This window comes from Erinaceus europaeus, chromosome 19, assembly GCF_950295315.1.
Source record: "Erinaceus europaeus chromosome 19, mEriEur2.1, whole genome shotgun sequence".
Taxonomy (NCBI): domain Eukaryota; kingdom Metazoa; phylum Chordata; class Mammalia; order Eulipotyphla; family Erinaceidae; genus Erinaceus; species Erinaceus europaeus.
Window position 1 is genome coordinate 7447264 of NC_080180.1, and position 222233 is coordinate 7669496.

At 46.5% G+C, this 222233-nt stretch overlaps 3 protein-coding genes and 1 long non-coding RNA gene across 9 annotated transcripts; all 4 read right to left on the reverse strand.

Moving 5' to 3' along the window:
- Nucleotides 1-25857: 25857 nt before the first annotated feature.
- Nucleotides 25858-155435, reverse strand: LOC132534596 (uncharacterized). 3 transcript variants are annotated; one of them, XR_009546303.1, is made up of 4 exons: nucleotides 155369-155435; nucleotides 143162-143328; nucleotides 57262-57493; nucleotides 25858-26675 (listed from the first exon to the last, which is right to left on the reverse strand). It is a non-coding gene; the product is annotated as an uncharacterized LOC132534596 (long non-coding RNA). The 3 variants fall into 3 exon arrangements; XR_009546301.1 differs by lacking the exon at nucleotides 155369-155435 and adding an exon at nucleotides 153619-154142; XR_009546302.1 differs by lacking the exons at nucleotides 25858-26675; nucleotides 155369-155435 and adding exons at nucleotides 35311-35965; nucleotides 153619-154142.
- Nucleotides 83728-86276, reverse strand: LOC103111977 (E3 ubiquitin-protein ligase makorin-1-like). Its single transcript, XM_060179202.1, has one exon. The coding sequence runs from the start codon at nucleotides 86274-86276 to the stop codon at nucleotides 84936-84938; it is 1341 nt and encodes a 446-aa protein (XP_060035185.1). The 3' UTR covers nucleotides 83728-84935.
- Nucleotides 155436-158659: 3224 nt separating the features above from the next.
- Nucleotides 158660-180370, reverse strand: HHIPL2 (HHIP like 2). The gene is made up of 9 exons (XM_016187345.2): nucleotides 180077-180370; nucleotides 174903-175531; nucleotides 170943-171086; nucleotides 169594-169922; nucleotides 168129-168255; nucleotides 164851-164996; nucleotides 162317-162398; nucleotides 160354-160436; nucleotides 158660-159089 (listed from the first exon to the last, which is right to left on the reverse strand). The coding sequence occupies exons 1-9, from the start codon at nucleotides 180368-180370 to the stop codon at nucleotides 158827-158829; spliced, it is 2097 nt and encodes a 698-aa protein (XP_016042831.1). The 3' UTR covers nucleotides 158660-158826.
- A 6410-nt stretch (nucleotides 180371-186780) lies between these two features.
- TAF1A (TATA-box binding protein associated factor, RNA polymerase I subunit A) lies at nucleotides 186781-210862 on the reverse strand. Of its 4 annotated transcripts, XM_060178466.1 has the most exons (12): nucleotides 210764-210851; nucleotides 208868-208907; nucleotides 208659-208778; nucleotides 205758-205927; nucleotides 203502-203615; nucleotides 201177-201375; nucleotides 195213-195343; nucleotides 194036-194194; nucleotides 191800-191866; nucleotides 190700-190823; nucleotides 189151-189305; nucleotides 186781-187148 (listed from the first exon to the last, which is right to left on the reverse strand). In XM_060178466.1, the coding sequence occupies exons 2-12, from the start codon at nucleotides 208872-208874 to the stop codon at nucleotides 187042-187044; spliced, it is 1353 nt and encodes a 450-aa protein (XP_060034449.1). In that variant the 5' UTR covers nucleotides 208875-208907; nucleotides 210764-210851; the 3' UTR covers nucleotides 186781-187041. The 4 variants fall into 4 exon arrangements, with proteins under 4 accessions (XP_060034449.1, XP_016042834.1, XP_060034450.1 ...); XM_016187348.2 differs by lacking the exon at nucleotides 208868-208907 and having other exon boundaries at nucleotides 210764-210862; XM_060178467.1 differs by lacking the exons at nucleotides 208868-208907; nucleotides 210764-210851 and having other exon boundaries at nucleotides 208663-208778.
- Between the last annotated feature and the right edge of the window lie 11371 nt (nucleotides 210863-222233).

Consider the following 222233-nt stretch of genomic DNA (forward strand, 5'->3'; position numbering starts at 1 on the left):
GAGGATGGACATCATGGCCGGTGCCGTGGCTGGAGCTCTGGGGAAGCCAGGCGGTGAGGGGCCAGGCAGGGCCTTCTCTTTGTGAGTCTCTGTTCCCCGCAGCTGCCCAGCGTGTCTCTAGAGGGTAGAAGGAAGGTGACAGGGAGTCAGGAGACCTCCTAGAAGAGGAGGAGCAACACATACTGCTGTCAGATCTGCTCGGTGGTTCTGGAGAGGGGGCACCCGTATCTGAACGTCAGAAGACTCCTCCTCTTCCTCCTCCTCTCCCTCTTCCCCCTCTCCTGCCTCCTCCCCCTCTGGACATAAGCACAATATAGCTGAGTAGCAGAAAGAGATGTGGCCGAGGAGGGAAACTGAGGTAGAAACCTTGTCCTGGACTGGCAGTGACTGGGATCATGCAGGGGGTGTCTTGCTGGGCCCTCAATGCCTGAGGCACCTCTGGCTGCTGCATTTGCATCTTCCTCCCCTTCCATAAAGAAATTCTCTTCTGCTGGCCCCCACAGCCAGAGGTAGGAAAATGGCAGCAATTACTTGTAACAGCTCAAACTTGGAAGCAACCCAGAAGCCCAGCGACAGATGAGTGACTGAAAAAGTTGTGGCAGATATGCACAATGAAATAGGACTCAGTCATTTAGAATGACGAAGTCATCTCCTTTGCTTCAAGGCAGGGTGGAGCTTGAAGGCATCCAGTTCTTCTTCTAGCGTTTGCCCTTCTTCCGTAGCCAGTCAACAGTGTCAGGTTGAGCCTGATGTCAAGTTTTGAGACCTCCTTTGAATCTGGAGAGGTGGCAGTCGTTGACTATGTGGGTCATAGTCTGTCTGGAGCCGCAGGGGCAGTTCGGGTCGTCTCTGGCTCCCCAGCAATGGAATCCAGTGAGGTGAGATAAACCAAACAGAGAAGGATGAAGATGGGATGATCTCATTCATGGGCAGAACTTGAGAGAAAAAAGAACAGGAAGAGGAAACATCAAATAAAACACGGACTGGGGGAGTCGGGTGGTAGCACAGCAGATTAAGCACAGGGGGTGCAAAGCACAAGGACCGGCGTAAGGATCCCATTTGTAGCCCCCACCTGCAGGGGAGTTGCTTCACAGGCAGTGAAGCAGGTCTGCAGGTGTCTATCTTTCTCTCCCCCTCTCTGTCTTCCCCTCCTCTCTCCATTTCTCCCTGTCCTATCTAACAACGACGACTTCAATAACAACAACAACAATAATAACTACAACAATTTAAAAAAAAAAGGGCAACAAAATGGAATAAATACATATTTAAAAAAAAAAACTTGGACTGGGTTTGGTATATTGCACCAAAGGGAAGGACTCTGGGGAAAGGAAGCTGGAGTGGGAGAAAGTTTTTGACGTCCTGGTGTATGATGGTGAAAAAAGACCAAAGTTGGGGGGCAGGGTAAGGGTGTTCTGCAGACACCTGTCAAAAGGGATAAGAAACTGTTAACCCACCCCCCAAAAAAAAAACCAATTTTAAACAAGGAAGAAAGAGAAGAGCTCTCCCAAACATGTGTGTTCCCCACCCCATGCCACTCCAGGAAATCTAGCTGCTGTCCTCAAATGCTACCAGGACTCCACAGGCAGAGGGAGAGAGACCCCCTGGCTTGGTGACATCAAGTGACACTGTACTCCCACTGCCTCCAGAGATAAGGAGACCAGAATGGGAGTCACATCTAACAGGGCTTGAGCTTGGTGGATTAGGGCTTTTATCACGGGCTCAAACACCTGCACTGCTTCACACCAGTGTTTTCCAGGATGCTGAGAGATAGTGCAGTGAAGGCAGATAGGAGTGCCAACACCACCAGCCCTACACCCAACCTCACCCGATTGCAGTGATTCCTTGTTACAAACAGCTTTTGTGGGCATAGTTGTGCCTGCCTTGTGACACAGGAAGCAAGAGAAGCATAAAGGTTTTAAGGGTTTCTCTCTTAGGGTTTATTATTTCCTGCAAACATCCCCCTCAACTCACACCCCCAGCACACACTGTCAGGTCCCTCAGAGAGAGTGGGCCAGAGACTCTTTAGGCTGGAGAGTGGAATGTGAATTCCAGTGACTATAAACACTTGACTGAAATAATGCTCTTTTTTTAAAAAAGCCTCCAGGCTTACTGCTGGGGCTCTGTGTCTGCACTACATAGAATCCACTGCTTCTGGAGGAAATTTTTTTCCATTTTGTTGCCCTTGTTGCCATTGTTGTTGTTGTTGGATAGGACAGAGAGAAATGGAGAGAGGGGGAGAAAAGGTGGACACCTGCAGACCTGCTTCACCACTTGCAAAGTGCCCCCCGGGCAGGTGGGGAGCTTGGGGCTATAATCAGGATCCTTTCACCAGTCCTTGTTTTGTACTATGTGTGCTTAACCCACTGGGCAACCACGAGGCCCAATGTAATGCTTTAATGGGAGGTGGGGACACCATAATGGTTATGCAAACAGGCTCTCTGGCCTGAGGCTTCAAGTTCCCAGGTTCAGTCTTCCCATTCCTTCATAAACCAGAGCTGAACAGTGCTCTGGTCAAACTAAACAAACAAATAAAAAAAAGTAGAGTTTTAGGACTACTTACAGTTCCTGTGAACCCTTCTTCCTTTATGAACCTTACAGAAAAGACAGTATCCATAACACTGGGTGAATAAAGGGAAAAAATGACAAACGATCTTTCTGAGTGCTAACACTCGGACCCAGGGCCACATACTTACAGAGCAGACACTTTGTCACTACACTGCTCACAGACTTCAATTTTTTGTTTTTGCACATCATCTTATTGGGGGAGATAGTGGCTAACAGTATCTTTGTTGCCACATGGGTATGACTTCTCATCTTCCCTTGATAGGTGGGCCGACCACAGGTTTCAAGTGGCAGGCGGTGACACACACATTACAGTGTGCAAAGCCCCAGGTTTAAGCCCCCAGTCCCCACCTGCAGGGGACAGACTTCATAAGTAGTGAAACAGTGCTGCAGGTCTCTCTCTCTTTCTATCTTTCTATTTCTATCCCCCTCTCACTTCTCAACCCCTGTCTCTATCCAAATAAAATAAAATAAAATAAAAATACAGGGGCAGGCAGTCTCTACTCAACAGAAAGGTGGCTTTATAAACAAGCATAACAATACACATGTATATGTCCATCTGTGCTTTCCAACAGTGTCTAATGGGTTATTCCAGGGTGTGTGGTGGAAAAGATAAACAGATGAGCAGAAAGCACGAGAAGGCTTTTGCAAAGTGGAGCAGAGCCTTGGCCCTAAGCCTCTGAGCTCAACCCACAGCTTCACAGCCTATCCCACGAGGTTTCCAGATGTCACGAGTGCAAGAGAGTATCACAAATTCCTGTGCGCGTTGACAAATACTATTAAAAGAAAGATGAGCGTGTGCAGCCATATTGAGTCTGCACAGGAGCTAAGCACAGCCAGGAGGGTTGAGGGTGGGGTCCAGCCACTCCAGGTGCACCCCCTGCCCTGCTGAGAGCCAACTCCTCCCTCCCCCCAGGATAAAACAGTCCGGGCTTGGTGAACTTTCCACCAATGGAATGGTACTGACTAAATACCTTATTTGCATAAACAAGCCCAGCCCAGCCCAGCCCCGTTTGCTCATTCTCTTAGGGCTCCGTTTAGAGCAGGTCTGAATTAGCGTCAAAGCAGCATGATGGAACTGCTGTCAGTCAACCAGACCTTGATGTCTTGGTCAAGAGAGGTCAGCATTTTCAGTAGATGCTGGGGCTTCAAGAGACAATGGTTGTGAGAAGCCTGCCAGCCACAACCATCTTAAAGGCAAAGCCAAATAAGAATCCAGTTGTTTTGTTGTATTGTTATTATTATTACCACCAGAGTACTGCTCAGCTCTGGCTTATGGGAGATTCCATGTGTGGGAGACTGAACCTGGGATTTGGGCATCTCAGGCATTTCTTCTTCCAGCGTTTGCCCTTCTTCCGTAGCCAGTCAACAGCATCAGGTTGAGCCTGATGTCAAGTTTCGAGACCTCCTTTGAATCTGGAGAGGTGGCAGTCGTTGACTACGTGGGTCATAGTCTGTCTGTAGCCGCAGGGGCAGTTCGGGTCGTCTCTGGCTCCCCAGCGATGGAACATAGCGGCGCACCGGCCATGGCCTGTTCGATAGCGATTGAGGAGGACCCAATCATAATGTGCTAGGTCAAAGCCAGGTTGACGCTTGCAGGGGTCTGTGATGAGGTGTTTGTTCTTTACCTCAGCTGACTGCCAACTCTGTTACCAAGAGTCTGGAACAGAGAAGTTCAGTGTAGGCATAGGGGACCACATTGGGTGACAAGACGTCAAGCGTTGGACAGGGTGGGCGAAGATATCCGTGTATATTGGCAGGTGCAGTCGAGCGTAGACGTGGGAAATGAACTTAGATGATGCTGCATCCCGACGAATATCCTGCTTAAACTGGAGGACACAATAAAGACATCCTAAGACATGTTTTGTGGCAGCAGTTTGAATGGTGAACTTCATAAGGATATGCCTTTTTCCTAATGCCTAGAAGCTGTGCCTGTCTGGGGGGGGTGTTTTTTGGAAAAAAAAAATTTTGTTTTGTTTTGTTTTGTTTTAATTGCCACCAGGGTTATCACTGGAGCTTAGTGCCTGTATGCAAATCTTCCACTACTGGGGGCAATTCTCCCCACTCTCCTTTTTTATTTCCTTTTATTATTATTATTTGCTAGGACACAGAAAAATTGAGAGGGTGGGGTTGACAGAGAGACACCTTTACTGCTTCACCATTTGTGAAGCTTCTCCCCCTGTAGGTAGGGAGTGGGGACTCGAACGCTGCTCCTTGCACACAGTAAGTAATGTGTACACTTAGCCAGGTGTACCACTGCCCAGCTTCCTGGAAAAAGGGGTTTGCAAATATATATTTTCAGTTACAGCTCTTGAGATGAGGTCTTCCTGGGTGATCCTGGTGGGCCTTAAGTTCAGTGTCCTTGTAGAACACAGAAGAGGAAACAGGCAGAAAGGGAGAAGTTCAGTGGACAGAGAGATAGAATGTGGGCTTCTGCAAGTCATAGAACAAAGACTGTGTAAGGCCACAGGTTAAGAGGCCAGGCGTTGGCACACCTGGTTAAGTGCACGTCACCATACACAAAGAGCCCAGTTCAATCTCCTGGTCTCCATCTGCAGGGGGGACGGTTCACAAGCAGTGAAGCAGTGCTGCAGGGGTCTCTCTCTGTTCTATCTCTATTTCCCCTCTCAACTTTTCTCTGTCCTAGCAAATTAAATAAATTAAGTTACAGGGGGTCAGGTGGTAGTGCAGCGGGTTAAGCGCACATGGTGGGATGCATTGGATCGACCTTCTCGTGGTGCATCCCGTGAGTACCCATTCATTGGGGAAACTGACGATCCTTCCCAGCCGACTGAATCCACATAGATCCCAGTCACTTTCAAAGCCAGCAACAAGCAGCTCCTGACAGCTTTCAACCTGACGCTGTTGACTGGCTACGGAAGAAGGGCAAACGCTAGAAGAAGAAGCGCACATGGCGCCAAGTGCAAGAACCGGCTTAAGGATCTAGGTTCGAGCTCCTGGCTCCCCACCTTCAAGGGGATCACTTCACAAGCAGTAAAACAGGTCTGCAGGTGTCTATCTTTCTCTCCTTCTCTCTGCCTTCCCCTCCTCTCTTCATTTCTCTCTGTCCTATCCAAGAACAATGACAGCAATAACAACAATAATAATAACCACAACAATAACAAGGGCAACAAGAAGGGAAAAAATAGCCTTCAGGAGCAGTGGAATAAAAAAATTAATTAAGTTTAAAAAAAAAAGGTTACAGGAAAGTGGAGAGGAAAGGAAAGACTCTCCCAGGGGCGTTGAGAGGAAGGCTGAATCTGCCCACACCTCGGCTTTGCATGTCTGATCACTGCAAGTGTGACTGATGAATTCTCTGTCAATTTAAACAATCCACTTGGTGGTGAATCACAGTGGGAGTTACAGGAAACTGCATTTTCCTCGCTGGCCAGTGCTCATCAGAGACCACGAGGATACCTTCACTCTGGTGTACCTCCATCTTCTGACACCTGTGCTCATAACCTTTTCTCGTTTGTCTTGGAGAAGTTGCTGCCTTAGCATCTGTGACCCGCACTTGAACCGTCATTTCCTCCTTACAGGTAAGTGATCCTTTTGAAAACCATTTTCTGTTGATTCCCTTTCACCCATGGACATGCTTGGACCAGCTTATTCCTAGAAAATACAGCTGTTTTCTTTTTTCCTGGTTACCTCTCACAGTGCCCTATGACTGTCCTCAAAAGCACTTTAAAAAGAAACAGGTGTGGCCAGAGGGTGGCGCACACGTCACCACGCACAAGGGCCTGGGTCTGAGCCCTCCGTCCCTCCATTAGACTGGCTCGGAGCTGCACGTGCTTGAGTTTGTGGAAATACCAGATTCCACCCACACCTGCATGGTGCCGACCCCTCACCATCACTTCAGCTGGCAATCTGGCAATCTTTCCCCCGTCTGCCCCAAACACACACACACCCAACGTGAAGCTGCATTCAGTGTCCCAAGCCCCTGGCAGAGCCACCGTCTGGACTCTCATATCATTTATTTTGGCCCTGCCGTGTCTACAGATAAGAGGTGATCTCTGACAATATGTCTTTATGGGCTATTATCTGGCAAGTAATTAAACCGCCTGATTTCACACACTGTCCTACACTGGCACGCGCCACACACAGAACACAGGACTAGAACGCACTGATGTTAATTGATCTCACTAATTGTTACATATGTGAGGTTCAGGCCACTTGAATGTCTTATTCAAATGTATGCAAATAAGTTGGAAATGGCATCATCTCGCCAGGCTCTCAAGCGCAATTATCGCTGGGGAGATGTGCTGGAGACTAAATTAGAATTCTCTGGAAGCCTGCCTTCTATCAACACAGATATAACCTAGACCTTTGGAATTAACCGTTCAACTAATTTCTATGGAACTGCCACAGCTGTGATGGGGATGGCCTCTGTTGTCTTTCTAGTTAGTTCAAAGCTGGAGACACAGACCCCTGACAGCTCCAGGAGAGGGAGAGGGAGGAAAGGGAAAGGGAGAGGGAGAGAGGGAGGAGAAGGAGAGGGAGGAGAGGAGAAGAGAAGGGAGAGGGAGAGGGTGAGGGTGAGGGAGAGGGAAGGCCTTCAGGTAAAGACAAGCTTTCCTGTTTGAGTGAAACACACAGTAACCTAAGCATTCTGCTGCAAGGGGTGCTTTTGGCAGATGTGGTCAATAACATTTCAGTCTCCCTAGAGAGACAGCACAGTGAATAATTGCGCTGATGATTCACTTTACAGAGTGATTCACCATAGGAAACATTTGGTCCCACCTTCCTCAGTAGATTTCAGAAGTGACCACTGTCGGGAAGAAAAATAATTGACAGACCGACTTGGCCGGGAAATTGTTTAAAGACGACTAACAGGAAGTCTGATCCACATGGCATGTTTTATTTACGACTCTTTTGGGATTATGGATCAAAGTAGGCACTGGAATAAAATGAAAGGGGAAGGAAAGGGCAACCCTAGCATTGCCTAGGCAAAAGAGATGAGAAGGGAAGAGGGCTGGCGATTTGATCTCCACAGGGTGCTACCAACAGCGAGAAGAGCCTCTTCAGTCGAGAAGAGAAGGTGCTATGATTCAGTTGGCAGAGAAATGACACTGTGGTGAGACGGGCAGGAGACTCGCTGTGAAGGCAGGTACCCACAAGCCCCACTGCCGGGCTGAGGCAGTGCACATGGGGGTGGAAGTTAAGAGCCCGAGACTGTGTTGGGATTTAACGGACATTCTCCTCAGCTGCTTTGTTTTCCAGCTGGGCAAACTGAGGCTTGGGGAGAGTGTGAAAGGACTGGTGTAGGGTTTGGTCATCAAACTGAAGTCTGGTTCAAATCTCAATGCTCCCAGGTGTTATATTTATATATAGGAAGTTTAAAACAACTAGTTGAGGGGGGCTGGTGGTGGCACACTGGGTTAAGTGCACATAGTACAAAGCGCAAGGACCTGCACAAGGATCCCGGTTCAAGCCCCTGGCTTGCCTCCTGCAGAAGGGTCACTTCACAAGTGGTGACGCAGGTCTGCAGGTGTCTATCTTCCTTTCCCCTTTCTATCTCCCCCTTTCCTCTCAAGTTCTCTGTCCTATACAATAAAAAAAAAAGGAAAAAATGGCCACCAGGAGCAGTGGATTCAGGGTTATTACTGAGCCTCAGTAATAACCCTGGAGGCAAAAACAGAAAAAACAAAATGAGACAAAAAGGCATTTAGCACTTTTTATTAAAAAAAACTCTTTTAAATATTTATGTATATACTTATTTATTAGATAGAGACAAATTGAGAGGGAAGGGGGACATAGAGAGGGAGAGATGGGGCCAGGTGGTAGGTAGCACACCTGGATGTCATGCACAAGGACTGGGTTCAAGTCCCCAGTCCCCACCTGAAGAGAGCAAGTTTCATGAGTGGTGAAGCAAGGCTGCAGGTCTCTCTTTCTGTCTCTTTACCTCTTCCCTTTAAATTCCTCTTTGTCTCTATGAAAGAGAGAGAGAGAGAGAGAGAGAGACCTACAGCACTGCTTCACCACCTGTGAAGCTTCCCCCTGCAGGTGAGGACCAGGGTCCTTACACATGGTAACATGTGCACTCGACTGGGTGGGCCACTGCCCAGTCAGAATTTGGCTCATTTTACTGCTCCATGATCCAGATGCCAATCTGGGTATAAATGGCAGAGTCTTCCCTGCTTCCATGTTTGGGGAGGCAGTGTGGAAGCAATGCCAAAATATTGAAAGTGACTCATTGATCCTGATATGCCAAAGTGCTGTCATAAAAAATGTGCTATTCTATAAAATGAGCATTTTTTAAAATCAAACATTGATGTTGGTGGGAGAACTAGAACACTGATAGGGTGTGTGCTTTGCCAAGTGTTCACCCCAGGTTGAACCCTGGTACCACATGGGAGGAGCAGTGGCACCAGAGGAAGCTCTGATGCTTTGGTGTCATTCTCTCCTTCTGTCTCTTTCTTGCAGCAATATATGCTCCAGTCAGTCACAGCTTAGCTAATAATTCATGTCTGAGTGATAGAGGCAGAGAGCAAGACCATGGCATGGCCATTTTTCTCATGTTTTATTTGCTTTTGCCTTCCTTTGCCAGTAAGTAATGCCAGGGGTTTTATAGAACCCAGAACCTCTTGCAAGGCATGTTCCCTACTGCTGAGTCACCTCCCTAGACTTCATTTATTTTTCCACCTGTGATATGTTTAATACAAAGTCTCAGGGGCCGGGCGGTAGCACAGCGGGTTAAGCGCACATGGCACGAAGTGCAATGACTGGTGTAAGGATCCCAGTTCGAGCCCCCGGCTCCTCACCTGCAGGGAGGTCACTTCACAGGTGATGAAGCAGGTCTACAGGCATCCTTCTCTCCCCTCTCTGCCTCCCTTCCTCTCGATTTCTCTCTGTCCTCTCCAACAACAACAGCAATGACAACAACAATAATAATAATAACAACAAGGGCAACAAAATAGGAAAAAATGGCCTCCAGGAGCAGTGGATTCATAGTGCGGGCACCGAGCACCGGCAATAACCCTGGAGGAAAAAAAAAATCTTCCCAGGCTCTAGAAGTGAAATCAGGCGCAGTTATGTGTCTTGAGAAAATGATTGAAAATAGACCCTGGTCCTACACCCAGACTGGAGAGGCTAGAGGTCTTCTAGAAGCATCTTTCATGGCAGGGAAGCTTTCTCTAGGCGTATCTTCCCGACATCCGCTCACATTTCCCAACACACCAAACGGGAAAGGTCAAGCCCCGTGGACTCCACTCAGCACATCTGCACCCTCTCCCTCTCCTTCTCTCTCCCTCTCTCCAAATATCAGTCTCATAATGGAGTGGTTTGAGTTCATTTTCGGGAACCTGGTCTTCCCGTGACCCCAGTGGTTTTGGATGATCTGCATCACAGAACTGCCATCTCTTTGGGAAATGTTCACTTGGTGGAACCCTCTGGAATGTGGTGTGAAGGGAACACAGGGAACTCAAGGCCACAGGTGCGGATTTCTCTGGAGCTGATGGTTGGAGTGGGTCTCGGGGATCTTGAGTGAGTCACTTCTCTCATCTGACTCACAAAAATCTACAGGATTGTTAGTAACATTTTATAGTGACACTTTTTTTTTTACTTCTTTTTAAATTTTTATTTATAAAATGGAAATATAGACAAGACCATAGGATAAGAGAGGTACAACTCCACACAGTTCCCACCACCAGAACTCCACGTCCCATCCCCTCCCCTGATAGCTTTCCTATTCTTTATCCCTCTGGGAGTATAGACCCAGAATCATTATGGGATGAAGAAGGTGGAAGGTCTGGCTTCTATAATTGCTTCTCTGCTGAACATGGGTGTTGGCAGGTTGATCCATACTCCCGGCTGCCTCTCTCTTTCCCTAGTGGGGAAGGGCTCTGGGGAAGCGGAGCTCCAGGACACATTGGTGGGGTTGTCTGTCCAGGGAAGTCTGGTTGGCATCATGCTGGCATCTGGAACCTGATAGATGGCTCCTCAGCTCAGCACCTGGTATATGTGTGTGTCCTTTCTGTAGCCCACTCCAGCTTATATGTGATTTGCTGCTCTCCTCCTTGGCTCTCCCAGACCCCTGCTGTGTGCTCTCTCAACCACTGACCTGCAAATCCTGTCCTCACTCTGTATTCCCAGCGCTTCAGCCACTGCTTTGCAGAGAGAAAGTCAGAAGTTGTAGTCACACTGCCATCTTGGCTCTGCCCCCCCCCCACACACACATTTTTTTTTCTTTTGCCTCCAGGGTTATTGCTGGGGCTCGGTGCCTGCACCATGAATCCACTGCTCCTGGAGGCCATTTTTTTCCCTTTTGTTGCCCTGGTTGTTTTATCATTATTGTGGTTATTATTATTGTTGTTATTGATGCTGTTGGATAGGACAGAGAGAAATGGAAAGAGGAGGGGAAGACAGAGAGGGGGAGAGAAAGATAGAAGCCTGCAGACCTGCTTCACAGCTTGCTAAGCGACACCTCCCCACACACACACACAGGTGGGGAGCCAGGGGGCTCAAACAAGGATCCTTACACCAGTCCTTGGGCTTTGCGCCATGCGCACTTAACCCACTGTGCTACCATCCAACACCCCTTCTTTTGTATTTATTTATTTATTTCATTTTGTTGCCTTTGTTGTTTATTGTTGTAGTTATTATTGTTGTTGATGTCATCATTGTTGGATAGGACAGAGAGAAATGGAGAGAGGAGAAGACAGAGAGAGGGAGAGAAAGAGAGACACCTGCAGACCTGCTTCACCACCTGTGAAGGGACTCCTCTGCAGGTGGGGAGCCAGGGGCTCAAACCGGAATCCTTAAGCCAGTCCTTGCGCTTTGCACCACCTGCTATTAACCCACTGCGCTAGCGCCCAACTCCCATTTTTTTAAAAGATGTTCATTGCTGTATCCCAACCACTCAGGTACTGGAATTCTCAGGGGCCTTTGGCTCTTCAGAGGAGTCGGCCCCACATGTGGCTTCCCAGCCAGCAGTCCCAGCACTGACACTGGTTGGGGACTGGACCCCCAGCGGGTCCCTTTAGCCCTGCAGGCCTCTGTGAGGGAGACACAGGTCCACCAGTGTGGTGCCATGCTCCCCAAACAAAGCTTTGTAGTTGTTAGGGAAAATAAATAGTGTGAACCCACTGACAACAGGAGAAGGTCAGATTCTGCCCGCTAACCACAGGCGTGCACACATGGAAAAGCAGGGCAAGGGGATGACGCTGTGGGAACATTGGGAACATTGCCCCAGCGCACTGCCGGGCCGATTCCTGGACGCCATTTGGCAATCTGAGCCCACAATGGAGAGACAGAGTCAAACTCTCTCTGAGCGAAACTGGGAAACAGAGCTCTGCCTCCCAATTGAGTCCAGGGGGCTGCATCTGGGGGAGACTTGCTGATTGATGGGGCGTGTGTGTGCACGTGTGCATGTGTGTGTGTGTTTGGGGGGCGGATGGGCTTATCCTAGTCTGTTTTTGTAATTAGCAGCTTCCACACAAATCAGCTCCTGCCAGAGCACCTAGCTCCTCAGAATGCCGTCCTCAGCTGGGACACTGTCCCAAACACAGGGTGCCCCTGTCTCCAGCCACTTGCCAGTTTGAAAACCGCTCCCCAAATATAGACCCATCATGGCTAGCCTTCCCTGAGCTCTGTCTTCAGAAACCACTGGCTTCTCAGTCTATATGCAACACTCTGCATCTTCTTTCTTCTTCTTTTTCTTTGCCTTCAGGGTTATTGCTGGGACTCAGTGCCTGCACCATGAATCCACTGCTCCTGGAGGCCAATTTTTTTCCCCTTTTGTTGCCCTTGTTGTAGCCTTGCTGTAGTTATTATTGTTGTTGTTGATGTCATTCGTTGTTGGATAGGACAGAGAGAAATGGAGAGAGGAGGGGAAGACAGAGAGGGAGAGAAAGACACCTACAGACCTGTTTCACTGCCTGTGAAGAGACTCCCCTACAGGTGGGGAGCCGGGGGCTTGAACCAGGATCCTTATGCCTGTCCTTGCGCTTTGCACCATGTGCGCTTGACCCACTACACTACCGCCTGACCCCCACCTTCCTTCTTCTTAAGCGAACGTGTTTCTAAATTGCCACTGGCTCCCGATGATACACAGATTTCAGGACTGCAGCTTCACACCTAAGTTGTAGTAAGTGCCTGGCCCTCACCATGCCCACCGTTAGAGGTCTAGCGCCTCCCCTCAGTCAGAAAGACCTCAGCTAGCCCACTTCTGCCCCGACACGCCCTCCCCTCTGGTCCCGCCAGTCTTCATGGGAGTCTGTCATTTTGATGTGACTTGGTTTCTTTTTAAAAAATTTTTTTATTTATAAAAAGAAAATATTGACAAAACCATAGGATAAGAGGGGTACAACTTCACACAGTTCCCACCACCAGAACTCCGTATCCCCTCCCCTCCCTTGATAGCTTTCCTATTCTATATCCCTCTGGGAGTATGGACCCAAGGTCATTGTGGGATGCTGAAAGTGGAAGGTCTGGCTTCTGTAATTGCTTCCCTGCTGAACATGGGCGTTGACAGGTGGACCCATACTCCCAGTCTGCCTCTCTCTTTCCTTAGTGGGGCAGGGCTCTGGGGAAGCAGAGCTCCAGGGCACATTGGTGGGGTTGTCTGTCCAGGGAAGTCTGGTTGGCATCATGCTAGCATCTGGACCCTGGAGGTTGACAAGAGAGCTAACATACAAAGCCAAACAAATTGTTGACCAGACTTGTTGGTTTCTTTGCTCTGATTATTTACACAGGAGTCAGAGGAAGAGTTTGAGGCTTCACTTTTTCCCTTACTTCTCCTAGCAGAATCACCTCATGGTTTTCACCTGTGTGCTCACAGAAGACAAGAGCATTATTTATCTTATCAGCACCAGCACCCGGGCCTCGGTGATTTCATTGCTCTTGGGCCCGCGTTTTCATTTCTTCCATTTCAGACTGATGGACAGACAAATGGGGATACACCACAAGTCTGTTTTACCATGCATGGTACTTCCCCACATGCCATGGAGTTCCCATGTGGTGCCAGGCCTCAAACAGGGGACCTTGCACATGGTAAGGTGTGAGCTCTGCCAGCTGAGCTATACTCCACACCCAAAACAGAAAGGTGTTATATTGTGAAGGTGAAGTCGTGGGCCAGGTGGTGGCACACCTGGTTGAGCACACATGTCACAGTGGACACAGATCCAGGTTCAAGCCCTCCTCCCCACCAATGGGAGAAAACTTTATAAGCCATAAAGCAGTGTTGAAGCCCCCCCCCATACACTTACTATCTCTCCCTTTCCTCTCAATTTTTTTATTTTTATTTATTCCCCTTTTTTGCCCTTGTTTTATTGTTGTAGTTATTATTGTTATTGTTATTGATGTCATTGTTGTTGGATAGGACAGAGAGAAATGGAGAGTGAAGGAGAAGACAGAGAAGGGGAGAGAAAGACAGACACCTGCAGACCTGGTTCACCGCCTGTGAAGCGACTCCCCTGCAGGTGGGAAGCCGGGGGCTCGAACCAGGATCCTTACGCCGGTCCTCGCATCATGCCACATGCACTTAAGCCGCTGAGCACGGCCCGACTCCCTCCTCCTCTCAGTTTCTGTCTCTATTGAATAAATAAATAAATAATATGTTTAAAAATATAAGAATGGCATGATCTCACTCACAGGCAGAAGCTGAAAAACAAGATCAGAAGAGAAAACACTAAGCTGAACTTGAAATGGAGTGGCTGTCTTGCACCAAAGTAAAGGATGGGAGGTTGGGGTGGGGGCAAGGATTCAAGTCCTGGAACATGATGGCAGAGAACCTAGTGGGGGTTGTACTGTTATGTGGAAAACTGGAAAATGTTATGCATGTACAAACTTATGTATTTACTATCGACTATAAAACATTAATCCCCAATAAAGAAACTTTTTAAAGGTTAAAATGGTTGGCACTTCAGCTGTTGGGCCGTTCCTTTCAGCTGGCCAGTCCATATATTTGCTTTTTCCACCTCGGAAAGTCATGCTGTCCACAGACCCTGCCTTCAACAGACCCCTCCACTGGGTGACCTGTCAGAAAAAAGAAGCAGTTCATAAAGGAAGTGGTAGAAAGCTTTGCATTTCCTTTGGCCTCCGTGCCCCATTTTCCTTCTGTGACTTCTAGGACTCTGGCTCAAAGGCCAGCCAAGGACCCTACACATAGATGGGGTCAGTTAGACGCAAGAGAGGCCATGTTGGCATCTGGTGCTGGGACTTGACAGAAATCCTCGAAATGCCAGAACGGTGATTTTCAGACACGTTTACACACACAGAGAGGGTAAGATCATTTATCAAAACAATACAGGTTGTCTCAAATATCTTTGTGTTGTTTTGTTTCATTTAAAAATATATTTTTTATTTATTTATTTGGGTAGAGACAGAGAAAAAGTGAGAGGCGAGTGGGGAGATAGAGAGGGAAAGACAGACACCTGCAGCACTGCTTCATCACTTATGAAGCTTCCCCTCTGCAGGTGAGGAACAGAGGTTTGAACCTGGGTCTTTGTGTATTGTAGCATGTGCGCTTAACCAAGTGCACCACCACCTGGTCCCCCTTTTTTAAAATTTTTTAATATTTATTTATTTTCCCTTTTGTTGCCCTTGCTTTTTTTATTGTTGTTGTAGTAGTTGTTGTTGTTGTTGATGTCATAGGACAGAGAGAAATGGAGAGAGGAGGGGAAGACAGAGAGGGGGAGGGAAAGATAGACACCTGCAGACCTGCTTCACCACCTGTGAAGCGACTCCCCTGCAGGTGGGGAGCCGGGGTTCGAACTGGGATCCTTGAGAAGGTTCTTGTGCTTTGTGCCACATGCGCTTAACCCACTGCACTACCGCCCCACTGCCCTGGTCCCCTTTTGTTTTATTTTTTATTAATGGCTTGCCAATGTTTCAGAAAACTATAAGATTTTAGGTGCTTGGAAGGCTGTATGGAATGTCCTTAAACAAATCAAAATAGAATCACCTTATGATCCAGCAATAACACTCTTAGACATTTATGCACAGGACACTGAAACAGCTAAGTCAGAGGGACACATTCACCCCCATGTTCACAGCTGCATTGTTCACACGAGCCAAGGAGTGGAATCAAAGGATGACTGGACAAAGAAGTTATGGTATATATATCAGAAATGATTTTGAGGAAGCTGGACGATAGCACAGCTGGTTAAATGCACTTGGTGCAAAGCACAAGGATCCCAGTTCGAGTCTGCTGGTGTCTATCTTTCTCTCCCCCTCTGTGTTTAACCTCCTCTCTATATATCTCTGTCCTACCCAACAACAGCAATGGCAACAAAATGGGAAAAATGGCCTCCAGGAGCAGTGGATTCATAGTGCAGGCACCAAGTCCCAGCAATGACCCTGGAGGAAAAAATAAATGTGCTTTGAGACAAAATAGAACTTGGGAGTTGGGCAGCAGCGCATACATGGCGCAAAGTGCAAGGACCAGAGTAAGGATCCCAGTTCGAACCTCGGACTCCCCACCTGCAGGGGAGTCGCTTCACAGGCGGTGAAGCAGGTCTGCAGGGGTCTGTCTTTCTTTCCCCCTCTCTGTCTTCCCCTCCTCTCTCCATTTCTCTCTGTCCTATCTAACAAGGACGACATCAACAACAACAATAATAACTACTACAACAATAAAAATAAAATAAGGGCAACAAAAAGGAAAATAAATAAAATATTTTTAAAAATAGAACTTGAGGTGATTATGCTTAGCAAAATAAAGAGACGAAAGACGACTACCCTATGGTTTCACTCATGTGGAATCTGGAGAACTGATACCCACGAACTTGAGGGGAAAAAATAAATAAACAAGCAAACCGTTGCTAAGACTTGTGAGAACTGTGGTGGTTTTCTTTGGGAGGTGAGAGGGTGGGGACCTAGAAATTTGGTGGTTGATTGGTGTGGAACTAGACCCTGTCATCTTATAACCTCGTAACCTGCTACTAATCACAAATGAGAAAATTCATAAAAATATTTTTAAAGATTTCAGGGGCCTAGTTTCATACACACACATAGTGTGTGTGAGTCACCACAGCCTCCCCCAAGTTCTGTTCCCACAGCCCCAAGCTTCTCATAACCACCACGGTTCCCACTAAGGCCGAGAGGCGGTTTGGTTAACTTTTTTTTGCATATTTATATAAATGATTTATAAAATATACATATCCCACACTTGAGCAAAATTGTCTAGTAATTATCCAGTAAAAAAACGTGGGCAAAAGGACTGTTTTGATTTTTCTGTAGAGCTGGGTCCTTTTACATACCTGGTTTCACTGCTTTCAAGCTGCCTTTTCTTTCTTTTTCTAAAATTTATTCAGGAGGCTAGGGACCTGAACTTGGGTCCTTGCTCATGGTAACATATGTACTCAACCAGATATGCCACTGCCTGCCCTGTCCCCCACCCCCATTTGCCTTTTCATACAGAGAGAGAGATGGAGAGAAGCACCATGTATGGGAGCTTCCCCCAGTGCTATGCCTCCTCCCATGCGGTGACAGAACTCAAACCTAGACCACAGGTATGACAAGGCAAGCACCCTACCTGGTGAGCTAGCTCTTGACCCCTCGGTGCAGTTTTATTTTATTTTTTTAGGGAATGATATTCTTTTTGTAAATATTGATTTACTTTATTTGATAGGACAGAGAAATTAAGAGGGGAGAGGGAGATAGACATTTGAAGCATATTTCACTGCTTGTCAAGTTCTTCCCTTGCAGGAGGCTCTCTCTACTATTGATATTTCTCATACACATCACTGGATTTCGGTGTGTCTCCCTATCTGAGTAAGCAGCTAATTAGATACGGAGCGTTAATGCATTAGGGACTCAATTGTGACCTCAAGTAGCTCCCAGGATCACTTGCATCAGTGGTGGGATGGTCGCCTCAAGGTGCCAGATGTTTCCACTTCTCTGCTCCACCCTCCTCCACAGAGCACTTCACCCTTCATCTTACTGCCTCCAGGGCTCAAAGTGGCTGCCTAGGACCAACCACCACTCGCAACCATCTCACACTGACACCATCCCAAGTCAAAAGACCAGGAGAGGAATTGCTCCTCATACCAGCTGTTCTCAAAAAACTCCCTGACAGGCATCTTCTTTTTTATTATTATTATTATCTTTATTTATTGGATAGAGACAGCCAGAAAATCGAGAGGGTATGGGGAGATAGAGAAGGAGAGAGAAGGAGAGATATCTGCAGTCCTGCTTCACCACTTGCAAAGCTGTCCCTCTGCAGGTGGGGACTGGGGGCTTGAACCTGGGTCCTTGAGCACTGTAACATGTGCACTCAACCAGGTGCACCACCACCCAGTCCCAGGCATCTTCTTAGGGCCCATAGGCCAGCATTTGCTTTCATATTTGCTACCAGTTGTGAGGGAACTGGAGAAAGTCAGTCAGTCGTCTCAAATATTTTCATGTTTTGTTTGTTTGTTTTTTAGCAGCAGAAAACTGGCTGAGCACAGAAAGGACATAGAATTCTAAGCTCAATATCACCCCACCAGATTGTGTGTGTGTGTGTGTGTGTGTGTGTGTGTGTGTGTACATGTACATCTAGTGTGTGTGCATATATCGCAATCAAAATCAAAAATCTACTGTTCTAGCTAGTGCCTCTATGTGGTTCAGACTTCAAGGCCTGCACTCTACCTCACCTGAGTTATTTCCCTCTAAATTGAATCTTATTGTTTTTTTTGCTTAAGTGCTTAGATTGAAGGAATATATACTCAGCCTATGGTCCGTGCATTAAAAGGTTTGAGACATTCAATCAGATTAATTATTTAATTGACTCTTAATGAGTTGTATTTTCAGGGCCAGCTGGCAGCACACCTGGTAGAGTACACATGTTAACAATGCGCAAGGATGAGAGTTCAAGCCCCCCGCCCCCACCTGCAGGGAGAAACCTTCACAAGCAGTGAAGCAGGGCTGCAGGTATCTCTCTCTCTCTCTCTCTCTCTCTCTCGCTCCCCTACTCTTTCAATTTCTGGCTGTCTCTACCCAATAAACAAATACAATAACATTTTTCTCTAATGAGTTATATTTTCTTAGATGGGCCCACTTTTTCTTTTTTAAAAAAATATATTGATGATTTAGTAATGATTAACAAACCTGTAAGATAACAGGGGCACAATTCCACACAGTTCCCAACAACAGAGTTCTGTTTCATCTCTCTACTGGAAGCTTCCCTGTTCTCAAATTGGCCCACTTTTAAGACCATCCCTGCTTTCATGTGGGGCCATTGTATGAGACCACCACCAACAACAAAAGGTAATTAGCCCATATCCATATTATCTGTAAAACTGTATGCCTGTGTTTCCGGTGCAAACATAATCACCATTGTCTCTTTCCAATGGTCTTCCTCTCATTTTCAGTTTCCTTACGTATTTATTTCATCACAAGAAGTAGTCAGGCACCAGAGGAATGCAGCACTCTCGCCTAGCCTATGCAGGGCTGAGGACCAAATTTAGGGCCTCACACAGGTCTGTGCTCTACCTGAGAGCCGCTCCCTCAGCTCCTCAGAGACTTACTCTGTTCAGCTGTGCCAACGTCAGCACTTCCTGGTTTCTTTACGCCTTGACATCCTAATCATGATATTTCACTCACCTTCTTCCTCACTCTGAGTACAGTGGAAAATATCCCCTCTGGGGCGAGGGGCAGGCAGTGTCACGCCAGGTTAAGTGCATATAATACAAAGCACAGTGACGGGCACAACTTGAGCCCCCAGATCCCCCACCTGTGGGGGCGAAGCTTCACAAGTGGTGAAGCAGGTCTGCAGGTCTCTCTCTCTCTCTCTCTCTCTCTCTCCCTCTCCCTCTCCACCTCCCCCCTCTCTCTTGATTAAAGCCTTTCAGCCAGAGGAAAAGCTTCATGGAAAATAAAAACAGAGGCCTTCTCTATGGCTTCCCATAAGCATAATGAACCAATATAATTGGATCCCCAGAAGCTGATGGGGTCTTTTTTAATTTTTTTAAATTATCTTTATTTATTGGATAGAGACAGCCAGAAATCGAGAGGAGGTGATAGAGAGAGAGAGAGAGAGACAGAGACAGAGAGACACCTACATCCCTGCTTCACCACTTGCAAAGTTTTCCCCCTGCAGGTGGGGACCAGGGGCTCGAACTCAGGCCCTTACACATTATAACATGTGCATTCAACCAGGTGCATCATCACCCAGCCCTGTGAGCTGAGGGGTCTTGACCAGAAATATTTACAGCAAAGAAAAAAAAAATTTTTTTAAACCTCTACTTTAATGAAAAGCTTTTCTCTATAGAAAAATAACCTCCAGGGCTTAGTGGGAAATTATGGAGATAAAACAGATGCTGCATCTGACTCCTCACAAAAAGGCTTGTTACGTTCTCTCTCCCATTAACTCTCCTTGGGGCTTGTCATGTTCTCTCTTCCATTAACCCTCTCCTTGGGGCTGTTCTGATGTCAGCAAAACATATCAGAGCCATTTCCTGCTCACCAGTTTTGCAAAGGCCATCGCTGAATCACGTCCAGGAGGTGAAGAGGCCAGTGGATGAACACTGGGCTGTCTGAATGAGGGTCTCAGGAAGTCACTGAGGGGAGGGAAAGACAGATCTCAAGCTGGGTCCCAGAAGCAACAGGCCCCAGCTGAGCCCCAGTCTCAGTGGAAACTCTTCAGAGGAATGGCTGGTCATGTCCTACATGAGGCTTTTCTTGAACAGAAATGGGGGCCAGGCGACAGCTCACGCAGCAGCACACACACCTCCCTAAGCTCGAGGCCCCAGGCCCAGTACCACAGGGGAGGTCCACGGATGGTGCAACAGTGCTGTGGTGTCTCTCCTCTCTCCCCTTTCACTGTCAGTCTCTCTATCTCTCTTTATCTCTCTCTCTCTCTAACTAAAAGAAGAACAATCAGCCCGGTGCAGCTCTTCAGTGTTGGTGTCACACATTCACAAGACCCTGTTGTTCATTCCAACAAGGATTTGGCTGTGGGCCTCTAAGACCCTTGCAAGGTCCCAGAGTCAAGGTTACACTCTCCCCACATAGTCACATGTCACCTCAGAGAAGTCCAGGGAGAGAGCAGGATTCTGAGGTGTTACTCCAATCTAACACTGAGCAGCAGTCGCTAGTTGGCCTCACCCTTTGTCCAGAAGGCCCAGAGGGGCCCAGCTGGATGAACAATCCCAGGAAGTTTAGCTTCCTTACAGGAAAAGAGGAGGCTTAGTGTGCCTTCGCACTGCAGAATACCACAGAAGCAAAAACCTCCTACTTCTCTCCCTAAGATCTCAGCATTCACCCCCGCCCCAAGGCCTCAAGCCTTTTTCCATAGTTTTGCTTCTTTCTTTCTTCTGAGGAGAAGATTCCCAGAAGGACTGTAATGAGGTTGAAAGTCTCTTGATCTCTCCTACCAGACGGTTTTCCAAAAGAAAGGCAGCATTTTTCCCCCTCTTCAAAGCCATGTGTGTATGAGAGAAAGCAGCTCTCTTTGTCCTACTTTCCAAGAATTCGGCTACAGTTCCAGGGAAGGAAGTGGACTTGGAGTCAGGGCCAGGGAAACAGACTCCAGGGCAGGCCCATTGAGCTTGAGCTCTGACGTGTAACTGGGACCCTAGTCTGCACAGCTTCTCACCCCAGAAGTGCCTCCCCTAGGGTGTATGAATTTAGCAGGGTTTTTCCACATGGGAGTGGAAGCACTTCAGCCTGTGTCAAGGGCATCTGTGTGAGGATCCAAGAAGGGCATTTCAAAAGCAGTCATCTGCAGTCATCCTTCCCTGGGCAGACGGTCTCACCAATGTGTCCTGGAAGCCCACCTCCCCTAAGCCCTGCCCCACTAGGGAAAGAAAGAGACAGGCTGGGGGTATGGATCAACCTGTCAATGCTCACATCCAGTGGGGAAGCAATTACAGAAGCCAGACCTTGCACCTTCTGCACCCCAAAATGATCCTGGGTCCATGCTCCCAGAGAGATAAAGAACAGGAAAGCATCCCAACAGGGGGGATGGAACGCTGCGGAACTCTGGTGGTGGGAATTGTGTGGAATTGTAGCTCTCTTATCCCACGGTTTTGTCCATTATTATTAAATCAATGAATTTAAAAAAAAAAAAAAAAAACAGCCACCAGCCAGCACCTAGTACATGCTCAGACTATGAACTCCTATGTCCCATTTGTCCTTGTTCCCTCAGGACTAGGTTGAGCACATGGCAAAGCAACACACTATCCAAGTGAGCTGTTTTGCCAGTCCCAACTCTACCCTGGGCCCCCTGGACAAAGGGTGAGGCCAACTAGCGACTGCTGCTCAGTGTTAGATTGGAGTAACACCTCAGAACCCTGCTCTCTCCCTGGACTTCTCTGAGGTGGCACGTGACTCTGTTTTTGTTTGTTTGTTTGTTTCTGTTTTGTTTTTTTGATACTCTTGCCTAAAAATTTTAAATATGCTTAAATCTTTTGGGCTTTCTTTCAGTTTTAAAGCCTGGTTTACTTATTAAAGAGGGAGGGGAGGAAAAAGAGAGAGCTAGAGACTCATTTGGTGCTGGGGATCCACTACATTACCTCCCAGGCTGCAGGCTTAAAGTTTTTTTTTTATTATTATTTAAGAAAGGAGACATTAACAAAACCATAGAATAAGAGGGGTACAGTTCTGCACAATTCCCATAACCCAATCTCCACATCCCACCCCCTCCCCTGACAGCTTTCCCATTCTCTATCTCTCTGGGAGTATGGACCCAGGGTCGTTGTGGGTTGCAGAGGGTGGAAGGTCTGAGTTCTGCAATTGCTTCACCACTGAACATGGGCGTTGACTGGTCGATCCATACTCCCAGTCTCTCTCTCTTTCCCTAGTAGAGTGGGGCTCTGAGGAAGCTGAGCTCCAGGACACATTGGTAGGGTCGTCTGTCCAGGGAAGTCTGGTCAGCATCTTGCTGGCATCCAGAACCTGGTGGCTGAAAGGTGAGTTAACACACAAAGCCAAACAAACTGTTGAACAATCATGGACCTAAAGACTGGAATAGTGCAGATGAGGTGTTGGGGGGGTACTCCCTGCATGCTCTTGTGTACTTCTGCTTTCAGGTATATATTTTTCCCCTAGTTTATGGGCACAGGTGAACCTAAGCTCTATCTCAGGGGACCTGGACTATATCTAGGTTTGGGGACTTTATTGGGGAATGGAACACCTGGAATGGAATTAGAGAATACTATGAAAGGAAAGGTCTCACCCGAGTCATGAAGCTGAAGGGTTGTCATTCCACACCTGAAGTCTCTGGTCACAGTATGAAGTGAAGCATGCTGGGGTGGCACTCTTGCGTTGATTAGGTTGCGATCTGCAGATGCAATATTATCTGATTTGAATTCAGAGCAGTATGCAGAAAAGTGGGCCCCACCCTAAGGTTCCAGGACTGGGGGAAATATAGGCTCTATAGTGGAAATGTGAGGTTCCTGTTGTCTTAGGGTTCAAGAAGACAATGGTTAGTTATTGTTATCATCACATTATTTGGTGATAGGGTTAACTCTGGAAAGTCCCTTTGTTAGGGTTTGGGGTATAGTATCCAGCATCTTGTATATAGCTGTGCTACCGGTTGCTTCTGTTCTCCCTGGAGGCTTAAAGTTTTTTAAAGGAGCTGGGCAGTGCCACACCTTATAAAGTGCACACATTACCATGTGCAAGGACCTGGGTTCAAGCCCCTGATCTGCACCTGCAGGGAGGAAGCTTCACAGGCAGTGCTGCAGGTATGTATCTGTCTCTCTGCCCCTGACTTCAAAATTTCTCTTTGTTTTAACAAATAAAATTTCTTAAAACTTGCAGTTGTTTTACTAGGCTACATAATAATACCCGGGTCTGGGCGGCGGCACACCGGAAGTACACGTAGTATGAAGCAGGGACCCGTAAGGATCCCGGTTCAACCCCCCGGCTCCCCATCTGTAGGGGAGTCGCGTCACAGGCGGTGAAGCAGGTCTGCAGGTGTCTGTCTTTCTCTCCCCCTCTCTGTCTCCCCTTCTCTCTCCATTTCTCTCTGTCCTATCCAAAAAGTCAGAAAAATGGCCACAGGAACAGTGGGTGTGTAGTGTAGGCACGGAGCACCAGCAATAACCCTGGAGGAAGAGAGAGAGAGAAAGAGAGAGAGAGAGAGGGAGAGGGAGGGAGAGAGGAGAGAGAGAGAGAGAAAGAGAAAGAAAGAGGAGAGAGGAGAGAGAAAGAGAGAGAGAGAAAGAGAGAGAGGAGAGAGAAAGAGAGAGAGGACAGAAAGAGAGAGGAGAGAGAGGAGAGAGAGAGAGAGGGAGAGGGAGGGAGAGAGAAGAGAGAGAGAGGAGAGAGAGAAAGAAAGAGGAGAGAGGAGAGAAAGAGAGAGGAGAGAGGGGAAGAGAGAGAGGAGAGAGAGGAGAGAGAGAGGAGAGAGAGATAGAAAGAGAAAGAAAGAGGAGAGAGGAGAGAGAGAGAAAGAGAGAGGAGAGAAAAAGAGAGGAGAGAGAGGACAGAAAGAGAGAGAGGAGAGAGAGAGGACAGAAAGAGAGAGAGGAGAGAGGGGGGAAGAGAGAGGAGAGAGAGAGAAGAGAAAGAGAGAGGAGAGAGTGGAGAGAGAGAGGAGAGAGTGGAGAGAGAGAGGAGAGAGTGGGAGAGGGAGGGAGAAAGAGAGGAGAGAGAGGGGAGAGAAAGAGAGAGGAGAGAGAGAGGACAGAGGGGAGAGAAAGAGAGGAGAGAGAGGAGAGAGGAGAGAGAGGAGAGAGGAGAGAGAGAGGAGAGAAAGAGAGAGGAGAGAAAGAGAGAGAGGAGAGAGAGGAGAGAGAAATAGAGAGAGGAGAGAGAGAGAAAGAGGAGAGAAAGTGGAGAGAGAGGAGAGAGGAGAGAGAGAGGAGAAAGACAGAGAGACAGAGAGACAGAGAGAGAGGAGAGAGACAGAGAGAGGAGAGAGAGAGGAGAGAGACAGAGAGAGAGGAGAGAGACAGAAAGAGACAGAGAGAGAGGAGAGAGACAGAGAGAGAGAGAGAGAGAGAGAGAGAGAGAGAGAGAAAATACTAATTATAGAGAGTGGGATTCCATTAAGTTCTTCATTTGTCTGAGAAAGGTATCGTCATATTCATGCCTGTTTTTCTGTCTATGGTCTGATATTTTTCTTCACTAACACAAAGCTTTGTACTTTAATGGTTATTATCTGTACTCATAGAGAGCCACCTCTCCTCATCAGAATATTTCTTCTGTAATTTCGTTTGAGGATTCCAGCCAACACAGGAAAGAGCATGTAAATTTTAAAGAATTCTGGAAGCTCAGTAGAAAAGACAGATGCTTTCAACTTTGGCCTTGAAAGGCCAACAGAATTTTCACAAAGGAAAGGTGTAGAAGGGAATCCCAGATAAAGGCAAAGGACTTCGTTATTTCTTTTTTAAGTCAGAGAGAAACAAAAGCATAGAATACATGTGTGAAGGGGGTCGGGCGGTGGCGCAGTGGGTTAAGCGCACGTGGCGCAAAGCGCAAGGACCGGCATAAGGATCCAGGTTCAAGCCCCCGGCTCCCCACCTGCAGGGGAGTCGCTTCACAGGCGGTGAAGCAGGTCTGCAGGTGTCTGTCTTTCTCTCTCCCTCTCTGTCTTCCCCTCCTCTCTCCATTTCTCTCTGTTCTACCCAACAATAATGACCACAACAAGGCTACAACAACAAGGGCAACAAAAGGTGGGAAAATAGCCTCCAGGAGCAGTGGATTCATGGTGCAGGCACTGAGCCCCAGCAATAACCCTGGAGCCAAAAAGAAAAAAAAAAAAAAAAGAATACATGTGTGGTAATAAGCCAAGAGCTAGCTGAAGTTACACTCTGGAGCTGAGAGAATATTGGTTGGATTTCTCATTTAGTAGGTTGGAAATAAGATAAATATGTGACTTTCCAAAGTCATTCAACCAAACTGGCAGTGGATCCCAGGAAAGTCAGAGTGCTCTGAACTGAGTCTATAGTTCCTCTTCCTTTTCCTTTTCAATTTCCCAGACTGTAAGCTTCAAAATTCCTGCTTCAGATAATTGCATCTATTTTCAACTACATAAAACATCTACTAAAATTGTATTTATAGCCAAGTGGCTCATCCTCACACAAAATCCTTGCCATGAAACCTGTCCCCCAGACTTGAAATATCTCGAGTCCCCCTTTTTAAAATAATTTGATTTCTTCTTTCATCTGTAAACACGGTTAACAAGAATTGCCACTCTGCCATTAACAGCCTATAAATTGGACAACAGATTTTAAACGACTGTTTTTAGACTTTGGAAAACAGACAGCAGAGGAAATTTTGATCCTCAGGGAAAGAGGAGTAGGTGACCTCAGCCCTGTCATTACTGTACCCCAACTTACTGCCCAAGGCAGTTTCCCATCTGGCTGATAAGGGTCCCACATACCCCAGCTACCAAGTGCCTCAACAAATCTGTGGTTTAATGGATGTTTGAACCATGTTCTGTAAGAGAGAGACATGGGCACTCAGGAGACATGTTCTAGATGTCATTGCTAATCTTGATTGGATATTTGCGTATTCCCTCATAAGCATAGTTTACTAGACTCTACTGGGGAAGAAAGAGAAAGTTTCCATATGTTTTAAGCATTGAAATAATAATGATTTCTCAACCACTCTTTTTCCCCTCAGAAAGTAAAATTGAGTTCAGCAGAGGAGGTGAGGGAGGGGTGTGTGGAATGAAATTGAAAGGTCTGACCTTCAAATCTGACCCACTAATTTTCTTTCTTTTTCTCTTTGTTTCTTTTTTGCCTCTAGGGTTATCAGCAGGGCTCAGTGCCAGTACTACAAATTCACTGCTCCTGCAGGCCACTTTTTCCATTTTTTTTTAATAAGATAGGACAGATAGAAATTGAGAGAGTAGGATAAGATAGAGAGGAAGAGAGAAAGACACCTGCAGGCCAGCTTCACCACCTGTGAAGCAACTCCCCTGCAGGTGGGAGCTGGGGGCTTGAACCAGGATCCCTGAGTGGGTCCTTACACTTTGTATTATGTGCACGTAACCCACCTGGCCCCCAACCCACAAATTTTCTTCCTGCTTTTATTCTTTTGTCTGCCTCTTTTTCTTATTCTGCTTCCTTGAGCATTTCCTCTTTCTGACTTCTCAACCTTCTGTTGAGGCTGAATCTTAATGGTTTTCATTTCGAAGAGCTCACTTGATCATCTTAAAATGCCTGGTTTATTTACTTACTTTGCCATCGGGTCATTGCTGCGCCTTCATGCCTGTAGAGTTCCTCTGCTCTCCAGAGGGCCTGAGGGAGAGAGGGGACACAGAGAAGGTGAGAGAGACAGACGAAGAGAAGAGAGACACCACAGCACTGATTCACTGCTTGTGAAGCTTCCTCCCTGCATATGCTCCCTGTGTGGTGACTGGGGGCTAGAACCTGGATCGTGTATGGTAAAATGTCCATCTATCAAGTGACTCCTCTCATGCCTCCCCTTTAGTGTGATTTTCATAGGCTTACTTGTCCTTGTTTTGTGATGAAACATCTAGCCTTATTTTTTTCATTTTTATTTGTGCTTAATAGCGAGCTACAATGTTTTAAGACTACAATGTATATAGTCCCACACCCACCACCAAAGCTCTGTGTTCCCACCCTCTAATCTCTCAAAGATAAGCACCACAGTTCTCACAAAGTTTTAGAAACAGTTTGCTTGCTTGCTTCTGTATTATTTTTCTTTCTTTTTTCTTTCTTTATTTATTAATGAGAAAGATAGGAGAAGAGAGAGAGAGAAAGAACCAGACATCACTCTGGTACATGTGCTGCTGGGGACAGAACTCAGGACCTCACACTTGAGAGTCTGATGCCCCTTCCACTGTGACACCTCCTGGACCACCTTTTTTCTTTCTTTCACTTTATTCCAGAGCACTTCTCATCTTTGACTTGTGGTATTGCCGGAGATTGAGCCTGGGACCTTGGACCCTCAGGCATGAGAATCTGTTTTGAATAACTATTATACTGTCTCCTCTACCCTAGTTGGTTTAATTTTACTTTGCAAACTTATGTGTATCAGATCTCTAGATTCCACATAGGAGTTAAACCAGAAACCATCCAGTAGTTATCTTTCATGAAACATGTCTTGTCTCTTAAGAAAATACTTTTAAATAAAAGGTGGGGTAAAGTATTTCACTTTGCTAAACTTTCTCTCTCTCTCTCTCTCTCTCTCTCTCTCTCCCTCTCTCTCTATCTTGTTTGAAATAGACATGCCAGAGACTTTCCTCAAACATCTCTCGGATCTAGCTGTGATCCAGCAGGGATCTAATTATTTCCCTGCACATTCCTAAATGGGATTGGTACCTTTCTTTTGGTGTAGACGATTTTCCAGAAAGAAACATTTGGATTTCCTTAGGAAGGTGAAGGTGGGAGATGGGATCAGAGTCTTCTGTGGCAGTTTGGAAGACGCATTCTGATGTCCAGCACACCCACCTTTGTTCAAACCCCTCATTTCCCAGGAGCCCACTAACCCTACCATGCCTTATGCATCCCAGGTTCAGAGGATGACAGGCTTTTTTTTTATATAAATATTTATTTATTCCCTTTTGTTGTCGTTGTTGAATAGGACAGAGAGAAATGGAGAGAGGAGGGGAAGACAGAGAGGGGGAGAGAAAGACAGACGCCTGCAGACCTGCTTCACTGCCTGTGAGAAGGGGACTCCCCTGCAGGCGGGGAGCCGGGGCCCGAACCAGAATCCTTACGGTCCTTGTGCTTTGCGCCACGTGCGCTTAACCCGCTGCACTACCACCCGACTCCCAGGATGACAGACTTAACCTCTTCAGAGAGCTAACCATTGGACTAATGTAAAGTGGTTTCCCCCTTTGCTGTCACTCTTCAGTGAGCTGTGTGGCTACTGACTGAGGTTCCCTTACTACCCAAAACATCCTGGTCTGCTTTCTCATCAGCTCTGCAGTCAGAATGTTTATCCCTCCCTCCTTTCAACACTGCTGTTCTCTCCATCCCTGCTGTCTGCTTCAGGCCAACAGAGCTTGTTACAAACACCTCCCTGGCCCTCCTCTCCTCACTGTCTGTGGCCTCAGCCAATGAGCTGTGTCTCGCCCCTTCTCCACAAGGCCAACTCCCACTTAGCCTTCAGAACTCAACCCACATGGAGTTCTCCTTGAACTTGATAAACTGACAGAGAGAGAGAGAGAGACTCAAGTTATCAACTTCAAGGATAGAAAGAGAAAGAATTCTGTTTAAGGATTGTTCTTAAGCTCCTGTTTGGACTGACCTGTTAAATTTACCTGGCAGGGCTCAGGGGGTAGCACACCTGGCATACACATACACATTATCATACAAAAGGACCCAGGTGCAAGCCCTGGACCCCCACCTGTATGGAAAAGTTTCCCAAAAAGCGCACAGTTACAGGAGTCTTTCCCTTTCCCTCTATATAGTCCCTCAACCTCCCCTCCCAAATTCTTCTCCTTTTTTAAATTATTTTTTCCACTTTATGGGGAAGGGTTTATGATTTACAGTATGCTTGTTGACACATGGGTACTTTCAGCTCCTGTGGTGTCTGTAGGACATTCTCAGTCCCAACTTGGGCTCCTTTCACCATCAAACACCAAGGTTCTCTTTATCTCCTCTTCCACAAAGTCTTTTGCTGTGGTGAAATACACACTACCCAGCCCAAGTTTCACTTTGTATTTCCTTTTTCTGTCCTTGTTCCGTAAGATCCACCTACCGTCTCAACAGCTCTCTGACTCTGTCAAAAAAGAAAAGGAGGGAGCCGGGCAGTAGCACAGTGGGTCAAATGCACATAGAGCAAAGCACAAGGACTGGAGTAAGGATCCCGGTTTGAGCCCCCAGCTACCTATCTGCAGGGGTGTCACTTCACAAATGGTGAAGCAGATCTGCAGGGGTCTATCTTTCTCTCCCCCCTCTGTCTTCCTGTCCTCTCGTAATTTCTCTCTACCCTATCCAACAACAACGATAACAGTAACAGCAATAACAACAATAAACAATAAGGGCAACAAAAGGGGAAAAAAATGGATCCAAGAGCAGTGGGTTTGTACAGCAGGCACCAACCCACAGCAAAAACCCTGGAAAAGAAAAGAAAAAAAGAAAGAAAGAAAAAGAAAAAAGAGCAAAGGAAAAAGGGGAAAATATGGCTACTGGAAACAGTGGGTTTGTTGTGTAAGCCCTGACACTGAGTAATAAGTCTGGTGGCCATAAATCAATAAGTACACTAAAAAAACTCATGAATTAATTGAGCTGAAAATAAGCCTTTTAATGGCCTTTATGCTAACCCTTCCCCTATTTCTCTAACTCCCAGAGGACCTAAGCACACAACACAGCCAGTATTTCCTTACCACCTCTGCCTCTAAGCCTTCTCCCTTTCTGCGTGCTCTTCCCCACATCCCAGCTGTAGAACTTCCATTGATTGCTCTCCCTGAACCAGCTCCTTTTGCTCCTAATTGCCATTAGCATCTAAGCTTCCCCACTGACACACAGCCACCCCAGATCAGGGACATCTCAGCCTCCAGGTGAATCTCCCAGCTGACTCAGCGGGTGGCAGAGCCCTTGGGCCGAACACGTGGGTCCAGCCCTGGAGAGCACTGGCCACCGTGCTGAGAAGTACCAGCTGTAAACCAGATGCCCTAATAAGGTCTCCTTTTCCCTCCCCAGAATCTCCCATCCCAGGCGTGGTGTGCAGAATCCCACTCCAAAATAGATCCACTCTTTCTGAAAGACTGCAAGAGTTTCATTGCACGGCTGATGAGGACAGAAGCCTGGAATTTGGAGAAGTTCAGGTTTAATCACACACTTGACATACCACGATCTGGGTCGCCATAGAAACGAACAGTCGCCAGTCTCTAAGCGCCAGTGACGCCAGCAAGGCCCACTCGCAGGAAGAACACCCCTACATGGGCACTGCAAAGCCACCCTGAAATGCCTATGTCCCCAGAGTCACATCAGAACTTTTCTTTGAGATGGGAGCTTTCTCCCCAACGGGCCAAGGAATCTGTGTGCTGAGGTTGTCCTGTAGGAAAATTTGCTTGAGTGACTTATTTTAAAATGCAAGCACACCGGCTCAGAGGAGTTGCTCCAAGAGCAAAGATGTCAATCACACTGGAAGAGGGGCAGAGTTTTAGCCAACCTTCAGGGCTTTGTCACCATATTTCAAAGGGCACTGACATGGAGTCTGTCTCAGGGAACTCATGCTAAGCTTCAGCAGCCCCGATGCTTGATTATTGAATCTCAAATTATCTTGTTTTTTTTTTATTTTTTTTATTATCTTTATTTATTGGATAGAGACAGTCAGAAATCAAGAGGGCATGAGGAGACAGAGAGGGAACCTGCAGTCCTGTTTCACCACTTGCAAAGCTTCCCCCCCTTCAGGTGGGGACCAGAGGCTCGAACTTGGGTCCTTGCGCATTGTTGTATGTGGCTCATCCAGGTGGGCCACCACCTGGCCCCCTATCTTTTTTTTTTTTTTACCAGCTTTGTTGTTTGGTTTTGTTTTTTTTTTTCCGACTACAATTATTGCTGGGGCTCAATGCCTGCACAATAAATCCGCCTCTCCTGGTGGCCATTTCTCCCTTTAAAAAAAAAATTTTTTTGTCTTTATTTTTATTGGATAGAGACAGCCAGAAATTGAAAGGAATGGGGGAGATAGAGGGCAACAAAAAGGAATAAATGAATAAATATATAAAGTTTTTAAAAATTAATTAATTTTTTAAAACCTGTATAAAAACTTTTTTTTTATTTATCCATTGGCTAGAGACAGAGAAACAGAAATTGCAGGGGAAGATAAAGAGGGAAAGAGAGGGGCAGCCCTAGCACCGTTTCACCAATTGTGAAGCCTTCCCCTTCAGGTGGGAACCAGGGGCTGGAACCCACTTCTTTGCACATGGCAACATACATGCTCAACCAGGTGCACAACCGGGCCCCTACTGTCTGGTCTTCGTGCCCTGAGGTATTGTCTCCGGGGGAGCCAGATTCCGAAAGTGCCTTGTGGGAGCCAGAAGCGAAAAGCACACATGGCCAGATTCCCTCCCCAGTGCTCCGTCATGCCTGGGCCACTCCGCTTCAGGAGCTCTCTGCTTTTTCTGAAGACTTAAATTCTCTCTGTGCCCCTCTTGCAGCTACACACGCCTGGTCTCCAATGACCCCAGTCGTCTCACAGGCACTTGCTTCTCCAAACAAGATATTTCAAAACGAAATTGTTTTTGTTTCTTGACAGGAAAGACAAAAAACCAAAATTTCTGCCTCTTTTTTTTAAATTAATTAATTTGTTTATTTCATTTTTGTTGCCCTTGTTTTTATTGTTGTTTTAGTTATTATTGTTGTTGTTATTGATGTTGTCATTGTTGGATAGGACAGAGAGAAATGGAGAGAGGAGGGGAAGACAGAGAGGGGGAGAGAAAGACAGACACCTGCAGACCTGCTTCACCGCCTGTGAAGCGACTCCCCTGCAGGTGGGGAGCTGGGGTCTCCAACTGGGATCCTCATGCCAGTCCTTGCGCTTTGCGCCACATGCGCTTAACCCACTGCGCTACTGCCTGACTCCTAAATTTCTGCTTCCTATGCTAACTGTATTTGGCTGGATTTTTTTTGGGGGGGGGAGAGGGGGGAGTAATGGTTTATAGTCAACAATAAAATATAGTAACAAAAAATAAAATACAGTAGTTTGTACATGTGTAACATCTCTCAGCTTTCCACATAACAATTCAACCCACTGTAGGTCCTCTATCTGAATCCCCACCCCACCTGCACCACCACCACTACCCAGAGTCCTTTACTTTAGTTCAATATGCCAAGCCCAGTCCAAGTTCTGCTTTGTGTTTTCTTATTTTTCAACTTCTTGTTTATTTATTTATTATTGGTGGTTAATAATGATCAACAAGTGGAGTCAAAGGAACCCTCCTGCACTGCTGGTGGGAATGTTAATTGGTCAGCCTCTGTGGAGAGCAGTCTGGAGAACTCTCAGAAGGCTAGAAATGGACCTACCCTATGACCCTGCAATTCCTCTCCTGGGGATATATCCTAAGGAACCCAACACACCCATCCAAAAAGATGTGTGTACACCTGTGTTCATAGCAGCACAATTTGTAATAGCCAAAACCTGGAAGCAACCCAGGTATCCAGCAACAGATGAGTGGCTGAGCAAGTTGTGGTCTGTATACACAATGAAATACTACTCAGCTATTAAAAACAGTGACTTCACCGTTTTCATCCGATCTTGGATAGACCTTGAAAAGTTCATGTTAAGTGAAATAAGTCAGAAACAGAAGGATAAATATGGGATGATCTCACTCTCAGGCAGTTGAAAAACAAGATCAGAAGAGAAAACACATGTAGAACCTGAACTGGAGTTGGTGTATTGCACCAAAGTAAAAGACTCTGGGGTGGGTGTGGGGAGTACAGGTCCAAAAAGGAAGACAGAGGACCTAGTGGGGGTTGTATTGTTATATGGAAAACTGGGAAATGTTATGCATGTACAAACTATTGTATTTACTGTTGAATGTAAAATATTAATCCCCCAATAAAGAAATTTAAAAAAAAATAATGATCAATAAGATTTTCAGATAAAAAGGGTACAATTCATATAATATCCACCACCAGCGTGCCAAATCCCATTCTCTCCATTGGAAGCTTCCCTATTCTTTATCCCTCTGGTAGTATGGACCAGAGATCTTTATAGGGTGCAGAAAGTAGAAAGTCTGTAATTGCTTCTCTGCAGGACATGGACACTGGCCGGTCGATCCATATCCCCAGCCTGTTTCTGTCTTTCCCCTAGTGGAGTAGGGCTCTGGGAAGGTGGGGTTCCAGGACACATTGGTGAGGTCGTCTGCCCAGCAAAGGGAGGCTGGCATCATGGTAGCATTTATCAACTTCTGTCTATGAGTGAGATCATTCATATTCAGCCTTCTCTTTTTGACTTATCTCAGTTCACACCATTCCGTCAAGCTCCATCTGAGATGGAGTGAAGAAAGTGAAAATTACCATTTTTAACAGCTGAGTAGTATCTTTTAGAAAATTGGTAGAAAGTACTGGGGGATAACAAATTCACAAATAATTAGGCCAATTTTCTCAGCACTTAGTACAACACTGAGATCACATTTCATAGGAAAGTGCCCAGGGGATAGGGAGATGGCTGTCTGTTAGGGCAGCAACTTGCCTGCCTGAGACCCCTGAGGCTGAGGTTTAAATTCTGCCACCACCTTATGCCAGAGCGAAACAGTTCACAGTTCTCACCCCCCTCTCTCTCTTGTTCTCCCTCATAATTAATAAATATTTAGGGAAAAAAACCCTGAAAGAAGTATTTAAAAGATGGTTCAGGGGGTCAGGCGGTGGCACAGTGGGTTAAGCACACATGGCGCAAAGCACAAGGGCCAGAGTAAGGATAGAGACCCCAGCTCAGCCACCTGCAGGGGGGTCGCTTCACAGGTGGTGAAGCAGGTCTGCAGGTGTCTGTCTTTCTCTCCCCCTCTCTGTCTTCCCCTCCTCTCTCCATTTCTCTCTGTCCTATCCAGCAATGGCATCAATAACAACAATAATAAGGAGTCAGGCGGTAGCGCAGTGGGTTAAGCGCACATGGTACAAAGTGCAAGGGCCAGTAGGGATCCCTGTCCGAGCCCCTGGGTCCCCACCTGCAGGAGGTCGCTTCCCAAGCGGTGAAGCAGATCTGCAGGTGTCTTTCTCTCCCCCTCTCTGTCTTCCCCTCCTCTCTCCACTCTCCATTTCTCTCTGTCCTATCCAACAACAACAGTTATGACAACAATAACAACTACAATAAGCACAACAACAAGGGCAAAAAAAAATGGGAAAAAATGGCCTCCAGGAGCAGTGGATTCGTAGTGCAGGCACCGAGCCCCAGCGATAACCCTGGAGACAAAAATAATAATAATAATTGCAACAATAAAAAACAACAAGGGCAACAAAAGGGAAAATAAATAATAATAATAAATTTTTTTAAAAAGATAGTTCAGATGTACTGCCCCACTGGCTGGAGTCATGCCACATGATTCATATCTCGCCTGACGTTTTACAATAAGCAGGGGCCTGGAGTTGTCTGAAACACATTTAAACCACAGCAGCAGAGTTTCCCAGAATCTCTGTCCAGCAGGAGAAGCAGGGGGACCAGACCCTGCCAGGCAAGGCAGCGGCCCCGTTCCTTTAGGCTTTGTCACTCATCGCAAGAGGCCAGCTTGAGTAACAGCAAGAACAAAAGCCATGGCAACTCAGGGTCAAGCTGCAGGAATTCTTTTTTTTTAATACTTATTTATTCCCTTTTGTTGCCCTTTTTTATTGTTGTAGTTATTATTGTTGTTATGGTTGTCATCATTGTTGGATAGGACAGAAAGAAATGGAGAGGGGAGGGGAGACAGAGAGGGAAAGAGAAAGATAGACACCTGTAGACCTGTTTCACCACCTATGAAGCGACTCCCCTGCAGGTGGGGAGTCTGGGGCTCGAACCGGGATCCTTGTGCTTTGCACCACCTGCGCTTAACCCATTGAGCTACCGCCCGACTCCCAAGCTGCAGGAATTCTAACCCTTCTGCCCCAAGCCCTGAAAAATGTACCTCACAAACAAGATGGCGGATGGAGCCTCCTCCAACAGTCCTCCACACCCAATGATATACCCAACTTTGTGTGAGCTGTCATTTGGTCACTATGCTCCCAACTTGTCCTGTTACTAGATGTGTGATACTGACCATGTTACTCATAGACACTGAGTTTCAGTTTTCTCATCAGCAAAACACACAGAATTACAGCACCCACCTGATAATGCTGTTGGGATTGAGTGAGTTCATGTGTAATCAATGCTTAGTCACTAGCTAGCACCCTGTAAGCTTATTATTTGAATTACCTGTCAGCTTTCACATTAGTGTCACCATCCGAGTTCATGGTTTCCTTTTCACAACAAGAAAGAAAAAGGAGGAAAGAAAGAAAGACATCTTCGGACCCAGAGTCAGAGAAGGCTACATGATCCACACTCCCTCCTGCCACCTGAGTGCTTAGAAGAAAAAGACTTGAAAGAAGAAAGAGAAAAATGTTTGACATTGAACCCTCCAAAAATGACAGCCAGACATGACTCCAAGTTAGGGTAAGAGGGCAGGAAAGTAGGACTGGTTCATGAGAGAAATTATGTCTTGATTGAGAACTTAAACTGGCAGCCTTTTAAAAGAGTTTATAGAAACTCTTGAAAGTCCAAGTTGTTCTGTGATTATTCTCCCCTGAGTGCAGGACCAGCCAAGCATAAGAATTTGCTTTCTTTTGTCCTCAGCAGCCCAGCCCAAATGCCTGGGAAGAAGCTAAAATGCAGCCCATGTTATTTCCATGCCATACACCAAGGCATTAAATCAACTGGCTAGGGATCCCTCAGGTCCTGCCATTTTTTTTTTTTTTTTTTTGAGTCTGAACCTCTGGATTTTTGGTAAACATCTGGTAACAGGAAGTGTTAATGGAAGCCCAAACGCTCTTGCTTCTGTGCAGATGCAAGCTGAACTCGACTTCCAAGAGATTTTGAGGAAGTCAAGGCATTTACGAAGGTCAAGAGAAGGCTTCCTCATGAAGAAGTATGACAGCAGCTGTCCCTAGTAAGATGGTCTGAAAAAAGCAAAGAAAAAAAAAGTGTGAAATGTTTTGATTATACTTAGATTAGTCACAGCTTTATTTGGGTGCAAATACAAATTTTAGCTAAAATAATTACCCTAGGCTTAAAACATAAACCCTTAAAGCTGAACCTAGCAGATAACAGGAATTCTCTTTTCTTTTAAAATGGGCTAAATCCTAAACACTTCACGTTTTGTTGTTTCTTTTTAAAAAGTCTCTGGCTAAGCTTCAAATGCTTGTAAGTTATGGATAGAATGTCAACATTACCTCAAGCCTGGCTACTTGGATAGAATTTCCAGAAATCATTTGAAGATGAGATTATATCATTCCGGTAACAAACTGGACCCCCCTTCTCTAAAGCAAGTTATGATTTTCTTAGTAGACATATTGGGAGATTAGTAGACATAAGGAGGTGATTTTTTTTCACCTCCTGCTTTCCATTAGTGTTGCAAGAGATTTCATATTCCTTAGAATCTTACCAGGCAAGAATCAGCAATGCGGGCAGACAGCTAACACCTCTGTGTTACTATTTCAATGGGTATTTTCATGTAGGATATTGTTATGTGTGGATTTTATCACACATAAAGAGATGGACCATGCAGTAACAAAATATGAATAACAAAGAATCTGAAGACGCATGAAGCACCATGAGAGTACGAAGTGTCTTGTATACAAAGTCTAGTAAAGAATTGCCCGAGTGTATGCACTTATATGCAAACACACTGTAAGATTTCAAGGTGGGGGGCAGTGCAGCGGGTTAAGCGCACGTGGCACAAAGCACAAGGACCGGCGTAAGGATCCTGGTTTGAGCCCCCGGCTCCCCAGCTGCAGGGGAGTCGCTTCACAAGCGATGAAGCAGGTCTGCAGGTGTCTATTTCTCCCCCTCTCTGTCTTCCCCTCCTCTCTCCATTTCTCTCTGTCCTATCCAACAACAGCAATAACAGTACCACATGCGTTTAACCCACTGCGCTACCACCCAGCCCCTCAAGAACAATAATAACAACAACAACAATAAACAAGGGCAACAAAAGGGAAAAAATAGCCTCCAGGAGCAGTGGATTCAAAGTACAGGTACCGAGCCCCAGTGATAACCCTGGAGGCAAAAAAAAAAAAAAAGACTTTAAAAAGTCTTAAAAAAAGACTTGAAAAAAAGACTTGAAAAAAGAAAGATACCAGAGAAAAACCAAAGGAAGTAGCACTTATTCTATGTAACATTTAATAAGCACGGGCTACTTGTAGAAGATGGCAGATGGGAGATGCTAGCTGAGAAAGTGTGTCCTGTGCAGCTGGCAGACAGAAAAGGTTCGTACTGCAGGGGCTGGTGACATCTCTTATCATAAGTGTGTATGACATCAGCCCCCTTCCTTCTCTGCACAGAACACTGCAGCTGGGGTCAAAGGAGAGAAGAGAACTTTATTCCAAAGGAAGGGTTTGTCCAGGGGCTACAACTGACACAACTTCTGAGCCCTGTTCAACATCAGACTTCTCATTTGACTTCACATGGAACTCTGCGTGTGCACCAAACAGAAGCAGAGACTTTAACCTGGAGCACATGACACAAGACAGAGGTCAAAGCCCATGTGTGAGACAAACAGATGGGAGGTAAGAAGTTCAAAGATATAGCTACAAAGATGTTTGAGCTACAAGAACTCAGTAGGGTGGAATTCTAACAAGAGAATAAGGGAAAGGAGAGGAGGATGGCAGAGGAGAGGGAGGGGGAGACAGGAGGGAAGGGGAAAGGAAGGAAGGAAGGAAGGAAGGGAGGGAGGGAGGGAGGGAGGGAGGGAGGGAGGAAGAAAGAGGAAAGGGTTGGGGCCAGGAGGTGGCACACCTAGTTAAAGACACACATCACAGTGCACAAGGACACAGGTTCAAGCCCCTGGTCCCCACCTGCAGGGGGAAAGCTTCACAAGTGGTGAAGCAGGACTGCAGGTGTCTCTCTGTCTCTCTCCCTCTCTATCTCCCTTTCCCCTCTCAATTTCTCTCTGTCTCTATCCAATAAATAAATAAATATATGAAAAATGTAAAAAAAAGATTTTTTTAAAAAGACAAAAGGGTAAAAAGAAAAGAAAGAAAGCATCTGGAAGTGAAAGAATGTGAACAAAACCACCGAGATTTCCTGGCACTGTCTAATCCATCTGCTGTTCCCCCGAATATCTGAGCTGTGATGCAAGCTGATAACGCCTGGCACTGTGTGGCTTTTTGTCACATTCACACTCTTTATACAAAGTCTGAGTAATTAGTCCTGGCAGCTGTCCTCTGACGGATGCTGGGTGGGAGCCAGTGAGAAGCATTTCTACATGCTTTTGGGGTAAGTTCTCCACCCATCACTTCCCTGCACCTCTCTTCACCCCCACCCCACCCCCAACTGCAGTTCTCCTGGTGGATTTCAGGCCAAAGACCATCTTCAGCTTGGCTCTCTGTGCTCCCTCCAGGAATAAGCCTCCCCTGAGGGCTGGCAGAGAGACCTGGGTTATGCAAATGTATCCCAGGCTTCTAGCCTGAAAACAAAGGTGTGCTGTGTCTAACACGCTCCTGTGTGAGAAGCACAGCCGTTTGTGTCTGGAGGCTCATGCCTGCAAGTTCCTGCCTTCCAAGACCTTTCCCTTAAATGGGAAAGTGAGAGTCTTACCCAGAGCTGTTAAGCAAGAGAAAAAGAAAAAGTCAAGTCATCCACACCAAATAAAAAAGTAAGAAGAGAGGGTTGGCAGGGGCGCACCCAGTTAAGCACACACAGTACTAAGCACAAGGACCCATGCAAGGATCTGGGTTCAAGCCCCCAACTCCCCACCTACAGGGGGTTCACTTCACAAGTGGTGAAGCAGGTCTGCAGGTGTCTTCCTCTCTCCCTCTTTTCTCAATTTCTCTCTGTTGTATCCAGTAAAATGGGGGGAAGAAATGGCCACCAGGAGCAGTGGATTTGTAGTGCCGGCACAGAGTGCCGGAGATAACCCTGGAGGAAAAAAAAAAAAAAGATTGAAAAATAAAATAAAAAATAAGGTAGAAAGTAAGTCTGTTGTTATTTCCAGAGGATATGATATCATCACAGGACCACTGTGGAGAACTAAGGAGAAGACGCCTGTGATCTGGTCTCTCTCTCTCTCTCTCTCTCTCTCTCTCTCTCTCTCTCTCGGAAAAAAGTTGAGCTGTAAAATAAGCCCAGACAATCACACACACACAAAAAAAAAAACCACCAGAAAGCTAACAGATATAGAGATGAATGACTGTCAGAGGCGAGGGTGGGGGGAGCCGGGGAAGGCAACCCACTGCACACACATGCTTTGGACTATCGTGCAGTGGTCACCGCAGATGATTCTGCACACCGGCGCACTGCTGGGAACGCACATCTCAAACAGCTGTCATCACAAGAAGAAACGCTGTCACCATCTGGTCATCGTTTCACACATAGACAGAGTTGTGATTTAGTGCATCTAAAACGAATGCGATTTTATTTATTGATTGTCCCTGAATTTCAAAAAAGAGAAGCGAAACAAGAACCAAATGTGAAAAGAGGCACTTGCAACCACTTCAAAGGAGATGAAAGGGAGATTCTCAAAAGGAGAATTAAAATCCCACCTCCACCCTCTCGGCACCATTCATCCTTCATAGAAAGCCCTAGACTTACACAAACTGACCATGTTTGTGCAGTCAAACCATCTGTCCATGTTTGGCTGGGTGCTAAATCCAACGTCATGCAAGAGTCCGCAGTGAAAGGGGAGATACATATTGGCATTCAAACATCTGCACTAAGCTGGGGAGACGGCATAATGGCTATGCAAATATTTTCATGCCTGAGGCTCAAGGTCCCAGGTTCAATGCCCAGCACCACCATAAGCCAAGCCGAGCTATGTTCTGCCCTCTCTCTCTCTCTCTCTCTCCCTCTCCCTCTCCCTCTCCCTCTCTCTCTCCCTCTCCCTCTCCCTCCCCCTCTCCCTCTCCCTGCCCCCCTCTCTGTCCCTCTGTATCACTCTCATTGAAATAAAATTATTTAAAAATTATAAAATAAAATGTTTGGACTTTCCTCACCCCTAGTGTACTCTGGCTCTGACAGAAATCTGTATTGGAGTCTGGTGATGGCGCACTGGTTGAATGCACAAGTTCAAATCCCCAGTCCCCCCCTTGCAGGGAGGAAGCAGTAGAATAGTGCTACTGATATCTCTCCTTTTCTCTGCCTATCTTCCCTCTACCTTTCCAATTTTTCTTTATCCTGTCAAATATATGAAAAATAAAGCATGAAGAAGAATCGTCCTAAAAAAAAAAAGAAGAAAAAGAAGTTGAGTGTGTACTGTGACAACTGGAATACCATCTACACCCAAATGAAGACATGTCACCTGACTCAGAGCAGGCTGTGACTCCTGCCACCCGACTCCTGATGGCTCACTTGAATATTCAGTAGCCACTAAATGGAAGATACTCCAAGAGTATCTATAGCGCCCTTACAAAATATCATACACACACACACACACACACACACACACACACTACACAAAGATACGGGGGAAATGTGTCTTCTGAAAAAATAGCAGGCATCCCATTCAACTGCAGCATTACTAATCCATTGATCCTAATCAGTTCTACAAATCATCAGAGTCAAATAAACATAAGGCCGATAAAACCATCAGAGCCAAGATTCTTCAGTGGTAATCCATGGAACAAAGCAAGGAAAGAGGAAATTAAATAGGAGGTTGTTTTTTTTTTTTGCCTCCGGGTTATTGTTGGGGCTCTGTCTGCACTAGGAATCCACGGCTCCTGGAGGCCCTTGTTGTTGTTGTTGTTGTTGTTGATGATGTTGTTATTGTTGGATAGGACAGAGAGAAATCAAGAGAGGAGGGGAGATGGAGAGCGGGAGAGAAAGATGCCTGCAGACCTGCTTCACCACTCGTGAAGCGATCCCCCTGTAAGTGGGAAGCCGGGGGCTCGAAACAGGATCCTTCCGTCCTTGCACTTTGTTTTTTTTTTTTTCCCCTTTTGTTGCCCTTATTGTAGCTTCATTGTGGTCGTTATTATTGCCCTTGTTGACGCAATTCGTTGTTGGATAGGACAGAGAGAAATGGAGAGAGGGAGAAATGGAGAAATGGGTGGGGAGCCGGGGGCTCGAACCGGGATCCTTACGCCGGTCCCTGCGCTTTGCGCCACATGCGCTTAACCCACTGCGCTACCGCCCGACCCCCCTGTCCTTGCACTTTGTGTGCCGTGTGCACTTAACCTGCTGCACTACTGCCCAACCCCCCCCCAGGAAATTAAATAGGGATTTTAATTAAACTCTCCACCAAACCCACTTTTACAACCTCATTCACTCCTCAAATATGGCTTCTGGTTAATAATTTAACCTCGACACTCCCCACTTGCGGGCCTTAGGGATCACAGGTTAATGGTCCATTTACAGTGACTGTAAATTCCTCCAATAAGACAAAGTTTAGTGGCTACCAACCTCTCAGTATGGGAGCTAAAAACTCTCTGAAGCCCCATCGAAGCTTTACAACATGACCACTTGACATTCACTCGTTTTAACAAGACCCTGGCCATCTCTGAAAGCCTCTGGTGGCTCCTCTCCAAGGACAGGCACTCCTTAAGGTACCAAACTCATCCGCAGTCAGACCCATGGCTTCCTGACTTGGGGAAGTTTCAGTCCAGCCTCCCCAGGCCTCCAGCGGCCTTGAGGGGTGGGGTCTCATTAGAAAAGAGTCTGAAGAAAAGATCAGTCACCAAAGAGAGTACCCCAGGTTAGCATCTGTGCTTGTGCGCAATCCTATTTCGCGTAAAAGAAATCTAGAAGGGTGGGGGAAAACCTAGTGGTTATGCAAAGAGATTCTCATTCCTGAGGCTCCAACATACCAGGTTCAGTCTCTTGCACCATCATAAGCCAGAGCTGAGCAGTGCTCTGGTAAAAACAAATAAATGGGGGGTCGGGCGGTGGCGCAGTGGGTTAAGCGCATGTGGCGCAAAGCACAGGGACCGGCGTAAGGATCCCGGTTCGAGCCCCCGGCTCCCCACCTGCAGGGGAGTCCCTTCACAGGCGGTGAGGCAGGTCTGCAGGTGTCTATCTTTCTCTCCCCTTCTCTGTCTTCCCCTCCTCTCTCCATTTCTCTCTGTCCTATCCAACAACGAATTGCGTCAACAAGGGCAATAATAATAGCCACAAGGAAGCTACAACAAGGGCAACAAAAGGGGGAAAAAAATGGCCTCCAGGAGCGGTGGATTCATGGTGCAGGCACCGAGCCCAGCAATAACCCTGGAGGAGGAAAAAAAAAAAAAACAAACAAATAAATGTAGAAGAGGTCAGTAGGTCAGCTGCAAGGGAAAAATGGGAAAGGTGTTGTTCTTCATGTGCGGGGGGGGGGGGGGGGGGGGGGGCAGTTAAGAGGCCCCTAGTCAGTGAGACTGAAGCCCTGGGTGCAGCTTGAAGTTGAATAAGAAGCAAAGTGGCCAGAGAGGTGCTTCAGCAAACAGTGCTGGTTTGATCACCAGTGGTGCTCTGGTCTCTCATAAGTAAAGGAAAGAAGGAAGGGAAGCAAGGATGGGGGAAAGGAGGGAAGGAGGAAGGGACCAGTTCTGCAGAGTGGGACGCAGATTCCAGTAAAGAAGGCTAAAGCATCATGAACAACAATACACACCCACAGTTCACCCCTGGCCACCAGAACCCATGGCAGCAAGATTTCCAAGGCAGAGGCTGGTGGAGTAGACCAAGGGATAGATAAGCAAGCCTCCTCAAGTCCCTGGGAGAGCAAAGGCTTCTGGTGCAAGTCCTCAGCAGTGGCTCCTGGACCTTCCAGCTCCCCAGAGCCAACTAAAGAACAGTCTTCCAGGGAGTCGGCGGTAGCGCAGCAGGTTAAGTGCACGTGGCACAAAGCGCAAGGATTGGTGTAAGGATTCCGGTTCAAGCCCTGGCTCCCCACCTGCAGGGGAGTCGCTTCACAGGCAGTAAAGCAGGTCTGCAGGTGTCTGCCTTTCTCTCCCCCCTCTATCTTCCCCTCCTCTCTCCATTTCTCTCTGTCCTAACAACGATAACATCAATAACAACAATAAAAAAAGCAACAAAAGGGAAAATAAATAAATAAATAGATAATAAAAATTTTTTAAAGAATAGTGTTCTGGGAGTCGGGCGGTAGCGCAGCGGGTTAAGCACACGTGGTGCAAAGCGCAAGGACAGGTGTAAGGATCCCGGCTCGAGCCCTGGCTCCCCACCTGCAGGGGAGTCACTTCACAAGCGGTGAAGCAGGTCTGCAGGTGTCTATCTTTCTCTCCCCCTTTCTGTCTCCCCCTCCTCTCTCCACTTCTCTCTGTTCTATCCAAGAAAGACAACATTAGTAACAACAACAATAATAACTACAACAATAAAAACAACAAGGGCAACAAAAAGGGAAAATGAATAAATGAAATATTTTTTAAAAAGAATAGTCTTTTAACAAGAGGGCCCAACTCCTAACCCTCACAGAATCTCTGAGTGCTGCCTTCAAATTTAATCTCTTCAATTTATAATTTCAAAAATTTAGATTTAATTCTCATCCACAGGGAAGAGTTGACCACTGTCTTCTCACACAGCATCACTGAGTGAGCTCTTACTCAGTCGTTTTCCCAGACATTCTCCTCCAGGCCCTCAGTGTTCCCTGCCATCTAAACAATTACCTCATGAGCAATGATTCAGCTGACCGCAGGAAGAGGCCATGCAGGCAATCACACGTAACTCTGATCCACCCCAATTCCATCTGTGAATGATGGAGAAGGGACTATTTACAGAATTCCAAACAGCTTCCAACTTGAACGTTTGGGACTATATTGGACAAAATGGCGGACGCTACTATAGCCATCCCAGTTACAAACGCTGGTGGAATTTGGCCTTCAGAGTTTCATCCACTCAACCCCCTTGGATGAATGCTGATCTGTTAAGAGGAAACTTTCAGCAACTTCTCAGCCCCAGGGCCAGTGTCAACTGACCGACTCTTACAGAAAGGTCTGGATATAACCAAGGCCTCTGTGGAATCACAAACCAGAGGGGACCAGGTGGTGTCACACCGGGTTAAGAGCAAATAGTATGAAGTGCAAGGATCTGCTCAAGTGTCCCAGTTTGAGCCTCCAGCTCCCCACCATAGGCCAGTGGGGGTAGGGATTGTTCCATAAATGGTGAAGCCGGTCTGCAGGTGTCTATCTTCCTCTCCCCCATCTTCCCCTCCTCTCTCAATTTCTCTCTGTCCTATCCTATTTTTAAAAAATGGTAAAAATGACTTCCAGGAGCAGTGGATTCACAGTGTCAGCACAGAACCCCACCAATAACCCTGGATGAAAAAAAAAAAAAAGAATCACAAAGTAGAACTGGGAGAGGGCCATCGCATTGAATGAGTTGCCCTTGACTCTGTGTTCTCTCAGGACTACTTAGGGATGTTTTTTTTTTTTTTGGGGGGGGGGCTTCCTTATGGAAATATTATACTTTTTGGTTCAGGGGTTCATGACTCCCATGTCTAGAAAAAACCTAGTATAAATGTATAAATGATGGTCTCAGTAAGTATTTGATGAATGATTAATGAATCCACTAACAAAAAGAGAGAAGTAAAAACAGGTTAAATGATTGCACCCAATAATTCATGATTATAGAATGATACTTCATGGTTCATGGACAGCTTGAGCACAAGCCGCCAAGCTTTTTTCCTTCTGGAAGTGGCTACAGCTACAAAAGCACGAGAGAAAGAAATCACAAGACTCTCAGGCACAGGTCTGATGTTGCTGCTAATTTTACATCTCATTGTGTTGGAGGATCAATGCTCATTCTCAACTGCGCTCTAAAGGTTTTTAATTTGTCTGCCTTTGGGATGGCTGAGTCATATCTCCTGCCAGTCTGGAGAAAGTTGTGGCTTCTGCTACTCTCTAGAAAACATCTTCAGACTGAAGCTAACCACAGAGGGTTGCAGTCAGCTGGGTGTGGGGTACAGTAAGCTCACAGTGCTTAGTGGCTTCAGAAAGCTCTCCGTCTGGGACAGGGGGGACTCATGAAGGTAACTAGGAGAGAAAACGAGGTTACTGTCAAGAATACAGAAATAGCACACATCATCCTAGTCACAAAAATATGACTGAGTGTTTTGTTTTGTTCATGCATTATAAATAAAACACAAATCTATTCCCAAAACTTGCAGGTTAACAAATGATATGAAGTCTGTCAAAGAACTTCCTTCATTCCATAGTGAATATAGCCATGTAAACACAGGGGACAAGGGAATAAGGTAGTTGGGGGGGCAGTGGCTCACCTCATTGAGCACAAACATTACAAGTGCACAAGGACCCAGGTTCAAGCATTCAGTCCCCACCTGCAGGAGGAAAAGCTTCACAAGTGGTGAAACAGGGCTGCAAGTGTCTCTCTGCCTCTCTCTATCTTCCCCTCCCCTCCCAATTTCTCTGCCTCTATTCAATAATGAATAAATAAATAAATAGGAAATAGTTCCTAGCATCTGCACCAAGGTCTTCACTGAAAAGTAACCAGTGTTTTAATGGGTCCAAAGTGTTTGCTCTGCGTTTATATTCATATCTTGAGTAACCAAGCTTACTCCTGGGGCTGGTTTATATTTATAAGCAGCTCACAGGAGCAAACTAACTAATAAAAGCCAAATGATGCTGCTGGTGCTAGTTAGTTAGAAAGTTAGTTAGAAAGGGGAGTGGGGGTAGCTCACCCGTGAGAGTGCAGGACTTGTATTCATGAAGTCCCCAGTTCAATCCTTGGCACTGCATTTGCGAGAACAGTGCTCGACCCTCCCCCATCTCTCATTAATAAATAAGCAAAAAAATTTAAAGAGGGAGTCAGGTGGTAGCACAGCGGGTTAAGCGCAGGTGGTGCAAAGTGCAAGGACTGGCATAAGCATCCCGGTTCGAGCCCCCGGCTCCCCACCTGCAGGGGAGTTGCTTCACAGGCAGTGAATCAGGTCTGCAGGTGTCTGTCTTTCTCTCCCCCTCTCTGTCTTCCCCTCCTCTCTCTATTTCTCTCTGTCCTATCCAACAACAACAACAACAATAATAACTACAACAATAAAACAAGGGCAACAAAATGGAATAAATAAATAAATATTTTTTTAAAAATAGAGAAATGAACATTTAAAAGGGGGTTATTAAAACCACAGGAATTCAATACAATTCTTGTGTCTGCCGCCAAAGCCAAGTAAATCATCTGTCTCAAGGTCATTTCTTGTCCTTGATTTTGTGATTTTCTTCATCTCCTTCATATTCGCCTTCTCTGTCTCCAGATTCCTGTGTCCAGGAGCAGACAGAAGGAACCCAGGAAATAAGAGCTTCCATCATCCTTACCATTGCAATCTCCATGAGGCTGATTAGTTAGAATAAATTAGCATTAGTTTAGGGAGAGTTCAAGGTTTCCTGGAGGGTCTGACTGAGTCTTACCCAGAACCTAAGTAGGGGAGATTGTGTTGATCAGCTATTTAAGCACTTCTGTGTGTGACTTTTCCACTTACCTAAAAGTATTACAACAATAAATCTAAGAAACAGCAACCGCAGCTTCTCCTGAACAGCAGTGGGAAGCGTGCTCTCCAGAGGAAACACGCACACTGATATTGATCAGCTGTCAAAAGGTGATTCCTGAACAAAATTAGTCTGCAAATCAGCGGGCACCTAATGAGGGAGTTTTGAGTACAAACAGAAGCATGAGTCATCCTTCTAAAACAGGATGCAACTGGCCAAGGGGGAGAAACCCATGGGGAACTGCTTAATTTTGCTGTTGGATTAAAAAGGAGAAAGGAAGGAAGGAAGGAAGGAAGGAAGGAAGGAAGGAAGGAAGGAAGGAAGGAAGGAAGGAAGGGAGGGAGGGAGGGAGGGAGGGAGGGAGGGAAGAAGGAAGGAAGATAAAAAGAGAGAAAGAAAGAAAGAAAGAAAGAAAGAAAGAAAGAAAGAAAGAAAGAAAGAAAGAGGAAGGGAGGAAGAAAGGAAGGAGAGTAGGAAGGAAGGAAGGGAAGGAGGAAGGAAGGAAGGAGCTTAACTATTACTAAATGGACAGCTTAGTCCTCACCATGGCGTCTGGCTAAGCCAGGCGGGACAAGCAGCAGCTGCTCCTCTCTGGTTACAGTCAGCACTCTTCACCACATCAGCGCCTGTAAGCAGTGCAGCAAAGTTACTCCTCAGGCAGGTGGGACTTGGAAAAAAATCAGTTGGCAGCTCAGGAAACTCAAAAGTTCACGTTGTCAGGTGACTGCAGTCCACCATGTCGCCCAGGCCAGCCATTCCCCTGGCCGCTAAAAATCAGCTACCTGGGAAAACGTCATCATTCTTCACGGCCCTCAGAGCTGCATCATTCATGGTCAGGATCGTTGCCCAGAGGAATAAATACATCAAACTCCCCACCTGTGACTGAAGCTAGACTTGGTGAGGTAGAAACCCTAGCCCAGAGGCCAGGGGTGGGCGCCGGGATAAGCGCACATGTTACATTGCTCAAGGACCCGGGTTCAAGCCCTCCCAGTCCTCACTTGTAGGGGGAAATTTTCATGAGTGGTGAAGCAAGTCTGCAGGTGTCTCTCTGTCTTTCCTCTCTATCTCCCCCTTCCCTCTTGATAACTGGCTGTCTCTATTAAATAAATATAGTTCAAAAAATTTTAAAACTTTTTTTATATTTATTTATTTTCCCTTTTGCTGCCCTTGTTTTTCATTGTTGCTATAGTTATTGTTGTTGCTACTGATGTCGTTGTTGTTGGATAGGACAGAGAGAAATGGAGAGAGGAGGGGAAGGCAGAGAGGGGGAGAGAAAGACAGACACCTGCAGACCTGCTTCATCACTTATGAAGCGACTCCCCTGCAGGTGGGGAGCTGGGGGCTCGAACAGGGATCCTTGAGCAGGTCCTTGCGCTTGGCGCCACGTGCGCTTAACCCACTGTGCTACTGCCCAACTCTCTAGTTTAAAAATGTTAATAAGAAGAAAGGAACACTAGTCCTCTCTCTTTCTCCCCTCAGCTGGTTCTGCTCTCTCGCTGGCCACCTTCTGTTGGAAGTGTGTAGGTGTGAGCTTCCTCCTCTGCCAGCCGAAGCCACTGATCCACACAGCCACTATGGCTATTCTCATCCTTACTGTCTCACCTCACTCATTCTGCAGGGTGCAGCGTGAACCAGAGGGGAATTTAGACAAAATTCATGTGGAACCTCCCCAAAGAATACATCACCCCCACATGGCACCCCAAAGATAATCATTTATAAGTGCTCTGAGACACTCTGATGATAACATATTTATAAAGTGCACACAGATTAAGCCTGCACTCCTTATCTTCATTAATGAAAAACACGAAGTCATTAATTCAAAACTGAACATAGTCAAGACCCCATGACTTGCCTGAGGACGGTTACAGACTGTTTTGGAGGGCGGACAGTGGTGCATGCAGCTGAGCAGTGAAGCAGGTCTGCAGGTGGCTCTCTTTTGCCCTTTCTGTCTCCCTTTCATCTCTCAATTTCTCTCTGTCCTATCAAATAACAGAGAGAGAAAGAGAGAGAGAGAGAGAGGATGGCTGCCAGGAGTGGTGGATTTGTTGTGTAGGCACCAAGCCCCAGTGATAACCCCAGTGCAAGAAAATAAAAAATGTTTGGATTCAACTGTGATTTTCATGCCTGAGACTCTGAGGTCCCAGGTTCAACACCACCATAAGTCAGAGCTGAGCAGTGCTCTGGTGTATTTCTCTCTCATTAGACTAAATACATAAAAATTTAAAAAGTATTGGGGGTTGGGCAGTAGCGCACGAGGTTAGGCGCACATAGTGTGAAGCACAAGGACCGGCGTAAGGATCCTGGTACAAGCTGCCGGCTCCCCACCTGCAGGGGCTTCACATCACAAGCTGTGAAGTAGGTCTGCAGGTGTCTATCTCAACTTCTCTCTGTCCTCTCCAACAACAATAACAGCAACAATGGAAAAAAGATGGCCACCAAGAGCAGTGGATTGAGCCCTAGTGATAACCCTGGAGGCAAAGGGAAAAAAAAGGAAAGAAAATTGAAAAATAAAAAAAAACGGTTGTAGTATGTTCAGATAGTAATCAGATATGTGTTCAGGTCCATTAGAACTAGTTTTCATTCCCCAAGACCCTGGGGTAGAGGGATGGACAGCAAGTGGTATAATTCAGCATTCTGCACACAAGGGAGATAGGAATTGGCAGGTCGAGGATCTATCACACAACAAAGCCTGCATATTGATCCAGACCTTATCACATTTATCATGGCGCAAGCATGTTCAGGAGGTGTCCTTTAACAATAGTGAGAAAGTCAAAATGAGAAGGATGAATACTGGGTGATCTCACTCAGAGGAAGAACTTAAAATCTCAGGCAAAAATGACTAAAGTCATGGGCCTCTTGGACCATACCTAAAACAGACTTCCTAGCTTCTTCCCACCTGAAGACCCCTGATTTCATCTGCTCTATTCCTACCTTTGGGTTCCTGTTTATTAAACCATTTGTCCTGCTTTATATCTTACTGCCATTCAGCCACCGAGCTGCAGACTCAACTATGATACCCTCCTGACTTCCCCAGGCAGACAACCTCACCAATGTATCCTGGAATCCCACCTCTCCAGAGCCCTACCCCACTAGTGAAAGAGAAACAAGCTGGGGGTATGAATCCACCTGACAACACCCATGTCCAGTGGAGAAGCTCGACCGGACCTGCCAATATACGCGGATATCTTCGCCCACCCTGTCCAACGCTTGACATCTCGTCACCCAATCTGGTCTCCTACGCCTACACTGAACTTCTCTGTTCCAGACTCTTGGAAACAGAGTTGGCAGTCAGCTGAGGTAAAGAACAAACACCTCATCACAGACCCCTGCGAGCGTCAACCCGGCTTTGACCTAGCACGTTATGATTGGGCCCTCCTCAATCGCTATCGAACAGGCCATGGCCGGTGCGCCGCTATGTTCCATCGCTGGGGAGCCAGAGACGACCCGAACTGCCCCTGCGGCTACAGACAGACTGTGACCCACATAGTCAACGACTGCCCCCTCTCCAGATTCAAAGGAGGTCTCGAAACTTTACATCAGGCTCAACCTGATGCTGTGGACTGGCTACGGAAGAAGGGCAAACTCTAGAAGAAGAAGTGGAGAAGCAATTCTAGAAGCCAGACCTTCCACCTTCTGCACCCCATGAAGATCTTTGGTCCAGACTCCCAGAAGGATAAAGAATAGAGAAGCTTCCAATGGAGGGGATGGGACACAGAACTCTGGTGGTGGGAACTATATGGGATTGTAGGCCTGATGTCTTAAATATTGTTAGTCATTATTAAATCACTATAATAAAAACTTTTTAAAAAGAAAAAAAAAATGAGGACAGAAAGGAAAAAGCACAACGTGAATCTTGGACTGGGTTTTGGTGTATCGCACCAAAGCAAAGGACTCTGAGTAGGGTGGGGGATGAGTTTGTGAGTCCCGGTACAAGATGGTGGAATCTGGGGAGGTAGAGGGTGAGTGGGAGAATACTGTGCCCACATACCTGTCAGAGGGAGAGGAGAGACTGTATCCATGTGTCAATAGCTCTTCTGTAACCCATTAAGCTCCCAAATAAAGGAAAAAACACAAGTGGCTTCACATTAGAACTTCTTTATGTAGCTGCTATTTACTACACTTCAATGTTTTCACTACGTGCTGAGTTGTATTCAATGTCAGGGGCTGGCAAGTTGCATGCAGTTCAGGAGCCAAAACCAAGCTGCTGTCTATTCTTGTGAAAAAGAAACGTGCCTCGAAATGAAGGCATGCCCATTTCCGCCATGTTGTCCACGGCCGCTGTCAGACTGAAATAGATATAAAGAGATCAGGGGGTCTTCAATGCCTAAAATATTTGCCCCCAGACCCTTTCTAGAAAGTTTGTCAATTTCTGTCTGAGGTACTTTGTAATCCCTAGCTCATGTAACGTTTATAGCAGTCTCACCAGGTATACTGCATTATCAGAAGCAATCATCCACACAGCAAATTAAAAATATTTTAATGATAAATTGTTAAAGTGAGGAGAGAGTTGAAGAATTCACAGTATCAGTGTCCAAAGGAAATAGAAGTCATGTCATGTCAAGAAGGAAGACTAGTACATTATATGGTGCTTAAGAGAGGTATTTCTAGAAGAGGACTCAAGAAAGGTTGAAAAATGAGCAAAGTATTCATTTAAAAGATCAAGAAAGTTGAATGTTCATCTTATTGATTCCCTGGAATGTTTATTAGGAAGCAAATATAATAGTTAAGATAATAATTCCATAAGTCCTTCCACAGAGTAAAAGAAAAGGCCTAAATCTATAAATCTGAAAGGATTTTTAACCACAAAGGAAATTGACCTAAAATTATTAACTGTGAAATGTGTCCTCATAAGCCCATCAGACCTCAAAGACCAAGGGAAAACAAAACAAACAAACCCAAAACAACAACCCAGGGCCTCTGGGAGAAAAGAGAGAGGAAGAGAGAGAGAATAACTTACAAAGACAGGGAAAAAAATTAAATTGGCCTCAAACCTCATAAAGAAGTAACTGACAAAGCAAGACAAAGGTAAAACAGCATTTTAAGGGATCATAAAGAGAGGAAGTACAAGCTAAGGACATTATTTCCATCCCAGATATTTTCTAAGTTTTAAGGGTATTGGGGGAAAAAAAAAAAACAGTTCTGAAGGTATCAGAGCAAATAAAATGCTACATGCAATATTTCTATGAAGGATAAGTTTTGGGGGTCAGGTGGTGGCACACCTGGTTGAGCGCACATGTTACAATGCTCAAGGATCCAGGTTCAAGGCCCCAGTCCCTATCTGTAAGGGGAAAGCTTTGCAAACAGTGAAGGTGGTCTGCAGGTGTCTCTCTCTCTTATCTCCCCTACCCTCTAGATTTCTGGCTGCCTCTATCCAATAAATAAAGATTAAAAAATTAAGGATAAGTTTTGTCCAATCAAAAAATAATAATAATATTAAAAGACTAGCAGACTTCTCAGTAGAACTTGCACTGGGAATTCTATATATTCAATTTTAGAAGTTAAAAAAAATAGTGAATCAGGGAGTTGGGTGGTAGTGCAGCGAGCGGGTTAAGTGCACGTAGTGACCAGTGTAAGGATCCCGGTTCGAGCCCCCGGCTCCCCACCACAGGGGAGTCACTTCATAAGCGGTGAAGCAGGTCTGCAGGTGCCTGTCTTTCTCTCCCCTTCTGTGTCTTCCCCTCCTCTCTCCATTTCTCTCTGTCCTATCCAACAACAATGACATTAGTAACAACAATAACTACAACGAGGCAACAAAAGGAAATAAATAAATAAATAAATATTTTAAAAATAGTGAATCATGGGATAAATAATGTGTTTGTGCTACACATTTTTACACAAAGCCCCAACACAAATATAAATAAATAAAAATACATCTACACTCCCTGTTTGGCAATGCAACTAAGATGAAACCAAAAGGAGATTGAAGTGTGCAGGGTGAGTGAGGGTCTACTGTTGGTTCAGTCTTAACCCAGACACATCCAGTGAAGTGGAATAAAACTTCATGTTGGAATCAGAAGACCAGGTTTAAATGGGGGCCCATGAACTCACTAACTGCATATTACTAGTGCCCATATGCTCAGACTGGCCCTCTTTCAACTGGGTATAGTAAAGCATTTTCAGCAGCCAGGCAGTGGTGCACCCAGTTAAACACACCTATCACCAAGCAGAAGGGCCTGGTTCAAGCCTCCGCTCTCATCTGCAAGGGGAACTCTTCACAAGCAGTGAAGCAGTAGGTCTGCAGATGTCTCTCTCCCTCTCTGTCTCCCCCTTCCCTCTCAGTTTTTCTCTGTCCTGTCACATAGAATAGAAAGGAAAAAATGACCACTGGGAGCAGTGGATTCGTAGTGCTGGCCTCAAACCCCAGCGATAACCCTGGAAGCAAAACACACAGACAAACACAGCGCTTTCATCACTGTGAAGTGTAAGTAAGATGCTCTGCACACAAGCACCTAAGAGCTCATATGCCTGTTGCACCAGAGCAAAGGATTCTGGGAGAGGAAGTGAAAGGGCTGGGCTGGAGGGGCTCTGGAGTCCTAGTGCATGATGGGGGAAAAGGATCTAGGTTAGGGGTGAGAGAGTTTTGTACCCACCTATCATGGAGAGGTGAAAAGTTGTACCTAAGTATCAACAACTGGATTTTAAATCTTAACCTCCCAATAAAGTAGGGAAAAGATTCTAAAAACAAAAACAAAACCTCATATGTTGGTCTGCTTCTAAATTCTGCTTCTAAGACCCCATCTGTTGCATTGCTTGAGGCTGTGGTCTATTTACATAATCATTGTTTTCATTGGTTTAATCCCCACAGGTTCCAAGCGCTATTTTCCTTCTCCTCACCCCCTATCCTACCTACTTCCTCTTCCTGACACTTCCGCCTCAGGGGACATAAAAGACAGGGCTTTTGAATGAAGAAAGATTAGAAGAGATTAGATTGTTGAATTGCATCCCCGCTCGCTTGTCAATAAAGATTGAACTGTGTTCCCAGCTCAGCCATGAGTCCCTGGTCATCTGTCTCTCCCGCCCGCGAAGCTAGCCAGGCATAATGCTGCCATATGCCAGCCCTGTTCGGACGCCATTTGCCAGCCTAGCTTTGTGCCATGTGCGCTTAACCCGCTGTACTACCACCGGACCCCTGTTCCTTTCTTTCTCTCTCTCTCTCTTTCTCTCTCTCTCTCTTTCTCTTTTTTCTTCTTCTCCAGAGCACTGCTCAGCTCTGGCTTATGATGCGAGGGCTTGAACCTGGCTATTGTGGGGCCTGGGTGGCAGTGGTGCACCTGGTTGAGTGCACAAGGACTCAGGTTCAAGCCCCTAGTCCCCACCTGCAAGGGGGAGGCTTCACAAACAGTGAAACAGTACTCTAAGTCTCCCTTCCTTCCCGCTCAATCTCTCTCAGTCTTTAGCCAAACTAAATTAAAGATGAATAAATTTTATAAATATTCTTTTTTTTTCAAATATTCTTTTAAAATGGGAGATCTATTGTGTCACCACTGGTGCTCTCTCCCCAGCCTGGGAGCCAATAGTGTCATCTTGCCAGCTACTAGTACTCCAGCAGATCTGCATATTTCAGGAGACCTTAAAAGTTCTTCATGGGGGTCGTGCAGTAGCGCAGCAGGTTAAGTGCACATGGCGCAAAGCACAAGGACCAGTGTAAGGATCCTGGTTAGAGCTGCCAGCTCCCCACTGCAGGGGAGTCACTTCACAGGCGTTGAAGCAGGTCTGCAAGTGTCTATCTTTCTCTCCACCTCTCTGTCTTCCCCTCCTCTACCTCTATCCATTTCTCTCTGTCCTATACAACAATGATGAATTAATAACAACAAGAATAATAACTACAACAATGATAAAACAAAAAGAGCAAATATACATACATACATATATATATATACATATATATACATATATATATACATATATATATATATATACATATATATACATACATATATATATATATACCCTCCAGGAGCAGTGGATTCATGGGCACCGAGCCCCAGCAATAACTCTGGAGGAAAAAAGTATTTTTTTTTTTTAATTTAAAAAAAAGTTCTTTATAACTCAGAGTACTGGGCTCCACCTCCAGTGTTGCCGACCCAGGAGCTCTATTTAGCACACAATGCATAGCTAATAACAAGACACCTAGTGTTCCTCACTGTAAATGCCATATAGTCACTGTCAAAGGTTGCTTCTTTTGTTTTGTTGTTCTTTTTTATTTAAAAAATTAATCTTTATTTATTGGATAGAGAGAGCCAGAAATCGAGAGGGAAAGAGGAGACAGGAAGAGAGACAGAGAGACACCTGCAGACCTGCTTCACCACTTGCAAAGCTTTCCCCCTACAGGCGGGGATTGGGAACTCAAACCTGGGTCCTTGCACATTGTAACATGTGCACTCAACTAGGTGTGCCACCACCGGGCCCCAGTTTGTTGTTGTTGTTGTATTTTCTTACCACCCTCTAGTTGTGTTTCAAACCTGACTTGACAAAACCAGGCTGTGAATAAAGACTTACTACTATTTAATTGGAGGGAAAAAGAAATAGAATGAGGGGAAGGAGAGAGGAAACTGCTGTGAGGAGGTTTTGGCAGTGAGGGTGAGTGAACCCAGGCCACAGTTTCTCCAGTCTGACTTTCCCCGTGTCCCTCAAGTCCCTTCACTGGCGCTGCCCTGCCAGCCTCACTGTGTATGAGCTAATCACCTTTCCTTGAACTGAGAGGGGCAGGATCCCTCTCCTGCGCTGGGAAGATGAGTGAGGCAGAGACTGAAAAGTGCAGAAGGAAAGTCTTGGGACAAGTCCTCCTGCTGGAGCCCCCAGAGGCACTGGTCTTCTCTTGGTCCCTCAGGAGCGCCCTGAGTTCAGGAAGTCACCCTCGAGTTCCTGGAGAGGATCCAGCTCCCCTCAGGGTGGGATGGGGCTGGGGGACAATGAAACCAGGTTTTATTGTCTGCCTCACAGGCCTAACCTCCTAGACACCTGGGCCCTGGGAAAATGGAATGGAAAGGAATGACTCGAACTTGGTCCAGTCATAAGAACAGCAGCAGACAGATTTCACTCAGGGGCCCTCTACAAAATACTCAAACTGGCTCACTTAATGGTGTTTATTTTGGTCAATACCAGGCTCCCCCATGATCTGAGGCCTCAGTCAAGGAATCTTTGGATTTCCAGAGATATGATGGGCCTAGACCTCTAACACATCCCTCTCTCTACCATCACTGGTCACTTCCATGAGGACCTTCACCATAAGCCCTCTTGTGGGCCTCTATAGGACCTCGCCCTCAATGTGGAGAGGCAATGGTAGGGACTGCCCCACTCTCCAAAGGGAGGCTGAGTCATCCTACTCTGCCCCTCAAGGAAGACGGGTCCTGCAATGAGTGCAGCCTAGAATGTTCCCAGCTGTGACCACGGAATGTGAGCTCAGACTGACAGGATGCAGAGGTCACACAGGCACTGGAGCTTGTGTATTAACAAACAGACACAGGGTTTATAGTAAGCAGGATTTCTATACTTGTACCATATTTGGGAGCTACTCTCTGCCCTGATCCAGCTTTCTAGCTCTATTCCCAGCTGTGACACCATCTTTCCAGACAATACTTTTAGCCCACCTGCGTGTTAGCGGTTAGGCTCAGGCAAAAATTAGTTAAGTCATGGGCCCCTTGGAATATACCTAAAATAGACTTCCTAGATTCTTCCAACATGAAGACCCCAAATTTTGGTTGCGAATTACTAAGCAATTTGTTCTGCTTTGTATCTTAGTGCTTTTCAGCCACCACGTTGCAGATGCTACCATGACGCCAACCTGACTTCCCCGGGCAGACAACTCCACCAATGTGTCCTGGAACCCCACGTCCCCAGAGCCCTGCCCCACTAAGGAAAGATAGAAATAGACTGAGGGTATGGCTCAACCTGCCAATACCCATGTCCAGCAGAGAAGCAAATACAGAAACCAGACCTCCCTTCTTCTGCACCCCATAAAGAATCTTGGTCCATACTCCCAGAAGGATAAAGAACAGGGAAGCTTCCAATGGAGGGGATGGGATATGGAATTCTGGTGGTGGGAACTGTATGGAATTGCACCCCTCTTAATAAATATATATTTTTAAATGTGTGCATAGGAAAATAATAATGATTCACTTAACCTGTCATTCCACAATCAAAACTAAGCAAAGCAGTATGTGGGCAAGAGCAAGTGGTCCTATTAAAGGTGTTTGCACCTTTTGAAGGAGCAAAGCATTTCTCAACATTAAAGTTCTTAACATGACAAATGAACATGTCCTGTGCTTGCTGTTTCTACTGGGCTTTTCACAGGTAATAATGCGTTTCGGAATTGTTTCTGTGTCTTGTCTTCATAACAGCAATCATACAGAAATCAATCTCACAGAAGTATGCAGACACAACGATGAGAAATGATTATTATAGTCATCATAGCAAGCTTAGGAGTCACTAACTTTAACTTAGGAGTCTAACTTTAACTTAAAATGAAGACACCAGGCTTTGTTTTTCAAACTCACTATAAGCCTTCAGCAATCACCACTTCCACCAACAACTTGTCCTACAAAGTTGGAACTAACATGAAATCCTGTCTCAACAAAAGGGACAGAGTTTAGCCAATATATTTCCAATGTAAGGATGGAAAAATAAACGCATTTTAATGGGACTTAAAATGCATAGACTGTCAGAACCCAGAGTGTTTGGTTATAAATTGCTGTATCTTTGAACTTTCAAAAGCATGACCTCTTTGCTAATTGTTCTTAAAATAACAGAGTATGTCATAACAATCTATGAAACTCTGTTTTTCCAAGTTTTTCAGCCTTTTTTTCCTGTCCTTTGATCTCACCTGCCCTTGATGGTGAGGCTGCTCTTCTTCCCGGCATGAAAGTAGCAGGTGATTATAACACCAAAGCTTTCGGACAGCTCAGCCAACCCAGCTGGCCAGTTCCCCTCTTCAAAAAGGCGTGGGCTTAATGGTTTTCTTTTCTCACAAAGACCTCGTATTTGTTCTGTAGGGCCACTTTCTTTCTCGATGACGTCTCAATATGCCCTGTGTGCTTCCTCTTCCTTGTTATCACCTGAAGAGAATAATCCAAAACTTTGAGTGCAATTATCATCCACTACTTGATTCCCAATTTTTACCATATCTCCTGGCGCGTTGTTCATTCCAGCTAACTTTTTTTTTTTTCCATAGCAAGACCCTGTCAGATAAAGAGTCACTACATTTACTTTCCTCCTGCCTCAGGCTCCCTCCCTGATCTAGGTAACTGTTCCAGAAACTTCTCTCTCTCTCTCTCTGTTTTTAGGATTGTATTTATTTATGAGAAATGATAGGAGAGAGAGAAAGAGCCAGACATCATTCTAGTACATGTGCTGCTGGGGATTGAATTCAGGACCTCATGCTTGAGAGCCCGTGCCTTATCCACTGGGCCACCTCCCAGACCACCAGAAACTTCTCTTTCCACCGCACCTTGAACACCAGAGATAACTTCACACAGAACTAACTCTGAAACATCACTGGCAACTTTGTAATCCACTGTGGTTTTACATAGTTCTGGGATAACTGTTGGCAGATAACTGAAAGAAATTCTTCTTCATTGTTCAGATTCTACATATGTGAAAATAATTGTGGCATTAGTGATATTTGTGCATAATTCAAGTGCAATAAAAGGGACTGGGAAGATCAAAAGAATGTCTTCAGCACTTAACAAAATGCTGTCCCATTTACTAACCTGTTTCATTTATTGTCTGTCTCTCCCAGTAGAATGTCAATACTCTTTTCACACCTGGAAGACATTAAGGTCCAGCCAAAAACAGTGAACTTTGCCCCTACCTACTTCATCTGCCTTGAGCTCTGTCTCCTGGGCCCAAACTCATGTGAGATTCCAGGTCGAGGGGGCCGGGTGGTGGCGCACCTGGTTGAGCACACATGTTACAATTCACAAGGACCTGGGCTCAAGCCCCCAGTCCCCACCTGCAGGGGGAAAGCTTTGCAAGTAGTAAAGTAGTGCTGTAGGCATCTCTCTGTCTCTCTCCCTATCTCCCCCTTCCCTTTCTGTTTCTGTCTTTATCCAATAAATAAATGAAGATAATGAAAATTGTAAATAAATAAAAAAAAATTTTGTAAGTTCCTGGTCAAATAAAAAAGACCTTGGGGCTGGGCAGTGGTACATTCAGTAGCACCTGGTCCCACCTGCAGGGGGAAGCTTCACAGACAGTGAACCAGGGCGACAGATGTCTCTCTTTCTCTCTTCCTCTCTAACTTGCCCTTCCCTCTCAATGTCTCTGTGTCTCTATGCAAAAATAAATTAAATTTTACATATATATTTAAAAACCCTTAAGTTTTCTCCCTGTCCTCTTTTATCTCACTCGGGGTCAGATCTTGAGCTGGAACCAGGCAATAAAACAAGACTCCTTAGTGCCTCCTGTCAGGAAGACAAAAGACAGGCCCCCTTTTTCCCAGTGAGGGTCACCAGGGACCAAAGGTCCTTCCTTCTCCTCCAGTCAAAGCACAGAAAATCTCCAACCTGTTATCTCTAACAGACCCAAGAGATATGGCTTCCTTATCAAGGGTCAAGAAGGGTGTTGTGATGTGCTGTGCGCCCCCTACAGGTCATGTCTGCAACGGAGCTGAGAAGAGCTGGTCATCTGCTGGGACTTCCTTCAGCAGATGGATTGAGGGGGGGGGTGTCTTTTGCTTTTTGTCTCCAGGTCCTACACCACCTCCTTCTGAGCGGAGAAGCTGAGCACCCCCCTCTTTTGAGTCACCGTTCTTTGCTTGGGGTTTCTTTGTCACAGCGGCCTAGACAGTGCAACCACGCTTAGACTGTCGTACCTGCACTAGAAAATGCCAGTGACTGCTGGGGCTTTGGAGCATCACAGAGTGTTAGAGCCATGGTTTGCATCGACTTGAAATAACCTTTAAAAATGCTAATGTGCTATTGTTAGTTATTTTTTAATGAAGTGTTAAGCTTCTATCAAGTCTCTGGAGATGGGACGGAGAGGCAAGAAAAGTTGAATGTTAGAGGAAAAGGACTTGGATGGTTGCAGTTTCAACTACTCAAAAATAATATTTAAACCTAGAATGTGAGGGGGGCCTTGAAGATAGCTCACCCTGCAAAGTGTATACATCATCATGCACAGGGGCCCGGACTCTGACCCTGGCACCACATGGGAGTACCATGGAGGCCACAGGGGAAACTCCACACATGGTGGAGCAGTACTTTGGTGTTTCCGCTCTCTCTGGATCTCGCCTCTCTGAAATTTAAGAAGGGGAAGAAAATTTATTTTAGTTGACCTGGAGCTGTGTGGAACCACACATGTGCACACCCAAACACCACTCACACAAAAAAGTTTGTCACTGACCTAAAACATAGTCAGGAACGTAGCTCTGCTGGAAGAGGCCGAGACTCGCATGTCTGAGTCCCCTGGCTTGATCCCCAGCTCACGTACCAGAGTGGCACTCTGCCCTTCCTCTCGCGTGAAGCTCTTTATCTCATGTGAAATAAAGTCTTTACATCCTGACTGACACTGGCCAGTGAAAGAGCTCACTTGGAGAGGATGCTGCTTTGCCATGTGTGCGACCCAGGTGAGAGCCTGGCCCCCACTGCACTGAAGGAAGCTTTGGTGCTGTGGTGTCTCTCTGTCTCTGTCTCTCTCCTGCCTCTGTCTAAAAACAAAATCAATAATATCTAAATCTAAAAAAAAAAAAAAAATTGAGCTTGTCTAGAATAGAGATGACTACAGTCTCACGTGTTAGCCCTTCCTCTGGGATGAATGAACTCCAGCCTCTTTGGGTGTACTTGTCCACAGTGATACAGTGGGGGGAAAGGCAGCATCTTTAAGGCCATGTCACCAAACCCATGAAGGCCTAGAGCTTCCCCAGTGGCTAAGGGGTCTATCTCCATGGTCATGGACCCAGCAGCACTTGGAGCACTGGGCTGCATCCTATAAAGGTCGCCCACGGTCAAGTGACGGCTGGCTGGGGGCCCTCACCAGGCTGCTGCTGGCCGTCCGCCTTCCCTCCTCAGCACCAGGGCCAATATCTCACCTCATCTGGGAGGGCAGATTAAGTCATCACCTCTGCGGCCAGCCACGCTCCTCCTGAAATAAAAATTTTACGACATTAGCTTGGAGGAGGATCGCTTAGCCCTGGAGACTGCTTCCACTGTGACCTTGAGCTTTTATCACTGAGGAGCCAGAGTCAGATCTCCCAGGCAAGATTGATGAATAAATAATTAAGCTTGAAAATAAAATCAGTGCCAATCTGCCAGTCCTCTCCACTGCAGGGAAGAGTCTGCTGTGGGTGTCACTCTCTCCTGAGGGGACATGGCAGGCTTGATTGTCACCGTGGCTTCATTTTTCCAGGGACAACTTTCATCAGGCAGGAAAGGAAAGAGGAGGAGAGGCAGGAGGGGGACAGGGAAGGACACAATAGCATCGAAGTGTCTGCTAGTGTGCTGAGGGCTGAGATAGCATTAAAATAAGAGGTGGGGGAAGTGAGTTGGGGAGATAGCTCAGTGGTTATGCAACCGACTTCCATGCCTGAAGTTCCAAGGTCCCAGGTTCAATCCACCACCATGTGTCAGAGCTGAACAGAGTCTTGCTGCTGCTGCTGCTGCTGCTGCTGCTAACAACAGTAACAGTAATATTATTATTAATAATAATAATAATAGCTTTAAGACGGAGCTGGGAAACGGCTCGGTGGGGTGGGCTACACACCTTAACGATGCATGAGGCCCTGGATTTGGTCCTGAGAGCACCATGGAATAGGGCCAGGGGAGCTCCACGGATGGTGGAACCATGCTGTGGAGTCTTTCCTTTCTCTCTTTTCTGTCCGTGTCTCCCTCTACCTCTAAATATATAGAACTTTAAAACTCCACCATGGAGGCTTCTCTGCAGACCTCTGCATGTAAAAGACTGTCTATTCACTCCCTGGTATATATATCATGTGTGGGTCTGACCTGAGCTCCATGTCCCCCTGCCCTGTGTCATCCTGGATCCTCAGGGTGTGTCCAGCTCACGCACACACAGCGGAAGCAGCCATGACGGCACACCCCATTCCCTCACCCCCTCCAGCTTTCCCAACATGACAGAATGGACAGTGGCCAACCAGGACTCCCACCTTCTTCCCAGGTGAATGACCAAGTGGGGTCCTTCAGAGGAGACCCTGGGATTCCAACAGCCCCCCACTCAGAAGTGAGAAGTCCCTGTGAATGGGAACTAGGCAGAGGCAAGAGGCTGGGAAGGGCCTTGCCAGGGGCTTGGGCTTCAGTATAATTCGATCTATTCGTTTTCTTCAGAAAGTACAGGTCTGGAATGAGATCATCAGAGCCAAATACCCTACAGCTGCCACCTTGATTCTCTCCATCATTTTGTCCTTGAACTTGTGCTTATAAGTCAAGTGCAGGGGGATGGAGGAGTCAGGGGCTGGGACATTGCCTTCCATGCAGCGCTAGATCCAGCCGCCTCTCCCTCTTCCTTCTCTGCTCTTGGATCAGATCCAACACCCTCCCCAACCCAAGCTGGTTTTCACAGGAAATCACTCCTGAGTTAGTTCACCAGAGCTACCAGAACCAAGCTCCACAGCTGTGTTTGGGGGTTTGTGGAAATGTGGGGTTGCGAGGGGGGGGGGGCTGAGAACATCAGAACCTCACTGTCTCAGACTTGGAAGCAGAAAGAGAAGGTCCAAGATCATTGCTTCCTTGTGAGGGAGAATGTGTGAGGGAGAAGGGGCTCCCTGGCATCTAGACGTGCCTGCAGTGTTTACCTTCCTCCCTGCATATGTCAGCATCCAAACCCCCTCCACAAGGGCCCTCCTCCCCCAGCCTGGCATCATCCACTTGACGAATGACACCTGAAACAGCCCTCTCCCCAAAGGCCACATTCTGAGAAGCTGGGCACTAGAACTTCAACACATGCAGGGGGACATAGTCCAGCCCATAACAGTACCCATGAACCAAGCACTAGAAGCCTCAGCCACAGCTGGTGAGAGAGAGAACAATGGTTAGCTCAAAATTCACATGAAAGATAGACAATCTCTGACTAGGGGGTGGGAGGGGGATATTTGAGGTCCTTTGGTTAGAGAATTCAGTTGGGATTTAGAACAGAGGGTTGAAGGGAAGAGAGCAAATGAGAGAGGGGCCAGTGGAGCTCATGCCTTGCCAGGTATGAGGCCTGGGTTCAAGACCCAGCACCACATGGTATGCCAGGTGCTGTGGTGTGCCTCTCACTCTGTCTGAAATAAAATGAATGAAGTAAAATGAACAGAATCAAGGTAGCAGCTGCAGGGACCCAACTGCCTCATTTGGGTCCTGTGTTTTCTGAAGAAAACTCTGCATGTGCAGAGAGGAGTGGCCGAGCTGAGGAGAGGCATTCTGAGCTTCATCAAAGGTCTGGAACAGTCTGTAGGCCAGAAGAAGTATGATCGGTGTCAAAAGGTTGCCGGCCCCCACCTCCAACTACATAACACTTTCCAAACACACACACACACACACACACACACACACTACTGCAGAATATCTCAACTCTAACCTACTCTCCCTTTGGTTAACACAAGGCAGCTTCTCCTCCAAAGCAAGTTCATCCCAGGAGGAGCCCTGGGTTCAAGACCCAGCACCACATGGGTATGCCAGGGGGCACCAGGGAAAGCTCTAGTGCTGTGGTATGCCTCTCACTCTCTCTGAAATAAAATGAATGAAGTAAAATGAATGGAATCAAGGTGGCAGCTGCAGGGCCCTGACTGCCTCATTCGGGTCCTGTGTTTTCTGAAGAAAATTACTGCACCCACGCCTGAGCCCACAAACCCTCACCCTGTGACGCAGAAGCCAGCAGCTCCTTCCTACAAGCCTGGGCTTAGCAGCCTGGTGAACGCGGACTAAGAAGTTGCAGTGGCCACAACCTTTTGGGAAGGCAGCCATCAGCTCAATGTTTCAAATACAACAAGGCGCATTGTAAGGTCGCCGAGCATGGTAACTAACACCCACAGAAAATGCAGAGGAGGACTTGAGCCCCACTTCAAAGCCCCAGGTCTTATCACCCATGGAGCCCAGCACCTGTGATCCTTGGGACACTCCTGCTCCCGGCGCTGCGCTGCGCTGTGGTCACTCCCTAACTGCGGGGTACTGGGGGACAGTGGGCATTTTTGCAGCCAACATGTCCTTAGCAATGGCTCTCAGCTGTCAACCGGTTTGCAGGTTTTACAAGTTCATTACCGCCTCTGTTCTCATTCCCTGGGCCTGTTCATTTCATGAATATGTAAGGAGCAATTTGCATCTTACAGTGGCTATTGGGGCAAGGAAGTAACAAGGTCAAGACAGAAAGATTTAGGAGAGGGAGCCGGGCAGTGATGCACGTGGTTAAGCGTACACAGTACTAAGCATAAGAACCTACACAAGGATCCGGGTTCGGGCACTTGCTTCCCACCTGCAGGGAGGATGCTTCACAAGTGGTGAAGCAGCTCTGCAGGTGTCTCTCTTTCTCTCTTCCTCTATATCTCCCCCTCCTCTCTCAATTTCTCTCTGTCCTAGCCAATAAAATGGAAAAAAAAAATGGCGTCCAGGAGCAGTGGATTCATAGTGCCAGCACTGAGCCCCAGCAATAACTCTGGAGGCCAAAAAACAGATTGACGAGAGAAAGTTCCCACAATGTCAGCAAATGTTGTCCCAGAGCCCCTCATATGACCTCTCTTCTCATTCCTTAAGAGCTTCCTGATGGAAGCATAGCCATCCTCACATGACAAAAACAGAAACCAAGGTAGACACAAGTTCCTGCCACAGTGAGCCTGTGGGTCCCATGTTAACCATGTCTACATCCATCTGTTGATATCCATGTCTCCGTCTAGCTTTCCTCTATCTATTCATCATCTATCTCTACACCTGTCCCTCTACATATTTATACCTACCTATCTTTTTAGAGATCTATTCTCTATCCATCTATCTCTACATCTCCTATATAACTATGTATATGCATATCTATATCGTTTTTACATTTTTTTATTTATTTTCCCTTTTGTTGTCCTTGTTTTTTTTATTGTTGTCATAGTTATTATTGTTGCTGTTGATGTCGTCGTTGTTGGATAGGACAGAGAGAAATGGAGAGAGGCGGAGAGGACAGAGAGGGGGAGAGAAAAACAGACACCTGCAGACCTGCTTCACCGCCTGTGAAGCGACTCCCCTGCAGGTGGGGAGCTGGAGGCTCAAACGCCGGTCCTTGCGCTTCACACCACGTGCACTTAACCCGCTGAGCTACCGCCCAGCTCCCTATATATGTCTTCATCTGTCTCTCCGTCTATGTTTTCTATATCCCTATCCATCCATCCACCCATCTCTCCACTGATGGACTGAGGCGCTGTCTTTCCTGCTCTGTTGCCCACTGTGCCCCCACTCTCAGCACGGGGCGACCCCCTTCCCCCACATAGCCACATGGCTAGAGGACGTTTTTCAGCCCTGGTACTGAGGTGAATCAGGGTTCTTAGCACTCGAGTTCTGGAATCAATCAAACATTTTAATCAGTGATGAAAACTGCAAGAAGCTGTCAGTGGACTCCGGCCCAGCCAAACAACCTTGCCCATGCCTCATGGCTTCTAATAAGGCAATAATAACACCTTGCTCCCTGTGCCCCCAGCGAGTCCTTCCTAAAGACCCACATCTGTGAGAGAACTAACTTTGTGATGCCCTGAGCTAATGCAGTCCCAGAATCCCTCACTTTATTGCACCAATTCTCTGGGACAGGGTTTTCCAGATGAGAAGGTATGAATAAATACATTCTTCGCTATGCAGAACACCATGCAGATGGTGTTGTGTGTCCTGCAGGTGTGATAGTGCCCAGGGCGGGGGGTGGGGGGGGTGGGGAGGTTAGTTAAAGATGAGTTAAAGCAAGGTGCAACGGTAATTTTTAATTCATCAGCTAAGGAGTCACAGCACATTCTCCACTTATTTCTGTGGCCAGGATTAATATACCTTGTCCCAGTTACCAGTCAATGCTCATCTAAAGAACAAGTAGGCCTGTTTCAAAGTTCACTGTGGGACTATGTGAAAGCCTGGTAGAGCTCAGGGAAAATTCCCCCCATCCTCGGATGAAGGTCTGGAAGGACACCCTGCTACTTAGCCTCTCTCCATAGAGATGAGCCAAGAGGGAAAAGTCTCCCTGATTCAGTTTTCCCTTGTTAGACTCCCAGCTCACAAGAAAACCCACACCCTCTCTCACTTAGTTCCCCCCTGCTGTCAGCCAAATGTTTGCCTGCTTTAGGATTCACTCACTCAAAGTTCACACATCCACTTCACCTTTTGATCACAAAGGAAGAGCACATCCTGTCACACACTCCTAACACCAGACAAGTGAAAAGCCCCCAAAATCTTATTTCCTGGTGCTCTTTGATGTCCTTAATTTACATCAAGCCTTGTTCTTCCTTCTCTATCTCACCTTACTGGTTCAACCCTATTCTTCTCTCAAATGCCTTTGGATAATTAAATGCCTGCATCAGGAGACTGTTTTGATCTTTATGTATCAACTCTTGTCATACCAGCCCCCTATCATAGGGGCATGCTGACCTTTAAGAAACCTGTGAATTCTGATGTATGTGAAAACTTTGTTCTTTGTTTAACCTTCTATATTAACCCAAACCCATCCCCAATAAACGAGTGTTAGTACCAGAATTCTCCCGAGTTCCCTTTCTTTATCACGCAGTCCCTAGAGCTGGTGACAGGGCCTTGGTAAGCTTACCTTCCTGGCTGGAGCCATTCCACGTGAGCCCCAGCAGTTCACACCCCACGTGGGTGATTTCAGTGGCTGATAAATTAATGAGTCCTTCCAAACAGTAACTATCTATACTCTGGGACTCTTAGGAACACATGTAATATAGAGGCTCCATCAGGTCATTTCACTCGTCAACTGCACTTTGAAGAAAGAGGGCTTTCTGGCACACCTGGTTGAGCGCACATGTTACAATGTACAAGGACCCAGGTTAGAGCCCCTGGTCCCCACCTGCAGAGGGAAAGTTTTGCAAGTGGTGAAGCAGAGCTGCAGGTGTCTCTCTTTCTCTCTCCCTCTCTACCTCCCCCTACCCTCTTGATTTCTGGCTGTCTCTATCCAATAAATAAAGATAATTTTAAGGGGGGGCCTTTCCTCTCCTGGGCCTGTGATTGGGTAAGAAACTCATCAGAGGAAAGGGACAGAGGAATTCATTTTTTAATATCTGATTGAAGGGGTGGTGGGGCCAGGCAGTGGCACACCTGGCTAGGCACACACAGTACCATGTGCAAGGACCCAGGTTCAAAGCCCCTGGTCCCCACTTGCAGGGGGAAAGCTTCATAAATTGTGGAGTAGAACTGCACTATCTCTCTGTCTCTCTCCCTCTCAACCTCCCCCCTCTCAATTTCTCTGTCTCTATCCAATAATAAATAAAATAAAAACTAATTGAGGGGGTACACTTGGTTAAATACACACATTACCAAGCACAAGGACTCAGGTTCAAGCCACCAGTCCCCACCTGCAATGGAGCAGTGAAGCAGGGCTGCAGATACCTCTCTGTCACTTTCCTCCTCCATCTCCCCTTCCTCTCTCAATTTCTCCATCGTATGCAATAAAAAAGTAAATAAATTTAAACTAAATACATAAATGTCTGATTGAGCCCTTCATGACAAGAAGGGAATAAGATCTGAGACCCCAGAGCCATCTCCCATGCCACTCATGATGGTCCCCAGTGTTCCCCGTGTTATGCCCACTCCCTCCAAAATGGCACTGAATTCTGCCAAACGCTAATGACAACCATCACTCCCCAGAGAGACTTGGTGCTGGGTCTTGAACTCCCAGAATACAAGTACGGCCTTAGTGCTGCACACAGTAACTCACTGGCACATCCTGCAGGGTTCGTGGCTACTTTATTCAACACGGGTGTCACTTTATTGAGGAAAGGTTGCTTTACAGGTGTGTTGCTGCCACAGGGGTATTCTCCACATTTCCCCAAGACAGGTGTCAGTACAGCTCCCCCTCCACCACACCACCATCCTGTCCCACCACGGGGACTTGGGTTCCCCGACTTTCCCTTAGTGTCTCCCTCACTTCTCGGTTGCCCAAATCCCTGGAAGATCCACAGTGTTTTATCCTTTGCTTTCTTTCTTCGATCCTACCTGTGCGTGAGCCCATCTGGTATTCGTCCTTCTCCTTCTGGCTTATTTCAACTCCACATGGCTCCCTCTAGTCCCATGCACGTTACGGTAGAGAATATACTAGCATTTCTTCAGATGCTGTAGCATTGCATTGTGTCATCTAGGTCACAGCTTCTTTAAGTGCTCATCTGTTGTTGGGCACACGGGTTGTTTCCAAATGTCAGCCGTTGTGGACAGCACTGCTGAACACGGGTGTGCGAAGGTCTCTCTGGACGAGTGTTTTTGTGTCGTCGGGATTGCTGCCGGGGAGAGGAACTGCTGGGTCATATGGATGGTGGTTGGTTCACGCTGTGCTGTGCACACCTCCAGCTCTGCTTCCATTCAGTCCACGCCATCTGCTGCTCAGCACTGCCACCTCGGCAGGGCATCTCCTGAGAGACTGTCACCATGCTGAAGTGGTGCCCTCTCCCCGGAGAAGTGCTCTCAGGAGAACATTTAGTACTTGTTCCTGAATCAGATGGGCCTCATTTACCGCAAAGGGCATGCTGGGTAGCCATACCTCGGCAGGCTCCGCCGTCCGCCAGGCTGTTGGAGGCGAGCTTGGGACAGTCTCCAGCACTCTGCTTCCCAGCCCCTTCAGCTCTAGGAAAGCACACAAACCTGGTCGGCATAGTCCTGGCCCACTGAATGTGTAAACAGCAGCAAAAGGAGAAGGTGTCATGCCACGCCCTTACAACCACTGCTCTCTAGTGAGCTCTTCTGTCTACACCACACAGCTTACCCATCCATCTGCTAGGCTTGCCTGGCACCTTGCTGGGCCCTGGCACATGGTCCCCAGTTATGTCAAGGAGCAAGGAGCCAGGACAGCTGTTTGGACAAGGTCTCACACTCACAAAGAAACTCAGATTCAGACTGGAGACATTTTGTCCAAATGAAGACCTGCAACAGTCACAAAAGTCACTATATGGCCAAAGGGCTTCACCACACAAATTTAGACCTGTACCAAAGTAAGAGTCAGAGGAAGAGACATTATAGAAGCAGAGCAACACTCTTTATGTGCGATGCCAAGTGCTGAACTCAGGACCTCATGCTTGAGAGCCCAGTGCTTAATCCACTGTGCCATCTCGTGGGCTATGAAACATGACTTCTTGATCTTATTTTAATTGGCAGTTTTTCATTTACCTGTTAGGTCTATGTTCTAGAGGAGGGATCCTATGTCCCTACCATAGTCCGGGGCTGACGGCACTCACAGTTTCCATTTTTATCCCTGGAGTCTCTCCCGGGGAGACCTGAGCCCAACAGCCAGCAGGGGAGGCCATCTGGAGAGGCCCACATGAAAGGGGATGGGGACAGGCCCACCTTCCAGCATGTCCCTTGGGTTATGACACTCAGGTAAGCATGTTCTAGAGCTTCCAGACTCAGCTGGCCACCAGTTGAGTGCTACCAAGTCACTCACGTCAGCACTCAAATCATGCAGAACAGAAGACTTGCCCCCCAAACTCAGCCTGAGTTCTTACCACATTATAAGCTACAGTATAATGGTGTTCTTACATGTTATTATTACATGTCAGTCGTCGGTCGTCGGTGGTGGTGGTGGTGGTGGTGGTGGTGGTGGTGGTGGTGGTGGTGGTGGTAGTGATGGTGTGTGTGTGTGTGTGTGTGTGTGTGTGTGTGTGTGTGTGTGTGTGTGTTGTGGGGGAGGGGTTATAGATCATAAACAACCAGAAAAGGATGAGTGTGAGCTTGTCCCTTGTGTCTGAGATTTTTGGGGACTGATCATGTCCCCTCAAAAGGTGACCTTCTTTGGAAACAGAGTCTTTGCTGATACAATGAAGGGAAGAATTCTACTGCTAAAACCTAGACCCAGAGATAGATGTCCTTGTTAGAGACCAGAAATGAAACATAGACATGCGGAGAAGATGGTGTAAGGACACACAGACTCTGGAGAGATGCAGCTACAGGCTAAGGAAGGTCAAGGGCTTCCAGGAGGCACCAGAAGCTAGGGAAGGACATGGACTAAGTCTCCCGTGCAAGATCCAGAAGAGGCATCACCCTGCTCAGACCTTGGTCCCAAACCTCCAGCTTCTAGGAATATGAGATAATATGTTTCCCTTGTTTTGTGACACTATGTTTACGTTCTGGCAGCCCCAGGGAACTAGGACTTTACTCTGTTTTCATAAGAGGACGCTCAGCCCAAAATGGGGGGGCTCCTCTCTCTCTCTGTGTGTTTCTCTCTCTCTCTCTCTCTCTCATAGTTTAGCTACTTCCACAATTTTTCTCCCAGAGGAGTTTTTAACTCTCTTCTCTTCTGAGAAGGCTTCCATCTTCACCTCTGACACATTTGTTTCAACAACTATTTTCTGACAAAGCCACCTTTGCCACATCACTCGAACAATTTGTCCTAACTTTCTAAACCCCACCTGCAAGTTGGGGTGGAATTTTTCTTTTAATTCATCATGTCCATGTTTACAAAAAATGACCACTTGGTGCGTTTATCATCACCTTCTCATTCTCCCACTCTCTTCCCTACCTCCTGCCTCCTCTCCCTCTCTTTGTAATGTGACTAAGAAAGCATCTTGGTGGTAGTTCTTTCATTCTGCTAACTTTGAATTTACCCGGGCCACCATCTCCTTGTTCCTGGCTATGCAACTCATCTAAAGCTCTGTGTCCCATCCCACCCCCCCTTACCCTCCAGCCACCTCTGTTCCAGGGCAAGACAAATATAGGACAGATTTCCTTCTGTCCAAAAATCAAACTTTCTATGGCTAAAAATAAGCATGTAAATGAACGTGTGTCCTGATTCCTACTGGCCCAGGCTTCCAGTCCTGGATCAGATGGCATTCCCTGTCACAGCGGGGACTCCTGCGCAAACTTCCAGTCTCACTAGGATTTTACCAAATGGAACTAGTGTGAGGGCTAGAAAAAAACTTGTAAATGGTCCTTTTCATCAGCAGAGGAGATTGTAAGATACCCTTTCATTAGAATAGGGGCACCGTTTTTTCCAGTCCCCCTTCCAGGAAGCCCTGTCAACAAACTTGAACTGCACACCAGGTTGCAGATGGCACCAGGCTTGTGGCTCTCCTCCCCTCTCCACACGCCTCTAAACTCTAAACGTAGTGAAACATTCTTTTGTCTCTAGATCAGACACGGGCTGAGACTCCAAGGCTCTGGAGAACATAAATATTTTCTTAGGAGAAAGAATTATAAGCTGATTGGCCCAGATGTTTGCATTGCTGGTATATATTTTTTAATTAATCCCACTGCAGACTGATCTCCAAAAATGATAAAAAGGCTACTGAGATGTGTTCCTTTTTCTCCCCCAACCCCGCCACCCTGAGATGATTTAAAAATCCCCAGAGCTCATGAAATAGCAAGGCCTATGTCATTATAACTAGCGGAAAGGAAATGACTGCACTATCTTCTTCCCCCAAAGTAGAGCCTGCCTCTCAAGGAGGCAAAGCTCAGGCCAGGTGGGCTCATGGCCAAAGAGGTCAAGGTTGGTCTTGGGTTTGAGCACCCAGAGGAATGTCCTAAAAAGATGGAGGTGGGGGGCGGGGAACACAGTAAGGTGGTACAGTGCATGTCCAGATGATATGCTTGAGGTTGAGCCTCATGAGGACAAGTCCATTGTCAGAGATAAGAACAAGCTGGGGAGGTCAGGAGCCAAGGAGATGGACAGATGGAACATTTGATGAGGGACAAGATGGAGACAAAGCCATCTGTCCTACCGTGAGAAGGGCAGGGTCCTAGTTCAGACACCGCTCCCACATTCTGTGCTAGGTTATGTGGAGTTATCTGAGGATGTGGAGCCCACCAAGAACAGAAGAGCCCGCCCCCTCTTTTTCCACATGAGGAAGAGAGAGACCCTCATATTTCTCCATGACTCCATCTCATTGGTACACTCCATGGGGTTCCTTCACCTTATTCCTTCTGAGGACAAGGGTCATGTAGAAGGCCCCATCTCTGCTCAGCGTATGAGGACCAACCTCCACTGGGCATCTTCATTCTGTTAACAGATGCATCAACCCCAGGTCTAAATCCTAAGGGACCCCCAGTCAGTCTACCTACAACAGGATCCTGCTGTTCAAGTGTCTAGAACTGGCGCTCTGACTTCTCTTTTGTTGCTCTCCTCTCTGGGGACGAAGTCCTTCATCTTGAATACAAATTACTTCCCAGAACTCAGAACCCATGAGTTGGTCTTGTGGGCAGTGAACCACCCAGGAGAGGTCAGAAAGACCATCAACCCTAAGACCCCATAATGACCTCAGGTGCACTACCTCTCAAGTCTATTTCCTGGTTCATGTTTGGTGGTGAGAAGAGACTGGAACCACATAGCCCTTCCCTAAAGTGAGTATTATTATCAAATTTCCCTGGTCTTCATCTATTTCTCCCTTTCATCTATCTTAATAAGAAACTACCCTTTGGGGCTGGGCAGTAGCTCAGTACATGGTACGGAATGCACAGACCGGCACAAGGATCCCAGTTCAAACCCCTGGCTCTCCACCCACAGGGGAGTCCCTTCACAAGTGGTGAAGCAGGTCTGCAGGTGTCTGTCTTTCTCTCCCCCTCTCTGTCTTCCCCTCCTCTCTCCATTTCTCTCTGTCCTATCCAACAACAACAACAGCAATAACAATAACAACAAGGGCAACAAAAATGGAAAATAATGGCCTCCAGGAGCAGTGAATTCGTAGTGCAAGTACCGAGCCCCAGCAATAACCCTGGAGGAAAAAGAGAGAAAAAAAGAAAGAAAGAAAGAAAGAAAGAAAGAAAGAAAGAAAGAAAGAAAGAAAGGAGGAAAGAAAGAAGAAACTACCCTTTACTGAGAACCATTTTGGGGTGAGGTAGTGTCCTGAGTTGCTTATATGTAATCTTTCCAACAGCACTCCAAGATTTGTAAAGAATGTTGTGTTTACACCACCCCACCCCCCACCCTTTGATTCCTAAGAAGGGATGATCAAGGTAAAAATCTCTGTTATTCAAGTTCCAGCCACCCCCATGCCTAGCCAGGGAATCCTGTGGTGACACACGGATTCTAGTCAATTCCCTTCTGCTTACAGCTGCAAACCACCAGCTGCTCTCCTAGGAAACCTGAAAAGGGTGGAAAGAAAAAGCACTGTGTTTCTGTTTCTGTATTCAGTCAGTGAGATCTGGGCAACCTGAACTCAGCCCAGGCCGTAGTCGTGTAAAAGAGACCCCCATGAGTCAAGTCCCAGCCCCTGCTGGAGGCATTCCCAAGCTGAATGTCTCTGACACAGTATCAAAGTCACTCCGAGATGGAAGGAGCACTCTATAAAGTCAACTCTTTCCTTTTTTTCCCCCCTTAACTTAGAGCACTTGGTATCGGTGCCGTCAACCTCAAGCTGTCACCATTATGTTCTTAAGAGCATCACCATGACAGATGTCCCAGGTCATAGCAGGTAAGCCTAAAGCAATCAGAGCAAATATAGTTCTTCTGTTCAAGGTTGTTTAGAACTGTCTTGTTATTTGAAAGGCTCCCCATTCACATGGTATGTGATATGTGGTGGTCCGCCATCACCAGAGGACGGTCTCTCAGTCTCCCCCCCATCTCACATGACAAAGCATCCCCCTCTCTCTAATGGTGAAGAAATTTGACATGTGTCTCTCCTCCTGTCTATCTCTCTGGATCTTGCTCTCTCTCTCTTTCAGGAAAAAATATGGCTGTCAGGAGTGGCCAAGTCATCATGCAGCCATCAAGCCTTAGTGACAACAATGGTATCAAAAAAAAAAAAAAAAAAAGACACAATGAATGGAATTTGAGCAATTGTGAGATAAATAAAGCAAAATTAATCAAGAAGCTAAAGATAATTATTGGATGGTTTCATTATTATGTGGAAGGGAGGTTATTTAGACTATAACCTCAAAGATGAAAAGGTTGTGAAACATAGAGGGACAGATGGAGCTGAGGCGAGGAGCAAATACACTTGAAATATGATAAACAGACTCTGATGAATTTCTGAGATGGAAAGAGAGAAAGCCAAGGAGGGAACACAATAACGACTCTGTTATCTGTTATCATCTTATTAAGCTCACTTTGCCCATATAATGAAGACTGAGTTTAGGGCAGTGATGTAGTATAGATGAAGATCATTATTTAAAAGTCCTACTATGAAAGACGCAGAGCAAAAAAGTACTATGAAAACCTGCTACTACATTTTGGACTTCTCCAGAAGTACTTTCTCCTTTAATGTAACAGAGGTGAGGCGCTTGCTTTAATGTGATTAAGCATCAAGGCCTAGTATCACAGGTAGAAAGTATGTGATAGTAGCACAGCGGGTTAAGCGCACATGTCACTAAGCGCAAGGACCAGAGTAAGGATCCTGGTTCAAACCCCAGCTCCCCACCTGCAGGGGAGTCACTTCACAAGCGGTGAAGCAGGTCTGCAGGTGTCTATCTTTCTCTACCCCTCTCTGTCTTCCCCTCCTCTCTCCATTTCTCTCTGTCCTATCCAACAACGACATCAATAACAACAATAACTACAACAACAATAAGAAAACAACAAGGACAACAAAAGGGGGAGAAAGAACGGATTTAAAAAATAAATTTTTTAAAAAAGTGGTTTTTTTTTTTTAAAAAAGATACGCGATGTCTGAGCAAGAAGAAAACAAAAGAAAGGAAGCTATGGAGCTGTGGTCTCTCTCTGTCTTTCTCTTTCTTTCTTCCTGCCTCACACCCCATTCATGTAAAAAAAAAAAAAAACAAACTCTCCCCACTTAGGAGTCTTGCTTACTGCTTGCTGATTTCTCCAAAACATACTCAGTTTGATTCATCTGTATATAATATTGGCCTTCAGATTTGACTAATTTAGTTATAACCCTGGAAATTGATGTCAGAGCAAAAAATTCAAGGAGAAAGAATCTGCTATGAAGTTCCAGGTGAACTGCCTAGAAGAAAAGTTCCTGAAAACATCCCCTTAATTAGAACTATGAGAAATGAAACATTGGAAAAGATAATGGACCCTGGAGGTGGCACAGTGGATAAAGCACTGGACTCCCAAGCTTGAGAAGATAATAAAAAAGCAATGAGTCGGGAGTCGGGCGGTAGGATCCCGGTTTGAGTTCCCGGCTCCCCACCTGCAGGGGGGGGTCACTTCACAAGCCATGAAGCAGGTCTGCAGGTGTCTATCTTTCTCTCCCCCTCTCTGTCTTCCCCTCCTCTCTCCATTTCTCTCTGTCCTATCCAACAACAATGACATCAACAACAATAATAACTACAACAACAATAAAAAACAATAAGGGCAACAGAAGGGAAAATAAATAAATATTAAAATTTGTTTTAAAAAAAGCAATAAGTGCAATGGGCTTCCAAGGTCAAGTTCACAATCACAGGGAGGCAAGTGCACAGAGCTAGCCCAGGGCTCCCTCAGGAAGAATCACAGGATCTCAGAGCCATGAAGGGCTTAGACTTCACCCCAATTCCTGCATCATCTCTCTCCTTTCTACCCAGGAGACAGAGTGTGGCAGCAAAGTGTTGTGGGCCTTGGCCAAACCACAGAGAGATGCCCCGAGTTCAAACCCTCTCTGCCTACTTTCTCTAAGACTAGTCATCCATGGGACCCTCCCAGCACGGGCACACACGAATTTACCCCAGGGCTGCCGTCCTCTGGCTTTTTATTTCATGATAACAGTAGAATTCAAACCTGAAGACTTGCTCCTTTTTATCCACCCATTTGGCAACTTGTATCTCATGTTGTATCATTTTAATAAAGTCACCGCTCCTTAAACAGACTGATTGGTGTGATTATAAGTTTCTTAAAAGAGCATTTTGTTTATGAGGGAAGTAGCTCCAGGGAGTCTTCCAACACTCTCCATGCTGCCCAGTCCTCTCTACTACCCTCTAGAATTATAAGAACAGGATGTAAGACATTCAGAAACTTGAGTGGTTTCATGGGCCACAACTCACTGGTTAGGAAGTCATATTTTATCCAGACTTGGACCCATTCCATTCCCTCCTTGGGGTCCTTCACCTCAGTAAGTGCCCTGTCAGTGTTCCTTCCTCAAACAGGGCTCCCTCAGATGAGGAAAGCAATGAGCCATGAGTGAATATTCTGAAGTAAACAAAGATGGCTCCTATGATGAGAGAGTCTCTAAGTGTTTCCCTGCTGCATTGGGTTGGCATTTGGCAACTATTCAAAGAGTCTGCAGTTCATAGAAGGGAAACTTATTGCAGAAGTTCATAGCCTACATGTGTGTGAACACATACACACAGTCTAACCACCTTCCTGTGGAAAAGCAGCTGTGCTGGTGTTTTTCCCTGTCACCAAAATGACTAATTTATCCACCTCAGGAAAGGAAAAAAGCCAAGCTCCAGTCAGGCATGAGACAAGGAATGTCTTCTTTTCTCTCTCTCTCTCTCTGCCCCTCCCTCCTGTATTTTAACATATAAACAATCACTTCTGGAACAAAACAGAGGATGGAAGGCAACAAAATTCAGTCCACACTGGTGACCTAGAGAAATGCCAAGACTCACTGGAATGGAAAGCTTTGCCAACATCTGGGAGAGAAACACCTCTGGAGGAATTTAGGTCACAGAGTCTGTCCCTGAAGGTGCATGGGTTCTTCAGATCACAAAAAAGTACTATCTCCCTTATAAAACTCATCCTAGTCTTGTAACAGACTCTTGGTGCCACTGTAATCATTCGAGGATAATGTGTATTCCCATTGGAAAGCTCTGTCTTCCCATTATCTGCTCCTGGCTGCTGAAAATGGGTCTGCAGGCCAGCAGTATCCTGGGAGCTGGTCAGAAATGCAGACCTGAGCTCCTTCCCAAGCCCACCTGTGGAATGTTAATTGTAACAACATCCCAGGGGATTCAAATGCCCTTTAAACATGGGGCCCAGGGGGCCGGGCGGTAGCGCAGCGGGTTAAGGGGTTAAGTGCACATGGTACAAGGACCAGCAGAAGGATCCCAGTTCGAGCCCCCGGCTCCCCACCTGCAGGGGAGTCGCTTCACAGGCGGTGAAGCACGTCTGCAGGTGTCTATCTTTCTCTCCCCCTTTCTGCCTCCCCTCCCCGCTCGATTTCTCTCTGTCCTACCCAACGACATGAACAACAACAGACAACAATAATAATAACCACAACAATGATAAAACAACAAGGGCAACAGAAGGGGAAAAAAATTGTCTCCAGGAGCAACGGATTTATGGTGCAGGCACTGAGCCCTGACAATAACCCTGGAGGTAAAACAAACAAACAAACAAACAAACAAACAAAAAAACGATGACTTCACCATTTTCAGCCCATCTTGGATGGAGCCTGAAGAATTCATGTTAAGCGAAATAAGTCAGAAACGGAAGGATGAATATGGGATGATCTCACTCTGAGGCAGAAGTGGAAAAACAAGATCAGAAAACACAAGTAGAACCTGAAGTGGAATTGGTGTATTGCACCAAAGTAAAAGACTCTGGGGTGGATGGGGGAGAGGGGAGAGAATACAGGTCCAAAAAGGATGACAGAGGACCTAGTGGGGGGTGCATTATTATGTGAAAAGCTGGGAAATGTTATGCATGTATAAACTATTCTATTTACTGCCAAATGTAAAACATTAATTCCCCCAATAAAGAAATTTTTAAAAAGAAGGAAAGAAAGAAAAAGAAAGAAAGAAAGAAAGAAAGAAAGAAAGAAAGAAAGAAAGAAAGGCATTGCCTCACGGGTGGTGCACAAAGTGGGGGCATAGAGGCAGAGACCCGGCCCTGGCAGAGATTTTAATCAGCAGTCTCGGGGCTGCTAGAGGTTAGCTGCAGCAGCTTCCAGTCAGTGGGTGCATTCCTCCATCCCCCACTGTGGCCCAGAGCTTCAGTTCAGGAAGAGCAAGTCCCACTGTCTGTTGGGAGGTAGTCTTAAAATAAAAAGGACAAAATGGAGCATCTTGAAAGGGGAGGGGAGGAATTGTCTTCTAGCTTCTGTTTGGACCCAGCCAGGACCGACCCCAGGACTGACCCCAGCTGACTCCCCATGTTTGGAGGCATCGGGCAGAGTGTAAGCACATTTGGGGTTGCCACAGCATGTGGATGGGATGGATGCTAGCGCCGTGTTGTGGGTAGAGGTCAGGGAGGCTCCTCCAGTGCACAAGACAGTCCCCACCACCATGCAGAACTAATTCAGTTGCACTTGGGTTGAGAAATTCCACTCTAATAGAAGCTAAAGTGCAGAAGAAACTCTGCTGCCTCCCTCTGACTTCCTCAGAGACTGGACAAGGATGCATGAGGTAGAGCAATGAGAAAAAGCTGGGAGAAATATATTACTAGCATAGATAGTTCACATACATGAGGGAGACACCCAGAAATCCTGAGTAACTCGCCACACGGTCTGAGGTGCCATGTGTAAATGGCTTTGGCTAACACTGAGGATGCTGGGAAGGAGGAAGTGAGGCTCACATGAAGAAGGAGCAGTAAAGCAATTGAAGTTCACCTTCTCCACTAGTGAGAAGGCAAAGCCTTCCGGGGAGGAGAGGGCTACAGGTAAATATTCATTTTTTTTCAAAGGTGACCTTCATTCTGCCTTCAGACATATTTATGCTTCCCTACACAATGAGTAGTGTCCCTCCTCCCTGTGTGTCTCAATTTTCCCATTCTAAATTAGCCTCCCCCCTTCTCAAATTAGCACCAGTCTTACACCCTCCTAAAAAAATCCCAACCCAGTGAAACATTTGGTTATCTCCTCAGATGCAGCAGTGAATGTGGCTAAGCTATTCTGTGGTGATGTTGCCTCAGCTTCTATTTTGTTTGGTCAAGGGATCTGCAGGGGCCTTAAACTGATACAAGCCCTGCCAAGTCCATGCCTGAATTAGTAGCCCACAGAGTCAGAGGTTCCTCTATGTTCTTGGTAGGAGTTCCCAATGCCCTTGTGATCAATACTTTGACCTCTGCCTCTCCCTGACTCCTTAAGTAAGACCCTTGCGAAGTTTGCCAAAACCCCCAGGTTCAAACTGATCAATCCACCATAGCCTGAGAGCCTCAAAGCAGTCTACATTCCACCCTGGCAGGGGAACACTGATATGGTGTGTTACAGGAGATACTGGAAGGGGGCCGGGTGGTTGACACACACATTACACACTGCACTTGGTTGGGCACACACATTACTGTATGCAAGGACCCAGGGTCAAGCCCCCGGCCCTCACCCATAGGAGGGAAGCTTCACAAGCAGTGCAACAGTCCTGCAGGTGTTTCTTTTTCGCTCCCTCTCTATCTCCCCTTCCTTTTCAATTTCTCTCTGTCTCTATGCAAAGTAAATAAACAAGTAAAATTAAGAAAAGAGTTGGGGGCCATGCGGTAGTGCACCAGGTTAAGCACACATGGTGCAAAGTGCAAGGACTGGCATAAGAATCCTGGTTTGGTGGAATAGGTCTGCAGGTGCCTGTCTTTCTCTCTCCTTCTGTCTTCCCCTCCTCTTTCAATTTCTCTCTGTCCTATCCAACAATAATGACAGCTATAACAATAATAACAACAATAAGGGTGACATCAAGGGCAACAAAGTGGGAAAAATGGCCTCCAGAAGCAGTGGATTTGTAGTCAGGCACTGAGATCCAGCAATAACCGTGGAGGCAAAAAAAAATCATCTTGATGATGGGACCCAAAGTAGGTGTGAAAGGAAGCAAACAAATAGGAGGAAGGACAGCAGTAAGTCAAGTAGCTGCTCTGGGGTTGGGAAAGGAAAGGGAAAGACGAGTGTGAACGACAATATCCACAGCAGGAAGAATGTCAAGTTAATCAAAATCTCTCCAGTCTCAGGAACTATTTCTTGGAAGTGGCCACTTAGATAACTGGAATTAGGGATGTGAATTCACAGATGAGCAACTTGACTGCTGGAGAGTCTAAGATTACACCGTTTGGTCAAGAAAAAGTTCCCAAGACTTCTCTGTAAAGGACATTTCCACAAAGCCAGCGCCGTGCCCATCCACGCGCCTGCCTGCATTCCTCCAGTGGCAGTCACTGTCCCCCTCTGCAGCTGTTCTAACGCACGTGACATCCTGGCTGAGCTCCGGCGGAAATCCGGTGGGTGTTGGTGCCCATTTTAGGGCCTAAGTGTGGCAGAGGAAATGCACCATCCGCCCTGAGGTGGCAGCTGTGCTTCAGAGGAGCCCACACCAGCCTCAGGGCCATCCATTAAATCCGTGCTTTTCAGGGCCCCTGATGAAGTACTGAACCACCCCCAGTGGTTCTCCTTCTCCTGGGATCACCACGCCACTCAGCAGGAAGCTATGCCACTTCTGTTTCTCCTGGTCTCCAGGCTGCAGAAAGCCAGAGCAGCCAGTGACACAGGACTTATTCACGACTTCTGAAGATACAGGGAGTTGCCAAGTGAGTCTGCATTATGCAGCCCTCATCCTTACTCGGCTCCCCACGTGCAGGACTGGCTTGTGACAGATTCACAAGGGAGCAATATCCAGTGTCACCTGGTGCTGTGACTCACCGGGGTCCTGTTTTGGATGGGCCAGGAAACTGATCAAGGTTGTACATGGGCAGGTCAGAGCCCTGCTTCCAGCTCTCCTCAGGAGGACAGGATTTTTACTTCATTGGCCCAGAAATGTGGAAAGCTCTCCCTAGGCTGGGGGGTGGGGGTGGGGGAAGAATGTCAGGCGGTAGCGAACTCATGAAGTGCACATAGTATCAGGTACAAGAACCTGCACAAGGACCCAGGTTCGAGCCCCCACTCCCCACCTACAGGGGAGATGCGTCATGAGCAGTAAAGGAAGTCTGCAGGTATCTTCCCCGCACCTCCCTCTCCCCTCTCAATTTCTCTGTCCTGTTGAATAAAATCCAAAAAAAAAAATTTAAAAAGAAAGAAAAAGTGGGTACCATGAGCAATGGAGTTGTTGTACCAGAACTGAGCCCCAGTGACAACGCCAGTGACAGAGAGAGAGAGAGGAAGAGATCTTCCTCAAATGACCTGTGTTATCTTTTTTTTCCCCCAAGACCCCTGCTTTTTGTGCTCCCCTATTTTAATCAGACTCTAAACTCTAATGTATCAAGAAATGACTACAGAGCCATGGCCAGAAAAAGAAAAAAAAAAAAAAAAAGAAAAAGCAAGAAAATATTTTAAAGCAGGAAAAACTCACTGAGACTGGAAATTTTGACAAACTGAGTAAGGAAGTTCATTTTTATTCAATTAACTAATCGTACGGTCAAAAGACTAGAGACCACCCAATTGGGGTGAGGAGAGTTTAAGAATTTCTCCTTTCTAACACAGGCAATAAAGTTGTAAAGAGAGCAAGAACTGGGTAATGGTGAAACTTGAGACACCCAAGGGTCAGGGCTGAGATTGCATTAAACTATCGGGTAGTCAGAAGAGTCATGAGGCATTATTTATATAGAAAACCAGAAAAAAAAAGTCATGCCTCCTCTGACAACCTAGTAGCAAGAAAATAAATCTGTTCACCACTTGCTGGCCAACGTTCGCCTCACAGTCCCAGCTGCAGCCAAGTGCCCTAGCCCACTTGATGGAAAACTGGTCTCCCTTCAGTCAGACACATGCCTTTAAAATCACAGGTAGTGGATCAACAACGGTAGAGAATGTTCCATCCTCTGAAGGAAGGATGGACAACATACTCTATGCTACACCTGAGGAAGATGGGTCGATATTGGGGGAGCTTGGAATGTTCCTACTCATGACCACAGAATGTGAGCTCAGATCTACAGGGATGCAGAGGTCACACAGGCTCCTAAGCTGAATATGGACCCCAGACCACATCAAATCAATGGAGTTGACAGTCAACCCCTTCTTCTTCTTCTAGCGTTTGCCCTTCTTCAGTAGCCAGTCAACAGCGTCAGGTTGAAAGCTGTCAGGAGCTGCTTGTTGCTGGCTTTGAAAGTGACTGGGATCCATGTGGATTCAGTCGGCTAGGAAGGATCGTCAGTTTCCCCAATGAATGGGTACTCACAGGATGCACCACGAGAAGGTCGATCCAATGCATACCCCTTCTGATATTAAGGAGCTACTACTCTCTTCCCTGATGCAGCTTTCTGTTGCTTTTCCAGCCATGACATCATCTCCCCAGACAATAACTTGGATCTACCGGCATATCAGATTTCAGGCTCAGGGAAAAAGAAAAAAAACTAGTATAGCCACAGGCCCTTTGGAATATAACTAAAATATGCCTACTAGCTATCTTCAAAATGGAGGACCCCCCCCAACTCTTCATCTGCACTATTCCAGCCTTTAGGTTCATGATTAGTCAACAATTTGTTTGGCTTTGTGTGTTAACTCAAATTTTTAACCACCAGGTTCCAGATGCTAGCATGATGCCAACCAGACTTCCCTGAACAGACAACCCACCAATGTGTCCTGGAGTTCCACTTCCCCAGAACCCCACCCTACTTGGGAAAGAGAGAGACAGGCTGAGAGTATGGATCGACCTGTCAATGCCCATGTTCAGCAGGGAAGCAATTACAGAAGCCAGACCTTCCACCTTCTGCATCCCACAATGACCTTGGGTCCATACACCCAGAGGGATAAAGAATAGGAAAGCTATCAGGGGAGGGGATGGGATACGAAGTTCTGGTGGTGGGAATTGTGTGGATTTGTATCTCTCTTATCCTCTGGTTTTGTCAATGTTTCCTTTTTATAAAAAAAAAAGAATAGGAAAGCTATCAAGAGAGGGGATGGGATACAAAGTTCTGGTGGTAGGAATTGTGTGGAGATGTACCCCTCTTATCCTATGGTTTTGTCAGTGTTTCCTTTTTATAAGTAAAATAAAAGATTAAAAAAAAAACAAGGTAGGCACAGAAACTGAGGCAAGTGAGTACATGAAACTTCTGCTATTAATACCTTTGTCAAATGTAGAATTGGCTTCTGGTTTTTAAGGACAATCATTGTCTCCTTACTGAAACAATACACACTCAAAGTTACTTAATTCATTGAATAAAGGTGAGAGTGTGAATTCTAATAAGAAAGAGAAATTTAGTCTCCATCCCCTACTCTTCCTAAAGTTTTAAAACAAACAAGCATGCTCAGGATTTCCTAAGTGATGGGGGAAGAGTGTCTTCTGTTATGTTAATGAGGTATGTTTTAGGAAATTACAGGATGGCAGCTGGGAACCACTGAATACAACTAAGTGATTTGATTTGAGGGTTGAATCTTTCAAGCCCACTCCAGACTTCCAGGGACAGGAGAAGCGAATCAGCTGTGGCAATTATTTAATCATTTTGCCTGTGTAGTAAACATTCCACAAAATGTCCTGGACTACATGGTTCAAAGTGTTTCCAGGTTGCTGAACAGAGAGCATGGAAGGCTCACACCCTTTCCCCATGCCTAGCCCAGTAGATTTCTTGCATCAGGTAGCTCCAGAGAAAACGTCTTTTTTAATAAACTGCTAAGTTGATAAACGGTTCTGCAAGTTCTGTGAGCTGCTCTAACAAATTCCCAAAGCCTGAGAAGGAGGTCAGTGGGGCATCTGCTCTCTGGTGACAACCTGACTTTCTGAGGAGAGCTGGGGTCAAGTCTCCTGGAATTGAATTCAACCTGCGGAATTTGATGCTGTAACATGTAGTTTCAGAGCTGAGTTAAATTGTTGGACATCCAGTTAGTGTCCACTGATAGAGAACCACTTAGCAGTGTGGTTTGTTATGGTTCCAGGGATCATCTTCTGCACAATTCCTCCATTCCCAGTAGAGTGGGTTTCCTCTTAATTTCAGATATAGGAGAACAGAGAGGGAGACAGAAGAGACTCGGCCGTTCATGAAGCTTCTCCTGGTGATGTGCATGGGGCTCCCCTGTATTGCAGGGGGCTCAAACTGGGATGCTCAAGCATGTTGAAATGTGTGCTCTACCGGGTGACAGTTTAGAAAGTACATGTTCACATACACACGATTTATTAAATTTGCAAGCATCAAGTAATTTACCAAAAACTATTCTGAAACTATTTTCTTCTAGGTGTGTGTTTGTCCTTTCAAGCATTTAATAGGTTTAAGAGAGTCAGACAAATTGGGTTTTAATGTGAACAAAGAGATTTAATAGATTGAAAAATTAATTAGGTTTGTAAATGGGGTCGATCATTTAAGGAAAACCAGTCTGCTAAACTTATTAAACATTATTGGCATACATATCAAAATACTTTTATTGCAAAATATCGATAAATGTGTAGATAGAACAACAAGTTTCACAAGTTGAATGTAAAGCCCTCAAAAACTAACTACTTCCCTAAACATGTAAGTTAAATAAACTAAGTATCAAATAAAAACCACCTAACAATAGTCTTTCTCTCTGGAATTTCTTTACAAAGCAAATGCCAGTGTTTTAACAGGGTGATTCTCTTCTCACTAAGGTGTTTCCCATCAACCCTAGCTCCTTCCACAGCTGGGAGCACACTAAGTCTCCTAAGGGGAGTCAGAAATTTACTTCCTTGGGGGCCAAGTTGATGTTGGAGTCCACTGTCCCAAGTGACCGGACAGCACATGAGGTAGGAGGCAATGTCTGGTTTGCTCATCTTGTTTATAGGAATCGGAGGGGTTTTGTTTCTTTTTATTTAGAAAATGTGCTTCTTATAAAAGGGCAGCTGCAAAATACAGAGGCCTCTGCAATGATTTCTTATTTCTCCTTCAAGCATAGAAATGGATGGCACCCAAGGAACCAGCAGGTGGAGCGTGACAGAGCCATCCACTCAAGGGACTAGAGCATAAAAACACAAGGTTAAGACTCCCGGCCAGAAAATTCTCCTAGCCACTGGATTGCAGACCTCGTCTCATCAATCACCATCCCCTTCCCTCTAGTGGAAATGCCTGACTTATTACTTCAAGTTACTCCACTACAAGAAACACCTGTGAACAGAATTGCCAACCACCTGCAGAAGGCTCAGGGATGGAAAGCAGCAAATGGCCACAAAAACAGACACCAATCCTGACAATCAAAACCCCAAGTAAGGACAGAGGTTTGTCAAAAAGTACCCAGACTGGGAAGGCTAAGGGACTGTAGGACATGAAATATAACTGCACCACCCAATTGGTGTTAATATACAAGGATAATCAGACAGCTTTGGAGCTTCTGTGGCTATGCCACTTCTCTATATAGACACAGCTAGTGCTGCTCTATTAACTACCAATATACTGCTTGGAACTCTAAGTCCCACATGAGATTGAACCTGTTATATACCAGGGATGCCCAATAAGGCTACGGACACAGATGAGACAGGGTGGCACCTCTTTCATGCCCACACATATCCAGTCTGCCGGCCCTCCGGAGTCAATGTCCAGAGCAGCAATTAATTTCTGCCTCCAGCTTATGTGTGTGCTTTCCCGGCTTGCCTACCATGCAAAATACAGCAACAAGTGCCACAAAGCAACACTTGGTTCTGGTGACCCAGTAGGAGTATGATGTGTGTACAACTAGACAAACAAGAGACCGAAGTTGTCGCACCACCTCGGAGACTTAAAGTGCCGGTTCACAGGACACTAAGATCCAGGTCAGTCATCAAGGTCCTGAGAAGACATGTTCCACTCATCTTCAATGTCAACAGGATGAATTTGCTCATCTTCTTGCAGAATCGATATCGACAAGTCACCCAGTTCTAAGTCAGCACCTTCCTCCTCCATGGAGTCTGAATCAGAACTGTCAGAACTGTCGCTGTCCTCTGCATTGGTTATCGTGTAGGTGTCCTGTGAACTGAACCTTTGAGGGCAGAAGTCTCGTAGGGCTAGGAAGCTGCTGAATGGTGCTCTGTGCTGTTTCTGTGTCTCCAATCTTCGGCCATCAGGATACCCATGCTTGTAAAAACAGCTTGCTCCATACGGACATTTCCCACGTCCTTTATTAAAATACTTGCAGTCAATGTTGTTCATTTTCTTCTTGTATTCCTCAATGAGTTTCATCTTCTCCTCTTCCTCCTCCACCCAGTATTCACTGGGAACGATAAAGTGAGATAAGGTCCGGCATGTTGGACAGGACTTTCTGATGGACCTCAAAAATTGTATGGCCTTCCTCCACTTGCCAATACACTTGAAACAGAAGATGTGGTTGCATTTGGGTAGAATCCCAAAGCATCGATCCTTGGGGTTAGCCTTCGCCAACACCACTTCCATGCAGATTCCACACACCTTGTCCCTACTAAGCTCCATTGCCAGTGAGATTTTCTTCTGGTGGGCCTCAACGCAAGATCGTACGTGCTGTGATCTCTGGGCAGCATCCCTTGGATGGAGGACCTGCAGTCCACAGAGGTCACATGTGTCATTGTGGAGATACACACTGCTGCACTCTCCACCCTCAGCACAGAGATAATGCTGCTCCGCTCCTTGTTCTTTCTTTGATTCCTCCCAGGCCATTGAGTCCTGCGCGGTGGCCGCAGGGTTGAGAGCGGCAGCCCCCGGTGGATCCAGCCAGAGAGTACACTCAACGCTCTTTATCCTGTCTTCTCCTCCAGCTGCAGAGTTGGAATTTCTCCCATTGGCTTCACCCGGACTCATTGCAGAGCTTGGTCCGGGGACAGGTGAGAGACTTGAGAACCGGGCGAGGGGTGCTGTCTCCACGAGGTCTGTAGGGCTGGCTGTGTCTGGTGTCCCTGGCGTGCTATGTCTATATCTGCAGTGGTTTCCATAATGACAGTAGCCTCGCTGGAAAAACTTGCACTCTGCGCGGGTCCTGTGCTCCTCCAGGGGGTGCGAGTAGCCACAGGTCTTTCCTTCCTGCAAGAATTGTCTGCAGGGGCGCTGTTTCTTCCATCTTCCTCCGCCGCCTCTACTGCGGCCTTCCCCGGCCTCTGCCGCTTCTGTTGGTGTGGCTTCTGTGCCAGGAGGTGCAGCCTCCGCCATTGCTGTGAATTCCGCTCTGCAATGGCTCCCGGAACTTCCGGGATCACATGCCGCCGGTCCTGCCGCAGGGCATGCCGGGAACCTAAGTTTTCACACGACTCCCCTCCCTCCTTTTATTTAGTAATGATTAGATAAGAGTTTCTGCCGAATTATCCGATTTGTTGGGGATAGTTCCACAACCATACATGGTCAGTGGGAGTCACCATAGCCTCCACCAAAGCTCTGTGTCCTCCCCACCACCACCACTTTATTTCACAAAGTTTAAGAGACAGGTATTTGATTTCCTCATTCTTACAAGTCCCCTTCACTGGCTCACCAGAACAGAACCTGACACCAAAGGAGTCATCCAAATGTTAAGGAAATGAATGAATGAGAAGTGGGTCTGAAGCTGGGCCAGGCTCCTGTCTCCTCTCCTGTGTGCAGATGGGATTTAATGCCTTCCCTCTTGCCTCAATCTTCAGAGTCTGGAACTCCCCTACTTATTTTTTTAATATTTTAACTTTATTTTTTATTTATTTTTATTTGCTAGGACAGATATTAAAAGGGAAAGAGGATAGAGGAGAGAGAGACAGAGAGATACACACCTGCAGCCCTGCTTCACCACTCATAAAGCTTCCTCCCTGCAGGTGAGGTCTGGCGGCTTGAACCTAGGTCCTTGCACTTGGTAACGCATGCACTTAACGAGGTGCACCACCACCAGCCCCTTCTACTTATTTTTTTTAATACTACTACTACTTAAACTTGAGTTCCAGCAGCTGGTTTATAAACTCGAAGCACCACTCTGCAGAGACAGACTTTGAGGCAGAAGGATAAAACCTCTCATACAATGCTATGACTCATAAGAAAGTAATATGGGGCAGGGGGTCGGGCGGTAGTGCAGCAGGTTAAGTGCACGTGGCGTGAAGCGCAGAAGCACAAAGACCGGCGTAAGGATCCCGGTTCAAGTCCCAGGCTCCCCATCTGCTGGGGAGTCGCGTCACAGGTGGTGAAGCAGGTCTGCAGGTGTCTATCTTTCTCTCCCCCTCTGTCTTCCCCTCCTCTCTCTATTTCTCTCTGTCTTATCCAACAACGAACGACATCAACAATAACAATAATAACCACAAGGAGGCTACAACAAGGGGAACAAAAGGGGGGAATGGCCTCCAGGAGCAGTGGATTCATGGTGCAGGCACTGAGCCCCAGCAATAACCCTGGAGGCAAAAAAAAAAAAAAAGTAATAAACTGGTCAACAGAAACCACTAAGACACCCTGCAGTAGTTTGAACTATGTATTTAAAATGAGAAGACACGGGCTTTCGTTTTCTTTAGACAGAGAGGCAAAAAGATCAAAAAAAAAAAAAAAAAAAAAACCAGAAAGGACACAGCACCAGAGCTTCCTTCAATGTGGTGTGGGTCAGGCTTGAACCTGGGTCGTGTACATGGCAAAGCAACACACTATGCAAGTGAGCTATTATTGCATAAGCCGACCATAGGTTTTCTTAATGATAATTTGAATTAAAAACCAAACAGACACTGTAATAGCATTTGAATGCCAATTCTATCCAAATAAATAGAAACTTCCTGAAATTGATAAAGTAATGTAAACAGTTTGTGGTAAAGAAATGGAAAGCTTCCCTGATAAGGTGCCATCTTTGATCTGTGTTGCCACCAAAAGAACCTGCCTTAAAGCCCCTTTGCCTAAGACTCTGATATAAATGGAGCATTTCTAAAATGCTAGATGGTAGATGTCCCACACTATCCTCGCTGAAACCTTTGTGCCTTTTATAGGCTTTGCAGGAATACTTAGGTCCATGATGCATTGTGAAAGACACAGAGAAGAGATGGCATAGACAACAAGATAGACATAATACTAGGTGGCCAGAAAAGTCATGGCTTGTTTTCTATGTTTTCCATGTAAAACCATGTCAAGACTTTTCCAGTGACCCAAATAGACCCTGGAAGGTTGTTCAGGGTGTGTGGCAACTTCTTTATCCTAACAGCCACTCCAGCCTCCCTCCCTTCCTCCCCACCCACCCCCCACCCACTCTCATCTCTCTTCAATATGAGCAAACACTCCGTAAATTATTTGTCTCACACAGGAAAAAGTCCTTGGGGCATCCATTTGAGGTCTCCTGGCTATTACCCAATAAAAACCACCCTCACAGAGCACAGCCCTCCAGGGAAGAGCCAGGTGCTCCCGGAGTGCAGGTGGCAACAGAGGCACCAGGTGCAGATCATCTGAGATCGCTCTCCTCTGAGGAGGGCAGTAGGTGTGACAGACACTCAGAACACCTCAGCCAGCACACTTGAATTTGATAGACACAATTCTCTTGCTTTATGCAGCAACAAAATTGAACCCAAAGAAGAATCACCCATCAGAGGCTGGAGGTGGCTCACCTGGTGGAGAGTACACTTTTGTCACTGAGAAAGCCGCAGGCTTGAGCTTTCTAGCCATCACATGTAAGCAAAGGGGGAAGCTTCCTGAGTGGTGCAGTAGTTCTGTGGTATCTCTCTTCCTGTCTCTCACACTCTAAAGCAAACAAATAAGTGAATGAATGAATAAGTAAGTACATAAACTAGGTGGTGGCATACGTGGTTGAGAGCCTATGTTGCCATGTATAGAGACCCAAGTGCAAGTCCTAGGCCCCTACCTATAGGGGGAGTTTGTAAGTGGTGAAGCAGGGCTGCAGTTCTCTCCCTCTCTCTCTCTTCCTTCTCAACCTCTCTTTGTCTCTATCCAATAAATACAATTAACTGATTTAAAAATAAAATACAGAATCCACTGGGAGTGACGGAATCATGCAGGCAGAAAGCCCCAGCAAAAACCCCATGTAACTATAAAAACAATAGCAAAAAGAAAGAGCGCATATTAGCAGAGTATAGGGATCTTCCATATATAACTCTGAACTGTAAGTTTAGCAGAAACACAATACCTGAGCTGCTTTGTTGTCCTTGAAATCATGGATAAAATGTTAAACTGGGGCTGGGGAGACAGCATAATGGTTATGCAAAACACCTCCAAGCTTGAGGCTCCAAGGTCCCAGGCTTAATCCCCAGCATCACCATAAACCAGAGCTAAACTGGTAGCTCTGTTCTGGTAGCACTCTCTGTATCTTTCTCTCACTAAAATAAAATAAGCGACAACAACAACAAAAATAATGCTAAGCTGGAAGACAGAATTCATGGGCACATTGTGTAAGCAACTAGGAAGTCATTCTTGCCAGACATTATAATGCTTCAAATATCGATGACTTTATTTAACCTTGTTAAAGAAATGAAAAGATGCTGGAGTGAAACAAGCCCTGAGTTTGGCAGATTGGGCTTCTGTATTTCAGTTACTGATGCAGCGTGCCACTACTGCCTTGCCGTCAGGCTATGGCAAGTCAGCCTGAAAGTCATGGCTGCTGTTACCCAGTCAGGGACATTACTTCAGCTGAGCAACTCCTTGCCAGGTTCAGTTCAGAGTATACCGAATACTCAGGATACTCTTTCCATTCATAGGCTGTTCTTCAGAAAACTGAATTCCTGCCAGCATGAATGAGGGAGCACTGCCTAGCCTATCAGTCTAGTGTCCCCTTACCAAAAGGACATGAGGTCAGCCTGAAATGACAGTCAGTCAGTGGATGTCAGCTCCTGTACTCATAGCTAGTTCCAAAGAGCATTCAGACCATTGATCACTCCTCTGACTCTGGCATTTCCAAGGTGTCAGGCTTAGTGCTTTATTCTTTTCAAACTCCAGCCTGTCCTCAAGAACAGATTTTCATATAGTCACTGAGCTACATCTCACTGCCAAACTTTAGTTCCTTTGACAACAATCCCCACATGAAATCCCCATTATTATCACCTTCACACAAAGAAAACTAATAAAAAGTGGGGTGGAGAGGGAGAACTGTCATTCAAAAAGGACCTGAAACTGTGGGGAGATTTTTTTTTACTCATGATGGCCTAGCTTCTTCACCCCTGTGATGCAAATGCCTCTATCCTGAGACACAGCCCAGCTTCAGGGTCCAAACTATGGCTCTCAGACCAGACCCTCATTCCCAGAGATTTCAACTTCCTGTGCTCTCCTAGAGAACTTCCTGTCTAGTATCACGTAGACTGGTAGACTTTTTGGTCTCTGATTAGTCATTTAAGCAATCAGTATTCACCAAGCAGAGCCTGTGTGCCAGGATTTGACCAAGATACAAGGGACAACACAGTGGACAAAAGAGATATTTGTCATGTGTGTGATCCAGGTTCAAGTCCAAATCCTGTAACATTGAAGGAAACTCTGGTGCTGTGTTTTCTTTCCCTTCCTCTCTCCATCTCTATCTGGAAAAAAAGTCTGCCTGGAGTGATGAAGCCCCATAAATGATTAAAAAAAAAGGGGGGGGGAGATAATGTGTAAAGGGAAGATGGAGAAGAAGCTGAAGAAGGAAGAAAAGGAGGGAGAGCAGCCACAGAAAAAGGGAAATAAAATAGACGTTTTTATCTTCTTGGCACAATAAAAAAATGTAACAGTAAATATAAATGAGCACTGATAGTCCAAAACAGTAATAATAATGTCATATGAGATTCCAGCTTTATGTAACTGACATTGAACATGTTGGAAGTTTAGGGTATACAAGTTGACTTGATACATAAATCACAGATGTGTGTCTGTGTGAGTGTGTGTGTGTGCGCGTGCGCATGTATGTAATTTTAAATAGTTTAGAAATTATAAGATTATAATTATAGTTCCATACCACACCAGAGTTCAGTACTCACCACCCCATGCCTCACCAGTAACTCCCATAGTTCTTACAAAGTCTTGGAGACAACCAACAAGGAGCGGTGGCAACCTACATGCCGAGCAACATTCAGCTACAGCAGCTTAGTTGACACCTCCATCCCATCACTTAACTACCAGTTGTTCTCTGTAGTTTGAACCTTTAGGGCCTACTCTCTTCGAAGTGTACACCAGAATACTCATAGAAGCATAGAGCTGGGAGTCAGACGGTAGTGCAGCGGGTTAAGTGCAGGTGGCGCAAAGCACAAGACCGGCGTAAGGATCCCAGTTTGAGCCCCAGCTCCCCACCTGCAGGGAAGTCGATTTACAGGCGGTGAAGCAGGTCTGAAGGTGTCTGTCTTTCTCTCCTCCTCTCTGTCTTCCCCTCCTCTCTCCATTTCTCTCTGTCCTACCCAACGACAACGACAATAATAATAACTACAGCAATAAAACAACAAGGGCAACAAAAGAGAATAAATATTAATCAAAGTCTGGAAGCAGAATAAATAAATGGTTGTGTTCACACCATGAAAAGCACGACCGCAGTGGAAATGAAAGAATTGTTGCTCTTCACAGCCACACAGAGAACTAAGCCAAACACAATCACAAGGCTATGTCCTGTCATCATGCGTACTGGATGATGGCATTTACGCGAGGCTGGAACAGAAAGGTAAACAAAGCCCCTGTGTGGGGAGTTACAAACACTCCTACCTTTGGAAGAGAGGAGAAGAGGATGCCAGTTTGGGGAGTGAACAGTGGGGGTACAGAGGTGCTAGGTGAGGTGTCAGAGGTAGCACCAGAAGCTATGTTGTGTTTGTGAAGTTGTACATGTCAGGTTCTAATACTGGGCTTAAAATCTTGATCTATCTAAAAAAAAAAGAAGACAGATAAAAATTAAAATTCTAAACCTATGTAGCAGGATGTTATTTTTATTTTATAATGCATGTTTTTAAAAAGATAAGTAGTGGGGAGTTGGGTGGTGTCACAGCGGGTTAAGTGCACGTGGTGCAAAGCGCAAGGACCAGCTTAAGGTTCCCGGTTCGAGCCCCCGGCTCCCCACCTGCAGGGGAGTCACTTCACAGGTGGTGAAGCAGCTGGGCAGGTGTCTATCTTTCTCTCTCCCTCTCTGTCTTCCCCTCCTCTGTCCATTTTCTCTCTGTCCTATCCGACAATGACGACAACAATAATAATAACTACAACAATAAAAGAAAAAAAAAAGCAAGGGCAACACAAAAGAAAAATAAATAAACATTTTTAAAAATCTAAAAAATATGTAAGCAGTTATATTTATTGACTTTTTCATATTTATTGGTTATTTTACAATGTTTCACAAAATTCTAAGGTCTCAGGGGTATGATTTCACACACACACACACACACACACACACACACACACACACACACATTGTGTGTATACATAAGCACACCCTCCACCAGAGTTTTGTGCTTCTTCTACACACACCATAACCACCAGAGTTCTTCCAAAATCCAAGAGACAGTGGTCACCATGTTTTTTTGTTTCCTGCAAGTTCATTTGCTTGAGTCATCTAAAGTCCACCTAATGAGCAAAAGCAACTCACAGTTGTCTTTGCTTTGCCTCCCGTTTCACTTAGCATAATCACCTCCAGTTTTGTCCATTTTGACCCAAATGATGCCATGTTTCTTCCTTTTTATTGTAGGACAGGATTCCATTGAAAGGATATCCCTTGATTTCTTTATCCAGACATCTGTCCTTGAGCATTTCAGTTGCTTCCCTAGTTGCCTATTGTAAGTAATGCAGGTGAACAGAGAGGTGCGTATACCCCCCTTGCATGAGTGCGTTCCTGAACAGCAGGACTTTGTTTTGAAAGGTCCACTTCCTTTCACCAAGTAGTTCCTTTTTCAATAGTTTATCCTTAGGAAATACTTCTAGTGAAATATATCCCATGGTATAGCTATCTTCTGTTTTTTATAGCTAGTCCTCTATTTTTGCACACGGATTTTATTTCCAATGATGCTTCTATTATAAATAATGTTGCGGTAAACATCTTAAACCAACCAGTATTTTTTTTTCCTTTACTTAGAATCATCTTCCCCAGGATGGCAATGGAGCTCAGCGGTTGAGCAGATATGCCTTGCGTGTCTGAGGTCCTGCGTTCATTCTCTGACCCCATAAATGGATGTTTTGATTGAAATAATCACCTTGTAACAAATTACTATTTGAAACTTTATTAAGTACACATAATAACATAAATGTAGTTTAAAACACAAAGTACAAAAAAAATAAGGTGAAATTAAAGAGCTATTATGGTCATAGGCCTTTTTTTTGTTGTTTTGTTTTAATGAAAAAAAAAGATGGAGTAACATATAACAAAGTGACATCAGTGGCCATCTTTAGTGAGTTACAGGATTTTTTTCCTTTTCATTAGATTTTTATAGTGCATTTACATTATTTTTATAATGGGAAATATTAAAAGACACATTATTAAAATGGCTTATAAAGAGCACACCCCCAAGTTCCTGCCCTGGCTACACCCAATCTCCCATGGGGGCTTTGACTTTGAGTTGACCCTGCACTGCCCACCCCCACTGAGTGCCCAAACTCACACACATGATGCCTTGATTTTATGTCCCATCACGCTTGGCTCAAATACAGGGAGGGACCTGGTAACCACTCTTCAGTTCTCTCTTCAACTCTGCCCAGTAGAGAAACATAGCCAAGACAAGGTGAGGGCTGCCATTTCATAGCACAGAATTTTAAGAGCACATTGTTGGAACACACACATACACACAGAACTCATTCATTTATGGAACTCACTGAGAGGGAAAAAAACAACACTACAGCTTCTGAACTGTAAGGTGACCACTGAGCCCACTTCCTCCAGAGGCCTCCCTCCATCAGTTCCCGGCATAAGGCAGGATTCTTTCAGATTTCTCCCCCTGGCTTACTGTGTGGGGCCAGTGGGCTGTTGTTGAGGAATCCAGCTTTGGGGAAACTTTAAACAGCTTGGTGCAGCAGTGTCTCTCCCTCCACCAGCAGCATCATCAGTGGAATCCAGAGCCAGGGGTTTAGAGCCATCAGCAGTCATCGGAGCCACTGTAGCAACTGCAGGACAACTGAAGACAGTGAAATCTCCCCCAGTGTTTAAGAAAGAAAGAGAGAGAGAGAGAGGAAGAAAGGAAGGGAGGGAGGGAGGGAGGGAGGAAGTAAGGAAGGAAGGAAGGAAGGAAGGAAGGAAGGAAGGAAGGAAGGAAGGAAGGAAGACTCACGTTCACACACTTCCCTCCTAATTCAGAAAGAGCAGCCTGCTGCTCAGGGCTCCCAATAAAAACTCTGTGAGGCTGGGCATATGGATAGGCATGCCAACAGCCTTGTCCAGCAGTCACAGAAGCCAGAGCTCCCACCTTCAGCACTCCATAAAGAATTCCACAGGAGGGAGAAATGTTAGGGGAAGATGACCAGGGGGCTCTGAACTCCAATTGCATCAGGATCCAGAGAGAGGAGAGCAAAGACATTCAGAAGTAGTAACAGGTGTGGGTGTGATTTTTAAAAGGAAGAGAAGGCAGGACCATAGAAAAAAATGGGCAAAAATATAGATGATAGATAGACAGACAGACAGACAGACAAACTGTTCTAGAAATAATAGCTGTGGTCCGGGCGGTAGCACAGTGGATGGGGCACTGGATTCTCAACCATGAGGTTCCAGGTTCAATCCCCAGCAGCACATGTACCAGAGTGATGTCTGGTTCTTTCTCTCTCTGCCTATCTTTTTCATGAATAAATAAATAAATCCTTTGAGAGAAAGAAAGAAAGAAAGAAAGAAAGAAAGAAAGAAAGAAAGAATAGTTAATCCATATCTGTGACCTTGGAAGAACCACTGCAGTTTCCAATGAAAAGAATGAGGACACAGAACCCTGGTAGTGGGAATGGTGTGGAATTGTACCCCTGTTATTTTGTAATTTTGTAAGTCAATAATAATAATAATAATAACAATAATAATAATAATAGACCTGTGAGTCCTGATTGCAGGCTCAGAATCTCCAAGGCCCAAATGCACACAAGGATCCTCCGTCTTGCAAAATGAAGGGAGCAAATGGGTATTCGTGACAACAGGAGTGGCCTCACCTAGCTAGCTGCCTGCAGACAAGTCACAAGCTACAGGGACCTCATCACTCCGTGTCTGTCACATCCTGGCTCCTGACAGCCCTCTGACCACGACCTTCCCTGCCTTCTGCTCATTAAGTGCCTTGTTCATCACCAAAACCAGTTCAAGTCAAAGGTGAGGTAGTCTCTGCGTTCCAGGAGCTCAGAATCGCTCCATTAGTTTTCAGATGCTGACGGCAGGTCAGAGGTCCCACAAGCCTGTCTGGGGTTGAAGAGTCCTCACATGTCTTTCCATCAGTGACTCTGGCGGAATCACCAGCAGAGGAAAACTACCTTGACACCATGAGGCTTCCGAGGAAACCTGAGACGGGACAAGTCATTTCATCAATCCACCTGCTTCTCTTGTGTTTCTCTTACTAACCCTGCAGCCTTGAGTCATCTGGTTCTAAATGTCCTTTTATTCCTGTCACACGTGGCAAAATATGACTTGGACAAGCTTTCCAGTTTTCACAGCATTTCTTCAGAAAAGAGTCTAGGAACTTGCAGGAAAGTGCAAGGTTGCAATTAGGAAAGTTTTACACTGTGGCCTGGGAGGTGACGCAGTGGATAAAGCACTGGACTCTCAAGCATGAGAGTCAATTGGAATGTGAGAAAATGAACAGCTACTAGAAATATAACATTCCCAGATCAACTAAAGTACATGGATTTTTTTTTTCCCCTAGTGGGAAGAAATTTTTTCCAAGTAGGGGGGAGGAGGTAGCACACTGGGTTAAGCATACATAGTGTGAAAGGCAAGGACCCATGTAAGGATCCTGGTTTGAACCTCTGGCTCCCCACCTGCAGCCCCGGGGATCGATTCACAAGTGGTGAAGCAGGTCTGCAGGTGTCTATCTTTCTGTCTCTATCTCCCTCACTCCTCTCAACTTCTCTCTATCCTATCAAATAAAATAGAAAAAAAAAAAAAGGAAAAAAATGGCCACCGGGGTCAGAGGATTCATAGGCTGGTACCAAGTCCAGTGATAACCCTGGAGGCAATAAAAAATAATAATAATAATAAAGAAAAGGGGGGAAAGGGATGCTTTCACTGGCCCCAAATGCCAGCTTTCATTACTGTCACATGCAAAACACTTTAGTCACCATCATGCCTCCCTGTCTCTTGCCTGGCCATAGTTACCCATAAACATTAACCTTCCTGTGTTAATCAGGCCGTCAGAGAGAGAGAGAGAGAGAGAGAGAGAGAGGGAGGGAGAGAAAAGGGGGAGAAGAATATGAATAAGAAGAAGGAGAAGGAAGAGGAAGAGGAGGAGGAAGAAGAAGAAGAAGAAGAAGAAGAAGGAGCAGGAGGAGGAGGAGAGGGAGGAGAGGAAGGAGAAGCAGGAGGAGGAGGAGAGGGAGGAGAGGAAGGAGAAGCAGGAGGAGGAGGAGAGGGAGGAAGTGAAGGAGGAGGAAACAGCATTTGCTAACTGGGGAGCAATCTGGCATGGGGGTGATGCCAGGGTTTCCGAGCTCAGATAACCAGGTCAGCCCAGGTGCCAGTGAGGGCAGGCTGGGTCTGCCAGGCCCCTCGCTGCCAGACCAGAACCTGCACCCCGGTTTTCTACCACACACCAGACATTCATGACGGGGTGCAGAACAAATGCAAGAATAGACGCACTCTGCTAGGAGAAGGGGACTCTGCTGAGTCCCAGCATCCGGGCAGCAGAGATAAATAAATAAATAACAGTCCTAACATAAAGTGACTGTCACTCTTTCTTTTTCCTTTAATTCTTCATCGTAAGGTTAATAGTTCACAGCACAGTCATTGGCACACGGGTACAAGTCCTCATCTCACCATGACAGGCATACACAAAAGACTCTCCCCTCCAAATTAGGTTCACCATCATGCGACAGGACCCCACACACAAACCCCACTCTCCTGACCTTTGCTTTGGTGCCATACACCAAACAGTCCAAGTTTCCTTCAAAATTCATCCCTGGAGGTGGAAACCATGTGAGCAAGCCCTTTGTCACTCTGTTGGGTCAGATCTGACAAGCCGCCAAGTTCTCCGAAAGGGTCACTACTGAGTGGTGCGAGGTTGGTTGAGTTTACCCATTGCCAAGAGCAAGGCCCCAAGTTCAAGCCCTTGCTCCCCACCTACAAAGGGGAAGCTTCACAAGAGTGAGACAGTACTGCAGGTATCTCCCTGTCTCTCTCCCACTCTATCTCCCCCTTCCCTTCTGATTTCCCTGTGTCCTATCAAATTAAAACTTACTAAATAAGTATTTTCTAAGAAAGAGAGAAAAATGTCAATATGGTGTCCTTTCCTGGCTTAAAGAAAAACCTCACCATGGAGACAGAGAAAGAGGATCCAGAGGGATCCTTGCCCTGTGCAAGGTTTGAGCCCCAGTACCACAAGTGAGTGCCATGGCACTGGGAGAAGATCTGCTTCAGTGAGTTCCCTCTATCTATCTATCTATGTATCTATCATCTATCTATCTATCAATCTATTTATCAATCTATCTATCTATCTGTCTCCCCCACATACACACACCCGTTCTGACTGAATGAAAAAATAGCCTGGCTGGAGTATGGATCAACCTGCCAGCACCCATGTTCAGCGGAGAAGCAATTACAGAAGCCAGAACTCCCACCTTCTGCACCCCAAAAGGAATTTTGGTCCAAACTCCCAGAGGTATAATGTTAGGGGGAAATGACCAGAGGGCTTTGAACTCCAATTCCACCAGGACCTGGTGAAAGAAGAGGAAGAATCTTCATGTGGGGGAAGAATCTACATGTGAAAGCTGCCTGTCACGGGCAGAGGGGAGACTGAGCCCCTGTGTCAACAACTGCACTGTAATCCATTAGCCCCCAATAAGGAAAAAATGCAAAGAAAAGAAAATCCAGTGGAGGCTGTTCTGGGAGCCAGCCCCGGCGAAAGTCATTCAGAGTCCCTGAAGGAAGGGGGCGTCGGCGAGATGGTTGAGTGACACGTCAGCTGCTTCAGGTGCAGGAGAGAAGCGTCTTTTCCGTCTCTCTGCAGAGCTTTATTTTAAACTCTTTTTACCTGGATATAGTTGACATCATGTAAGATTGTTTTCCTTACCATCAAGGATACAGATGACATGTCTAATTGTTCTCATTAACATCAGGAATAACCTTAAACAACATTATTATTATTATAGGTATGTATTATTTTAAAAGTTCCCTAGGTCTGGGGCATCCTAATCTTCCCTTGAAAGTTTCTTGGGTCTGGGGTAGCCTAAATCTACCCTTAAAAGTTTCCTGGGTCTGGGGTAGTCTAAATTTTCCCTTGAATGTTCCCTTCAAATAGCCATCTGTGTTTTGACCATCTCCCTGTTCTGAGCTTCTGTATGAATAAACATTTCTGCCTGGAATTAAATCTAATATCTTTTCTTCTTAACCCATTCTTGGATGGGTCTAGCTAGATCATAAACCAAGTGTTTTGTAATATAGTAGGCTGTCCACCTAAAGAAATCTTCTGCTGTAAAGTAAGCACACACCATGGGGGCTCTCTTCTGGTTAACCTTTGCATATATGAAAGTTCACTAACTTTCAGCTATATGAAAGTTTACTAACTTCTACCCATATATCCTAGCATTAGCTATTTAACTACACAACCTCTGTATTCATCATGGATGCCTGTAAGTGAGGCAGGGGGTTCGTGGGTGAGGGTCAGCAATAGTGCCTCTTTATATTCAGATGGAACCCAGTCTGTCACTCATGCTACAAGCCACCCATAGTTCTGGTCTTTGGTCCGAGTCCAGCTAATAGAGAAGCTGTAATGGTGACAAATGGTTCTTTTTCTGAAAGCCTCCCAATGGCTAGAGAAGCTTCAGCTCTTAGGCCATTTTTAGCCTTGTTATACTCACTGCCATAATTGTTGTCACAATGTACTTCCCCCAGGGGTCTCCTTTTATTGTCCCAGGTATTGTTTGTGCATATCCAATATAGCCAATAGGTCTTTAGATTATCAATGTCAGGAGAAATAGCTTCAGTTTAGTCCAGGACTTTCCGCTTTGCAGTTAGCCCTAGTCTGCTGGGGCTGTGCCATACAGCAGGCCTGACTGGCCTCTGCCATTGTCCTCAGGTAATATTTGTGTATTTTCAATAGCCAGTAAGTCTCCAAATTATCAATGTCAGGAAAAAATAGCTTCAGTTTAGTCTTAGGACTCCCCGCTTTGCAGTCAGTCCTACCTGCTGAAGACTGTGCCATTCAGAAGGCCTGACTTTGCTCCCACCAGGGCTGGGAGGTGGCACACCTGTACTAAGTACAAGGATCTGCACAAGAATCTCGGTTCGAGCCCCTGGCTCCCCACCTACAGACAAGACACTTCACAAGCAGTGAAGCAGGTCTGCAAGTGTCTATTATTCTCTCTCCCTCTCTACCTCCCCTCCTCTCTCAATTTCTCTGTGTTCTATCCAACAAAATATAAAAAACAGCTGCCAGGATTAGCACATACATAGTGCTGACACCGAGGCTGAATGATAACCCTGGAAGCAAAAAAAAAAAATTTTTTTAATTTAAAAAAAAAGAAAAGGAAATCCTACTTCTTGCAAAAAGAAAAAAGATGGATGGATGGAAGGAAGGAAGGAAGGAAGGAAGGAAGGAAGGAAGGAAGGAAGAAAGAAAGAAAGAAAGAAAGAAAGAAAGAAAGTAAGTTCCAGGGAAGAACAAAAGTAGCCAAGGAACAAGAACGAGAGTAGTGTTGTGGTAGAGCCCATTGGAGGGAGGCAGAAGAAGTGGAAGAGACATGGAGGCAGAGTACAGGGGCTGACTCGGGAGACCAGGAGGTGGGCCACTCACCAGAATGTTCAGGACCAGCACAAGCTGCTGCTCCCCCACACAAGCTCTCAGAATCAGAACTCAAGGAGTTGGGCAGTAGGCACAGCGGGTTAAGCACACATGGCACAAAGCGCAAGGACTGGAGTAAAGATCCTGGTTCGAGCCCCCGCCTCCATACCTGCAGGGGAGTCACTTCACAAGCGGTGAAGCAGGTCTGCAGGTGTCTCTCTTTCTCTCCCCCTCTCTGTCTTCCCCTCCTCTCTCCATTTCTCTCTGTCCTATCCAACAACAACAGCATCAATAATAATAACTACTATAACAACAACAAACAACATGGGCAACAAAAGGGAAAATAAATAAATAATAAATATAAAAAATTTAAAAAAAAAAAAAGAAGAAGAATCAGAGCTCAGAGGCGAGGACGCATTCAGAGGCTCAGACCAGCCATTCAGAGTCTCTCACTTCTGTTGATCTGGCATCATCTCTGTGGCAAAGGGCCAAATCACTCTCCCTCCATCATTACATTGTCGAGAAACCCAGGACATCTGTTTCGGCCCATCTTGTCCGCAGTCACAGTCATGCTCTTAGGAGAAATGGTTTCCATCCAGACAATTGCATGAGCATCGCACTTCACCTGAGGAAGACTCTAAGGTCTTTTCGATTCTCTGTCACTGAATCAACCAGATATCTCAGTTTCTTTGCGAGAAAGCAATCCAAGTGAGCAAAGATCATAAACTGAACAGATTCCAAGCCTGGCAAAGGCCTTCTCTGATCTCCAGAGCATCTTACAAGATGGGAACTGAGTGAAACCAAGCTAAGACACAAGATCAGTACTTGGTCATGTCTGTCCTACTGAGCCACAGGCACAGAGCACAGAGGAGGAGGTCTGTCTGTCCTTGTCCTGCTGACCTCTGTGTCTGTCTGGAAGCAGAAGGAGCCGCCACAGAGGCAGTGGTTCTGGTCTTCATCTGCATCAGATGGGAAAGAAGCACAGGGCAGAGCAGCAGCTAAAAAGTTGGGGAGAGTCAGTGGTGTCACCAGAAAGTTCAAAACAATGTTGTGGGTAGGGGTGGGAGTGGGGGTGGGAGTGAGGGAAAGCACTGCACTACCGCCCGACTCCCCATTAATTACTTTTTATTGAAGAATTAATTAATGGTTTACAGTAATACAGTTGTTGGTACATGTCTAAAATTTCTCAGTTTTCTGCAAAATAGTCTCACCACCAGCCTAGGCCCTCCACCACCACCAGGACCTGAAAGACCCCTCACCCACCCCTGCAAAGCCCTTTCCTTTGGTGTAAAACACCAATATTTATTTGTTTTTTATGAGCAAGAGAGAGAGAGAGACCACAGTATAGGTCCACCGCCATGGTTCAGCTTGCCTTGACTTTGTTATTCTCTGCTATGGTGTGGGTCTTGGGCCCAGGGCTTCATGCAGATGAGGTAGCATAGGGGAGTCGCTTCACAAGCAGTAAAGCAGGTCTGCAGGTGTCTATCTTTCTCTCCCCCTCTCTGTCTTCCCCTCCTCTCCATTTCTCTCTGTCCTGTCCAACAATAATGACAGCAATTGTTGTATGCTTTACATTGGGTTGTTCTAGCTCTCCCCCTGCCAAGAAAATTGGATCAGTCCTGCTAGTTTTGCAGGCCCACTTGGCCCTGCCCCTAGGAACCCCGAGAGGGTTCCAGGGTTGCAGAGTTGCAGAGTTCGAGAGTGCTTGGGGCCGCTCTGGGGGTAAGAGGCAGCAGAGTTCTGTTTCGTTATTAGTTTGGTTTAGTTTATGAATCGTTGTTCCTGAATAAAGATATACAGCTTCCCTGCCCAGCCGTATGTCTCTGGTTGTCTCTGTTACCCGCCCGTGAAGCTAGCCCGGCCAGCTGGAGCCTCCGAATTTTAACAACAAATGGCGCCCAACGTGGGGCACGAACCCACGACCCTGAGATTTAGAGTCTCATGCTCTACCAACTGAGCAACAGCAACTATAAACAAGGGCAAAAAAGGGGGATAATGGCCTCCAGGAGCAGTGGATTCGTAGTGCAGACATCGAGCCCTAGTAATAACCCTGGAGGCAAAAAGAAAAGAAAGAAAGAAAGAAAGAGAGAGAGAGAGAGAAAGAAAGAAAGAAGAAAATCTTTCTTACTACAAAAGCCACAATGGTCTCAGGTTCAATCCCCAGCACTTTCTATGCCAGAGTGGAGCAGTGCTCTGGCCCTCTGCCTTCTTCCTCCTTGCTAGTTCTCTCTCTCTCTCTCTCTCTCTCTCTCTCCCTTCCTCTCTGAGTAAATAAAGAAATGTTTATAAAGGGGCTGGGCAGTGGCACACCTGGTTATGGGCACATAGTACTGTGTGCAAGGATACCTGCCAGGACCCAAGTTCCCACCTGCAGAGGAGACGCTTCACTGGTGGTGAAGCAGGTCTACAGATGTCTCTCTCTCCCTCTCTATCTTCCCCTCCCCTTTCAATTTCTCTCTGTCATATCAAGTAAAAAAGAAAAAAAGAAAAAGGGAAGGGAGGGGAGGCCACCAGGAGAGAAGGATTTGTAGTGCTGGCACTGAGCCCCAACAGTAATCCTGGAGGCAATAAATAAATAAATAAATAAATAAATGTGTTTTTAAAAAAAAAAAACTCATGAGAACTTCAGGTGTTAGAATGACTACCATCAAAGTGATGAGATGACAAGTGTCAGCAAGGATGTGAAGAGAGGGGAGCTCATGTGTTCTGTTGGTGGGAATGGAAATGGGTGTAGCCACTATAGAAACTGATAAGGAGATCCCTTCAGAAAAGTCAGAACAGAGCCACCACATGACCCCATAATCCTGCCTTCTGGAATACACTCCCAAGAGGCTGAACTCAGAATCCTACAGCAACAGTTACACTCCCCTGGGTATGGCATTCATATGAATTCAATGGAGCCAAGATGGCTGACGTGCCCATCAAGGGATGATGGACAAAGATGTGGTAGGCATATAAATACTCACATCTATATGCACACAAAATGGGTAGAGCTCAACCCTGAGAAAGAAGACCATCCCGTCACTGCAACCATGTGGATGAACCTTGATGCTGTGAAGTTAAGACAGAGGAAGGTAAAGAATGCATTTCATTACTTGTGTGGAGTCTGAAAGCAGCAATCTCAGAAAAATAAAGAATAGGCTGGTGTTATTGGGGTGTGGGAAATAAGGAGCTACTGATCTAAAGTTATAGGCTTCTAGTTATAAATCAAATTAACAAGCTAAAAAAAGTGTAACGAGCTCTAGAAATCTAATGCAGAGCACTGCGATAATCGCTAAGCATGCTATAGTACATCCTGGCGTTGCTAAGAGGTTGGACTGTGATGTCCTCATCACGCACACAAAGAAATGGCAGTTATGAGACAGGATGGAGTCAGTAGCCACCGCTGTTGGCAATCATTGGTGTGCTATGTAAATATCCGAATCAACATGTTTACACCTTCAAATCGCACGGCATTACATGTCACTTGGATCTCAAGAAAGCTGGTAGGGTTAGGGTTAGGGGAAGCAGGTATGTGGAAGGGATCAGCAGTGTCACATGCTCCTGATCCCCAGCTGAGATCATTGATCATTGGCTGGTTAAACAACACAGGGTGGAGAGAACCCTGGCGAAAGCCTTACTGGACTGAGTCTAAAGAAATGTCAGGAAAGGGTGGGAACGTGCTAAGTTGAGACTCTGCAGAAGCCAGCTGCAGTAAAAAATAAAAAAAAGATTGTGAACTAATAATTTAAAAATAATATTCTGAACTCTTAAAATGCACAGTTTGCTTCCAAGTCAGATCCTACAATTTCTGAGGGCAGGAATGTCAGATGCCTCTTCAAATCCCCTCCTGCTCCCACCACAGCATCATACAGATGAGGTGTAGTGGGCTGTTCTTTGGGAATATTATCAGCCCATGCACCCAGGGAGAGTGCTGGTCTGCTTCTAAATTCTGATTCTAAGACCCTTCTGTTACATTGCTTGAGGCTGTGGTCTATTTACATAATCATTGTTTTCATTGGTTTAATCCCCACTGGTTTGCACGCTGTTCTCCTTCTCCCAACCCCCTATCCTATGTACTTCCTCTTCCTGACACTTCCGCCTCAGGAGACATAAAAGACAGAGCTTTCTAATGAAGAGAGATTAGAAGAGATTAGATTGTTGAACTGTATCCCCGCTCATAAATAAAGACTGAACTGCATTCCCAGCTCAGCCATGAGTCCCTGGTCATCTGTCTCCCGCCCACGAAGCTAGCCTAGCCCGTCAAATGGCGCCCAAACAGGGACTGGCAGGAGAGGCCATCTAAATACACCAGACACCTACTGAAAGGGCTGCAGCAATATAGTAACAGAAGCAGCAATAGTAGAGGATTCAACACCCCTTGGATGTTAGACCAAAAACTATCAGATACTTAGAAGAAAATATTGGCAGAACTCTCTTCCATCTAAATTTTAAAGACATCTTCAATGAAATAAATCCAATTACAAAAAAAAAAAGTTGAACAAAGAACACAAAGCAGAACTTGGACTGGGTCTGGTGTATTGCACCAAAGTAAAGGACTCTGGGGTGGGGGGGGTTTCAGATCCTGGAACATGATGGCAGAGGAGGACCTAGAAGGGGGCTGAATTGTTATGTGGAAAACTGAGGAATGTAACAGGGGTAGATGGCATAATGGTTATGCAAAGAGACTCTTATTCCTGAGGCTCTAAAGTCTCAGGTTCATGGTGAATTCATCTTCTTCACCCCATCTTGGATGGAGTTCATAGATACCATGTTAAGTGAGATAAGTCAGAAACAGAAAGATGAATATGGAAGAAGTTGAAAAACAAGGTCAGAAGGGAAAACACTAAGCCGAACTTGGACTGGAGTTGGTGTACTGCACCAAAGGAAAAGACTGTGAGGTGCGGGGAGGGTTCAGATCCTGGAACATGATGGCAGAGGAGGACTAGTGGGGGTTGTATTGGTATGTAGAAATGTTATGCATGTACAAACTACTGTAAATACTGTTTTACTGTTGACTGTAAAACATTAATCCCCCAATAGAGAAGTTAAATGTGTGTGTGTGTGTGTGTGTGTGTGTGTGTGTGTGTGTGTGTGTGTATTATCAGCACACAAGGCCAAGCCTGTGAATGACTAGCCCCGCCCTTGTTCATCCAGCCCCACCTCACGGAGCCTGGCTGTCACAGAGGGGCACTGGCTGATTAGACAATGAGACTCCGGAGGACACATTTGAATTCCTGGTGTGTTCCCTTTGTTTTCCCTCTCTACCACAGACAAAGAAATTTCTCACACCCTGTCTGTAGATTTCAGGCCTTCAGAAACAATATAGATCTTATCGCTGGTCCGTTTAATTGGACATAAAAAGCAAGGTCACTGCAGCCATTTGGTCCCTGTGCCTTTGAAACCAGCACTTCGTATAAGAATATTTAGCTCTCCTGTCACCCACGACTTAGAAGCCAAACAAATGACGTGAAAGGATCCTTAATCTCTGCCGTATGCCAGGCAGCTTCTGGGTTAGAGTCTGGGGCGGGTGCAATTGCAGTGAGTGTGAGAGAAGTCAGCTTCCCGGCTCCTTGGCATAAGGCGTGAGAGCAAGCATGTGAAAACGGCTTTCAATGAGAGAAAGAGGGAGAGGGGGAGAAGGAGAAAGAGAGGGAGGGAGGGAGGGAGAGACAGACAGGGAGGGAGGGAGGGAGGGAGAGAAGGAGAGAGAGAAGGAGAAGATCCACTTGAGCCATAGTCTCCTTGGCTTCTTCTGCTTTGTGAGAAACCATGTTGTTCTCAACCACAGTCATTACATAGGGGGCACATGCACGTGGAAGGAAGAGCCAAGAGGACCTGGGACTGTAAACCAGTGAGAGAGGCCGAACGCACTGACTGCTGGCACCTGCCCCGTGTGCGTTCAAGTGGCCTGTGGCACATAGTAGGCAGTTTCCAACAGAGAGGCCCAGCTGCTGAACAGACACAGCTCCGGTGTCCCAGTGAACAGCTCCAGGCATCACGGCAGTCTTTCCCTGGTGCCGAGACACTCACATGTGACGCCAGGGCTCCACCTCAGGTCTCACACACAGCGAGAGACGCCCCTGCAGGGCGAGCCACCTTCTGGGCCCCAAGGACTCAGAATTGGAGGAAATGAAGGAGGAGATTGCAAGAGGGTTTATCTCTGCAAGAAGAGGTGGGAGACTGAAGGTGAGAATGGCAGGCCTTTCCACTCCAGCACCACGTGGGAGCCGGTATTTCTGCCTGTCTGTCTGCATACACACACACACATATGCATATACATCTATATGAAATAGAAAGAATTAAAAAGTGGGGCCAGGTGGTGTCACACCTGGTTAAGTGCACATGTTTCAATGTGCAAGGACCCGGGTTCGAGTCCCCAGTCCCCACCTGCAAGGGGAAAGCTTTGCGAGTGGTGAAGCAGTGCTGCAGGTGTCTCTCTATCACCCCCTTTCCTCTTGAATTCTGGCTGTCTCTATCCAATAAATAATTAAAGATATTTTTTTTAAAACTTTTTTAAGCTATCAAGGACACAGCATCACAAACAAAAAGAAGAGCTGGGGTGGGGGTGGGCCAGAGGGAGGAACTGGGGACAAGAAGGGGGTGCTGAGGGGTGGCACTGTGTTCTGACTCCAGAAGAAAAGGCAGATTATAAAAAGAGGAAGGAGGAGGAAGAGAAGAAGAAAGAGAAGAGGGGAAGGGAGGGGAGGGGAGGGGAGGGGAGGGGAGGGGAGGAGAGGAGAGGAGAGGAGAGGAGAGGAGAGGAGAGGAGAGGAGAGGAGAGGAGAGGAGAGGAGAGGAGAGGAGAGGAGAGGAGAGGGGAATGGAAGGCAAATTCTCCCAGAAGAAGTAGGGTGCAGGGAGATTCTGAGTAAGCCTCTGGCTTGGCCAGCTGCCAGGCCACCAGCCCTTGTCCCCCGAGATGATTCTAAGTCAGGGGCACCCGCCAGACCCCCTGGCCCGGGGCCCAAAAACAGGACACGCTTCTCCCAGCACCTGCCTCCTCCCTTATCTCTCCGCAGCCAGCCAGGCAGTCAGTCACTGGCTTGCTGGCTCTCAGCGCTGTTCTTCATTAATCATTCACCAGCCGGGCCTGGGGGGGGGGGGGGGGGGGCAGGCCTTCTCCTCCTCCTTAGGTCCAAGCCTCCCTCCATCCATCCACACTCATTACCGGCAGAGCACAAATTGCCACCCGCATTCTCACTCGCTTGGGGCAGCCGTTTGGATGAGCAGTGGTGAAAACAAAATTCCATTGCGTCAAAACTGATTCCTCGGAGGCGGTGCATTAGCCTGACTGCCTGGAGGGTTGGTGGAACAGGAGCTTGGGGCTGAGGAGCCTGGTGGGGGGGCAGCAGTGGCCTGACCTGCCCTCCCACCTACCTGGGCTTCCTCAGCTGGATGGAGCCCAGGATGCTTCACCACCTTCCTACGCAGCGGCTTGCACCCTCGGCCTGAGCAGGGGACCCTCTGGGTAGCTCTGGTTGGTGAACTCAGGCCCTGCGTGGCTTGGAGATCCACCAGCTCTGACCTGCCTTCCTCTGGCTTGGAAATCTGCTCGTGTCAGAGTTCCATGGATCAGGGATCCAATGACTGCCGCCCAAGGTCCCGTGAGGATCCAACACCACCACAGAGCCCGAGGGAGAGAGAAGCCCAGGCCGACATGACTCCTACAAGCTCAGGGTGAGAGACTTGAAAGGACAATGATGAGCAGGGCCTGCTTGTGGGTGGAGTGAGGAGGAGCCAGGGACATGCTCGGCTAACAGTAAAACGGTGGGACCTCCAGGAACATCTCCCTTGTCTCCCTACAGGGAAACATTCACGTACAGGTAACAGAAGGTGTTGAACTGGCTCTGACGTTTTTAGCCAGTTCACAGCTTAGAACCCAAATCAGAAGGAGGCTGTCACTGGGCAACTTGTAGACATGGGAGGAACCTTCTTTGGCAGGTGGGAAGATGGAACCTGCTGAGAAGGGCAGAGGAGGCAGGCAGGGGAAGTAACACAGTGGCTACACACCAGCCTGAAGCCCTTGAGGCCTCAGGTTCAATCCAGGGCACCTCCATATGCTAAAGATAAGTAGTGCTCTGGTCTCTCAAATAAATATTTTTTCTTTAAGAGAGAGGAAGAGGGTGACAGCACCCTCGGAGTTAAGGGTCTCCGAAAGGGACCACAGATAACTGGTCACTCCCACCTAGGGGTCAACTGCCCCTATCAACAAGAGAACTCATGGGAGTTCCTCAGGTGTAGGCTTCCTGTAGACACTGCAAAAGCTCAGAAATTAAAGACTGAGGAGATAGTTTGCAGTGTTTTCCCCTGCTGGCCCAACAAACCCCACCAGGGATTAGATTCATTCTGAGGAGATAATGTTGACTACAGCCAGGCCTGCTTCTCTCAGCTGTGCAGACGGACAGCCCAACAGCACACTGGAACTTCTTCAAGAGAGGATGACTTAGACCCATGAGGGAGAGAAAACAATTGTGAGGAAAGAATGCTAGTTCCAAACCATCCTGATTCACTGTCTACTACAGTGGCTGAGGCCCCTGGAGCTTCTGGTCTCCATGTTTCTCTTCTCTTCACAAATGTGGGGAAGATGGACATTCTGGAAACACTTGCGGCCTTCAAGTCTCAGGAGACAAAGAGTTGGGGGCCAGGGAGGGACCTCATGGCCTTGTGCAAATCTGGAAATGTGGAGGGGAATTCCACTATCTGGAGTCAGGAGATGAGTTTGTGGAATACTGAGATTATCTCACACCCACCACCAGGGCTGTCTATGGTCAATTCTGACAATACTGAAAAGTCACTGGGGACGGGGGGGCAGGCAGTAGCACAGCTGGTTAAACACACAGGGCTCAAAAATGCAAGGACAGGCATAAGGATCCCAGTTTGAGCCCCCGACTCCCCACCTGCAGGGGGGGGGGGTCGCTTCACAGGCGGTGAAGCAGGTCTGCAGGTGTCTATCTTTCTCTCCCCCTCTCTGTCTTCCCCTCCTCTCTCCATTTCTCTCTGTCCTATCCAACAACAACAATAGCAGCAATGGCAACAATAACAATAACAACACCAAGGGCAACAAAATGAGAAAAATGGCCTCCAGGAGCAGTGGATTCGTAGTGAAGGCACCAAGCCCCAGCGATAACCCTGGAGGCAAAAAAAAAAAAGTCACTGAGGGCTGGGAAGGTAGCTCAGGGGAAAAGCGTGTGCTTGGCAGGCATGCGGCCCTGAGTTCGGTTCCTGGCATGGCCTGAGAGTAACAGAGCCCAGTAGAACTCCATGCACAGCAAAGCCACGCTTCTTCACACTCTCCAGCTCTGCCTCACTCTATCATCATAGAATTAAAAATTAAAATGGGCAACTATAGAGAGCCAGCAGTAGAATGATATCCTGTCTATGAGAGTGCATAAAGAATTAAAAAAAAATTTTAAAGAAGTCTGGAAAGGGGCCAGGCAGTGGCACACCCAGATAAACACCCATAGTAGTAGGTGCAAGGATCTGGGTTCAAGCCCCCACTCCCCACCAGCAGGGAGAAAGGAGTGGTGAAGAAGGTCTGCAGGTGTCTCGCTCCCTCTCCTCCTCTCCTCCTCTCTATCTCCCTCTCCTCTTTCAATTTCCCTCTGTCCAATCCAATAAAATGGAAAAAATAGTCGCCAGGAGCCGTGAATTTGTAGTCCCTGCACCAAGCCCCAGCGATAACTCTGGAGGCAAAAAGAAAGCGGGCAGAGAACATAGCGTTATGATTATATAAATGACTTTAATGCCTGAAGGTCTGAGTTCCCAAATTCAACCCCCAGCACCACCATAAGCCCGGGCCTAGCAGTTCTCTGAAAGTAAATAGATATGAGGAAGTGTCCCCACCTGCAGCGAGGAAGCTTCACAAGCGGCAAAGCAATGTTCTCTCCCTATCTTCCCCTCCCATCTCCAGCTTTCTCTGTTCTATCGAATGAAAGAAGATGAAAAAAGCAAAAAGAGAGCCACCAGGAACGGTGGATTCATGGTGCAAGCACCAAGTCCCAGCAACAATCCTGATGACAGTAGTAAATAAATAAAGAGAGTAACTGAGGATGACCTGAACTCCAAAACCTGACCACAAAGAGAATGTTTCCTAGAGGCTGCAGGGATCTCAGAACCATTGATTCGCATTGCTATGCCCACGGCAGATGCTCTCTGCCTAAGTCAGACTACTTGCCTTCTGTGCAGAAGAGGAGTACTCCCAGGGAGCAACAGATATGTGCAGACAGTTTCATTAAGACAGTTTACAGGGGCCAGGCAGTGGCACACCAGGTTAAGCACACATAGTGCAAGGACCCAAGCAAGGATCCCGGTTCAAGTCCCAGCTCCCTCCCCACCCTGCAGGGAGGTTGCTTCACAACTGGTGAGGCAGGTCTGCTGGTGTCTTTCTCTCCCCCTCTCTGTCTTCTTCTCCTCTTTCCATTTCTCTCTGTCCTGTCCAACAAAAATGGGGAAAAAATGGCTGCCAGGATCTGTGGATTTGTAATACCAGAACCAAGGCCCAGCAATAACCCTGGAGGCAAAAATAATAATAAATAAAACTGTTTATAAAAACAGAGTTTTACTCAATGCTGTAAAGGTGTCTAGGTATCCCATAACAGAGGACTAGTTGGGTAAAATTACATGGGAGCACGTGACTGGGAACAAAAAAGCCCAAGTAGTGTCTCAACCCTCCTCCCAGCAGAGACTCTGACGCCCACCTGTATAGTAACTCCTGTGGAAAGGTAGGTCTGGGTCTACTTGGAAGGGTCTGGCCGACCTACCCCAGGAGACTCGGTCTATACTCCATATGCTGCCATACTTTTCTTGGCAGGGGTAGGAGGTGGGGAGTAGAGTTGAAAGGGAGCAGGGAAACAGTTCAGGTAGAAGCCATTACTTCCCCTATAGGAGAAGGAGACCAGCTTTGCCACCGCGCGTTGAGATGTCCAGGCATGCGGAAATGGGAATGCCATGTAAACAAGTTTGGAAGAACAGCTTCCAGTGCAGTAATTGCCTTACTAGGGAGTGCCATTCTATTATTATTATTATCTAAATTATCATTATCATTACTTAATTCTGATCAACAAGTCTGTTAGATAAGATGGGTACAACTCCACACAATTCCCACCATTGGAAGCTCTCCTATTCTTTATCCCTCTGGAAGTATGGACCCAGGGTCCTTATGGGGTGCAGAAGGTGGAAGGTCTGGCTTCCATAACTACCTCTCTGTAATTGGACATGGGTGTTGGCAGGTCAATCCATACCCTCACCCTGTTTCTATGTTTCCCTAGTGGGGTGGGGTTCTGGGGAGGTGGGGTTCCAGGTCATATTGGTGAGGTCCTCTGCCCAGGGAAGTCAGGTTGGCATCATGGTAGCATCTGCAACTTGGTGGCTGAAAAGCATTAAGATAGAAAGCAGAATAAATTGTTTAATAATCAAGTACTATTGCAGAAATTATGCCCAGACACGAAGCTTAAACCGAAATTATGGTGAAAAGAGAGGAGTTTATTACTCTGGTGGGCAGGAGAACTGAATCTCTTCAGAAAGTTTCTCTGCCCAGAACAAAGGAACAGGGCAAGTTTAAATAGCATTTTTCAACAGGTTACATCATGGTTACATTTTCATTTCAAAGGAGCAGGACAAGATGAAAGAACTTTCACAAGGAGGTGTCAAAAATCAATGTGTTATTCAGACACAAAGCAACTAGGCAAAGGAGGAGCACATGGAACTTATCTCAGAACTGCCCCTCCCCCTGGTGCTGGCTCTTATCTCAAAGGATGCCCCCGTGCTGTTCTGCTCAGCAACTGGGGGGTGGAAGGCAGCAGCAGTTGCCCCATTTGTCACTAGACAACAGGGAAATATGAGTGCAGGTTATATTAAGGAACTGTGCATCTATTTTCTGCTTCAGTACTTAAAGGTAAGAGCCTACAGCAGGTGAGATTTGGGGGTGCCATTCTGAGCAGAGGTAAGGTGCCTGCCCACCCAGGAGACCCAAGGACTTATGGGATTCCTCCCAGATTGCACAGGGAACCTTGTGGCCTCAGCACACTAACCTAGACGTTCAGGATGCAAAGCAAAGCCAAGTGAGATTCCTTGACACCACAGAGCCTGCAAGGACTTGGAGGAGAAGCTATAGTCATGCAAAGCAAGACTCATGGGCTCTGTTCACAAATATTTCAATACATCATCCCCACGGGGATGCTAACAAACACATGTGTAGTGCATTCAGAGCCCACGTGGAGTTAAAGAACCTGGGGCCATGGCTGGGGGGCTCGGCGGCACTGACTCAAGAGAGACTCATGTCCAGAGAAGATGTTGACAGCCCAGAAGTGGTTCGAGCACTTGGCTCAGATGTCCTTGGACAGCATGTCATGCCCTCTGTGGAACAGCCGTAACAGAAACAAACAAGAGCTGAGTCACAGGGAGGTTAGTACCTCCCACCTCTGGAGCTCTGCCTTTCCCAGGGGGACTGATGAAGGAAAGCTTCTCTCCTCTACTGGAGGACAAGGCTGAAGATGGCAAAAATGTTTCTAAGCAGGTTTTCTGAAGAGCATATCTGAAGCATAAGTAGGCAATAAAACTAGGGAGCAAAGGAAGAAAGAGAGAGAGGAAGAACTCAGCCTCTGTGACCTGAAGATGCCGCCCCTATTTCTTGGAGCTTTCAAAGGTACCTCAAGGTCACTTTTGGATTCTGAGTGGCTGAATTAGGCAAGGCTCCCACGCTGACTCCAATCCAGACTTTCAATTTAAGTTTTATATATTGGAATGTCACATCACATCCCATTTGGCCAACAGGGTAAGTCTTTTGACTTAAAGAAATATATACAATGACAGAAGACTTAGTGGGGGTCAGATTGTTATGTGGAAAACTGAGAAATGTTATGCATGTACAAACTATTGTATTGACTGGTGACTATAAAGCATTAATTCCCCAATAAAGGGGGAAAATGTTAAAAAAAAAAAAAAAAAGAAAAAGTACAATAAAAATGTTTAAGGACTGAACACCACAATTTTAGAAAGGATAAAGAATAGAAATTCCTAAGAGAACATGAAGCAAAACTCTTGGCATCTAGCAAACTGGATTTGATAAATGGACTCAAGCATTACTGGAACTCAAAGTGCTAGCATCTATCTGATTCACCCTGCCTTCTTTCCATGGTTCAACAACCCCAAAAGTCCTGGGTCTGAAGAATAGAACCTCGATCTCAGAAATGAATGAGCCAAAGCCTAGGTTTAGTTCTCTTGTTTACTTGTGCTATAAGCTCATCACCCAATCTCTGGGTCTCTGCTTTCTCAGCTATAAAAGGACATTCCAGGAGTTGGGTGATAGCACAGTGGGCTAAGCGCACATGGCGCAAAGCACAAGGACCAGCATAAAGATCCTGGTTCGAGCCCCCGACTCCCCACCTGCAAGGGAGTCACTTCACAGACAGTGAAGCAGGTCTGCAGGTGTCTATCTTTCTCTCTCCCCTACTCTGTCTTCCCCTCCACTCTCCATTTCTCTCTGTCCTATCTAACAACAAGACATCAATAATAACAACAATAACTACAACAACAATGACAAGGGCAACAAAAGGCAAAATAAATAAATATAAAAAATTTTAAAAATAAGATAAAATCTCTTTATTAAAAAAAAAAAAAAAAGGACATTTCACACCCACACCCCCTACCCTTGCCTAACAGCATCATAGAGATTTAAAAAGTGTGAAAGACCTTTCTTTTACCCTGTATGGCCCAGTATACATATCTGTTTGTTATTTCTGATTATTGTGTTCTCCAGGACATATGTCAGTCAATGTATTCCTAGTTGGAACCAACCAGAACTTCCATCACCTGCAGGTAGTCATGGATGGGTGAATGATCTAGACTCTTCAGTTTAGAAAGTTCCAGGAAAGTCACAGGAGAGAGAATTCTGAAGCCCTGCGGAGACGCCATGGCCCCATGTCAATCACTCAGGTTTTCTTTTTTTTTGGGGGGGGGGGAGGGGCAGGCGGTAGCATAGCCGATTAAACACACTTGGCACAAAGCGGCCAAGGACCCCTGCAAGGATCCGGGTTGGAGACCCCAACTTCCTACCTGCAGGGGGGGGGTGGCTTCATAGGCGGTGAGGCAGGTCTGTAGCAGTCTTTCTCTCCCTGTATTCCCCATCTCTCTCGATTTCTCTGTCCTATTCAGCAACAACAATAAAAATAACAACAAGGGCAACAAAAATAGAAATGGCCTCTAGGAGCAGTGGATTCATAGTGCAGGCACTGAGCCTCAGCAATAATCCTGGAGAGGGGAAAAAAAAAAAAAAAGAAATAAAAGAAAAATAAGGTTCAATCCCCTGCACCACCATAAACCAGAGCTGAACAGTGCTCTGGTAAAAAAAAAAAAAATATATATATATATATATATATATATATATATATATATATATATATATATATATATATATATTAAAAAATAAACTAGTACTAGCTTTTTTTTTTTGACTTTTTTTTATTTTTATTTATTTTTATTTTTTTTTTATTTTAGGAGGGGTACAACTCCACACAATTCCCACCGCCCAATCTCCATATCCCACCCCCTCCACCGATAGCTTTCCCATTCTCTATCCTACGCCTGTCTAGTACTAGCTTCTTTCCTTTGAGAAATCACTCAGGTTTTCTATGAGCCCTACAGTGGCCTAACAGCTTCCTTGGTGAGAACTTGAAGAGGGACCCCCAATAGTGTTCTCCAGGTGATTTGGCTAGAGGACCCCCTCATGGACACACACACATACCTTCTGTCGCTCTGCCCCAGGTCCATGTCCCTGAATCACTGAGGTTCCTGGAGGCCAGCTAGACCCTCCCCATTCTGCTCACCCAAACTTTTGACCAAACAGAGGCAGAACAGATGAGGCAGGTGGAAGGCAGGGCAGCTCAGGGATATGCTGACAGCACTGACCGTGCAGCACCAACAAGAAGAGGGACGGATGGTTTCAGCCCAGATCAGCCAGGAGAGAAAGAAACCACAACCACAGCTTTCCTGCTCACTAGGTGAGGGAAATCTACACACTGCTCCAATATACGGGAACCCCAAGCCCACCTTTTGTGGTATGGACTGCAGCCTCCCAATGATTTGATCTGATTATTATTATTGTTAGTAGTAGTAGTAGTAGGTCACCAGAATACTGCTCAGTTTCTGGTTTACAGTGGTGCCGGGGATTAATCCTGGGACCTAAGAGGCTCAGGCACCAAAGACTATTTATTTACTTATTTATTTTGGTTTTTTTTTTTTAGTTAAATTTCTTTTTATTTATTTATTTTATTTATTTATTCCCTTTTGTTGCCTTTGTTGTTTTATTGTTGTAGTTATTATTGTTGTTGTCGTTGTTGGATAGGACAGAGAGAAATGGAGAGAGGAGGGGAAGACAGAGAGGGGGAGAGAGAAAGACAGACACCTGCAGACCTGCTTCACCGCCTGTGAAGCGACTCCCCTGCAGGTGGGGAGCTGGGGTTCGAACCGGGATCCTTATGCCTGTCCTTGTGCTTTGCGCCACCTGCGCTTAACCCACTGTGCTACAGCCCAACTCCCTATTTATTTTGGTTTTTTTTAACATTTTTTATTTGTTATTGGATGGAGACAGAGAGAAATTGAGAAGGGAGAGGGAGATGGAGACAGAAAGAGAAAGGGACACCTGCAGCCCTGCTTCACCACTTGTGACACTTTCCCCCTGCAGGTGGAGACCAGGGGCTTAAACCCGGGTCCTTGCACGCTGTAGTGTGTGCACTTAACCAGCTGTACCACCACCTGGCCCCCTTACTTACTTATTTTGCATGGCCATTACAATGCTATCTCCCCAGCACCCCCCCCCCCACGATTTCTCAGGCATCAGAAACCCCACACCCAGTTATTCATCTCCTACCTAACTGCAACGCAGCAACCTCAGAGTTAAGCCTGGAAATGCCACTGCAGACAGCTAACAGATGAACTGTGGGCCATAAACTAGAGTCGGGCGCAAACACCAGGCATGACCCGAGAGTGGAGAAGTACACGTGACATTTTCCCAAAGCTGACCCGGGGCAACTATGCCTCTTATAAATCACCATCCTCCTCTTAATTAATGGCAACGAGAAGTAAACACACTCACAGGAAAAAAAAAAATCTCCAGATTGTAAAACTGTAAGCCGATCGCTAAGAGCAAGCAGAATAGCCACCAAGGCTTTTCGGTTCAGTTCGGTTCGTTTCAGTTCAGTTCAGTTCGGTTTGGTTTGGTTTGGTTTAAATCCAACTGCACAGGAAAGGGCTTTCTTGTCCCTTTCAGAAACTAAGCACTGACACAGGCAAGCGATCCAAAGAAGTCCTGCCAGGGGCCAGGCGGTAGCACAGCAGCTTAAGTGCACATGGCAGAAAGCGCAAGGACCAAAGTCAGGATCCCAGTTCAAGCCCTGGACTCCCCACCTGCAAGGGGGTCGCTTCACAAGCGGTGAAGCAGGTCTGCAGGTGTCTGTCTTTCTCTCCCCCTTTGTCTTCCCCCTCCCCTCTCCATTTCTCTCTGTCCTATCCAACAATGACAACAAGAACAATAACAACAGCAATAACAACAACAATCATAAACAACAAGGGCAACAAAAGGGAAAAAATAGCCTTCAGGAGCAGTGGATTCACAGTGCAGGCACCGAGCCCCAATGATAACCCTGGAGGCAAAAAAAAAAAAAAGCCTTGGCAATGCACACATGGACACGTGAATCAGAAAGTATTCCTAATTACACTTGAACTTTAAATATTGCCTTGGCATTTTCAGAGTCCTCTCGTGTAATGATCAAATGTGACGCCCGCAGAACTCTTGGCAGTGGAGCAGGTCTACAGGTGTCTATCTTTCTCTCCCCCTCTCTGTCTTTCCCTCTTCTCTCCATTTCTCTCTGTCCTATCTAACAACAATGACAACAATAACAACAAGAATAATAACTACAACAATTAAAAAAAATCAGATAGATATCTCATAGGAAACACTGTCTGTCAAGCTTTTCAAAACAACATCAGGAACAGATAAGCCTGAGTCAAAGATTCAGAAAGGGCCTATGAAGTAAAAGAACTGAATAGACAGTTTTCCAAAAAGACACATGAAGAGATGCTCCGCTTCCCTTGTCAACAAAAAAAATGCAAATCAAAGATGCACTGAGGTTCCATCTCACACCTGTGAGAGCAGTCTACATCAATAAACCAGAAAATGGCAGGTGTCAGTGAGGCTGTGGAGAAAAAAAGGACTCTACAACGTTGGTGGGAATGCAAATTGGTACAGCCCCTTCGGAAAAGAATCCTTAACTAAATAAAAATGGAATCACCTGATGATCCAGCAACACCCCTCTTAGGTATTCATGCGGAAGGACACACACACATCAATGTGAAGAGACACATGCACCCCTGTGTTCATAGCTGCGTGAGTCACAAGAGCCAAAGAGTGGAAGCAGCAGGGCTCCACTGCACTCGCCTGAGGAAAATGATCCCACCCACCATGTGGCCCCTCAGGGTACAGTCTGGGGCAATGTTTTCCTTTCCGATTCTCAAGGAAGACCACAGCCCCTAAGCCTGGTGAGGAAAAGAGAAGCTAATAAAATAGGATGAGACATGGCAGAGGAAACTGAGACCATCCAGCCCAGCACCGGCAGCCAGGAAGGACAGCAGGGTCCTGAGCAATGAAAACATCCTGGCAGGCCAGCAATGGGCTCCAGCCAGAACCCAGATCAAGGCTGCCGGTGCTGCCGGATGGGCCCACCATGTTACCCGGCTTGAGAGACTGGTTTGCACCTCCTTTCACAGCTCGGGCACCAGGGCTAAGTGCTCCCAACCTTCTCCAGAAGGGCAGAGCAGCGACGGCAGCCCCCAGGGAGAGAAGGAAGATGACCACTCACGGGCCGAGACTTGCGGAATGGAGTGTTCTCTGACGGCCGGCTTTCTTGAGCTGACGCTGTTGACACTGGGGTGGGATGGTTCCTTTTCTTCCAAGATGTACTATTTATTTACTTACTTACTTACTTACTTACTTATTACTTACTTACTTACTTATTACTTACTTACTTACTTACTTATTACTTACTTACTTATTACTTACTTACTTACTTATTACTTACTTACTTACTTACTTATTACTTACTTACTTACTTATTACTTACTTACTTACTTATTACTTACTTACTTACTTATTACTTACTTACTTATTACTTACTTACTTACTTACTTATTACTTACTTACTTATTACTTACTTACTTACTTACTTATTACTTAATTACTTACTTATTACTTACTTACTTACTTATTACTTACTTATTACTTACTTACTTACTTACTTATTACTTACTTACTTATTACTTACTTACTTACTTACTTATTACTTACTTACTTACTTATTACTTACTTACTTACTTATTACTTACTTACTTATTACTTACTTACTTACTTATTACTTACTTACTTACTTATTACTTACTTACTTACTTACTTATTACTTACTTACTTACTTATTACTTACTTATTACTTACTTACTTACTTACTTATTACTTACTTACTTATTACTTACTTACTTACTTACTTATTACTTACTTACTTACTTACTTATTACTTACTTACTTACTTATTACTTACTTACTTACTTATTACTTACTTACTTACTTACTTATTACTTACTTACTTACTTACTTATTACTTACTTACTTATTACTTACTTACTTACTTATTACTTACTTACTTATTACTTACTTATTACTTACTTACTTACTTATTACTTACTTACTTACTTACTTATTACTTACTTACTTATTACTTACTTACTTATTACTTACTTACTTACTTATTACTTACTTATTACTTACTTACTTACTTACTTACTTACTTACTCATTTATTTTTGCCTCCAGGGTTATCGCTGGGGCTTGGTGCCTGCACTACAAATCTGCTGCTCCTGCCAGCCATTTTACTTTTCACTGTTGTTGTTAGTGTTGCCACTGTTGCTATTGTTGTTGTTGGACAGGACAGAGAGAAACCGGGAGAGAAAGGAAAGACAGAAAGGGGGAGAGAAAGATAGACACCAGCATACCTGCTTCATCACTTGTGAAGCGACCCCCCACACACACTTGCAGGTGGGGAGTGGGGGAAAGGGCTTGAACCAGGATCCTTGCACCAGTCCTTGCACTTCACACTATGTGCGTTTAACCCAGGATGCTACTGCCCGGGCCCTGGTTTTTATTTATTTTTGATAAAAATAAGCTTCTTGAGTATATCATGGCACCTCAGGCGTGCAAGTCATGTGCTCTACCATGCTGCCCAAGTTCCCCACTTTGTTGAGAGCAATATATTGGTTTGCTGGGATAACCAGGACAGACTGGGTTGCTGAGGCCTGCAGAAATGTGTTTTCTCACAGTTCCAGGGGCCAGAAGTCTCAACTCAAGATGACAGCAGGGACTCTGTCCCATGGCTCTCCTAGCTCTGGGGACACCGAACAACACCAGCTTGCTCTTCCTTAGCTGATACATGAAGAAACACATCACTCCCTTCCGAGCTCTCTTCCCAGGCTTCTGCCTGTGTCTCTGTGTCTTCATATCACCGTCTTCTTATGAAAATACCAGCCCCAGTGGACTGAGTCCTATAGTGTATTTACCTGCTCCGGGAGGACATTATTTTAACCAGCTGCATATGCAACAGATCTGTTTCCAAGTAGCACCACACTCTGAGGTGACTGGAGAGTTAGTACTTGAGCTTTCTTTGGGGTGACCCTTAATGTGACCCACATAGAACCTGGCCTGTACCCTTAGCACCCCAGGCTTCTGTCCACTGGGGGTCACTACCACATGCCAGTAGCTGACGACCCAAACTGTCACTAGACGCAGTCAAACACTCCACACTGTCCCTGAATGCAGAATCCCCTCTGGCTGGGGAACACAGTCTGAAGAAGGCTTTGGGTCAGAAAGACAAAAGCTTGAATTGTGATTCTGTTTTCATTCCTTAGACCATGACCTTGAATGATTTAGTTGACCTTCGCATTAAGCAATTTGGCCTTGACCTTCCGTTAAACAAGACAGTACGGGAAAAGCACATGTCACCTAGTGGAAGCCAGTGAATGTCATCTATTATGGGGCATCAACTAGGGGCGAATGCTCTGCGGGAGTCTCCACAAGATTCAGTCTTTACTGATAGTGAACGCTGGTCCTGGGCCCTGAGACCTCCCTCCTCCTGGAGGCCAAGGAGCTTTCCAGATCTCCTCTGCCTCCTGTTCTGGGGACACAGAGTCCCTTTGCAGTCCAGCCAATGTCCTCCCAGTGCCTGCCAGGCAACGCCAAAGCTGCAGATAACCATAGATCACAGGCGGCGACGGGAAGCTCAGAGAATGACCAGAATGTTAATGCGTCTGCATTGCACCATGGACAGCGTCCGCCCAAGAGAATTCTGCAGAAAATTCACTGGAGGAGACAGGGATGCGGCAGATGAAAGAAATCTTACTATGACCTTTCCCATATTGGGGAGCTACTCTCTGCCCTGATCCAGCTTTCTGGTCCTATTCCCAACCCTGACACAGTCCTCCCAGACAAACCTTTAGCCCATCCGCATGGTAGCTGTCGGGCTCAGGCAAAAACTAGTAAAGTCATGGGCCCATCGGAATACAGCTAAAATAGATTTCCTAGCTTCTTCCAACATGAAGACCCCAAATCTCATCTGTTAAATTCTTACCTTTATGTTCCTGATTATTAACTTATTTGTTCTGCTTTCTATCTTAATGCTTTTCAGCCACGAAGTTGCAGATGCTGCCATGATGACAACCTGACTTCCCTGGGCAGACAACCTCACCAATGAGTCCTGGAGCCCCACCTACACAAAGCCCTATCCCACTAGGAATAGAGAGAGACAGGCTGGGATTATGGATTGACCTGGCAATGCCCATGTTCAGTGGGAAAGCAATTACAGAAGCCAGACCTTCCACCTTCTTCTCCCCATAAAGATCTTTGCTCCATAATGTCAGAGGGATAAAGAACAGGGAAGCTTCCAATGGAGGGGGTGGGACGCAATATTCTGGTGGTGGGAACTGTATGGAATTGTTCCCCTCTTATCCCATAGTCTTGTCGATCATTATTAAATTACTAATAAAATGACATTTACCAGAAAACACACTGCAATGAACTGTGGCTGTGGGAGGGTAAGAATTGCATCATTTTTCAAGTGTCTAACTCCTGTGCTCAAAAGCAGTGCCTGTCACACAGGAAAAGGGTATAGCGTATGCTTGTTAAGTGAGCCACCCAACTGTCCTCAAGCTCTCTGGTCTCCAAGATGACACTGATCTTTGAAGTTCCAACTCAAGTTCACATCCTATGGATCTAAGAAAATCTCCCGATTCCTCTCAGTAAGTTACTTCAAGCACGCTCCAGGAGGACAACATACCCCCCACATCTATTCTGATGAACACATAATTCTCCCATGAGTCGTCCACCAAGCTGTCCCTGGCCATCTCTTAACTGGCCTGCTCTAGGTGAGATTCCCCCACCCCAAATGCCCAAGGCACTGCTAAGAGCAGGTTCACTGCATCCACAGACCAGTAACCAGGGATTCCAAGAGACCCAGGGACCACACACATCACTTTCATCTGCAACTAATTGGAGGGGAGCAACTATCTGCCACCAAAAGATGCTCTAGAAAATGTCATCTAGATTCTCATTGGCTCAGACTGGATGACATCATCATTTTTGAACCAATCACCGTGACTGAAAGAATGGAAGCTATTTTCTGGTTAAAGCCCATCAGGGTGCAGTCTTGGGGCTGAGGGTGAAAGTGCTCAAATGAAACCAAGTGGGTGAGGGTGCATGAGGGTGTTTTCCCAGAGGGACTGTGACCAGGTCAGACCAGAAAGAGCAGGAATTAATGCTGAACTCAAATAGACCGTCTACCAAGAAAATATTGCTTTGCATTTACATTTTTCAGTGTTTATCATAAACATAAAGAAATTGTTTCCAAATCTGTAAAAAAATTGGGTTTTTTTCCTGTCATGCTGCAACGTGGAGGAGAGAGAGAGAGAGGAGATCCAGAGCAGAGAGGGAACACAATTCTTTATTCGCGCGCGGGCACCTCAGAGTTGGGTGAGAGCACAGTGGTTCGGGCCACATGGAGCTAGTCAAAATGGCCGCCTGGCGCAGCACCCTTCCCTGTGTCTAATCACCGAAGTGAAAAACGGGCAAGAGAGGGGTGGAAGAAGAAGGGCTTTATAGGGCAAAAACCGGGAGTGATGAGCTGGGACAGGATTGGTTGGGAAGGGCACTTTGAGAATATCGTATTAACTCTTGCAGGAACTGGCACTAGACTGAGGGGACAACATGGAAGAACAGGCGCTCGGAGAATGTCCCAACTCTTGCGGGAACTGGCACTAGCCTGAGGGGACATCTGCACAGCATTTTCCTTCTGTTGTGAATATGGGTAGAGACAGATAAACCGAGACAGAAGGGCAGAGAGAGAGAGAGAGAGAGAGAGAGAGACACCTGCAGTATAGCTTCACCGTTCGTGAAACTTTTCCTCTACAGGTGAGGACCAGGGCTTGAACCCGAACCGATTCCTTGCACATTGTCGCACGTACCTCAACTGAGTTTGCCAATACCCAGCCCCTAGAAAGTTGTTCCTTAAAAAGATTTGAAACTCACTAACCTGACAATTGTTCCCCCCACCACCTTCCTCATTATTAACAGGGCTCAAAACTACTCAGTTTAAAAAAAAAAAAAAAAAAATATATATATATATATATGTATATATATATTACACAGTTTTCATTAATTACTGAAATGTTCATCCAAATGAACAGCTTAGGCAACCCAATGTCAATAATAATAACAATAATATTATAGTATGTCAAAACTCTCTTATACAATTATGAGAATCCACAATATGTTACTTTTTTCACTTGATAAAAATCCATTTTTTTTAGATAGAGGCCAGGTAGAAAAAGAGGGAGAGAAAGGTAGAAGGAGCGGGAGAGGGAGAGAGAGAGAGACCACAACACCAAAGCTTCCTCCAGTGTGGTGGGCGTGGACCAGGCGTGAACCTGTCTCAGACACACAACAAAGCTACTGCATATAAGGAGCTAATTTGCCAGCCTGACAGAAATGATTTTTTTTTTTACAGCTTTAAATAAAGCAGAACAGGACTACCAGCAAGCAACTTCCAACCTTTCCTGTGTCTGTTTTTGACACTAGTTTTCCTTGTAACACTGACACAGGTTCTCCTGCTGCCATCGGCACACAGCAAACCCCCCACACACAACCCCTCTGGGTTGTCCAAGAAGTCTGACAATGAATTTAGCATCAGACAGATGAGTAGGAGAGGAAGACCAAGCACAGGAACACATGTCTGGAGCATGAGTATTATAAGGGGAGAAACCAGGAGGCTTCAGTCTACGTTAAGGAGCCCAGGGAGGCAGAAGGGAGGTGAGGGTCTCACAGGACGACCTCATAAATGAAGTCGCCATGCTCATCCTGCCTTGAGATAACTTTCTACGGCAGAAGCTGTTGTTTCCGGGGACATCCTGACACCTTGGTAATAAGCATTCTCCTGCCAAAGCAGCTCCTCCCACAGGGCCTCAATTAACCTGAGTTCCACGGGTATTTTTAATGTCTTTATTGGGAGGAATAATAGTTTGCAAGACAGTTGCCCAAGGAGTAAAGGGTTTTTTTTCCCTCCCAATTAGAAGCACCTGCACGCCATGCCCACTGCCAGCTAAAGCTCTCCTCCACCTTCATGCCCTGGGTCCCCAACAGCCTCTCAGCTCTCTAGCCCCCTTGAAAGTCCTTAGTTCCACTGCAATAAGCCACAGCCAGTCTCTCTCAGCCTCACCCGGAACTTCCCCTGGTGACAGGTATCTTTAAAAGCCAAGTCTGGGGGCCAGGCAGGGGTGCACCTGGTGGAGTACAGACGTTATCACGCACAACGACCCAGGTTCCAGCCCCTTTCCGCACCTGTAAGGAGGAAGCTTCACTGAATGATGTCTCTGTCTCTCTCCCTCTCTATCTCCCTCTTACCTCTCAATTTCTCTCCATCTCTATTTAAAAGAAAGAAAGAAATGAAATGACTATACAAGTTTCACTTAGCACAAGTTCTAGTCATGCTGTCCCATTTGTAGGAATTTGTCTTTTTTTTTTTTTAATAGCTGAGTTGTATTCCACTGTGTATAGATCCCACATCTTTACCACAGTGGCAAGGATGTGAGGGAAAAGCAGTCCTCCTGTGCTGTTGGTGGGAATGCTGATTGGCATGGCCTCTGTGGGAAACAGTATAGAAACCCCTCAAAACATTTAAAAAAGGAACTGGCCTAATATGCGGGAATTCTACTTCTAGGTATTGATCTGAAGAATATGAAAACGTTAATTTAAAAAAGAAGATGGCTTCACCTATGTCCACTGCAGTTCTACTGACAACACCAAGACATAACAAGCTGACCACCAACGTAGAAACCCACACTTCTCCTTAGTAATCAACAAATCTCAACATAGAAACCCACCATGCTCCCCTCCAGTTGGCCCTCCGTTCTTCTCTGCCGAGCACTTGTGTTGACAAGAATACTCCCATCATTGTCGGGCAGGCCGGGAGGCCCAGGCAGTGTCACACCTGAAGACACACTTTATCTTGCGTAAGGACCTGGGTTCAAGCCCACAATCCCCACCCGCACATGTGCTCTACCAGGAGCGCCATGGCCCAACCCTTATTTTAAGTTAATTTTAAGAGAGTAGATTTGTAGGAGAGGCTACATGGACATAGATTCTGACCCCTCACAAGAGGGCTGGGACAGTAGGGGCACTCTGGTGCTGTGGTGTCTCTCCCTGTCTGTCTCTCTCTTCCTCCAAATCAACAAGAGAACAGATTGTACTGAGAAGCGCACAGAGCAAGGAGGAGGCAGAGCAGAAGCTTAGTTCTGACTTCTGCATAGCATAACCCAACACCAGCACCCACCTCCCCCTCTACCCCCGCTCAACACATAATGTGACAGTTTCAAGTAAGGATGTCCCTGTAGGAGGCAGCAAGAGAAACACTGCCTCTTCATCACCGAGAACAATGCCAACCTCTCCTTTTGACCCTGGCAGAAACAACCCCATGCTCACTGTTGACCTCACTGATGGCCTACATGGCCTCACCAACGATTGACCCAAGGTCCAAGCTGGCCCCACGTATGTGGGGGAGACCACACATATGACGAAATTTCTCCTGATACCCTCAGGGAGTCTAGTTTGCAATGCAAGAGAGCGGACACAAGGGAGGCCAGAAGGTGGCACACCTGGTTAAACACACACATTAATTAACAGTGTGCAAGGACTCAGGTTCAAGCCCCTGGTCCCCACTGCAGGGGGGAAAGCTTCACAAATGGTGAAACAGGGCTGCAAGTGTCTCTCTGTCTCTCTCCCTCTCTACCTCCTCCTCCCCTCTCAATTTCTGTCTCAATCCAATAAATAAATAATTAAAAAGGGAGCCAATACAAATTCAGCCTATGAATACTGTCTATTTGGTATCTGCTGTTCTGTCACTTTGTAATGAAAATGTTCCTGCTGGCTTTTTGTTCTAGCATCTTGACTCTCCTTTCACACCTAACTTGGGCTGCCGGGTTCTGCATCCCTACTCAAGTGTTACTGTAGAAGATTTTGTTTCAAGTTCTCTCTCTCCTTAGCCCACCCACTATGGAAATAAAGCTGAAACACTATGTGATCTTTCCTTCGGCTCCCAATAGATAGTGAGTTTAACTACCAATTATGGCTGCTGCTCACTTCACTCGGTTTTGTGATTAAAGCTTTTTTCTGATGGGCAAACCCACACCAAGTGCTGGGCATTGTATATGCAGTGGGTATTCAGTTATGATTTCATGAAATAGGATTGAATTCATCTCATTAGATTTAAGTCAGCAGAAGAAACAATCACCCTAAATGATCCAAAGCGATTTTCCCCTTTTAGCCCAGCAGACATATCGCCTCCAGTACCCTACTCCACTGGCTCGTTTTTCCCATAAACAGGAACACAGAGCAGCTTTTCTGTCATCACACTTCACAGCAATTAGAGGAAGGGACACTTGCTGCAGTTCCAGAGGAGAAAGGTGGAGGAAGCAGGTGGGCACTGAGGCCCCAGGGAGGAGTATTTCCAAAGCCTCTTGCCACCATCCAGACAACTCCCTCCTTCCGCCCGTGTGTGGAGTTTTAGGACTTACTGGCCCTTCCAAAGACACCACATTCTCAGAAATCAAGGTGGCATTCACCTAATCGACTCAGAACCACAGTCCATCACCACAACAATAACACAAAGAAAAATACTGCAAACCCCTGTCCATTACAGATGCCCTGTGCGATGCGTGCCCACTCAGTAACTCCACTCGCACCCACTCATAATGCAGCAACTCGCACGTGGCAAGAATCAAAAGGGTCCCGCAGAGCTATAAAGAAATGTGGGCACTTGCAGATTCCACAGGAACTGGGGTCCATTACTTGAGCAGAGGCAGGACATGACAGGTTACTTTGCCAGCCACAAGGCTCTGGTAGTCTGCTCACTTGAATACCTAGTTTCCAATAGGCGAATTCGCTTCTCCACTTGGAATCAAAATGTCCAACTAGGGACTAGTGATTCATTCATTCAACCTCTCTGCCTTTAGCCAGGCATCTTTCATCTCTACCAGACAAAGACTGAGCCTTGGAGTGCAGAATTAAGTTCATAGCTTCCCCAGGGAACTTTCTCACAAGTGCTGACTACAGAGATTACCTGCCACTCCTGGGTTTGTGCCTCCTATTTATAAATTAGCTAGATAAGAGGTTCTGTTTGGAGCTGGGAAGACAGCATAATGTTTCTGCAAAATACTTTCATGCCTGAGACTCTAGGGTCGCAGGTTCAGTCTCCAGCACAATCATAAGCCAGAGCTGAGCAGGTGTGTGTGTCCTTTCACTAAAATAAATAAAATATTTTAAGGGGTTTCTTTTTTTTTTAGGGATTTCTTTTCTGAGCTGGGGGAGATAGCATAATGGTCATGCAAAAGACTTTCCACGCCTGAGGTTCCAGGACCCCAAGTTCAATCCCCAGCAACCAGCTTAAACCAGAAGGTAACAGAGCTGTGGTCTATCAATCCGCCTATCTATTTCTCTGTAATTCTCAAATTAAAATAAATTTTAAAAGAACTTTCTTTCTCTCCTCCACTTTGCTTTGAACTCAGTTGTCTTTATGTAATTATATAATGTACCTTTTATGTAGCTTTTTGTTTTTTTGTAGAGGAGAGGAAAGAGAGAGAGAGAGATACCTGCAGTCTTGCTTCACTGTTTCTGAAGCTTCCCCCCTACAGGTGAGGTCTGGGGGCTTAAACCCATAACCTTGTGCAGGTTCATGTCTGTGTTCTACCAGGTGTGCCACTGCCTGGCTGTAGCTTGTCTAATACACTGGGTGTGCGATGATAGACATTTTTTAATGTCCTTGCCAGAGGCAATGTAAACAATCAATTGGAAAATTGACTGAATTTGTTTATGAGCCAGGAGGACTGAAACCCAGGTCACTGAGCTCCAGACAGGCCCCCAGTGGAACCAGATGACCAGCTGGACACAGCCTGTGACTCGCACCAGGACAGTGGACGAGGAGTCACAATGGGCTCAAGGAGGCCCAGTACTCAGTGTCCCCTTTGTCCAGGTCATTGTCCCCATGCCAACTGTTCTGACCATATTTCTCCCAGCCCTTCTTCAAGGGAGCTGGGGAGGTGTCCAAGAAAGTCCCTCCCCCCCTCCAGCCTCCCTGCACTGCAGCTCAAGTGGGGCTACTTCTCTAAGTCACTCTAAGAAAATTCCTAAATGGGGCTAAGAGAGCTCACATCTCACCATGCACACGGACCTGGGGGAAGCTTCGTGGCTGGTAGCACAGTGCTGTGGTGTCTGTCCTCTCTCATGGTCTCTTTATTCCTCTCCCTGTCTCTCCTCCTCTACTGAAAAAAAAAATCTACCAAGGAATGGTGGAATCATATTAGTGCAAAGCCCCAGAGAGGGTGGGGGAGACAGCATAATAGTTCTGCAAAAGACTTTCATGTCTGAGACTCTTAAAACCCAGGTTCAATCCCCAGCACCAGCATAAGCCAGAGCTGAGCAGAACTCTGGAAGGAAAAAAAAAAAAATCCCCAGAAGAAGAAGGAAGGAAAGGGCAGTGGCAGCCCTGGCTAAGCACACACATTACAGTGCACAAGGACCTGGGGAGAAAGAAAAAAGATAGGGAGTCGGGCGGTAGCGCAGTGGGTTAAGCACAGGTGGTGCAAAGCGCAAGGACCGGCGTAAGGATCCCGGTTTGAGCCCCCGGCTCCCCACCTGCAGGGGAGTCACTTCACAGGCGGTGAAGCAGGTCTGCAGGTGTCTGTCTTTCTCTCCCCCTCTCTGTCTTCCCCTCCTCTCTCCATTTCTCTCTGTCCTATCCAACAATGATGACAATCAACAACAATAATAATTACAACAATAAAAAAAAAAGGCAACAAAAGGGAATAAATAAATTTTTTAAATAAAAATTAATTAATTAAAAAACAAAAGAGGGAGCTGGGTGGTGGCGCACCTGGCTGAGAGCACACATTACAATGCACAATTACCCAGGCTCAAGCCCCCGGCCCCCACCTGCAGAGGGGAAAGCTTCACAAGTGCTGGAACACGGCTGCAGGTATCTCTCTGTCTCGCTCCCTCTTAGCCTCCCCCTCCCCTCTCACGTTCTCCCTGTTTCTATCCAAAATAAGTAAATAGACAGAAAAGAGAAAAGCCCTACGGAGGGAAGCCCTGGAGTTGGCTCAGTGGGCAGAGCCTAGGCATGAGGCCCTGGGTTGAGTCCCATCCCCCGACCCCCAGCACCACACAACAAAGAAGAAATGAGTGGCGCTCCAACAACGGTGGCTCGGAACCTTGAAGTCCCTTCTCTCCCCCTCGCTCATCCTCTAAAAATCCAGAGCAGAAGCCAAGCCTGGGAAGCGGCTCAGCAGTACCACACCTGGCTCATTCTGGCTCCTCATTTACAGCCCAAATGATGCTCAAACTCAAGACCATGTTACTGGGGCCAGGCGGTGGCGCACCTCGTTAAGTGCACAAGGTCCCAGGTTCAAGCCTCTGGTCCCCGCCTGTAGGGAAAGCTTCACAAATGGTGAAGCAGGGCTGCAGGTGTCTCTCTGTCTCTCTCCCTCTCTATCTCCCCACTCCACTCAATTTATCTCTGTCTCTATCCAATAATAAATAAATAAAAATATTTTTTAAAAAGACTATGTTATCGAAAGGAGAAGCAGCACTGAGCTTCCCAGTCACTTTTTGGTTCCCCCAACACCCACCTATACTGCTACACAAGGTCCCTGCCAAATGTCTGTTGGCCCCCAAGATGCAGTGCCCTGTCCGCAGCACTGCCAAGGCGCCGTCTGTGTTTGGAATTGTTGTTGTAGCTGGCCTGGCAGCCGTTGGGTAGGCGAGGCATACACACACCTGGTACCCCTCACAGGCCTCCCTCTAGCACAGATTTACTCACAAAGAGAGAGCACAAGGTGGCAAGGGCTGGGCAGGGGCACAGCAGGGGTGCAGCAGGTTAAGGGCATGTGGCACAAAGTGCAAGGACCTGCGAAAGGATCCTGGTTCCAGCCCCGGCTCCCCACCTGCAGGGGGGTTGCATCACAGGCAGGCAGTAAAGCAGGTCTATAGGTGTCTACGTTTCTCTCCCCCTCTCCCTCTTCCCCTACTCCCTCGGCTTTTCTCTATCCTATACAACAACAATGACAGCAATAACAACAACAATAATAACAATAACAATGGCAACAAAAGGGAAAAAATAGGCTCCAGGAGCAGTGGATTCATAGTGCAGTCACCTAGTCCCAGCAATAAGCCTGGAGGTAAAAGAGAGAGAGAGAGAGAGAGCATAGTGGCTCGGTAACTGAATCAGAGCACTCGCTCAGCCACTCATCTGTCCCTGGACACATGGGTTGCTTCCGGGTTCTGATTATTACAAACTGCTGCTATGAACACAGGTGTACACACATCTTTATGGATGGGTGTGTTGGGTTCCTTAGGATCTATCCCCAGGAGAGGAATTGCTGGGTCATACGGCACGTCTATTTCTAGCCTTCTGAGAGTTCTCCAGACTGCTCTCCACAGGGGTTGGATCAAACTTAAGAGACAAGGACAGGAAGGGAAAGCACAAAGTAAATCCCAAGGATTCTGGGGAGGGAAGGCAAAGAGGGGGTAGGAGGGAGGACTGGGCTCTGGGGTCCTGGTGCATGGTGTTGAGAAAAGGAGAAATTATACCCATGTGTCAACAACTGGAATTTCTTTTTTTTCTTTCTAATCTGTTTTATTTTAATAGAGAGAAATTGACAGGGGGTATAGAAGTGGGGGGGGAGACCTATAGCCTTGCTTCACCAAGGTTGGAACCAGGGACTTGAACTTGGGTCCTTGGGCATGGTAATACATGCACTTAACCAGGTGCACCACCACCCACCCCTCAACAACTGTCTATTCAACCACTAACCATCCTCCGCCCCAATAAAATGATAAAAGAAATTATAATTAGGATACAATTTGTAGTTACAAAAACAAATTGCAGTCACAGCAGCCAGCCTCCTGTTAGATTCTGTTGTGGATACTCTGCACGTGAATTCCCCATGCTCGAGCCCACTCAGACTTGAGATCCCGCATCTCCTGCTGCTGCTGCTCACATGGAGGCTCAGGTTCAAGGTCACGCTGTCCCCAGCGGCACAGAGAGCCAGGCTGCAGCTCCAGCCTGGTGCGGACCCCAAGCTCCCAAACTGCACCCTGGCCAGCCCTTCCCACAGAGCTAGCAAGGAGCTCGGAGGGACTCGGTTCCACACCCAACACATCAGTGGGCCGAGTCTCCTTGGAAATCATTTATGGCCCAAGGTACTTGGTGGAAATTGAATTGGCTTCTTGTGTGATTTTCCTTTTTCCTTGCAGACATGTTGGTGCTCCTCTCTGTGTGCTTTTCTTGTTTCTTAATCCATTAAGAAACAAGCACTCATTAATTAATTAATTAATTCAAGCATGTGGACTTTGGATATTTTCACTCATTTGTGTTGCAAGGCCCTTGGGTCTGCAATGCATCTTCCACTGTCCACTCTCCTTTGTTTTACCACTGCCATGTCTTTTGCTCTCTTTCTTCCTTCTTTTCTTTCTTTTTTGTTAATTCTATTTATTTATTTTCCCTTTTTTTATTTATTTATTTTTTTAATATTTTATTTTATTTATTTATTCCCTTTTGTTGCCCTTGTTGTTTTATTGCTGTAGTTATTATTGTTGTCGTCGTTGTTGGCTAGGACAGAGAGAAATGGAGACAGGAGGGGAAGACAGAGAGGGGGAGAGAAAGACAGACACCTGCAGACCTGCTTTACCGCCTGTGAAGTGACTCCCCTGCAGGTGGGGAGCCGGGGCTCAAACCACAATCCTTACGCCTGGTCCTTGCGCTTTGCACCACGTGCGCTTAACCTGCTGCGCTACCACTCAACTCCCCCCTTCCTTTCTTTCTTTCTTCAACTCAAACATGTAGAATGAGTAAGACACTTGCCCTGTGATTGAAAATCAATCTGGAAGGGCTAGAGAGACAGCTCAGTGTCAGAGAACAGGAACCACATGCCTGGGGTCTCAGAAGACCCAGGTTCCATCCCCAGCACCACCATATGCCAGAACTAAGGTCTCTGTGTCTCTCTCTCTCATATAGACACACATACCAACAAATAAGTAAATCCTTTTCAGACAGAGGTTAAGTCACAGACGTCCCAGATACTTGTATACGTCCCTCCTGCTAGTTAATGACTTCAACATATGTTACAAGTGTGGTGGGGCATAAATTTAATCTCAGCCCCCAGATGTCTGATTTAATTATTTCTCAAATCACTTTACTGAGAGAAATATCAGCTTACAAGGCAGTTGTAAAGTGACTTGAAAGAGCAAAACAGGAGCTAGTATATAGTGAAACGATGACTCAACTGCAGGCTTATCTGGTTGAATCAAGAGCTCAGTAGGCTGGAGAGACAGCTAATGGTTATACTAAAAGATTTTCATGCTAGAGACACCAGAGGCCCCAGGTTTAGTCCCCAGCACCAACATAAACTAGAGCTAAGCAGGGCTCTGGTAAAATAAATAAATAGTAGACTAGTGGGCTCTGCGTCTCCAGATTATCTTTTATTCCATCAACACATACTGAAGCGTTGATTACTTAACATTTCCAACTTTGGAAAAACTTGATCATTCAACATTCCCCCATCTGCCTGGAACCCACCCTACCTCTTTCCTACCCTCCCCTACGCCCCCCCCCCCCCGCCCCAGCTAACACATTAGGGCTTATGTCACTAATGCTTCCTCCCAGAAGCCACTGGCTTGGCAGGTCTGCAGACACTTCCATGGGTGTCCCAGTCTCTCTCTCTCTCACACACACACACACACACACACACACACACACACACACACAAGTCTGCAGACACTCCTATGGGTGCCCCAGTGCACTGTCCCTCTCACCCACCACACACACACACACACACACACACACACACACACACACACACACCTAACATGCCCATAAGGACAAACTCCCCACCTGATGGTCCATGACCAGCGCCTTCTTCCACCCCCTGAGAAACTGCTGAACAGGCCTACTGTGCTCCGTCAGTGCCTTCTATCCCTCTTAATCGTTCATTAGTTCATTTGTACATCATTCATTCATTCATCTCTTTCCTCATCCTTCTTCAACAAAATTGAAGTTATGAAGTGTGATCACCCTCCTCTTTTCTCATGTTTCTCCACTAACTTTTGTATCCGTATCAGTTTTTAAAGACCTATTTTATTGGCCGGACAGTGGTGCACTTGGTTAAGCGCACACGGTACCATGCGCAAGGACCCAGGTTCAAGCCCCCGCTGCCCACGCTCCCCACCTGCAGGGGAATGGTGAGGCAGGTCTGCAGGTGTCTATTTTCCTCTCCCCCTCTCCTCTCAGTTTCTCTCTGCCCTATGGCATTAAAAAAAAAAAAAGGAAAAAATGGCAATGAATTCTTAGCACCAGCACTGAGCCCGTCGATAATCCTGGAGAAAAAAAAAAGACCTATTTTTTGTTATTCTTTTTAATTATGTTTACAATTTAACAGGAGTGTACATAAACACCATTCCCACCACCAAAAGTCCCATCCTATCCTCCCCCCACCCTGTGAAGACGAACATCCACCCTCAACTATTTTATGTATTTTATTTAAAATAAAAAAGACCTAGTTTAAGTATTTTATCTGAGAGAGTTACACAGGAGAGAGAGAAAGACAGGCCAGAGTACTACTCTGGTATATGAGGCACCAGGGGCCTCTGACATGCAAGTTCTGCTCTATCAGCTGAGCTGTTTCACAGCCACCCACACCAGGTCTGATTCCTCCATCCTCCAAGGACGCAGTCTCCTTTCTCCCATGAATATCTACCCTTTCCCCAGGGACCTGGCTCCTGACTCCCTGCATGCTATTTCCTCCATAAGCTTGACCAAACCCCAACCCCCATATATAAAAAAAAAAAAAAATAGGAAAGGAGCACAAGATAAAATCCCAGCTTTCAAAGAACTTTAGATCTGCTTGGAAAGGCAAAATTAAAAGACATTGGGTCACCTAATAAAATAGATGTTTAACATCTTCTGCCTAACCATCTTATAAGTCAACCATCCAATCACAAAGAGCCAGCGCAAGATGGAACTACAAGGTCATCTAACAGCCCCATCCCAGGTGGGCATCCACATCGATGAACCAACAGAGATTAGTTGTCTCACCTCCCATTAAAATCCTCCCAAGACAGGAATTCCAACAAGTTTCCATCCCAAACTGGCAGTGGCACTGCCCTCAGGAGCATTCAGAAAGGCCAGTGTTGGATGGCAAGCCAATCTTTTCAAATGCCTCCTCTTTGGTAAAACGCCTCATTCAAGAGGACCACGAGACAATCAGCTGAAATTACTTTCTGGAAATGAGTAATGTGAAACTCGGAAAAAGTACAGTCAGCCCCAAGATGCTGAGAGTCACAACTGATCCATCTCTCTGGGGGTTCATCTAAAAGAGGAGGGTGACCTTTGCCGAGTGGCCAAGGGGGTACCTGAGCATTTCTGGATGGATGGACACACACACACACACACACACACACACACACACACACGTCCCAAGAAGCATCTCTGGTTTCCCTCCCTCTGTGTGTGTGTTTTCATCTCTCTCTGGGGCTCGCAGGGAGATGGAGGCTCAGGCTGAAGCCTTCAGATTTACCTAGTCTTTTTTGTGGACATCAGCTAACCCAGTCCAGTGACTAACAGAAGGTTCCTGGAGGTCATCAACCCTGGACATTGAGCTGAACCCAACACAGGATCCACTAGGCTGACACTCCTTTGGCCATGGGGGGCGGCATCTTTTCTGGAGTCAACACCTCAGTTAGCCACAGCTGAACAGAAGAGCCTGAGGGCAAAGTCCACTACTTGGGGCCAGCTGGGCCCCCGAGGAAAGGTGAATGCCAGTGAGCCTAAGCCCTCCTGTAGCAGCCATTAGTAGAGGGAAGCTAAGCTTCAAAGTCCCTGCTCTTCAATATTTCCCTGTGCTATCGCCAAACTCCAGGTCCAAGATACACATCCCCCTATATTTTTCCACTCCTAAAAGGGTTTTCCTTCTTGGAAGGAGTAAGTCAATGAAAAGCAATGAAGAGAGCTCAGAGGTATGGGAACACAGTACAGTAGTATATTTTAAAACGCGACCACACTAAGAACAGAACTGAGAATCTAAACCTGTCTTCACCACTATAGGCCTCTGAAGCCACGGCCACAAACTAGAGAAAGATTAAAGAACCAGGAATACAACTCAGTTTCCTGGAAAGAAAGACAGTGTGTCTGTTTCCGACATGGTTACTCTTCTTTTTTTTTAAATATTTATTTTATTTATTTATTCCCTTTTGTTGCCCTTGTTGTTTTTCTGTTGTAGTTATTATTGTTGTTGTCATTGTTGGATAGGACAGAGAGAAATGGAGAGAGGAGGGGAAGACAGAGAGGGGGAGAGAAAGATAGACACCTGCAGACCTGCTTCACCGCCTGTGAAGCGACTCCCCTGCAGGTGGGGAGCCGGGGTTCGAACCGGGATCCTTATGCCGGTCCTTGTGCTTTGTGCCACCTGCGCTTAACCCGCTGCGCTACAGCCCGACTCCCGTGGTTACTCTTATGTCTTTAAAAATGAACTTTGAGTTTTCATGCGGGATCAATTTTAACAGTTCATGTACTCATTGCAAACCATCAGCTAGCTACTTGCATCAATTCAGAAAAACACTATGACCTGGACTCGATAGGAAGTCACCACTGATGAGAAGGCCAGGGCCCAGAAAGGTGAAATGACTTATCTAAGGTCACCCAGCATTTCAACCTTGGCTCAATCCAAATTCCAACCCAGCTCTTCTGATTTTAAAATGTGAATTACTCTCTCTCCAAGGAAGGCCGTGTGGGGTTCTCTGTGGCAGCTGCCTGAAGCATAAAGGCCATGCAGAGTACACACAGACATGCCTCTGGGTTTAATAAGATTATTTCATGAAACTAGAATTGGAGGCAGCTCAGTAGTAGGTCGGATATCACCAGCTGGTGTATAAACACCTTGATACTGTTTCACCTAACAGTGAACTTGTACTGACTTGGCAGTTACTGAGTCAGTCGGAAGAAGTTGGGGAAGTTGCCTCAGAGAACTTTAGTAGACGTAGCAACCTGGTAGAGTCCAGTTTCTCAGGAAGAAGGAGCCAGAGAAAAATCTCTACTTTTCAACACGCATAAAATCAACTGTCTTTGAAGATTATACAGAACAACAAGTGATCATTGGAATCTTAGGAGGAAAGAATATTAGAGGGTCAGGAATCATCCCCCTGCACCAGGGACATGGCAAAGAGGTGGCTTGCGTGTGGGAAGTCTCATGTTCAATGCCTGTACCATGAACAGCCCGAGTTGAGTGGTGTACTGATAGGAAGACAGGGAAGGGAAAGGGAGGGAAGGGGGGGAGAAAAACAGAGGGAGGAATGAGAGAGATAGAAGGGAATTAAAAGGGAAGGAAGGGAAAAGCGAGAAAGATAAAGAAAGAATTCACCACCACCACCACCCATACTACCCTATCAAAGAAAGGTGGGCACATAGAGCCTTACTAGGCACAGACAGTGCTAACAGGTCAGTCTTTGGGCAAGAATCCCTTCCACCCCAACCGCCAAGCCAAGATGCATCCGTATTGCAAATGAATTTAAAGGATCAGTGAAAAATAGGGCAGAACAGGGGCCTGGAGGTGGTGCACCTGGTTGAACACACACGTTACCAAGTGCAAGGACCTGGTTCGAGCCCCCGTTCCCCACCTGCAGGGGGGGTTGCTTCACAAGCAGTGGGTGAAGCAGGTCTGCAGGTGTCTACCTTTCTCTCTCCCTATCTTCCTCTCCCCTCTCAATTTCTCTCTGTCCTATCCAATAAAATGGGGAAAAATGGCCTCCAGCAGCAGTGGATTCGTACTACAGGCACTGAGCCCCAGCAATAACCCTAGAGGCAAAAAAAAAAAAATGACCTGTTCAATTATGGGGGGTGGCCAAGCACACCCCATATCCCTAAGGAAAGATCTATGTGGGGAACACTTGGCCATAGGCCAGAACTGTCCTCCAAGAACCAAATTCCTTCTTCCCTGCATGAAGCAACAGCCCAACTCACTCATTCATCCATCAGATGCCGTCATCAGAGCCTCCTCAAAGTGGCCTGACTGAGACATTCATTGCATCTACAAAATACCTTCACCAGAAGAGCCAGATTAGAGTCTGGTGGAGTAACTAGAAGTGGACCCAGCCAGGTGGATACATCAAGAGGCTAAGAGGCCGTTGCACCCTAATAAAAAGAAGAAAGGGCCCAGGACATAGCTTACCCAGGAGAGCATGCACCTTTCCGTGCCTGGGCCCCGGAGCTGGAGCCCCAGCACTGCATGGGAGAATCATGGGTGGTACTGGGGAAAGCTCTGTGGATGGTGGAGGCATGGTGTATGTCTCACATGCTGCTCCCTCAGATACCCCCCTTCTGCCATGTGTTTTTTTTTTGGATGGTGGATGGGGGTTCATGGTGTGCAATAAATACAGTTGTTGATACCTGTGTAAAACTTCTCAGTTTTCTGCAAAACACTCTCACCCCCAGCCTGAGTCCTCCTCCATCACCATGCGCCAGGACCTGAAAGCCTCCCCCCCAACCCGCACTGACCCCCGCCAAAGTCCTTTACTTTGGTGCAGTATACCAAACCCAGTCCACATTCTACTTTGTATTTTCCCTTTCTGTTCTCCTCAATTTCTGCCCATGCAGGAGGGATCATTCCATATTCATCCTTCTCTTTCTGGCTTAGCTCATTTCATGTGATTCCTTCAAGCTCCATCCAAGATGAGATGAAGAAGGTGAATTCACCATTTTTTATAGCTGAGTGGTATTCCATTGTATGTATAGGCCATGACTTTCTCATCTGTTGTTGGACACCTCGGTTGCTTCTGCATTTGGCAATTATAAAATGTGCTGTTATGAACACAGGTGAACACGGATCTTTTGGGATGGGTGTGCTTGATTCCTCAGGATCTATCCCCAGGAGAGGAATTGCAGAGTCATAGGGAAGGTCCATTTCTAGCCTTCTGAGAGTTCTCCAGACTGCTCTTCACAGGGGTTGGACCAATTGACATTCCCACCAGCAGCTCCTGGTCCCTCAAGTCTGGGGAAGCTGACGTTTCCATGTGTCCCTTTACTGAACACCCCTCACCTGCTTCCCTTCCTGTCCCAGCCCACCCACCTGCACTAGACTACGCTCCCTCCCTGCGTGAGCCAGGGTTCAGCATTCCCTCCTGGTTTTCACAGGACCTGAGCCATACACTCAGCCAATGCTCCCTTAGCTAACAGTGAAATCTTCATCTCCCTGTGTTTAGTTTTTTTTTAATTATTTTAATTTTATTTATTCATTATTGGATAGAGCCTTAGAGAAATTTAGAGAGGCAGGGGAGATAGAGAGAGAAAGACAGAGAGACACCTGCAGCCCTGCTTCACCACTCGTGAAGCTTTCTCCCTGCAGGTGGGAACCAGGGGCTTGAACCTGGGTCCTTACGCACTGTAATGTGATGTGAGCACTTAACCAGGTGCACCACTGCCTGGCCCTCTGTGTGTGTTTTTTAATGCAGTGCTGGAGAGTGGATTCAGGGTCTTGCATTTGGTGTTGTTGTCATTATCTTTATTTATTTGATAGAGACAGCCAGAAATCAAGGGAAAGGGGGTGACAGAGAGGGAGAGACACAGAGAGACGCCTGCAGCCCTGCTTCACCACTTGCAAACCTTTCCCCCTGCAGGTGGGGACCCAGGGTATCTAACCTGGGTCCTTGAGCATTATAGCATGTGCGCTCAACCAGGTGCACCACCAGCCGGCCCGAGGGTCTTGCATTTGGATGATACTGCTGAGCAGTCTCAAGACCTTTTCTTTCAGTTAAGAGAGAGAGACCTTTTATTAAGAGACAAAGAGAAATTGGAAGACAGCACTTCACTGCTCCATCATTTCTGTGGTGCTGAGGCTCAAACCTAGGGCCACATGCAGACTCTACAGCATAAGCCATCGCCAAGCCCCTAAATCGTATCACTTACTCTTTGCCAGGCACTGTGTTAAAAAGGAACGAACGGGAATCGGGCGGTAGTGCAGTGGGTTAAGCACAGATGGCACAAAGCACAAGGACCTGCATAAGGATCCCGGTTCGAGCCCCCGGCTCCCCACCTGCAGGGGAGTCACTTCACAAGCGGTAAAGCAGGTCTGAAGGTGTCTGTCTTTCTCTCCCCCTCTCTGTCTTCCCCCTCCTCTCTCCATTTCTCTCTGTCCTATTCAACAACGACAACAACAATAATAACTACAGCAATAAAACAACAAGGGCAACAAAAGGGAATAAATAAATAAATAAAATATAAAATAAAATAAAAAGGAACAAAAGTGCAATTTATAAATGAACAGGAACTATCCTTGAACAGGAGACCTGCTACCCACCAGAGTCACATCAGACTAACGATATCAATACAAGTGTGCCCCTAACAGTGCACAGCGAAGTGTGGCAAGTCCCAGTGACTTTGCCTCTTAGGAAATGTATTCAACCTTCAAACACGGCCATGTGTCCACTGGTGTTAATTCAGGGAAATCATTTAAGTTATTTCCACCTTGGAACAGGAGGAAGTTCAGCCAACAGAAGAGTACTTCACTGTGGCCAAGGTCCTGGGTTCAAATCCTGGCACCCCATGGAAACACCTCGGTGTGAGAAGAAACCCTATTGTTGGTGGAACAGTACTATGGTGTCTCTCCCTCTCTGAAATAAAAAGAATGGAAAAAGTAGAGCCACCCAAGTGGGCGTGGGGGGAGTTAATTCTGTCTTTAGGATCTAGATATTAGATACCGAGGGACTGGGCAGGCAGCAGTGCACCCGGCTGAGGACACGTATTACCTACCATGCACAAGGACCTGGGTTCAAGTCCTCAGCCCCCACCTGCACTGAGGAAGGTTTATGAATGGTGAAACTGTGTCTCTCTTTCTCTCTCCATATCTCCCCCTTCCTTCTCAATTTCTGTCCTATCAAGTAAAACAGCATTAATTAATTAAAAAAAAAAAAAAAAGATTATCTGGGCTGGGTGGTGATGTACATTACAGTGCTCAAGGACCTGAGTTCAAGTCCCGTTCCCCACCAGTAGGGGGAAAGCTTCACAGTGGCAAAGTAGGGCTGCTGGTGTCTCTGTCTCTCTCCCTCTCCATCCGCCCTCAACTTCTCTTTGTTCCATCAAATCAAATCAAATTAATAAGTAAAGGATTATCCGTGATGGCACTGTACTGATGGGACAAGAGTCCCTTATACTGAGTCTTCAGTGTCAGTCTTCTGCATTGCACAAGACGCACAGTGGCTCAAGCTGTAGCTGGCAGGGCAGCAGATAAGCAGCTCTGTCAGCTATAAATGAGACCGTAACACAGCTTGGCCATTTGAGGGGCTCATCAGCCATTGGAAGAGAGTCGCCAGGCTTCCTGTCTGCCCAGCAGCAGTTGCTATGACCCCAGTGGCATGATAATTCAGCATCAGCCCGAGTCATACATGAAGGGCCAGGTAGCAAAACCAAAGAGCCCCTGTGGGACACCTCTACTGGGAAGCCTTCCTTTCTTGTTGCTGTTTGTTTGTCTGTCTGTTCTTCCCTCCAGGGTGATCACTGGGGCTCAGTGTCAGTGCCACCACAAAGAATCCACAGCTCCTAGTGGCCATTTTTTCCATTTTATTTTCTATCTTATTTTTCTAGTTGACAGGACAGAGAGAGGGAGAGAGAAAGACCCACATCACTACTTGTGCATTATCCTCCCTGCAGGTGGGGTGCCAGGGGCTGCAACCCAGATCCTTCACCAGGTGTGCCACCACTCAGCCTGGGCTGCCCTCCTTGAGCTCAGAGCTCTCGCTCCTGCCCAGAGCCACAGCCAGCCAGGCTAAGAAGCAGTGCGGCGGCCACCTCCAGGGAGCCCCGTGCGATCCAGACCTGCTGCTCCCGAAAGGCCCCCAGTCTGCGGGCATCTGTCCCTCAGCTGTTGGGGGGGTCACCTAGGACAAGGCTTCTGTGCCTGTCTGCTCAGTGGTCATTTTGGAATTCCAGATGGAGAACAGATGGAGGCCGAGCAGAGATGAATATTCATGGCAGAAAATCAATTAGCCACCACCTGTGCCACCTGTGCCGGGAGTGGGCCCAAGGCAGGGACTAGCACAGCCTCCAGACACCAGGTCCCACTGCACCCTCCTGCTGCCCCCAGAGTCACCCCCAGCACGGTGTCAAGGGGAGATGGGATGGGACCCTGAGCACAGGCTGGAGGTCAGCTATCACTGTTCCAGGGCTAAATCCAGGCTGAGCCCCCTCCCCACTGAGCTCCCTCCCCCCCATTCTCATTCTCTCTCTCTCTCTCTCTCTCTCTCTCTCTCTCTCTCACACACACACACACACACACACACACACACACACACACACAGTTCCTTATGTCAGGCCAGCCCACTGGAGGGGCTCTCACTCCTCAGAGCAAGGAGCAGGACAAAGCACCTTGTGCCTTTGCTAAACTCTGTCCCAGGTGTAAAGCTCCTGGGAAGCCCTTCTTCTGCAGTTAGACCCAGCAGCACAACAGTTTATCCCTGAGCGCTGAGGAGGTCAGCCAGCTCCCAGGCCCCGTGCCCCAGGCCCACGAGAACACTTAATCCCAGCACTGAGCCCAGCACAGAGCAAGCCTGGGGACTCAGAGCAAGAGAGCATGGAGAAACGGTGTAGAGAAAGATGAGGGCCGATGTCACCTAGGTGCAGACCCTCAGAGCCCCCTGTTCCCAGTCTTCTCCCTGCTTTTCCCTTCCCCACCTGCCCCTGCCCCAAACAGCTACACTCACTCTTCCTGGAGAGACACAGCCTGGACCAGCTACTTGGCTCTGGGCGCTGTTCCACAGTCTGCGAGTCACGGCATCTCGGCTCTCCTGCCACCCCATAGGGCCGTTTGCTCAGGACTGTCAGGCCTGTGCCAACACCCCCCCACCCCTCGCACAACTGACATCTGTGATGTATCTGATCCTCGCAACCACTGGACCCGCTGGGGTGATTCTTGCCCCCAGGTTCGCAAAGACAACAAAAGCCCGCAAAGGTCAAGTGCTTTCTCAGATGCAGACAAGACAGGCTGGCAAGAGCCACGCCGAGGAAGCCTCAGCTTCCAGGGACCTCCCCGCCCATGCAAGCCCTCTCCCAACCCCTGTGCCAACACACCAATGAGACCTCGGCATCTGGCTCTGCGGCTCATGGAGAAAAATGCACCTGGAACCGGCAGGGAGCTCTCCCTCTGCTGAGAATGGTTTTCTACCCAAAAGACAAGGAACATCAAGCAGCAGCCCAGGAGGTAAAGTGGTGGCTAAAGTATCAGATCCTTAAGCACAAGGAAAGTCCTGAGTTCAGTCCCCAGGTCGCACGTACCAGAGTAATGCTCTGATTCCCTCTTTCCCCTTCTCTCGATGACCAGTAAATAAGTAAAACCTAAAGAGAAGAGGGTATGGGAGAGAGAAGCCCAGCATACACTGTCTTTGGGAGTGTGAAGGGTGCAGCCATGATGGAAGCCATACGGGTCATCCTCAGAAATTCTAAACAGTCCAGACTTGCCCCCAAACTGCAAAAGCATTAAATGGAGTGAACAAGGGAGTCAGGTGGTGGCACAGCGGGTTAAGCGCACATGACGTGAGGCGCGAGGACCGGCTTAAGGATCCCGGTTTGAGCCCCGGCTCCCCACCTACAGGGTAGTCGCTTCACCATCGGTGAAGCAGATCTGCAGGTGTCTATCTTTCCCTCCCCCTCTCTGTCTTCCCCTCTTCTCTCCATTTCTCTCTGTCCTATCTAACAACAATGACATCAATAACCACAACCATGTTAAACAAGGGGAACAAAAGGGAAAATAAATAAATATTAAAATGTTTTTAAACAACAATAGCAACAAAAGGGGAAATAAATAAATAAATAAATAAATAAATAGAAGAAAAAAAATTTTTTTAATAATTTAAAAAATGGGAGTTGGGTGGTAGCGCAGCGGGTTAAGCGCACGTGACGCAAAGTGCAAGGATCAGCCTGAGGATCCCGGTTCGAGCCCCCAGCTCCCCACCTGCAGGGGAGTCAGTCGCTTCACAAGCAGTGAAGCAGGTCTGCAGGTGTCTGCCTTTCTCTCCCCCTTCTGTCTTCCCCTCCTCTCTCCATTTCTCTCTGTCCTATCCAACAACGATGACATAAATAACAACAATAATAACTACCACAATAAAACAACAAGGGCAACAAAAGGGAATAAATAAATAAATATTTAAAATAATAATAATAATTTAAAAAATAAATAATTGGAGTGGACAGTGTAAGGCCCCGGGGCTGGGGACTGACTTGGCCTGCTTCTGCCTGCTCTGGTCACTCAAGGCTCAGGCCAAGTGAGAGGCAGTGCCCTCAACACCAAGGTCAAGGCCAAGGTCACTGAGGGTGTCTTTGACTTCTAGGAGGCTGGCCCCAATTTAGACACCAGCCACAAGCTCTGGGCATCTCCACCCGCACATTGGGTCAGCTGGCTGCAAATGCCAGGGTTCCAAGAGCTGCCCTCCCCACCTGCCGCAGACTTTATAACCCACTACAATGAAGCACGGAGCTCAAGTCAGCACTGCAGTTAGCATCTGCTCCCGGTAAAGGATACACAGCAGAGCCTAGTAAGGAGACACGCAGGCTAATATCTGGAGGGTCCTGAGCCAGGACCGCCCCCCACACCCACCTCCATTCCCTAGAGAGTCAGAAAGTATCCCCTCACTCACTCAGTGCATCCTGCAGACACGGGGGTCTGGTGTCCAGAATTTCCACTGGGAGCTTCATGGCACAAGCCTCAGTGACGGGATCACTGAGCTCGGAAGTCAGGAGGCCAGGCTGGGGTCTCCTGGGTGGAATCGCCAGCCCTCTGGCCTCACACCTGGTCCTCCCTGTCCTATAAAATAGAGGGAAAAAAGGAAAAGGAAAAAGTGGCTACCAGGAGCAGTGGATTCATGTGCAGTCACTAAGCCCTAGCAATAACACTGGTGGCCATTTAAAAAATAAGAAAGAAAGACACTTAAATGGGAGGACATTCCTAAGGCCAAATTACTGGGGCACAAACACAAAGACAGCCCCCCTTTCACCCCCCTCCACCGCTGAGTCCCCCGGGCTCCACAGTGAAGACCACAGACCAGCCACAGACATGGAAAACTCGCATCTGAGCCAGTGAGTCCAAACCCAGCTCCCCAGGGCTCAGGGCATCTTCTGCGCCAAGGCCATGGCCAGGGGGGGAAGCATGGGGGCCCCATCACCACGACAACAGGCACTCAAGGCCAGGGCAACATACCCCCCAGCTCCTTCCCCCACCCCAGCTATGAGCTGCACTTTCTTTTTTTTTTTTTTTTTTATTTAAGAAAGGATTAATTAACAAAACCATAGGGTAGGAGGGGTACAACTCCACACAATTCCCACCGCCCAGTCTCCATATCCCACCCCCTCCCCCGATAGCTTTCCCATTCTCTATCCCTCTGGGAGCATGGACCCAGGGTCATTGAGGGTTGCAGAAGGTAGAAGGTCTGGCTTCTGTAATTGCTTCCTCGCTGAACATGGGCGTTGACTGGTCGGTCCATACTCCCAGTCTGCCTCTCTCTTTCCCTAGTAGGATGGGTCTCTGGGGAAGCTGAGCTCCAGGACACATTGGTGGTGTCTTCAATCCAGGGAAGTCTGGCCGGCATCCTGATGACACCTGGAACCTGGTGACTGAAAAGAGAGTTAACATACAAAGCCAAACAAATTGTTGAGCAATCATGGACCCAAAGCTTGGAAAAGTGGAGAGGAAGTATTAGGGAGGTACTCACTGCAAACTCTAGTATACTTCTGCTTTCTTACTTTGGTGCCATACTCCAAACTCAGTCAATTTCTGCTTTGCGTTTCTACTTCTTTTTTTTTTTTTACATGCATAACATTCCCCAGATTCCCATTTAGCAATACAACCCCCACTATTTCATTCATCATTTTTCATGGACCTGTATTCTCCCCACCCACCCACCCACCCCAGAGTCTTTTACTTTGGTGTAATACTCCAATTCCATTTCAGGTTCGACTTGTGTTTTCTTTTCTAATCTTGTTTTTCAACTTCGGCCTGAGAGTGAGATCATCCCATATTCATCCTTCTGTTTCTGACTTATTTCACTCAACATGATTTTTTCAAGGTCCATCCAAGATCGGCTGAAAACGGTGAAGTCACCATTTTTTATAGCTGAGTAGTATTCCATTGTGTATATATACCACAACTTGCTCAGCCACTCATCTGTTGTTGGACACCTGGGTTGCTTCCAGGTTTTGGCTATTACAAATTGTGCTGCCAAGAACATATGTGTACACAGATCTTTTTGGATGGATGTGTTGGGTTCCTTAGGATATATCCCCAGGAGGGGAATTGCAGGGTCATAGGGTAGGTCCATTTCTAGCCTTCTGAGAGTTCTCCAGACTGTTCTCAACAGAGGTTGCACTTTCTTTTTTTATTATTATTTTTATTTATAAAATGGAAATGTTTCCAATAGCACAGCTATATACAAGATACTGGGTACTGTACTGCAAACCCTAACAAAAGGACTTTTCAAAGTTAACCCAATTACCAAATAATGTGATGATAACATTAAGTATTGATTGTCTTTTTGAACCCTAAGACAGCAGGAACCTCACATCTCCACTATAGAGCCCCTACTTCCCCCAGTCCTAGAACCCTTGGATAGGGCCCACTTTCCCGTATGCCTCTCCCAATCCATATCAAATAATATTGCATCCACCTATCACAACCTAACCAACGCAACGATTGCCACCTCAACATGCTTCACTTCAGACTGTGTCCAGAGACTTCACATGTGGAATGACAACTTCAGCTTCATTACTCGGGTGAGACCTTTCCTTTCATAGTATACTCTAATTTCATCTCAGGTGGTTCACTTTCTAACAAAGTCCCAAAACCTAGATATACACCAGTTTCTGTGAGAGAGAGCATATCTTCACACGTATCTATAAATTACTGCAAAATATATACCTGAAAGCAGAAGTACACTAGAGTTTGCAGTGAGTACCTCCCTAATACTTCCTCTCCACTATTCCAACCTTTGGGTCCATGATTGCTCAACAACTTGTTTGGTTTCGTATGTTAACTCTCTTTTCAGTCACCAGGTTCCAGATGCCATCAGGATGCCGGCCAGGCTTCCCTGGACTGAAGACCCCACCAATGTGTCCTGGAGCTCAGCTTCCCCAGAGACACACCCTACTAGAGAAAGAGAGAGGCAGACTGGGAGTATGGACCGACCAGTCAACGTCCATGTTCAGCAGGGAAGCAATTACAGAAGCCAGACCTCCTACCTTCTGCAACCCACAATGACCCTGGGTCCATGCTCCCAGAGGGATAGAGAATGGGAAAGCTATCAGGGGAGGGGGTGGGATATGGAGATTGGGTGGTGGGAATTGTGTGGAGTTGTACCCCTCCTACCCTATGGTTTTGTTAATTAATCCTTTCTTAAATTAAAAAAAAATGGAAATGTTGACAAGACCATGGAATGAGAAGGGTACAATTCCCACCATCAGAACTCCATATCCCATCCCCTCCCCTGATAGCTTTCCTATTCTTTAACCCTCTGGGAGTATGGACCCAGGGTCATTGTTTTCCATATATAAATGATGCAGAAGGTGGAAGGTCTGGCTTCTGTAATTGCTTCCCTGCTGAACATGGGCACTGGCAGGTAGATCCATACTCCCAGCCTGTCTCTCTCCTTCCCTAGTGGGGTGGAGTTCTGGGGAAGCAGGGCTTCAGGACACATTGGTGGGGTCATCTGCCAGGGAAGCCAGGTTGGCATCATGGTATCATCTGGAACCGGGTGGCTAAAAAAGAGTCAACATATAAAGCAGAGCAAACTGTTGACTAATCTTGAACCTAAAGGCTGGGATATTGCAGATGAAGATTTGGGGGCCTCTGTTTTGGAAATAGCTAGTAGGCCTATTTTAGGTATATTCCAAGGGGGCCCACGACTTTACTAGTTTTTGCCTGAGCCTGACATCTAGTATGCAGGTGGACCCAGGTTATTGTCTGGGGAGATGGTGTCAGAGTTGGAAAAGGACTTGAAAGCTGGATCAGGGAAGAGAGTAGCTCCCAAATATGGGGAAAGTGTGTAAATGTGTCCCGGAGCCCCACCTCCCCAGAGCCCCTGCCCCACTAGGGAAAGAGAGAGACAGGCTGGGAGTATGGGTCGACCTGTCAATGCCCATGTTCAGTGGGGAAGCAATTACAGAAGCCAGACCTTCCACCTTCTGCATCATTTATATATGGAAAACAATGACCCTGGGTCCATACTCCCAGAGGGATAAAGAATAGGAAAGCTATCAGGAAAGGGGATACGGAGTTCTGGTGGTGGGAATTGTGTGGAAATGTACCAGTCTTATTCAGAGACTCTCATGCCTGAAGCTCCAAGGTCTCAGCTCAATGCCCTACATCACCATAAACCAGAGCTAAGCAATGCTCTGGTAAAAATAAAATAAAAAGTTAGACAACAGCCCACCCCCCATGAAAAAAAAAGAAAGAAAAAAAAATCAGCAGCTGTTGGAGCCCAGTCCCGACTGGCACCTCCAGTTAATGCCTTCTGAGGCCTGGCCTGCACTCTGGTCACTGAGTATTGTCACCGTCACCGCTCTGGCCTGACGCTGCAGTTCTCTCTCTGGAGATCACAGAGGCATCCCAGAGTGGGGACGCAGCGCCCCCTGGTGCCCGTGTGCTGCACCTGCAGCCCACACAGAGAGATCTGGTACTCTCTCTCTGCCCAGGATGCTCCTGTCTCCCACTGCTCTTACTCCTCAGCTCAGAGAGTCCATGCACGCCAGGCTCCAGCAAGACAGCAGCATCAACTTCCCAACTGTCAGCCCGGTGACACATTTTCCATATATAAATGGTGAGCTCAGGAACTGTGAAGGCCAGCCATCCTGAGGGGCTTTTCTTTTATTTCCTTCCTTCCTTCCTTCCTTTCTTTCTTTCTTTCTTTCTTTCTGCATGCCAGCACCTCCAGGCACAGGAGGAAGACCAGCCTCCCAGCAGCCCCAGAGGTGCAAACTCTGTGTGAGCAAGCAAGCCCTCCCCACTGTGGAGATGAAGCCTTGAAGTCACTGCCTCTGGCCAGAGCAAGGCCCCAGAATGACCCTCCTCCACCCAGTAGCTGCGGCCTCCCAGCTCCTGGTCTGTTCAGATCCACCAAAACCACAGGGCGACTCGAGGGTGTGAACTGCAGGACTGAGGAGATCCCTGGGGTCCTCCCCCCATGCCAGCATCTCCCTGCCCTCGCCTTGGGACAATCAAGACACCTCTGAACATCGGCAGATACGATGGTGGTGGGTGCACAATTAGCCCTGCTTGAGAAAGTCAAAAAAAAAAAAAAAAATACACGACAGGGCTGGGGGAGACTGCATAATGGTTATGTGGAAGGTTTTCATGCCTGAGGCTCTGGGCTTCCAGGTTTGATCTCCAGCACCACCAAAAGCCAGAGCTGAGCAGTGTTGAAAGAAAAGAAGGGATTGGGGGGTCGGGCGGTGGCGCAGCGGGTTAAGTGCACGTGGCGCAAAGCGCAGGGACCAGCGTAAGGATCCCGGTTCGAGCCCCCGGCTCCCCACCTGCAGGGGAGTCGCTTCACAGGCGGTGAAGCAGGTCTGCAGGTGTCTATCTTTCTCTCCCCCTCTCTCTCTCTGTCTTCCCCTCCTCTCTCCATTTCTCTCTGTCCTATCCAACAACAAAGCAACGTCAACAATGGCAATAATAACCGCAAGGAGGCTGCAACAACTAGGGCAACAAAAAGGGGGAAAAATGGCGTCCAGGAGCGGGTGGATTCATGGTGCAGGCACCGAGCCCAGCAATAACCCTGGAGGAAAAATAATAATAATAATAAAATAATAATAAAAAAAACATTAAAAAAAAAAAGAAAAGAAGGGATGAAGAGAAGAGAGGAAGGGAGGAGAAGGGGAAAGGAGTGGGGGAACCCAGAGTAGAAAATCAACAGCAGGTCCTTACTATGTGTGAGGTGCTGGGTTCCACCCCCACAGGAGCTGGAAGCACCAAGCAGAGGGACCCCAAGGCGGCTCCAGCGACTGAGGAGCCAGACTTCCCGCCCCACCCCCAGTCTCAACAGACAGAATGGAAACCTGGGCCCCGGTGACTCAGCAGTATTATTGCATGCGCGCAAGGCCCTGAGTTCGGTCTTACATTTAGCATTTAAAAATACGGATTTGACCCCAGCTCCCCACCTGCAGGGGGGTCGCTTCACAAGCGGTGAAGCAGGTCTGCAGGTGTCTGTCTTTCTCTCTTCCTCTCTGTCTTGCCCTCCTCTCTCCATTTCTCTCTGTCCTATCCAACAATGACAACATCAATGACAACAACAATAATAACTATGACATTTTTAAAAAAGAAACATCTATAGAGAAAAAAAAAAGCTTTGTATGTATATGTCTTAACACTATGTAAGGCACTTGTTTCAGGGCCAGACAGCGGTGGGGCCAGGCAGTGCTGCACCCGGTTGAGCATACACATTATGGTAAGCAAAGACCCAGGTTCAAGCCCCTGCTCCCCACCTGAAGGGGGGGAACTTCATGAATAGCAGGTCTGAAGAAGTCTCTCTGACTCTCTCCTTTATCTCTCTCTCTCCTCTCTCAATATATTTTTTATTTTAAAAAATATTTACTTTATTTTAATCAGAGAGAGAGAGAGAGCGCCAGACACCAGAGCACTATTCAGGTCAGGTTTGTGGTGGTGCTGGGGACTGAACCTGGAGCTTCAGAACATCAGTCATGAGAATCTTTTGCAGAACCATTATATGATTTCCCCGGAGCCATCTCTCAGTTTCTATCTGTCCTATCAAAGAAAGGGGGAAAAAAATTAAAGGGATAAATGGTTGTTGTCCGTCCGTCAGCAGTGGTAAATTTGCCATTCAGGCAAGAAGCCCCCTCGATAACCCTGGTGGCCAAAAAAAAAAAAAATCTTCACACCTCTGATACCAACAGAGCCCCCACCCTCACCCCCAGATTAACTGGGTGTTCAAATTTCATTGTGATTATTTTCTCCTTCCCCAAGAAACTTCCGACATCGTTGCATAAATAGGCTACGGAATCAGCAGACTGAACAAACACGTAAAAACCAAAAGGCTCACCTTCTTTTACAGCCTTGGGACATTGTCTGATTCCGTTTTCACAAGCAGGAAGCCATTCTGTGAAGCAGGGAGGAAAGAAGCTCAGAGAGGCTCAGTGATGTGGCCAGAATCCCACAGCTGGGCGGAGGGGGACGACGGGGACGGACCTGACTGGAAACAGACTCTCAGGAGGCCCCAAACCCAAGCACGTCACCACCGCCACTTCCAGGGACTGTAGATGGTAAAAGCATCTTCAAAAGTCATTTCTTTTTGAAGACTGTTCAAATAACACACCCAGCAGGAGGCTTCAAGGGAAAGACTCTGTAGCTCCTCCCTGTGGCGAGGTGGACATGCGGTGTTGGGGGGGAGCGGTTTGCCAAAGGGACCGGGAGAGGGCCCCCGTTTGATCTCAGATCTTCTGGCCGCTCATTAGCCAGACGGCCTTTATTTGGACGCAAATTATTCCTCTCAGCACCTATCTTTATTTTAAATATTCTTATTTATTTATTACTGCATAGAGACGAAGAAAAATGGAGAGGGGAGGAGGAGAAATACAAAGAGAGAAAGACAGAGAGACATCTGCAGCCCTGCTTCACCACTTGTGAAGCTTTCCCATGCAGGTGGGAACTAGGGGCTTGAACCTGGGTCCTTGCACACTGTAACAGGTGTGCTTAACTAGGTGCGCCACCACATAGCCCTACCTCTCTTTGTTTCAAAAGATTAAAAAAAAAAAAAAAAAAAAAAAGCACTGGTGGCAGTGAAAACACAGTCTCAACTTACGTGCTCCTGAAGACAGGACTCTGTTGGATCAAGCTCTGGGATGAAAAATCAGTGGAATACTATACAGCCATCAAAACAGATGAAATCATCTATGCCTTTGGGAAGAAAATGGATGGCATTTGAGGTGACTGTGTTAAGTGAAACTACAGCTACGTGGGGAAGGCTTACAAAGGAAATGCCAAGCCTCACCTCAAGCACTTGATCTGCTCTCTCGTGCACACGTGCGCGCTTTCTCTCTCTCTAATAAATAAAATAAATAAAAGTAATTTGTGGAGGGCCAGCAAAATAGCTCCGCTGGGCTGCGCACCTACTTTGCCATGCATGCAGCACGGGTTCGAGCTCAGCAGGCGAAACACTGGAGGAAGGTGTGATGTGTGATGTCTCTCTTCTCTCCTTCTGTCTCTCTATCTCTGTCTTTATCTAAAGCTGACAGCCTAGAGTAGATGATCCCTGACATCAACAGCAAGCAAAAGAAAGCAATTTGTGGGGTCTGGGAGACGGCTTGGCAGATGAAGCACAGATCTTGCCAAGCCCAAGGCCTGAGGCTCCATCCCTGGCCCCACGCAGAGCCATGGGTAGAACTAGCAATAGTGACGTGGGGCCCTCTCTCTATGTCTCTCAAAACAAAAACGACAAAAAAACAGAGGACTACAAAGTGGGCAGGGAGACAGCTGAGCAGTATCTTGAGGACGCAAGGCTCTAGGTTCATGCCCTGGCAGGGCAGAAAAAGAATGTGGCTTGCATCGAGTTCTCTCCAGACACCAAGTCTGCAGGGTCTCCAGTCCCAAGCTGGGGTCTGTCTACCAAGCCCCATGGCCATGATCTCTCCACAGCCCGGCCTGGCAACTCTGCATGTGAGCCATCCTCCCCTCCCTGGGCCAGCTGGTCTCTGTTGGGTCAGGGCTCAGTGAAGCCCCCAGAGAGACTCCTTCTGAGCTAGCAGAGTCCTGTGGGCCAGGAGAAATTCCTACAGGTAGAACCAGAAGCAAGGCTTCTCCTTTATCCTCAAACAGGAGAAGTGGATAAGGGTCCTAGGACAGCAGCAAAGTGGCACACTGGGAAAAGCACATCTCAGAGCCCAGGTCCAGGGAGGCAGGACAGTAAGAAGCCAGACATTAGCACCATGGATGTCATCCATGCTACGTCCACTGAACACCTAATTGTTAGGTGCTAGCAGGCTTTGTACTCGGTGCTGAGATCACAACAGTTGGGTTCATCCCTCACCCTCAGACAGCCGCCACTCTAACAGGGGGAGACAATACTATCACATTACCTAGCACACTACCTAGTGGGAAAGGGGATAAACTATGAGGCATGAGACGGAGGAGGGTGCAGCCTCCAGGATTATCGCTGGGGGTTGGTCCCTGTGCTACAAAGCCACAAAACAGCTCCTGGAGGCTATTTTCTCCATTTTGTTGCCCTTGTTTTTATTGTTGCCACTGCTGTGGTTGGATAGGACAGAGAGAAACCAAGAGAGAAGGGGAAGACAGAAAGGGGGAGAGTAAGATAGACCCCAGTAGACCTGCTTCACTGCTTGTGAAGCGACTCCCCTGCAGGTGGGAGCCGGGGCTCAAACAAGGATCCTTAGCCGGTCCTTGTGCTTCCCACCACCTGTGCTTAAACCACTGCACTACCGCCCGGCCCCCAAGGGTGTGGCTTTTTTTTCTAATATTTTATTTATTTATTCCTTCTGTTGCCCTTGTTGTTTTAGTGTTGTAGTTATTACTATTGTCATTGTTGTTGTATAGAACAGAGAGAAATGGAGAGAGGAGGGGAAGACAGAGAGGAGGAGAGAAAGGCAGACACCTGCAGGCCTGCTTCACCGCTTGTGAAGCGACTCCCCTGCAGGTGGGGAGCCGGGGGCTCGAACCAGGATCCTTCTAGGGGCCTTAGCGCTTTGCGCTACACGCACTTAACCCGCTGCGCTACCGCCGGACTCTCGGGTGTAACTTTTAATAAGGAACTTTAGGGGCAGGAGGTGGTGCACCCAGCAGAGCACATACGTTATCATGCATGAGGACTTGGGTTCAAGCACCTGCCTCCACCTGCAAGGGGGGAAGCTTCGTGAGCAGTGGAGCAGAGCGGCGGGTGTCCTTCTCCACCACTCTCCCTCTCTGTCTCTACAAGAAAAGAAAGGGGGAAAAAGAGCCACGAGGGAGAGTGGAGTCATCCTACAGGCACCAAGCCACAGCAGGAACCTGGTGCTTTTTTTTTTTAATCAAGACATAAATAAACAGGGGAGTCAGGGAAGGTCTTCATGAGAAGGTGGGCGGGAGCAGACACTGGAAGGAGGTTGGGAGGGAGGCTGGCAGACCACTGGGGTCACGTGTCCTCATCTCCTTGTGCAGAAATAGATCACATGGTGCCCATAACATTGTTCTTTCAATAAGGGGTTCCCCGAGCTAAAGAGGAGGCACTCTTTCCTGACCCTGAACATCAAACAATAAATAAATAAAAAACAAAAAAGGTCCAGATACAACTTCACTTATTCTACCTCTAATATCTATCCATGCACCAAATATGACAGATTATCCAGTTCATCCATAACTAATAACACATTTAGGGCGGGGGAGATAGCATAGTGGTCATACAAACAACATTCTCATGCTTGAGCCTCCAAAGTCCCAGGTTCAATCCCCTGCACCACCATAAGCCAGAGCTGAGCAGTGCTCTAGTGTTTCTATGTGTGTGTGTGTGTGTGTGTGTGTGTGTGTGTGTGTGTGTCTGCATCTCTCTCAAAAATACAATAAATAAAATATTTTTAAAAAATAAAAACACATTTAACTTATGACAACTTTCTCTGTGCAAACAAACTTAAATGAATTTGCCACAGACATAAGTGACAGTGCCCTCACAGACTGGAGGGCTTCTAAAGAGAAACTTATTGCCAATAATATGAGCAGAACACGATTCCATTCTTGCCCTCCATTTAGCTTGGTGACTGTAGCTGTAATTCAGTGTCTTGTAATCTTGTCCTATTAAGACTCATCTTTTTCCCACTTGTGCTGTAGCCAACTTCCTCTGGCTGTTTTAAAATCATTGCTTTTACATCACTGAAGATGGAAACAAACGCTCAGCTGGGCTCCACAGACAGCGAAGGTAGCACAGGGCTCTCCTACTCAGTAGCTGGAGCACTGGTCTTGCAAACCGAGGGTCACAAGTTCAGTCCTTGCTGGAGCCTTTTGGTGCTTTCCACCTCAGTCCCCTCAACCCTTCTATTAAATGTATTTAATCCTGAATAAATATGAAATAGAGTCTACGTGGACAAAGTGATTGCTGAAACACATTACCTCTGGCGGCGTGAATAATAATCAGTTCTTCTGGAATGCAAGTGATAGGCCTCTCTACTGGACTTTAGCAATGACTGGGATGAGAAAATCCTGGAAAGTAAGGGGGGGGATTGGAGGGTGGGAAAGACAGACAAAACAAAGAAAGAGGAAAGGAAGGAAAGAGAGAGGGAGGAGAGGAAGGAGGAACGAAAAAAGGAAGAAAAGAAGAAAAAAGAAAGAAAAGGGAATGGGAAAAGGAAAAGAAAAGAAAAGAAAAGAAAAGAAAAGAAAAGAAAAGAAAAGAAAAGAAAAGAAAAGAAAAAGAAGGGGAGGGGGTTGGGCGGTAGCGCAGCGGGTGCGCATGTGGCGCAAACCGCAAGGACCGGTGTAAGGATCCAGGTTCGAGCCCCCGGCTCCCCACCTGCAGGGGAGTCACTTCACAAGCGGTGAAGCAGGTCTGCAGGTGTCTGTCTTTCTCTCCTCCTCTCTGCCATCCCCTCCTCTCTCCATTTCTCTCTGTCCTATCCAGCAACAATAATAATAACAACAACAATTCTTCTTCTTCTAGCGTTTGCCCTTCTTCCGTAGCCAGTCAACAGCGTCAGGTTGAGCCTGATGTAAAGTTTCGAGACCTCCTTTGAATCTGGAGAGGTGGCAGTCGTTGACTATGTGGGTCATAGTCTGTCTGGAGCCGCAGGAGCATTGGATCGACCTTCCCGTGGTGCATCCCGTGAGTATCCATTCATTGGGGAAAGTGACGATCCTTCCTAGCTGACTGAATCCACATGGATCCCAGTCATTTTCAAAGCCAGCAACAAGCAGCTCCTGACAGCTTCCAAGCTGTTGGTCCTGCTCTTCGAGTCCTCCAACTTAATGTTGAGGGGCTGTCCTTTGCCAAACGCGTCCTTATTGGTCAATTGGCGATTCAGCATCAGGCAGATGTTATCTGCCTACAAGAAACACATATAGCAGTCGATGAAGCTGCTTGATTCACAACAACAATAAACAACAGGGGCAGGGGCAGGGGCAGGGGCAGGGGCGGGGGCAGGGGCAGGGGTAGGGGCGGGGCGGGGGCGGGGCAGGGGCGGGGCAGGGAAGGGAAGGGTCTTCCTTCAGCTGTGGGTTAAGCACCGGAAATGCAGGGCCCCAAAAGCAGGACTGGAGGGCGGGGCTCTCTGGGTGGGCGTGGCGCTGGGGGATACGCGCGGTGGGCGGGGCGGAGGGCGACTGGGGAAGTCGCTAAGAGCGCGGAGTGGGCGGGGCTCCGCCGCGGGGCGCGGGAGGGCGTGGTTGTGGGAGGGGAGGGGAGGGGCCATGGGCGGGGCCGGCAGATGGAGGCGCTGCTCCCGCAGTCGGGTCGGCGGCCAGTGGGCGGCGCTGTAGCTGTAGCTTTTCCTGAGCTGGGGCCCCGTGGCCCTGACTGCCGCCCGGAGCTGTGGCTGCCACGTGTCGGCCCAGGGCTCCAGGCCCAGCCTGGCTCCGGGGTCCTGCCCCTTCAGGAGGGAGGAGTCCCCTGGATAAACAGCCCCAGGCAGCTGGACAACCAGTATTTGATGCCTTTTACCTCTTCCCCTCACCCCATTCCTGATCACTGCAGAGTCCTTGAGCACATGGATTTAGCCTGATCATAGACACACAACGGCATTTCCTGCCATGACATGTACTGAGAATAAACATGTATCTGATTTAGAAACCTTGATAGATTAAAGAAAGGGAAAAGGCTGTAAACTATCTCGCCAACAGTATTTTAATATATAACATGTTGACATACCGGGTTCAAATATATAATTGCATTGTCTTGGCTTCTTTCTCCTCCTTCTCCCCCTCCTTCTCCTCTTTCTTCTTCTTTTGATGGGATTGCTAGAAAATTCTGAGTTACATCTGTGGTTGCTATTTGTGATGGTGCAGATTTAGAAAGTCAGATTCCTGTGACCTTGGGCACAAGTTAATTTTTAACCACCAGGTAGAGGGTGATAGGCAGAGGGAGTATCTTTGATTTTTGGGTTTCCAGAGCCAGCCCTGGACCTGACAAAAATTAAGATTAATGTTCCTAAACTCTACAAAAAGCAAGATAATTCATTTACATCTTAATATTTTTATTTATTTTTATAACGCGTTTCTTAAATTGAGCTGGCTTCAGATATGATGCAACTCTAAGACTTGGCTTGTTAGAGTTTAGCTCTGGAAAAACACAGAGCTTGGCTGGATCTGTTGGCTGGGTCTGTGGTCAGAGATCAGCTGCCCCAAATGCTGTGCTGGTGAAGAGCTCAGAGTGCCTGAGGAAGCAGAACCCCTATCTATGCAAAGAAAACAAATCCATAATCATCCAATAAGGATTTGCGTCTCAGTAAGTGCCCTCCTGCAAAGCCATTTCAGATCCTAGGAGACCTCTCTTCAGAGACTACTTACTTTAAGCTAGATGGTCCTCCAGTTGCCTAATGAATAAGGAAAAGATGTGTTTTGAGCATTCCAAGCCCCTATCCCTCCAGCCATTCCTGGCCCCCAGGCCACCTCCCTCCAGCTGGTCTCTGAATAGAACCAGCACATGCAAGTATTTTTCTAAACTCTCAAGTGGTTGAGAAGCTGAGTTCATTTTTGGCTTCTCAGGAATGTAGTGATTATTTCCTAGAGCTCCTAGCCTATTCTTAAAAGCCTATGGGCCTGCCAGGCCAGTCCCTCCTCTCCCTGCTCCCCTCCCCACTCCCCCACTCCCCTCTCCAAAAAAAAAAAAAAAAACTGCTCTTTGCAAAGAGCAACACCCTGCCTTTCCCCCAGCTCCTCAACACTTCACAGGTACTCATTTGTTCCTTCTCTAGTCCCTCTACTCCCCTATCCAAAACTGCTGTGCAGTCAGTCCCAGGAAGCATGTGGGACTTGCATACATAAGGCCCTGGGTTCAAGCTCCTGTGCTGCATATGCCAGAGTGATACACCGGCCCTCTCTCACTTTCACGCTCGCATTCATTAATACAAAATGTAAAGTGAGTTGAGAATGCCTTAAATGTGATGGGTGCACCCTTGATTTTGATAAGGATTTTTTATGCACGTTTTCCCCTCAAAACACTGCCAAATCAAACCCTATTTTTGCCATGTGTCTTGTATATTGCATGTATATTAACTTGACTCAGAAGTTAGATCCAAACTTCTGAACTGACACAGGATTTTCAGCCATCTTTCCACAAAATGACCCCTCTCACCTTCACATGGTTATGTTCACATGAGAAGCAACTTCAGATGTGCAGTGTCAGAGGTGGCCCCATCCCAAGGCTAAGGTCTATCCTTGAGAGCACTGATGGCTACAGCGTGAGGTCCTGAATTCAGTCCCCAACTGCACATGCACCACAGTGTTGCTCTGGTTCTCTTTATCTAATAAACAGATAAAGTCTTAAAACACACACACACACACACACACACATGAAATGGCAGAAGAGGAGACTAAAAGGTGCAAACATGGTCTTTTTTGTTTTTGTTCTCTTTAAATCAAATTGCCTACACTGCATTGTGAGAGATGGTTAGGTCTTGTCTTCAGAAGAACATGAATAGAGGGAGTCAGCAGTTAAGCACACATGGCACAAAGCCCAAGGGCACAAGGACCAGGGTAAGGTCCCGGTCCCCACCTGCAGGGGAGTCGCTTCACAGGCGGTGAAGCAGGTCTGCAGGTGTCTGTCTTTCTCTCCCATTCTCTGTCTTTTCCTCCTTTCTACATTTCTCTCTGTCCTACACAACAACAACAACAATAATTACAATAACAATGAAAAAGAACAAAAGCAACAAAAGGGAAAATAAATTTTAAAAAGTGTTTAAAAAGAACATGAACAGAACAACTGTTTAGTACAAAAATTCTTTTTTTAAAAAAAACTTTTTTTTTTAATTCCCTTTTGTTGTCCTTGTTGTTTTATTGTTGTAGTTATTATTGTTGTTGTCGTCGTTGTTGGATAGGACAGAGAGAAATGGAGAGAGGAAGGGAAGACAGAGATGGGGAGAGAAAGACAGACACCTGCAGACATGCTTCACTGACTGTGAAGTGACTCCCCTGCAGGTTGGGAGCCGGGGCTCAAACCGGATCCTTATCCTTACACCGGTCCTCGCAGTTTGCACCACGTGTGCTTAATCTGCTGCGCTACCGCCCAACTCCCAATACAAAAATTCTTTTGATCAATTGTTATCTATGACCACCTGTGGCTGGTAGTTTGGCATTCTTTAGGTCAGCTCCTTGCAGTGCTTGTTAATCCTCTAGCAGAGACCCTCAGACTCTCTTCCTCCTCTCCTTATTTAGGCAGCAGGGAGATTATGAGCTCTGAAGACTAGCCTAGGGGTGGAGGAGGCAGTTCTGCGTCAAGTATAAAAGATGGGAGAAGGCTGAGGGGGGCGTGCTGCTGACAGACAGCCACTGTTGGCAGCACGCCCTTTTGCAAAAGAACAAATACCTTGCTTCAACTTCTTATTTTTTTGCCTTGACAAGTAATTTTAATTGGACGTCATTTACAACAGCCTCAATACTAAGTTGGATCTTGAGAATTTCATGGAGAAAATTATTCCCTCTCTCAGCCCTGTTAAAAGCCACCTACCTTCACAGCCAGCTGCCCAAGTGGGGAGGGGGGGTTAACACAGAAATTCACCTGGGCAAGTTCAACCAGATGCAGTGTGACTGGTTCAAGTTGAACCAAGCCTCCACTGCTTCCATGTCGCTTCAGTTTGAGGCAAGTCGCCTCACCTTGCAAAGACTCAACCTTCTTCACATTCAGCAGGGGTTAAATGACAACTCAAAAGAAGCACGGCGTTGAGCTTCCGGGTCATGTATTCAAAGTAAGTCTCTAAAGACAGACTCAGAGTAGAAATAGGTATGTAATGCTATCTGCCAAGGCAAATCAGTCCCTGAGACTAGGACAAAGGAGTCTCAGACATTCAGCCAGGAGATCAAAGGATAGGCGTTTGAGCAAGAGTCCGTTTATTACATCGGTCATGGGCACCTAGGAAACAAGCCAGAGCCACACGGTGGGGCCCCAGGGAGTGCAGTGGCCCCAAGAGAAATAACTCACTTAACGCACTGCTTTGCCATGTAAGTGACCCAGCTTCGAGCCTGGCCCCACCGCACAGAAAGAAGCTTCGGCAAGGTTCTGGAGTGAGGGCGGCCACAGTCTGCATGCCTACGTCAAGTTCTCTCTACCTGAACCATCTCCAATCTGCTTTGTTGTCCTTCTCAGGCCCAAGTTCAGTGTCCAGGTGGTTCTCAGACTGTAACCTTGGCAGGGAGACACGGGCCAGCTCGCTCCCTCCTCCCATCACCCTGGACTTCCAGGGTCTTCCTCCTCTTACTCTGGGGGCCAGGGGACCCCACTCTGGATCTCTTCATTGTATGGGGCCCTAGGAAGGCTTTCCTGGTCCTGGTGCTCTTCTGAGAGGAGGCCCCATCAGGGCTGGAAGCCAGTGTTGCATTGGAGAGCGTCCCCATAGCGTTCTCAGACTGCTCCTTTAGCAAAGCCAAGATCGTCTCTGCAGGGAAATCATTGCTACAGTGAGAAGCACACATCCCAGGGCAGAAAGACATCTCAGCAATGCAGCATGGGATTTGCATGCCTGAGGCCCCAGGTTGGGCCCGGCACCACCATACACCAGAGCTGATGAGTGCCCTGCTCTCTCTCTAGTAAGAATAAATAACCGCATTTACTTAAAAATTAAGGAAAAGGAGGAAGGAATATGGGTTCTAGGCTGGGTTTCTAGATTGATCAGCCAAAGTTCATGTCCAGTAGAGAAGCAATTACAGAAGCCAGACCTCCTTGCTTCTGTGCCCCAAAAAGAACTGTGGTCCTCATGCCCAGAGGCATCTGTATATTAAGGGAAGATGACTAGAAGGCTCTGAACCCCAGTTCCACACAGGACACAGAACATTTATGACCATGAATTTTTTTTTTTTTTGCCTCCAGGGATATTGCCAGGGCTTGGTGCCTGCACCATGAATCTACTGCTCCTGGAGACTATTTTTTTCCTTTTTGTTGCCCTTGTTGTTTTATCATTGTTGTGGTTGTGGTTGTTGTTGCTGTTCTTGGATAGGACAGAGAGAAATGGAGAGAGAAGGAGAAGACAGAGAGGGGGAGAGAGAGATAGACACCTGCAGACCTGCTTCACTGCCTGTGAAATGACTCTCCTGCATGTGGGGAGCCAAGGGCTCGAACCGGGATCCTTATGCCAGTCCTTGCGCTTTGCGCCACATGCGCTTAACGCGCTGCACTACCGCCCGACTCCCAAATTTTTGTTTTTAATTTTGTTTTGCCATCACTGAGAGGGAAGAGAATCTAGAAAACACCAGAGGAAGTCAAGCACTGTTTCTCTTATCTGAGAGGGAAGAGGAAAAAGGTCGGTCACTCAGAAGTAGTACTAGACGTAGGTGTGACTTAGAAAGAAAGTAAAGGACATCTGTGTCTGTCTGCAGCAGCCCCCCCACTTCCACCTGACTCTAAGCCCCCATGAGTCAGCTTCCCTGCTGTGTCTCTGGGCTGAGTGCAGTGACTGGCACCATGTGATTGATGCCCAGTGAATGAGTGGATGCAAACACAGACGACGGGATGACTGAGTGAAAGGCCCCAGCTTTCATGCGTTGTCCCCACTCTCTCTGGTTTGCAGACAGACAGAAACCGAACCATGTGCCACAATCCTGGTCTAAAGCCTGTGTCTTTGGGGAGAAACTCCAGCCCACCCCAGGAGGATCGCAGCGAATTTGTACCCGCCCCACCCTCCCCACCAGGGCCCACACACTCACTGGCGAGGGGCCTGAACGGCACCCGCTTACTCTTGGTCTTCACAGGCACTGGCCTGAACTTGCACTTGCCTGGAGGTGCTCGCCTAGAGACAGACAGAAAGGGGACAGTGAGGACTCAAGGCTCTGAAGGTGGGTCAGTAGATCAAGGTCACCAGAAGGACCAGGCTCAGCCCTCCCCTCATCCAGTGGAGCAGATGTTTAGGAACCAGGCGACAGGCTGTGGGAGGGGGACAGGGCCAGCACAAGGAGCCTACAGACCCCAGGCAGACAGCTGGGATGGGGAAGGTTCCCAAGGAAGAAATCAATCAGCCAAGGGTCAATCAGACAGCTTACTTGGATGGTGCACTGCTTTGCCCAGTGTGAGAGCCAAGTTCGAGCCCAGCTTCCCACCATACTGAAGCAAGCTTAGGTGCTGTGGTTTGTTGGCTTGCTGGTTTATTTACTGGAGCACTGCTCAGCTCTGGATTATGGTGGTGTAGGGGATGAAACCCCAAACTTCAGAGCCTTAGGAATGAAAGTCTTGCGTATGCTGTCTCTATCATGTCCCTCCTCACACACCCAGTGCTGTGATTCCTTCCTCTCTCTCTCTCTCTCTCTCTCTCTCTCTCTGTGTGTGTGTGTGTGTGTGTGTATCTGAATAAGCCAACCTGGAGTAATGAAGCCCCAAAGATAGCCACATAAATAAATAAATAATCAGTTGTCCCCCCCTCCCCAGAATTCTAGGGTGCAGGCATTTAGAGCAAAGATGAATTCAGTGAGAAGCAGAGTAGACTCAGGACCCACCATAACAGAGGCCAAAAATGAAACTTTGACCCTCCAAGATGACAAGCTATCTGATCTGGCTTTGGAGTGAGGGAGGGGGTGACCTGAAATGCATTAACTAGGTTAGACTGAACTCTCAGGACTCTGCCAGCAGTTGGTCTGTTAAAACCAAATTTCTAATGTACAAGGACAGTAACAGGGGAGCCCTTCTCCATTCCTGCTGGCCTCCTTTGCCCCTTTGCTGTAATGAAGAGCAGTGGGGACCTACCGTAGGCCGTGTTAGGAGGAAGACTGAGGAGCCCTGGTGCAGGAGGCAGGGGTACCTGGGGTCTTGGCCCTCTCCCTAGCTGCCCTCCCTCCCCTAAGCCAGTTCTGGGCTTCCCAGTCCTCCCCCATGCCCACCTACAAGAATGCTGTCTCAAGAGTTGGGCAGAAGTGCAGTGGGTTAAGCACAGGTGGTGAAAAGCACAAGGACCGGCGTAAGGATCCCGGTTCAAGCCCCCGGCTCCCCACCTGCAGGGGAGTCACTTCAGAAGCAATGAAGCAGGTCTGCAGGTGTCTTTCTCTCCCCGTCTCTGTCTTCCTCTCTTCTCTCCATTTCTCTCTGTCCTATCCAACAACGACGATATCAATAACAACAATAAAACAACAAGGGCAACAAAAAGGGAATAAATAAATAAATAAATAAATAAATACTTTTTTTAAAGAATGCTGTCTCACTTCAGAGATCAGGGAGGTTGATTTGAATGTCCTCAGTAACCAGTCGGTATTGTGGGGATGCAAGGGCGCTTTGGTCAAGAAAAATGGCAACACAGAGGCTCCGCTTCAAGCCTCTCACCTTGCATCTGAACAAGATTGAAACTGAGTTCCAGTCTCATTCCCACAGCCAGTCAGGAAATATCATAACAGTGTTCTTTGTCTAAGTATTTGCACTTTATGGCGCAGCCCATTTTTTTATCCCCCACTGGTTTCCCCCCCCCCCATTTTTTAAAATCAAAGCACTCTACTAGATTTTAAATGTTTATACATTTAAAAATCTATTGTAAATGTTATAATTGATGCAGAGGTGACATTCAACTAGCCAAAGACAATTGACAAACCAGACAACCTAAGAACAGTGAAAGTGGCGTTTTTATAACCTGCCATGGAGACAAGATCTAATAAGCAACACACCCAAGAAGAAAGGGGGTTCAAGTCTCACCTGGAGGGGTCAACAATCTTATACACGAATCCTCCTGGAGCATAAGCACTTGGGTAAGAGGTGGCCAGGAAGTAGAGCTCCCCTAGGAAACAGGGACCCCAGTTACTGAGAGAGAAATGAAAAATCCACAGGCAAAAGAATGAGAGGAAACCGCTGTTGGTGGACTCTCGCTTCCTCATTCGCATTCCAGTACCTAGAGTGGTGGGCTCTGATTGTAGCCAACCTGCTCCCATCTTTATGTTAGCACCCTGATATTCTGTTTGTAACCAATCGCTTGTGCCATGCCTAGCTTGGAAACAGATAAAGGCTGGGTGCTGAGGAAGAAAGTTGTTCAGGCCGGGTAGAAATCGACCTGTGATAGCGCATGGTGTTAAGCATGAAATGCAGGAGCCAGCTTAAGGATCCTGGTTGGAGCCCTCACTCCTCACCTACGGGGGGGGGGGGGGGGGGGGTTTCGTTTCACAAGTGGTGAAGCAGGTCTGCAGGTGTCTGTCTTTCTCTTTCCCTCTCTGTCTTCCCCTTCTCTCTCGATTTCTCTCTGTCCTATCCAACAACAGCTATAATGACAATAACGACTACAACAAGGGCAACAAAATGGGAAAAATGGCCTCCAGGAGCAGGAGATTCATAGTGTAGCCCCAGCGATAACTCTGGAGACAAAATAAATAAACAAATAAATAAATAAATTCAGCCCAACATACTGACTGGTCTTTTAAAATGGCCCATCTTCCCTGTTGAGAGCTTTCTAGGCTCAACCAGCCAAATACCCCATCTGCACATGAGGCTTCTTTCTGTGGCTTCCTGTAAAACAACAGGCCTCAAGACCACTTCAGCCCAGGCACCTGGACAGGCCCACTCCTGCCCGGGTCTCCTGCCTCAAGGCACCCCAGCCTCAGAGGAAAGGGAACTTAGATTGACTGTAGTCTCCTACAGTGCCAGCCCTTCCCTGGACTCTTGCCAGAGAGGCCTCTTACAGCCTCTGTTTTCCATGGAGCAACACCCTGTCAGCTGTGGTTTCTCTCCCTTTCCGAATGTTTGGCCTTCCACTTTGGAGCTCACATAAGCTTTGCTCTATAAAGAACCTTTGACTTTTCCAAAATATCCTGTACTCCTGTAAAATATTCATCTGGGACTCGCTCTGCAGAGTTTGGCTGGATTTCTTTCCGTCCTGCTCATACAGGCTCAGGGTAGAGAGAAAACAAAGATTTCAGGATGAGGGGATGTTTGGGGGTCACACTTGAAGGGGAACCAGGTCAGGAGAGACCCCTGAGCAAGCCCAGTGCCCTGCTCCTCACTTCCACATGGCTAAACCCAGGGCAGGACAGATGGCTAACAAAACACCAAGTGTAATCTTTCAAAAGGAAACTGATAGGAAGCAGCAATTAAAACCATTTTGTTTACAAATTGGGGGAAATTCTTTAGAGCTGAGACAAGCATTCCCTCCTGTTTCCTCCTCAACCTCCCTTTCTGTTGGGCTCACCCTCTGTCTCCTCTCAATCTCTTGTCTTTTCTGTCTTCTCTCTCTCCCTCTCCCTCTCCCTCTCCCTCTCCCTCTCCTCTCTCTCTCCTCTCTTTCAATTTCCCTCCCAGTCTCTTGGTCTCCCTCTGTGTCTTTTCTTTCTCCTCTCTCTCCTCTCTTTTTCTCTCTGGCTCTTTTTCACAGTCTCTTTCTAACACACACACTTTGACTCACCATAGGCCTTATCCTCTAGCTTCCTGCCTGGCACCCTCTCCTCAGCTCTCTCAGGAAAGATGGTGCACTCACTCACTCACTCACTCACAGCAGCTGCTCCTCAAATTTCTGGCAGGATCAGGAGGTGTCCTGTCCATGACTGAGCATCAAAGGTTTTCTGCACCCCCACTCCCACTGTCATCCCCAGAAATACCAGCAGGACAAAAACCCACTGGATCCTGCCTCCTTGGGGCTCTGCTCAAGTGGCTCTGATTCAGATTCTAGTAAACTCAGCTTGGAGTACATGAGCTACACACACACACACACACACACACACACACACACACACACACACGTCCTGCGCTCTCCTGCTGAGCTATGTCCCTGGCCTCTCTCCCCCTCTTCTCTCAATTTCTCTCTGTCTCTATCCCAAATAAAAATATTAAAAATACACATTTTAATTAGAAGAAGGAGAAAAAGAAGAAGAATGGAACCCAGCATAGACCAAAAAGGAACTAAACAGCAATGAAAACAGAAGCCAGGGCCAGGCAGTGGCGCACCTGGCTAAGCACACACATTACAGTGTGCAAGGGCCCGGGTTCAAGCCCCTGGTCCCCACCTGCAGGGGGAAAGCTTCACAAGTGGTGAAGCAGGGCTGCAGGTGTCTCTGTGTCTCTCTCCCTCTCTATCCCCCTCCCCTCTCACTTTCTGTCTGTCTCTATCCAATAACAAGTAAGTAAATACAGCAGAAGCCAGAGGTGCTGACTGAACCCCGGTGTCCAGTAAAGGAGATGTGTGAAGGCTCCCTTCCCAGTGCTCCCAGGGGTCAGTAAGCACAGCGAGTGGGGGCTGCCCGAGTCACCTGCTTCGTCCTCGGCGAAGGAGATGATGAACTTGCTGTGGGAGCTCAGCAGCCCGGGGAAAGCACAAGACGTCCTGTCGCCCACACAAATGTCCTGCTTCCTCCAGGTCTTGGCTTTTCTATCTTCCTGCAAAGCCATAAGTCGACTGGATGAAAAACAAAACCTTATATTTTAGGAATGCTTAGCTCCTCTCTGCAGAATATATATATATATATATATATATATATATATATATATATATATATATATGCTCCCTCCTAGAGTCAGTCAGGGAAGTGACCCTCCTGCAGGTAGGGAACCGGGGGCTCGAACCAGGATCCTTACGCCGGTCTTTGCACCTTGTACTATGTATACTTAACCCTGTGCACTACCACCTGGCCCCCCAGAAACAAATTCTTGTGATTACATTGCCCCCTAGATAATCCCAGAGGCATAACATCCCAAATCAGGCTAGGTTAAAAATCAACAGCAGAAGATCTCCCATAGGGAGTCAGGCTGTAGTGCAGCGGGTTAAGTGCACATGGCGCAAAGCTCAAGGACCAGCATAAGGATCCCGGTTCGAGCCCCAGCTCCCCACCTGCCGGGGAGTCGCTTCACAGGCGGTAAAGCAGGTCTGCAGGTGTCTTTCTCTCCCCCTCTCTGTCTTCCCCTCCTCTCTCTATTTCTCTCTGTTCTATCCAACAACGACAACAACAAAACAAGGGCAACAAAAGGGAATAAACAAATATTAAAAAATAAATAAAAATAAAAAAGATCTCTGAGAATCTCCAGATATTTATAGACTATATCTATACACACTTCAGAATAACTTAGGGGACAAAGAGATCAATTTTCTAAGGTAAAATAGAAAATATTTTTTAACAGGATGAAAATGAAAACACAATACATCAAACGTTGTGGGGAGTCTGTAGAGGAGCATTGAGGGGAAACACTGAACACAATTCATAGATATTAGAAAGGATGACAGGTCTCAAATCAAATGACCTCAGCCTCCACAGAGAGGAGCTAGAAATCACAGAGTAAATTAACCCCCCAGCAAGCAAGCAGAAGGAAGGAGGAAAAGTATAAATCAATGAAATAGAAAGCCGGGGGGGGGTGATAATAGGGGAAAAAAGGCAATGAATTCAAAAATTGATTTTGGGGAAATCAATAAAATTGATAAACTCTAGCCAGACGAATTTGAGGGGAAAATAAAAAAAAAAAAAAACACAAATCACCAATCTTTCAAGAAGGCAAATAACATCATGCCAGTTTCCACAGTCATTAAGAAGTTCATAAGGAAGTATTAGGAGCAGCCGGACCCCAGTAAATTTGACAGATAAAGTGGACAGATTCTTCTTGAAAGGCGTAAGCTAGCTACCAGAGCTCACTCAGAAGGCTACAGCTACTAAAGAAACTGAAGGTGTAGTTAAGAGCCTCTATGAAGGGGCCAGGGAGTCACAGTGATTTTGGCAAGAGACTCTCCTGCCTGAGGCTCTGAGCTCCCAATTTCAATCCCCAGCATCACCATAAGACCAGAGCAGTACTCTAATTAAAGAGTGTGTGTGGGGGGGTGAGGGTGGGAGGAACATCTCTATAAGGAAAATTTCCAAGCGCTTCTGGTTTCAGGCTCAGTATGTAAGATGCTTGGAAGTCTCCACTCCGTGATAATAAGCAGGAAAATTGAACAAACTGGAAAGTCAACAACTCTCCTTAGAGCCTTAAGAGAAGTGAAGCCACAGGGCTTCCCCCACCCCTGCCAGCCATCCCCAACTAGAAAGGTAAACAGGGAACACAGGGATGGTAAAAATAGCTCACTTGAATGTATGAGACCCAGGTTCATGCCCAGCACCCACTGCACTGCAGGAGACTTTAGGGCTATGGTTTCATTCACTCTCTGTCTCAGACTCCCTATCAGAAAAAGAAAGAAAGGTAGGTAAGTGGATCTAGAAAATAACCAGCGAGTGGTGCAATGGATAAATCACTGGACTCTCAAGTGTGAGGTCCTGAGTTCAATCCCTGGCAGCACATGTACCACAGTGATGCCTCGTGTTCTCTCTCTCTCTCTCTCTCTCTCTGTCATCTTCATTATGAATAAGTAAATAAAATCTTTAAAAGAATGACTTACAGAAATGCATGAACAGCAACCTTTGCCCAGAAAGAAAAGCTGGCTCATAACTAACTGACTAGTCACAGGAAGCCCAGTGGACACTGTCTCAAGTTAAAAACTTCAGGGGAAAGAGAGTCATAGGGACCTACACTTATGTAGGACTTCAGGTACTGAACTAGGTTCCCACAGCCAAGATGAGGTAAATCCCCTCATTCTTCCTGCAAAGGGAGGAGAAGAAACCTGTCACAGCTGTCTCTTCGTCCTAACACCTTGCTCTCCAGAGAAACGCACTGCAAATCTAGCCTATTAGAGAGGTTGGTGAAGACCTAGCAAGCCTGGAGGAATGTCTAGGAGCTGTCACCAGCTGGCTCTACACTTCCATATGGAGATGGAGGGAGGGAGAAAAGGAGGGAGGGAGGGAGGACCCTCTTGCCATCCTGGCCCACCTAAGTGTGCGGGGAGTGTACGCAAGACAACCAAGAAGCATCTGTGAGGCTCACAGTCCAGGATCTAGGCTCCCCAAAACACTGACACCCAATTATTGAGCCATAGAATGCTTTTCTCCCCCTTTTGCAAAGGCCTATTCAGAGCACTTTCTTTTATCAACTGTGTCATGCCTGGTTACCAAGAAAAAAATTACAAGGCAGGGCCAGGGAAATGGCAGGGTGATAACGTGCAGGACTTGCATGCGGGAGGCTTCAGAGTCAATGTCTCGAACCACCAACAGCCAGTTTATAAATTACAAGGCCTACTGAAAGGCCAAACACACTGTTTAGGAAGGTTGAGTAAGCATCCCAGCCAGACTCAGACTGAGAACTTAAAACAGCAACAGTTCTGACGAACATACTAAGGGATCTCGGGGAGAAATTGGGCAGGTGGCAAGAACAGATGGACAGTGTAAGCAGAGAGATGGAGATCCTATGAACAGACCAAAAGGAAACGCAAGAAGGTGGCACAAATGGTTGAATGGACATGTGACAATGCACAAGGACCCAGGTTCAAGCCTCCGGTCCCCACCTGCAGGGGTGAAGCTTCATGAGTGGCGAAGCAGGGCTGCAGGTCTCTCACTCACTTGGTCTTTCTCCCCCTTCCCTCTCAACTCATCTCTGTCTCTATCCAGTAAACAATAAACATATAAATGAATGTTTTAGAAATACAAAAGAGATAGGGGTCTCAACCCTTCCTTACCCACTCATGAAGTCCCCGAAGATGTAGAGGCCGTTAAGGTTTGGGAACTCACACCCACGGTACACGTACCCTCCAGTGATCGACTTCCCCATCGTGTGGTCATAGGCATAGATAGGCAGAATGTCGTCTGTCCAGAACAAGGAAGAAAGAAAGTGACTGCCAGGGCTGTCCATGGGAGATGAGAGGGCTTAGGGGCCTTTTGAACACAGTTGCACAGTTGTGTGCCAGACACTTCATCTCTTGGTCTCTATTTGGACAGCCAGCCAGATGAATCGTGCATTCTCCCTGTGCTATAGACCTGAAGGAGTGTTTCTTTTCCTTTTCCTTTTTTCCCTTGTGGGGATTAGTAGTTTACAGTTAATAGTAAATACAGTTATTGGTACGTGTGTAAAATTTCTCAGTTTTCTGCAAAACACTCTCACCTCCTACCTAGGTCCTTCTCTGCCATCATGTTCCAGGGCCTGAAAGCCCCGCCACCCCACCCAGAGTCCTTTACTTTGGTGCAAAACACTAAACCCAGTCCAAGTTCTGCTTTGTGTTTCCCTTTCTGTTCTTATTTCTCAACTTCTGTCTGTAAATGAAACCATCCCATATTCATCTTTCTCTTTCCGGCTTATCTCACTTAGCATGATTCCTTCAAGCTCCGTCCAAAATGAGGTGAAGATGGTAAGTTCACCATTTTTCACAGCTGAGTAGTATTCCATTGTGTATATAGACCACAACTTTCTGAGTCACTCATCTGTTGTTGGACACCTGGGTGGCTTCCAGCTTTGGGCTATTATAAATTGTGCTGCTATGAACATTGGATCATAAGAAATCAGACAGAATGAGTGTTTCTGAGCACCTCATTTGGTTGGCCTCTCCAAACCAAGCATGGACCTAACGTGTGCCCCGTGAGGTATGACTGGAGAATGCACACGCCTTTTCCCCTCGGTTGACATGGCAGGCGGTCAAGTTTAAGGATTTGGAAAACAGTCAGGCCTCAGTTGCTGCACTGAAGCAGGTCTGCAGGTGTCTATCTTTCTCTCCCCATCTTTGTCTCCACTCCTCTCTCGATTTGTCTCTGTCCTGTCCAACAACAATGAGAGTAATGGCAACAATAACAATAATGACAACATCAAAGGCAACAAAATGGGAAAAGCGGCCTCCAGGAGCAGTAGATTCATAGTGCAGGCACCGAGCCCCAGCAATAACCCCAGAGGCAAAGATTTAATGAATTAATTCTTTCGTTCATTACAGGTTCCTAAGGCAAGATCACTCACTCCTTCAATCCACCAAGGACTCAAATTCCTAGTTCAGGGCACTGCCCAGGGTGTTTGTGGCACCAGTGGTCAGATTCTGCCCAGTCTGAGAAATACAGCCACACAATGGAGGTGCCGGGCAGCGTGCCCTGGGACCCCATGCCCTGCCCCAACCCCCAACTTCTCCCTCATTCCAGAAACCACCCAGAGAACGTCTCACTCACCCAAGGAGGCGTTGTGACAGAGCTTTTTGTCGTAGCATCCAAAGCCTTCCTTGGCTCTCCAGCCGTAGTTCCCCCCCTTGACGATGAGGTCCACTTCCTCGAACCTGTTCTGCCCCACGTCCCCGCAGAAGATGCGGCCGCGGCCCTGACGCGTGGCGGGGTCCCCTCTGTCCACCGAGCAGCGCCACATGTTCCTTACCCCGTAGGCATAGACAGCCGGGTGCGCCCCCGGCTCCGAGACGAAGGGGTTGTCGCGGGGGACTCGGTACCGCCTGCCCTGCGAGGCCCGGTCCACATCGATCCTCAGAACTTTACCCAGCAGGGAACTTCTGGGAGAAAAGAGGCCAAGCAGAGGCAGGGGTTGAGACAGCCCAGCCGCTGGTATGCCCATACTCATCTTGCTTTATTTTTCTAATCAGAAATCTTTTTTCTTTTTATGTTTATATGACTACTGGATAGAGACAGAAATTGAGAGGGGAGGAGATAGGGAGAGAGACACCTGAGTCCTTATGCATTGTAATGTGTGTGCTTAACCAGGTGTGCCACCACCTGGCCTGATGAAAAATCTTTTGTTTTTAATCTATTTACTTATATTTTTAACCAAAGCATTGCTCAGCTCTGGCTTCTGCTGGTGCTTAGAATTGAACCTGGGACCTTGAAGCCTCAGGCAGGAGAGTCTTTTCGCATAACCATTATGCTATCTCCCCCACCCTCTCATTTTGCTTTTTTTTTTTTTTGAGGGATCACCAAACTGCTTTCCACACAAGGCAATGTCTGGCACCCCCTCACTATACACTTGTCAGAATCTGTTGATTCCTGAGGTATTTGTGGAGTGAGTCCACTGGGGCAGCCCAGGTATTGGGGGGGCAGGAGGAGACACCCAGAAACAAAACAGATCTTAAACATCCTTGTTCTTGTGGGTTATCAGAATCTCATTTCCAAGTACACTTAAGGCATCTTGGAACAGCACCAGGCATATGGGAACCTCCCATAGGTCCTGTCTGTCACCCACTCACTCCTCAGTGTCTCCCTGGGCCCAGCACAGTGAAAACAGCTGGAAACACAGTGCCCATCGCTACTGTGAGGCGGAACTGAATCATGGTCAGATCTGGGTGTGCTAAGTGGCGTTCTGCTAGCATGGATCAAACACTCTGGATTTATCTCTGCAGGACACACCGACAGCTACACAGTTTCTGCTCTATTAATGACCGCAACAGCTGCCTGGACAGAAGGGATGCCTCTGCAGTAAGTGCTTTGAGCTCAAGGCCCTTGGATAGCTCCATCTCCTCAGAGATGCTTCCCCAGGGATTTTCCTGAAAGGGGCAGGAGCCCAGCCTCCACCAACTTACTTGTTCTGAGCATTTCCAAATTCGCCAAAGGGATCGCCTGCCTGCCCTCCGTCCCCCGTGAAAATGTACAGATAGCCATCCAGCCCGAAGAGAAGTTGCCCACCATTATGGTTCGAGGCTGGTTCTTCTATCTCCAAGATGACCCTAGAAGGGTAAAGAACCATGTTAGGCCTTGATGTGACCCCAAAGTGTGTTTTGTTGAGTCACCCTGAAGTGACTGGTCCAAGCTAACTAAAGCTAGCTCCAGACTTTCCAGAGATCACAAAGCAAGTAGCTTCAGGTCTGAGACACAGTAGTTTACTTGGTTAAATTAAAGCCAAGTGCAAGGATCCTGGTTCAAGACCCCGGCTCCCCACTTACAAGGGGGTCGCTTCACAAAGCTGTGAAGCAGGTCTACAGGTGTCTTATCTTTCTCTCCCCCTCTGTCTTCCCCTCCTATCTAGATTTCTCTCTGGCCTATCAAACAGCAAAAGCAGCAATGGCAACAATTAAACAACAACAATAAGGGCAACAAAATGAGGAAAATGGCCTCCAGGAGCAGTGGATTTATAGTGCAGGCACCAAGCCCCAAAAATAACCCTGGAGGCAAAAAAGAAAGAAAAGAAATGTTATACCCCATAAAAAAATCTTTGATCCAAGAGCAGAGGTAGATAGCGTAATGGTTATGCAAAAAGACTCTCTTGCTTGAGGCTTCAAAGTCCCAGGTTCAATCCTCTGCACCACCATAAGCCAGAGCTGATCAGTGCTCTGGTAAAAATAAATTAAAAAAAAAAAAATCATACTCTCAGAGGGATAAAGACTAGAGATCCTTCCAGTGGAGGGAATAGAATATAGAACTCTGGTGGTGGAAATGATATGGAATTGTACCCCTCTTATCCCACAGTCTTGTCGATCATTATTAAATCAATAATATAATTAATTAATATCTTCCTATCGCTGTTGAGGAAAGTAAGGGTTAATTTTTGTAATAATTTTTATTAGTAATTTAATAATGATTGACAAGATTGTACTATTAGAGGGGTCCAACTTCATACAATTCCCACCACTAGAGTTCCATATCCCCTAGCAAGGGTTAACTTTTAGGAGAGCAGCAAAGGTTAATTTCTTTTCTCTGTGTGCTTTTTAAAAACATTTATTCATTTAAAAATATTTTTTAAAATATTTATTCATACTTGTTGCCCTTGTTTTTTATTGTTGCTGTAGTTTTTATTGTTGTTGTTATTGATGCCATAATTGTTGGATAGGACAGAGAGAAATGGAGAGAGAAGGGGAAGACAGAGGTGGGAGAGAAAGATAGACACCTGCAGACCTGCTTCACCGCCTGTGAAGGGACTCCCCTGCAGGTAGGGAGCCGGGGGCTCGAACCCAGATTGCGTTATGTGCGCTTAACCCGCTGTGTTACCCATCAACTTCCTTAACTTCTTAGTTAAAGACAAGTGAGTTGGCAGCCATCTTCCCGCTCCTCCCATCGTACACAGGGCCTTCTGTTGTTGTAATCAGAGAAATCTGCTATTTTGGGACCAGGTGGTGGCGCACTTGGTAAAGAGCTCACATTGCAGTGCACAAGGATACAGGTTTAAGTCCCTGGGCCGCACCTGCAGGGGAAAAGCTGCATGAGCGGTAGAGCAGGACTGCAGGTGACTCTCTGTCTCTCTCCCCTCTCTATCTCCTACTCCCCTCTCAATTCCTCTCTGTCTCTACTCAGTTGTAAATAAATAAAAATATTTTTTTAAAAAAAGAATCTGTGATGCACCTGGTTAAGCACACACACTACAGTGTGCAAGGACCCAGGTTCAAGCCCCTGGCCCCTACCGGGAGGGGGAAAGCTTCATAAGTGGTGAAGCAGGGCTGCAGGTATCTCTTTGTCTCTCTTCCTCCCTATCTCCCCCTGCCCTCTCAATTTCTCTCTGTCTCTATCCACTAATAAGTAAATAATTTTTAAAACATTTATTTATTTTTCCCTTTTGTTGCCTTTGTTTTTCATTGTTGTTGTAGTTATTACGTTGTTGTTACTGGTGTCATCATTGTTAAGACAGAGAGAAATGGAGAGGAAGACAGAGAGGGGGAGAGAAAGACACCTGCAGACCTGCTTCACCACCTGTGAAGAGACTCCCCTGCAGGAGGGGAGCTGGGGGCTCAAACCGGGATCCTTGCCAATCCTTGCACTTTGTGCCACGTGTGCTTAACCCGTTGCGCTACTGCCTGACTCCCATAAATAAATAATTTTTTAAAATCTGCTATTTCTGCCCTAGAATCTGCTACTAACCCAAACAAGTTGTACTCTTGATAAACACAAAAGAAAACACACACACACACCAAAAAAAAAAAAACCAAAACTGTTAAGCTTGTTGCTCTTAGTTACTATGGGAAAGTGATAACTGTATAAAAGGGCCAATGCCACTGTGCTCAGGGCCCACCCAGTCTCCTGTGGACACGAGTCCGGCTGGGTCTGCCGGCATAATAAACATGGTTTCTTGCAGTAAAGCCTCAGGGTGTCTTGTCGCTCTGCCTGAGAATCTGACAACACTGCCTTCTACGCGTGAGTGTGTTCATATCTTTGTTTCTGCCTAGCTGGAGCCTCCCACTCATACGTGCATGATTTCACCACTCCTGGCAGCTTTTTCATTCAGATAGAGAGTGAGGGAGCCAGAAGCAGAGATAGCACAGCACCAGAGCTTCTCTGGGTGACGCTGCACTTCCCATGTGGTGTGGGGGTTTGACCCTGGGAGTTTGGAGCTTCAAGCATGAGAGTCTGTTTGCATAACCATTATGATATCTACTCTCCGCCCTATATTAATGATTTAATGTGATTTACAAAATCATGAGATAACAGGGATATAATTCCATACCTTTCTCACCACCAGAGTTCTGTGTCCCCATTCCCTCCATTAGAATTAACTACACTAGTTCTCCCAAGAGCACAGATAATGGCTTGGCCATTATTTCTATAACTATCTGTCTACAGTTACATATATTTGCCCTTTTTTAAATTTATTTTATTTATTTATTCGCTTTTGTTGCCCTTGTTGTTTTATTGTTGTGGTTATTATTGTTGTTGTTGTCGTCATTGTTGGATAGGACAGAGAGAAATGGAGAGAGGCGGGGAAGACAGAGAGGAGGAGAGAAAGATAGACACCTGCAGACCTGCTTCACCACCTGTGAAGCGACTCCCCTGCAGGTGGGGAGCCGGGTTCGAACCGGGATCCTTATTCCAGTCCTTGTGCTTTGCGCCACCTGCGCTTAACCCGCTGCGCTACAGTCTGACTCCCATATTTTCCCTTTTTTTTTTTTCTCTCCAAATGTTCTTGCCTTCTCTTCCTTTCTAAGTCACACTTACTACTTCTAAGTGTCTCTTCCCTTTCTTTCCCCCTCTTCTCTCTCCCACTCCTGATGGAGCTGGATTTCAGAACCCACTGGTCTACCTCTCCATGCCTGAGGCTCTAAAGTCCCAGTTTCAACCCCCGCACCACCATAAGCCAGAGCTGAGCAGTGCTATGGTTTAAAAAGTAAAAATAAGGAGTCGGGCTGTAGCGCAGTGGGTTAAGCGCACGTGGCACCAAGCACAAGGACGGGCTTAAGGATCCCAGTTTGAGCCCCTGGCTCCCCACCTTCAAGGGAGTCGCTTCACAGGCAGTGAAGCAGGTCTACAGGTGTGTATCTTTCCTCCTCTCTGTCTTCCCCTCCTCTCTCCATTTCTCTCTGTCCTATCCAACAACAACGACATCTATAACAACAACAATAATAACTATAATAACAATAAAAAAAATAACTAGGGCAACAAAAGGGGAAATAAATATAAAAAATAGAAAACAAGATAAATAAATAAAAAATAAAATAAAACAAAAGTGTGGTTCAGGCTTCCTCAAGTGTCAGCTCCTCCACCAACCTCCCACACCCAGAAGGTTCCCTGCTGTCAACTCCCAAGACAGCAGCCCCGCCCGGGGTCAGGGTCTCTCTCACCTCTCTGACTTGGGGTCAGCCTTGTTGGGGTCCCCGCGAGCCACCTTCATCTGGCTGATGCGGATCTTCTCCGCCTTCTTCTTGCCCCCGCAGGAGTAATACAGGTAGAACTTGCGGTTGCGGGAGAAGCGAGGGTGGAAGGCCAGGCCCAGGAGGCCTCTCTCGTCGCCCACCCAGGGCGAGGCCAGCACGGCGGCCCCCAGGTCCAGGAAGGGCCGCTGCAGGCGGCTGCCATCGGCCAGGTAGACCCACACCCGCCCCACCTGCTCGGCCACGAAGAGGCGGTGGCTGCGGTCGCCGGCATGGACCATGGCCACAGGGTTGTGCAGCCCGTTGGCCACCTCGGAGACACAGAGCTGCAGGCAGCCCCGGGGGTCCCGAGCCGGGCCCCCCAGCCCTCGGGCCAGCCGCTTGCTACGCAGCACGGCGGGGAAGCAGTAGTCGGGGTCCGGCAGGTGCAGCAGGTGGCAGAAGCGGGCGCCGTCCAGCCTCGGGGCCAGCAGCCGGGCGGCCGGGCCGCAGCTGGCCTGGAAGGCGGCGCAGTAGTCGGGGCAGAGCCCTGGGAGGCTACGGAGGGGCGTCTGGGGGTTCTCGGCGTCGTAGAGGTGGGCGGCATAGGGCGAGCACTCCTGGGCCAGGGGTGGGGAAGAGAGAGCAAGGTCAGGGGCGGTGGACGGGGCCCAGAGCTGGGCCTGCAGAACAACAGTGGGCTGGGAAGCCCCTCTGTGTCTCACCCCCGCCCCCAGCAAAGCTCTTCTGTGGGGGCCACCTTCTCTCTCTCTCCTCATTCCTCCCTCCCTCCAGGGTTGTCGATGGGGCTGGGTGCCTGAACTACAAATCCACTGCTCCTAGAGGCCATTTTTTCCATTTTGTTGCCCTTGTTATTACTGATGTTGTTATTGAACAGGACAGAGAGAAACAGAAAGAGGAGGGGAAGACAGAGAGAGGGAGAGATAGACACCTGCAGACCTGCTTCAAAGCCTATGAAGTGACCCTCCTGCATGTGGGGAGTTGGGGACTCGAACTGGGATGGTGCCATGTGCGCTTAACCCACTGGGTTACCACCCAGCCCTCCCCTCTCTCTTTTTTTTAAGTGTTTTACTTATTTATTTTTGGATAGAAACAGAGAGAAATTGAGAGGGAAGGGGATGATAGAGAGGGAGAGAGACAGAGAGACACCTCAGCCTTGCTCCACCACTCGTGAATCTCTCCCCCTGCAGGTGGGGAACCAGGGGCTTGAACCAGGGTCCTTGTGCATTGCAGTGTATATGCTTAAGCAGGTGCGCCACTACCTGACCCGGGACCCACCTTCTCTACCAGTCAGCACTCCCAGACGAAAGGGGTGTAGAGGGGAGGGGATGGGCCAGAGAGATAGTTGGTCAGGTGGGGGGGACACTCAGTGTACATGCTTAAGCTTGGTGACACGTGGGGGGTACAGTGGCACTAGGGGAAGCTCTGGTGATTCTCTCTCTCTCTCTCTCTTTCCTTCCTTGTGTGTGTCTCTCTTCCTCTTTCTGTTTCTCTATCTGAATGAAAAAGCAGAGGAGTAAAATCATAAATGTGTGAGCCAGTTATATTGAGAGAGAGGCCGAGAGAAAGGAAGAAAGCCTATTAGTGGGGAGGTGGGGCAGTGAGGGCACAGAACTTGGGTGGTGGGCGCCGTGTCATCTCACAGTCTTGTAAAACACTATTAATGGCAAATTTAAAAAATGATTTGAGGAATGTAAATAAATAAATGAAGGAGCCATGACATAGTTAACAGTGTTTACTATATCTTAGATGACACACACACAGAAAATCATATATTCACTATAGCATCTCTATCATTTAGCTTAATTCTTGGCATATACGTTTTTTTATGTAACTATACTTTTTTTAAAAAAAAAAAAAAGAGGGATAATACCAATTTTCCCTTAGTTGTTTTTTTTTTAATTTATTATTATTCTTATTTTGCCTCCAGGATTATTGCTGGGGCTCGGTGCCTGTACTATGAATCCACTGCTACTGAAGGCTACGTTTTCCCTTTTGTTGCCCTTGATGTTTATCATTGTTGTTGTTGTTATTGTTGTTGTCACTGGATAAGACAGAGAGAAATCAAGAGAAGAGGGGAAGACAGAGAGGGGGAGAGAAAGACAGACACCTGCAGACCTGCAACCCCCCTGCAGGTGGGGAGCCAGGGGCTCCAACCTGGATCCTTACATAGGTCCTTGGGCTTTGTGCCATGTGCGCTTAACCCGCTGCGCTACCACCCAGTCCCCTCATTAGTTTATTTTTTAAAATACTTATTTATTTATGATGGATGGGGGGGGGGGAGAGAGAACCAGAGATTCGTTCTGACACATTCAGTGTTGGGAATTGAACCCAGAACCCCATGTTTGTAAGTCGAGCATGCTAGCCACTGTATCACCTCCTGGGATGCTTTCCCTTTGTTTTAGTTACTCTGTCTGGAAGATTTTATTTCCTTACAGACAAAACCTGAGGCAACCTGGCCAGACTTTTGATCTGTTGATTCTGCACATTATATTCCTAGAACTAAATATTTAAGTGTCTGTACTTTTACAGATGTTTGAAATAGTTGACAACTGATAATAAAATAATCAAGGTAGACACGGGGTGTATCCCTCCCAGTGACTAAGCATTCTAGTAAAGTTTTCTCTTAATTTTGAAAGTGCTTCAATGTTGAATATATACAGAGTGCCTCCACGCCTCTGCTCTGTACACCAGCTCTTTGGACTGTCAGAAGGAGCGTCCATCTGTCCCTAGGCTCTCCCTATACTGCAGCAAACTTTAGGAAGACATTAGAATTGTAGGCAGGCAACCAAGAGATGAAAGACAGAGGCAGCTTAAAGTAGGAAGGTGACAGCGGCTGGTTCAAAGGGGCCCTTTGAGCTGCGGAAACACTCAGCAGCATAGCAAAGGACTTGTAGGCTTGAGGCTCCAGGTCTAATCTGTGTGACACACAGGCTAGAGCTGTGTGGTACTCACATTTTTCTTTAATATATATTTATTTATTCCCTTTTTGTTGCCCTTGTTTTATTGTTGTAGTTATTATTATTGTTGTTGTCATCGTTGTTGGATAGGACAGAGAGAAATGGAGAGAGGAGGGGAAGACACAGAGGGGGAGAGAAAGATAGACACCTGCAGATCTGCTTCACTGCTTGTTAAGCGACTCCCCTGCAGGTGGGGAGCCGGGGGCTCGAACTGGGATCCTTACACCGGTCCTTGCGCTTTGTGCCACCTGTGCTTAACCCACTGTGCTACAGCCCAACTCCCTTTTTTTTTTTTTTTTACCAGAGCACTGCTCAGATCTGTCTTATGGTGGTGTGGAGGATTGAATCTGGGACTTGAGAGCCTCAGGCATGAGAGTCTCTTTGCATAACCATTATGCTATACCCCCACCCTTTCTTTAAAAAATATGGAAGGAAGGAAGAGAAACTTGGTTTGGGGGTAACATGGAAGTGTTGTGTATGCACAAGGCCCTGAGTTCACTCCCTGGGATCACATACAAAACAAAGAAGGAAGAGAGATGCTAAAGGGGGGGAGGGGCTGGAGCGCATACACCCCAGGCTCCCTTCTTCACCTCAGGTCAGATCTTGCACAGATGCTTCTCATCCAGGCACACAGTGACTGTCGCTCTCCTGCTTTAGCATCAGAGAGCAAGGCCACAGTGGACAAGGCACTGGGCTGTCGAACACTAACCCAGTCACGCTGAGTGGACACATGGCGGAGCCACTGGGCACAGACCTCGAGTCTGCCCCTCCATCCCCTGCACTGTTTGACCTTGAAGGCGTCCTTCAAGAGTCCTCATCTGTGAAACTGCCTCTGGCAGCTGCCTCCAGAGCGTTTGCGGGGGACACACAACACATGTGGGGAAGGGTGCTTTAAATTCTAATATATCCTCTTATTCCTCAGCTTCCTGAAACAACCGGGTAGTCCAGTTGGGCTTTCTGAAACCTCTCCCAGTAGGAAGAGGAAGTGAGGGCAGGGACAGGAAAGGAAGGCGAGGGAGTTGTGTATCAGAAATTAATGTTAGGGGGTCAAGCTATAGCACAACGGGTTAAGCGCACATGGCACAAAGCACAAGGACCAGCGTAAGGATCCCAGTTCGAGCCCCTGACTCCCCACCTGCAGGGGAGTCTCTACACAGGCGGTGAAGCAGGTCTGCAGGTATCTGTCTTTCTCTCCCCCTCTCTGTCTTCCCCTCCTCTCTCCATTTCTCTCTGTCCTATCCAATGACGAATGACAGCAACAGTAACAATAATAACCACAACAAGGCTACAACAACAAGGGCAACAAAAGAGGGAAAAATGACCTCCAGGAGCAGTGGATTCATGGTGCGGGCACTGAGCCCCAGCAATAACCCTGGAGAAAAAAATAATAATAATGTTAATAGCCTGGTGCTATTCGTGGAAGGCAGCTTCTGCTCAGATGTTTATCCCACAGCTAATTATCTGGGAAACAGGCCAGGGTGGTGCCACCCAGGTGCTGGCTTCTGTGTCCGGCTCTGTGTCCCTAATGGGACAGATGAGGTGGCCAGCCCACTGCACCAAGAGGTCTGGGGCTGAGGGCCTATCGAGCACTGAGCCATCCCACTGGCAGGTGCCCAGGAGGCCAAGAGAGCCCAAGCCTGCCCAGACCCGCATCTCCCCCCCCCCAGGCATCTTCAGAGCGTTGGCTACTCCCCCAGGCACCTCCTTGTATTACTTCCCCTGTGGGGGACACCCCCAGACTCCTCTTCCCACAAAGTCGGTGTTTGTGCTTGGCGGAGGTGAGGCCAGCAGGATGTGGGTTTTGGCCGTCAAAGAAGCAGACTCTCCATTGAGTGAGTCATTGCCCCTTGGCAGAGCGCAGGCAGACTCTGGGGTCCTGGGGAGAACCCCCCCATCCAAGTGTGTGTGCTCAGCTCTGTGGGGGGCGTGGGGTGGAAGATGAGGGCTCCTGAGTCTCAGGATGAATGCCTGTCTCATTCTCCTGGAGGGCCAGGGGGCACCCCAGGACCAGAAGCCCAGAGAGGGCGTTCTGGGAAGCCAACTGCAGCAGCCGCTGTCCCCAGTGTCAATGGCTGAAGAACCCCAAGTTCCAAAGGAAAGAGAAGCAGATGGGAGGGGTCCTCAAGAGGTGACTTAGGACATCACACCCCCCACCTGGGGCCCCTCCACTTCCCGCAGGGTCACCTGGCAGAGGATGTCTCTGATGTAGCCCCCGCACAGCTCACGGCCCTGTGGGTCCAGATAACTCATGATGTCCCGGTAGCGGGCTGCGACACGCTGGTCCCCATGCTGGTCACAGCAACCGAAAGACTCATAGTCGGAGCAGAAGTCCAGGGGCAGCGGGGACCGGAAGGGGGGCCCGTAATCCAGGCACTGGGGGTGGCCCTGCAGCCAGCACACCTGGCCCAGCAAGAAGGACAGGCTGAGGCAGAAAGCGCCTGGGGAGGGAGAGAGCCCGGGAAGGGGCTCTCTCAGCATGGTGCTGTTGCTACTTCCAAGGTTGGCTTCCTTGCTCTGCACTGGTGCCCTCCCTCCTTCCCTCCTGGTTTTTTCCCTCTCCCCCACCCATCCCCGCCCCCAAGTTCAGAGGTAATTTCTTAGCACTGTTTCTTCTGAAGGTTGGGTGACCAAGGGCTTGGGAAAGCAGTGAGGAGCTGTCCCTTTCGCCTCTGATCCTGTCTGGCCAAGAAGCTACTGCTGAGCTACTGGGTCCCCAGCTACTGCTGAGCTACTGGGGTGTGGGGGTGCTTAGCCAAAAGGTGCAATGGTGGCATGGCCAAGGTTCTGCACCATTAAGATAGCGGAGAATCCCCGCTGAGTGTGTGTGTGTGTGTGTGTGTGTGTGTGTGTCTGTGTGTGAGTGTGTGTGTGAGTGTGTGTGTGAGTGTGTGTGTCTCTGTGTGTGTGTGTCTCTGTGTGTGTGAGTGTGTGTGTGTCTGTGTGAGTGTGTGTGTGTCTGTGTGAGTGTGTGTGTGTGTCTGTGTGAGTGTGTGTCTGTGTCTGTGTGTCTGTGTGAGTGTGTGTGTCTCTGTGTGTGTGTGTCTCTGTGTGTGTGTGTGTGTGTCTGTGTGAGTGTGTGTGTGTCTGTGTGAGTGTGTGTGTGTCTGTGTGAGTGTGTGTCTGTGTGTCTGTGTCTGTGTGTGTGTGTCTGTGTGTGTGAGTGTGTGTGTATGTAGTGTATGTATGTGTGTGTGTGTGTGTCTGTGTGTAAGTTCACACTTTGTTTACAGAGAATTCCCGATGAGTGTGTGTGTGTGTGTGTGTCTGTGTGTGTGTGTGAGTGTGTGTGTGTGTGTGTGTCTCTGTGTGTGTGTCTCTGTGTGTGTGTGTCTGTGTGTGTGTGTGAGTGTGTGTGTGTGTGTGTGTCTCTGTGTGTGTGTCTCTGTGTGTCTGTGTCTGTGTGAGTGTGTGTCTGTGTGTGTGTGTCTCTGTGTGTGAGTGTGTGTGTATGTAGTTTATGTATGTGCGTGTGTGTGTGTGTCTGTGTGTAAGTTCACACTTTGTTTACAGAGAATTCCTGCTGAGTGTGTGTGTGTGTGTGTGTGTATGAGAGAGAGAGAGAGAGGGAGAGAGAGAGATTTCACACTTTGTTTACAGAGAATTCCCGCTGAGTGTGTGGGTGTGTGTGTGTGTGTGTGTGTGTATGAGAGAGAGAGAGAGAGAGAGAGAGAGGGAGAGAGATTTCACACTTTGTTTACAGAGAATTCCCGCTGAGTGTGTGTGTGAGTGTGTGTGTGTGTGTGTGTGTGTGTGTGTGTGTGTGTGAGAGAGAGAGAGAGAGAGGGAGATTTCACACTTTGTTTACAGAGAATTCCCGCTGAGTGTGTGTGTGTGTGTGTGTGTGTGTGTGTGTGAGAGAGAGAGAGAGAGAGAGAGGGAGAGAGAGAGATTTCACACTTTGTTTACAGAGAATTCCCGCTGAGTGTGTGTGTGAGTGTGTGTGTGTGTGTGTGTGTGAGAGAGAGAGAGAGAGAGAGAGAGAGAGGAGGGAGAGAGATTTCACACTTTGTTTACAGTCCTTCCAGGCAGAGCAGCCCCGGTCTGGCAGGAGCAATGGCACAGATTCTGTCTTATTCCTTCAGCATCTGGCTAGGAAAGTAGGATTCCAAGCTCCTGCCGGGCTGATGACTCAGACCTGGTGGGTGGGTGGGGTCCTGCGACCCTTTATCAGGGGATAGGAGGAGGGGAGACAGAGGCTGAGTGAACAGGACCCTGCCTGGCGTTCAGAAGGTGCATATTCAGAGAGCAAGGAAGAGGGAAAGGAAGGGGAAGGGCCATGTCAGGAATCCTGCCTCCATCCCCAAGCAAGAGGAGACCAGATGGAAAGGAGGGAGTGAGAGATGCAGGACCGTCTCCTGGGAAAGCACAGGACACCCGTGGTCATTGTCTCCGGTCACGAGCTGCTGAGTGATCGGCCTGTTCTAGGCTTTGAGTCTCTGTCTACCCATGGATAAGCCACTGGAGGCTGCCTTCTGGATCCACTGTGAAGGCTGGAATTAGTTATATGCTGACATTAATTCAAGGATGGCAAAACCAAAACAAAACACAACGAAAGCCTTTACACAGTGGAATTTATTAGTGCTACAAAGTTCTACTGCTGGGGGCTGGGTAGTGGCACACCAAGGTTAAGCTCACATGGTACAAAGCGCAAGGACCCACACAAGGATCCTGGTTCGAGTCCCCGGCTCCCCACCTGCAGGGATGTTTGCTTCACAAGCTCAGTGTAAGAACACAGGATTTGTATAGCCTGAGGTTCCGGATTCAATCCAAGACAGAGTAGAGTGGTAGTACTCTGTGCTCTCTCTCTCTCTGTCCCAGAAAAAAAAAGTCTTAAAAAAGGTTTCATAAGAAAACAGCAGGAGTCGGGCAGTAGCACAGCGTAACCATTCAAGGACCGGCATAAGGATCCTGGTTCGAGCCCCTGGCTCCCCACTGGCAGGGGAGTCACTTCACAGGCGGTGAAGCAGGTCTGCAGGTGTCTTTCTCTCATTTTCTCTGTCTTCCCCTCCTCTCTCCATTTCTCTCTGTCCTATCCAACGATGACGACATCAATAATAACAACAATAATAACCACAACAATAAAGCAACAAGGGCAACAAAAGGGAAAATAAATAAATATTAAAAATAAAACAGGCAAAGGAGAACCAGGTAACTCTTTGAGTCTGAGCACGATGACACCATGACACCACCTCTGGGGAGAATGGCCTGGCTACGGGGAACCAGCGCTTCCTGTGAAGTGCACAGTCAGTCACAAGAATGCACAAGGCTCATCAATAGCGGGAAATCTCCACCTGCCCCAGGGCTCAGCCCTCACTGGCTCCCATTTCAACACCAGCAGATGAGACTGTCTTTTGTTTATCTGTGTCCTGACATATGGTGGTGGCGGTGAGGTAAACTGATAAACAGCTCTTGAATGAGTGGACTGAGACAAGGTCACACAGCTCCCAACAGAAATGCAAGGGGGAAAAGGACACCAAATTCTTTCCTTTGTTGCTACTTTCTGTTTCTCCTCCTCATTTTTAGATTTTTTTTTTCCAAACCTTATTTAATTGATGGGATAGAGAGAAATTGAGAGGGAAAGATGATGGATAGATATGTAGAGACAAAGACACCTGCAGCACTGCTCTCTCTGCAGGGGGGGGGACTTGAACCCAGGTCCTTGCACATGGTGACATGTCCGCATTTAAGACAAACACCATTTCTCTAAGGACACTAGGGCAGAGGGAGGCTGACCCCAGCACAGCCCTGCTCTCCTGCTCTTGCTGCCCACCAGGGTTGGGTGAAGGTCACTTTTTAAAGCTTCCGCAGCTCACTGGTGACTGTGCTACCCTCCCTGGCTGTTTGCTCAAAGGTCAGAGAGTGTCAGCAATGCTCAAAGAGTAACTCTTGGACACAAGGAAGCCAAGGACTCTGGTGCATAATGAAATTATACTTACATGTCAACGACTGTACTGTAAAGCACTAACCCCAATAAAAAAAAAGAAAGAAAATGTAAAAAAGGAGTTTGATATTTATCCTAGAACCAGGTCATGGGCGAGAACAGAGCTAACAGATAAAGGAATATTCAAGCTCAGCAGCTTCTCAGGTGTTAACTGATTTTCCTCAGAGCCTGACTACCGTCACTGACCAGTTGCCTGCTGTCAGTCAGGAAATAGCCAGACACGCTTCAGAGATAACTTCTGGCGCTTGCTTTGTGTGTCACACTTCACCACCGGAATGCTGTCACGTTTCGCCTCCTTCCATCACTGCAGCAGTCCTATCAGGTGAGCAGGGCAGACATGTCACCACTGCGCAGACACGGAGCCAAGTTTCAGAGAGGCTTCGCGAACACAGAGGGTCAGGCTTGAGGCGGACAGGTAAGGGGGCAGTGAAGATGACGTGCTGTAAATGAGAGGCCCACCCTTCCCCCAGCGTTTCTGTCCGGTTAGGATGTATCCAAAAAGCAGAGTGGAGCGATGCTATTGACTGAAGAAGCCAGCCACAGTGAGATCATTTGTGAGTTATTGGTGTGGGCTCAGTGGGGTTACACAGAACTAGCAGCGGAGTCCTGTGGGGCTGACAGGGCAGACACACATCGGAGCCCTGCCTCTGTTCACTCATCTGGAGGCCATGTCCACGTCTGTGAAGACAGCACTAGAAAGCTTCCTTGAGGGACTGAGGTGGAACCTCAGTGACTTTTTTTGGGGGGAGCATATGTTTTGGAGGGAGACAGAGACAATATTAACATTTATTTTGATTATGTGGTCCACTGGTTTGTCCCATAAGCATTGTTAATTTTTAAATATTTATTTTTATTGGATAGAGAGAGAACTCAAGAGGGAAGGGGGAAACAGAGAGGGAGATACCTGTAGCACTCAGGAAGCTCCCTCCCCCACAGGTAGGCACCTGGGGCTTGAACCTGGGACCTTGTGCATGGTAACATGTGTACTCTACCAGGTGCATCACCCCCGCCTGCCCCCCCCCCCGCCAGATGCATCATTACAAGGTGATGTGGGACAGCTCCTCCAAGTAGACCTTTGTGTTGCCATGTGCCAGGCTGTGTTGAAATCCCAGCACCGCGGACAGAATGGGGCAGCTCCATAGGCTGTGGAGTGGCATTGTCTCTTTCTCTCTGAATAAAAATGGGAAACTTTGCTCCCAGAAGGCTGCTCAGTGGCACTGTGTAAGTGTGAGACCCCTGAGTTCACTCCTTTGCACAGCATTGGAGAAATAAAAGGCTCTGTCAGGACCTGGACCACCAGGTAGAGTGCAGTCCGGTCCCCAGTTCCACACGACAGAACCATGCACCAGGCTTCCTTTATGGTGGAGCAGTGCTGGGCTGACTCTTCTTTTCTCTCTGCGTTTCTATGTGAAATTAGGAGGAAAAATCACAAACAAGAAACCAGTCTACCTAGAGTGGTGGAATCATGCAGACACGAAGCCCAGGTGCCAGAAAAATACATCAACAAAATAAAAGGTCAGTTTTTTAAAAAAATAATTATTTATTTATTCCCTTTTTTTTGCCCTTGTTGTTTTATTGTTGTAGTTACTGTTGTTGTTATTGATGTCATCGTTGTTGGATAGGACAGAGAGAAATGGAGAGAGGAGGAAGACAGAGAGGGCGAGAAAAAGACAGACACCTGCAGACCTGCTTCACCACTTGTGAAGCGACTCCCCTGCAGGTGGGGAGCCTGGAGCTCGAACACAGATCCTTACGCCGGTCCCTGTGCCACGTGTGCTTAACCCACTGCGCTACCGCCCGACTCCCAAAAGGTCAGCTTTTTTTTTTTTTTTTTTAAAGAAACCTTTTATTTTTATTTAATAGAACAGAGAGAAGTTGAGAGGGGAAGTAGCGAGGGGGCAGAGAGAAAGACAGAATCTGCAGCCCTGCTTCACCACTCTGAGAAGCTTTCCCCCTGCAGGTGAGGACCAGGGAGTCGAACCTGGGTCCTTTTGCATAACAACCCATGTACTTGACCAAATGTGCCACCACCCGGCACCTGGCAGTCATTCCTTCCTTCTTCCTAAGTATAAATTGAAGTGGCAGGCAAGGAAAGAGCTCCACTGGTAGAGCACAGGACTTGCTTGCCTGAGGCTCCTGGTTTCATCCCAGGTGCCCAAAAGTACCAGAAGGGCGTGCTGGCTTCTCCTTCTCTCTGTCATCTGTGAAACTATCTCATCTGAAATAAAGTGAATGCTGAAAACGTATTATAATAAATCACTGACAGGGCAGGATTGGCCCCTCGCTATTCTTATACAGATGGCTCGAAATTCATTGACTGTAAGTCACTGGGGCCATCGGAGTGCTGGCCTTGCTCTGAAGCGAGCACGTCTTCCTGGAGCTCAAGTACTGGTTATCTAAACAGTAAAGGGCTAGGAGCCAAGATGGTTCTGAAGAAGCACTTAGTCCATAGGCTCGCACAACATGGTACAAGGTTCAGTTCATGTTCCAGGAAGGAAGCAGACCTTGGCTTTGAGTCTCGCTTTCCCACTGGGCTGAGCGAGGGGCCCTGGGACACTTGCCAATGCCCCTTTTGCCTCAGGCTGTGCCCTCGTTTCCAAGACAAAGGAGGAGAAAGAAGCCAGGCAGTGTGTCTGCGACTGCTGTGCCAGGCCCAAACCCAAGGCAACTGAGACCCTCCTTCAAAAAAGGGCAAGCCTGGGCTTTACCCAGACTGGCACAGCAGAGCAAAGGCAGTTTGAGGAGACAAGTCTCTGAGCCCCGAACTGCCATGTCTGAACTCAACAGGCAGGGACCTGCTCTAAATGCTTTTGATCCCAGCACTTCTCACTAGAATTCATCACTAGCATATTCTTCAAGCCTAAGAAGGGGGATATTTATTCATTTTACAGCTCAGTGACTTAAATGTCATTAACGATACAACAGCAGTAACTGCTGCAAAGCTGCATTCTGATTAAACAAATGTCTTTGAATTGGAGGCGCATTCTTTAATAAGTACTCCACTTAACAGTACAAAAATACATATTTACAAAGTGCAAAGGCAGTGAGGTTGCTTCTCAAGTTATAAATGAAAGAAAATACAAAAATAACTCTTTTCTGTAACTATACGCCCTCTTAAAATGTCAATAAATAAATATATTCAATGACTACTGCTGGCCTGTAGATTCTAGTCTGAAATAACCAAATTCATCCTGATTCAGTTTCAGAGTTACGGCTTCACGATACTAAACTTTTTTACTGACTTCTTCATCCGCTTCATTTTCTTCTTTAAGACTTGATGGTCTTGTTTTGAAATGTACCGAAAATATCTACAGCCTATAAAACAAAACAGAGTAAAACAGATGGACACATTTAGCTACTTATCATAAAATTCATATATATATATATATATATATATATATATAGACTTCAAACTCTGACACACTAATGGTTATGGAAATCTGTGTGGCCTGGGAGGTGGTCCAGTGGGTAAAGTATTAGACATTCAAGCATAAGGTCCCAAGTTCAATCCCCAGCATTGCATGTGTCAAAGTGATGGCCTGGTTGTCTCCCCCATTCAATTTTTTTTTTTTTAAGATTTATTTACTTTATTTGATAGGACAATGACAAACTGAGAGGGAAAGGGGAGATAAAGGAGAAAGGGAGAGAGACACCTGTAGCACTGCTTCATCACATGTGAAGCAACCCCTCTTCAGATGGGGACTGGGGGCTTGAACCTGGGTCTTTGGCATACATAGTACGGTGTGCACTCAACCAAGTACACCACTGCCCAGACTCATAAAGAAAGCTTAAAAAAGGGAAATTGATGTCTGTGTTATCTGCACTAAACTGTGGCAAGCACATGCAGAGAGCAGTCACCAATAAATTCATGGGTTCTGGCCATCATAGCTGCTTTTAGCTTGGTGTTACCTTACCTCTCAAGTGCTAGTTCAGGTGATGTTACATACGTTTAGATACATACGTTTAGTTTATATACATACGTTTATAAGTACATACGTTTATAAGTACATCTTCTCACAAAGCAAATTGCTTTGTGCTAGGCTGAAACAAAAAGGCATCTATAGTAGGAACAATCTTTGTAGAGAATCCTTTTAAATTCTTCTTCTTTTTTTTTTTTTATTGCCAGCAGAGCTATTGCTGGGGCTCAGTGTGTGCACGCCTCCACTGTTCTCTGTGACTCCTTCCTTCTTTCCTTTTTTTTCTTTGTCTTTGTTTATTTTTTTATTTTTTTTTGTCTCCAGTATTATTGCTGGCGCTCGGTGCCTACGCTATGAATCCACTACTCCTGGAAGCTATTTTTCCCCTTTTGTTGCCCTTGTTATTTATCGTTGTTGTTGTTACTGCTGCCATCGTTGTTGGATAGGACAGAGAGAAATGGAGAGAGGAGGGGAAGACAGAGAGGGGGAGAGAAAGACAGACACCTGCAGACCTGCTTCACTCTCTGTGAAGCGACCTCCCCGCAAGTGAGGAACCAGGGGCTCGAACCGGGATCCTTACGTGGGTCCTTGTGCTTTGCGCCACGTGCGCTTAACCCACTGCGCTACCACCCGGCCCCCTTTTTAAATTTTTATAGAGAGTTGGAGGCCGACAGAGATAGAGGAGAGATACCTGTGGCACTGCTCCACTACGTGTGAAGCTTGCTCCGCTGCAGGTGGGAAGTCGGGGCTTGAACCTGGGCTGCGGCAGATGCTAGCTGTGCAGTCTACCAGATGCGCCAGGGCAAGGGGACTTTAAGTGGTGCAAACAAGCCAAGACAATGCTAAAAGGTAGTGAGCTGAACGCAGAAGACATTTTTCTACCTGACAATGTGGGAAATCTCAGTGAACGGCACACAGCGAGGCCGAATGATCCTTTGATGTGAGAATCACCTGCATCCTTGATCTTTGTCGAGATGTAACTGATACAGGACATGAAGTCTAGGTGTTTCTATGCTGTGTGTGACATCTCTAGTTCCCATCTGTCACCATTCAAACTTCAGACGTGCCCCCTTTGGAATGAGAACTTTTACATCGGTCACTTTACTGGCCCCAAAGAGATTCAAGCCGGAGCATGAGCACTAACCACAATCAACGATACGGGCTTCCTGTGTATGACTCACTGAGGTTCCTTATAAACAGATCATCTGGTCCCAAAGTTTGTTTCCTGTTTCCACTAAACTTCTTTTTTTTTTTTTTTCTTCTCCAGCATCTAATATTCTCAGGCACTGTGCTAATCCAGTTGCACTAGCTAAGCTTTAATATGAATGGACAGTTGTTCTCTGTAATTCCAACATTATCCAGAAGTTATGCCCAGAGGAAAAGAAAGCGGGAGTGTGTACCTTTTCCTAACAATATTCCGGCTACCAGAGCTTTCTCACACGCCAATGTTTTTTCTTCCTTCCAGTCACTTTTTGCCCAAAAGAAGCTGAAATGAAAGTTTGGCCACCAATTTTTCCTGGAGTCCCACAGTTCTTGAATCCAGGCAAGACGGTTCCTGGAAAAGTAGAGGTCAAAAGGGAGAGTTAATGACGGAGGCCGATATCTACGAATTCAAACTCGAGCAGAGTCTGGAAAGGTGACAAGGAAACTGTTTCCAAACCAACTTCTGAGGTACTAACCCTTTCTAGTCCTTGCACCTCCACGTGTCATCTCTCACGTAACTAATGAACTCTAAGTGGGCATATCGGTAGAGCGTGGTGCGTAATCGGTAGAGCGTGGTGCGTAACGGCAAACGCCTCTTCCGTTCACTGTTGATGTGATCTTGGGCGACTTGTATGACCCCCTGAGCCTAAATTTCCCTAAGGACACTAAGGCACCCAACTCACATTTCAGACTAAAGTGGCCGGTAGTGAGCAGAGCAGGTCTCACAGAAAAGCTCATTGCAAGCTGATTGGAAATAATAAGTGTTCGTGGTCTGGGAGGTGGCACAATGGATAAAGCATTGGCTTGTCAACCATGAGGTCCTGAGTTCAATCCCTGACAGCACATGTACCAGAGTGATGTCTGGCTCTTTCTCTCCACCTGTCTTTCTCATGAATAAATCAATCAATCTTTTTTTTTTTTTTTTTAAAGAGTAAATCTTCAATAAACATTAGCTATTATCATTTGTGATAAATCTTCACTTTTTAATTTTTTTAAATTTTGTTTTACCAGAGCACTGCTTGGCTTTGCTTATGGTGGTGCCAGGGACTGAATCTGGGATCTAGGAGCCTCAGGTATGAAATTTTTTGCACAGCTACTGTGCCATCTCCCTGGTCCTAGCTATTACTATTTGAAAGTTACTTACTTGAAGCTGTATGCTACAGGGCCTGGGGGACAGCATGTAGCATATCAAATTCTCATGCCTGAGACTCCAGAGGTCACAGGTTCAACCCCCAAGAACCCCAACACACACACACACACACACCTACCTCCCTCATGGCTACATTTATACAGTGCTTTGAATTTGGAGAGTGGCTGCTTGGAAGGACACCCCACCCAAACATCTCAGTCTCCGCACTGCTATCTTGCCAAGGTTGAGCCAGACCTGAAACCTGACTTTCCGCCGAGTGGAGAGGACAGCTTTTCTTTTTAGAGCCATATAATGCTGAGATGTGGATGAGGATCAGAATGATGTAGACAGTGGGTTTTTTGATACACGAGACTTTCATTTTATATGAGTCGTTCTTCTCATACACAAAGTAAAAGGGGTATGGGCCACCTTTTTTTTCTCTTACTCAAAATGAGGCCCACATGATAATAAGATCAGAGGGAGGGAGTTTTACATACACAGCCCATAGTAGACTTAATAAATATTCACTGAATGGAAAACCTATGATTGTCAAGGTCAAAACATGATGGGAAACAGTACTTGTGCTGATTGAGTGAGCACTGGTGTCTCTTACTTACCCCGCTAAGGTCTGTCTGAGATGCTTCGCCAAATATTTCCATGCAGTTATATTTCTAGTGCATCCAGCAAAATCTAAAACTCCAAATAATACTTCCAACCCTAGTTTCTGATCCTCTTCTTTCTCTGCAGTGATCACAACAATTAGATTTTACATAAGTAATTCAAACTACAAGAATATAGTGGATTAAAAAAAAGTTATTTAATCTTTTTTTTTCCCTAATATTTATATATTCCCTTTTTTTGCCCTTGTTGTTTTATTGTTGTTGTTATTGATGTCATCATTGTTGGATAGGACAGAGAGAAATGGAGAGAGGAGGGGAATATAGAGAGGGGGAGAGAAAGATAGATACCTGCAGACCTGCTTCACTGCTTGTGAAGCAACTCCCCTGCAGGTGGGGAGCTGGGGGCTCAAACCAGGATCTTTACACCGGTCCTTGCGCTTTGCGCCACGTGCGCTTAACCCGCTGCGCTACCGGCAACTCCCCAGTTATTCAGTCTTAAGAAGCCACTCAGTTTGCTTGCTGGTTAAAACCACCCATATGCTCAGACTCTTCCGTAACACATCTGAAATCTTCAGTAACTGAATTCATGTCAATAAACTCAGTGTGCTGTGGGCTACCCTGACAAGGCCTCTAGGTTCCTGAGAGCATCACGTAAAGTCCTTGCCCATTCTGGCCTTTTAATTTATGTTTTCTTCTACCAGGAAAGGGACTGAGGTGGTCCCAATATGTACTGGACTTCAAGTGACTCTGCTGCAAAGAATGTTCTTTTCTACCCTGAGCTGAAAACCAACAGGGATTGAAGCCCAGTTTCTTCTGCTAACTACTGTCTCATGGACTGCAGCAGGGCCTGGCAAACTCTTTCTTCTTCAAAGGCAGGGGGCAAATGCTGAAGCTTTGTGAGGACCGTCTCTGTCACAACCACACAGCCCTTCTGTCACGGTGCAACCACACACCGTACGCCAATACACATGTTGCGCTGTGCTCTCACGAAACTTGACTTATGAGCCCAGGCTGGGGGAAGGATTGGGCCATGGGCCACAGTTCAGAGACCTCTCCCTGCTCTAAGCAGAAGGAGATCTGATACAAGAATGGCTCACCTGATTTTCTCAGTAATCTGTAGAATTCGAACATCAGTTTATGTGACGGTACAATCTGATATAGAATCTGGAAGAGAAAATAAATGTGCAGTTTTTCCACATTCTAAAGACATTTTTCTTTCTTTCTTTCGTTTTTTTTTTTTTTTTTTTTTTTTATGAGAGCACTGTTCAGCTCTGGGTTATGGTGGTGTGGGGGATTGAACCTGGGACTTTATAGCCTCAGGCATGAGAGTCTGTTTGTATAACCATTATGCTATCTACCCTCCACCCTAAAGACATTTTTCTTAACATAATTCCTTCTAGGTCCATCCAAGATAGGTCAGAGAAGGTGGGCTCATTGTTCTTAATAGCCGCGTAGTCCGTTGTGCATATGTATCACAGTGATGTTTTTTCAAAGCGTCCAGTGGTTGCCTTTCACATCTTCACTTCACTTATCACAGTAACTCCCAGTTCTCCCCGGGTTGTGTCTTGAATGATCTTATCTTTTTTAAACTGCAGAGTTAGGATTACGGTGAATATGGATTCGCGGCTTCCTTATTTGTTGGGCTGTCGGAAAAGTCATGGTATATTTTTCTTTTTTGCCTCCAGGGTTATCGCTGGGGCTCGGTGCCCCGAATCCACTGCTCCTGGAGGCTATTTTTTCCCTTTTGTTGCCCTTGTTGTTGTGATTATTATTATTATTGTTGTTGTTGTTGTATAGGACAGAGAAATGGAGAAAGGAGGGGAAAACACAGAGAGGGAGAGAAAGATAGACACCTGCAGACCTATTTCACCACTTGTGAACTGACCCCCTTGCAGGTGAGGAGCTGGGGGCTTGAACCGGGATCTTACGCCAGTTCTTGCGCTTTACGCCATGTGCGCTTAACCCGCTGCCCTACGGCCCGACCCCTGCATGACGTATTTTTTTATGCAGATTGTGTCATGACTTCTCCGACAACCCAGCAGTTATCTTTCGATGGGTATGTAGGTTCCTTCTATATCTGGCTGTTGTGAGTAATGGAATTATCAACATGAGGGCACACACATCCATCCTTTGAAAGTGGTGTTTTATGTCCTTGGGCTTTGTCCCTGAGGAATACTGCTGGAGCGCAAGGTGCTTGATCTTGTTAGTTTGCGGACTCTCCAGACTGGCTTCCAAAGACGCTGCGCCAGTTTGCATGCCTACTGGCAGTGTCCCAGAAGTCCTTCTTCTCCACATCCTCACCAACCTGTCAAGTCTGGTTTTGCTGGTATAGGCGTCACTATTATTAGTTTGCATTTCTCTAATGATCTGTGACGTGGGGCATCTAGTCAAGTCTGTGGCCGTCTGCGTGTCTTCTTTAGATAACTGTTTATTCAGATCAAAGGTCTACTTTTTTAGTGGGTTGCTCTTTTTTTTTTTTTTCTTTCCCCAGTCAGGTCATATCATTTGTTACATACTTTTGATAATAATTTTGATATCTTTTGTCAGATGTGTGACATGTGAATAGATAATCTCTGTTACTAGGTTACCTTTTTATCCTTGCGGGATCTTTTAAAAAGATGATTTATTTATTCCTATCGATGAAAGGCAGAAATTGAGGCCAGAGTACTGCTCAATTCTGACTTCTGATGGGACTGGAGATTGAAGCTGAGACTTCTGGGCACCAGGCATGCAAGCATGCAAGTGTGATGCATTACCACTGTGATATCTCCCCAGCCCTCAATAAAGATGCATTTCAAAAGTGAGCACTAAATTTCCCCAGTCTCACTTTGTGTGTGTGTGTGTGTGTGTGTGTGTGTGTGTGTGTAGGGGGATAACGAGTGGGGGCCGGGCAGTGCTTGGGGGTTTTACTTAGCGGTCACAGTCTCTCTCCACTGTTTACTGCCATAGACCCCACAAACACTGCAGTTCTCTGCGAGTGCCACAGCACTGAAAATAAAGTTGGAAAGCAGAGGTCTAAGAATGCTTTTTTAAAAAATGCTTATTGATTTTATTTTATTTTTTAAATTTTTTATTATCTTTATTTTGTTTGATAGAAACAGCCAGAAATCAAGAGGGAAGGGGGTGATAGAGAGGGAGAGAGACAGAGAGACACCTGCAACACTGCACCACTTGCAAAGCTTTCCCCCTGTAGGTGGGGACCAGGGACTTGAACCCAGGTCCTTGCGCACTGTAATACGTGCGCTCAACCAGGTGCGGCACCACCTGCCCCCCTAAGAATGCTTTAAGGAAGTTTTCCAGCCCTGTTCCCAGGTTGAGCCAGAAATTCTGTACCTTCAGCACACTGATGAGCTTCTCCCTCGGTGCCTTCTCTTTCTTTAGGAAGTTATATAAATAGACGTGGGCGTTGGGATTGGACGGGAATTTATCATCATAGGCGTAATTGGTGAGCACTTCCCGGGCTCCGTCTCGATCTCCATAGAAATCCAGCATCTGCATCAAATAAGGCACAGAGCTCACCTGCATTCTGTAAACTAGCTATAGGAAAGACCATGCACAACTGAGCTGTGTACGGGGAGAAGAAATCTTAACGCTGACAAACAGTCCTTACTGCGCAGATAAAGACGGTGTCCACAGACGGCTTTTCTTTTCCCCAGTGCATGCTACTGTATGGAACAAGCTCTCTCTGACAACAAAAGTCTACAAGGCTTCCCCTATTTTTCTGATTATATTTAGTAACTGAAAAACACAGGGACTTCAACGTTAAGAACTCTGTCTAGGAGAAGGGAAGTCCTTGGGCAGGCCTCAAAGAGGGCTCAGCAAGGGAGAGAGCACACCTTATCACAGGGGAGGCACCCGTGGCATTCTCATGTGGGGCCAGGGTCAGACTCAGTGCTGTCTCTTTCAGTTGGTGTACCTCCTTTGAGTGCTTTTTTTTTTTTTTCCCCAATACTTAGGCTCTCATGAAATTTTTCGAAGGCAAATTATTTTGATGATTTATTCCGAATATCCAGTGTCAAGGTTCTCTCCTCTGTCCCTCTGCAAGGACTCAGAGATACCAAGACCTCTTTATAGATTTCTAAAAAGCCAGTATGTGTCCGCCTCTTCATTAGAGCTTTGTCTCAGATATTTTCCCCTTGGCCTTTGATATCCCACTAAGTCATCTGAGATCTTTCTGCTTTTCTTTGAAGCTCAATAAGAAAACAAAATTGACATTTATAATTCTGATGCTATTTATATCATGAATATTTAGCCATGATGTATTACCCATTGGTAAAAAAAAAAAACAATAATAATAAATGCAGCAATATCTACAGTGTACTAGTAAAACAGAAAATTCAAACCAAAAAGAGAGATATCATATTACAATGTTCATATATGTAACACACACATACACACACACACACACACACACACACACACACAATTTTTTCCACTAATTGCCTTCTGATCAATAAATTTCAGGCTACCACAAAATGAAATTTATAGGCTTTATAGAAATTCTACTTACCTCTACATAACTCTTGACAAAAGGATCCCAAACTCCAGGAATCTGAATCAGTGCACACAGGTTTATGGACGTCTTCCAGCTGTGGTTGAGCATACTCTGGGAGGCTGTGTTATATGCATAATCTTCCTCATCTGCCCAAAGGAAGAAAGATCTTTATACAAATCATTTAGTATTGAGAACTTCTGCTGGATTTGTGATCAATACACTATCCATGAGAAGACCTCAGGCCCTGGTGGGTCCCCTAGTCAACTCTAGCAAACATTTAAAGAAAAACACAAATAGTGGTCCAGGAGGTGGCACAGTGGGTAAAGCGTTGGACTCTCAAGCATGAGTTCAATCCCTGCACCAGAGTGACGACTGCCTCTTTCTCTCTCCTCCTATCTTTCTCATTAATAAATAAATAAAATCTAAAAAAAAACCCCACTAATTATTCATAGTCCCTTCCTCCACAAAAAAAGCAAAACAAACAAAAAAGAGGGACTATTTTCCAACATAAGCCTCAGAGCCCAGCATTACTCTGATAACCCACTCAAACACAATAGAAGCAAATTATAGAACCACTAACTCCTAAGAATATACATGAAAAATCTCCACAAAATTCTAACAAACGACTACATCTAGAAACACAGAAATGGGATTCTGAATTATTTCCAAGTAGGCTCTATTGTTGGAATCTAAGTGTGCTTCAAAATCACTGTAGTAGGGCTGGGAAAATTGCATAGTGGTTATGTAAAGAGACTCTCAAGACAGGCTCCTAAGTCCCAGGTTCAGTCTCCTGCACCACCGTAAGCCAGAGCTGAGCAGTGTGCTGGGGAAAATTAATTGATTGATTAAATTAAAGCAATCTACCAATCAACAGAATAAGAGCCCCAAACCAGATAATCAGCTTAAGTGATACAGAAAAAAACATCCAACAAAGTTCTAACAAGTTGATCATATAATTCACACAGAAATTTAAGGAACAAAGCATAGTCAAAACAAACTAGAAAAAGAATATAAAGCTACTACAAAGCTGCAATGATCAAGGCTGTGGTATGAGTGGAGAAGTAGAGATGTACAGAGAATAGTGGAAATGATTTAGAGTTCATTTTTAAAACCTCATACATAGAGGCTATTGATTCTGATAAGGGTGCTGAGAGATGATTCACGGGGAAATAACAGTCTTTATAATTAATGTGCTGGAAAACCGGAGATTCAGAAGCAAAGCAACAAACCATTACATAGTTCATACATACCATATATAAAGACTAACTTAAAGGGGCCAGGCAGTGGTGCACCTCACCTGGTAAAACACACACACTACAGTGCATAAGGACCCAGGTTCAAGCCCCTGGTCCCCATCTACAGAGGGAAGGCTTCATGAGTGGTGAAGCAGGGCTACAGGTGTCTCTCTGTTTCTTACCTCTATCTCTCCCTCCCCTCTCGATTTCTCTATACAATAATCAGTAAATAAATAAAATAAATAAAATAAAAGACTAACTTAAACAAATCAAAAGCCAAAATGTAAAAGCCAAACTAAAAAAGAGCCGAGAGTGAGAGTGAGAGTGGAAAATACCTCAGCACCAAAGCTTCTTCGGCACGGTTGGGTCGGGGCTGGACCGGAACCTGGGCCCCGTGCAGGGCCATCCCAGTGAAGGACCTTGTCAGCTCTCTAGGACACGTCGCTGCATTCAGGCTAAGCTGAGCAGAAACGTCCAGTGGACGGAAGTCCCAGTGCATCCCAGTTCACCAAGTGCATCAAACCCAACCAAGACCCGCCGTGGCTACAAGGAGATCTCAAGTCAATTAGAAAAAAAAAAAAAAAGCGCATTCCTAAGTGAGGAGAGGGGTTGGGAGGAGGACATCTGTGCACCATTCTGCCACATGAATTGCCGGGGGTCATTCCGAATACACGGTATGTTATGTTCTTGTGAGTGAGGTTATGTAGAACGAGGCTTAACTTTTTTTCCTCTTCAAGTAGAGTTCACTATTTGAGGCGGAAGATTATCTAAAGACCTATACGTAGCCCCATTTATGGCCTCATGCTGCAGAGCAGTGCCAGCTGAGGAAAGGCACCAAATCACCTGCCCAGGGAAGTGACAGGGCAAACTCAATGCCATGTGCCGACTGAGTTAATTATCAACTACTTGCAGAAGGTCTAGCTAGCCACGTGGAAGAAAAGGAAATACTGACTGCAAGCCTCACCTAATCGGTGACTAGTAGCAAGCTCCTTAAGAAGAAGCATTACGGGAGGCGCTATGGGAGGGTTGACAAAGAAGCAGGGCAGACACATAACCTGTAAAGATGGATCAGTACAGATGAGGTACAGCAAAAAATGCGCATGAAAAGCACTTAGAAAAATTAAAAACCAAGGTCCTGGAGAGGCCCACAAAGAGGGCTTAGGATGGTGTTCCTGATGAAAGTGACCAGTGATGGTGAACTGCGCCTCCCCAGAGCCCTGCCCCACTAGGGAAAAACAGAAACAGGTTGGGGCTGTGGCTCTACCTGCCAATGTCCATGTCCAGCAGAGAAGCAATTGGCAGAAGCCAGACCTTCCACCTTCTGCTCCCCATAAAGAATTTTGGTCCCGGCGGAGAGTAGATAGCATAATGGTTATGCAAACAGAATCTCATGCCTTGAGGCTCCAAAGTCCCAGGTTCAATCCACCCCCCCCCCCACCAGCACCATAAGCCAGAGCTGAACAGTGCTCTGCTAAAAAATAAAATAATAATAATAATAAAAGAATTTTGGTCCATACACCCAGAAGGATAAAAATAGGGAAGTTTCTAGTGGAGGAGATAGGACATGGAACACTGGTGGTGGGAACTGTATGGAATTATACCCTTGTTATCTTACAATCTTGTTAATGTTTATTAAATCATTAATAAGTTTTTATAGAGGAAAAATTAAAAAGCAAGAGATGGAGTCCATGGAGTAGGTTCTTGGTACCATTCACCAGCACCACCATGTCGGAGCTAAGCAGTGGTCTGATCTCTCCCATAAAAATATCTAAATTAACACACAGAACCAAGCAACGCGGACTGAAGATTCAGCTGATATAACAGCCCGGAGGTCTAGGAACAAGGGGCTAAGGAACAGCGAAGGGCGATGGCATTCCTGGTGAGCTGCACCAGGATGAAACAGCACCTCTGAGGAGTCGTGGGGGACACTGTAGACAGAAAGAGGGGAACAGGAACTCAGATTAATCAGCGGCCTGAAGACCAAGGGACTGTTACTCATCGGGCCAGGCCAGGGAGAGCAAGAGACAGCTCAGAGACAGGACTTGCATCACAACATGCCAGGGATTCTCATCTCTCCCTCTCATTTTCTTCTTCTTCTTCTTAAATATTTTTAATGTTTGTTTATATATTTATTCCCTTTTGTTGCCCTTGTTTGTTTTTTTTTTGTAGTTATTATTGATGTCATTGCTGTTGGATAGGACAGAGAGAAATCGAGAGAGGAGGGAAGACATAGATGGGAAAAGAAAGACAGACACCTGCAGACCTGCTTCACTGCTTGTGAAGCGACCCCCCCCCCTGCAGGTGGGGAGCCGGGGGCTCGAACTGGGATCCTCACGCCGGTCCTTGCACTTTGTGCCACGTGCGCTTAACCTGCTGCTCATGACCGCTAGATTCCCTCTCTCTCATTTTCTGTATTTCATAAAGGTAAGACAATCTTCTACTAAAGGAAATACTACTTAAGGAGGGCAAGGGAGATAGCAATATGGTTATGCACAAAAAAAAAAAAAAGTTCATGCCTGAGGGGCTGAGGTCCCAGGTTCAACCCCCTGCACCATCAAGCCAGAGCTGAGCAGTGGTCTGATTTTTCTCCCTCTCTCTCTCTCTCTTTCTGTCATATGCCATCTTTAATATGATAACAGCAGAGACCAAGAGCTGGAGGATCTTTATCCCAGAGAAACTACAGAGGAAGACATACAAGACAAAGAAAATGAAGAGAAGCTGAGGAGAGGACATTATTGTAACCGCTAAGAGCAAGAAGTTCTACAACTCTGTCTTGTCAATTTGGAGAGCAGACAGGAAGTGTCTATTCTGACCTTTGTACAGAAATGAACCAACTTTATCTTGCTTTATTCTTTAAACATTTTCCTGAGAAGCATCATAGTAAAACCAACTAAATCCCATTCTAAAACACACAAGAAATGTTTATTAGATGCAACACTTCCTGCTGAAGAAATGTATAACCTTTCTTAGAATTTGTGTTAAAGAAAGAGTGAGGGCTGGACAGACCCAGACTGCCCCTGCGGCTCCAGACAGACTATGACCCACACAGTCAACGACTGCCACCTCTCCAGATTCAAAGGAGGTCTCGAAACTTTACATCAGGCTCAACCTGATGCTGTTGACTGGCTACGGAAGAAGGGCAAACGCTAGAAGAAGCAGAAGTGGTGCACCCAGTGACCACACACATGGCCATATGCAAGGACCCAAGTTTGAACCAACCCCTCCCCACCTGCAGGAAGGACACTTCATGACGGTGAAGCAGGTCTGCAGCTGTCTTTCTCTCTTTCCCCCCTCCCCTCCATTTCTCTCTATCCTGTAAAATAAAATAGAAAGAAGAAAAAAGTGTGGGGGGGGAATGGCCACTGTGAGTGGTAGACTCACTGTCTAGGCACAAAGCCCCATTGATAACCCTGGTGGCAATTAAAAAAAAAAAAAAAGGTTGATCTCACGTAAAGTCAGAAGTTGAAAAACAAGATCAGAAGGGAACAGAAAGCAGAACTTGGACTGGAGTTGGTATATTGCACTGAAGTAAAAGACTCTGGGGGTGGTGGTGTTAGGTCCTGGAACATGATGGCAGAGGAGGATCTAGTGGGGGTTGAATTCTTATGTGGAAAACTGGGAAATGTTAGGCATATGCAAACTATTGTATTTTTTATTATATGTATTATTTGATAGTGACAGAGAGAAACTGAGAGGGGAAGGGTAGATAGGAGAGAGACAGAGAGACACCTGCAATACTGTTTCACTACTCGTGAAGCTCCCACCCTGCAGGTGAGGACCAGGGGCTTGAACCTGGGTCCTTGCACACTGTAACACTTGCACTCAACCAGGTGCGCCACTGGTCCCAGCCCTGGTCCCTGCACATTGTAACATGTGCCTTTAACCAAGGGTGCCATCACCTGGCTCCCAAACTATTGTATTTTCCTGTCAACTGTAAACCATTAATTCCCCAATAAAAAAAGGTAAATGAATAAAATAGAAAATGGAGAGGGAAGGGAGGGGAGAGAAATAGCAATGTTGCAACTGGGGAGATGGCTCAACTGGCAGAGCACTGGATTGGCCTGAGGCTCCCAGTCGGATCCCAGTACCATATGCACTGGAGCAGCTTCCCAGCCCCTGACTCTGCCTCCATCTTATGTGAAACACACTCTCTCTTTCTCTCTATGTAATAAATAAAATCTATCTTTTTTCTTTTTTAATTAATTTATTTTCCCTTTTGTTGCCCTTTTTTTTTTTGTATTGTTGTTGTAGTTATTATTGTTGATGATGTCATCGTTGTTAGATAGGACAGAGAGAAATGGAGAGAAGAGGGGAAGACAGAGAGGGGGAGAGAAAGATAGACACCTGTAGACCTGCTTCACCGCTTGTGAAGCGACACCCCTGCAGGTGGGGAGCTGGGGGCTCAAACCCGGATCCTTATGCCGGTCCTTGAGCTTTGCACCACCTGCACTTAACCCTCTGTGCTACCGTCCGACTCCCTAATCTTTTTTTTTTTTTTTAATCCATATCAAAAATGGCTATGAGCTTAATTTAGGGATCATCTAATTTATGCCTGAAAAGTTTTGGTATGTAACAGATGTTGTAAAAGATGATTCGAGATTTTATGGCAGTAGAAATATCTATTTTCCATCATACTGAAACATAGCCAGACTTGAAAGCAGGGGGGTCAGACCGCTCTGCAGGCCCTTCTGTCCCAGTGATCCAGCGTCACCATTACCACAGGAAAACGCCGGGATTCACTCACCAAGCTGAGATAACTCCATCTTCTTCTTAGACCAAGTGTAGTACTGCAAAAGCCCTTTGTAGGCCTGAACAAGATTGATGAGGACCTCCTGGGAAGATGACTTGTCACCGTATCTCCATGTCTCTGCCTGGTGGAGATTCCGACTCGCATCCTCAAGCATTCCGTGATGCAGCAGGTATAAGGCATGTTGTAAGGAGATCTCTCAAGAGAAAGAGAAAAAGTCCACTGACCTTGAGGTCACAGATAATTTTAGTCACCAGGCTCTGTGCAAATATATCTGCTGGATTGAGACTTGTGTAGGACACGACTGGTGTAACACTGTCTAGTCCAACAGTCACTCGAGCAACGGGAAAGACCTGCAAATGAGAGCTAACTGGGAGGTTCTGGCAAACAAAAGAGGGGGTGACCTGGGGACTGGGCGGCAGCGCAGCAGGTTAAGCACACATGGTGCAAAGTACAAGGACTGGTGCAGGGATCATGATTCGAGTCCCCAGCTCCCCACCTGCAGGGGGGTCACTTCACAGGGCGGTGAAGCAGGTATCTTTCTCTCTCCCTCTCGGTCTCCCCTCCTCTCTCGATTTCTCTCTGTCCTGTCCAGCAACAACAGCAGCAATGACAACGGTAATAATAACGACAACAACAAGGGTAACAACAAAATGGGAAAAATGGACTCCAGGAGCAGTGGGTTCGTAGTGCAGGCACCGAGCCCCAGCAATAACCTTGGAGGCAAAAAGGGGGGTGGGTGATCTAGTGAAGAGAATGGGGTCTCTGAAGACTCCTGGCTCCCATGGTGCTTAAGTGCTTTACATAAATCTGAGTAAGTCACTCACCCTTTGTAGTGAGCCCTTCACAACAGTGTCATGAAAATTAAACAAGCTAATATTTGCACACCCATTAATGCTCAGATGGGTAAATAGTAAATACAGCTATTTTACATGGGTTGTGCAAACTCAGAGAAAACAACCTTGGAAGGGGTGCGGAAGAAGAGAGGTGGAAAGGAAGGCGGACACTGACAACAGCACGGCCAGTAAGAATATTGACACAATAATACGCATTGCACGGAGGCCAGTAAGGAGGAGAGTGAAGGGAGCACAGCTCATCCTGTGAGTAGAATCAGATCAGAAGCCTTGGCTTTTATTTCAGACTCATGCAGTCCATTCCTAATTGTTCTCTCCAACCCAACTTCCATGGGAATGAAAGTTTCACCTCATCACTCCACTGTGTAAATCCTTCCGTGGTCCCCACCGCTCACAGAAGAAAGTCTAAACTCCCTGGTGAGGCACATAGGGCTCAGCCTGGTCCTTGGAGTCTATCCAGCTGACGTTGAGAGAAACCAAAAGGTTACCTACAGGTCTAGAAGATTCTGCTAACTCCTGCCGGACCAGGACAGTCTTTCCCTGAGTGTCCATCCATAGAGAATGTTTAAATAAAAAGTGGGGGTAGGTCTGAGGAGTGTTTTAACAGCAGAGGGGCTTGAGGAAGGCCCTGGGCTCCATTCTGCAGCATCATTTGAGAGCAACAAAGACAAAATGAGCAAAACATTTTTTCCTCCCTTTTCTGCCTCCAGGGTTATTGCTGGGGCTCGGGGGCCCTTCACTACGAATCCACTGCTCCTGGAGGCCATTTTCTCCATTTTGTTGCCCTAGTTGTTGTTGGACAGGACAGAGAGAAATGGAAAGAGGAGGGGAAGACAGAGAGGGGTAGAGAAAGACAGATCCCACCTCCTGTAGGTGGGAGCCTGGGGCTCGAATGAGGATCCTTGTGCAGGTCCTTGAGCTTCATGCCAAGTTCGCTTAACCTGCTACGCTACTGCCTGACCCCCCAGACTATTTCTTTTTATTATGAGACAGACAGACAGAACTATTTCTTTTTATTATGAGACATACAGACATACAGACAGAAAGACAGACCAGAGTAGCATTCTGTCATTTTACACAGTGCCAGAGATCAACCCCAGGACACATGTGTGGCCCTGAGATGAGCAGTTCCTCTTTTAAAATGCCCAATGCAGGGAGTTGGGCGGTAGCACAACAGGTTAAGTGCACTTGGCGCAAAGTGCAAGGACCGGCGTAAGGATCCCAGTTCGAGCCCCCGGCTTCCCACCTGCAGGGGAGTCACTTCACAGGCGGTGAAGCAGGTCTGCAGGTGTCTGTCTTTCTCTTCCCCTCTCTGTCTTCCCCTCCTCTCTCCATTTCTCTCTGTCTTATCTAACAATGATGACAACAATAATAGCTACCACAATAAAACAACAAGGACAACAAAAGGGAATAAATGAATAAATAAAATGACCACTGCAAATGTAAATTCACAAAGCCTAATACTCACCTTTAAGTAATTCATGACACCAATATTTTTCATCCGGTCGGCAAACGTATTGAAAGTCTCTACACTGCTTTTAGGGTGATAAAACAGAATTTCACTACCAAGCTTCCAGATAATCTGTCAAAACATAAATTACTTATGAAAATGCAAAATATTTGCTTTCCTTAATTTCTACCTGTGAAAACTATTTCATGGTTTTGAGGACAACATTAAAACAAAGGCCTATAATTCTTTTTCCCTAGATACCGCTGTCAACATCTTATTTTCCTCAGGTTTGACAGGGACAGTCAGGAAACCCCTGGGCAGTAGGTAAGGGTGAGATGATGGCTGGATACTCCAGGTGGTGAGGAGCAGACAGCTGAGTAAGGGCCATGCACCGGGAAAGAGAAGTCAGAACCCCAGAAAGACAACATGGAGAAGACATGAAAGGCAATGAAACTGAATCTGATCTCTAAAAGCGAGTTCAGAAAAAAGAGGACTGAGGGCTAACTTCTGGGAGACCTTATCAAGATACCCAGGAGAAGCAGGGGAGGGAGAAAAGGATACTGAGGAATGGCCATGGAGAAAGGAGAGAAAACTGAGTGGCAGGATGTGGAAGCTTTACCGCACAGGAGGGGAGGGACAATCTTCTCTGTCAATGATCAAAGTGGGTGAGCGCCCAAAGCTGGCTACTGGATTCCATAACCCGGAGATGGCCCTGCTGACCTTGATGAAGTGATGAGTTAGAAGCAAGATGGGAGGGAGAGAGGAAGCCTAACTGGGGGGAACTTGGACAGAAGAGAGATGTGCAACTCTTTCAGGGAGCTTTGCTAAGTTGGGGAGTGCAAAAAACAAGTGACAGTCTGGGGGAAAGAGTAGTGGTCCCTGGGCAGGGGTAGATAGCATAATGGTTATGCAAAAAGACTCTCATGCCTGAGGCTCCAAAGGCCCAGACTCAATCCCCTGCACCACCATAAGCCAGAGCTGAGCAGTGCCCTGGTGATTCTCTGCCTCTGCCCCGCTGCCTGTCTCTCTCTCTCTCTCTCTCCATCTCTCTCAAAAGTAAAATAAAATACTAAAAAAAAAAAAAAAAAAAAGAGTAGTAGTCCCCAAAGACGATTTTAACATGGAAGTTTAACAGCATGTTTTTTTTTTTAATTTATTTTCCCTTTTGTTGCCCTTGGTTTTTATTGTTGTTGTAGTTATTATTGTTGTTGTTATTGATGCTGTCATTGTTGGGTAGGACAGAGAGAAATGGAGAGAGGAGGGGAAGACAGAGAGGGGGAGAGAAAGATAGACACCTGCAGACCTGCTTCACTCCCCGTGAAGCGACTCCCCTGCAGGTGGGGAGCCGGGGGCTTGAGTTGGGATCCTGACATCAGTGCTTGCGTTTTGCACCACGTGCGTTTACCCGCTGCGCTACCACCCGACTCCCTTTAACAACATGTTTGTGTGATGATTGGGAATATCTTGTAGAGAGGGAAAAGTAACACCCTGGAGAGAATGGCAGAATTACTCAGGTGAAAGAATGAGGATCAGAGTATCTGAGAATTCAGCTTTTTAGGTCTCCTCAGGTCAAAAGAAATATGCACATAGTTCCCTGACATAAAATCTCCACCCACCCACCTACATATCAGATTTCAGGCTGGGGGGGGGAAGAAAAAACAAAACAAAAAAGCTAGTATAGCCACAGGCCCTTTGGAATAGAACTAAAATCTGCCTACTAGCCATCTACAAAACGGAGGACCCCCTAACTCTTCATCTGCACTATTCCAGCCTTTAGGTTCATGATTAGTCAACAACTTGTTTGGCTTTATATGTTAAGTCTCTTTTCAGCCACCAGATTCCAGATGCTAGCAGGATGCTAACCAGACTTCCCTGGACAGACGACCCTACCAATGTGTCCTGGAGCTCTGCTTCCCCAGAGCCCCACCCCACTAGGGAAAGAGAGAGAGGCTGGGAGTATGGATCGACCTGTCAACGCCCATGTTCAGTAGGGAAGCAATTACAGAAGCCAGACCTTCCACCTTCTGCACCCCACAATGACCCTGGCTCCATAGTCCCAGAGGGATAAAGAACAGGAAAGTTATCAGGGGAGGGGAGAGGATACAGACATATGGTGGTGGGAATTGTGTGGAGTTGTATCCCTCTTCTCCTATGGTTTAGTCAATGTTTCCTATATATATATATATATAAAATCTCCACTCACAAATAACTTTAGTGGTTGTGGTAAAATCAACCTGAGGTCCTATCCAAAGTGCCCAAAATGGCTCTGCTCACCTCGGGGGCAGCCTGCCTTTTGATGACGTCCCAGTCCTCCAGGACCTGGAGGTAGCTGTGCATGTACCCTGCCGCCTGCTGCCACTGGTGCTTCAGCAGAGCTTGCTGCATCAGACTTAAACACTCGGTTGTTGTTTGGGCAAAGGCCTTTTCCTTTTTTCTTTCGGTCACTATAAAGATGAAAAGAGAAGAGTCTTCACACACTGTGACCCCAATTCAACAGTTCAAGAAATTTACTTCTAATAAGCAATTTTTAGAATTTCATTTCATTTCTAAAATGTTGGCACACTGGGGCTTTGCTGCTTTTGTGTGATTCTACTCCCAGTGGACTTTATTTCATTTTTTTAATTTAAGACAGAGACATAATACCGAAAGGGGAAAAGAGAGAGAGGGGGAGAGAGGCAGAGGGGTAGATAGAGAGAGAGAGAGGGAGAGAGAGAGAGAAAAAAAAAACACCATGTTGTGCTGGGAGCTTGAACACAGGTATTTGTGTATGGTAAAGTGAACTAAGCAGAGGTTTCAACATGTGGGCTGGGGAGACAGCATAATAGTATGCAAAAGACGGTGATGCCTGAGGTTCTGAGGCCCCAGGTTCGAACCCAGCACCACGATAAGCCACAGCTGATCAGTGCTTAAGTCAGTCTATGTCTACCTGTCTGGTCTCATTAAAATAAATAAATAAAACAAAAAATTCGAATTCAACAGATTTTTCACTTTCACTAAAATAATCTCTCCAAGAGGGGTTCCCAAAGCATAGTCCCAAGTATTTAGAATGAGTAAACACCATCAATCAGTGTCATCTTTTTAAAAAAATATTTATTTATTGATTCCCTTTTGTTGCCCTTGTTGTTTTATTGTTGTAGTTATTATTGTTGTCATCGTTGTTGGACAGGACAGAGAGAAATGGAGAGAGGAGGGGAAGACAGAGAGGGGGAGAGAAAGACAGACACCTGCAGACCTGCTTCACCACCTGTGAAGCGACTCCCCTGCAGGTGGGGAGCCAGGGGATCGAACTAGGATCCTTGCACCGGTCCTTGCGCTTTGCGCCACGTGCGCTTAACCCGCTGCGCCACCGCCCGTCTCCCCAATCAGTGTCGCCTGAAGCAAGCAAGAACTTTATCACCTAGTAAGTATTCTGAAAGCTCAAAGAAGTGGGCTTTTATGTTTAAAGACTAACTTCTCAAGCAACTCAATGTTAAAAGCAAATGAGACTGAATTGCTTGTAGGCATCAGCACTCGTGTCACCGCAGTTCAGGCAGTTCTCGCGTTCTGAACACATGGACTCAGCTCCAGATGCTCTGCTCCCTCCTCTTCCTTCCCACAGCACCACAGGCCCTGAGAGAGCCTCTGGGTGCCCTCCACCCCGGGTACACACGGGACTAACCCGGCCCGTGAACAGAGCGGCTTCACGGCGACCACCTCGCAGACTTTCAGCTATTTCACACAGTCCCTTCGGAAACTGGTATTCTAGAGAACTGTGCCACTAGTCAAGGCTTCACAATCAAGGCGGTGACAGGTCTTCATTCAGTGAAGACAGAGGTGAGCAGTGTTGAGAAAGAGAAAGACCTTTACACTTCTATTTGCAAGTGAGATGATTTCTAGGTCTCTATTTTCACAACTATCGAAGGACCTAACAATTTTTATAGTAGACCACCAAACAATCCTCCCTTCGCCTTCCTTTTTTTCTCTTAAAAAAATTTTTTTTTAAATCTTTATTTATTTGATAGAGAAAGCCAGAAATTGAGAGGGGGGGAGACAGAGAAAGGGAGAGATAGAGACACATCTGCAGCACTGTTTCACCACTTATGAAGCTTTCCCCTTGCAGGTGGGGACCAGGGACTCAAACCCGGGTCCTTGCGCACTGTAACATGAGCACTCAACCAAGTGCACCACCACCTGGCACCTCTTTCTTTCTCTTTCTTTCTTTCTTTTCCTCTTCCTTCCTTCCTTCCATTCTTTCTTTCTTCCTCTCTTCTTTCTTTCTTCTTATTTATAAGGGGAAAGAAAACCAGAGAGTCACTCTGGGACACATTCTTGTTCTGGGGATCAAACTCAGGACCTCAGGCGTGAGAATCTAACACTTCATCTGTTGCACCACTTCCTGGACCATCACATAACCTTTTCATAATTCAGGGCATATGTATGGAATGCAATAAGAACTTCTTAAACATTTGCTAGGTATGAACTGTTAGATGGCAAAAAGCATATCTTCATCTATGTAATGCCCAGTATTTAGCCAATGCCACAGCTGTTGTGTTTAGTACATACTTCTGGCAGGGAAAGTGTACTTACTAAAATATCATCTCATCAATTCTAAGGAAAAGGTTTAATTTTTTTTTAATCTCTCTTATGCTCATAGCATTAACAAAAATCCCTTATATATTCCTATCTTTGAAAATCTAGCCCACTTAGTTAATCACCATGTGATTAATCACCACTGAGTCCTAGCTCTTTGTATTAGTTAGAATGATTGTGTGTTATACACAATGGAATACTACTCAGCTGTAAAAAATGGTGACTTTACCGTTTTCAGCCGATCTTGGATGGACCTTGAAAAAATCATGTTGAGTGAAATAAGTCAGAAACAGAAGGATGAGTATGGGATGATCTCACTCTCAGGCCGAAGTTGAAAAACAAGATCAGAAAAGAAAACACAAGTAGAACCTGAAATGGAATTGGCATATTGCCCCCAAGTAAAAGACTCTGGGGTGGGTGGGTGGGGAGAATACAGGTCCATGAAGGATGATAAATGACATAGTGGGGGTTGTATTGTTGAATGGGAAACTGGGGAATGTTATGCACGTACAAACTTGTATTTACTGTTGAATGTAAAACATTAATTCCCCAATAAAGAAATAAATTAAAAAAAAAAAAAGAATGATTGTGTGTTGTTTCACTTACGCACAGAATTGAGATATTTCTGGAGCCAAGGAAAATGCATTCCTGTACCAGAGAGCACACACGTCTCCATCCGGTCGCCTTCAGTCGAGGGCCTCATCAGTTCACTGAAATCACTCATATCTATTCCAACATGAGAATACCAGTAAGTTTATGTCTTAGCCCACCAACGTTTGAAGTACACAGAAAAACAGCCATCTTCTATCTATTACCTGTCATTTGATCAGCAAAATTAATTGGTCTTAGTGATTCCTTCCAAGTAAGAAACGAATTATGTCAGCAACAGTCAAAGTGAGTTATTCACTCAAAATGAAACCAAACCATTTAACTCCTGCTATGCTTTAAGGCCTTATAGAAGTAGGCAAGCTAATGTTCCTTCAACTAAACTACTCAAATTTTATCGAAAGAAAAAGTAAAATGGTGCACAACCACAAAACCATACGAGCACAAAAACAACAGCAGTCAACATCTACTGGGCCGGGTCTCTGCAGCTGGTATATAAGTGCACTTACAGGGGGTCAGACCACAGCGCAGCGGGTTTGGCGTATGTGGTGCAAAGCGCAAGGACCGGTATTAAGATCCCAGTTTAATCCGACCTCATTAGTTCCTGGGGAAAAAAAAAAAAAAACCGGTTTGAGCCCCCAGCTCCCTACCTGCAGGAGGGCCACTTCATAGGCGGTGAAGCAAGTCTGCAGGTGTCTGTCTTTCCCCCCTCTCTGTCTGCCTTTTCTCTCTCGATTTCTCTCTGACCTATCCTATCAACAACAACGACAGCAGTAAACAATAACGCTAGACAATAAGCTCAACAAAAGGGAAAAAATAGCCTCCAGAAGCAGTAGATTCGTAGTGCAGGCACCGAGCCCCAGCAACAACCCTGGAGGCAAAAAAAAAAAAAAAAAAAACCCAAAACAAACAAACAAACAAAAAACCCGCACTTAAAGAAATCTTGAGAAAAGTTCTAATATTTTCTGCCACATTCGTGTTGAAAACACTCAGAGGCATCCAAGAAAACAGCTCAGCGAGTAGAGCACGGGACCCGCATGCCCGAGGTTCCTGCCTCCTTCTCAGGCCTCATGTATGAGACTGACGCTCCGACTTCATCTCTTTCTCTCTCTCCCCTTCTGTGTCTCATGGGAGGCACACGGGTCTCTCATACGGAGTAAATTATAAAACATGGGGCATGGCTTAGTGAATGAGTTATATGGCTCAACTTTACAAAAAAAAAAAAAAAAAAAAAAAGGTGAAGGCCATATTTAACCCAACAGACTAAAGCATCAAACTACCTGCCATGGGTGGAACGTGGGTGGAGGGCGTGCAAGTGACAGCCCAAACGTCGTCCACCATGTGCTAGCGGGTCTGCTCTCTCATCCCCCATCCCCAGGCGACTAGGCCTATCTGCTGATCCTACCTAACAGCACTTCTCCACATTTCCCTCTTGTCTGCAAGTCTGCTTCAAGATCACACCAAGCAGTTAGATTCTGCAGTAGGACATTCCCTCCCTCCTCCCTCCCTCTTTCCTCCTCCGGCTCATCTAGCGCGGGGGCAGGAACCCGAGGCTTTGACATGCTTGACTCCACATCCTTGGAGAAAGAGAGGGGCAGGTGTGACCACTGCACTGCTCTACCGTCCACTGAGGTCCCCTCGGGGCTGTCCATGGTGCTCCCAGGTGGTGTCCAGCTTTGAACCCAAGGCCTCTTTAGGCAGGGCCGCGTGGATGGTGAAACCTAGTCAGCAGCCAGCTTTCAAACTAGTTTCCCTGCTTCAGGGGAGGCTTGTCCACGGCACAGTCGGGGGCGGGGGGAACCAAACTTTAAAATAAAATTGCACGGCTGTGGTTATGGCCTTGAAATAATACTCGAATCTGAATCCAGTGCACGTGCATTTTAAGAAGCCGTTACAGAAAAGGCTCTCCTGGCCGTGGTTTTCGACTACGCTGGTGTTTAGCATTTGCCATGGAAACCAAAGCCCCCCACCCCGTGAGCCTCCTTCCAGAACTCGAGAACCAAGGATCCCAAGGAAATGACAAAAGACGGCCTCACGCCAGCACGTCTCTTCTTGTCGCTGTCAAATGCAAGCAAAGACTGATGAACTCTCTCCACGACACTCACCCGCCCGCAGCCAGAGCTCTCCTATAACTCAACACCCAGCCTCCAAGATCGCCGGCAGCGTGGGAAACCGCCTACCTAAGCGGAGGTAGCGAGCATGCGCAATGCAGGGTTTTGAGGCGGCTCAATTCCGCCCAACCGTCTCCTCATTGGACGACCCAGAGCGAGTCACCAGAAGAGGCCGGAAGGCGACCCGGAAGTGATCGCGTCCTGCCCTCCGATTGGCTTGCCACCAGATTTTTGGTCCGCTGCAATGGCAGTATGGAAAAGGGGAACTTTGCGCTGCGTTGGAGCGAGAGTACGCGACTGGATGAGGACAGTAGTCGAGGAAGCAGAATGAGACTTTATCCGAGTATTGTCGTGATACGATGGCCTTCCGGTTTCTGCTTGGTTCACATGAGCAGAGCATCCCGTGATGTATCTTGGCGACCCAGGTTCAAGCCCTGTGCTCACTGCATTGGAGGAAGCTTCCGTGCTGTGGTCTCTTTCGATCTCTTTCTGACTTCTTTGTCTGTGTCTTACAAAAGAGGGGGAGTCGGGCTGTAGCGCAGCGGGTTAAGCGCAGGTGGCGCAAAGCACAAGGACCGGCATAAGGATCCCGGTTCGAACCCCGGCTCCCCACCTGCAGGGGAGTCGCTTCCCAGGCGGTGAAGCAGGTCTGCAGGTGTCTGTCTTTCTCTCCTCCTCTCTGTCTTCCCCTCCTCTCTCCATTTCTCTCTGTCCTATGCAACAACGATGACATCAATAACTACAACAATAAAACAACAAGGGCAACAAAAGGGAATAAATAAAATAAATAAATATATATATTTTAAAAAACGACAGGCTCTGTTTGGCTTTGGACTACAGATTGCTGACCTTTGTTCTAGAGTGCCAGTTGGTGACCACACAGCAGGTTTGGCTGGGACCCATACATCCATGCAATTTAAAAGATGAATAATCATGCTTGTGATCACTTTTAGTTTTGAAAAGAAATCTAAAAATAATCGCTGATCTTGGAGCCAGGCGGTGGCACACCTGGTTAAGCGCACACATTGCAGTGCACAAGGACCCGGGTTCAAACTCCTGGGCCCCACCTGCAGGGGGGAAGATGCATGAGTGGTGAAGCAGGGCTTGCAGGTGCCTTCTTTTTTTTTTTTTTTTTTTTATTCTTCTTCTTCTTCTTTTTTTGCCTCCAGGGTTATCGCTAGAGTTCTGTGCCTGCACTACCCTGAGGCCATTTCTTAGATTTTTAATTAATTATTTTTTTGATAGGAGAGACATTGAGAGAGGAGGGAGAAAGACATCTGCAGACCTGCTTCGCCGCTTGTGGGGTGATCCCCCTGCAGGTGGGGGAGTCGGGGGCTCCAACCCGGATCCTTTCGCAGGTCCTTGAGCTTAACCCGGTGCGCTACAGCCCGGCCCCCGTCTCTCCTTCGGAATACATATATACCTTAACACACACACATATATGAAATTCTGTGTGCATATAATCAAAATACACGAAGCTTTGAGATTGCCACCATCATTCTTTCTTTTTTTTTTTTTTAATATTTATTTTTCCATTCTTTGTTGCCCTTGTTTTTTATTGTTGTTGGAGTTATTTTTGTAGTTGTTTTTGATGTCGTCGTTGTTAGATAGACCAAAGAGAAATCGAGAGAAGATGGGAAGACAGGGAGGGAAAGAGAAAGAGAGACACCTGCAGACCTGCTTCACTGCTTGTGAAGCGACTCCCCTGCAGGTGGGGAGCAAGGAGCTCGAACCCGGATGCTTTTGCCGGTCCTTGCGTTTTGCGCCAGGCGCGCTTAACCCGCTGCGCTACCACCCGACTCCCTGCCACCATCATCCTCTTTTCACAGAATCCAAGGTTGCCTTGCCTGAAATATTTTAAACCCTGAAACTCAATTTTAAGCTTTGCTTTTTTTTAAAAAATAATTTATTTCTTTATTGGGGAATTAATGTTTTACATTCAACAGTAAATACAATAGTTTGTAGATGCATAACATTCCCCAGATTCCCATTTAACAATACAACGCCCACTATGTCATTCATCATCTTTCATGGACCTGTATTCTCCCCACCCACCCCAGAGTCTTTTACTTTGGTGTAATACTCCAATTCCATTTCAGGTTCGACTTGTGTTTTCTTTTCTAATCTTGTTTTTCAACTTCTGCCTGAGAGTGAGATCATCCCATATTCATTCTTCTGTTTCTGACTTATTTCACTCAACATGATTTTTTCAAGGTCCATCCAAGATCGGCTGAAAACGGTGAAGTCACCATTTTTTACAGCTGAGTAGTATTCCATTGTGTATATAGACCACAACTTGCTCAGCCACTCATCTGTTGTTGGACACCTGGGTTGCTTCCAGGTTTTGGCTATTACAAATTGTGCTGCCAAGAACATATGTGTACACAGATCTTTTCGGATGGATGTGTTGGGTTCCTTAGGATATATCCCCAGGAGGGGAATTGCAGGGTCATAGGGTAGGTCCATTTCTAGCCTTCTGAGAGTTCTCCAGACTGTTCTCCACAGAGGTTGGACCAATTGACATTCCCACCAGCAGTGCAGGAGGGTTCCTTTGACCCCACACCCTCGCCAGCATTTGCTGTTGTTACCTTTTCTGATGTATGACATTCTCACAGGAGTGAAGTGATATCTCATTGTTGTCTTGATTTGCATTTCTCTGACAATCAGAGACTTGGAGCATTTTTTCATGTGTTTCTTGGCCTTTTGGATCTCTTCTGTGGTGAATATTCTGTCCAAGTCCTCCCCCCATTTTTGGATGGGGTTATTTGTTGTCTTGTTGTTGAGTCTGGCAAGCTCTTTATATATGTTGGTTATTAAACTCTTATCTGATGTATGGCATGTAAAGATCTTCTCCCATTCTGTGAGGGGTCTCTTGGTTTGGGTAGTGGTTTCTTTTGCTGTGAAGAAGCTTTTTAATTTGATGTAGTCCCATAGGTTTATACTTGCCTTAGTCTTCCTTGTAATTGGATTCGTTTCATTGAAAATGTGTTTAAAATTTATGCGGAAAAAAGTTCTGCCAATATTTTCCTCTAAGTATCTGATAGTTTCTGGTCTAACATCCAAGTCCTTGATGCACTTGGAATTTACTTTTGTATTTGGTGAAATACAGTGATTCAGTTTCATTCTTCTGCATGTTTCAACCCATTGTTTCCAACACCATTTGTTGAAGAGACTCTGCTTTCCCCATGTAATAGTGTGGACCCCTTTGTCAAAGATTAGATGTCCATAGGTATGGGGCCTCATTTCTGGGCTCTCAATTCTATTCCACTGGTCAGTGTGTCTGTTCATGTTCCAGTACCAAGCAGTTTTGATGACAATGGCCCTATAATACAGTTTGAGATCTGGGAGTGTGATGCCTCCGGTTCTGTTCTTTTTTCTCAAGATTGTTTTGGCAATTCTAGGTCTTTTCTGGTTCCAGATAAACATTTGTAGCATTTGTTCTATTCTCCTAAAAAATGTGCTTGGGATCTTGATGGGGATATCATTAAATTTGTAGATGGCTCTGGGTAATATATTCATTTTGATGATGTTAATTCTATCAACCCATGAACATGGAATATCTTTCCACTTCTTTGTGTCTTTTTCAATTTCTTTGAGTAGTGACTCATAATTTTCAGTATACAAGTCTTTCACTTCTTTGGTTAGGTTTACTCCTAGATATTTAATTGTTTTTGTTGCTATAGAAAAAGGAACTGGTTTCTGGATTTCAATTTCTTCTAACTTAGTGTTTGCATAGAGGAATGCCACTGACTTTTGAATGTTAATTTTATAGCCTGACACATTACTGTATTGCCTGATGATTTCCAAAAGCTTCTTGCTGGATTCCTTAGGTTTTTCCATGTATACTATCATGTCATCTGCAAATAAGGAGAGTTTGACTTCTTCTCTTCCAATCTGTATGCCTTGAATTCCTTGCTCCTGCCTGGTTGCTATGGCAGAAACTTCCAACACTATGTTGAATAGTAATGGTGATAGTGGGCAGCCCTGTCTAGTACCTGATCTGAGGGGAAATGCTTCCAGTTTTTCACCATTGAGTATGATGTTGGCTGTAGGTTTGCTATATATATAGACTCCACTATCTTCAGGAATTTCCCATCTATTCCCATTTTTTGTAGTGTTTTGATCATAAAGGGATGTTGTATTTTGTCAAAGGCTTTCTCTGCATCTATTGATATGACCATGTGGTTTTTGGTCTTGCTTTTTTTGATGTGGTGGATCACACTGATTGACTTACGTATATTAAACCAACCTTGAATGCCTGGGATAAACCCCACTTGGTCATGATGAACAATCTTTTTGATATACTGCTGTATCCAGTTGGCTAGAATTTTGTTCAATATTTTCGCATCTATGTTCATCAGAGATATTGGTCTGTAGTTTTCTTTTTTGGTTGTGTCCCTGTCTGCTTTTGGTATCAGGGTGATGTTGGCTTCATAGAAGCTGGCAGGGAATATTCCAGTGTCTTCAATCTTCTGGAAGACTTTTAAAAGTAGAGGTATTAGTTCTTCTTTGAAAGTTTTGTAGAATTCATTTGTAAAACCATCTGGTCCAGGACTTTTATTTTTGGGAAGATTTTTGATAACTGTTTCAATTTCATTAGCTGTGATGGGCCTGTTCATGTTATCCACTTCCTCTTTACTTAGTTTTGGAAGTTGGTAGGTATCTAGGAAATCATTCATTTCTTCCAGGTTCTCTAGCTTGGTGGCATATAGTTGTTCATAGAAGCCTCGCATGATATGTTGAATTTCTGCAATGTCTGTTGTGATATCTCCTCTTTCATTTACTATCCGATTTATTTAGGTCTTCTCCCTTTTTTGTTTTGTGAGTCTGGCTAAAGGTTTGTCGATTTTGTTTACTCTTTCGAAGAACCAACATAGTTAAAATTGATATTTACTGCAAAGATAAAATACACATCAGATTTCAAGTATTTATATAAAGTATATAAGATATCTCATATAGTCTAATATTACTGTAACTTAAATGGCAATGTTTTTCAGATGTTGGGTTAAAGTATTAAACTGTCTGTTTTGTGTTACCTTTTTAACATGACTTCTAGAAATTTTACAATAAATTTGTAGCTAGCATCATATTGCTAAAGGACACCATTGTTCCAGAGCAGGGGAGAGGAAACTTCTTTCTGTCGGGGCCATTTGGATATGTATAACATCATTTGTAGGCTGTACAAAATTACCAAATTAGTGCTTATGGTTGCACTAAAAGGCTGCAGCTGCCTTGGCAGGACCAGGCCAAGTGATTTCCTGGCCTTTATACAAGCTTCAGGCCAGATGCTCCTGCCTTAGAGATTCAGTGAGGAATAACAGATTCTGCTGATTTTATAGGAAGAGAGAGGGGCCGGGCAGTGGTGCACCAGATTAAGTGCACACACTACAGTGTACAAGGACCCAGGTTCAAGACCCAGGTTCCTTACCTGCAGGGGGAAAGCTTTACAAGCGGTGAAGCAGTGCTGCAGGTGTCTCTCTCCCTCTCTACCCCCACCCCCTCTCAATTTCTCTCTGTCTCTATTCAATAATAAATTTTTAAAAATATCTTTATGAAGGAAGAGAGATACCACAGCACTAAGGCTTCCTTCAGTTGAATGTGTTTTTTTTGGGGGGGAGGGGGCTTAAATTGGGTTTGCACACATGGCAAAGCATGGCCAGCCCAGCAGACTATGTTTAGATTCTCTATTGAATCATTCTATTTTGACTCAGCCTTTTACTCCACACCATTTCAAGCCCTATTGAGATTCCACGACGTTCATAACTGCTGAGCATTCTGACCCCCCCCCCACACACACGCTCAGCACCCACACTTGAGTGCAGTCTTCCTGACACCATCTATGGTCCTGCCCCTGATTCTTTTTTTCCTGCCCCTGATTTTACACTGCATATGTCAATTAAAATGCTGACTGTTCCGGAGGTTTGCTTTGTCTGGATGTATGATATACAGGTCTGTTTTGATTATGTTATCCTAAAGAATATTTTTCCTCTTTCAGTTCTTATGGCTTCCTCCAGGAGGTGCTTTAAGCTATAAATAGTAAGGACAGTTCATTGAGGGTGTTACTCCACTGTCTTGTGAGCCAACAATTTCTGGCTAGGTGCAAACTAAAAATGAGTCCTTTGTGTCAAAGTTACTGATTTGCTAAGATACAAAGTTTTGCTGTAGTTACTTAAGACAAATCAGCAACATTTTAACATACTGCCTTATGTGCTTCTTAAAGAAACAATACAAAGTTTTAAGGTTTTTTTTATTAGTGATTTAATATTGATTTACAAAATTATGAGATATGGGCATAATTCTACACCTTTCCCACCACCAGAGTTCTGTGTCCCCATTCCCTCAACTGAAAACCACAGTAGTTCTTCCAAGGTCACTGTTATTTCTATAAGTATCTATACAGAGTTTTAGTTTTATTATTTATTTGCTTATTTTTAATTTTTATTTATTTGATAATGATTGACAAGACCATAGGATAAGAAGGGTATAATTCCACACAATCCTTCTGCATCCCATTTCCACCACTGGAAGCTTTCCTATTCTTTATCCCTCTAGGAGTGTGGGCCCAGGATCATTATGGGGTGCAGGATGTGGAAGGTCTGGCTTCTGTAATTGCTTCTCTGCTGATAATGGATGTTGGCAGCAAAGTTATAATTTTTAACACTTGCAACTTTATAGAGGAGGAACCTGAGACTCAGAAGACTCAGTGGCTTAACTAGGGTCCTCCAGTTAGACCTCTGATAACTTGTTCAGTGTTTTTTTTTTTTTTTTTTTTTTACTGCATTTCCAGCTTCCACTGTTGTTTTCATAAGGAAGTAAAGTCCTCTCCGAAAACTGGAAATCTCTAAAGCCAAATTGCCGATTTGTTCTGTCATTGTTGTAAAGCATGAAATGTTTGACTTCTTTGAAAATAGTGCCAAGGTAAATTAGGTAGAACCGGAAACAGGAACTGAAATGCAGGTCTTTATTTCAGTGTCAATTTCAGATGTTTGCATTTCTTTCTTTGTGCATAATGCTCATCAGGATAGACAAATAGTGCTTGCTGATAAACGACCACACGTCGGACATGACTCACAGCCAGTAGAGCACAGCCTTTTCAGGACTTATCCAGAGCTTTTTAATTATGGAGAACACGGCCTACTGGCCAGGTCCAGTGCAGAGCTCCATTTCCATAGAGTTTAAAACCGGACACTTACTTGAATTCTTTTCATCAAAGTCTAACCGCTTTGTTTTGTGCTCCATTAAGTTTGAATTCTTGTCTTCGATTTTCAAAGGTTTTATAATTCAACCCACCCAAATTTGTGTCCCACTGCTCCAGAGGACCATTTCACTTTGGCGAGATTATGCCCTTTTACTGTCTTCCAAACACTCCTTTCTGCTCTTTTCTCTAATGGTTCACTCACTCTTCCCTTTGTCTTTAGAAGCTAAATCCTACCAGTTCACCAACTCTTAGCTCAGATTTTACCACCACCATTTACTTTCTTCCTCTTCTTAAAGTGCTGAGAGTCTGTGCCTCTGGTGGTCGGTGTGGTGTGGAACTATATACCCTGTCATCGTATAACCATGAAAATTATTAAGTCACTAATTATAACTTTAAAAAAAGGAAAGAATCTGTGGCTAAGCCTATTTTGACACTTGTTATATGACAGGGTTCTCTGTCCCCTCCTACCATCCCCCATTCTTCCTTAGAGAGGTGATTGGTATTAGCAGGAGAGAATTGTTTGTCTTTTAGGAGTTTCCGCTCTGTGAATCCAGAGTTACCCTCCACCCCATAGGTGTGGAACAAAGTTGGAAGCTCAGTTTACACTTGTTTATACAAATGTCAAAGGTGGCTCCATGTCCCAGACATGCCACAAAGGATGAAAGACGTCTAGGAAGAGAGAGGAAATGCAGGAAACTTCAGAGATGCCCACTAGGAAACAGTGCTGTGGAGGGCAGTGCCCCCATTGTAATTCCTTTTGAAGTAGATGCCTCAGGCTCATTAGATAGTCATGTTGTCTATAAATTTTTACCTGGTCTATTCCAATTAAAAAAAAATTTTTTTTATATTTATTTTATTTATTCCCTTTTGTTGCCCTTGTTGTTGTTGTCGTTGTTGGATAGGACAGAGAGAAATGGAGAGAGGAGGGGAAGACAGAGAGGAGGAGAGACGACTCCCCTGCAGGTGGGGAGCCGGGGTTCGAACCGGGATCCTTATGCCGGTCCTTGTGCTTTGCGCCACCTGCGCTTAGCCCGCTGGGCTACAGCCCAACTCCCTTTTTTTTTTTTTTCCAGAGCACTAAGCTCTGGCTTGTGGTGGTGTGAGGAATTGAACCTAAGACCTTGTAGCCTTAGGCAGGAGAGTCTCTTTGCATGACTATTATGCTCTCGAAACTTTACATCAGGCTCAACCTGACACTGTTAACTGGCTAAGGAAGAAGGGGAAACGCTAGAAGAGGAAGAAGAACTATTATGCTAATCCCCTCCCCCACTCCTCAAATCTTACAGCCTTCATAGTTGTCTCGCCTTTCTCACTGACTGGGCCCTCGGGCGGTGCTGAATGTCCTCTCCCGAGGCTCTAAGTGATCACACGCAGGCCCTCACACTCTAGTGCACATTTTTACTCAGTTGAGGATTTCAGGAACCCCATCTGCAGGCGACTCTGTTGCACTCTGTCCTGCAGTGCCAGCCGCCTTCACCTCACCTGGCCTTTCACATCCAGGAGACCCTCTGTCTGAGTTTCCGTTCTGGGCTGTGGTCTAGAAACTTACTTGGAGAGGAAGTCGGGCTGTTGGAAGTCTCTGCCATCATTCTACTCATCTTGGCCCTCACCGTCATCTACTGCTTGTTGCTCAGAGTCCAAAAATATTTCATGTATTTGTACAGTTTTTGAGGAGTTTGCTATTGGGTGGAATACCTGCTAATCCATTGTGGATGGGAATTTTAATCCTTAAATTATTATTTTTTATATTATTATTGTTATTGCTATCATTGTTGTTGGATAGAACAGAGATAAATTGAGAGAGGAGGGGAAGACAGAGAGGAGGGGAAGACAGAAAGGGGGAGAGAAAGACAGACACCTGCAGACCTATGAAGTGACAGACACCTGCTTCACCACCTATGAAGTGACTCCCCTACAGGTGGGGAACCGGGGGCTCAAACCTGGATCTTTATGCTGGTCCTTGCACTTCGCACCATGTGTGCTTAACCTGCTGTGCTACTGCTCGACTCACAATAAATGTTTTTACACCATCTCTGGGGTCGTAATGGTTTCATCATTGGCAGCCAACTGGATTCTTTCTGGTAAATTCGATGCTGGACCTTCTAGATTTTTCCCAACAGGCATCATGAGAAGCTTACAGTGATATGATGCAGTGTTCTCATTGCTTCAGGTGTGTTTGTCTTGTCTTCTCAGTCAGGCTGCAAATTCCCGATGGCCATGAATTCTGCACATCTCTTATTATTTTGGATAGAGATAGAAGTTGAGAAGGGAGGGGGAAATATAATTTACTTGGGGATGGGAAGCTGTAAGAAGATTTTGAGTAGAAGAGAATGGCCAGATTTATATGTTAAATAACAAAGATGCTATCAGTATACCTTCACAAGTCTTTCTGGATTTTAAAAAATAACTCATGAGGTTGGGTGGTAACGCAGCAGGTTAAGCACAGGTGGCACAAAGCACAAGAACCGGCATAAGGATCCTGGTTTGAGGCCCGGCTCCCCACCTGCAGGGGGGTTGCTTCACAGGTGGTGAAGCAGGTCTGCAGGTGTCTATCTTCTCTCCCCATCTCTGTCTTCCCCTCCTGTCTCCATTTCTCTCTGTCCTATCCAACAACAGCTACATCAGTAACAACAATAATAACCACAACAATAAAACAGCAAGGGCAACAAAAAGGAAACAAATATTTTTAAAAATCTCATGAATCAGCATCACATCTAAAGAGTAGAAAGACACTGCAAAAATTACTAAAAATAAAAAGTGTGGGCTGAGGAGATAGCATAATGGTTATGCAAAAGGTTACATGCCTGAGGCTCTAAGGTCCCTGGTTCAATCCCCAGCAACACCGTAAACTAAAGCTGCTCTGGTGTCTCTTCCTCTTTCCCTTTCCCCCCCCACCTCTTCCCCCCTTCTCTCTTCCCTTCTCCCCCACCCCCATCTTTCTCTGTCATTAAAAGATTTTTACTGGGATGAAAAGGCAGGACAAAATAAATGGGAAATTGTTTTGGGCTTACCCCTTCTACCTATGAGAAATGGATAAACGTCTTAGGACAGATTCTTTGGGGGGGGAACCTGCCTCATTGCTATTGACCAGAAAATTCCATATTGTTAAGTTAGGGTTATATTCTTGGGGAATGCTGACATCACAGGGAGTGAAAACCCAAGTTGGGTCAGGTTAAGTTTTGGTGAGGGTAGCATAAATGTCTCCATTTTGGGCTAGACAATTTCCTTTTTGAGACACAAAATGACCATTCTGGCAGTTACTGAGATAACAAACTTTGGGAGAGCAAGAAATCCAGAGAGCATTTCTACTTTCAGGTGAGATTATCATGATGGTTTGATCTGCAATGTCAGCAGAGGATCTGGTAAAAAAGAAAAGAAAATGCCCCAGTTCTGGATATATATATATATATTTTTTTTAAAAAAAAAACAAATTTATTATTTATTCCCTTTTATTGCTCTATTTTATTGTTGTAGTTATGAATGATGTCGTTGTTGTTGGATAGGACAGAGAGAAATGGAGAGAGGAGGGAAAGACAGAGAGGGGGAGAGAAAGATAGACACCTGCAGACTTGCTTTACCGCTTGTGAAGCGACTCCTCTGCACAAGAACCAACCGGTTCTTGGAACCGGGATCCTTAGGTTGGTTCTTGTGCTTTGCACCACCTGCGCTTAACCCGCTGCGCTACTGCCCCTCTCCCCTGGATATATTTTTTTGAAGGCTTATGCTGAGTGATAGATGTCAGTCAAAATCAATCAAACCCTGGATGTCTTCATTGAAATCAAATTATGGAAAACACAAACCAATCTATAGCAAGGAAAGGTTCTTTGGAGACAGAAGGTGCTTTGTATGTCAGTTGGTGTCCACCGAATTGTTGGCCTCTTAGGGGCCTGTTGACCTCTGCCTTTCTCAAGCCCCACGGAGGGCTTTGCGCAGGGTCCCTATGACACGGGAGCATAAAATGGGAGGTCGGGAGCTGGCTTTGCGCTGCACCAGGCGCCTTCTTCCCATAGGGACACAGCCGGCATCCTGGAGCTCTCCGCGAGGGGACTCGGCGTCTCCCTGCAGGCCTGCTAGGGTCTCACCTAAGCACACACACACCCCTCCCGACCTCCTGAAGCCCGATTTCCTAAAGATGCAGAGGGACCCTCCGAGCAGACACTAAACATAGCCAAGGCATGGACGAGATGAGATCCAGCAGATCCGAAGAGGCGGTGGTGGTGCACCACGGACCTGTGGGCGGTTGGGCGGACCCAACTACATTAAGAC

Excerpts from the sequence above, each read along its gene's own strand:
- TAF1A (XM_060178466.1), bottom strand. Across the intron at positions 194,195-195,212 it reads TTGTCAAGAGTTATGTAGAG|ATGCTGGATTTCTATGGAGA; the intron begins GTAAGTAGAATT and ends TATTTGATGCAG. Across the intron at positions 189,306-190,699 it reads CTCAGACAGACCTTAGCGGG|GAACCGTCTTGCCTGGATTC; the intron begins GTAAGTAAGAGA and ends CTACTTTTCCAG.
- LOC103111977 (XM_060179202.1), bottom strand. The coding sequence starts at position 86,276 with ATGGCGGAGGCTGCACCTCCTGGCACAGAAGCCACACCAACAGAAGCG.
- HHIPL2 (XM_016187345.2), bottom strand. The coding sequence starts at position 180,370 with ATGCTGAGAGAGCCCCTTCCCGGGCTCTCTCCCTCCCCAGGCGCTTTC. Across the intron at positions 171,087-174,902 it reads GCTGACCCCAAGTCAGAGAG|GGTCATCTTGGAGATAGAAG; the intron begins GTGAGAGAGACC and ends TTACCCTTCTAG. Across the intron at positions 164,997-168,128 it reads TTCGGGGACTTCATGAGTGG|TCGACTTATGGCTTTGCAGG; the intron begins GTAAGGAAGGGT and ends TTTTTCATCCAG.